The sequence below is a fragment of the Balaenoptera musculus genome, chromosome 13 (assembly GCF_009873245.2).
Source record: "Balaenoptera musculus isolate JJ_BM4_2016_0621 chromosome 13, mBalMus1.pri.v3, whole genome shotgun sequence".
Taxonomy (NCBI): Eukaryota; Metazoa; Chordata; class Mammalia; order Artiodactyla; family Balaenopteridae; genus Balaenoptera; species Balaenoptera musculus.
The window spans coordinates 83,557,608-83,788,807 of record NC_045797.1 but is presented as its reverse complement, the minus strand read 5'-3'; the positions used below and the strand labels follow the sequence as shown (position 1 = coordinate 83,788,807).

The 231,200-nt window shown below is 46.2% G+C and overlaps 3 protein-coding genes and 1 long non-coding RNA gene across 11 annotated transcripts; 3 read left to right on the top strand and 1 right to left on the bottom strand.

Annotated features, from left to right (window-relative positions):
• Nucleotides 1-504: 504 nt before the first annotated feature.
• Nucleotides 505-78,915, bottom strand: LOC118906001. Of its 3 annotated transcripts, none has more exons than XR_005022401.1 (5): nt 78,800-78,915; nt 67,255-67,440; nt 9,840-10,052; nt 2,313-2,515; nt 505-1,653 (listed from the first exon to the last, which is right to left on the bottom strand). It is a non-coding gene; the product is annotated as an uncharacterized LOC118906001 (long non-coding RNA). The 3 variants fall into 3 exon arrangements; XR_005022402.1 differs by having other exon boundaries at nt 67,255-67,432; nt 78,800-78,875; XR_005022403.1 differs by lacking the exon at nt 9,840-10,052.
• A 13-nt stretch (nt 78,916-78,928) lies between these two features.
• TAF1B (TATA-box binding protein associated factor, RNA polymerase I subunit B) lies at nt 78,929-135,767 on the top strand. The gene is given in 16 exon segments (XM_036873156.1): nt 78,929-79,044; nt 80,440-80,538; nt 83,867-83,909; nt 83,912-83,953; nt 86,123-86,220; nt 87,864-87,959; nt 90,757-90,910; nt 96,728-96,884; nt 106,987-107,086; nt 119,528-119,675; nt 124,011-124,188; nt 124,759-124,805; nt 127,327-127,417; nt 130,984-131,054; nt 131,606-131,828; nt 135,418-135,767. Coding segments are annotated over 16 exon segments (1,770 nt in total). The 5' UTR covers nt 78,929-79,026; the 3' UTR covers nt 135,623-135,767.
• Nucleotides 135,768-150,463: 14,696 nt separating this feature from the next.
• On the top strand, nt 150,464-198,434 carry GRHL1 (grainyhead like transcription factor 1). 6 transcript variants are annotated; one of them, XM_036873259.1, is made up of 17 exons: nt 150,464-150,666; nt 153,919-154,105; nt 156,991-157,061; nt 159,006-159,396; nt 160,445-160,521; nt 161,985-162,141; nt 162,327-162,438; nt 163,409-163,503; nt 182,158-182,316; nt 187,395-187,482; nt 188,733-188,872; nt 189,948-189,985; nt 192,131-192,222; nt 192,560-192,645; nt 195,171-195,235; nt 196,416-196,554; nt 197,018-198,434. In XM_036873259.1, the coding sequence occupies exons 1-16, from the start codon at nt 150,647-150,649 to the stop codon at nt 196,528-196,530; spliced, it is 1,893 nt and encodes a 630-aa protein (XP_036729154.1). In that variant the 5' UTR covers nt 150,464-150,646; the 3' UTR covers nt 196,531-196,554; nt 197,018-198,434. The 6 variants fall into 6 exon arrangements, with proteins under 6 accessions (XP_036729154.1, XP_036729153.1, XP_036729155.1 ...); XM_036873258.1 differs by having other exon boundaries at nt 196,416-198,068; XM_036873260.1 differs by having other exon boundaries at nt 150,465-150,666; nt 187,395-187,446; nt 196,416-198,433.
• A 4,141-nt stretch (nt 198,435-202,575) lies between these two features.
• Nucleotides 202,576-224,628, top strand: LOC118905803 (translation initiation factor IF-2-like). The gene is made up of 4 exons (XM_036872596.1): nt 202,576-202,646; nt 206,023-206,101; nt 206,232-207,729; nt 224,490-224,628. Exons 1-3 carry the CDS (start codon nt 202,576-202,578, stop codon nt 207,210-207,212), a joined length of 1,131 nt encoding a protein of 376 aa, XP_036728491.1. The 3' UTR covers nt 207,213-207,729; nt 224,490-224,628.
• The last annotated feature ends 6,572 nt before the right edge of the window (nt 224,629-231,200 follow it).

The window sequence follows — 231,200 nt, the reverse complement described above, 5'->3', positions numbered from 1 at the left end:
AGACAGAAGAAAGTCCACTTGAGGACACAGAGAGAAGACGGCTGTCTGCAAGCCAAGGAGAGAGGCCTCTGGAGAAACCGGACCTGCCGACACCCTGATCTTAGATTTCCAGCCTCAGGTACTGTGAGAAAATAAATGTCTGTTGTTTTAGTTGTGGTATTTTGTTATGGCAGCTCTGGAGAACTAATACAAAGCCCTAACCCCTAGCGCCTCAGAATGTGACCTTATTTGGAGACAGGGTCATGACAGTTGTAATTAGTTAAGATGAGGTCAGTAGGATGGGCCCTATTCCAACATGACTGGTGTCCTTATGAGAAGGGGAAATTTGGACACAGGCAGACATGCACACAGGGAGAAGCCGTGTGAAGATGAAAGGGGACGCTTCTTGGACTTTTGGCCTCCAGCCTGTGAGATGATAAATTTGTGTTGTTTTAAGCCATCCAGTTTGTGGTACTTTGTTACGGCAGCGTTAGAAAACTAATACAGGATGGGAGACGAAAAAAATATTACTTTATGACAAGTTCATCAAAGCGAGAGGTTTTCTGCCCACGGCGGCACAAGGCTATGGTGTCGACGCCAGATGACTGGAGGTGAGCTTCCAGGGCCCTCTCCTCTTCCATTCCTGGTTCTTGTACGCTACCGCCCCTCAAGCACAGACAGCTGAGTTACATTTCTCAGGGCTGCCCCTGAGCCCCATCCACCCCCAGAACTGCCCGCCACGTTATCAGTCCAGGATCACACCTGCTCCCCGAAATTCCATCTTCAGGAAATCTGGACCCGGGCCGCGCCCAGCCCTCCGCAGGTCCCCGTGCAGACCCCGGACACCACGTTTTCTAACCTTCCTTGTTTTTCCCAATTTGCCCACGCACAGCTGGCTTTTATTTTTTACCTTTGCTGTTACCTGTGCCACTACACACCTGTCTACACCCCAGCTCCCAGCAAGGAGAGCGTGAGGGAAGGAAGGCAGAGGAGGGGAACTGAACCCCACGCAGGCGCTCAGACCCCTCTGAACCCGGCCTGCCTGGCCCTGGATGCTCCGAGGTACCGGCCCTTGGTTAGGGTGAGTCTGGGCACAGAACCCTCCCCACAGACAGTGGCAGCGCTGAAGGGCAGGTGGAGGCCAGGGCAACCCTCCTGTGGAAATTCGGGAGCTGCCACCGTTCACAGACATGAGAGATCTCAGGCAGCAGTGGGAGCGAAGCCCAGATGCGGAACCGACATTGGATCTGCCATGTCTGCAACGCTCAAGCCCTTCCCACTCTGGCCCACCGCTTCCCTGCTCAGTTCCCCTGCAACTCCCGGTACTGGGCTTATTCACTGCCCCGAACAGGCTTTTCTCGTGCATTTGTCCGCTTCTCCCTGTACCTCATTTATCTCTGACCACTGAAATCCTACACAGCCTTCAAGGCCTGTCCCACATGCCTCTTTCTCTAGCCAGCTTTCCCTGATAACCTCAACCAGAAGAGGTTTCCACTCCTGCCTTCCAGGTGCGGCATCCGGGCATGGGGAGTCAGGAGGTGTGTTGTCCCAGGCTCTGGGGGCAGTGCTGTGCCAAGGGTGTAAGAGGACAAATCCCAGCTCTGCTCCTTACTGGGCAGGCGACCTTGAGCAGGTTCCTCTTCTGTCTGGGCTTCAGTCCCCCATCACACTCTCCTGTGAAATGGAGATTTTATTTTTTATTTTATTGATTTTACTTTTTAAAATTAATTTTTATTGGAGTATAGTTGATTTACAACGTTGTATTCATTTCTGCTGTACAGCAAAGTGCTCCAGTTATACGTACACAGATATCCACTCTTTTTTTAGATTCTTTTCCCATATAGGTCATTACAGAGTATTGAGTAGAGTGCCCTGTGCCACACAGTAGGTCCTTACTAGTTATCTCTTTTCTATAGAGTAGTGTGTATTTGTCAGTCCCAATCTCCCAATTTATCCCTTCCCCCCCTTCCCCCTTGGTATGGAGATTTCAACAGGGTCTCAGGTTTAGTGAGATAATACATGTTAAGTCCTCAGCAGTCAGGGAGGAAAGGGCAGCCCTTCCACGAGGCCATTCCCAGGGACTTGGCCTCATCAAAGACAGTAGTTCCAGCCTCTGTCCCCACTCCCTCGGGCCTTCACTCAGCTGTCGCTTCCTCACTCAGCCTTCCCTCACAGCTCTACTGAAGATTTCACCCCCGCCCATATTCCCTGGCCAGCCCGCCCTATTTATTTTCTTGGTACAATAGCATTAAGTCAGTATCTGGTCCTGAATGAATGCATGAAAAGGGAGACTGGGAGGCCTGGGGAGGGGTGTTCAGGAAGTGGGTCCTCACCGGGCTGGCTGGAGGGGCTGCAGCTGTGTCCCCGGGTTTGGCAGGGGATTCGGAGAGTTCTTGCAGCCGTCCTCCTGTAGACACGAGGCTGCCTCTGGGGTCGGCCAGCTCCTCCTAGTTGCAAGCATTGGCTCCTCCTCATACGTTTTCTCTCGCTGGGACATAATTGAAAGAACTATTCCTAAGCCGGCTTAATTTGTTCTCTGTCAAGAGAAAATAAAGAAACCATAGCGACCGATTAGCAGCATCTCCGAAATCAGTCGAATGAGAAACAGATTTGGAGCATCCGCCCGGGAGGGCAGCTGAAATCTCCGAGGCCGTAACCACAGATTCTGTTTCAACGGGCTGTGAGAAGCAGAGCTGTGATTAAAGTGCCCACCTCAGCCGTGGCTGCCCTTCCAGTGCCCTCCCCCGCCTGCATCTCTTAGGGACCAGACAGAAAGCCTGGACCTTTGACGTGGTCCCGCACGGAGGCCGGCCTCCACGCCATTCTCTTGTTTCCTGTCGAGGTAGCCCCAGGAAGCAGGCGGTATTAGTCTCTCCTATCACAGGTGAGGAAAGGGGGGCCCAGTCCCTGCGGCTTGCTCATGGCCATGGAGCTGGTTCGTGACGGAGGCATGCAGCTGGGGCTCACGCTCCGGCTGGCCTGGTCCGCACAGCTGTGCCTTGTCCATCGTGACTACATTTGAGGTTCTCCAGCCAGACACAGACGGAGACCTGAAGCACTTCCCTCGGTGGCCCGCCTTTGACGTCCTGTGTCCCTTCAGCAGCCTCTGTGACACCAGCTGGGCCACTGGGCTCCTATCCCTCTTGACCTCTAGATACTAGTTTGGTTAAATGATCCTCAATTTACCTCTCACGGACGTTGTGTCACTGCGACCTGATCAGAATTCTTTGAGGTCAGGCCCACCAGCTGCAGAGATGGGGTGTAGCTGCAAGTGGCAGAACCTGGGGTTGGGTGACTTAGCCAGAGGGTTAGGGCAACAGGTGTTCCTGGCCGTGAGCAACTCCTAAGTTTAAACATGGGTAATTACGCAAAAGAGGTGTGCTTACTTATTTGCTTTAGGATTGCATTTCATGAATGACATTTGTTTAGTGCCCATGGTTTACAAACTGCTCCCACATACGTGGTAACCTCGTGTCAGGGATTGTGAGTATAAAGGGACTGTCTGGCTCCTATTCTAGGGGTTTCTTTACATCAACAGGGCTTTGAAACCAGGGAGCAAGGCTTCTGAAGTATTTAGATTGGATTTGATTTTTAACAACTCTATTTACTTATCATAAATATGACTTGTAGTAATATGAGATCCAAGACACAAATATTACTAGAGTATTATTGGGTTGGCCAAAAAGTTCATTCAGGGTTTTCCAGCCCAATACTTATACTCCCTTCTGTTATGTTAAGTTCACATCCTGGTTAAGAGCTTGTCAGGGTTCAACTGTAGCATTCCTGTTAGAGGCAGAGGGGGCCAGGAGACTCACTCTCCCAGTCTCCAGAACTTCAGTAAAGTCTCAAAGATAGATAGATAAATACATAAATAAATAAATAAACAAAATTTCCCCCTTTCCTTAGAATTTTCTCAGTGTTCCCGCTAATCAGATACTGTTAGCTTTATTTTGCATTCATTCATTCACTGAATGAATGTGCCCTGTGCTAGGAGCATGGTTAAAAGACTGTCCTGTTCTGGGGCACTCCCAGTCCAATGGTGGTTCAGGGGCCCTGGCAGATACATAACACATAACAGACCTCTACAATGTGATAGGGAAAGTGTAAGGACAATGGAAGGCAGAAGGAGGTCTGGAAGCACAGAGTAAGGACAACTAATCCATGCTGGGCATATCAGGGAAGTCTTCCTGGAGGAGGTGACATCTGAGTTGGACGAGAGAAGTGGAGAAAAGAAATCCAGGCAGCAGAGAGAGGCTCAGGCACGAGAGCGCTGTGTACTCAGAGAAGGGGCTGTTTGGTGAGACGGCCCTTAAGTAGCACAGTGAGAATGGGAACAGCTGAGCTTTAACCCTCAGCCAGGAGTCTAGTATGTGAGCTGCTGGGAGATTTTAAGCAGGGAAAACATTCTCATACTACCCCTTACTTCTTCCAGGTATGAACCACAGGTTTTTTTTGTTTTTTTTTTTAACATCTTTATTGGAGTATAATTGCTTTACAATGGTGTGATAGTTTCTGCTTTATAACAACATAGTTGTTATTAAACAACTACTGGGAATTCCCTGGCCGTCCAGTTGTTAGGACACGGCGCTTTCACTGCCATGACCCAGGTTCGATCCCTGGTCCAGGAACTAAGATCCTGCAAGCTGTGCAGTGCAGCGCAGCAAAAATAAACAAAAACAAAAACAAAAAACCTACTGATATAGTTTGATATTTAGCATTTCCTCCAAGCAAATAATAATATAATCTCTAAGAAAGCAGAGACTAAGATGTCTTTTTGTTCCACCCTATAATTCTCTAGACCTAGAAGAGGTCCTGGTCATAGTGGATGGTTAGAAAATGGGGGGAAGGTAGGGAGGGAGAGAAAGGCAGTGACAAGATCTGTTGTGCACTGGAGAAAAATCATTCTGGCAGCAAATAGAGGAGAGATGGCAGAGAGGTGTGACTTGGGGTTGGGAGGGACTGATTAGAATGCTATTGTCATAATCCAGGTGAAAAGTGCAAACTGTCTACAGGAACGGCAGAGGCGGAAGGGAGGGGACGTAGAGAGGAGAAAAGCCCAGGAGGTAAGGTCTACGTGACCTGGTGCCCGGGTGGGCAAGTAAAGAGAAGTAGAGAGTCACCTCGAGGGGTTTTGACGCCTGGGCCCAGCAATCAGTCTCAGTGAATTGGTCTGGGTGGTGTAGGAGACACGGGTACTTCCTAAAAGGACCCAGGTGACCCTCCCGTGCAGGCAGGATGGATAAGCACTGACCGAGTGAGGGGTTTATGAGGGCTCCGCGGGTTCCGGCTTCGGAAGAGAGAACACAGGAGGGAGAGCGAGTCTGGGAGAGTGGGGAGAGAGAAGCAGTTCAGAAGGTACTGAGTTGACCGAGTTTGAGGCATATGAATTAAGAAAGAAAGATGTCAGGTGGTTCTTGTTTGTTGCTTAAAGAGTGAAGGTGAGAATAAACAATTGGACATTTTGGTTGGGAGTTGCTTCTTAATTAGGATGGTTTAGTGCAATGGGGGTCAGAGGGGCCTCTTTGGAAACTGTCTGAGGAAGTCTGTTCTGGCTGAGCGCCAGGTGGTGGGAAAAGGTGAGAGACGTGAACATGAGCTTGCAGAAAAGCACAGAGCGAGCCGTGTAACTGGGTTTCCACCCTTGTTTTTACCTCCTCTGCTTCCAAGTTTCTTCTCTGCACAGCTGAACAATGCACCAACTTTGTTTCATAGCAAATTTCTTATGGTCTCTGGCAGCGCCGATGCAGCCTTCATATTCCATTTGTTCCTTGGACAACGAGCTTAGCCTCAGAGCCAAAGGAAAAAGCCCCAGTGCTTGTTAAATCTACTGGCTTGGGCTGTCTGCTCCCCAGAACCTCCATCAGACGTTGCGCTAAAATCATCCAGCTCGGTAAGGCCATTTGCATCTAGGCAAATGGCCCTTGGTGACTAATAGAAGTCCAACTTTATATTGATGAGGAAGGGCTTTGATAAGCAGCATTAATTTTGTCTGCACAGTGGAATGGAGCTCATCTCTACTTCCTTTTGGGGAGCCTGGTTTATGCTTCCCCCAGACAGCACTTCCCCGGGGCTCCCAGACATTGGATTCACCAGGTGTAATTAATCTCAGAGGCTCCCTGGTCCAGCTTTTGCACACGGCACACAATCTGCCTTTTTTTTTTTCCCCCAGCCTCCCAGCTCAGAGAGAATTGTGATGATGGGGCAACCTGAATTCTAATAACGCTTCAAGTAGTCATTTGGGCTTGATGCATTTGGCCTGGTGCAGACAAAACCTTAACAGCTGGGAGGATTCTGTCTGGCTTTTCCTCCCCCCAGGAGTCTGGAAATTAAGGCTGTTATTTTCCATTTGGAGTCCCGGGAATTGGGTTGTTATTGCCAAAGACAAAGGAATGGGTTTCTAGAATTATCACTTAGAAGAAGAGTGCACCAGAGAGAAACTCTAGATGCTTCCAGAAAGGTGGGCAGTGGGTATCTCGGCAGGGTAATCTAAATGTGAAACGTCTCTGCCAACTACTTGGGAACATCTTGCAGGGGGTGGAAGACTCCTGGACACATCTCTACCTCCCATTCAGTCCATCTGGAAAGGCAGAAGGACCACTTCGCCTTCAGGATTTTACTGCACCCTTTGGGAAAAAATCCCATAACCTTCCGGGGCTTCCAAGACACCCATTCAGTGAGGGTGTGCGGTCTCAGGCTTCCAGAATAAATTCAGTCCAATTCAAACAAAATTGTTGAGGACCTACTGGTGCCAGGAGGGAAGTGGGGGGTGAAGACGAGAAAGGATGCCCTTGGTCATGCAGCCACCGACTTGCCAACGGCCCTTGATCAAGCATTGGCTTCGTACCGGGCTTTTTGTTGCCATGAGGGATGCAAAAGTGAAGGAGGGGGTCCCTGCCTGCCAGGAGAGCTTCTATTTGGGCAGATTGACACGGGCTACCATTAGAGCCACAGAGTGACGGACACTGTCCTGGGAGCTTCAATAGAGACACTAGAAAAAATGTAAAACAAACCCAGAAGACACTGGAATTGATTCTGAGTGCAGAAACCAGAGAAGGCTGGAGAGAGGCGGAATCAGGATTTCAACAAGGCATTTGACCATTTTCTCCTCTTGGTCTGGTCACCAGAGCAAGAGCTAACACGCCCACAGCATTGGCCATGTTCCTGGAGTGGTTTCAAGAGCTTTACGTATATTCACTTTGTCCCCACAACAAGCCTTTGAAGTAGGTACTATTATTATCCCCATTTTATGGATGAGGAAACTGAGGCACCGAGAGGTCAGATGACTTCTCCAAGATGACCTCTAATAAGTGGCAGAGTAGGATTTGGTCCCAGGCAGTCTGGCTCTAGACAACTCTGGTGCAGTTAGGTAGATCTCTTCTGGTTAAACAACCCCACCCCAAAAGGGTATTTGTTTATGTTTTGTTTAGTTTAGTCAAAATTTTCATGTTGTAAAAGCTATATGGCATTATAGAAAGTTTGGAGAAAAGAATAAAGGTTTCCCTTTGTGGCTGGCATGATGTTGGCATGAAGTGCAGAGTAACCCTTCTGAATGGTGGGGATGTTTACTGGTGTTACAACAGGCAGTCACAGCCTTGCACAACAGAATAATGCCATTTCGGTGTAGACCCCCCATAAGCATCACTGGTCCAGCCCGAAGCAATTTTAAACACCCGTCTTGGGGAGAAAAAACTGTCAACAAAGAAAATGTGGACACGGGGCCCTCGCCCCAAAGAGCAGCCCAGGGAGTTGCAGCAATAGGCAGCCTTTCCCTGAGTTAAAGCCTAAAGCCAGCAGATGCAGGGTGCAGAGAATAACAAGGGGAGACCTAGGCCCAGAAGAAATCACCCGAAGAAAGAACCTGGGCTAAACGGCTGAGCTTGATGCCCAGATAAAGCATTTTCTACAGTTAAAGAATTTTCTACAGTGTCCGTTTCCTCAACAGCTTGTGTGGTCCATGTGCAGGGATGGCACATACAGCTGTGCAGGTTGTCCACTGCACAAGGGCACCCACCTGAGGGACAAGTGGGGACTAGAATCCAGTCTGCCTTCCACTCACCACACTATGTGCCCATGGGGCTGTATCTGTCCAGAGGGGACACCCTCCCCTAATTCACACAAAAGGCCCCTGTGGGCTAGCTGGGGCCCAAGACTTATGGAGAATGAAACACCCCCAGGACAGGACCAACAAAATGTGGGGCATCAGAACAGGGCTGCATGTAGAAGAGAAAACACCTGTTTCACCACACTGGCTACAGTTGCCTTCAATTCTTTTGAAGGGAAAAAGCAGGAATTGCTAACAAAATTCACTCTGTTGTACTCTTTTTAAAAAAAATTAATTAATTAATTAATTAATTAATTTAGGCTGCATTGGGTCTTCGTTGCTGCATCCGGGCTTTCTCTAGTTGCGGCGAGCGGGGGCTACTCTTGGTTGCGGTGCTCGGGCTTCTCATTGCGATGGCTTCTCTTGTTGTGGAGCACGGGCTCTAGGCGTGCAGGCTTCAGTAGTTATGGCACGCGAGCTCAGTAGTTGTGGCTCACAGGCTCTAGAGCGCAGGCTCAGTAGTTGTGGCGCACGGGCTCAGTTGCTCCGTGGCACGTGGGATCTTCCCGGACCAGGGCTCGAACCCATGTCCCCTGCATTGGCAGGTGGATTCTTAACCACTGCGCCACCAGGGAAGGCCCACTCTGTTATACTCTTGATGTGTGTACATATTCATACCCACATGCACAAACTCTTATGTTTTCTTCTGGAGTTTGGTTCGGTCACTCCCTACGAATCCCCCGAACGTGTTGTTACAGATAGCTCTCTGAGCAGGGGGGTTCTTCCCAATAGCTGGAGTCAAGGTTATGGTGTCCAGACTGGCTGAAACCAACAGGCAGGCCTCTTTCAGAATTCTGCCTGCTGTGCTCCCAAATATAGTCAAATAGAGTCAGCCGGGCCGGGCTGAGGAGTGGAAGTGCTGAGCGGCCACAGCAGAACCCAAGGACCGCGACGCCAACTACCAGGCCCTCCCAGGCCACCTCCGGTTAGATCTGCCTCGGAAGTGTCCGTCCTTCCTGCCCCTTCTCTCCTTCCGTCCCTCCCATCCACCATTTCCAGACTCCGTTTCCTCTCTCACCCACACCCCTCCTGCGACAGGCCCACGCGGCTCCCCCAGGCCCGGCCGCCACCTCCAGCTCAATTCCCAGCAGCGCCCAGAGAAAGTCTTTACAGTGAGACTTCGGTCACGTCACTCCCCACTTAACACTTAACAGCGACCCACTCTCCACAGCAGAAAAGCACATCTTCTCCAGCCCGGCATTGTAGAATAATAACACACTTACCAAGCACCACCTACGGGCTTTGACACAGATTAACATAGATTAACTTCTGAACCCTCACCACCGCCTCCCTGAAGCAGGTACTATTATGATCCCTACTTTATAGGTGAGGAAACGGAGGCCTGCTGAGTTGGGAACTCACATGCCCACTCATACAACTAATTAGGGCCAGATCCAAGTTCAAACCCGGCTCGTGTGACCTCTCAGCCCACACTCAGGCACTCAAAAGGCGGTCCCAGACCATGGGTAGCAGCAGCATTACCTGGGACCTCGTTAGAGATGCAGAAACCCAGACCCCACCCCAGACCTGCTGGACCAGGACGCACAGTTAAACAAGTGTCCGGTGACCGGTCTGCGTGGGGACGTCTGAGAAGCTTTGCCCCGCTGCCCCGCACGGAGCCCCGGGCCTTCCTCCACCACCTGACCCAGCGCCCGCCGGCCCGGCCCGCCTGCCGGCTCCAGCTCCGAGGCTCATCCGCACACGGCCCTGGAGCCGAGCCCTGCCTGTCGATCTCGGAACTCGATGCGTCATTACTCACCAGCGCAGGGCAGCCTGACGGCTTTGTCTTTTTCCTTTGCCTTCCCACACTCTCCTCTTTGATATCTGGCCCTGTCCACAGCGAGGGTGAGGAGGGGTCTCCCAGCAGGGCCGGCAGGTGCCCTTTGTCAGTGGCAGCTCCCTGCCCTGGTGCCCGTGAGGGGCTAGCTGCGCTGTGGCAGGTGGCACGGAGGGCCCATCCTGGCCCTGGAATCTGCGGGCAGAGCACGGGGGGCAGTGGGTGAGAGAAGGAGCAAGGGCTCTGGTCAGGGTGATGCGGCTGGGCCCCCATCCCACCAGCATCCTCTGCGCTTAGTTTTCTCCTTATCGTCCAGGGATAATAACAGGTGACCCACGAGGGCTGTCATAAAGACGAGAGGAAGATGTATTGGGACAGTTGCCATTTGATGGAATTCTGGATAGTCCGGATAGAAAGTCCACAAGAAATCATTAACAGACAGGGAAACTGAGGCCCAGAGGCACGGTGTCCTGTGCAAGGTCACAGGGCCAGCTGTCAACAGAACCAAGACTACGTGCCCCTTCTCCCAATGTCCTGCCCGGGCCCCTCTCTACAGCTTCTGTGTTTTGCATAGGAAAATGGAATCAGGTGGTGCCTCAAGAGAAGATTATGCGGATTCCAAGGGCCAAAGTCCAGTGTAACTGTTGGCCCCAGGGGAGAGCCCAGCAAAGATGGTAAGTGGGTCGCCCCCATCAGCCACTGCTGGGTCCTGAATGTCCTAGGAGAACGGGCCAGAGGAGAGGGTGTCTTTCTCCAGCGGTTGGAGAAATGCAGTGAAAGGAGCTGTCGTCCAGAATCTCTGACACATTCCCCTCCCCTCCCTGGCCTTTGCCGAGACACAAACACAGACAAACAGACGGACACGCACACCTGATGAGGTGCAGGCACACAGAGACTACCCACCCAGAGGACCCACGACACACAATTAGGCGTCGCCGCCGGCGGCCCCCGAGCCCCACAGACCGGAGTCGGAGGAGCCGTCGGTGCTTCCCACACCTGCGCCTACACGTGTGCACACGTGCGCCTGTGCACACCCCCGCCGGGTCGGACGGGCACACGCACGCACACCGTCACTCTGGCCTGTGGGCGAGGCAGGAACATGAGCGAGCTCCGAGTCTTGGCCCGAGCGGGTGTGTGGGCGTCTCCCGACCCAAATGGGTGGCCAGTGGCAGGGGACAGGCCGCAGGTTAGCTGAGCACAGTGGTCCCGCGCGGGGGTGGTGAGTGTTGCCATGGCGATGAGAGCTCGACATGCCAGGCTGGGAGGCCGGCTCCGTGTGGGTGGCGGAACACCATGGGCCCAAGCACAGATCCACGGACTACAGGAGGGAGGGCAGGTGGGCGTCTGAGGGTCCGGGCTGGGAGGCAGACTCCTGGGGTCCGGGGGGGACTGAGGTGATCTGGGATGGCAGGACCAGCTGCCCGCGTGGCAGGCCCGGGCACAAAACACTGAGCTTGTTAGCTGGCCTCCGGCTGGCTGCACAAAGCCAGACCATGGGGCCTCTGTCCCTGCCTCAGGGCCACGCACCCCTGGCCCTCTTCCCTCACCAGCAGTTGTGCCGAGTCCACAGCTGAGGCAAAGCCCACCGGGAGAGCAGAGCAGGGACTTGGCAGTGAAAGGTAATAACTGGCTTTGGGAAAACAGCTGTGCGGGGGGGGGACATGGACAGACGGAAGTGGTCAGAGTCTGACAGGTCCCATATCCGTCCCCTGGGCCACCACTTGTGAGCTTGGGCGAAGTCACTTCACTTCTCTGATGGTCTGATGGTCTCAAGGGCCAAGCGAGCTCTCAGTCCTCAGGCTGGACCCTCCACTGACCAGCCGGTGCCCCACATGCACACCAGGCGCTCTGCCCATGCTTCCAGAAGGGGCCGTCTACCCCGTTTCTAGGTGGGGAAAGGGGGCTCCCGCCTGGCCGGAGAGTGGGTAGAGGCTGGCCTTGTCACCAGAGAGACTAGAGCTCAGATCCTGCCTCTGCCACTCTGCCACGTGTCCTCAGGAAAGCCACGGACCTCTCTGAGCTTCTACCACCAAGTGCCTTTGCCCCATTCTTCCTCCCCACCCCCAGAGGCTCAACCGGGATCGCAGGGCAGTGGGTCTGGTGCTCGGCAGGGTCTGAGGCCGGACACCTTGTAATTCTCAGGCCTCTCAGCTTCTGCCAGGTGAGCCCTGTGAGGCCCCCTGACCCCAGGGCCCTGCGGGAGGGGGAGGTGCAGGCGCCCATGTCTGAGGGGAGGAGGGGCTTGCAGATGGCAGCGCAAAGCCAGGGCAGGGGCTGGGGGCCCTCTGCTTCCCCGCCCTGGGCCGAGGTTTCCCGTCTGAGGATGGTGGGCCTGGACTCCCTAATGCCGACAGCCTGGGGCCAGGGCACCCCCTTCCTCACCCAGAGAGGGTGTGGGGCGAAGCTGGCACGGCGGCAAGCAGCTTCAAATAGGGCGGTTGAGAGAAACCCAGTGGAAACCCACAGAAGGAGAAGGGCTGGCTCTGGGCTCAGAGCCCTGCGGAGGCAGGAGGGGTGCAGGATGTGGGAGGAGGGGCAGTGCCCACTGCACCCACTGGCATCTATTGGGATTTCTGTGGAAATGTTTGCTCGGGCAGAAAAAACTCCGTTGCCATGGAAACCCAATGTCTTCTCTGCCAAGCTGAGTCTCTTGGTGGGAGAACAATCTCAGGGATGCCAGGGATGGCAAACTTAGGGGTCTTCCCAGGGCCAGGCTGTAAGGCAACCCGCAACCCTCCCCCACGGGCAAGGGAGTCACATCCCTTCAAACACTCACTCGCTCATTCATTCAACAAACACCAACTGGTCTACATCAGGCACTGTGCTGGGGTTGTGGAAATTCATCCAACACGGTCCCTGAACTCAAGAAGGCCACAGTCTGGTGGGGAGACAGGTGTGTAAATGAGGACGATTCGGCGGGTAAGGGCTTTCACAGGGAAGTGGGAGAATGCTGTGGAAGCACAGAGGGAGGATGGGAGGGCTTCCTGGAGGAGGTGACATTTTTGCTGGCCTGGGGCAGGGAGGGCACCCCAGGCAGAGGGAACAGCAAGTGCAAAAGCAGAGAGAACAGGCACGGCACCTGCGAGAAGAGTCATCTTGGGAGGTTCCCAAGGGCCTCACTCACACCCAAGGCGAGGCCGTGTGCTGCAGCAGTCAGTGCGGGAACCAGGCTGCCTGCCCTTGAACTCCAGCTGTGCCACTTCGAAGCTGGGTGTTATCGGGCAAGGCACTTCACTACTCGGTGCCCAATTTCCTCATCTGTAACCTGGAGATGGTAATATTATCCACCTTAGAGGGTTGTTGTAGGATAAATAAGTTGGATGTGTAAACCATTGTGCAGGGCTGGCACGTAGTACTATTATTATTATTAATAATAGCTCTTCCCCTTCCCACCCACCTGAGCTGCTCAGGGAAGGTCTGATCGTGAAGGCCAAGGGTACAGGATGAAGAGAGATGAAGGGAACAGACAGGCCTGCTCTGGCTGGTCTTTGGGCTCCTCCCGGGAGGCTCCTCCAGCACCTGGGAAACCCAGCCCCCTGCTGGCCCCCGACCCATCCTACAGAAGAGAACACCGAGGTCCTCGGAGGGTAAATGACTTGCGAGGACACTCAGCAAATTCGTGACAGTGTGCTGGTGGGGTTAATGTGCGTGAAATGAAAGGCTGACCTGAATAAATAATTTATTTCTGGATTTTAATAATTTAAAAGCCTTCATTTCATTGGTGTCTCATCAAAAATAGAAACTTTCTTCTTTTTCATTCTAGATTTTTTTTTAAAGTAGCACACGGGAGCAGGGGCCAGAGCAGGGCCTTTGAAGGGTTTTGTGGGAGCCGCCCCCTGGACAGGCCACAAACCCTGAGCATCCCCACCTGTCCTCGGAGCTGCTGCATGAGGGGACAGGACCTGCTGGGAGAGCTGGGCCAGAGCCCCAGGGCCCTGGGCGACATGGAGAGCGGGCAACGGCCAGATCCCCATCCCCCAAGTCCTCCCCTTCCTCATGGGCACACGGGGGTCATGACACCTCCTCTCAGAGCTGTTGAGAGAATTCAGTGAGCCTGCATCCTCGGTGTTCCCGTGTCCGTGTCCAGACCTGACACACAGTGGGCCCACAACCTACAGAAATGTTTGTCCCTCTGGGACAGGCCTGAGAGAGAAGGGAGGGAACCAGGTGGCCGAGAGGCACAGAGGGAGGCAGCGCTGGGTGAGGGGAGGCCTACTCTCCTCCTGGGGGATCTCGGGGCTTCTCGAGTCTCCACCTGCGCCCTAAAGCTCGAGCATTCGGGGGCTCTCCCCCCCACGACAGCCCCCACCTTGTTCCTCCGTTGCCTCACAAAGCACAGCTCCCCCAGGACCAGCGTCTTGCAGGGAAGCCAGCCAAGGCGATGCCTCAGAATACAGCCCTCCGCACAGGCCCAGGCAGCCTTGCAGAGGCTCTCAGCTACCGTCACTGTGCATTTTCCCTGCTCATCCAACGACCGTTCACGTCTGGTCCCCTCCCTGGAGCTTACCCCGAAGGGTACCCACAGCTCAAGGTCTCCTCCCAAACCAGAACCCACCCCCATCTGGCCCTGGCTCCTTCTGCCACCCTACAACCCAGACCCCGTCCATAGCGTCTGCATCTCCGAAGGGCTTCGTGCCCTGAGCCTTTGTCTGGCCCTGAACCATCACGCTGTTCAGAGCCTTAATCCCTCTGCTTGTTCGGCTGCTGGGACCTTGTCACAATAACTCCTAACACAGCAGCTCCTTGGGGAGCTCAGCAGTCTTCAAAGTGCTTTCTATCAAATTAACCCCCCCTGACCCCAAACAATCCTAGCAGGTGAATAGAATTTATTAAGTAACCTGCACGAGGCCACTAGGCTAGTAAGTGGCAAAACCAGGGCGGAAATCTAGGTCTGCGTCGCCACCTAGAACCCCACACCCTTCCCCTCTCTCCCTGCCTCGTCTGTCCTGTTGGATCCGGACGGCCTGGGAAAGGGTTATTACCCCGCTTTGTAGGCAGGGAGGCCTAGCAAAGGGAAGTAATGAGCCCAGAGTTCTGGAACAAAGGCTTCGGCCTCCACGAGGACTTGGTGTTTGTCCACCAGGGGCCAAAGTTGTGGTCCCGCTGCATCTACCCCGAGAATCCGCTGCTGATGCAGTCAGCCTGGCCCCAAGAGGCTGCTTTCCCCACCTGAGAACGCCCCCACGCCCAGCGCCAGCTAGGCTTAGCTTCTCTGGGTTAAAGAAATCTCTCCCGGAAATGAGGTCAGGTTGTAAGTTCGCCGGAGCTTTCCTCCCTGGGATGGGCAGTGTGGGAACCGCAGGATGGCCCCAATGATGGGGCAGTTTAGAAGCCTCCAGTGTGGTGGCCCAAACGCGGATGTGGGGTTTAGATCAGAGGAGGGGAGTCACTTCTGGCGTATTTAGGGGGGCCCTTTGCCTCTTCCCTGGGGGTGGGCAGAGGGTGGCGTGACAGGAGAACTCAGAAAGGGACACCCTGGCCAGGGACCCCGAGCGGAATCAGAACATGACACCATTCTGATTGCAGTCTCCGGCCTCGTGGCCGCAGAGGGATGAGCTGGGATTCCAGACCAGGACACGCCACTCACTGACTCAGCGACTTTGGGCTGACGACTTTCTCTCTCTCAAACCTCAGTTCCTTCATCTGAGAAAATGGAGATAATTGATCCCACCCTGCCTCTTTCACGGGGTTATTGATGATCAAAGGGGGGGTCCAATGCGAAAAGATACCTCGCCTGCAGCGAGATGCACAGGAGAGTCAGCTTTGGGTGAGGTCACCGGCATCACAGGTGACAAAGGGCTGCGGTAACCATTTCCATTACAGATGGGGATGCTGAGGTCCGGGGCGGGGAAGGTGTCGTCCAGCAGGTAGGGAGAGTGTAAGCAGGGCTCCCAGGCCGGCCGGCTGTCTGCCCAGGCCTGGCTAAGCTGACCCTTTTCCTGGGCCCAGGGGGAGCCCACTTTGCACGGCAGAGGTGCCCCTGAGCCCACAACCTGGGAGAAAGGCCCTTTCAGCGAGAGGTGTTTGGGGACATGTTTTGCTGTCAGTTGATTGACAAGGACAGACCAGACTCAGCACCGACGTCCTAATGAGAGCCACCAGCAGGGATGGAGGATTGCTTCTAGCTCCCGAGAAGTCTGGCAGGCTTTTGGCTGGATCTTGCAAGGCCTCCCTCCTCACCCCAGAGGCCAGTTCCACCCTCCTATTCCCCAGGCCTTGGCCAAAGAAGTCTCCTCAGCTGGCTGTCCTTACCTACTGCCCTGCCTGGGGACGTCCCACCCACCCTCCATTGCCCATGGCCCCCTGCTCCAGGAAGCCTCCCTCGATTGCCCAGTGAGAACTACTTGTGCCCTTCTCTCCCTCCTCATGAAGTGTGGAGCAGTATGAAGGGTTAGACCCAGCTCTGGAAACCTGGCTTCATCTCCCAGGTCACGACTTACTAATAATGAAACCGTGGGCAAGTCACTTGGCCTCTCTGGGCCTGTTTCCTTATCTATAAATGAAGGATAATAACACCGATTCCCAGGGTTGCTGCAGGAGGGGGGTTAAATACATACATTGAAGAAATGCTTTCAAGCACCTATTAAGTGCTAGGCTTGATTTTAGATGTGTGGATGCAGTGGTGAATAAGACAAAGTCTTCATGGAATTAAAATTCTAGTGGGGGAGAAAGACAGTGAACAGATGAACAAAGGCATAAATAATAACAGAGCAGGATAGGGGCATAGAAAGTCATCCACGGGGGTGGGGTGCACCCTTCAGACACGGTAGGCGCTTAATAAATTGTGGATGGATGGATGGATGGATGGATGGGTGGATAGATGAACGGATGAATGGATGGATAGATGGACGGATGGATGCATGGAAGGATAGATGGATGAATGGATAGTTGAATGGAAGGATGGATGATTGGGTGGATAGATGAATGGATGAATGGATGGATAGATGAATGGATGGATGCATGCTGGATCATGTCTCCCCCACTTTTCATAACCAACAGTGACCGTGGTTGCGGCCCATTTCATCTCCAACTCAGAGCAGCCCCCCAAAACCCCAAGGCTGGCCAAGGAGGGACCAGGAGGGCCGTGTGGATTAGAGGTGGGCCTGGCTTCCCTCCCACACCGCCGCCTTCTCTTGATACCACCTCAGAGCCCACTTGCAGGGAGACTCGTGCACACGGAGGGCCAGGGGGGCCTGGCTGGCAGACAGGGCCACGCACGGCCCTGAAAAGAGCCACTAGAAACTGATAGCAAGAGTCCCGGATGCAGTGCCAACAGCTTTCCCTGTTTCCCTGACTGGGCCTCACAACAACCTGGCACGGGGGCCTCACCTCCAGGATTTGATGCCGAGAGCCTGGCTGAGGCGGAGAAGAATGAAGACCAACTCACGGGACTGTGGGCCCTGAGGGCCAGCAGGCCTATCAAAGTCCCCTGATCCAGGCTTCTCGTTTCTGTGGCCCTGCCACTAGCACCGCTCACCTGTCCCCCATAATCCCTGTCACCCAAATCCACAGGCCACTCTGCTTGTCTCCCATGTCCTCAGGCCTGCTGTCAACTCCAGTGATTAGGGATGCCAATGGGTGACTCCAGCTTGTGGCTTAAGAAAAGGTGCGACCCCAGCCCAGGTGCTTGTCTCTGGAGGGCTCTGCAGGGGAGACCACAGTCCTGCGGTTGCTGCTCCAGCAGGTGGGCATGAGCAGGGTGGGTGATGGGCCCTGGGTCAGGAGCACCTCTCAGTGCCCCGCGAAGGTGGGGCTCTGCTCCCGCCTCAGCACTCCGGCACCCGGGGTTCACACACTCCGCATTATTCCAACTGACTCCGGGATCTTCCCCACCTGCACGATCCCCATCTCAGCCACCTCAGAGGAAGGTAGAGGCCCCCCAGCGACACCTGTCTGAATAGAAAAGACAGAAACAAACAGCCTTTCCTCAATTCCCAGGAGAAGCCATGGGCCAGGGGTTGGCAGGAACTGCAAGGGCTGATTCAGCAGAGCATACGAATCAGAGAATTTTAGAGTTGCCGGGTGAGAGGTTCTGTGAATCACCAGATCACACAACTGGAGAAACACGGGCATTTCATGCCGTGGGATCGAGGAATCATGAGTTCTCAGAATCACTGAATCGGGGACTTCAGGAATCACTAGGATGAAGGATTTCAGGCTAAGAGAATGGCTGAGCCCATCACAGCTCAGGGAAGAGGTGCCTCCTTCCCGGTCTCTTCCGCAGAGGTGTCCCCAGATCTCCAGTAGCCCCAACTGGCTTCCTGGCCACCAGCCTCACCTGCCTTCTGGCCCCTGCTGCCCTGTCCCCGTGACCTTCCCACTCAGAGCCACGGGGATCACTCCCAACCCGCCGCTCAGAAACTGCTCAGGTTCATTCTTGTCAATAGGATAAGTCCCCAAGCCTGCCTGCTGAGGCCCTTTGTGACACCCGACACCCCCATCCTCCCTCCCCCTGCTCCCCCGGGGCCAGCACACTCAGTGCGGCATAAACAAACACAGAGGACGCAGCCCTGAGCCATAGCTACTGTTTATTTTGACCACATCCACGCTGACCCAAGACGACTGGTCTTCTCATGGGGCGGTCAGGGCTCCCGGAGAGAGGGCACCACCACGAGGGCCATATGGAAGCCACTGGTTTCTCCAGGCTCGGCCCAGACACCTGGGCAGCTTTCCTCCTGCTGCGATCCATGGCCAAGCAGTCCCAGCGCATGGCCAGATTCAAGGAAGGGGATGCAGACTTCACCCCTCGATGGAAGAAATGTCAAAGGATGCCTGGCCATTGCTTCGGCACCACAGATGCAGGCTGCCCTGGGGACAGGACCTGACCTCCCGGCCGCTGGGGACTGAGCACTCCCGCCCTGGGACTCAGAGGAGGGGACCTAGGCACCCAGGCAGCGCGTCACTACACGCTGTCGTGTTGGGAAATCCTCCAGTAATTCTGGTCCGTTTCCACTTGCTCCATCAGAGCCCACGGACATCACTCTAGATCTTAGGCCCCCGAGAACTGATGCGAGAACTCTTGTCAAGGTCCCAGTTCCCAGAAAGGGCTTGAGGAATCAGCCATTATTATTGTTGAAGCAATTGCATGTATGAACCACCTCAGAGAAGCACATGGGATCCCAGAATTCCAGGCAGGATTCTCCATCCATCAGGGCTCTTGGCTGCAGAAACAGAAATCAGTTCTGACTGCCTTCAGCAAAGGAGGGCTTTTGTTTTGTTTTTGCTTTTGCTTTTGCTTTTTGTTTTTGCTTTTGCTTTTGCTTTTTGTTTTGTCGTTGTTGCTTTTTGAAGGATGTAGCAGGCTCACAGAATAGATAGGAAGCTAAAAGTCAGAGGCAGAAATCAAATGAGCCCCAGTGAGATCAGCCAAAGGCAGTGGTGACCACCTAGCCAGACCCTGCTGCTGTCACAGCCTGGGTCTCCGGCTCTGGGCCCCAGCATGGTTACCTCCACCACTGATGACAGAGTCACGGTCTGGACCACAATGCGAGCCCTGCAGCCAGGGGCAGAAGAGGGGGAACTCTGTCTCCCTGCTCCCATAGTGGGAGGCAGCCAGGAACTGGGGACTGCTCTACATGAAAGGGGGACTCATGATGGAAAGCCAAAATAGGACCTCTGTCTAGTACTGGAACCTAACTCAACTTCATGGAAAGTTTCTAGTGAGAAATGGCTCCTCAGCTATTGGTTCTGGAAGACAGAACAGAATTTTTCCAGGACAAGCAGGGGGAAGGTGTTCTGAGCAGGACAGCCCTTAGAAAGTGGTGAGAGTGAGCCCCTCCAAACAGTCCAAATGAAGGGTTTGATGGGATCTGAAGTGTGACTTCGGAGTAACCTCAGCCCGACTCTCTGCACCCACCCCTCCCCTGTAGCACATCTCGTCTTAGCTCAGAGCAAGGCTGACTGCAGGGGGGATGCTGCCTGAGTTGCATCCTGAAAGTCATGGAAAAGTCAACCACGCACATAAGGTCACCCTGCTGGGGGGGCGGGGAGGCAGTACAGCGAACAGGTGAGCGTTTTAGTAAAACGAGGAACCCAGCTGGTAGCCTGGGTGACCAGGAGCAAGCGCCCATCCTTGGTCCACAGCGGGGTCCACAGCTCTCCCCTGGGGGTGCAGACCATGATGGCTGTCGGGAAATCTACTTTCCTGCCTATTTTAATATGTGTCCCCCAGGAAGGGGTCTTTGTGGGTCGTCACATGTCCCCAACCGCAGAAGGCATCCCTGCTGCCGGCAGATCAAAATGGGGTGGTGCCGGGGTGGGGCGTTCCCATCACACCTCCCTGTTTCAGGAGGAAGAAACACTCATCATCAGAGACAGGGAGTCAAGCCAGGGAGGATGCCGTACAGACGGACCTTGTTGAACTAACTCTCCTCCTGTAGCCTCCCCAGCTGTTTTCGTTCCTTTTCCACAGTTTCCTTTCTTCGTCCAACCTAGTATATAAGCACTTAGGTTCTGCCACGTCTTTGGGCCTTCGTTTTCCTGTAGGGCCCCCATGTACAGGTAAAAATCTGCATGCTTTTCTCCTGTTAATCTGCCTTAGGTCAGTTGAATCCTCAGGCCCAGCTGGAGAGCTAAGAGGGGAGAGGTCGAGCCTTCCCCCTCCCACCTGGGGGTGCAGCCGGACGCCAGGGGCGCATATGGAGCCTGTGGAAGTCCAGGAGGGGCCTTGGGAGCAGAATGGACCTCGGATCCTGACTGAGGGGAGAAGGAACAGACACAAAGCTCCAGCCCCAGATGCCATGCAGGCCGAGTGGGGACAGATGACCAGTTCACCAGCCCCACCCTGCCCACCTCACTCAGTCCGTCCCCTGCCCAAACCCTAGAGATTCCAGGTCTCCAGCCCGTGGTGGACAGTTGGGAGACAAGCGAAGGGAGTGTTGGGAGCAAGAGAATGGGGTTCCCAGAAGATGACTCAGGATCTACCCCCCAGAATGTACCTCCATCTCTAATGAAGGCCACGAACAAGCCTGTGCCCATCCCCTGGGATGACGGCACCTACACAGCGTTGCTGTCAGCAAGCCAGACCTGCAGTAATGCCAAACCCCTAAAAGGCAACCAGGACTCCAGCCAAGTTCAAGTCCTGCATTGCCAATAAATTACACAGACTTTGGGCAATCAGCTCTCCTGGAGGGGGTTTTCCTTTTCTCCTCTGGACAATGAGGTCCGGTGTGTTTTCCTACTGATCTGTAACATCCCATTTTTAGGATGTCAGGCTAATACTGCTGTTAAAAATAACCTCTTCAAATGGCAAGGTTCTCCCCATTAAGTCCTTATGGAGTATAAAAAGAAAATTAGCCAGGCGAGCACGGAAATCCTGTTTTTAGGACAAATTTCCTTTGGGTTATAAATAAGCAGATCTTAGCAGAAAGGAGCCCCAAAGCCGGGTCTATGAGGCCCAACTGCTTTGCCCTTCACGTGGGCACACACATGTCTGGTATAAAGAACGTGACAGGCCCGGGGGAGGCAATATTTCTGTTGACAGCTGTTGCCAAGGTAATATCAGGCCAGGCTGCAAACAGGTAGAAAGAGCTGGCTCTTTTTGGAAAGCACCAGGAAGCTGATTAAATTTTCTTAGAATTACAGGTCCGGGCCAAGAAGCCTATTCTTCTTGAGCAACTCGCGGCTCAAAGCTAGACTGGAAACAAAGAGACATGGCGCTCGTACCTGTGCTGCCGTGAATTTCGCTGGGTTACCCAGGGAAATCGCTTCTCTGTTTCCCCACCTGCAACGTGAAGGGTTAAATCCGTGGAAAAGCTCCGGGGTTTCAGGGCGCCCCTCAGGAGACACCCTGGGCAGGAGCCCACTCTCATCACTTTTTTCCCCAGAACATAGAAATGGATTTATTTTTCACACGTCTCCATCTCAGCGTGTCCAAGTTCAATTACAGGTTAAGTAATAGTGGACCTTTTGTTTCAATCAAAATGCAATACTTATCCCATCTAACTCTAGAGGGTCCAATGAAGTGGAAATAATGCACTCGTAATGATTATATCAAAATCATCCATCTTTGAAGAACACTGTCTTAGGAAACACAATTTTATTAAACTCCAATAAGAGCAGGTGCGGTATCAATTAAATAACAGCAACTGAACTAAAAAACTATTGATCAAAATTGCTTTTAGGAGAGAAAACGGGTAAAGGTCTCTGGGCCTGCGGGGCTGCTGCTGTGAACGTGGCGTCACCCCCGCACGTGAGCCGGGTCCCTCAGTCCTGGAGGCTCAGCGGCCTCCTGCCCCGGGGACCTGCTGACCCACGGCCCCGGGCCTCTGCCTCCGCGGCTGGTGTCCGCGTCCGCCCCGCTTCTCACTAGCTCGGCTTCCCCTCAGTGGGAAGAGCTGGCGCCCACTTTTCTCCAGCTTCCTTCTCAGAAGAGATAAGACGTTTCTGTTGGAGGGAAGGCGGTGGTCCTTTCCTGTCCCCGCTCCCGTCTCCTCCTGCAGGAGGTCGCTCCAGTGACTGTGAGGCTGATGTTTCCACGCACGTTGCGGAGCTTCTTCTCTACCTCCGAGCGGTAAATTGCCCCCTCCGCGACCTTTCTGCCAAGTTCCGGCACTTGCTCTTGGTGAGGTGCAGGCAGGATGTGAGGCCTCAGTGGCAGCTCCTGCACCTCGCCGTCCAGCTGTGGGATTTCAGGCTGCAGATGTGCTCACTCATGCTGGAGGCTTCTCATCTGAACTGTAAGTGCTTTGTTCACCTGCTTTTCTTCACAGGACGTCTCCTGTGTTCCTTGTTTTCCTCCTTCAAGCCTTTGGAAGGAGGGGAGCTTGGTGGGCCCTCTATGTAGAGGACAAAATCATCACATCTCCTGACTTAAAGCCTCCTTCTGCAGCTGGATGCCCTCCTGCCCACCAGGGACACAGGGTCCTCCTCTCTCCTCCCTCCCTCCCTCCATCCCCGAAGGGCCCTCCTTGTTCACGCTGCGCCTCCAGCCACTGGGCAGGGGCAGAGGACCGAAAGGCCTCATCCAAGGGGTTCACTCGTGACCTGCTTTTCACTCAGAAGAAATGCATCTGAACGGGCAGTATCCCAACATCTCACATTCAGTGGGGCCAAGTTGTCCCATCCAGTCCAAGCGTGCCTGACGGGGCTCCTGGGGGGTGACCCCGTGGCCAGGCTCCTTCCCCCATGGGCTTGTGTCTTGAGCTCACGGCCCCACGGTTGCCCAGTCATCTCAGGACTGTGCCTCTGTGGGCGGCTCTGCCAGGCAGCGGGTCTTTCCTGGCACTGAATGGGCCACCCTTAGTGCTTTAGACAGCATCTCACTGTCCTGGCCCTTATCTGGGAGGCTCAGGCCCGGCATCCCCTCGTCCATCACCCGGACCTGCCATAAACCACTGTCCACAGTGCCTTGACCTGGGGCTGGAGGTCCCGGTGGGCACTGGGGAGCAGGCCACCAGTCCCCGAGTGGACGGGGTGTTCACGGGTCAGACCAGGCCTGGAGGGCGAGGACGAGGGGGCCAAATGCCTGATGGAGAGCAGGGGCGGTGGCGGGGACGACGGCCAGGGCCGCCTCTGTCCTCCGTGCCCTGCACTTTGCTCCCTCCCTGCTCCTGCAGGGGCTGTGGAGGCCCAGCCCTTCACGGGCCGCAATACGTGGACAGTTCTATATCAGGCTTCTGCTGAGAATTTCGTTTGAATGAATGTTTCCTCAGCTATAAAAATCAGTCACCACTGAACGGTACACTAACACATGGTTAAAATGGTAAATCACGTTTATATTTGACTACAATAAAAATAATTTTCTGATCAAGGGCTGGATCAGATCATCTCTGAGGCCCTTTTTGGCACCAGATTCTGTCCACTGTCGTCTGAGATGTGACCAATGCACTACAGTGAGAGGAAGGACTCCACGCAGGGGTCGTCTGTGCTGCCCAGGGAGACGTGCTCCCAGGGAGAAGCACAGAGAAGGTCTGAGGTTTTCGCATGAGGAACAGGAGCCCCGAGGCTCTTGGGAACCAGGCACACCTGGGCAGGACCATGCACCTCCAGAGGCCTCCGAACTGGGAGAGCCCAGAGGAGGTGACCCGTGCATCCAGGGACCAGGAGAACCACCTGGCATCTGGCTCACCCCTAGAAAAAGGTGGGGTCACGTGCCCTTGGCTTCAGGAGGAGGGCAAAACTTATGCTGCCTCCCCAGCCCTGCATGACACTTGAACCTTGGCTCTGATACGCAAGCCGAGGAAGTGAGGGTCTGTCCCAAGAGGGGAAATTCTGCCCCACCCTGACACCCCCTGGATGGCTCTGTTGTTTCCAGAGGGGAGAAGAGGGGACCAGTGGGAAATAGGGGGTTTTCCCAGGCGCTTCCGTGCTGGGTCCTGCTTCTTCCTCAAAAATAAGCCGCCAGATCAGCACAGCTGTGGCCAGGCGCCTAATGACCTCCAGGCTGGGGCTGGCAGAGCCTCCCTGCTAACAGTAGCTGTTAGCCGCTGCGTCAAGACACGGTACTCTCAGTTCACCCCTGCAACAGCCCTGAGGTGCAACCATCTATCACCATTTTACAAAAGAAGTGGCATAGGCACAGAGAGGGTTATCAAGCAGCCCAAGGTTACACAGCTGGGGAGTGGCACAGCCAGGACTCAAACTCCGACAGTCTGGTCAAATCTGCTGCCCCAGATGTTGCCTTTTCCTCCCTCAGAGCCAGGAAAGCAGTGAGCGCTTGATAGTTTTACTTGGGCAAGTCACCTCTCAGCCTCATTCTCCTCACCTGAAAAGTCAGGTAAGAGGCCCAAGAGACGGAGGGGGGAGCTGCCAATCCTTGTGAGTCTAGACCCCGAGCTGGTGCAGCGTCCCTTCTGCTGTACCCTGCTGGTCAGAGCAGTCACAGGCCAGTCCAGGCTCAAGATGAGGAGAAACAGATCCCGTCTCTCAAGGTAGGTATAACTGTCTCCATTTTACAGATTAATCGATTGAGGGTCAGAGAGGTCAAGCACCCAGGGTCACGGAACCTGTGACATGGAACCAAGATCCACACCCGGGACTGTAGCCTGGTCTGTCTGGTCTAAAGTCTGGACTCTTCTGCTGGCCTCAGTGTGTGCTGGGGCAGAGCTGATGGGTCAGGACTGATGGCCAACTTCACCACCTGACCCGGCGGTTCCCTGCCCGAGCTGCAGCCTCACCTGGGTGACTTTAAGATCACGGATTCCCTGGCCCTGCTCCCAGGGTTCGGCTTTAATTGGTCTGAGGTGGAGCCTGGATGCTGGGAATTTTTTAAGCGCCCAGGTGGTTTTCATGGGAGCCAAGGGCTGGGGACACTGTTTCAGCCAAACAGGTTCCCTCCCTGCCTGTAGCCTGTGTGTGGGACCTTCCCCTGGACCCTCCTTCCCTGACCCTGAGCATCTCATGCCAGTCCTGCCCCTGTCCCTCCCTCCATCCCTCCCTCCAAGTCAGAGGGACTGTCACCAGGTCAGCAGGTTTCCCGGATGGAGGAGAGATGTCCGGTCCCCATGCAGTTAGGGGCTAGGACGAGCGGCCCCCAGCAGAGCAAGTCTAGGCCCAGCTCTGCTGGCGGGCTGGGGATTCAAATCCCAGCTCTGCCACTTACTAGCTGAGGCATCTTTGATCTACAGAATGTGATCTCTACTTCACAGAGGGTTTTCAAGGCTCTGAAGAGGGAATAATTATAAAAAGGCTTTGTAAAGAAGTGCAAGGCTTTTACACAGAAAACTACAAAACACCATTTGAAGAAATTAAAGGCCTAAATAAATGGAAAGATTAGAAGATTTAACATCATTAAGGTTTAAAGTTGTCAATATTGCTGATACTATGTAAATTGACCTATAGATTCAGTGCAACTTTAGGCTAAAAACACTCTCACAGCCAGGGACTCAGAAGGCTGCTGGACATCCAATATAAGATGCACATTTTTGTTGTTGGTGGTGGTGGGAATGTCAGTTGGTGCAGCCATTATGGAAAACAGTATGGAGGTTCCTCAAGAAAACTAAAAATAGAGTTGCCATATGGTCCAGCAATCCCACTCCTGGGCACGTATCCGGAGAAAACTATAATTCAAAAAGATACGTGAGGGGCTTCCCTGGTGGCGCAGTGGTTAAGAATCCGCCTGCCAATGCAGGGGACATGGGTTCCAGCCCTGGTCTGGGAAGATCCCACATGCCGTGGAGCAACTAAGCCCGTGCACCACAACTACTGAGCCTGCGCTCTAGAGCCCGTGAGCCACAACTACTGAAGCCCGTGTGCCACAAGTACTGAAGCCCACACACCTACAGCCTGTGCTCCGCAACAAGAGAAGCCACCACAATGAGAAGCCCTCGCACCGCAACAAAGAGTAGCCCCCGCTCGCCGCAACTAGAGAAAGCCCACGCACAGCAACGATAGACCCAATGCAGCCAATAAATAAATAAATAAGTAAGTAAAATCTATTTTAAAAAAAAGATACATGCACCCAATGTTCATAGCAGCACTATTTGCAATAGCCAAGACATGGAAGCAACATAAATGTCCATCAACAGATGGATGGGTAAAGAAGATGTGGCACATATATACAATGGAATATTACTCAGCCACAAAAAAGAATGAAATAATGCCATTTGCAGCAATATGGATGGATTTAGAGATTATCATACTAAGTGAAGTATGTCAGAAAAAGACAAATACCATAAGATATCACTTATATGTGAAATTTAAAATATGACACAAAGGAATGTATTTACGAAACAGGAACAGATATACATAGAAAACAAACTTACGGTTACCAAAGAGGAAAGGGAGTGGGGGAGGGATAAATTAGGAGTTTGGGATTAGCAAATACACACTACTATATATAAAATAGATAAACAACATGGTCCTACTGTATAGCACAGGGAACTATATTCAGTATCCTGTAATAAACCATAATGGAAAAGAATATGAAAAAAATATATATCAGTTATATACATATAACTGAATCACTTTGCTGTACACCAGAAACTAACACAACATTGTAAATCAATTATTCTTCAATAAAAAATTAAATTAAAAAAATGCACATTTTGTTGACATTTTGACATCCCTGAAATTAGAGTGTATCTTATAGAGGGTATCATAGTTACGTTGTCATAGAGCCTCTCCAGCTGGGGCCCCCCCGATGGGGTCAAGGAGACGCCCTCCCAGAGTCACCCTCCTCCAATTCCAGGAACTCCGTGGGCTTGTTCCTGGGGTCTGTCCTCCTGGAGGCCACCCGAGGCAGCTGTTTGTGGGGCAAGGGGTGTGAGGATGGGCAGGCTGGGCCGATCGCACGCGTGTGCCTGCACGCGTGTGTCCTCGGGGTGCAGTGCGGGCGGGAGCAGAAGGGGGCGGGCAAAGCTGCCTCCCCCGCACCATCACGTTTTGGTGTCTAACTCCAAGGAGGCCCAAAATTCTAAATTTGAACCTGGCCTTGCAGGCCCTCGTGAAGGCATATTTGTCAAGGTAAGAGGCTGGAACATACTTTATTTAATAGTTTATGAGCTTGATTTATAGTTTTAAAATATTTAGCCATAGAGGATGTGGGCCTCCGATTGCCCCGGGGCCTGGCGGTGTTAGGATGAGGTCTGCGAAGTCCTCTCCTCTGAAAACGCCAGCCCTGGAATCGGTACGGGTTGTCCCCTTTCCTGGAACGCCCTCTGCCACTCGTCTGCGGGGCCAACTCCAATTTTCCCCTCAAGTCTCAGCTCGGATTCCTGACTCTCCCTGGGCAGACTTGGGCTCACAGGGGCCTGTGCGCCTCTGTCCCTCTCAGCACTCGCTGGTCAGCGCTGCCCAGGCTGTGTGGAGGCCAGGAGGCTCTGACCTTGGCCAACAGCCCTGGCATTTCTAGGCCCTGGCAAGGGCGCTGCCCAGGGAGGGCTCAGTGGGCACGTGCATCACCCTGCAATTTGTTTGCCCCCTTAGCCCCGTTGCTTAAGACACTCTCACTCCTCAAAGTGTAATGTGCACGTGCATCACCTGGGCTCTGGTTAAAATGCAGGTTCTGATTCTGTAGGTCAGGGGCGGGGCCTGAGAGTCTGCACTTCCAACCAGCTCCCACGTGACGTCGGTGCTGCTGTTTAGCATCAAACCACACTCTGAGTGGTGAGGCTTGAGAGCTCGCCCCCAGAAAGACAAGTTCAATAGATGTGTGGCTTGTAGCCAATGCTTTCGTGCAAACTGGATGATGCAGCTCAGAAATAAGCCTGCAGCTGCCCACAGGGCCCGTGGGAGAATCCAGAGCAGCCCTCCCAGAGGAGAGCAGTTCTGGGCCTCGGGGAATCACACGAGGGCACTTGGAATCAGGGCACAGTCTCTGCAGCACCCAGGCCTGTGCCCGGCTCTTGGTTCCAGGCTCAGCAGAGCCAGTGTCCTCGGGCGGGACACCTCTTTTGGGGTCTCTGCCCCATGGGCACTGTCTGGCATCAGAGTGAGAGAGGGGACACGTTTATTAGTGAGTTATTTATTTTTAAAACTTCTAGCCGCACCGCGCAGCATGTGGGATCTTAGTTCCCTGACCAGGGATCGAACCCGCGCCCCCCACATTGGAAGGTGGGGTCTTAACCGCTGGACTGCCAGGGAAGTCCCGAGAGGGGACACTTTTAAAAGAAAGAAGGACCGGTGTAAAGAGCACTTACCACGTGCCACATACCGTTCCATGTGCTTTTCCTGTGCCAGCGTCTTTAACCCCCATGGCCACCCTCGGAGGTGGGCACTTGCCTTCTTATTACCATCTTACGGATGGGGAAACTGAAGTCCCGAGAGAGGGATTGCCCAAGGTCCATGGTGCCGTGAGGCCCCAGACAGTCTGGCTCCAAAGCCCAGGTACTGAACTAACTGGCCCCGAGGCCTCTCTAGTGTGAGGCTGGGCTCAGACAGGGAGGACTGGGATCCTCTCCACCCCTCACGCCACAGCCCCAAGGCTCCTCTGCAGACACGGTCGCAAACCTCTTCCAGGCATCCCTTCTGGCTCTGGGGCTCTGGCTGCAGACAGACCAGTACTGGAGAGTACCCCGGGGCCCCTCCCACCCCTCCTGGGCAGCCTCGGGCCTCCGGAGTGGAGGCTGGCAAAATCTTCCTGGACCTGGTGGTGCCTTCTGCTGGGAAAGGCTCCTACTCCCAGATTGGAGGCTGTCCTGTTTTAAACCAGCCCTATTCTGTAACACCCCAAACTTCCCCAGTGTAAGTCCCTTCCTCGTTGTATTATCATGGCCTGTTTTCTCCTCTGTCTTCCGCCCTAATCCATGCGCTCTCAGAACTGGGGCCATTTTCCTTTTTCTCTGACTTCCAGCTCTGCGCCTGGTGCACAGTAGGTGCTGAACGGACTTGCATCCTACAGTGGTGATGCACTTCCAGATCTTGCCACCAGGGGGCAGGCGCACACAGCAGCGGGAACGCAGGCCAAGCCACTGGGAGAAGGTGGGGCTGTGTGGGTCCCTGAGCGCCCAGCGACTGGACCTCTGGACAGGAGAAGGCCAGGCAAGCCGGCTTGCGGCTTAGGACATCTCTGCACTTCCCCTGCTAATTCCAGCCTCAGCTCCAGAGGCCCTCTTTTCTCTTCCTTCCCTTCCTCTTTCCCCTCCTTCTTTCCTCTCCTCTCTCCCCTTCCAGGTTCCTGGGTCAACCTTGACTTTGAGTGACTTTGGGCCAGACACCTTTTCCCTCTAAGTCTTAGTTTCCTCATCTCAGCTTTTGCGCATTTCTCCTACCTAGGGACTTGGGGTCCTCGGTGTAAGGCTATACTTCCCTTAGCCTGGCCCTTCCCTGCTCTCAGGGCGGAGGTCCAGGCTGTGCTGAGGCAGAATCGTGTCCCCCTTGCTGTAAGTCGTGTCCTCATCAGGCCTCCTGCTCCATCCCTGGTGGACGATATCTCAAGGTCTGAGTCTGTGGCGCTGCCTGGGGCTGGCTGAAGTGGCTGTACTGGCAGGCCCACTCCTTTTCCAGCCTAGGAGCTGCCGCAGCCGTCTGTGCTAGGATGCTCGCCGGACATCAGCTGGGCCAGACAAGCAGGCGGAGATGGATGGATGGATGGATGGAGAGAAATTCATGACTTGCTTCACAGCATTTGTAGCAAAGGGATTTTCATACCCACTGCTGGCGGAACCCTAAAGCCTTCTTAAGCCTCTTGGAGCCTGGCTCCAAATGAAGTCAGTTGAGAGCCTGTACCCCTTTTGAAGCTCCCTGTCCTTTTGGGATTTCCCACTGGTGGTGGCCCTAGGGGACCAATGGCCCTGGTCTAGGCTGTCCTGGGGACGGGGCGGGGCGGCGGGGAGGGGGGGCGGTAAGGATTCTATTAACTGTGAGGGTTTACTCCTTCATCCTGGGCTGGCTGCAGCACCAGTCAGCCAGCTTCAAAGGAAGTCACTGGCCAGAGGGTCAGACAGGGGGGACCCCGAGATGCTCCAGTCCAAATCCCAGGGAACTGAGGGCTCTGTGACAACCCACAGCCAGACTTCCAAGCTCCGGCCCTTCCCTTACACCACGCTGCCTCCAGAGAAAGGGTTTCTGGGCGGGCCCGGAAACGAGATGTGTCATGACAGTGGGTTCTCGGTCCCCAGCTGAGCTCACGCTTTCTTACATCTCTCCTGGCACTGGGGCCACTTGTCGGGACTTGCCCATTGCTGACCCAGATTTCCAGGCCACTCTGTCAACACCTCCAGGGCAGGGCAAAGCGCGGCTTCTCAGAGGCCCAGAAAGAATCCATGACCAACATCGCAGAAACTTGACCGGCCGTGGGAGGACACCTGCCTATCCACCCGTGGGCTTCCTGGTGTCAGCTTGGCTCTGTCCCTCCCCGCAAGGCTGTCCTCAGGGCAGTGAGTGAAGAACCCTGTTAGGTAGGGGGTACGGGGTAGCAGGCGGGCAGCACCCAACAGAGGCACGCTATTTAAGTGCCTGGAAGGAGGGGCTCTGCGTGTGTCTGGGGCCGGTTTCTTCTTTACGACTCTTGCACAGCCCCTGCTGCCCCGGGGATCGCTCAGAGCCTCCCAACTTCTGCTGCAAGCCCCGCCCCCAACCTTGGCACACCCAGTTCTCTCAGGATGGCTGATCTTGTTGCCACACAGCCTAGAAAATTCTGCCCCTGGCTTGGCTCCAGTTACTGAGCCAAGATGAGGCATGAATCACGGGGCTGTGTCAGAGGAGCTACATGCCTAGGAGCTGCCGGAGGCTGGCGGGAACCGCAGACCTCAGACCTGCAGAGCCGCAGGCCTGGCTCCTCTTTGGGGCTGCCCGCCTTTCCCTCCCTGCTGCCCGCCCTCCCCAGCCGGGGGCCATGACATCATCCGGCTTCTCTGGGTCCTTCTCTCACCAGCCTGCAGTAGTTCAAAGAGCCCCACGTGATTTGGGCCCCAGACAGAGCATGGCTGTCCCCAGTTATTAGAGGTTTGTCAGGATGAGCCAGAATATGCCAATCGTATTCCTTTTAGATTTTTCTTAGGTTACAAACACCCAATTAAAAGTCTTCTTTGTAAAGAATTCCTAGACTCCCAAGCAGACCCAGGGGACCCCAGTTTGAGGAACTCTCAGAGAGCAGAAGTTTGAAGGTCAGGAACTAGCTCAGTGTCTGGTTTGTCCAGTTGTCCAAGTACCGCCTTTCTCGGAGCCTAATTTCCTAGCTGAAGGCTCCTGTAGCTTGGACATCCTTCTCTCCGTGATTCCTCAAAGACATCCCAGTCCCTGTGGCCGTTCAGATACCGGGCTTCAGGCTTGTGGCTGCACCCAGAGGTGGCAAGCTGGCCGCCAGCCGAGGCCCCTCCGGGCAGAGGCAGGAACGCACCCAGGGCTGGGGGGCGGGGGTCTCTGCCCCACCTCCGCTGCAAGGTCATCTCTCACTCCCCAACGCCATCTGTATGTTGGTAGCTCGCCGTTCAGAAGAGTTTGGCCCAGGCCTCCCATCAGTGACAACCCACAGCCAGACTTCCAAGCTCCGGCCATGCATGGGGTTCCGGGCCGCACGGGATGCTGACCTTGCCGGGAGGCCTGGCCTGGGCCAGCGGGTGGAAGGTCCGTGTACTCAGGAGGGATGCCCACTGGTTCCTCTTGGGCCATGCGGGGAAGTCCCAACAGATAATGATACCGAGCAGGGCCCTGTGGGGCTCCTGGGCACGAAGTCTGTGTCCCCCATTTCTTTGATTACAGGAAACAGGCTTCATTCAGCCTCCATGACCTTCCCTGAGTTCCAACGGGCTGATTCAAGCAGTTGTTAATTAGGGAAGGGAGGGAATAGGAGACAAAGGAGAAACAAAGGAGACAAGGGAGAAACAAAGTCAAGAGAAACAACAGTTCAGCCTTGGGGCAAAGTGCTGGTGCCCCATCAATGGATACACACAACAATATCTCTGGGCTGTTTTGCAGGTGCTGAAACCCCCTCCAGGTGGGAGAAGTTAACGATTAATGACGGTATGCTGCCCACAAGCACGCAGACCCCAGACCAGTTGGAACCAGAAGGTTGATGATGCCGACTCCCACTTAACCTCCCCACCAACCAATCAGAAGATTGTCCATGAGCTCATCATGCCCTCTTTGAACTATTGCTATAAAACTTCTCACTACCCTCTGGAAGGGTGGGGGGTACAGTTTTCGGAGGCGCTAGGCTGCAGTGTTCCCTCTTTGCCTGGCAAAGAATAAAGTTACACTTTCTCTTTCCTCCTAAATTCTGTCTTCATATTTCTATTCGGCACCAGTGTACAGAAGCCGAGATTTCAGCAAAAATAGCCTGGCACGTTCCCCTGGCCAGCCCTCCTGGAAATGTGGCCCCAGCTCCCTCCCCGATGCTGGGAGCCTGCTGCCTCAGTTTCTTAGGAGGAGATGAGGACGACGGGACGCAGGGGCTGTAGAAACTGCTCCACGCGCACTACCCGTGCAGACGTTTGGGCTGTAAGGTGTTTAGAGCTCAACTGGCCCAAATGTTCCCCATGAATGAGGGCTGGCCCAGGGCTCCCCGGTGGAGTCAGGGGCACCTGGGCCTCCAGGCTCCTGGCCAGACCTCTGAGCTTCAGAGTCCACACCTGTGAACCTTCTCTGAGAATTAGGCCGTGACATCAGTGCATACAGATCACAGCAGAGGTGTGAAAGTCGCTTAAAAGAGGCAGGGCTAGGGCTTCCCTGGTGGCGCAGTGGTTGAGAATCTGCCTGCCAATGCAGGGGACACGGGTTCGAGCCCTGGTCTGGGAAGATCCCACATGCCACGGAGCAACTAGGCCCGTGAGCCACAGCTACTGAGCCTGCGCGTCTGGAGCCTGTGCTCCGCAACAAGAGAGGCCGCGATAGTGAGAGGCCCGTGCACCGCGATGAAGAGTGGCCCCCGCTTGCCACAACTAGAGAAAGCCCTCGCACAGAAACGAAGACCCAACACAGCCAAAAATAAATAAATAATAAAAAAAAAAAATAAGTAAATAAAAAAAACGTACTTAATTTAAAAAAAAAAAAAAAAGAGGCAGGGCTGGGCAGGCCTGCTCTCTGCCCCCCTCCCTCTTCCCTACCGCTCCCCCGGTGTACACTGGAGTGACTCCTCCATGTGGGACACGGTCTGGAGGCCCCACCTCAGAGGGCCCTGTCCTCGGCTCCCCTCTGTCTCCTGCCGCCCCCTTGCAGGCCAAGGGCTCAGGCTCTTGGCTCAACTAGACCAGCCAGCTGCTCCCCGCTGGGATTCGAATTCTGAAGAGAGAGACGCAGCACCTGGGCACAGTGAGCCAGTCCTCTCGAGAGGCTAAGGGGCAGCTGCTTGGCCCAGCTGTGTGGGCTCTAAATCAGATCTTTTAATTCCTGCTCTGAAGCCTCTAGAACTGCCATGGCTGCTGGCCATGCCCAGACCTGGTTTTCCACCCTCCTTTGAATTCAGTCCCTATTATGGTTTGAATTGTGTTTCCTTAAAATTCATATGTTGACGTCCTAATCCCCAAGACCTCGGAAAACAACCTTAGTTAGAAATGGAGTCCTGGCAGATGTAATTAGTTAAGATAAGGTCATATTGGAGCAGGGTGAGCTCCTAATCCAATACGGTTGGTGTTCTTATAAAAAGGGTAAATTTGGATACAGGCCTGCATATAGTGAGAACACCATGTGAGCACGAAGGTGGCATCTACCAGCCAAGGAGAAAGGCCTGGAACATGTCCTTCCTCACACCTCTCACAGGGAACCAACCCTGCTGACACCTTGATCTCAGACTTCTGGCCTCCAGAACTTAAAATGCAAGAAGAAGGAATTCTCCTCAAGACTTCAACACAGGGACTTCCCTGGTGGTGCAGTGGTTAAGAATCTGCCTGCCAATGCAGGGGACACAGGTTCAAGCCCTGGTCTGGGAAGATCCCACATGCCACGGAGCAACTAAGCCCGTGCGCCACAACTACTGAGCCTGCGCTCTAGAGCCCAAGAGCCACAACTACTGAGCCCACGCGCCACAACTACTGAAGCCCGTGCGCCTAGAGCCCGTGCTCCACAACAAGAGAAGCCACTGCAATGAAAAGCCCGCGCACCGCAACGAAGACTAGCCCCCGTTCGCCGCAACTAGAGAAAAGCCCGCGTGCAGCAACGAAGACCCAACACAGCCAAAAAAAAAAAAAAAAAAAGTTGGTCCGTATGACATTCATTAGTGATATATCGACATTTTATCCATCAGTCATGTGAGCTTGGTCAATGTGAGCCCTTCCCCCAGAGATGGCAAATCCGGTTCCGAACCTGCAAGGCTGACATCCAGAGCCCTGGTGGGTGAATAAATCCTTTAGGGTTCGGAGGCCCGGGCCCTGCAGCAACCTTTCTGGGAGGGAGGGGCCTGCTGTTCCCAGCTGGGCACTGCCCCGCCCTGACCCGCCTGGGATGGCGTTGGCTGAACGCTCCTTCACCACAGGCTGCCTCCCCCCACGTGGCGCCCTCAGAGATGAGGATTAATGGCACTCTGACTCAGTCAGCCCTCCTCTGAGAGCCTCCCCCGAGTCCCCTTGTCTCTGGGCTCCTCCAGGAATGTGTTTTTTATCCACTTGCCACTGGGCGGCTTCCTCCAGTGACACTCTCGCCAGCCCTGGGAGAGTCTGTCTTGTTTTCTCTCCATTCTGTGACTCTGGGCCCACTGGCCTCTCCACCCTAACCCAGGGTCCTTGCCTAGCCTCCCCCCCAGGCCACGGTGCTGCGCCCCATCCTGACTGGGGGCCACGGACAGACAGCTTCTGCTCCAAAGCGGGGGCCCACCCTCAGCCCGGACCACAGGGGTAGGCGCCACTTCCCCTGCCCTGGTGCCTGGACACTGCCTGCCATGCCCACCAGCCTCACCACCCCATCTCTCCGGTCTTCTCTGATGCCCTGCCTTCCACTCCGGGGCCCTTGGAGCTTTGCTGCTTACCATCTACCTCCGGGCCTCCTCACCGACGGTGACTCCTGACCCTACAGCCTGAGGCCTGGCCTCTGAGGCCAGCCCGGCCTGGTCACCCTGCTGTAGTCAAAGCCCCAGCTTATGTGTGCCCTGCCCTGGCCAGCCTGCACACCCACCTCGCAAGCGGGCCTGGCAGCCCCCTGGAGCCTCCGCCCTCCACCCTGACTTCTTACTCAAGCCCTGTCTCTGCTTGAGTCAGAACCTTGGCTCCAAGCCCCAACGCCAGTCCTGCCTCTGACCCCGGGGCTGGCATCTGTCCCAGGCAAGCTGATGGGTGAATGGTTAGAGCCTGGTTCCCGGTGCAATGGCAGACTGGCCCGTGTGTTTATCACCTGTGGTTCCCCAAGCCCCATAGAGTGATGGGGGCTCAAAGACAAAGGGGCAACAGCAGTGAGAGTTCACGGGCTGTCTGGAAGCACGCGGAGCCAAGGTAACGGAGGTAGCAGCACTGAAGTTACACATAAGGGCCTGAAGAGCAGTTCAGCGGCGCTAAGTGTCAAGTTTGCCTTGCAGAATCGCAGACTCTTGAAGCTCTTGAAGCCGATGGAACCACAGGAGGCCTGGCGTTGGTAAGAGGGGAGTGATGGAAAGTCTTTATTCAGAGACCTGGACCCCCGGTGGGCATCGCTCTCCATGCAGCCAGGAGACCAGCCTCTCCCATCCCCGGGGGCCGCAGACAGAGTGTCCGGAGGATCTGAGCCTGAGACGCCAGCACTGGAGACAGGCTGGGAGGGGAAGGGGATGAAGGCAGAGTGGAGGCAAGTCGACGGACGTCCGCAGAGCAGTCCGGGCGGCCCTTGGGCCTCCCTCGCCTCCGCTCCCTGTGCTGGACGCTGTCTGGCTCCACCCAGACGCCGGGCCCCTGGGACTCCTTCCGGGCACCCCCCTCGGGCGTCAGCTGCCGGTGCTCCCTGTGGCCTCGCCCGCAGCTCTCCTGGGAGCACCGACTCGGGCTCCTGAAGCCACTTGGCCAGCACTTGCTCAGTCTCCTGGGGTGGCCCTCGGCCAGTGACTGACTGGTGGCTGGTCCAACACAGTTTTCTGTCTAGAAGCTTCCCTTCGAGCCCTCCGAGCTGGACTTAGCATGGCCCGGTCACTGTGGCTTGGATCTCGAGGGGCGGGAGCGGCCGCCTGTTCCCTACTGGCTCAGGAGCTGGGGCCGCCGAGGCCATCGGCCCTGACCCCGCGTCCTTATCTCTTTACACACGTCACCTTCTCTCCTCAGAGGTTCACTCTCTCTTTAACACTTGGGTTGCTTCTGACGGCAGCTAGGAGCCCCGCAACACGATGATGTGCACCAGCCCTGCCCCAGCCCTGCAGCCCTTCCCCATCCCTTTCGGAGCTGGAGCTCTTCTTTCCATGGCTTCTCTTCTCCACGAGACTGTCTCTTCGCTCTCCCTCCGTGCATCCAGCTTGGTGCCACCTCCTGTAAAGCCCCAGGGGACGCCCTGCTCCATCTCCTTCACCCCAGCCCGGCTCCCCCGCGAGAGGCTCACAGAGCCCGGGTGCTACCGTGCTTGCTCACGTAGCCGTTCTAGGAGGAGTTGCTGAGTGGATGGGTCCACAGATATCTGAAGACACATTTGGGGTCTCAGTTTCCCTGCTCCTCTGGGAGCCTTTGACCCCAGTGCCCCCCAGGCTCCGGGGCGTTGCCCAGACTGGCCCGAGGTACACCGTCACTCACCTTACCCAGAGGGCACGCCTCCTCACCCCCATCCTCCACCCCAGAGGTCCACTGCCTGGGCCCCCTCCTTGTCCAGCTGCCCCCGAGACTCTGTCGACCCCTCTCCCTCCTCATTCACAAAGGCTGGCGCAGCCCCCTTCGGGGTTTTTGGTGTAAGGACTGGCCTGCTGAGCGGCAAGCCTGAGGGAGAGGTAGGACCGTATCAGGAGGCGGGAGGACGCACATCCGTTCCTGGCCGGGCACCCGACTGCTGCTCCCTGCAGCACCCCACGCTCACCTGATGTGGACAAAACCTCTTCCCTTGGTTCAGCCTAGCGTCTGGTATAAGAGCAGATACAAATAATCATGTTTGCAAAGGACGTGCCTAATCACGTAGCGAAACTTCTAGAAAACGAGTGGGTGCAACTGAAAAGCTTTGGGGTCAGGACCAGATCCTCCCCACCACTGGATGGTCTCGGTCAGATCAATAACTTCTCTGCCGCCATCACATCCTCAACTGGGAAATGAGAATGCCTGTCTGCAGGGCTGTTTGAAGATCAAACATAATCTCTATGTGCTCAGAGCTTGGGATCACCACTGTGCCGAGAGGGCCCTCGAAGGCGGCAGTGAGTATTATTACTGCTGTATTCCTCTTGCCGTGAAGAGTTGCTACCAGCCTGCAGGTGGCATCTTACTAGAATTTGTTCCCAGAAGATCAGCCTCGGCGCTGGTGTGCCAGGAGCAGCTCAACTGCAGACACTTACAAGTGTCCTTGTCATCACCGCACGTTAAAGAGTTAAACATCAATTCTTTACCTGTGGGGTGACCTTGGGCAACTCTGGGAGCCCCTCTGGGCCTCAGTTTCCTACCCTGGAACCTCAGACTCACAATAGAGACGAGGACTCAGAGAGATCCCGGACCAGGGATGCCGTTCCCACCCAGGACCAGCCTGGACATCTGCGCCAGGTTTTGTTTGTACCGGTGCTGCTGGTGGAGTGGGTTGCTTCTCCAAGGACGCTGACACGGAACTCCACACAGGGGAAAGGTGCTCAAGTGGAGAAGTTTCAGGCACCCAGACAAGGCAGCTGGGAGATGTGGGCACTGTGGCCCATCCAGTTTCTCTCACTGACACACCGCACTGGCTGGTTCCATGAGAAACGTCTGCTCTGTGTCCCGAGATCCTCTCCCAGGCCAGGACCAAGGGGCCCAAATCGCCAAGACGCCACAGGCTATGGCAGGCGGTCCTGCTCCACCACTTCCTGGCTGGAAGACACCGGGCAAGTCACGTAACCTCTCTGGGGAGGGAAACAAGCAATTCCTGCAGAGAGGATTACAGCAGTGTCTGTGGTGAGACAGCACGGCGCTTTGCGCCATGACACTCAGAAGTAGTAGCTGGTGTTCCCTCAGCCAACGGGGTGGCAGAACTAAGAACCGAAAGCCTCCCAAACAGACCTCAGACTCACCCTGATCCACCCAGCATGGGTGTCGCCTTAATTATCTCCTTCCTCTAGCAAATCCTCCTGAGAACCCTTGGGATCTGTGGGTGAAAACAAGGAGATGCTCACGCAGCCCCAGACCAGGGCCACGGCCTCTGGGAGCAAACAGGGCAGGGGGGGCCAGGACCAGGCTGCCCAATGCCCGGGCAGGGCAGGGGTGTCAGGGGTCCCAGCCTGGCGTCCGGGGCTGGCTTGGGCAGGTGCTCACGTCTGCAACGGGTGTCCTGGCTTCACCCACCCCTGGAGGTGAGGAGGCGGATTCAGGGCGGGGCCATGGATGCCAGGTGAGACCGAGCCGATGGGCAGCTCTGGGGCTGCCACCTGCCCACTCGCACGCACGTGCACACGCACATGCACACTCGGCCCTCCTGGCACGCGGACGGGGCTGTTCTCCCAGCCCCCGAGGCTCCCCCTTGCTCCTTCCCGGGTACGAGGACGTCTCGTGTCAGGGGCCCTTGTGCTCCAGCGCACGAGCTCCTTGCGGGCAGAGGCGTGTGTCACCCAGTGATGCCCAGCAGAGGTTTGCTGCGTGGAGGGAGGGTGGGCGACCAGGTGAACGGGCGGGGCTGGGTGAAGCCGGGTGGGCACCCACCTAACACGAGTACTTTCACTTGGAGCCGCTCACGGCAGCTGCTGGAAACAACTCTCTCCGTGCAAAGAGTCCACTAACTACCTTCTAAATAACCACCAAATAACCAGCAGAGCTGATGAAGAACACTGCCCCTTCTCACAAGCAAACACTGAAGGGCGTTTCTAGCATGAGTATTTGCGATATAACATTTGAATGCGGTGTGGGTAGATTTTCTTTTCTATCTTAATGAAAAATTTATGGTTTTATGTAGCAAACTATGTTTATGTTTCAGAATTCATGTAACTGAACTTCACAACAGGTACAAAAATCCCTCCCTGCACATGTGGACGTGTGGGGAAGGGCACACGCCTCTTTCTCCTTCCCTCCCCACCCCCACCCCCGTCACACGCTTACAGCAGAGGAGCCGATCAAGGAGCCAGAAGAACCGAATTCCATTATGGTGTGATTTTAGCAGATCATGAACCTCTAGGAGCCTCAGTTTCCTCTTTGGTTAAATATACCTGCCTCTCTGGGTTTTTAAGGGAATTAAATGAATTTCTGCTGGTTGATACTTTTCCAACTGGGATATAAATTCCCTTGAGGAAATTTAGAAATGTCCTGAAGGCTCATGAAGCCATAGGATATACATGTTCCTCCTCACCAAAGTGTCAAAGCTTTGGAGAAATAATATTTCCTATGAAAACAAACATGAATTTATAATAGAGAATAATGTATGAAATGCAAGAAATTTTAAGATGAAACTTGATACTCCAAAGAAATTTCAAACCTGGAACTCATGGCTTCAGGCTCTGCCCCTGATCGCAGTTTCTTTTCGATTGTGGGTTGAGTTGTCCCCCCTTTCCCCCAAAGATATGTTCTTGTCCAAAACCCCTCGTACCTGCGAATGTGACCTTATTTGGAAGAGGGTCTTTGCAGGTGAGGCCATGGGGGTGGGCCCTAACCCAGTATGACTGATGTCCTTGTAGGAAGAGGAGATGCCACGTGAAGATGGAGACACAGAGGGAGAGGTGACAGAGGCAGAGACTGAGGTGACACAGGGCAAGCCAAGGAGCACCAAGCATCGGCCACACCAGAAGCTGGAAAAGTCTCAGAGGAAGCACAGCCCTGGTGCTCTTGATCTCGGACTTGCAGCCCCCAGAGCTGGGAGGGAATAAATTTCTGTTGTTTCAAGCCCTCTATTACAGCAGCTCTAGGAAACTGACACACTCCCTGACTTAGAAGAGTGTGGGAAGCCCTAAGGCTGGCCAGAGGGAGCAGGCAGACCTGTGACCACACCAGGCCCTGCCGCATCAGCTGTGCAGCCAAGGGCAAGTCACTGCACCACTCGGAGCCTCAGTTTCCGTCTCATGTGGGTCCAGCCCGTTCCTGGCAGGTGTCGCCTGTGTCATGATTAATGCCCGCTGCTACTGTCCCGCTATTACGTGTGGGTAACTGTACCAGCACCATCCACATCCTGGCCACCGTCTGAGGGGAGCTGGGCCTCCGGGTGGCAGGCCCGATTAGGCCCAGGAGGAGGGACGCAGCTCAGGCTATGCCCCGGGGCGCCAGCCAGGGAGGCCACAGGGATCACGCAGCCTGAGAGCTCAGAGAAGGTGCTGACCAGACTCACAGCTCCCTCCGCCCGCCTCGGACCCAAGGACTGAAGCCAGTGAGGGGCGTGAGACCAGACCCCAAAGAAGTCTCTTGTGCCCCCCTGCCCTGGGAGGTGGCAGTGAGATTCTACCCCAGCCGGAGGTTCCTTCCTGCTCTCAAACCAACCAACCTCGCACGGGTGCACGGGCAGGTTTCCTGGAGGAAGTGGGCTCAGACCAAGCTAGGCGGGGGCTGCGCTGCAGGACCTGCCCGCCCGTCGGCACTCTGTCGTCACGGGAGCCCTCGGGGCAGCACAGGGCCCAGCGCAGAGCGGGTGATGGTAAGTATTTGTTGAGGTGAATCAAAGCAGGAGGAAGGAAGGGAAGGCAATTTCCTTCCTGGCTAACCGAGGCCTCCCCTTTGCTCTGTGGGAAGTTCTGGGAACGGTCCAGCACATTTGGGGCTCAGGACAGGGGGATCTGAGCTGCCTGCGACAGCTCTGCCCTCATCGCCTCCCGGGACCAGGCGGCTGGCCGGAAAGGGCTGAACGGCCGGGCAGTATCCACAGGGAGGCCAGCCGAGTGCGGTTCTCCAGCTGCCCCGAGAGTGCGTCCGGAGCCCCAGCCCCACAGCCTGCCCGGCCCCGGGAACGTCTGGGCACCGTGGCAAGGGCACCATGCAGAGGGTGGGGCTGCGGCCTCACCCAGCTGGGTGCTCCTCCTCGGAGGCCCGGCCGGCTCAGCCCGCCCAGCTCCCCCCGAGGTCAGCCCGCTCGGGGACTCGAGGCCCGAGAGCCCTGCAGCCCGGCCGGTGTCTGCCCTGCACCCCACGGTCTCTCCTCTTCCCTGTGGACTCAGAAGGCTCTGCACAGGAAGGGAGTGCAGTCCCCTCTTTTCCAGAAAGCTCTGGAAGCAGCCCCGGCTCGAGGTTCCTCTCTCTGGAGCCAGCGCAGACCCCGTGCCCGTCCCGCCAGGCCTCATCTCACGCAGCCCGTGGGTGCCGCTCCCCTTCTGTAGCTCCCTTCCTGCGATGGAGTGGGCGCCCCGCTGCTCCGACTGGATGGGGCAGAGCTCTGGTCTCTTGGTTGGCATCTTGACACTCAAGTCCTCCTGAGAGAAACTCAGGGAGTGCTTTTCCCCCAACTTCTTCATTCACTGACCGTCTCTTAGAAGACTTGAGGGCGACCTTCTCGTCCATTTTACACTGGTCTCACAGCCCCCATGTCAGGAGTTACATCTGACCCACGTGTCCATCTGAGCGCGTACCAGGTGCCTGGCACTGTGGCAGACGATCTTGCACCTGCCTGCCATGCACCATCTGCCCGCTGGTGGGCGTGCCAGCAAGTAAGTGGTGCCCAACAGGGGCTTGAGGGTAGCGATGAGGGCGCCCAGGGACCGCTGAGGGGAGACGTCCCCCCGACAGGGCAGGGAGTGCGTTCCTGGAGAAGGTGTCTGGCCGCCACTCACGTTCACAAGCTGCCATTTTTAGCACCTATTAAGTGCCAAGAGTCTATGTCCATATCTCCGACTCTCAGGAACGTCCGTGGTGTGAATCATTACCCTCTTTACAAAGAGGAAGTCTGAGGCCCCAGGAGATCAAGTGGTGTGCCTGTGACGGCAGACTGATCAACCCGGGCCTCTCTGCACGCCACGCTCATCCTCAGCTCCTACACCGCACGGCACCCCAACAAGGCAGCATCCTGCCGCAGCCCCACTTGGCAGCCTCAGAGTTGGTGAGACCTGGGGGGCGGGGATGGAGGAACATAAGGGCCTGTAGGAATGAGACCAATGGGACCTTCCCCTTCCAAGCGCTAAAACCATCTTCCCCGTCAGGAGGCCCAGGGCACCCCGGTGACCCGTCTTAGTGGGGTTGGGGTGTCAGGACAGGCAAGCTGGGAGCATGCGCTCTTCCCACCCACGGTCTTGGGCCCTCAAGCTTTGGGATCCACAGCAATTCTCCCGTCCAGGGTCAGCTTTCAGTGCCATAAACGCTTGGGGCCACAAGGTGGCGCCTGCACCCCTCCCTCGGGGCCAAGTGCTCAGACAGCTTGAATTCAGCAAGGCAGCTGGGGCAATGCTGCCAGCTAGGGCCGGGGGACCAGAGACAGCTTCTGCCAGAGGGGCATCCTGGAGCCTTTCAGAATGCGGGGCCTCGGTGATGCCAGGGATGGGGAAATGACCCCCAAGACGGAGGGAGGACCTGGAGTTTTGAAAGTGCGTTTGAGACAGTTCCCACCTTGGCTGCGCCTGAACCCAGATTTATGAGAAGAGTCCTAGTTGTACATCACAGTTCCCCAGTTGTCATGAATACTCTGTCCTTGTCACTTTGCACATTCCAGTGTTTTTGTTCAGAGAAGACTCATAGGGTCTAGGGTCTGTGGGCAAAGTTGGAGGGACAGGAACCTGGAGAGATGGGCCTTGAATGCCAGGGTAAGGGGTTTGTTTAGGCCTCAGAAGGTGACAGGGAGCTTCTGGAAGGCTCTAGATCACTCTGGCTGCATGTGAGGGGAGTCGGCAAGGTCACTAGGGAATAAGCCACATCCTGCATTGGGGACCTGGGCAAGGAAGTGGAGCAGAGATGGACGGTTCCCAGAGGTGGTACCCCTTGTCCTGACACTTCTGCCCCGTGTCTGCACCCTCAGCTCCACATCCTTCTCTAGATGGTCACACGAGGGCACGTCCTCCCACCTCAATGCCCTCTACCACCCTTGGTCCCAGGCTCAGTCTTCCTATCAAAGCATGACCTTCCTATGTCCCATTCCTTCCAAGCTCTGCTAAGAGGGAGCTGACAAGCTCACGACCACTCTGTGCCTCTGGACCAGCAGGTATGTACACGCACATAACCCTTCTGTTTCAACGTCTGAGCCCAAAGCGGGGGCCCGCAGTGAAATTTCAGGCAGAACGGCAGGCCCGTATTTGGAGATGACCAAATATGGAAGGCAGGAGCCTTCTGAAGTGCCTCAAGTCATATGAGAGAAATAGGTCCCCGTCATAACCAGTAAAATCAGCTCCCTTGGACCCTAGGACTCTTCTCTGGTTCCCAAGGCCGTCTCCTGCTTAATTCACAGTGACAATACGTCGACCAGCCGGTCCACCGTTAGCGTCTGGCTCTGCCCCAGGCCCCCCTTACTGTAGCTAGAAGGTGGTTACAGTTTGAACTCGGAGCAAGGGACAATTTGTGGCCCAGCAAGATGAAGTAAGAGGAAGTCTTGGGACTTCCCTGGTGGTCCAGTGGTTAAGACTCCACTCTCCCAATGCAGGGGGCCCGGGTTCAATCCCTGGTCAGGGAACCAGTCCCACATGCATGCCGCAACTAAAAGATTCCACACGCCACAACGAAGATCCCGCGTGCTGCAACTAAGACCCGGTGCAGCCAAATAAATAAGTTAAAAAAAATAAGAGGAAGTCTTATTTTAATTATTTGCCATAATAGTTTCAGAAAGAGGGGTAGATTAGCTCAGTCCAGTATGATTGGTATTTGGCAAAATCTAGTGAAGCAAGTGTTCTGATTGCTTAGGATTTAACAGGGATGCTATTACTGTTTAGCCATTAACGCTTCAAATATGATCCAGATGCAGTTTTAAAAGTGGATAAATCCACCAGAAACTAACACAACATTGTAAATCAACTATACTTCAATTAAAAAATGGATAAATCCAAGTTTAATAAATGGTTAAATCCAAGGAAAGTTTAAAAAAAAAGAGGACTTCCCTGGTGGCGCAGTGGTTGAGAATCTGCCTGCCAATGCAGGGGACACGGGTTCGAGCCCTGGTCTGGGAAGATCCCACATGCCGCGGAGCAACTAGGCCCGTGAGCCACAATTGCTGAGCCTGCGCGTCTGGAGCCTGTGCTCCTCAACAAGAGAGGCCGCGACAGTGAGAGGCCCGCGCACCGCGATGAAGAGTGGCCCCCGCTCTCCGCAACTGGAGAAAGCCCTTGCACAGAAACGAAGACCCAACACAGCCAAAAATAAATAAGTAAATAAATTTTAAAAAAAAAGAAAGAAAAGAAACTTTTACATGACAAAAAGCACTATAAGCAAAGTGAAAATGACATACTGAAGGGAAGTACTTGTAATACACATATCAAAGATAAAACACGAATATGATTCATATTTAAAGAACTCTTTAAAATGTGAGGGGAAAGACCAAAGTTCCAACAGAAAACTGGGCAAAAAACATGAATATACAATTCACAAAAAATGGAATAAACGGCCCTCAAACATGGTAAAAAAATGTTCAACTTCACTCATAATAAGAGAAATACAAATTGTAACTATACTGAAATACCATTTTCACCCATCAGGTTGGCAAAAATTCAAAAGCTTGACAACACACCACATGGAGAGGCTGTGGAGAAACTGGCGTTCTCAGGCATTGCTGGTGGAAATCAAAGGGCTAAAGCCCTATGGGGATGATTTGACAATACCGAACAAAACTAGACATGTATTTAACCCTTGCCCCAGCAATCCCATTTTCAGGAATTTATCCTGAAGATTTATTTCCAACTTTATGAAAATACATATGTGCATGGTTATTCATTGCAACATTATATGTAATAGCAAAATAGTGGAAACTGCCTCAATACCCATAATCAGAGATGGCATGAATTAAACGTGGCACACCCACAAAATGGAGCACTAGGCAGCTGTAAAAAAAAGAATGAGAAAGAGCTCTAAACGTCCTTACGGAATGATTCCCAGAATATACTGTTAAGTAGAAGAACAGAGTGATATATTGTATGTTATCGTCTGTGTAAAAAGAGAAATAAGAAAATACATACAAATCTGCATATTTTTGCAAAATCATAAGAAGGGTAAACTAGAAACGAATGAAACCACATTTAATTACCCACAGGGGTGGGTAGGAATGGAGTGACAGGGAAAGGAAAGAGAATGATATTTCTCTGAATATACTTTTTCTGCATAGTTTTGACAAACTTTTGGAACTTTGTTAATGCGTCACATGTTGAGTAAATAAAATTCCATCAGTATGAATGGGGAGGTCACCACCCCTAAACTGAATAAAACCAAAACAAATAAACTGAACTATATATCAAATCGATAACATAACCGCGTAAGAAAAAGGAGGGAAAAAAGAACTAATCCAAGTAGCTTGAATGCAGTACTTTGACTTTATACCCTCCGTATAAACACAAACAGAACTGCAAAGAATCTTTAACTTTACCTAATAATTTTGTGGTTGGTAGAGATATGAGTGTAACAATTCTGAGACAATTTTTGTGTATCATAAGACTGAGAAAATGAGATATTGTTAGGAGCCAGAGTTTTCATTGTGGGAGAAAGGAGGCATAAGTAAGGAACAGAGAAAGGTGAGTGTATTAGTTTCCTAAGGCTGCTATAAAAAGTACCACAAACTGGGTGGCTTAAAACAACAGAAATGTTTTGTTTCACAGTTCTGGAGGCTGGAATTCCCAGATCAAGGTGTCAGCAGGGTTGGTTCCCTCTGAGGCTGTGAGGGAGATGGCTTCTCCCCTAGCTTTTGATGGTTTGCTGGCAATTTTGGCATTCCTTGGCTTATAGAAGCATTGCCCTCATTTCTGTCTTTGTCTTCATGTGCTGTTCTCCTGTATGTGTCTCAGTTCCCCCTTTTTATAAGTATGCCAGTCATATTGGAGGAGGGCCCACCCTAATTACTTCATCTTAACTTGATCATCTGCCAAGACCCTTTTTCCAAATAATGTCACATTCACAGGTACTGGGGGTGGTTAGGACTTCAACATCTTTTGTGGGCACACAGTTCAACCCGTAACAGTGATGAAAAACCTTGTAGTGTTGGATTGGGATGAGAGATTTCAGAATGAACTCATGCTTTAAAAATTCAATTTCCAAGTTCAGCCCCTCTGTCACCTCAGCAGCAACGAGCACAACTGATGTCCAGATGTTGGTTTCTAAATGCTATTCTCCACCAAAAGGGACAGGACTCCTTGGATAAATGGGTGACTCTAGGGCTGGGAAGGGAAAAGCACAAGATGAGCCTGGAACTTTTTGTTATGCCTGAAAGTAAGGAAGGGCGTGATATAGGAATGGTGGGGACATGTCAAAAAGACGCTGAGCAAGTCCACTTGAAGAGGATGCCCCTGGCCAAATCTGGGACCATTTGAGCAGCAGAAAGAATGACGATAATAATGGATTATAACATATTGAATCAAAAAGAATGCATGAGTCCACAGTGATCCTAAAAATGAAACCAACATACAAATAAACTGGGGGAGATGGGAAAGCTCTTCTTTATAGTAGAAAGATGACAAATGTGGAAGGGATGAGAGTTAGAAAACAAACCTTCTGCAACCATCGTTGAGTAATTGATTCAAACAAGAATATTCAAACCATTGAGTAAATGATCGTTAGGTAAACAGATATTTACAGCCTCAAAGTATCTCCCCAGAGATTATTTAGTAATTACAAAGAGAAAAGATGTATATCTTTATGGTAGAGAAATACAGTGGAGAAGGTAGAGCGCACTGCCTCTGGCTTTACCAGTGGTTAAGTAAACATCAACAGTGATGACACACTCTGACATCAGGTACCTCCTGGTGTAACCCGCTGAGAAGAACACAGTGGCACTTATGCACCGGTCCTGCCAAAATTGAGACATCCAAATCAAATCTTGAGGAAACAATCCAACAAATGCAAATTGAGGGAGGTTCTCAAAACAGTGGGTTTGTATTCTTCAGATACATCAGTCATGAAAGACAAAGAAAGGCGGAGAAATTTCCAGATTAAAAGAATGGGATTTTTTTTTTACAGGAGCTTAGACATTTACCCTAAAATTTACATAGAAGTAAAACAAAGATCCTTGACTAGGTAAGTCATCTTTAAAAAAGGAAAGCAGGACTTCCCTGGTGGCGCAGTGGTTGAGAATTTGCCTGCCAATGCAGAGGACGCGGGTTCGAGCCCTGGTCTGGGAAGATCCCACGTGCCGCGGAGCAACTCGGCCCGTGAGCCACATCTACTGAGCCTGCGCGTCTGGAGCCTGTGCTCCGCAACAAGAGAGGCCGCGATAGTGAGAGGCCCGCGCACCGCGATGAAGAGTAGCCCCCACTTGCCACAACTAGAGAAAGTCCTCGCACAGAAACGAAGACCCAACACAGCCATACATACATACATACATAAAAAGAATGTAAGCAGACAAGAATATCATTAAAAAAAAAAAAAGGGAAAACCTCACTATGTGGTTCTCAGGCTGCCTAAAATCATGTCTCCTCTGAGAAGATGTCCCTTACTTTACAAAAAAAAAAAAAAAAAAAAAAGGAAAGCAAGATGGAGGATTTACCCTACCAGAAGTTAAGACCTACTACAAAGTCACTGTAATAAAATAGTCCTAAAAGAGACCAATGGACCAATGTAATACAGCAGAGCACTTGGACAGACTCACGCATATTTGCAAATTTAATATAAGATAACTTGCCATCACTAATCAATAGGGGAAAGATAGATTATTTTAAAGGTAAATGGTATTGGGAAAACTGGCTCACTATAAGGAGAAAAATAAAACTGTTCCTTACCTAACACAACATAACCTATTCCAAAGATCCACTGACATTTTACAAAAGAGATATCTGAAAGGCAAGCAAGTATATGCTGTTAAACTCATCAGTAACCACAGAAAAGGAAAACCAGAATAACAAAGGTTGGTTTCCCACAGCAAAGGGCTGAATGAGCCAAGAGCCAGGGAAGGGAGAGGCAGGAAGCAGGTAGAGGCCCCTCGAAGTGTGCAGTGGGAGTGGGAACTCGTCCAGCCGTCCTCTGGATTGAGTTGGAAATTCTTACTCTGGTTCCTTAACCCGATTCTTAAGTTAGGTTAATTCCGTACATGACTCAGCAATTCCACCCTGGACACCCACAGGGACTTTCTTGTGGGCCTTGTTTGTGGAGGCATCTCTGGGGAACATCATGATTGATTGATTCCAGGTCTAAATAGGTCAGACCAGATTCTCAAGGAACCAGATGAGGACACTAAAGTCATGTTAAAAGAACTCAGTGTCCAACCTGAAGACGCTCCACTGGCCAAGATGGAATGCTTCGAGCACCAATAATGATAATAACCACAGTGGAAACCAATTGAACGTGTTTATATTCATGAGTTCATAATGATGCCAAAAACAAGCAAACAAAAAAGGATTGACTGCTTTTAGACAATACTAGGAAACTGCTTCATTATTTGGAAAGCAGATAAATAAAGGGAAAGAATCAAGTAATTATCGTGCTTTTCTGAAATGAACTGTACTTCAGAGTTAAACCAAATAGGTGATGAAGGAACATTTCTCTTTTTATATATATTCCAACAAATACACAAAGAAAGAATGATAAAAATTAAAATATCACTGTTATGGACTGAATTTTGTCCTCCTGAAATTCATACATTGAAGCCCTAACTTCCAGTGTGACAGTATTTGGAGACGGGGCCTTTAAGGAGGTAATTAAGGTTAAATGAGGTCATAAGGGTGGGGCCCTAATTCAATAGACTGGTGTCCTTATATGAAGAGGAAGGGATGCCAGAGATCTCTTTTTCATCAGGCTCACAGAGGAAAGGCCATGTGAGGACACGGCAAAAAGACAGCCATCTGCAACCAAGTAGAGAGGTCTCACCAGAAACCAACCCTGCTGGCACCTTGATCTTGGACTTCCAGACTCCAGGACTGTGAGGAAATAACTTTCTGTTGTATAAGGCCCCCAGTCTGTGTTAATCTTTTATGGCAGCCCAGGCAGACTAATACAAGCACCAGTTTGCAACTCCTAATGAATTACGGATCTGGGCAATGATCTCCAATGGCTGACACCACCAAAGAGAGAACCAGACAAACACACCTCCTGATGGTACCACCTAGGAAGTTGTCCAGACAAAACAAACAAAAAAAACCCACAAACAATCTGGAGTCTGTTAGATCTAACTAGTAATTTACAGGAAATACCAGGGACAGAGGAACATGTTAACCAACACCAGAAGGATGTAATCAGCAAAACCCACAGTGTAGGAAATTTGACAAGATTTTTTCCTTGCAAAAAATTGCAAGGAAAATAAAATAGAGGAAACCCCTCTAGATTAGAAGAGATTGAAGAATCATAGCAAACAGTCACAATGTATGGACCTCATTGATCTCAATTCAAACAAACAAATTTTAACCCCCCCAAAATTTTAAGACAAAAACTATGAATACTGATTAGGTTTTTAATAATATTAAGGAGTTATTTTTAATTCTGTTCATGTGTGATAATAGTTTTATTTTTTCTAAAGAGCGTTTATCTTTTAAATATATAGACTAAAATATTTGCAGATGAAATAATATGTGTGGGATTTGATTTGAAATAATCCAAAGAGTTAAGAAATGGGAGGAGGTACAGATAAGACCGGCCACGCACTGGCAAGAGCCAAAGCTGGGTGATGGATACACAAGGTGCTATATTATTCTCTCGACTGTTAAAAGCTGGAAATTTTCTGGAATAAAAAATTGTTTTCTTGAGTACTGAGTATTTTTAAAAGCGATAAACAAAATGAGATTTTCTCTTAGGTAAATTAAATATATAATACACAAAACAAAACACATTTTACAAGAGTACTAACAAAGCAATACACATCAACACGTAGAGGAGTTGTTGTCTGGAGGGGAGGGGGAGTGGGAGTAGGGTCTGGGGATAAAGGGAATTGGTTCATCATTTAAATAAACCTGGAGGGCTCCCTGGTGGCGCAGTGGTTAGGAGTCTGCCTGCCAGTGCAGGGGACACGGGTTCGAGCCCTGGCCTGGGAAGATCCCACATGCCGCGGAGCAACTAAGTTTGTGCACCACAACTACTGAGCCTGTGCTCTAGAGCCCGTGTGCCACAACTACTGAGCCCACGTGCCACAACTACTGAGCCCTGCGAGCCACAACTACTGAGCCCACGTGCCACAACTACTGAGCCCACGTGCCACATCTACTGAGCCCGACTGCTGCAACTACTGAAGCCCACGCACCCAGAGCCCATGTTCCGCAACAAGAGAAGCTACCACAATGAGAAGCCCGAGCACCGCAACGAAGAGTAGCCCCCCTTCGCCGCAACTAGAGAAAGCCTGCGTGCAGCAACAAAGACCCAACGCAGCCAAAAATAAATAAAATTTTAAAAAAAGTATAAATAAATAAATAAAGCTAGAGAGGGACTGAGGAGTACGTTTAGTGCCATCCTCTGCACCTCAGGTCCAAGGACAGAGAAAAGTTGGAAGGATACACAAAGAATGATTGTAGCCCCACTACCAGAAAGAAGCATTGCTCACATTTCTGTGTTTCCTTCTAGTGTTTTTTCTATACCTTTAGAAAATTACCCTCTCCTTTCCACTCATTCTCAGGCTTTGGAGACACATAGAAATGGGTTAAAATTCTGGATTAACCATTTTATGAATGGTGTTATCTTGGACAAGTCGTTTTCTCTTGTCCAACTTTTCGTTTTCTCATTCTGAAAAGTCGGAACCATCACAAGCAGCCTCTTAAGGTTGGGTGACGATGGGACGAAAAAGCATCTAGAGGTTCCCTGGGGTGGTTCCCACTGGTATTTTGCACAGCTCTGTGCAGAGGCAGTGATAAATATTTGTCAAACTGAACGGGATGAAATTACGAGACAGCCGGATCTCACGTGTGTTTTTTCATCTCAAAGCCTCATGTTGAGGCACATCATGTTTTTTTCCTGTGATTCACTCTCAGTTCCACGTGCAGGGAAAAGAAACTCTCTCTTTGGGGTCACCCAGTTCACATGGTGAGAGACCCCAGAAATGTCTTCTCATCATTTGCAGTGTCTCCCAGGGAAGAGTGCAAAGATGTTGAAGTTGACAGAAGTATCGCAAGAGGCTTCCTGGCTGCTAGCGGTGAGGACGCTCCCTCTCTGGGGCCCAACGGTTCCCAGGTGGCTTCTGGCCTTCAGAGTCTGGTTTACGCGAGCCACCCTGGAAGCCACCACACGTGGTAATGTGCCCTTTTTCTGAAGCGTCACTGGGTGGCTGGGCACAGAGCTGGGGGTCTCCCAGGGGGCGCCCGTGCAGCAGCACTGCGCTCACTAAACGGCCAAGGGGTCCCGGGAACGTTCTCAGTTCTAGTGTTCAGCGTGTGTTGTTGGGAGAAATCGTGCGCTCTACTGGCATCTGTGAATCTGGGACTTTTAGAAGTTTCTAGAATGCAGGCCTCGTGGGTCTCAAGGGACTACTTGACTCCTAGCCAGTCTGGATCCTTGTTCTTCCTTAATCCTTCCAATGATACTTCAGAAGCAGAGCAGGGATTTGGGGTTGTGTTTTTCACACAGGTTTTGGTCTCAGGGGGACACACCAGCACACACAGGAGCACAGGGCCCCTAGCAGGCATCTAGTGCCTCTCCTCTGCCTTCACAGACCAGGAGGCCCCGTCCAGAGAGGTCAAGGGACCTGTCCAGGGTCACGCAGAGGAGAGTCAGTTCATGCCATGCGGTTCTGGCTTCGGGGTTAGGAGAGAAAAGGGGAGATCATGAGAGCAAACCTAAGAGGGCTCCTCCTCCAGAAGCCCAGACTAAAATCTCAGATGAAGTCACAGAATCAGAAACCTGGCTCCTGGACAGACCTTCCTGCTCTTCCAGGCACTGGGGGACGGGGGCGGGGTAGAGGGGTTAAGAGCTCAGACTCGACTTAGAGGGACCCAGGTTCCAGCCCTTAGATGCATTTACCGGCTGCATGAATTTAGGGAAGTTACTCCACTGCTCCGTTTTGGTTTTCTCCTTAGCGAAACCTATCCCCCTGCAGAGCTGTTGTAAAGATTGAATGACTCAAGGCAGAAAGTGCCTGCCCAATGGTAGGCCCAGTGTGAATGCATGATCACTATGGCCCACAGTACCGCCGGGAGAGGCGGGGGGTGCAGGCCCTGACTCCCCACAGGTGACTCTGTCGTGGGGGAAATCCTGCAGTCTGTCTCCCAACCTGTAGCCTCAGCGTAAGGAGACCCATTGCACAACGAGGCAATGCGTGTGGAAGCACTTTGTGGAGTGCCAAGCACAGGCCAGGGCCCAATACAACAACTGCTATTACAAAAACTCTGGTCCAACACCATCAATTCAAGGAGGAGGTCAGAACACGCCACCCCAAAATATGCCACTCTGGCATATCGCCCATTTTGAGTTAAAGGCATTTAAAAAAAACAGCAGATACAAGAAGAACACCCTGACTTTCCTTTTTTTTTCTTAAAAGCAAGAGATGAAACTCCCATGTGAAAGATGTCCTCCCTACACCAGAGAGACAGTAACATGCTTATCATCAAGAATAGTCAGGTGGGGCTTCCCTGGTGGCGCAGTGGTTGAGAATCCGCCTCCCAATGCAGGGGACACGGGTTTGAGCCCTGGTCTGGGAGGATCCCACATGCCGCGGAGCAACTAAGCCCGTGCGCCACAACTACTGAGCCTGCTCTCTAGAGCCCACGAGCCACAACTACTGAGCCCGCGTGCTGCAACTACTGAGCCCGACTGCTGCAACTACTGAAGCCCACGCACCTAGAGCCCATGTTCCGCAACAAGAGAAGCTACCACAATGAGAAGCCCGAGCACCGCAACGAAGAGTAGCCCCCCTTCGCCGCAACTAGAGAAAGCCTGCGTGCAGCAACAAAGACCCAACACAGCCAAAAATAAATAAAATTTAAAAAAATTATAAATAATAAATAAAGCTAGAGAGGGACTGAGGAGTACGTTTAGTGCCATCCTCTGCACCTCAGGTCCAAGGACAGAGAAAAGTTGGAAGATGGAAAAGCACAAGGATACACAAAGAATGATTGTAGCCCCACTACCAGAAAGAAGCATTGCTCACATTTCCGTGTTTCCTTCTAGTGTTTTTTCTATACCTATAGAAAATTACCCTCTCCTTTCCACTCATTCTCAGGCTTTGGAGACACATAGAAATGGGTTAAAATTCTGGATTAACCATTTTATGAATGGTGTTATCTTGGACAAGTCGTTTTCTCTTGTCCAACTTTCGTTTTCTCATTCTGAAAAGTCGGAACCATCACAAGCAGCCTCTTAAGGTTGGGTGACGATGGGACGAGAAAGCATCTAGAGGTTCCCTGGGGTGGTTCCCACTGGTATTTTGCACAGCTGTGTGCAGAGGCAGTGATAAATATTGTCAAACTGAACGGGATGAAATTACGAGACAGCCGGATCTCACGTGTGTCTTTTCATCTCAAAGCCTCATGTTGAGGCACATCATGTTTTTTCCTGTGATTCACTCTCAGTTCCACGTGCAGGGAAGAGAAACACTCTCTTTGGGGTCACCCAGTTCACATGGTGAGAGACCCCAGAAATGTCTTCTCATCATTTGCAGTGTCTCCCAGGGAAGAGTGCAAAGATGTTGAAGTTGACAGAAGTATCGCCAAGAGGCTTCCTGGCCGCTAGCGGTGAGGACGCTCCCTCTCTGGGGCCCAACGGTTCCCAGGTGGCTTCTGGCCTTCAGAGTCTGGTTTACGCGAGCCACCACACGTGGCAATGTGTCCTTTTTCTGAAACGCCATTGGGTGGCTGGGCACAGAGCTGGGGGTCTCCCCAGGGGGCGCCCGTGCAGCAGCACTGCGCTCACTAAACGGCCAAGGGGTCCCGGGAATGTTCTCAGTTCTAGTGTTCAGCGTGTGTTGTTGGGAGAAATCGTGCGCTCTACTGGCATCTGTGAATCTGGGACTTTTAGAAGTTTCTAGAATGCAGGCCTCGTGGGTCTCAAGGGACTACTTGACTCCTAGCCAGTCTGGATCCTTGTTCTTCCTTAATCCTTCCAATGATACTTCAGAAGCAGAGCAGGGATTTGGGGTTGTGTTTTTCACACAGGTTTTGGTCTCAGGGGGACACACCAGCACACACAGGAGCACAGGGCCCCTAGCAGGCATCTAGTGCCTCTCCTCTGCCTTCACAGACCAGGAGGCCCCGTCCAGAGAGGTCAAGGGACCTGTCCAGGGTCACGCAGAGGAGAGTCAGTTCATGCCATGTGGTTCCGGCTTCGGGGTTAGGAGAGAAAAGGTGAGATCATGAGAGCAAACCTAAGAGGGCTCCTCCTCCCGAAGCCCAGACTAAAATCTCAGATGAAGTCACAGAATCAGAAACCTGGCTCCTGGACAGACCTTCCTGCGCTTCCAGGCACTGGGGACGGGGGCGGGGTAGAGGGGTTAAGAGCTCAGACTCGACTTAGTGGGACCCAGGTTCCAGCCCTTAGATGCATTTACTGGCTGCATGAATTTAGGGAAGTTACTCCACTGCTCCGTTTTGGTTTTCTCCTTAGTGAAACCTATCCCCCTGCAGAGCTGTTGTAAAGATTGAATGACTCAAGGCGGAAAGTGCCTGCCCAATGGTAGGCCCAGTGTGAATGCATGATCACTATGGCCCACCGTACCGCGGGGGGGCAGGCCCTGACTCCCCACAGGTGACTCTGTCGTGGGGGAAATCCCGCAGCCTGTCTCACAACCTGTAGCCTCAGCAAGGAGACCCATTGCACAACGAGGCAATGCGTGTGGAAGCACTTTGTGGAGTGCCAAGCACAGGCCAGGGCCCAATACAACGACTGCTATGACAAAAACTCTGGTCCAACACCATCAATTCAAGGAGGAGGTCAGAACACGCCACCCCAAAATATGCCACTCTGGCATATCGCCCATTTTGAGTTAAAGGCATTTAAAAAAAACAGCAGATACAAGAAGAACACCCTGACTTTCCTTTTTTTTTCTTAAAAGCAAGAGATGAAACTCCCATGTGAAAGATGTCCTCCCTACACCAGAGAGACAGTAACATGCTTATCATCAAGAATAGTCAGGTGGGGCTTCCCTGGTGGCGCAGTGGTTGAGAATCCGCCTCCCAATGCAGGGGACACGGGTTTGAGCCCTGGTCTGGGAGGATCCCACATGCCGCGGAGCAACTAAGCCCGTGTGCCACAACTACTGAGCCTGTGCGTCTGGAGCCCGTGCTCCGCAACAAGAGAGGCCGCGACGGTGAGAGGCCCGCGTACCGCGATGAAGAGTGGCCCCCGCTCGCCGCAGCTGGAGAAAGCCCTCGCACAGAAACGAAGACCCACCACAGCCAAAAAATAAAAAATAAAAAAAAATTCTATGAGAACAAAGTTTTTAAAAAAAAAGAATGGTCAGGTGAGACCACAGAATTCTGTGCCTTGTTAAAATAACTCTTATCTTCCTTTAGCCTACCCACTTATTTTAGTTTCTTTTCCACCATTGCTTCTCTCTGTCTTACCTCGTATAAAAGCACAGAGGTTTTGCCACTTCTTTGGGTCTTCATGTCCTTTTGAGGGCTCCTAAGTTTTCACACAAGACTTCTGGTAAATAAATCTGTATGCTTTTCTCCTGTTGATCTGTCTTATGTCAATTTAATTCTCAGGCCAGCTGGAAAACCCTAGGAAGGTAGAAGGAAGACCTTGCTCCCCTACAAAAGCAAAGCCTCAGAAGGTCCTGGGTCTACTTTCCATGGAGCCTCCATCTGGCTGGTATTTATCTGCCTCCCCCGTCTGTCTGATTTTACTCTGAGAAGTCAGTTCAAGCCCTAAGTCAGCCCATCCTTCTCACTGAGCTTCCAGCAGAGTTTCAGCCCGCCTGGGTCACGTGTGCCTGGGGACAAGGCAGAGGCCCTGGCTAGGATGTGACAGCACCAGGTCACACAGGCAGGGTCCCCATGGCAGGGCACAAGCTGGCGCACTGGGAAGCTAAGCTGAGAGGGATGCTAACATCTGAGAACTCCGGAGCTGGAAGTGAGCTGGTCCAGATGCTCGCGCTGTTGATAGAGAAACTGAGGCCCAGAGCGAAGAAAGAGCTTACTCAGGGGCACACGGCCCTGGTGGCAACACTGGGATTGGAATTCTGGTTTGCAGTTCTGTGCACTTTCTCCCACGCCTTGCCCTTGGAACGAATATTCTAGTAAGTGCAGGCTTCGATCTGGACATGCTCATTCTGAGCTCACAAATACAAATGCTGAATCCTCTGTAACATTCTTGGTTACGGTCTTGGTTTTTTTCTTTTTTTTTTTTTTTGCCACATTGCAGCATGCAGGATCTTAGTTCCCTGACCAGGGATGGAGCCCATGCCCTGTGCAGTGTGTGGAAGCGCGGAGTCTCAACCACTGGACCGCCAGGGAAGTCCCTTGGTTAGGGTCTTGAATGCAGTTGAAGGAGTTAACTCCTGGGGGTAGGTGTCGTAAACCCAGAGCCATCTTCAGTGTAAGTATTGCTCTGGCCTGTACTTTCTTGTTTTTAGTAACACTGAATAGCTTCCCCAGGCTGTGCTGGAGCCCACTGATTACTGGATGGCTTATTAAGGCCACAGGTCCTGGGAACAGCAGAGGGAAATCAAAACGAAAATCACCGGCTCTCCAGAGCACAGGCCTTTTTTAAATCCCAGTCTACTGGTAACATTTCAGGATACAAAGAGATTTTTGCTCTCTTTTGGAACCGTGGGAAGATTTAAATCAACAGCCTTTTGTTGAGTGTCGCCTATGGTGGATAGTTTGGGATGACTGAACTTCAGCCTCGTGGGAGAATCAGACAGCATACATTTGAAAAGCACTTTACAGTTTACAGAGCCTATTCATGTTGTCTCAGTTAATCCTTACTACAGCCCTGGGAGGTATCAGACACTCAGAGAGGTAAGGCAATTTGCCCAGCAAGAGGCCAGCAAGAGGAGAGGCCAGGATTAATCCCAGGTCTTCTGCCTACAGATTCAGGGCTCTTCATACTATATCATGCAACACACAGATACAGTGAAATTGTTAGGAGACACAGGCCGGAGAATCTAAAAAATTTATTATTATTATTACTATTTTGTGAAAAGCTCTTGGAGGGATTAGCATTTGATATAGGTCTTAAAATGGCTATGATTTTTTTCCTTTTTTCCTATTTTAATAGGTCATTGTAGATGATTTGGAAAGTGTAATAAAATGCAACAAACAAAAGACTGATAATCCTGATACAGAGGTGCTGCCTCTATAAATCACTTACATTGCTCCTTCCAGTTTTTTCTTTGTGTTTTTTAAACTAGTTGAAATCATACTCTCTATATAGCTTTGAATTGTCTTTTTTTCCACTTTCCATTTTATCACATTCACTTTGAATGGGTTAAACGCCAGTGGGTCTGTGATTAGGGAATTCTGGACTAAGAACATAGCTGGAGGGACTTCCCTGGTGGCACAGTGGTTAAGACTCCACGCTCCCAATGCTGGGGGCTTGGGTTCGATCCCTGGTCAGGGAACTGGATCCCACAGGCATGCCACAACTAAGGAGCTGGCGAGCCACAACTAAGGAGCCTGCTGGCCACAACTAAGACCAAGCATAGCCAACTAAAAAGAGAAAAAAAAAAGAAAGAACATAGCAGGAGAAAAGGGGTGGGGACAGGGAAATGAAGGGCGTATTCAGGAAACGATGAGTAATTCTTCGAGACTAAACTTGTAACTCTATGATGAGCTGAGGTTTACCAAGGAATCTAGAAAGACCTTTAATATCAGATGGTGGAGAGCCTTGAATGACATGCTAAGGAATTTGTATTTTATTCTATTCTCATTAAACAACAATACACTTTACACTTTACATATTTAGAAAAATACAAATGAGAACATTCAGAAATAAGTCACAATCTGTGCAGATGTAATTGCTATTAATATTTTGAGGGCTTCCCTGGTGGCGCAGTGGTTGAGAGTCTGCCTGCCAGTGCAGGGGACACGGGTTCGAGTCCTGGTCTGGGAGGATCCCACATGCCGCGGAGCGACTGGGCCCGTGAGCCACAATTGCTGAGCCTGCACGTCTGGAGCCTGTGCTCCGCAACAAGAGAGGCTGCGATAGTGAGAGGCCCGCGCACCGCGATGAAGAGTGGCCCCCACTTGCCACAACTAGAGAAAGCCCTCGCACAGAAACGAAGACCCAACACAGCCATAAATTAAATAAATAAATAAAATTTGAAAAAAGAAAATGCTCCCTATTAAAAAAATATATATATTTTGAAACATGTATAACCTTCCAATTTTTTTCTGGACACATATTTGTTTTTTCCCCAAACAGGGACATAAAACACAGATTCTTTTCTAATCTGATTATAATTCCATTAACATCTTTCTTGGTCAATAAAAATTCTTTTGCAATAATGGTTTTTAAACATTGTATGCACCGGAACTCTTGTTTTTAAACAAAATCCTACCAGGAACCTCAAAGGCCAAAAGGGATATAAGTAGAACTACTGTGATCAGAACATGAGTGGGAGCCCTGATGCCTGTCTGACCCTGTAAGACACCCTGACCCCGTTCTGCAAACCACTGTTGCATAATGTCATTTTTATGGCTGCAAGGTAAGAGCATAGCAGCACTTAATCAGCTTGCTCAGTTGTTTCCAATTTTTCCCTTTGTAAATTGATACTACATTCTTTGAGCACATCCCATAATTATTTCCCAATGAAGGTTTCTGAACATAGGGTGTGACATAGTCAGAGCTATTAGTGTGAATGCCAAATACAGTAAAATCTTACTTAACTGGAATTCAGCTAGCCACAATCCTTAATTAACCAATTTTCTTTTGCTCAACTTTGGGAACATAAAGGAAACTCTCTACCTCCCTCCCTTTTTTTCTCTCTCTCTCAAACACATACACAAGCACACATGCACAGAACTATGAAATAGGGATACAGTTAACAAATATATGCAATCACCGTACTCTGAAAACTATGAAACATTACTGAGAGAAATTAAAGATGAGTGCAAATGGTGAGATATACCATACTCATGGACTGGAAGATTCAGTATTGTTAAAATGCCAATTCTCCCCCAGATTAATCTATAGAGTCAACACAATGACATTCAAAATATTAGCAGGGCTATTTTGAAACATTTAGTAAGCAAATTTTAAAATTTATGTGGAAATGCAAAGCATGTAGAATAGCCAAAACAACATGGAAAAAGAGCAAAGTTGGAGGCCTTACACAATCCGGTTTCAAGACCTACTATAAAGCTGACAGAAATCAAGATAGAATGGTATTCAAGTAAAGGTTGACATATAGACCAATGGAACAAAATAGAAAGTCCAGAAATAGATCCACACATATATGTGGTCAATTGGTTTCCTAGCAAAGGTGCCAAGACAATTAAATGGAAGAAAGGATAATCTTTTCAACAAAAGGTGCTAAAATAATTGGTGGCTATGTGTACAAAAATGAGCTAAAACTATAAACCTTTAAAAAATAGGAGAAAACCTTAGTGATCTTGGGTTAGGCAAAGATTTTAAAAATAGGACACATAAAATTTAAAAAATCAATAACTTGGACTTCATCAAAATCGAAAATGTCTGCTCTTTGAAAGCACAATTAGGAAAAAGAAAAGGCGGGACTTCCCTGGTGGTGCAGTGGTTACGAATCCACCTGCCAATGCAGGGGACACGGGTTCGAGCCCTGGTCCAGGAAGATCCCACATGCCGCGGAGAAACTAAGCCCGTGCGCCACAACTACTAAGCCCGTGCACCACAACTCCTGAGCCCGTGTGCCACAACTACTGAAGCTCACGCGCCCTAGAGCCTAGAGCAACAAGAGAAGCCACCACAATGAGAAGCCCACGCACCGCAACGAAGAGTAGCCCCCGCTCGCTGCAACTAGAGAAAGCCCGCACGCAGGAACGAAGACCCAACACAGCCAAAATAAATAAATAAAATAAATTTTTAAAAAAAAAGAAAGAAAGAAAAGAAAAGGCAAGGCACAGACTGGAAGACTATGTCTGCAAACATACACAAAAAAAGGACTTATGTCCACAATATGTAATGAATTCTCAATATTAAGACAAGACAATTAAAATTAGGCAAAATATCTGAACATTTTATCAGAAACACTGATGCCAAATAAGCGCATGAAAAGATGTTCAACTCATTAGTTGTTAGGGAAATGCAAATTTAAACCAAATGGAGATACCACTACATATCCACTGTAGTGGATAGAATTTAAAAGACTGACAATGCCAAGTTTGGCTAGACCGTGGAGCAATGGGTTAGCATTTATTTACAAAGTTAAACATTCACTTACCATATGACTCAGGAATTCCACTCTTGTGTATTTTTCAAGTGAAGTGAAAATATTTAATATATGTCTACACAAAGATCCGTACGTGAATATAAGAGCCTTGTTCAGAGTAGCCAAAAACTGGAAACATTCCAGATGTCCATTGATTGGTAAATGGATAAAGAAAAATCTATACCTAAATGGAATACTACTCAGCAATTAATAGGTATAAACTACTTACACATGTAACAACATGATGAATCACAAAAGCATTACTAAGTGAAAAAAGTCAGATACAGAAGACTACATACTATATGCATTTATATGAAGTTCTAGAAAAGGAGAATCTGAAGTGGTGATAGCAGATCAGCCGTTGCTACGGGTTCGGGGATTGGGGATGGGGATTGACTGCAATATTCTAAATCATATTTTTGACAGCAGTTGCACTACTAAAGACATATGTCAAAATTCATCATGTAGACTTAAAATTGGTGAATTTTATTATAAATAAATTATACTTCTACTGGCATTTGGATTCATCTTCGTTCATTTTTTTGTCATTCTTCTAGCCACTTAGTGGTTCACATTTAATGGTTCAGATTTGCAATGTCTGCTAAGTGTCAAGAATAGAGTTTGTGTTTCTTGTTATTTTCCTTGGTTTTTTTTGAGTGAAAAAAGAAGTGGGAACACCTTTCCTTCACCATTTTAAACTTGGAAGTCTTACAGATGATATTAAAAACCATGGACTGGAGCTATCCCTATTTCTTAATTATTAATTTACATTTTGAGACACTACTACTGAGTCCCTACAATGATAAATAAGGACTCAGATCTCCCTCACCTTCCCATTCCCACTTCCCTATCCCCCCAACATAGTTTAATTATGATTGTGCAAATGTAACTTACTAGAGCATCACTCGAACTCTCTGCCCACCCCATATCACCTGACTTATTCAGTCCTTCACTTTTACTGGAGTTACACATTTTCCCATGTGCCTGATTTTCTACACATTTAATTTTTCCTAATATCCCAATAAAGCCTGCTTCAATTCTATTATAATGTTTTCCATAATCTCAAATACATCATATTCATCTTATTCCTAGAGACCTTCTTCTCAGAGCCTTCCTTCCAAGTTCTCCAATTTAAACTGTATGCCGTACCAATGTCAACCAGAAATTTCCATTCACCATCATTGTGGGGATTCATGTTGCCTCTTGTGCTTTGGATCCCTTGCTTCCTGGATTCCATGTATTCCTTTCTTGGTTTACTCCCTTGTTTTATTGGATCACTACCTCCAGTAGTTCACTAAAGTTACAAGGGAAGTAAATGATTTTCGTTCTTGCATGTCTGAAAATATCTTACTCTATCTTCATCTGATGAACAGTTTGGCTGAATATAGAAATGTAGGATATAAATTAGAATACTGAAGGCATTGGCCCATTGTCCACTAGATCCCAAAGTGTTGTTGAGAGGTCCACTAATTCTGATTTTCTTTTTCTCTCTAGAAGTTTATAATATCTTCTCTGTATCCCTGATAGTCAAAAACTTCACAGTGGTGTACCTGACCATGGGTTTTTTCTCTGTGCTAGGCACATCCCTTGAGCTAGCTCTTTTGAGTTGGAAACTCATGCTTTAGTTCTGAGAAGTTTTGTTAATTTGTTAATAATTTTGTTCCCTTGGTTCTCTTTCTGGCATTTCTAGTAGTTGGCTTTTAACCTCTTAGACTTATCCTCTTGCTTTATTTATTTATTTTTTTAGATTTTAAAATTTTTATTTATTTTTGGCTGCGTTGGGTCTTCCTTTGCTGCACACGGGCTTTCTCTAGGTGCGGCGAGCGGGGGCTACTCTTTGTTGCGGTGCACGGGCTTCTCATTGTGGTGGCTTCTCTTGTTGTGGAGCAGGGGCTCTAGGCGTGCAGGCTTCAGTAGTTGTGGCACACAGGCTCAGTAGTTGTGGCTCACGGGCTTAGTTGCTCTGCGGCATGTGGGATCTTCCGGGACCAGGGATTGAACCCGTGTCCCCTGCATTGGCAGGCGGATTCTTAACCACTGCGCCACCAGGGAAGCCCTACTTTTTATATTGAATTTTTATTTTGACTCATATATGTAACTTTCCAGAGGTTTTCCTTATTTAGTGGATTTTTTTTTTTTTTTCCCAAAGCTTTCTGGTTCTTCTTTCATAGATCATCCCTACTCTTTTCAGGGAGATTGTCAGTTTGAGGTTGTCTCTGATCCTCCCAATTCTTTTTCCCATTTTTTTTGTTTGTTTTGTTTTCTGTCTTCAAGTTCGAAGCTTTCCCCTGTGTCTGGAGGTACTTAGCCACCGGCTCTCACTTGGGAGCCTAGAATCTCTCTGCACATAAGCCAGACTTGGGTCCTAGGGCCTCAGTCTGATGGGACAGAACTTCAAACCAGCTCACTGTAAAGAATCCCAAGTGGTAGTCTCTGGGATTTACTCCAGAGAAGATTCTTATCTCCTGCCTCAGTCTGATAGGACAGAACTTCAAACCAGCTCACTGTAAAGAATCCCAAGTGGTAGTCTCTGGGATTTACTCCAGAGAAGATTCTTATCTCCTGCCTCTGGGGGGAGGTATAAAACTTGCTACTGGCATTCTGGGAAGGGGGAGGGGCAGTATCCAGATTTTCACTCAATTCCCCCGTTTCTGGTCTGTGCGTCCTCCTACCCCACATGCCCACTTTCAAATCCTCTTCAGTTACCATTGCCTCTCCTCCCACTTCCTTGGTCCTTGTGGACTTCATACTTTCTAAAAAAATTTTTATTGAAATATAGTTGATTTACAATGTTGTGTTAGTTTCAGGTGTACAGCAAAGTGATTCGGTTATACACACATATATATAAATATATATTCTTTTTTTACATTCTCTTCCATTATAGGTTATTACAAAATATTGAGTGTAGTTCCCTGTGCTATACAGTAGTGGACTTAACCCTTTTATTTTACTGTTATTTTAGTGGGGATAGGGGAGAAAAAAAAAAAGAAATAATGCATTATTCAATCTGGCCTGCGCTGTTTCACTGATAAGGAGACTAAATGAGATTCAGAGAGGCATTTGCTTTCTCTGTGGTACCCCACGACTCCCAGGTCACTGCTTCTGTCTGCCGTCTCAATTTCCTGACCTATAAAATGGAAGACTAGTACTAGATGAATTTTATTTATTTTTATTAGTTTTTATAGGAGTATAGTTGATTTACAATGTTGTGTTAGTTTCAGGTGTACAGTAAACTGAATCAGTTATACATATACATATATCCACTCTTCTTTAGATTCTCTTTTCCCGTATACATCCTTACAGAGTATTGAGTAGAGTTCCTTGTGCTATACAGTAGGTCCTCACTAGTTATCTATTTTATATATAGTAGTGTGTATATGTCAATCCCAATCTCCCAGTTTATGCTCCTCCTTTCCCCCTTGATAACCGTAAGTTCGTTTTCTACATCTGTGACTCTATTTCTGTTTCGTAAATAAGTTCATTTGTACTATTTTTTTAGATTCCACAAGGAAGTGATATCACATGATATTTGTCTTTACTAGATGAATTTTAACACTCTTTCTAGTCTGAAATTGTGTCTTTCAAGAAACTAGAACCTGATCTCCAGGGTGACTTTATGATTTGTCCTATTTTTGGTGCTCCCAAGATGTCCCACCAATCTCCTTTAAGATCTTTTCTTCCCTTCTCCGGAATCACGGCCACAGGCAGGGGCTGGGCTTCGTGGGTGTGCAGCCTGTACAGTCACACGGGACACCATACTCAGAAGGGCCCCAGCCTCGGTTTTACTGCTCTGAGGTCACCGCCTTGAAGTTCTTATTAATTTTCAATCCACGGGCATAACATTCCATTTGTGCTGGGCCCCACGAGTTATGTAGCTAGTACTAGCCACGGGAGGGTCACAAGCCAGGACTCATCTTCAAGGACTTTAAGGCCCGTGGCCAGAGCTACAAACACCTGTGTTCTGTTAGCTCTGCTTCCTGGAAGGGAGGGAGGAGCAAGACATGTTTGCCCCAAGATTAGAAATGGAGAAACCAGCCCCCAGCAGGTTCTGCAACTTGCCTGTGATCTTATCACTCGAGAGTTTGGGAAACTCCTGAGATATTTAGGCCACACTCTGAGTACCTCACATGAATCTTACAAGGTTGTTTTTGCTTCTGTTTAATTGGGGCTGTGCCTTCTGGCTGTTGGTGTCCTTTGACAAGGCAATTTTGCATCCAGAGGACTTCATTCATCCACTCACTCATTCACTACGAAAACCTTTATGAAGCACCTACTCTGTTAGCAGAAAGAGTGGGCTTTGAAGCAGGGAGAAATGAGTTACAATGTCCCCCTCTGGCTCTTGTTGGCCACATGACCCAATGTGACCTCCCGAGCCTCAATTTCCCTCCCAATTTGATGAGGAGAGAGCGATTACCTCCCAACTCAATGATGAGATAACCTGAGTAATTGGCCTTTTATAGCACCAAACACTCTGTACCCAGCCAGTATTCATTTCTTTACCTTTCTCCCTAGCACTACACAAAACACAGGGGGTTTCAGCTTCAGTTACGGATAGGCCAGGCCGCTAGCAGGCCTTGGAGGGTCCATTCTTCGGGGACACACTTGATTCTCTCTTCCTCCAGCAGAAATGTTGATGGGCGCCCAGGGAGAAAGGAGGCTCATGCATGTGATAGGTGTCAAGAACGGTGTTTGCACTCTGGCTTATCCCAGTGCTTCGTTATTAGCATTTAATAGGTTCCCAGAAAGCTTTGAAGATAATAATACATCTCCCCTCCCTTTCAACTGGTGATCTTGACGTGATATATTTATGTCTGTAATGAAATTTGGAGGCTCTTACAAGGAGCCAAGACTTGCTCTTATCTTTAAAAAAACTTAAAAGTCTAGTTATGAAAATTAAACCCACAGAGAGGAGTGGCCCAGGAATATGTCCCAAGAAATGCTTCCTCTACAAGCTGTGCCTGTTTTGTGAGATGAATGGGGAATGATATAGTGAATGAAGCCTCATGACAATCTATGGCATTTGTATCTCACGTCCCAGCTTACAGAGCTTTGACGGCCTTTGCACATCCACTATCCCGTTTCTACCTCACAATCTCAGAAGGCGTCTTGGTAAAGTTATCATCTCTACATTGCAGATGAGAAACCTGAGACTCAGAGAAGTGATTTGCCCAGGTTGCACAGCTGGCAGGTAAGTTTCAGGGCCAAGATTCAAATCTACTCTCCTGATTGCAGAGTCTCTGCTCTGTCGCTTCCTAGAAATAGTATTTAGCTATTTCCACACTCAGCAGAACCTCTTAACTAAAACCTAGCTGAGTTGTCCTGGGCTCCAAGCCCTGGGATGTTGGCAACACCAGGGGAGCGGGGTAGGTCCGGAGGAGGCGGTGGAACCAGCTCCAATGCTCAGATGTGGCCACACCCGGCAGACAGGGGCCCCAGCCTGGCTAAGAGGTGGCCACATTCCAGGAATTTCCATGGCCTGGTCAGGTGAGAATAATGCAGCCCCTCAGGGTGGCCTCATCTGGGGTCAGATCTGTCCCTCTCATCCACTCAAGGACTTTGATCCTGTAATTCTACCCCCCACCCCAGTCAATGTTTCATTTCCATTCACATACAAACCCGCTGCAATAGTTCACATTTTTACCCTCTCTGTACCTTCCTGCTCTTCCTTACAGGCCTTTACTGACGGTCTACCCTCTTCCTCCGGCTCTGCCTTGAGCCCACTCCAATTCAACTGTCATCCTTAACACGTTACTAAAACCGTCTTGTCAATGCCGTGCATCTTGCTACGTCCTGTGCTAAGTTCAACTCTATGCTTAACTATTTTTGTTTTTTTTTTTTATGCTTAACTCTTAATAGCATTTGATATTTCTTCTTTCTCGACACTTTCTTCACGTGGTTCTGGTCACCATACTCTGCCCGTTTTCCTCATTCCCCTTAGCTGCTCCTTCTCTACTCCCTTTACTAGATTGTTCTGTCCTTCTGACATCTAAACGTCACAGAGCCCGTCTCTCAGCCTGGGGCTCTCGCCTCTCATTCACTCGCTGTTCTCACTCCCCAGGTGTTCTCATTTAGTCCTAGGGCTTTAAATCTCATTTTGACACTAGGACGCCCAAATCCACATCTCCAGCCAGAACATCTCTGAATTCCAGATTCATTTATCTGTAATATCTTGTATTTCTAAGAGACATATCAAACTTAACGTGTCCCAAATCTTAATTTTCACCCCAAACCTGCTCATAACCATCTCAGCTCCACCATTCACCTCACTACGTTATCCTAGATTCCTAGGATTTTTCTCACAACTACAACCCAATCACTGTTGGCTCCACCTTCAAAGTATATCTATATCCCATTGCCCACGACAGTGCTCTTATACAAGTACACCCATGTCTGGGTTGGATTCCTGTAACAGCCTCCTGTGGACAGAGAATGTCGCCTGCCATATCAGTAAACAAAGGATGTTGCGGTCATCAAGCCATCAGCAACCACAGGCGCCCCACCCCCCCACGGTGCACCCGGCCGGTGTTCAGGATGGAGAGAGAGCAGGATATGGGCCCCAGATGGCTAAGGTGCACATCAAAGAAATGATTTCAATGAGCATCCTGCATCTGCCCATACATAGAAAAGTGCTAAATGCATTAACTTGAGATTCTGCTTTTTCTTTAATTAACAGTAATCTTTTGATGTTCCAACTACCTGGGTTTTTTTTTGTTTTTTGTTTGTTTGTTGCAAAAATTCCTATATATCCTGGCTCCTCCCTTACCTCTTTGGAGAAATCCCTCAGAGCTATGTGAGAGGCTGTCTCCGGGCTTAAGTCCTCAGTCTGTCCGCTGAATAAAACATAATTCTCAACTTTTAGGTGGTGCAGTTTTCAGTCGACACTCCCAATTAGCCATCTTCATTCCACCCTTGTGATCTGTGGCTGTTCCCCATACAGAGACCTGAATAACTAAAAGAATAAATTAGACCATGTCATTCCTCTGTTCAAAATCCTTCAATGACTTCTCAAAATATTTAGAATTAAATTGAAATACCTTTCGTGGCCTCAGAAGAAATATTTGAAATACTCATATTTAACAACTGGTAGGGAAATATATATTATGTATAAGTTTCTACGTAAATCACAATTTAAAAATACATTCCCTTCTATTTTCTAAATAAACCAAACTATATCTGTTTATATAATAAAACTGCTTACAGATGATGTAAGTTGAAACACAGAGCATTCATCAAATCAGTGTAATAATTTCTAAGTCATTTCTGGTTTTCGTGTGATCTTTGGTTTGATACATTCTCACTAATTAAATAATGTCCCTATTGGGGCTAGGATTTGACAGAGTGAAACACATCAAACTCCTCCAATAACATCCCCATTAAATCAGTAGCCACTAGGTCACTTGTGGTCTTGAAATACAGAATTTCTCTTAATAAAACGATATTGTTTGCGGTACTGAATTGTCCCTCAGCTTCTGTTGAACTAAGAGTAATTATATTCAAACATTTTCTGAGCCTTACAATATCATCTGAGGTTCTTAATGTAGTCAATATCTTATTACTGGCTAAGCCACAGGGACCTACTGTGGAGTGCCGTATTTCAAGAGGTTGACCTTCCAGAGAGGGCCATGTGGCCAAAATTGTGTTCTCCACTAAGCTACTTGGTTTTGACTCCTGGCTCTGCCACTTACAGAAATTTAAAATCTCTTTGTTTTAGTTTTCTTGTCTGTAAAATGGGGCTGCTGATGATGATAATATTCAAGGAGTTAACAGGTTTAGACTGGTGTTTGGCCCAGAAAACGTTATATATGCATGGCTCTCACTCACTAAGGAAACCAGCGCTGTTAGTGCCCTTGACCGGAGGACTCATGGAGGGTTTTAACAAATGCACGCCCTTAGATGGAAGTGAATTTCAGTACGAATGGTGAGAAGAGGGGGCTGCACCCTGGTGTCCTCAGGCCCTTCCTTCCTCCACTCCTGGGGTGGAGTATCTGGCCTCCCAGTGGAGCCCCAACGCCTGGCTTATGCTATGTGGGCCCCATTTTTCTGCTCCCCAGGCTCTCCCTGCTCTCTCTGAGTCAGAATCTTGTGAAGCCTGTTATCCCCACACACAGGCCCGGGTTAAGCGGGCAGGACAAGGCAGCCGTGGCTGATCCACCGGGAGTCCCTTCCCGCCTCCCTGGTGGGAGCCAGTGATGGTGGCCAGGAGGCAGGACCCACCAGGGACGCCTGGTGTAACACGTAGAAGGGGCTGTAAGGGTTGTACTGGCCTCGTATTAGCCCCGTGGGTCCAGGAGACCTTCAGCAATCAGCAATCGGGCCTTGCCCAGCATCTGATCCCAAGGCCAATGACTCTCCTGTTCACCTGTTACCCTCCAGACACACAGGCTTCCTTTTGTTCCCCAAACACCCAAGCCTGGTTCCGTCTCGGGACGTGTCGCTCTCCCTTGGACATAGTCCCCCATAGTCTGCATGGTTCTCACTGCATTCCCACCTTGGCTCACCTGGCCCTTCTCAGAGAGGTTTCCATGATGACCCCATAAAAATTCTGTGCACTTACCCCACCCAGTCATGGTATATACCTACCCAGCTGCGTTTTCTAAAGCATCTATCTACTCCCTAAAGTTATATTTTATAGTTATCAGTTTTCTATTCTGTTGTAATAAATATGGCTGAAAATAACAGACAACAAATAATGTTGGAAGATGTAGAAAATGCTGACAATTTAGAAGAAACAAGTATGAGAACAAATTACACAGGTCTGCAATTTGAAGGTTTGCTATATAGTTGGATAAAATACAGATGTTTCTAACAAGTCCCTGTTCATGGTAGTCACTAGATTGTTTCAAAAATGAAATATGGAAAGAATTCCTTTCGAGGAGCTGCTAATGGGAAGATGCACCAGGAGCATATATTCTCATAGTAAATAATTTCTTCTATAAAAGCAATATTTCGGGTAACATTGTGTCCATGTAACCAGTGAAAGAGTGGCTGCTTTGACTAGAATAATAAAAGGACTCTGAGATAAGGTTGCCTACAACGCCGCGGGTGAAATCCATCCATGGCCTCATGCACTAGCAGGAAGTGGCAGCAAAGGCTGAAGGCAGAAGTGTGCACATCGCTGCAGGATGCCACGGATCTGGCTGATTTTATAAACACAAAGACCTTGCAGATGCCACAGGATTGTTACCGTAAACCTGTAACGGGCTGAATATCCATCAAAGTCCTTTTCCCACCTCGAAGGCTGTTGGTTTGTCTCATGGCAAAATACTAAAAAGACCTGTCAGACTTGCAGACGAGTTGTCTTTTTTTCTTTTTACACAAAATGCAAGTATCAGATTTGGACATGTGATAACAAGTGGCTGTCAGTGGCATACTGCCTGGCGGACATTTTGGAATTGTGAATACACCTAATTTGTCCCTTTGGAGTAAATGGGATGTTTTAACCAAGTGAGCAGCTGAATGGCTGCATGTGTTGAGTGGCCTTATCTCTATATTTTACGATCACAGACGTCCAGGGGGCCCCTCATGCTGCCTGGCAATTTATTAGATTTCTGGTTTAACTCCCCCATTTCCAAGAGCTATTACACCTCCGATCCCTCCTTAGACCTCGTACAAGCCCCCACCCCACTCAGCTGATGACTTCCTTCCCATCTCACTGGAACAGTCAGAAAAGCCTTTCCAGCCATTCCCACCAGTGCCTGAGCCTGCGCACACGCTCTCAGTTCACAGATGAATTGCCTACAAGGCCAACCCTTCTACTTGGGCCGCATATCTCGCACCCCTCTCGCAGCTCAGGGAGAGCCCCCTGAAATCGTGCCCTGTCTCTTCTGCACCAGCATTTTTCTCTGACAGTTCACTTCCATCAGCTTATAAACGTCTTAAGCAAGCAAAGAAACAAAAGCAGACCAAAGTCTCTCTGGACTTTACATCGCCTACCAGCTACGGCTCCCCTGCCTCTGTCTGCAACAGAATTCCTCGCAAGTGAGGTCTACGCTCTTGAACACACTCTATTTGGCGTTCTTGTCAAGGTCGTTGATGGCACCATTGTCCAAATCTGCCGGTCAGCCCCCAGTTCCTGTCCTACCGTAGTTCTCCGGAGCACTGGACATAGTTGAGGCTTCTTCCTTTTGGACACGCTCTCTTCACTTGGCATCCAGGACACCGCACGCTCCTGGCTACCCTTCTACCCCCAGGCATTTGGCTCGGGCTCCTTTTCCGGGTCCTCCTTCTGGCCCCTCCTCGTGCATATGCTGGAGCGCCAGTCTCACTCCTCACACCTTTTTCTCTGTCTACTCTCACACCCTTGATGACCTTAGCCAGGCTCTTGACTCCCCACTTATACCTCCGGTTCCTACGTTTCCCCTGAGCATGAAACATCTATTCGACAGCACGTTCAGCATCTCCACTTGGATACCAAATAGGCATCACTAACTTAAACACCTTCTAAACTGAACTCTTGATTTTTTTTCCCCAAACTCTACCATAAGCCCACACCTAAGTCTTCCCTGTCTCAGTAAAATGGCAACTGCATTCTTATGTAGGTTCAGATCCCCAAACTTTGCTGTCATCCTTAACTCTTCTCTTTTTCCTCGCACCCCTTCCCGTAAGGAAAGACTTTTCGCTTGTGCCTTTGGAATCTATGGAGAAGGTGACCACTTCTCATCAGCATCACCACCCTCACCCTACCAGCAGCCTGCACCTGACTCATTCCCGTAGCCTCCGAAGTGATCTCCCTGCCCCTCCACCAGCCCCTTCCAATCTACTCTCCAGACCCCCAGCGCAACCCTTCTAAACTATGAGTCAGCTGCGGTCACTCTTCTGCTCTCCATCTCACCGAGAGAATAAACTCTAACGTCCTTACTATTATCCACAAGACCCTTACTCATGACCTGGCCCGGCCACCTCTCTGACATCCTGCCCTCTGCCACCTCCTCCTGGCTTATTAAAGACCACTTTACTGTCTCAAGGTCTTTGCACTGGGAGTGCTAACCCCCAACAAATCTAAATGGCTAGGTCCCCCAGTTCCTTTTTTAAAAAAAATATTTATTTATTTGGCTGGGCCAAGTCTTAAGTGCGGCGCGCAGGATCTTCGTTGAGGCGTGCGGGATCTAGTTTCGTAACCACAGATCGAACTGGGGCCCCCTGCATTGGGAGCAGAGTCTTAACTACCGGACCACTGGGAGTCCCAGTCCCCCCAGTTCTTTTATGTCTCCTCTCAACTTTCACCTTTGAGAGGCCTTCCTAGTCCATTTCTCTAAAATAGCAACTCCCATCCACCCGCAATCTTCATATTCTGCTTTCTTTTTCCTCATGGCAGTGTTTGCTATCTGACATATTTTATAATTATTTATTTATTTATTATGAGTCTCCCTCAGCTAGAATGTAAGCTTCATGAGGTAGAGATGTTTTTGTTTATTGCTTTATCTCCTCCTTGTATCTAAAAAGTGTCTGGTGACTTCTCTGGTGGCGCAGTGGTTAAGAATCTGCCTGCCAATGCAGGGGACACGGGTTCAAGCCCTGGTTTGGGAAGATCCCACACGCCGCGGAGCAACTAGGCCCATGAGCCACAATTACTAAGCCTGCGTGTCTGGAGCCTGTGCTCCACAACAAGAGATGCCGCGATAGTGAGAGGTTCGCACACCGCGATGAAGAGTGGCCCCCGCTTGCCGCAACTAGAGAAAGCCCTCGCACAGAAATGAAGACCCAACACAACCAAAAGTAAATAAATAAATAAAAAAAAAAGAATCTGCCTGCCAATGCAGGGGACACGGGTTCAATCTCTGGTCCGGGAAGATCCCACATGCCGCAGAGCAACTAAGCCCGTGCTCCACAACTAGTGAGCTTGCATTCTAGAGCCAGCAAGCCACAACTACTGAGCCTGGGCGCCACAACTACTGAAGCCACGCGCCTAGAGCCTGTGCTCCGCACCAAAGACAAGCCACCGCAATGGGAAGCCCATGCACCGCAACGAAGAATAGCCCTTGCTCACCACAACTAGAGAAAGCCCGCGCACAGCAACGAAGACCCAACGCAGCCAAAAATAAATAAATAAATAAATAAGAAGTGTCTGGCACAAGCTAGGCACTCAGTTGTTTAATGCATAAAAAAGTAACTGCTTTTTTGAAGTAACTTATGCTATGGAGAGAGCATTTTGAGACTAGATGTTGCAAATGTGTCCATTGTGATGAAACACTTGGGTCTATGCATCTTTGTGAGGTATCTTTTCTGTTATGACTGCCATTAAAAGAAGTATTAAATTGAACTTAGGACAAAAACTACAAATCGCTGTATTACAGTATTAAGCCAAGATTTAAAGACTAGTGAACTCTTTAATTACATAACTCTTACTAGTATTTTCACTGAAAGGAAAGTTATTTATTATGTTAATAAGTAAATTAAATTTTTATTTTATCAATAAACATATAAACATTTATTTCATATATTTATGAGTGTTCTATAATATACATCACTAGAACAGTCCTGCATGTATATAATATATACAAAAATACATATCTGTATAATGGGTTTGCATGCTCATTATTTTTCTCTGGTATTTTGCTGTCTAAGGGGTATGTGTTAGGATAGGATTAGATCTGGGCACATGTTTTAGGTTTTTTTGGTTTTTTAAAATATTTATTTATTTATTTATTTATTTTTGGCTGCGTTGGGTCTTCGTGGCTGCGTGCGGGCTTTTCTCTAGTTGTGGCGAGCGAGGGCTATTCTTCATTGCAGCATATGGGCTTCTCATTGTGGTAGCTTCTCTTGTTGCGGAGCATGGGCTCTAGGCACACGGGCCTCAGTAGTTGTGGCATGCAGGCTCCGTAGTTGTGGCTCATGGGCTCTAGAGCGCAGGCTCAGTAGCTGTGGTGCACGGGTTTAGTTGCTCCGCGGCATGTGGGATCAGGGCTCGAACCCATGTTCCCTGCATTGGCAGGTGGATTTTTAACCACTGCGCTACCAGGGAAGTCCCAGGTTTTTGTTACATCATATTCTACTTCAAGAACCAATGGGAGGGGCTTCCCTGGTGGCACAGTGTTTGAGAGTCTGCCTGCCAATGCAGGGTTCATGGGTTCGGGCCCTGGTCTGGGAAGATCCCACATGCCGTGGAGCGGCTGGGCCCGTGTGCCACAGCTACTGAGCCTGCACGTCTGGAGCCTGTGCTCCGCAACAAGAGAGGCCGCGATGGTGAGAGGCCCGCGCACCGCAATGAGGAGTGGCCCCCGCTTGCTGCAACTAGAGAAAGCCCTCGCACAGAAATGAAGACCCACACAGCCAAAAAATAAAATAAATAAATAAATAAATAAAGTGAAATTCTTAAAAAAAAGAGAACCAATGGGAGAAATGGCAAAAAATTTAAGGCCATTTTAAATTCACCATAGGCTTCTTCTGCATGTCATTGTGTTTCATTCATGTTGTTTTATGTAAGCAGTTGTTCATTCCTCTTCATTACTGTACTGTATTCCATTGGATGACTAAATCACATTTGCTTGTCCATTCTCCTGTTGATGGACATTTGGTGTTTGTAATTTTTGGCTATTATAAAGAAAGGTTTATGAAAATAATTGTACATATCTTTTGGTGAACATATGCACTAATTTACCTTGGGTATATATCTAGGAGTGGAATTGCTGGGTCATAATTAGCATAGATTTAGTATAACTTCCAAGACTTTTCCAAAATATTCAATTTATACTCCCATCAGGAATGTAGAAGAGGACCCCAATTCATCCATATTCTTGGCAAACCTTGATACTTTCAATTTTTAAAAAATATTTAGTCATTCTGGTAGATGTGTGGTGGCATCTCAATGTTGTTTTAATTTTTGTTTTTTCTGATGACTCATGATGTTAAGCACCTTTCCATATATTTATCGTTCTTTTAGCTGTCCTCTTTTGTGAAATAGTTGTTCAAGTCTAGCCTATTTTAATTGTTTTTTAATTGATTTGTAAGAATTCTTTGTTACGGAGGTAAGTCTTTTGTTGAATATATGAATTATGAATACCTTCTCTCAGTCTTTTGTTTGCCTCTAACAATGGTCTTTGATGAACTAAAATTTTAAACTTTAATGAAGTCCAATATAACAATCTTTCCTTTCATGTATAGTGCTGTTTGTTGTGATCTTTTAGGAAACCTATCCTATACTAAGCCATAAAGATATTTACCTACTTTTTTTTTTCCTTAGAAGCTTTATGGTTTTACCTATCACACGTAGGTCTGTGATTCATTTCAAAGTAATTTTTGTGTGAGATAGGGGGTCAATAATTTTCATATGAATTTAATTCAAATGATCCAGAATCATTTATTGTAGAACAATCCTTTCCCCACTGAATTTTAGCAGCACCGTTGTTGAAAATCAGGTTATCTTATATGTATTTATGGGTCAGTTTCTGGACTTTGTATTCAGTTCCATTGATCTTCTGTCTATCCTTGCACCACACTATCTGGATTACTATTTAAATTGTTGTTGTTATTGTTTTTCAATGTTAAACCAACCTTGCATTCCTAGAATAAACCCACGTCATTTTGATTTACTGTTCTATTTATATATTGCTGAATACAGCAAAGGACTTGCACTCAATCTTCTGATATTTCATTTGTTCTGAGGAGAGACTGGACTTTAATTTTTACTTTTCTTGAAATATCCTTGTCAGATTTGGGTGTCAAGTTTAAGGTAGCCTCACAAAATTTATTGGTAACTGCTCTCTCTTTTTCCATTATTTGGAACAGTCTGTGTAAGATGGGTGTTATTTCTTTCTCAAAATTTTGGTAGAATTTACCAGCTGTGCCATTTGAGATTGAGGTTTTCTTTGTGAGAAGTTTTTTTTTTTTATTTATAGAGTCAATTTCTTAAATAGATATAAGATTGTTCAAATCTTGTATTTCTTCTTGCATAGCTCTTGATTATGTGTTTTTCTAGGAATCTGTCCATTCATCAACATTTTTCAACATTTATTGTCTTAGAGCTGTATCCTCTTATGATCTTTTTAATGTTATGGTATCTGTAGTGACTGTCACTTTTATTGTTCTAATATTGATTAATTTTGCTTTTCTTCTTGATTGGTCTTTCCAGGGTTACTGAATTTATGATTCTTTTTAAAGAGTTAATATTAGTTTGTGCCCCCCCCCCCACCGAATGTTTGCTTTTTCTTTTATTAATCTCTCTTCTTTTTAATTTCTTCCTTCTATTATATTATTATTATTACTATTATTATTTATTATACTCTGGTTTAACCTTCTTTTTATAACTTCTTGAGATGTATGTCTGTATCACTGATTTTCGACCTTTCTTTTTCTAATACATGAATTCAGGCTATAAATTTCCCTTCAGATTTAAGTGCATTTCATAATTTTGCTGTGATACATTTCCATTTTTATTCAGTTCAAAATGTTCTGTCAGTCCATTGTGACTGCTCAGTTGATCTGGGTTATTAGAAGTTTATTGCTTAATTTCCAAACAATTGGGAATTTTCTAGTTACTTAGCATATAGTTGATACACTGGTAGCTGACTTCTCAACAGAAACAATGAAGTTAGAAGAAATTGAACCATGTCTTCAGAGAGCTGAAAGAACAACTGCTAATCCAGTAATCTATAACCCAGAGAAATATCCTTTATATTCAGTGTCCTCTCTCGCTACAGGCAGAATTGAGTAATAGTTTGTGTTGGATTCTGTGTCTGTCACTTAAGAGGTATGTACCCTGGGGATGTTGACTGCGGTGGGCATAAATAGTGGTGTGGGGGTCCTTGCTATGGTTAGGTCCCTCCTTTTGTTAGGATTGAAGGGCTAAATACATCTCTTGCTGATTACACATTCTTTCTTTAGCTATATTAATACCTTCAATCAGGCTTTGGTGTTATATCAAATCTTGGCCCAGGGACTCTTCAATCCCTGTAAGGGTTTATTATCTCCATTCTAATTTTATTTCCCTGTTTCCTCTTCTTGGCATTGCCTCAATATTGCTCCACCATATCACCTGTTATGCAGCTGAACTATTTTCCAGAAATAGCCCACATTCACTCTCACCTGCAGTACAAGACAGAGTCCCATCTCACTGAGCCCTTCTGCCACTGATTATTTCCATTAAGCAAAAATTATCTGTGCCAATCTGACAGGTCAGCAATGGCATGTGAACCAGTTTTAAGAAATGCATATTAAAGCTTCTCTGCTGAAACAGTCATCTAAGTCTTACAGTCTAAGAAGACATTTTCTTCCAAGGAGTCTGACTTTGCTCAAAACACTCAATTTTCTGTTAAGGAATGGCTGGGAAACTCTGTGACTCATTTCTGTGCAACCACATGTCCAAAGTCTCAAATCAAGATACGTCATCTATTTGAAACTATTTTGCATATAATATAAAAATCTTACAAAGTCATCCATCCATTTAACAAATATTTATTGATCACATCCTATAAGCTAAGTACTGTTCTAGGCCCTGGGTGTATAGCAATAAACAAAAAGACAAAACTTCCTGATGCCATGGTGCTCATATTTCAGTTCAATATACTAACTCCAATTTAGTTGGGCAGTCAGCAGTGCCCCCTTCCCATTGTAAAATTTCAACATTTGAAATCAGGGTTTGTCTATAAAATTAGAGGCTTATAATCAAGCTGTTCATATGACAATACTTAATGCTTTGCAGATGGGTAAGGTTTTTTGGAAAGAGTTTGAAGTTTCAGAGCCAAGCCTGGTAAATGACCTGGGTGACACAGCTGGAGAAGAGCATTTATCTAATGCCATGATTAAAATAATAAGACTGAATGCTCCACTGGACTGGGTGCCTCTTGAAGGCAAGGACTCTGTCCTGTTTATCTCTCATTTCCCAACTGCTGGCGCAGTGCCTGCCATGTAGTGGGTGTTTAACGACTTTGCAAAATAAATGAATTGACAGGTGAATAAGGAGTGAGTGAATACAGAGCTACTCGTTTGGTGATCTCCTCTACTCTCATGACTTTAAATACTATCTAGACAGAGATAAATCCCAAATACATATCTCCAGTCCAGAACTTGCCTCTGAATACTAGACTGCTATATCCAATTGCCTTCTCATCCTACCTAGAGGTCTTATAAGCATCTCTAACTTCACAGGTCCAAAGTCAAATTCCTGATTCCTCCTCTACCCCCCTCCCAAACTGGTCCACTCATAGTCTGCCCCTACTCTGTCAAATACAGCTTCACCCTTCCAGGTGCTCAGGACAAAAATCTTGAAGTCATCGTTGACTCCCTTCATCCTCGATAGCTGCTTTGATGGGCTTCTTATCCATCAAGATATCCTTATGGTTCTACCTTCAAAATATACATGTCCAGAATCTGTCTACTTCTCACTGTCTCCACTGCTTTTACCTGTTCAAGCTACCAGGATTATTGTAACAGACTCCTGACTTGCCTCCCAACGTCTATCTTTGCCCCCTAGCAGTCTATTCCCCCCACAACAGCCAGAGTAATCTGTTAAACATGTAAGATTGTGTAACTCCCCCAACGGCGTCTCCAATTTCTCCAAGTCTAAGTCCTTAGAGCTGTATTTTGCCCCTGCCTCATTTTCTACTCTCCCTTTAGCTCACTGTTCCAGCCACTCGCTGACCTCCTTGCTGATCCTTAAATGGTCTGGCATGAGGTTCAGGACTAGGGCCTTGGTACTCACTGTTCCCTCTGCCGGGAATGAGGTTCCCAACATGGTTCCTGCTCCCTTGCCTCAAAGGTCACCATCTCAGGGAGACCTTTCTTGACCACTCCATTTAAAACTGAAACCACAGTATGGCTCCCATTCTCCTTTCCTGTTTTATTTTTCTCCTTGGCGCTCATGCCCGTTTAACATACCATATATTCTCCTTATGTATTTTTGTCTCTCCCCACCAGATTATAATCTCCATAAAGGCAGGAATTTTTGTTTACTTTGTTCACTGCTGAACCCCCAAGACCTAAAACAGCGCCTGTTTAATGAAATGAAAGTGCCCAATGAAGGGACAACAATAAAGCTAAATTTAACGAGCATTTACCATGTGAGGCTCCATCGCAAGGGACCCACAGGTAACAGCTAATTTTTACAGAGGAGGAAATTGAGGCACAAAGAAGCAGAAAAGCCGTGATTACAAACCCAGGTCTAACCTCAACCACGTGTTCTTTTCTCCAGAACCCGGTGCCTCTCCTGCGCCAGAACCAGGGGGAGAGCCCCGAGCGCTCTCAGTCCACGCCACCGCTCCCCCCTCGCAGCCCGAAAGCAGGAGAGCGGCCGGGAAGGAACGGCTGTCCGAACAGAGACTGAATCCTCTCAGCAGTAGGCACCGCCCACTTTTTTACTGATTGGTTTTAGTTACCTCGACTAGGAAAGGGATGCTGTCTGCGGATGCAGGATTAGTGGAGCTTCATCCCGGAGCTAGCGGAAGCTTTCCCGCCGCCGCAAGAGACGGAAATTCAAAGTCAAGGGTCTCGGTTTCCGTCCGGAGGGCTCTTCCCGCCGCTCCCGGAAGCTGCGCTCGCTGCCGGGGTAACGGGCTCCGGCGGTGGTGGCGGTGGCGGCGGCGGCGGCGGCGGCGGCGCCGTTATGGACTTGGAGGAGGCGGTGAGTGGGTCGAGTGTCGCGCAGCCGGGCGGCGGGGCGGGGGGGGAGGGAGGCGGAGGAGAAGGGGTGGAGGACGCCGGTTGGCTGTGGGGGCGGCCACTGGCCGAACGGGGACGGGGCGGAAGGCTGCGGGGTGGGGACAGGGATGGGGCTGGCGACAGGGATGGGGTTGGCGGGGCTGGCGGGCCGCGTGTGCCCGCGCTTTGGGGGAAGAGGCTGGAGTTTCTGGCTGGGTGAGGTTGTGGGTGAAGGGACGGTGGGGTGTTGGTCGATGTGGGGTGTTTCGGGAGGAGGCTGAAGTTGTGGGTTTTGTGGGGTGGCCACCCACGTGGCTCATCTCCTCTAAACGGGACCACCTAGAAGTTCCCTTTGATGCTGGAGGTTGGGCGAGGGAGGCCGGGCTTGGAACCAGAATGCCCCCAAGTAACCCCTGCTGGTGTCTCTGCGAATCTTAGCCATGGCCTGTGCAGGAATTCCAAATTCGCGTTTGGGGACACTCCAAGATTACGATAGTTATCCACATGGGGTCACTGAAAACTTGACCAACTTGTCGAAATAGATTTGGCATGCATTTTGACCTACTTCATAAAACGCCACTCTTTGATGGTGTTAGAGGAATAGTCGGTAATTAGATCAACGATAATAAGATTTCTCGCAGCAGAGAGTTGCGAATGGATAATTTGGTGCCAGTCTATGTATGTACAGAAGCATTATGGTGATAGAAGGCCTTACGCATTGTAGATGCTCAATAAATGTCTACTGAATGAGGGTTAACGTCTGTAGATGCTAGGTTAATGAAATTAGCAATTAGAACTCACCATTAGCATGTATAGTTATGAGTAGGGATCTTGTCTGTTCTGCTCACCCTCAAATCCCCAGCACCTAGTTAAGTGCGTAGTACATACATAGTTGGTACTCCTTATATTGCTGAGTGAACAAATCGAAACTTGAAACAACCCTAATAAAACTCTGGTTCCTTTGTGGAGGGTATGTGTTCTTAGCGTCCTGGAGGAAGTTCCAAATGGTATGCTATTTCTATTTTTTAAGTCTTCTCTATACTTGAATCTTATCATCTTTTTCCTCACAGCATGTTCAAGGAGTTTTATTTACTCACCTTTTTTTTTTCCCACTTTACCCCTACCACCTTGTCTTCTTTGTCTTTTTTTTTTTTTTACCCTCACACACTGCATATTTTAGAAACATTTCTTTAATAGTTTAATTCAGTTTCAAATGGCTCAGACTGAACTGTTCTTCTTGTTTATAGATAATCCCTCTGGTATATTTTCTATTCTCAGTGATTCTTTATGTATAGAGTAAAATTGTAGGGAACCCTCTAAGTAGAACTGCAGGGTTTAGGTACAATGTATTGAATGTGGTTTTCCTTTTGTCCTACAGAAAGAGTTCAAAGACCGCTGTTCTCAGTGTGCTGCTGTCTCTTGGGGTCTCACTGATGAAGGCAAATATTATTGCACTTCTTGCCACAATGTTACAGAAGTAAGTAACAGACCTCATTTATGAATTTGCTTGTGCTTTAAAAGTTGCAGTTTCAGCCTAATGTGTGGCATAGGTCCCCCCAAAACTGATCTGTTTTTATTACTCAGGCAATGTCCAAATATGAAGAATGTAAGCGGTCCTCAAATGCTTACACAAGGGTTGAAGACTTTGTAAGGTAGATTTAGGATGAGCTTTTGAAATTATGTTGGGCCACATATATAAATGTTTTCCTGATTCAGACTGTGTAGTATGTATATAAGGGGAAATAATTAAAATTGCACTTACAAGATGATGCATTTATTTTTATTAGTTACCACTTATTTAAGAGTTTTTAATGTATTGTGGTAGCTTAGAGGTTTGGAAGACGGAATGTTAGACTATTGGGAGTATGAGAAATGTGCTTCGTCGTCATTATATCTTTGTACAGTGCCTTACACATTACAGAGTGTTTTCTCATCCATTAATTCATCCCCTCCTCATAACAACCTGTGAGATATGTATACTATTACACCTCTCTGTAGATGGGGCAAGCAAGAGTCATCAGTTGAGTGAGTTTGCCATAGTCACATGGATAGAGTGCTGAGCCAGGACTTGAACCTCAGGCTTCCGATGCCAGTGGTCATTTTATTCCACCACACCTGTCTCTTAAGGTAGAGGTTGGCCTACTGTCATGTGGAACCTTGGTAAATGAGGCTACCTTCACCCTGGGAGTGCTAGGTCCTCTCCTGGTTACCACACCTTCAGGGCAGTATAACCAAAATAATCAAGGGTGTGGATAGCCTGCTATGGGACAGGCTAAACATGCCAGGACTCTGCTCTCTGGAAAAGGATTTGCTCAAAGTCTACAGAGCCAGGAAGGAACAGATATACCTTTGCCGTATAGGCCTATATAAGAAAGGTAAATTTGGGACAAATATAAGTAACTGTGTGAACTTCTTCTGGCCAGGATGGAGTAACAGGAGCCCACCTTAAACAACTAAAAGCCTGGACAAAATGTATGAAGTAAAAAATTGTTTTCTTGAGAAAAGCGGTTAATTTAGCTTGCAACTCAGTCACCCAAGAGCTTTTCCTTGAGACAGTCTTTTCTTCAGTCTGCTTCCCATTTGGTCACGCAGAGTATTAAGAAGATATATACTCACTCGATGAAATTGTTGAGGTGATGGATATGTTCATTACCTTGTTTGTGGTGATGGTCTCGTGGGTGTACATACATACACATCAGCTTGTGCACTTTAAATGTGTGCAGTTTGCTTTGATGTATATGAGGCATTAATAGTTTTTGCTTTTGTACCGCATGCAAATGTAAACATGGTGAAGGAAGATGTGTCTAAATGGACTGTTTATCGTTAGCAGATGAAGTCAGCATATACCATTTTTCGGAGAAATTAAACTACGTTAACTAATTGCTTCCTTTTATTTCTGTCTTTGATAATGTTTCTGTTTGTTTCTGTCTGATAAAATCTGCTGCCGTCGTTTTTTAACTTGAAAGCCCTAATACCACTGTTTCCACATCTGAAAGATACAGCCTGTGTGGAATAACTTGTCAAGAATGTAGCATTCTTGAGGGTGGGCACCATCTTTCAACAGATGCAGAACCTGTCTCAGTGCCTCCCATGTGATAGGCAGAACTCTGTGTTGCACAACTATAGTGGTTTCTCTTGGCTTTATTGTCTTCATATAGAGTGTGACACGATCAGTCCTTCCTGGAGAGCAGGGGGGTGGCGTGGCGGTGTGGAAATCCAGCGGGTGGGGGACGGCCGATGAGACGGTGGTTTGCACCTGCAAAGAGTGGAAGCTGTGGCACAACTTTCCCTGTTTTTCTGCTCCTTTCATTGCCCTTCAACTTACTCTGTATATAATTCTCATGTTTTAGATACTCCACCGTCTGGAGGAAGGCCTTCTGAACTGATAAAGGACTTAGAATGTTATCTTGATTGATTTTATACAGGAAAAAAATTTTGAGGTCTTAAATCTGGCCAATTTATATTATAGACATTCTCGGAAGTATTTTGTGGCTATTTAATAAAGGTGTATGCTAGAATTGTGTGAGTTTAATAGATTTTTATGATCTTAAGAGCAGATTATTGTAGACATTTAGAAATTATGAAGATGAAAGCTAAAATTATCAGTGATCTCAACATACAACATTTCTTTCGATAGCTTCCATTTAGTCTTTTTTTTTTTCTGTATATGAGAAGGGAAAGGGGATGTGGGTGAGTACCACTGAATCTTCTTTCTTAATAAATATTGTCCTGTGTTATTCTAAACATTTGTGGACGTGTTAACTGACTGTATAATATTCCACAATATAACTATTCAGTAATTTAATTAGTTATAGCTTCAGTTTGTATATGTAGCTTTTTCTAGCTTTTAGTTATTTCACATTTTGTCTAATCCAGATTTTAAGCCTTTTTTTTTTCTTGCCTACTCTTTATACGTTTTAACCTGTTTTTTGCTGGGTAACTGCTTCGGTGTGTATTCTCACGTGTCTTATTTTCTCAGTGTGGCCAACCCAGTCCACCAGAACTGCTTTGAATGTGGGTTTCTTTAACAGGAGAGGATGTATTCCAAAGATCCTGTTAGAGACATTTCTTTGTTCTTAATGAAAGTTGAGATAAATTTCATTCCAAATCTCTAAATTTGGACAAATATATAAATGTTCCCTGTTGGTTAAAAATCTTCACCTTTTCCCCATCATTTAGACTAATTCTTTATATTTTGGTTGTGAGAGAACCAGAATCTAGGTACCAGCCCTTGAGAGGACTTGGAATTGAAGACTTTGGGATGAACTGTACTCAGCATTTAGTCATTCTAAAATCCTATAGGTTTGATTAAGAATAAAAGTAGCACTGTTTATAATTTCATAAATAAAGCTGTTTTAGAGTATTATTCAAACACATAGAAAAGTAGGACGAAACTAATCTGTATGTAGCTTAGGCATTGCTGACTACAGTGAATACAGAACTTATTTAATTTCAAAGTATGTTTTAGATAGAGAAAAAAGTGAATAAATTTGACTTTACAATTGGTTTCAAACAATTAAAAATTGATTTAAAATAAAAGTTTATTCATTTGACATACATTTATTTAGTGTTTACTGTATTCCCTGGCACAGTTTAGGTACTGAGAAATTTTGAATCAGAAAGCAATATAAAGGCTAACCAGAATGTTACACTTTATCTAATTTTCCCAAAATATTACCATCATTGGTCCTGGCACTCACAATCTGGTTCATTATACATCCCAGAGCATGCTTGGCAGTAATATTTAAGGAGATGTAAACTATCTTTTTATGGTCTTTTTAATGGTCTGCTTCTATTTCCTGCAGAGATCTAGGGAAGTTATAAACACTGGGGCTATTCCTAATACTAAATACAAGCCATCAACCGGGGACTTAAAAGAAAACGAAAACTTGGTAAGCTCTTTCGTCATATGTGCTTAGCATTTTTCAATCATGTTTTCACTTTCATGATTTGGGGATGTGGAATGGAATTTTAAATAGATTCTAAAGAATTTGCCAGAATTTTAAGCAGGTAATCCAAAGTAGAATTAGAGTGGATAATTATTGATGGTAAAATTGGAAGCACATGTCTTAAAACATGTCCATTTTTTATTCTGCTTATTGTTAATGACTTGATTTTCCAGTGGAGCAACTATTATGCAAAAAATCATAATAGCAAAGGTAGCATATTTTTTTTTGTCTGTTGGTATATGTTTTTCTGTTTTATATCTGTTATCTATTATATGATTTTCTGTGCTTTTAAAGAAAAATGCTTATTTTCTGAAATGAATCAGCTGTGGAGTTGTCAGGTTAGGCAAGTTAAACATGATATTCAGCTTTCAGAAATCCATTTCTCACACTGAATTTTGAACACACCCTTTTAAAATAGGGAAAATTATTTTCCCTTAAAATAACCTCAGGATGGGTGTTGCTTTGAAAGGTAATCTATTTCATTAATCCAGTGAGTACATAATAATTAACCATTATTGAGAAGAATCTGAGGTTAAGGTTTAGCTGATGCTTTTTATTTCTGTGACTAATTGCCTAGGGCCAGATTCTCAGGTTTGAAACTAGGCTAATGGTAATGGTGGACTCTTCTATCTGAGGTAGCTTTAAGGATACACACATGAAATGTATTATATATATAAATGTTAATGAAATACATTGCTGTTCTTAGATGAATAACAGAGAGACTGCCTAAATGCCAACTCATGTTCCTGTTTAACCTTTAGTAGTGACTATTTTTATTAGGCTAAACCTGATTAATTTTAATTAAATTTTATTAGAGTAAAACCTGATTAATTTGGACTTGACCTATCTAATAGTTAAAATTGTATATTTTAAACTTAAATTGCTGAGGGAACGTCAGGTGCTTCAAATTAAATGTTGAGTCTTATATTCAACCTCTTTGTCCTTAGTTGTTCTTTCTTCATCTGTAAAGTGAGAATGTAATACCATTATTATATAGAATAGGAACCCAGACTGAGAATTTAAAATACGACTTTATCAGTTTGTCAGAGCGGTGTGCAGGAAGGAGAGAGCACACATGGATAGAGCTTGTAGAGTTTAAACTCCCTCACCTTTGGAAAGCGTCAAATTACAGGCTTCCTATTTTACTCCTATACAAGCTAAGACCCTTTCCAGAAAGTGCGTTAGTCAGCAGGGGTGGGGAGGCCTTGTGACATTTGAGGTAAGGGAGGGGCATAGGAGTCCTGTGACATTCTGAGGGGAGAGAGCCCTCTTGGAGTCATGGTAAACAGACTTCAGAAGCTGTGCACTCATAACATATTTTTCAAAGAGTTACAGTATTTGTACAGTAGGGAGGGGTAAAACATAAGGGTCTTAACAGATTTTAACATTTCTCTTCAACTGGTAGTTTTATTTAAACGTGTAGCTTTGTCCATTGTAGTGGCAGTTCTCGTCACAATCTCTCAAGGTTGTTTTGAGGTTGGAAGAAAAATAACCTACTTAAAATGCCTGGTAACTAGGCTGAGCTCAATAAATCTTAGTTTCCTTGCTTTCAGTTTCACCACAGAACCTAGAGCCATCTTGAGAAAGGGAGAATGCCGTTGAGCAGTTTATTTTCTTTGTATATTTTTATTATCCTTTCCTGCGATCTTGGAGCTTCTCATCTTCACTTTTGTTCATTCATTCCCCAAATACTCATTGTTCCCTTTCCATATGAGTTGGAACAGAGGAGTCATAGAAGCAGTGGCTGAGTGTTGAGGATCCTTTCATTTAGGATTCTGCTGGGCATTGTTCAGTGCAGTATACATTTATAAAACTTATTTCATTTTTTTAATGTGACTATTCATTTTTCTGTCTCTGACATTAACATTTCAGAAAAATTACAGATAATTTAAAATATTTAAAATCTGATAAATTATTAAAATGATGTTTAGCTTTAGCATTTATGTACAGATTTGCCAGATGGGAAGCAAGAGAGTATAAGAATGGAAACTCTACTCAGGGGTACGAAGAAATTCCAGTTGAAGTGTATAAAACACAATTGTAACTATGTAGCAGCATTACATTTAGTAAGTTAGGAATGCAAATGTCTGAAGCCTGTCATTTGTCATTTAGAGAAAGGCTGGGATTGGTATGTGTGCGAAGGTTTTCAGCACATACTTTATCAACAAGCAAAAGCCTTACAGACCCTTGGAGTAGGCCCAGAGTTAAAGGTAAGTCCGTTTGTGCCTAGATGTTAGCTTTACATTTTGTTGTTTGAAGAACAGTGGATTTAGAGTGATACTAAGGAGGGCTCTCAGTAATAACATTAGGCCTAATGAAAGGATCATTTATTTGGATGCAAGCAATACGTCCAAAAGAAAATAAGGTTTTAGTCTTCAGGTATTTAGGAAACACTGGGTTAAAGCAAAACAAATAACTTTGCCCGCTTACTGGTGCCTTTTATGTGTTAATGTGCTTTTAAATTTCCTAGGGGATGTAGTGTGCAGTATTCACAGTTTGAGAGCAAAGTCCTTGGCGTGTGTGTGGTGGTAGCAGCCATTGGGCCTCGAGCTCCAGAGAATGTGCACTTTGTGGAGCGATACACTAAACCAGTGGTTTTTAAACTTGAGTGTGTGTGTATCAGAATCACCTAAAAGGCTTGTTAGGACACCGATTGCTTGACCTCATTCCAGGGTTTCTGATTAAGTAGGTCTGGAGTAGGGCCCAAGGATTTTCAGTTCTAACAAGTTTCCAGATGACGCTGGTGCTGCTGGATTCAGCTTAGCTGGAGAGAGGGTTTCATGCATATGTGGAGTGAGTAACACGACAGTATATAGCAATATGCTCATAAATGAAAATAAGAGCAAAAAGAAAAGGGAGAAAGATCAATGTCTCCTGAAGTCACCAAGAAGAGATCCGTAGAGTAGCCTTTGCCGTTCAAACCAGTGTCTGCGGCAGGCTGGCAGGAAGACCCGGGGGGCCAGTGTGTGGCCTACGTGGACCCTGAGCCTTACCCGTGGCAGTCATCGCGTTAGGTAAGGTTACTGGTGGTCTGGGCTCTGTGAATCTGGTTTCTCCTTGCATAGTCATCCTACGTATAAGTGTTTTTCAATAAGTGGTTTCTGTTAGTTACACCAAATAGCTTCAGTAGGGTTTATACCTGTGTAGCCTTCTACCTGCTTCATCGGGATTGATCCTGAAAACAGTTTCTCTGAAATTAACCAATGAGTATAACTGTTTAGACCTGACCAGTTAAATGGCACAGCCAGAACACAGGCTCTGGAATCAGGACCGACTCCAAATCCCATTCATGGCTTTTCTACTTATTGGCTGGGTCATTTTGGCAAAGTTACTCAGTTTCTTCAGTGGTAAAATAAGAGATAATAGCTATCTTGCAGGATTGTGTTAAAGCTTATGGATGCCTTGTACCTAGCAGGTGATGAATAAATGGAAAAATTGTTTTGTTTGTTTGTTTTGTTTTACTTTCACTTGGACGAGGGTGGGGGCAGTGAGAGGGAGGGGTGTCAGTAGGTCACCGGACCCAGTAGCAGCTTTGCCCCTAACTGGAAGTGTAGTCACATGTAAGTTGCTTTCTTTCTCTGAATCTTAATTTGCTTAACTTGTCAAAGGAAGGGATTCAACTAGATGACTTTAAGGAACTAAAATCTAAGATTAAGAAGAATTTATTCCATGCTTCCCGTATACCTGACATTGAAATGATCATTCTTCTAAAGGAAATTTAGGTAAGAAAGGTAGAATACATTTAGATGGAAGCAGTATGTAAAGTACAGGAGAGTAGAGATTCTGTGGTGTAGATGTGCCAGTATATTTTTCATCATAACCTGAAGCACCACTCATTTCCCTTCTACCTTAGAATGAAGTTTTACATAATTTTTGGAAGCGCTACCTTCAGAAGAGCAAGCAGGCATACTGCAAAAACCCAGTTTATACCAGTAGAAGGAAAACTACGGTAAGTCACAATTCTGAAAAGTGGGGCCAGAAAACATGTCTAGCGAAAGGTAGAGATGAAGATGAGGTTCAACCTTACCTGGGTTTATGATGCCTGTCAGAGGATTTTCAGTGAAGAGGTTTCCTTTATAGTCCAGAAGGACAGGGTCACTGATCTAGACATTGACCCCAAGTAAGACATTGACATCTGAAATTTGTGGTTAAGTTTCTAAATAGAAGCTTAAGGAGTTTCTACCATTGTACTATTAAAAACTTTTTTGCATATATTATTCTTTCTGCTTGGAACACCTACTTCCTTTACTTGGTGTTTCAAGATTCAGCTCAGTTATCATCTGGGTGTTTCACCACCCCACCCCCATCCATCAAAGCAGTTAGATTTTTAGCAGTTTGCTATTAGTGCTTTGTAAGTGTGCCATGGATCATTTTATCTGGGGCAGGGGAGGATTCCACTGCTGAGAAACGTGGGTTTGGTAAGCGTTGATGTGTTTTATGTGTGATACTTACTCTCCAGGGCTGGGAAGAGATTCTGAATCTATTTGACAGACTTTTGTTAAGAGCTTAGAAACTTGGCCCAGTGTTTCCTTGTTTGGTTGGGGTCTCGTAGGTTCCACATGCAGAATTTAGTGACCCAGCAGTGAAAGAAATAGGTCCTAAGAACGAGAAGTTTAGAAATAGCAGGTGGGGGCTTCCCTGGTGGCGCAGTGGTTAAGAATCCGCCTGCCAATGCAGGGGTCATGGGTTCAAGCCCTGGTCCGGGGAGATCCCACATGCCGTGGAGCAACTAAGCCCGTGTGCCACAGCTGCTGAGCCTGTGCTCTAGAGCCCGCGAGCCACAACTACTGAGCCTGCATGCCACAACTGCTGAAGCCTGCCCACCTAGGGCCTGTGCTCCGCAACGAGAGAGGTCACCGCAACGAGAGGCCCGCGCACTGCAACGAGGAGTGGCCCCCGCTCGCCGCAACTAGAGAAAGCCCGTGCGTAGCAATGAAGACCCAACACAGCCAAAAATAATTAAATTAAATAAAGAAAGAAAGAAAAAAGAAAAGAAGTAGCAGGTGGAGCAGGAATAATGATAGTTCAGTTTTGGGCGTAAGTTTGAGACAGCTTTGGACATCCAAGAGGAAATGTCAAGTCCTCAGACATACAAATCTTCAGCTTAGAGGAGAGGTCTGGGCTGGAGATGTAAATTTAGAAGCTGGCAGCTTACACTATAATCAAATCTAAAATGCCATTGTTTGTAAGATGCACCATTATTTTAAGTACTTCCAAGAAAGATAATGCTGCAGATTAAATCATGACATGCCACTGATTGTAAGATACATCCTGATTTCAGGGATGTTAAAATGTGGAGACATGGGAGTGCATTTTAGAATTGAAAGCAATATATGTAGTAAATGGTATTTAAAACCACAAGACCAGATGACATCCCTGAGGAGTGAAGACAGAGAAGAGGACCAAGAACTGAGCTCTGGGCCACTCCAGGGTTAAGATGTCTGGGATAAAAGAGGAGGAATCAGCAAAGAAGTCTGAGGAGCCACGGGTGAGGTGGGAGGAAAGCCTAGGGAGTGAAGGGGGCATTCTGGAAACCAAGGGATAGAGTGTTTCACGAGGAGGGGCGTGATCCACTGGGAGAAGTGCTGCCTCCAGGTCGGGAAGGGAGAGGGCTGACAGTCGAAGAGCGGAGCGGTGGGATCGAAACCTCAGCTGGAACGGGGCACTGAGAGGAGAGGAGCTGCAGACAGCAAGTCTGGACAGCTCTCTCTGGGCATTTCGCTGTGAAGAAGTACAGAGAAATCGCGTTGTAGCTGGAGTCAAGGGGAATTTTTTTCTTCAAGCCGAATTCATGATGGTGCACTGATAGGAATGATACAGGAGAAAGAAGAAATTCTTGATGGAGAAGGAATAGAAGGGAGTGATAATCTTTGAGTAGAAAGGGGGTGGGATCGAGTGCACAAAGGGAGACACTGGCTTTAGAGGGGAGCGTGGACAGCACACCAGAAGATTCCGACAGAGGGCAGAGCGCGTGGTGGAGCTGCCGGCAGACGGTTGCCTGCGGGAGCCCGTGGAAGTTTCCTCAGGATTGCTTCGGTTTTCTCAGAGTCTCCGCTTATCAGCCAGCTTTATGGTTGCCTGGCCCCTCGTGGGCTCGCCTGTCGGAGGGGATGTGCTTGACAGAAGACACAAGCATTATCCTGTCCCTGATTTTTTTGTCTCATTCTCTCGTGAGTTTCTTTAATATGAGCTTTATCTCCTCATAATAAGATCAAGTTTCTTGGCCTGCATGGTTGAGAGCATGGCTTGTTGACTGTGATCTGTTCCCCAAGGTAATGTCGGCCAGTGAGGCCTTTAGGTAGCCAGCCAGCTGACCTTTCTTAGGGACACTCTGACCACCATTTCAACAATACATGTGTGAACAATTAAACAAGGGTAAGAGATAGTATATCCTTGTCAAGCCTTAGTGTGCCTGGACTCATTATTGACACTTGATGTTTTTATTGGTGTTGATACTAGAGCTGCAAGAGAGGTGTTAGTTACAGAGAGAAGGAGGCCTGACACGTCTGCCTGCTTCCTTGCTCACGCTCGTTTGAAGCCCTTCTCCAAGAAGCATTGCCAGGAGGTGCTGGGGAGCTACGTGCGGAAGTCGGGGTCTTTCGGCCTCGGACTGGGCAGGCGGCTGCAGCTCTCTAGAGGGGCTCCTCCTCTGGTGTTTGTGATGCTCAGGAATTGTGTAAGTTTGTGGAAGTTAATTATGTTGTAAATTCTTGTAAAGTCACAATTTATATTATTTTACAAAATAGGTATTAGAAGATAATCCAAGTCATTCAGACTGGGACAGTGAGCCTGAGCTGCTGAGTGACTTGAGCTGTCCTTCGTTTGTTGAAAGCGGAGCGGAATCTCAGCCGGATGTCCACGCTCAGAAGCCTCTCCCCATCATCAAAGCGTCACAATCAGGTAAGATGAGAATCAAACTACCTAGAATTTTAAAGCTGGCAGTGCATCTTAAAAATAGTCTAATCTCTTCATATTCCAGGGAGGGAAACTTGGCCTAGCAAGGCAGAATGACTTGTTGAATCATATGGCAAGGAGAAAGGTAAACTAAATGAAATCTGAGTGCAATTTTTAAAAAGGTACATCGTCTCTACATGAGTTTTTTGGTGTGATTTTTAAAGGGAGCTAAACAGTAAGTAGATCCAGAAAGGATGCTAGCTCCATAAAGATAGGTGTGGGCTCAGAATTTTCGGAGAAAAGTTGCAGCAGAGAAATGACAGAACTTAGCCATAAGGTAAGATAGACAAGAGTCAAAGATAAGTCGCCCAGTTTCTCAGCATAGCAGGCTGAATAAAACGTACCATATTATGTGTGTGTATACAGGTGTCTTACCTTCTGATTTAATTCCATAATTTAAAGTAGATAAGGAATATATTTAAGGTTACAGATATAGACCTCCTGAAAGCATTCATTCATGATTTTAGTTGTTTACACACTCCTTTAAAAAAAAAAAAAGTGGTGGAAAACAGAGCTCAAAGAACAGACCAAGAATTTATTATAGATTGCTAGAATCTTGATGTGTGCTGATAGAGTTCTTTGAGAGATAGCTTCCAAAACCTCTGGTGTTAGGGATTGTTGAAATCTGCATTAAGCATGGTTATATAAAATTTTCAACAAAACACTTCAGAAGTATGGAGTGCTTCTTTGCAAGCCCCTTGCCCTCCAAAGATTAAAAATTCCTATTATCAGCATATCCCCATTTCTTTTGTTTTGTTTTGTTTTGTTTTCTTCAGCATATCTACATTTCTTGTTGGACTGCACAATGACACAGATATCAGTTAAGTTACATTTTGTGTCCAAAGAAGTTAGAATCATAGGCTAATTGGGCAGCATGGAATCTCTGGCGTTTCCTTCTCCATGCTTTCAGGCAAGCCTGGCTCAGATAGTCCCAGAGGACTAGGACTCTAAACCATCCAAGCCTTTTATTTATTTTAAAAAATATATTTATTTATTTGGTTGGTTTGTTTGTTTATTTTGGCTGTGCTGGGTCTTAGTTGCAGCACGCAGAATCTTCGTTGCGGTATGCATGCAGGATTTAGTTCCCTGACCGGGGATCAAACCCAGGCCCCCTGCAGTGGGCGTGCAGAGTCTTACCCACTGGACCACCAGGGAAGTACCCCCATCCAAGCCTTTTAAATAAAGCATCGTGATTATTTACCTATGTTAGGGGTTTTTGTTTGCATGTTTGTTTTTTAGTAAATGATGATCCTTAGAGCCTTATTTTCATTTTTACATTAAGTGTAACTATTAAAACAACTCTTATTACAAAACTATATAATGGAGATATTCATGGGAATTCCCTGGCGGTCTAGTGGTTAGGACTTTCACTGCCGGGGCCCGGGTTCAATTCCTGGTCGGGGGACTAGGATCCCACAAGCTGCGAGGTGTGGCCAAAAAAATGCAGATATTCATAAAGAAAATAAAATCACCAGTTATTGTATCACCCCAGAATAACCACTGCCACTGTATTCTACTATACTCCAAAAGGTTTTTTTTTTTTTAATTGGAGTATAATTGCTTTACAATGTTGTGTTAGTTTCTGTTGTACAACAAAGTGAATCAGCTATAAGTATACATATATCCCCATATCCCCTCCCTCTGGGCCTCACTCCCACCCTCCCTATCCCACCCCTCTAGGTCGTCACAAAGCACTGAGCTGATCTCCCTGTGCTATGTAGCAGCTTCCCACTAGCTATCTATTTTACATTTGGTAGTGTGTATATGTCCATGCCACTCTGTCACTTCGTCCCAGCTCAGGTTTTTTATTCATGTATATATAAAGAGAAAGGGAAAGAGTTTTATTATTTTGTTTTGCAAAAATGTGAGCTATTTCTTTATTCTTTAAATTTTTTTAATCAGAATTCTACGTGCATGTTAATTCAAATAAATTTATGACTTGTTATAATAAATTACAAAAATAACAAATAAAAATAAATTGCAGTTCATTGTCTCCCCGAAATGTCCTGTTTCCAAGAGGCATTCATTTTCAACTCTTTTACAACCTGCGTATCTCTATCGCATGCTTCTAGTACTGCATCTTGATTTCCGGTTTTGGACATTAGCAATTAAATTCCCACTATGGAAGATGAAGCCTTAGCTCTTTCGCTCATCCTTCACTGCCCCCCTCCCCATGTAGTTACCAACACATAATTATGAATTTCTCATTCTCTATCTTTCCAATATAATTTTTTACTGGATCAAGTTTTGGTGCTTAAATTGTAAGTGTATAAATGCTATTCAGAACTGAACCACATAGCTTACTATGATTACTTTTTCTGTATATCTTCTGGTTTTTCCAGAGTTGATAATTGTCTTGTTATTTGTTTAGTTTTCTATTTATTTATTACTAATCTATAATTTATTACTAATGTATCTCCACACTTCCCCTCAGTTCTGAAAATCTCTCAATTCCTTAGATATTCTGTCAATTTCATCTTCTGTAATAGACTTTCTGGAGCTTCTGAGCTGCTCTGATCTAGAATGATGTATTTCTAGACCTGTGTCCCAGCTGTCTTTGGGATCTCTTTACCACCATTCCAAGGATTCTGTCACCTCTCTTTTGTTAAATTTCTTATTTCCTTGATCTCACTTCATCTTCCCTCTTGGTTCACTCCCTCATTTTTGTGGAGCATCTTTTCTTATTTTGCTGAGGATATTAATATTATTTCCCACTGATTTGAAAATTTGTTTTGGCCTTGCCTTTTTATATTAGAGGATTTCTTCAAGTGTTTAGTGAGCTTAAGAAGGCTAGTCCTGTTTAAGAATGGAGATTGAAAAGTGGATTGAAACTTTGTACCCATGGTTAATCTTGTCAGCTCTGCTCTGGTTTATTTTCTTAGTGAACCTTCAGCATTGTCATCTTTAATTTTTTTCCCCCTTAGCTGATCAGATTTTCCATTTGGAGGTTGTAACCCTGACTATTCTGGGAACTGGGTGGGAAAAAGGCCTCAGGGGAGGAGGGGGTTGTCTCAATACTCAATATGTAAACGTTCACTTAATCCTCCTGTTTTCAGTAAGATACCCCTACTTCAACCGTGTATGTGACTGACGCCCTATCCCAGAGAGCCCTTTGTTTTACTGTCTCTAGAGGAGAAACTTCCAATTTTCTGGCAAGATTGGGGAGCAGTCATTTGGCCGCATGGAGTTTGGGGAGAAGTCTGGGTGCCTAACTTCTTCTTAATCGGACTTTCAAGCTATCCTTCCAGTATTAGTCCTACTTCACTCAGTTTCCAGGGGTACCTGGTTTAACCGATTTCCTGAGCCTTCTTTAGAGGTCCCCAGGGGAAAATTAGATTGATTTCTGGCTTTCCCTACTGCTGGCTGTGAATCCAGCTTTCTCAGCACTGCTAAGGCAATAATCATCCATCCATTTGCTTTCCAGCTTTTAAAATTTTATTGCTGTTGTCTCCTTTTCCATGTTATTTGTTCTTGTATTTATATCTTTTGAAAATTTCTTTATAATTGAAGTGGGACAGAACAGAGCCTAACGTATGTTTTCAATCTGCCATCTTAACTGGAAGTCCCTACATGTTGTTATATATATGATATATATAGAAAGTTTTAACGTAATATTTTATGGAAATCTGTGTCCTTTGTATATTCTATAAAACAGTAGTCTTCAAACTTTAGCATCCACCAGAATCACCTGGAGGGCTTGTTAAACCACAGGCCGGTAGGTTCGATAATTTGCAGCTCTAGTAAGTTCTCAGTGATGCTAATATACCTGCTCCAGGGACTGTACCTTGAGAACCACTGATCTAAAGCATTGTGTAAATTGTTTATGCGCTGCTCCCTTGCATGGAGTTATTTAATTACATTTCTATTCCAGTCACTTGGTTGTTTGAAATTTTTGTCTTATTAGAAACAGTGTTGCCACAACATGCCTTGACCCAGAACCTTTGCATGTTTTTAAAATCATTTCACTAGGATGAAATCTGAGAAGTAGAACTGCTAGACCGTTTGTCACCAAATATTTATTGGGTTCCTCTTCCATGCTAGAGACTGTTCTGAGCTCTGGGGACGCAGTGGTGAGCAAGACTGTCCTCAGGCTGCTTAGAGTGTGCTGGGAGGAGCTGACAATAAATGCAACCATGAAAAAGGAAAGTTCAGTTCCTGATAAATGCAATGAAGAAAGGATTTACAGGATTTGGAAAAGGGGATTTTGAGGGATAATTTGGAGAGTTTTTGCCCAAGAAAGCTTGGAGTTTCTCAGGGTCATTCCTCATCCTGCTTTTTTAATCTACCCTCACTCCTTACTTTAAACACCAGTTATATCCTGACAACCCTAAAATTCCTATCTCTTGCCCATCCTCTCAACTATAGGATTTTTTATATTCAGCTACCTACTCGACATTTCTGTTTGTATGCTTAATAAAATCTTATACTTGTGCAATTCTGATATCTTGATTTCTCTTGTCAAACTTGATCTTCTGCCATCTTCCTTGTCTCAGTAACTGGCATCTCCATTCTCCTTGTTGCTCAGTCCAAAACCCTTAGAATCCTACTTGTCTTCTCTTTTTTTCTCATACTTCACATCCAGTCCATCAGTAAATCCTTTTGACTCTGCTTTCAAAATATGTCCAGAATCCAGCCACTTCTCACCATCTGTAGGGTCGCCACTCCAGTACATGTGCCCGTCGTTGCCGACCTGGAATCGTGGTCTCCCGTGTGCCCTCCCCAGCTCCACTCTTCATAGCAGCCAGAGGAACCTTTTAAAACCATAAATGAGATCATGTAGCTCTTCTGTTTAAAACTCTCCAGAAACTTCTTACGTACTTAGAAGAAAATCTAAAGTACAAATCATGACTGACAAAGCCCTTTAGCAATACGGTTTCTTACTCTCTCCTGTCATGTCTTAACACTTTTCCTCTCACCGTGGTGCTCTCGCCACACTGGCTTCCTTGATGTTCCTTCAGGTTGACTCTGCTAATGTACTTGGTGTTCCTCTCCAGATCCTTAAGACTATTCTCTGATTTCATTCAGGTCTCTGCTCAGATGTCACTTTCCCAGAGAGGCTTCTCTGATCACCCGTGTAAAATAGCACATGTCTCTCCCTTCCCATCATTTTGTATGCCCCTCCAGTGCTATTCTTCTGTGTTATGCTTAACCACTGTCTGCAAATTTTTGTGGGGGGGGGGAGGCGTTTATTTACTGTCTCTCACTACTAGTATGTAGGTTTTAGGAGAGATGAGAGACTGTACACTGTCATTTCCCCAGACCTAGAAGAGTGGCACAAAGAATGAGGTGGATAAGTATTTGTGGAATGAATGAGTTGAGGACGGAATAATGCCCCGTGGGGGAGGATGCCTGCAGGATGGGAGTGGGAGGGGGTGCTGCCTTAGCTAGTGTTTGGAGAGCCTCTCAGAGAAGGGGACAGGTGAGTTGAGGCGTGACTCAAAGGAATTACACATTTTTTGCTTTGTAATTGTTTGTCCTTTTATTTATTCGAAAAATTGTTCCTGTTAACTATACAAAAATTCAAACAAGACAAATCCCTCCTTGGAATCTCAGCTCATTCAACTCCCACAAAGAACCAGCAGTTACGTTTTTGACCAATTTTCTTCTGAATCGTTATTGCTCTTTATTGCCAAATTGTTCTTTGTAAAGATTATATCAGTAATCTAAAGATATTTAAAATACCTCTTTGGATTTTGCTGTTTTTCTTCTTTGTTGTCCAAAATAGTTGCTTGTACTTTTAAAAATCTCCCTTTGTCCTTTTAGAAACTGCATCTGTCTGTTCCGGATCTCTTGACGGAGTAGAGTATTCACTGCGAAAGGAGAAGGGAATTGTGAAGATGACTGTGCCACGGACGCTAGCTTTCTGCTACCTGTCATTGCTTTGGCAGAGGGAGACAATCACTCTTGCGGATCTTCTGAGGTAAGCTGGGCCTCTCGTATAATGATGCTTCTGCTGACTATCTGTGTGCACTAGGAGACAGCCTTGGATATTTTGGATTTTACAAGGAGGTTTAAATTAAGGAAGGGAAAGATTGGGCAATCTGAATTCTAACTCTGAAATTTAATTCTCCTTGGGCTAATAATTCATCACCTTGGTTTCCTTATTTGGGTAGTGGAAATAATACTATTTATCTTACAATGGGGTATTAGAAAATTAATTTTCTAATGTGAGTAAAGTGCTTTGAAGATGAAAAGTGACATTTAATTACCTGAGTAGTATTATTAAGTATTTTTCATTTTTTTTTTTTAATAAGAGTATTAGTCATTTTATTTTTATTTATTTATTTATTTATTTATTTTTGGCTGTGCTGGGTCTTCGTTTCTGTGTGAGGGCTTTCTCTAGTTGTGGCAAGCGGGGGCCACTCTTCATCGCGGTGCGCGGGCCTCTCACTATCGCGGCCTCTCTTGTTGCGGAGCACAGGCTCCAGATGCGCAGGCTCAGTAATTGTGGCTCACGGGCCCAGTTGCTCCGCGGCATGTGGGATCTTCCCAGACCAGGGCTCGTACCCGTGTCCCCTGCATTGGCAGGCAGATTCTCAACCACTGCGCCACCAGGGAAGCCCAGTATTTTTCATTTTTAAGAGAGAGGATGAACAGATGACCTTTACATTGGCAAATGTTATTAGTAGTTGCACAAAAGCATACATTGGTATTGTTAAGAGCTAAAATACAGGTTGTCTGTGTTTATAAGCCAAAATTAAAAACAAAGCTCTTAAAAGAACCTGTTATGTAGATAGTCAGCATTTACATTTTTCAAGGTAATCTGCCGGGTTTTATAGTTAATGAATAAATTATGGCGTTCTGTGTAAGAATTTCTCATTAAATAGAAGATGTGCCAAAATCATTAATGTGTTAATTTTCCCTTGCTTAATATGTGTTCTAAATAATAACATTTGAGTTTTTTTCAGTGTATAGAGTGATTTTAAGAGCACAGATTTAGAACCAGACTCCTGGGTTCAAATCCTGGCTCTGCCACTTATGTGTTATAGGACCTTGAGTAAGTTATTTAATTTCTCTCTGCCTCTGTTTCCTCATTGGTAAAATGAGGCTAATAATAATATCTACCTCAGAGGGTTTGAAACTACTTTCAATAACTAGTACAACATGAAAAGCACATAGCGCCGGGCACGTAATAAGAACTCAATGCTGGTTATTGTTGTTTATGTTTTCTTCATCATCATCATCATTATAGGCACTAGGCCCTTTGATTAAATAAAATGCCTCTGGTAAATGAGGATAGTGCCTTTGAATTTGGCCACATCAACCAAATAACAAGGCTTTTCTCAGATGTGACTAACAGTACACGCAAGTTGAAAACTTCCCTAATATGGAAAAGGAAATAGTCAATGAAGTCCAGGAAGCACAGAGAGTCCCATACAGGATAAATCCAAGGAGAAACACGCCAAGACACATTAATCCAACTGTCAAAAATTAAATACAGGGCTTCCCTGGTGGCGCAGTGGTTGGGAATACGCCTGCCAATGCAGGGGACACAGGTTCGAGCCCTGGTCCAGGAAGATCCCACATGCCACGGAGCAACTGAGCCCGTGTGCCACAACTACTGAGCCTGTGTGCCACAACTACTGAGCCTGCGTGCTACAACTGCTGAAGCCTGAGCACCTGGAGCCTGTGCTCTGCAATGGGAGAAGCCACCGCAATGAGAAGCCTGCACACCATAACGAAGAGTAGCCCCCGCTCACCGCAACTAGAGAAAGCCTGCGCACAGCAACGAAGACCCAATGCAGCCAAAAATAAATAAATAAAAAATAAAAATAAATAAAATAAAATAAAAAAATTAAATACAGGAAAAAATACTAAAAGCAGTGAGGGAAAAGCAAGAAATAACATACAAGGGAATCCCCATAAGGTTAACAGCTGATCTTTCAGCAGAAACCCTGCAAGCCAGAAGGGAGTGGCAGGACATATTTAAAGTGATGAAAGGGAAAAACCTACAACAAAGATTACTCTACCCAGCAAGGATCTCATTCAGATTCGACAGAGAAATTAAAACCTTTACAGACAAGCAAAAGCTAAGAGAATTCAGCACCACCACCAAAGCAAATTTACAACAAATGCTAAAGGAACTTCTCTAGGCAGGAAAAACAAGGGAAAGACTTACAATAACAACCCAAAACAATTAAGAAATGGTAATAGGAACATACATACTGATAATTACCTTAAATGTAAATGGATTAAATGCTCCAACCAAAAGACATAGACTGGCTGAATGGATACAAAAAACAAGACCCGTATATATGCTGTCTGCAAGAGACCCACTTCAGAGCTAGGGACACATACAGACTGAAAGTGAGGGGATGGAAAAAGATATTCCATGCAAATGGAAATCAGAAGAAAGCTGGAGTAGCAATTCTCATATCAACAAAATAGACTTTAAAATAAAGACTATTACAAGAGACAAAGAAGGACACTACATAATGATCAAGGGATCAATCCAGAAGAAGATATAAACAATTGTAAATACTTGTGCACCCAAACATAGGAGCACCTCAATACTTAAGGCAAATGCTAACAGCCATAAAAGGGGAAATTGACAGTAACACAGTCATAGTAGGGACTTTAACCAATGGACAGATCATCCACAACGAAAATAAATAAGGAAACACAAGCTTTAAATGATACATTAAACAAGATGGACTTAATTGATATTTATAGGACATTCCATCCAAAAACAACAGAATACACTTTCTTCTCAAATGCTTATGGAACATTCTCCAGGATAGATCATGTCTTGGGTTGCAAACCAAGCCTTGGTAAATTTAAGAAAATTGAAGTGATATCAAGTATCTTTTCTGACCACAGTGCTCTGAGACTAGATATCAATTACAGGAAAAAAACTGTAAAAAATACAAACACATGGAGGCCAAACAATACGCTACTAAATAACCAAGAGATCAGTGAAGAAATCAAAGAGGAAATCAAAAAATACCTAGAAATAAATGACAATGAAAACACAATGACCCAAAACCTATGAGATGCAGCAAAAGCAGTTCTAAGAGGGAAGTTTATAGCAGTACAATCCTACCTCAAGAAACAAGAAAAATCTCAAACAACCTAACCTTACACCTAAAGCAATTAGAGAAAGAAGAACAAACAAAACCCAAAGTTAGCAGAAGGAAAGAAATCATAAAGATCAGATCAGAAATAACTGAAAAAGAAATGAAGGAAACGATAGCAAAGATCAATAAAACTAAAAGCTGGTTCTTTGAGAAGATAAACAAAATTGATAAACCATTAGTCAGACTCAAGAAAAAAGGAGAAGACTCAAATCAACAGAATTAGAAATGAAAAAGGACAAGTAACAACTGACACTGCAGAAATACAAAGGATCGTGAGAGATTACTACAGGCAACTATATGCTAATAAAATGGACAACCTGGAGGAAATGGACACATTCTTAGAAAAGCACAACCTTCTGAGACTGAACCAGGAAGAAATAGAAAATATAAACAGACGAATCACAAGCACTGAAATTGAAACTGTGATTAAAAGTCTTCCAACAAACAAAAGCCCAGGACCAGATGGCTTCACAGGTGAATTCTATCAAACATTTAGAGAAGAGCTAACACCTATCTTTCTCAAACTCTTCCAAAATATAGCAGAGGGAGGAACACTCCCAAACTCATTCTACGAGGCCACAATCACCCTGATACCAAACCCAGACAAAGATGTTACAAAAAAGGAAAACTACAGGCCAATATTGCTGATGACCATAGATGCAAAAATCCTCAACAAAATACTAGCAAACAGAATCCAGCAGCTCATTAAAAGGATCATACACCATGATCAAGTGGGGTTTATCCCAGGAATGCAAGGATTCTTCATTATACGCAAATCAGTCAATGTGATACACCATATTAACAAATTGAAGGATAAAAACCATATGATAATCTCAGTAGATGCAGAAGAAGCTTTTGACAGAATTCAACACCCGTTTGTGATAAAAACGCTCCAGAAAGTAGGCATAGAGGGAACTTTCTTCAACATAATAAAGACCATATATGACAAACCCACAGCCAACATCATTCTCAATGGTGAAAAACTGAAACCATTTCCACTAAGATCAGGAACAAGACAAGGTTGACCACTCTCACCACTATTACTCAACATAGTTTTGGAAGTTTTAGCCACAGCAGTCAGAGAAGAACAAGAAATAAAAGGAATCCAAATCGGAAAAGAAGAAGTAAAACTGTCACTGTTTGCAGATGACATGATACTATACATAGAGAGTCCTAAAGATGCTACCAGAAAACTACTGGAGCTCATCAATGAATTTGGTAAAGTAGCAGGATACAAAATTAATGGACAGAAATCTCTTGCGTTCCTATACACTAATGATGAAAAGTCTGAAAGAGAAATTAAGGAAACACTCCCGTTTACCATTGCAACAAAAAGAATAAAATACCTAGGAATAAACCTACCTAAGGAGACAAAACACCTGTATGCAGAAAACTATAAGACACTGATGAAAGAAATTAAAGATGATACAAATAGATGGAGAGATATACCATGTTCTTGGATTGGAAGAATCAACATTGTGAAAATGACTCTACTACCCAAAGCAATCTGCAGATTCAATGCAATCCCTATCAAACTACCAATGGCATTTTTCACAGAACTAGAACAAAAAATTTCACAATTTGTATGGAAACACAAAAGACCCCGAATAGCCAAAGCAATCTTGAGAAAGAAAAACGGAGCTGAACGAATCAGGCTCCCAGACTTCAGACTATACTACAAAGCTACAGTAATCAAGACAGTATGGTACTGGCACAAAAACAGAAATATAGATCAATGGAACAGGATAGAAAGCCCAGAGATAAACCCACGCACATATGGTCACCTTATCCTTGATAAAGGAGGGAAGAATATACAATGGAGAAAAGACAGCCTCTTCAGTAAGTGGTGCTGGGAAAACTGGACAGCTACATGTAAAAGAAAGAAATGAGAACACTCCCTAACACCATACACAAAAATAAACTCAAAATGGATTAAAGACCTAAATGTAAGGCCAGACACTATCAAACTCTTAGAGGAAAACATAGGCAGAACACTCTATGACATATATCACAGCAAGATCCTTTTTGACCCACCCCCTAGAGAAATGGAAATAAAAACAAAAACAAACAAATGGGACCTAATGAAACTTAAAAGCTTTTGCACAGCAAAGGAAACCATAAACAAGACAAAAAGAACCCTCAGAATGGGAGAAAATATTTGCAAATGAAGCAACTGACAAAGGATTAATCTCCAAAATATACAAGCAGCTCATGCAGCTCAATATCAAAAAAACAAACAACCCAATCCAAAAATGGGCAGAAGACCTAAATAGACATTTCTCCAAAGAAGATATACAGATAGCCAACAAACACATGAAAGGATGCTCAACATCACTAATCATTAGAGAAATGCAAATCAAAACTACAATGAGATATCACCTCACACCAGTCAGAATGGCCATCATCAAAAAATATACAAACAATAATGCTGGATAGGGTATGGAGAAAAGGGAACCCTCCTGCACTGTTGGTGGGAAAGTAAATTGATACAGCCACTATGGAGGACAGTATGGAGGTTCCTTAAAAACTAAAAACAGAACTACCGTATGACTCAGCAGTCCCACTACTGGTCTTACACCCTGAGAAAAACCATAATTCAAAAAGAGTCATGTACCACAATGTTCATTGCTGCACTATTTACAATAGCCAGGACATGGAAGCAACCTAAGTGTCCATCGACAGATGAATGGATAAGGAAGATGTGGCACATATATACAATGGAATATTACTCAGTCATAAAAAGAAACGAAATTGAGTTATTTGTAGTGAGGTGGATGGACCTAGAGTCTGTCATACAGAGTGAAGTAAGTCAGAAGGAGAAAAACAAATATCGTATGCTAACACATATATATGGAATTTAAAAAAAAATGGTTCTGAAGAACCTAGGGGCAGGAGAGGAATAAGACGCAGATGTAGAGAATGGGACTTGAGGACATGGGGAGGGGGAAGGGTAAGCTGGGACGAAGTGAGAGAGTGGCATGGACATATATACACTACCAAATGTAAAATAGATAGCTAGTGGGAAGCAGCCGCATAGCATAGGGAGATCAGCTCGTGCTTTGTGACCACCTAGAGGGGTGAGATAGGGAGGGTGGGAGGGAGACGCAAGAGGGCGGGGGTATGGGGATATATGTGTAAGTATAGCTGATTCACTTTGTTATACAGCAGCAAACTAACACAACAATGTAAAGCAATTATACTCCAATAAGATGTTTAAAAGAAAACACAAAAAACAGTACATGCAGATAGTCCATGATTCAGTGAATTTTACTGTTAAGCTAAAAACCTCGAGGCTTCCCTGGTGGCGCAGTTGTTAAGAATCTGCCTGCCGGTGCAAGCGACATGGGTTCGAGCCCTGGCCGAGGAAGATCCTACATGCTGCAGAGCAACTAAGCCCATGTGCCACAACTATTGAGGCTGAGCTCTAGAGCCCGCAAGCCACAACTACTGAGCCCACGTGCCACAACTCCTGAAGCTTGCGTGCCTAGAGCCCGTCCTCTGCAACAAGAGAAGCCACCACAATGAGAAGCCCGCACACTGCAACGAAGAGTAACCGCCGCTCACCACAACTAGAGAAAGCCCGCGTGCAGCAGTGAAGACCCAACGCAGCCATAAATAAATAAATACATACATACATACATACATACATACATACATACATACATACATACATACCTCATCTTGTTCTGTATGCCCTCATTGGGTGATCTCATCCTTTCCCAAGGCTTTAATTACCATCTATGTGATGATGACTCCCAAATCTGAATTTCCAGCCCAGACTTGTCTACTGAGGACCAGACCCATATATTCATATATTCACCTGCCTTCTGGACACTCCTTCATCATCTTTCTCCTCAATCCAGCTCCTCCTCCAGTATTTCCTTTCTTCGTAAATACCTGGGCCATGTTGCATCCCATACAGGCACCTGAGACTCATCCTTGACTCTTTCCTCTCTCTACATATAGTTAATCATTATGTCCTGTCAATTATACTTCCAAAATAACTCTCAAACGATTTTTCCCCGATTCCCTCTATCTTCACCTGGGTTACTTAGCAACCTTCCAAGTGAGTCTGGTGCCACTCCTGTCCATTTCCTCCTGATAACCAGAGGGATCTTAATAGAAACAGCAGTCTAATCATGTCACTGGAGCTGGATAACAGGGTTAGCCATCCCACCCAGGGCAATCTGTAAGGGGGTAACGCAACTCTCCTAGAAATCTAACAAGATGGAGAAAGTAATATTTGCCCGAAAATTCTTCTCAGGGAGAATATTCTATGTGGTTGGAAGGATGGGGTAAGATCCTGCACCTTTGTCTATCTGTCTCTCTCTCTCTCCCCCCTCTCCTTCTGCCTCTCTCCCCACCCCTCTGTCTCCCTCTTTCCTTTCCTCCCTCTTTCCTCCCTTCCCCCTCCAAGGGGAATTCCTTTCGAGGCGATTAGCTCTAGTTAGCTGGAGGGCTTTTATTTTGCTCTGTGGGACATACAAATTTGGGACCCAGTTTAACTGCTTGGAGCAATAGGAGAAGAGACTTCACCACTCATCCTCTTTCTCTGCTTCTCTTGGAAAAGAGCTCTAAGTCACAGGCTCTTCTCAAAGTGTGGTCCCCCGAACACAGTGTCAGCGTCACCCGGTGATTTGTTAGAAATGCAAATTCTTGGACCCATTCTAACCTTCTGAATCAGAAACTCCGGGGACAGGGCCTGGTAGTCTCTGTTTTAATAAGCCCTCCAGGGGATTCTAATGGATGCTAAAGTTTGAGACCTACTATTGAAAAACTACTTAAAGAACATTGATTTGAAGGGAATACATTATTAGCCTGGCCCCAATACCCATACATTTTATACTGATCCTGCATGTCACTTCCCTGTTTAAATCCTTTAGCAGCATCCGTAGTCCTTAGGATAAATTCATAACCCTTAGGTAGCCTTTAAAGAACCCTACCTACCTAACAATAACAATAATAATAAAAATAGCCAACATGTATTTGTTCCACAAATATTCATTGAATACCTACTATACACAGGTGTTGTTCTAGAGTCTAGACGCCTGAAATACAGTTGTGAACCATATATAGATCAAGTCCCTGCTCTCGTGAAGTTTAAGACTAGAGGAGGAAACAGATGAGCAAATACACAAATAAATTTTAAAACGATCAGACAGTGAAGTGCTGTTCAGAAGACTGGAATAGGATGATGTGATAGAGAATGACCAGCTGGCTCCTTTAGGTGGGTTATTAGGGAAGGCCTCACTGACAAGGTGGAGTTTAAGCTGCACTCTGACTGAAAATAGAACCAGCAGCTGAACATCTGAAGTACTCGCGTTCCAGGTAGAGGGAGGCTGCTAGTGCCAGGCTCTAAAGCAGCTTCAAGCTCTGTGTGATCAAGGAGCAGAGGAGGCTGAAGTGATGGGAGTCAGAACTTGAAGGAGGAGTAGGAAGATGAGGACAGGGAGGTAATAAACAGGGGCCAGATGTAGGTCTTTGTAAGCCAAGTTAGGAGTTTGGATTTTTTTTTTTTTTTTGGAGGTATAGTTCATATACAATACAACTCACCCTTTTAAAGTGTACAAGTCAGTGGTTTTCAGTATATTCACAAGGTTGTGCAACCGTCACCTCTATTTCCAGGATATATTCATCACTCCAAAAGGAAACCCCATTCCCGCTGGGAGTTTGGCTTTAAGTGTGATAGTAAGCCACTGGAAGATTTTAGCAGGAGACAAGTAATCTGATTAATGTTTTCAAGATCACTCAGGCAACTGTGAGGAAAGTGGATTCTAGGTAGGCACAGGTGGAAGCAGGGAGACCAGGTGGTCTTTTCTATACTTAAAACAAGAGGTAGTGGCTTGGATTAGGGTGGTGGTAATAGAAATGGAATGAGGTGAAGGGGTTCAGGATATGTTTTACAGGTCGACACAACTTTCCTCTAATGCAGTGCTTCTAAAATTACCTGTAATGAAGAACCAATTTGTTAAATTTCCAGTCTGTCACAGATTGAAACTTTTGAAAAGTATAATAATATTATAAGTAGAGACAGTGTTTCCAGGGGACGTGCCTGGAGTAGTGGTTTGTTGGTTAGGAGGGGTATATGGGATGCTGTTAGTCTGTGCCCATCCCTCTTTCTCTATTCTTCTCTATTTTTCTTCTTACCGTTTTTTCCTATCTGACATACTATAAATTTCATTTATTTGTTATGTCATCTTTTTCTTTTCACTAGAATGTAAACTCCATGGGAACAAGAATATTTTACTGTTTTGTTCACTGCTATATCCCCCAGCCTAGAATAGTGTTGGGTATATAGTACTCAATAAATGTCTGTTGAACGAATGAATGAATTGTAAATAAGTATGTATGAGTGTTTATTTATATATATGGGCTAATTTCTTCAAACTCAATAATTTACTCAAAATATTTGATCAGCTACTGTGTACCAGACATTGAGATGGAGTGGTGAACAAATGTTCCTTTGTTTAATTGTTCTTCCAGTGACAGGCACCTACCGTGCACTGTCATAGGTACTGGAGACTGAATGGTGGGCAAGGAGGTATTCTAACAAGGAAAACAGGGATCAAGGAAGGTCTCCCTGAAGAAGTGATTTAAGAGATAAGTAGGAGCTAATCATGTGAGAGAAACTAGGGATAGGAGGAAGGAATGCCATGTCTGCAAGCCTGGTGGTAAATTGACAAATAAGATAAACACACCTTTTAGAAATATTTTGTCTATTTGGGCAGAAACTTAAGAGATTATTAATCAACTAAATGTTTTCTCCACACAAGGGTACAGAGAATAATAGATATTTTCAGATTAATTATCCTTACATATATGTAGGATATACAGTATACTCAACTGATTCTTACCTTGTCTTTGAAATACATTTTTACCTCTTTTGTTTTGTTACTTTGCCAAATCAGTACATACCTTTTATTGAAACTCTTTTTAAAAATATAGATTCGTTGAAGAGGAACATATTCCTTATATAAATGCTTTTCAGCATTTTCCAGAAGAGATGAAATTATATGGGCGTGACAAAGGAATCTTTGCTATAGAGGTCAGTTATTTTCTTTTTTACTTTGTAGTCACTTATAAGACACAAGAGTAATTTGGTGATTTATATTCCTCTCCTGACTTATTTGGTGTTGGAGTTTTAAAAAATGTCATCTAGTTTTTGTTCTATTCAAATATGGACATTAGTCATAATTTAATGAAGAGTAGAATTATTATTTTTTATTTTCCTTATGTGGCTACATCTAATCCTTTAGGTTACGCTATCCTCAAAATACAGCTATAATATGAGGTGTGTGCATTGCAAATAGGTGTATTGTTGAGACCAGAAGTTTTATATAGAGACCTTTAGGTAATTTCAAATTTAAAAAACAGTATTTTTTGTTGTTGTTTGCACACTATGTTGCTTTGGAGAAAAGAGATGAAAGTTATTATGTTGTTTCAAGAGACACTATTTTTTTAATATATTTAATTAATTAATTAATTAATTTAAAAATTTTTGGCTGCGTCAGGTCTTAGTTGTGGCATGTAGGATCCTCATTGAGGCATGCGGGATCTTTCGTTGCGGCGCACAGGCTTCTCCCTAATTGTGGCGCAGGCTCCAGGGTGCATGGGCTCTGTAGTTTGCGGCACGCGGGCTCTCTAGTTGAGGCACGTGAGCTCAGTAGTTGCAGCGCATGGGCTTAGTTGCCCCGCAGCATGTGGGATCTTAGTTCGCTGAACAGGGATCAGACCCGCATCCCCTGCATTGGAAGGTGGATTCTTTACCACTGGTCCAGCAGGGAAGTCCCTCAAGAGGCACTATTTTAAGTCCTTTGCTTGTGTTAGGCTTCTTCTAGATCTCTTTTCAGATGTCTCCAATGGCAGCGCTTCTGTCCTTTTAATTATGAGTCTTTATCACTATTTATAGTACTCAAAGGTTATTTTCCCTGTGCTCTTCATCAGAAGGTTTTCAGTGTACTAAATATTAATATTAAATATTATCCTCCATTTACCCACTTAAGGAATTATTTTCAAAGGCTTTCCTAACCTTCACAACCTTCACATTGTTTTCAGTTTAATTCAAGAGACATTTATGATCCTTACTAAACCCCTGCATGAGTATGGTTCACCATCTTTCCAATTTTACATGTGAGTAAACACCTCAGACAGGTAGAATGATTTGCCGAGGTCACGCAGATGGTAGTCTCAGACTTGGAACTACAGTGCTTTAGGCCTTTTACTCATTGTATGGTCTTTTGTTCTGTTTTTGTACCATCTTACTATTATTTGTCCCATCTAGTCTTTATTTCTTTTTTCTTCTTTTTCTGCCTTTTTTGAATTAAGATTTTTTTATGATTCCATTTTATCTCCACTATTGATTTATTAACCATACCTCTATTTTTTTAGGATGTTGTTCTAGAGTTTATAAAATTCATCTTTAACGTACCACAATCTGCCTCAAATAATAATATACCAGTACATGTTTAGTGTAAGACCCTCACAAGAATATATATACTTCCACTTCCCTCCTCCCATCCCTTAGTGTTAAACATTTTATCTTCACTTGTTAGATATTCCACAATGCGTTGGAATTATTTTTGCTTTAAAAAGTTGTTTATCATTTTAAGAAATTAAAATGAGAAGAACTACTTCATATTTACCCACATTTTGCCATTTCTGGCACTATTCCTGTCTAAAAAAGTCCTTTAACATTTCTTATAGTACAGATCTGTTGGCAGTGAATTCTTTTGGCACTTTTTGGTCTAAAAATGTCTTTGTTTTGCCTTCATTTTTGAAAAAACATTTTCACTAGTATAGAATTCTGGGTTTGTACTTTTCCTTCAGCACTTTAAAAATGTTTCTTTCTACAGGACTGTCTGATTTCTCTTCTCTTCTCTTCCCTTCCCTTCCCTTCCCTTCCTTTCTCTTCCCTTCCCTTTCTTTCTCTTCCCTTCTCTTCCTTCCTTCTCTCGTTCCTTCCTTCCAACTACATGTTAGACCACAGCTCACTAAGGCTTCTGTTCTTTTTCTTTTCCTCAGTGTGTTTTGTTTTGGATAGTTTCTAAGATGATATCTTCAAATTCACTGATCTTTACTTCTTGAATGTCTAATCTGCTGTTAAACCCATCTAGTATTTTTTTCATTTCAGATTCTGTATTTTTCATTTCTAGAAGCTCCATTTTAGTCTTATCTTTTTCGTTTCCCTCATTATGTTTATGTTTTCTTTTACATCTTCCAGTTTATTGACAATATTTACAGTAGTTGCTTTAAGGTTATCATCTACTAATTCTGTTATCTCTGTTATTTCTGGGTCTGTTTCTATATCTCCTGATTATGTGCCATATTTTCCTGCTTTGCATTCCTGGTAATTTTGATTGGATGAAGACAGTGTGAATTTTGTGTTGCTGAATACTGGATTTTTTTTTGTTCTGGTGTATGATTAGGTAACTTAGATATCAGTTTGATCATTTAGAAGCTTGTTTTTTTAATGGCTGTTCCACAGCCTATATTGTGAGACTAAGTAAGCCCCGCTACTAAGGCATGTCCCTTTGGAAGACTCTACCCAGAGCCCCCACTATTATGAAGTCTCTCCACTCCAGCTGGTGCCTTATGCAAACTCTGAGAATTGTTTGGATTCATTGGAAAAAATCCAATGATTTTTTTTTTCTCCCCTGGCCTCAGGTTTTTTCTCACACATGCACAGATTGGTACTCAGTCAAAGACTTGAGAGGACCCCTTTGCAGACCTCCAGAGTTCTTTCTCTGCAGTTTTATCCTCATTGGTACTCTGCCTGCAAATTATAGCCACCTCAGCTTCCAGGAACTCTAATCTCTCTCTCTGTAACTTAGCAAGACCACTGGGCTCTGTTTCACTCCCTGCTCCCTGCACTACAGCTTGGAGACTGCCTCCAGGCAGTAATCTGGGGCCATTTGTTTCTCTTCTCTCAGCGATTATATAGTCCTGTGCTTCCTGTTATCCAGTGCCTAAAACTGTTGTTTCATATATTTTTTCCAGTTCTCTGTTTATCATGGGAAGTCAATTCCCGTAGTAGTTTCCCATAGTAGTTAATCCTTTAAGGGCAGAAACAGAATTGTTCTAAATACTCATTTTTAGACATTTAGAAATAGAGTCAATATTCAGATGCTTTTTAGCTGAGTGTTACGTAAACAGCTCTTTCTTGAATGCCTAAAAATATCTCATTGCTCGTATATTCTTGGATTTTTTTGAAAATTATAATCTCTGTTCACGAATATTGTCTCATCTTTGCTTCAGAATTTTCCATCAGCTGGACCATGTTATTGGAAGATCATGGTTGTAGGCTTTTGTTTATACAAAATACTTGCCTAGTAATCATCTCTTTTGTGGACTATTTTTAAATTAATCTTGAGTTGAGGGGACAAGGGTATGTAAAATAGGGGAGTGACTTCTTGTAGAGATTTTGATAGGAAGTATAAGCATAAAAATAGATTATGTCTTGGTAACAGTAACTATTGCACTTTGCCTTTTTCACTTGTATCTTAGAGAACTTTTTTTTTAAATAAACTTTTTATCTTGGAATAATTTTAGACTTATAGAAAAGCTGCAAAAATAAAAATATATCCTTTACCCAGATTCAACTATTGTTAATATTTTATTTTATCCTTTGTGCTGTTCTTCCCTATCTATGTATCTATCTATGCAATTCTATTTCTGAATCATTGAGGGTAAGTTACATTTATCATGGCCCATCATCCCTAAATATTTTAGTGTATATTTTCTAAGAGTAGGGATATTCTCTTATATAACTGCAATTTTCTTATTAACTTTTTATTTTTCTAGGAGCTGCACAGTATAGATATGCCACAGTTTACCTGACTAGTTCTCTATTGATGGAGTTTTGTGTTTGGGGATTAAAGGCTAAAGAAGGCAGCTAGGTAATGAAAAAACAAAACAAAACAAAACTGAAAACAATCTGAATGTCTATCAACAGGAAAATGGATAAAATGTGACATAATCAGACATGGTATATTAAACTACTATGAAAATGAATCAACTACAGCCACAAGCAACAGGAATGACCCTAAGAAACATTCTATTGAGTGTAAAAGGCAAGACTTAGGAAGCTACATACAGTATGATATCATTTTTGTTAAGCTCACAAAAGAAGTTAAGCTAAATATATTTATATAGATATATTTATGTGCATGATAAAACTATTTAAAAAAAAATAAGTTTATGGTAAGCAAAATTCAGGATACTAGTTACCTCTGGATGGGGAGGCACAGAGGGAGGACTAGAGAAAGGAGTCCACTGGCAGATGTAGCAGTCGGGTTGGTTTGTGTATTTCTTGCATCCTTAACTACTCTTTGAGAGTAGGAATCATGTGTAATGCTTCTATTTTATCATACATAAGGCCTAATATATAATAATTATGTATACATGGTAAGAACTCTGTCTGTGTTTATTGGTTAAATGATTTGAAATAGCTGAAAAACAGAATGAGTTTAAATACTTTATTTAGAGAAGAGTTCAAATAGATTTGTTGGGGATTTTTTTCCACCTAAGTAGTAAACATCCAGACTGCTTCTTTTGTATTTATTATATAATATACCCAGAGGCTATTAAATAGTGGCATTTGATTGAAAAAATAAAAAAGCATTCCACTGATATTTTAGTGGTAAATGTGTAAGGGATATAACTTCTGCTTATAAGCAAGGACATTTAAAAAACTGAGTTATGGGTGTGTCAGTATCACTCATGAAAACCAGTGTGTGAGATAAATAATCTTATCTGTTATTTGTACCGTTCACCAATATACTGAAACCAATAGTAAATTACTCCAGTCGGAAAATGTATGTTTGAGGCTACATTGATGATACTTGTTTTAGGAGAATCATACCTCATGTTTGCTAAGTGAAACCAGTGATTTCATGTGAATTATCTGTGATTTGGTTTGATCCCGTGCCAGTATCCACCCCTAGTACCCAGCATGCTCAGCCCAGTTCTCCCCCTACCTCTGCTTCCCAAGACAAGGAATGAGAACCAAGTTTTATACTCATCTAAGGAAAACTGAATAATGACAAAGGTTAGCCTGCTACAAAAATAATCACATAACCCTGCCAAAATCAAATCAAATTTATTTGTGGATTGTCTACTCTTTTGGATACGAGCTTTTAATCTGCTTTAGTACAGTTATGTGAAATTTGAACATAGGTATTCCACAGTCAGCAGAATATTTGGAGGACAGGCACATCTTAAGAAGGAGGACTCAGGTTTTTCCCAGCTCTGATCCTGGGGCCAAAACAAATAACTGTCTCCTGTTCAGTTGGTCATCAGTTCATAAATTCAAATTTATTCATAAGGTTTATCTTGGTCTGTGCAAGTCGACAGCATGTTTCTGAAATGATCTCATCCCCAGGACCAAGACTGTATTCACATAAAATAATGTATTCACCACAAACTTCCAGAAGATTAGACTTTGAACATAAAAAAGTATTTTTTGCTACTACTGATAGATTTACAACCATTAAGATAATTCTAGCAGAGTAAAAATGCGAATTGAACTGTTTTGTGAATCATAATGCATGTGGAATTCATTTTATCCTTCCTCCATGAATAATATATTACAGTGCTTTGTCATTTCTTCTGACATTTTTATTCCTTGTTAATTTTCCTTTGCAATAGGAAGTCTTGTTTTAAGTTTGGGTTAACAGGTGCATGTAGCATTAGCTTTTTCTCAGCTGAATCTTTGCTTCAAAACAACACTAAGAATAAGTAAGGGTGAGGCACTGTACTTTTTTTTTTTAATAGCAAAGCAGGAAGTTCACCTCTGACAGGGTATTGTAATCAGGTTTATCACAAGAGCCTGCTGTTGTGTAACAGAAACTCTAGCTTGTCCTTACCTGTCTTAAGGCATTGCTTCATGAAGGAAAATAAACTCACTGGAATATTTGTGAAATTCAATAAAATGCTTTCCCAAGCACGCCATTTTTAATGCATGCTAGAACAATTTATTATAGCCTTGTGGTCTTTTAAAAAACATATTAGCCTTGTAATTTCTTAGTATTATAATTAAATGAATCTATAGCACTCTAGAAGCCCTATGTGCCATATTTACTATGCCTTTTAGACACATCCTCAGCCATGTCTCGTAATAGTCCATATTCCCTTCCTCCCCTCCCCCACTTTTTCAAGAAAAACGGGAAGGTTTGGGATGTCTTCAAATGACTGTTTACTTAACTGACAGGCAGCTTTTCTTCATTGTATGCTTTGCCTTTGCTTACAAAAGTGCATTCACTATTCCATAGTATGTTGAAACTTTTAAGTGGAAACAGCTTTTCATTAACAAAGGCAGCATTTTCTTTCCTCCTTCCATGTCTTAGCTTTCTCTACTAAGTCTTGGCTTCTTCAGCAGCTGTACCTCCACCAGAAACGACAAAAGGTGCAATTGTTCTAGGAGATGGTGATGAAGATAATGCCAGTGGAGTTTTGTGTGTGTGGGCTGCTGGGGACTGTTTTTCTTCTGTGTTTGGTTTTGCTTTGTTTTTGTTATTCCAGAAAGTTGAGCACACCTTAAAAACAAATCAAAGGGAAAGGGGAAAAAAGCTTTAAAGACCCTTAAACCTTTATCCTGTGTGAACTGTTTCTTTCCATTAAATTGTTCTGTTAATATTTAAGTGGGCCCCTCTGTCCCACTAACAACAAATCTGACAAAACTCGCTTTAAAACATAGGGTAATGCAATACAGAGTATGGAGTATTGATGTGGTTTGTTTCTTCTAACAAGCGGGCCATGAGAGTTTGAGTCTTCCTGCCATTACCCTGACATAAGAGCAAAGTTCAGGAGAGGAGACAGGTGTGCAAATTAAGTTTTAGTATTTCCAACCATCTCCTTTTTCTGAGTTGTGATTCCCAACCTCCTGGTAGGTAGCTGTTTCATTTTCCTTATTTATTTAATTTATTTTTTATTTTAAAAAATAAATTTATTTATTTATTTAATTCATTTATTTGGCTGCGTTGGGTCTTGGTTGCTGCACGCGGGCTTCCTCTAGTTGCAGAGAGCGGGGGCTACTCTTCGTTGCAGTGTGCGGGCTCAGTAGTTGTGGCTCCTGGGCTCTAGAGCACAGGCTCAGTAGTTGTGGCACATGGGTTTAGTTGTTCCGTGGCATGTGGGACCTTCCCGGACCAGGGCTCGAACCCATGTCCCCTGCATTGGCAGGAGGTTTCTTAACCACTGCACCACGAAGGAAGTCCCTGTTTAATTTAAAGATAACCTCCTCCTCGTTTTTCTGCCTCTGCCTCTTCTGCTGCTTTATTTTTGAGTCAAGTTTCTGAAGTGTGGTGCTGATTTGAAGCATCAGTTACTTCTAGCAAAAATCTTTCAGTTCATCTGGTAGAATAAACTAAAAATCTATTCTTTTTCAGGGATACCATCTCCATATGGAGTACCAAATAGTCAAATTGCCACTTGAACCAAGGTTGGGCCTAGACACACTTATCTCTGTTACAGATAGAATTTATTCTGCCAATGACTTAACACACAGTAGGGATACTTCCATCTTTTCAGCCTTGATTTTCTTTATTTTTATGTATTTTAAAACCCACAGACCAATTTTTTAACACTTAATATGTAACGTACATGTTATTCTACCATGGTCCTTGACAGTAATTCTAAATCCTCTCAAGAATTAGTCATTTCATCATCCCTCACTAGACTCAGCAAGAAGTAATAAAGAGGAAACTGGAAATTCATTCCAAAGTACATCTCCAGTATTTTGAATGTTGATCAACAGCATCCTCTCTGAGTAAAAAGAAAAGATGTAATGCTGGTTCAGCCAGACCCACTGAGTGGCACTTTGCCATGATGATTCATTTTGCCTTGGAGCAGCCTTACACCCTTTGTGAAACTAGGTCCCGTTGGTTGAAGGAAGAAAAAGACTCCTCCAGAGCTGTCAGTCACTCTTTCAGCCTCTCCAAATGACTGTCTTGTTGGATCAACGTTGATACACTCTGAGTCTTCAAACTCTAGATTTTTTCACCATCTTACTCTGTAGGCCGTGTGTAGCTCTTGGGATTGTTTGTGCAATCTTTGTTAGAGTAATAATCTAACAGGTTTGAAACCTACCTGAGGGAAATTAAGACGAGTGTTATGATAACAGGTGTTCTCAGTTTTCCTCACTCCCACTCCCTTCCAGAATTACTACTGCCAGGCAGCATGAATAGAAACCAGCTGATGTGTTCTTTTGTTCCTGGCTTCCCACAACATCTTAACCATCACTGGAATTTGTGGGTGTGCTTCTCTTGTCAAGCTTGTGAAGTAAAACCATCTGAGGGTCTCTTCCAGGCTACAAGAAAAATGAGGTTGAGAGCCGCTTCATTTTATTTTATTATTATTTTTTTTGCACAAGAATATCGTGGAGAGCTTGTTTAAACTACAGATTCTTAATCCTAGTGTTAGGGATGGATTTATTAAGTCTGGTGTGGGATCTAGGAATATTTTATGCAAGCATCTTGCAAGTGGTACTGATAGAAATGGTGCTTTGAGCAGTACAGACTAGGTTTCTTATTTCTGCCTCTGTCGTTCTTTTGTTATTACATCTTATTCCACAAAACATTTGAGGTAAAAAGTAGACTAATTAGCAGATAACCAAAGACCAGTATAAAACAAAGTACTATTATACCTTAACTAAATATGCAAAGTTTTAAACAGGATTCTGGTAGTCCTCTTATTCTACTTAATACATCAGAGATTCCCCATGCCAAATGAAAATACAAAGACCCAGCAGCTTCTATGAGACCCTTTCCTTGGGTGTGCTCTGTACATGCATGCATTTTCTAAAAGTCAAAGTAAGACTATTCTAACGCAGTCATTAAATGTTCACTGTAATTATTATCTATCCATGTTTTGGAATCTTGTCAAAATTAGAGCCTGATTCCCCTCTCCAGGCTAAGGACAATGGGACAGAAAGAAAAATGTGACACTGTGATCATATTCTCTAAAACAATGCTGTGTAACAGTACTCCCAGCCTTCTGCCCAAGGTTGGATACTTTGCTGTGCTAGTGGTTCAAGAGTGGCCTGCCTTGGTTGGAATAGGAGCAGATGTCTAGGGGGGGTTAGTCCATAGCCAGCCCTGTAGGGACAATTGGGCCACCACTTCAAGTGATGTCGGAGGTGGAAGGGAGCGGATGTTAGTGTGGATGTTTTACACATATGTTAAGTCTTTTTAGCTTACCAGATTCCTTTTCATTAATGACCTTGCAATTACTTGTCATGAATTTATCATCCATTAAATTGGTTTTTTGAGATGGTTATTTTTCAAAGGGGAACATTCACTGCTCTAGTGTTTGTTTTGTTTGCAGATAAAAGTACTTAATTTCATCTCCTACCTTCATTATTTGAAAGGATTAGGGTTGCCATAAATCTTGTCAGTAATGTTAATTGTTTTAACTTGAAAAGATGCTTCAGATTTTGTGCGAAATGCAGCAGATGTCTAAATAAGTTAATTTTATAAAGAAAAAAGAGAGCTTTTGCCAAAAGTCACTGAGAATATATGTTTTCCTTTTTTCTCTTTTAAATTCACAGATTAGAATACAATTAATAGTATTTTAGTGTACAAGTAGAATTACTGTATCTCAGCATTTAAAAAAAGACTTGAAAGGCCCCATTGCTATTTTGGATTGACAGAAATTTACTTTGTATTCTTCAGCTACAGATTAATCATATGTTAATAATATAGCTAATTGAAAGCCTTCTTTTTCCTAATAAAACTCAAGAGTTTAGACATTGAAATAGTGGTATCAAAATAAATACAATACAAAGAAGGTTGTAACCTCAGGCAAAGTAAAATCAGGCATAGTTAACACTGATTGTTTTCTATAAGCATACTCTTTTTTTTTAATATTTGTTTATTTATTTATTGGCTGCATCGGGTCTTAGTTGCGGCACGCGGGATCTTTTGTTGCAGTGCACAGGCTCATTAGTTGCGGCGCGCGGACTCTCTAGTTGTGGCACGTGGACTTAGTTGCCCCGCGGCGTGCTGGATCTTAGTTCCAGCTAAGATCGAACCAGCTTCCCCTGCATTGCAAGACGGATTCTTAACCACTGGACCACCAGGGAAGTCCCTATAAGCATACTCTTGTACCATTATAAAGCATTTCCTTGTGCTTTATAATTGCATATGAGCTGAATGTACCAAAGTAACATTTAACAGAGAAATATTCATTCCTTCAGTTGGCTTCCAAACACCTTCACACATTTAGAAAATGGGCAAGACATGACATAATGGTATTATTGGCACAAATTGTTGGGAAACAGATTTTTGCTTAGAATAAGGAAGAACTTTTTAATGATTAAACCCATTAAAAATGGAATAAACTACCTTCAGGGAAGGTATTGAGTTCCCATCACTGGAGATTTATAAGAAGGGCTAGACATATACCTGCTGGGGATTTTGTAAAGTTAGACCATATACTTTTAAAGGTCTTTCCAACTCTGAATTTGCCGATTAGATTATTTCTCCTACAAGGTGATGTATGAAGTGATTCTGTTACACAAAATAGTTTACTGAACTGATATTATCTTTCTCTCTTACCACTTTTTTTTTTTTTAACTAGGCATACATACAGAAAAGTGAACATATCACAAATGTACCCAACCTGATGAATTTTCATAACCTGAACCAGCCCCGAGATCAGGAAACAACCTTCTTAGCACCCTAGGAGCTCCACCCTTATGCTCACTTGCAGTCATTACCTCCATGACTCCAAGAGTAATCAGTCACTCTCCTGACTTCTAACCGTGTAGACTAGAAGCTCGGTGCTGAGTTGCTAAGTTTTGTACTTTACATATGGGGAGTCATTCTCTTTTGCATCTGGCTTCTTTTAACATTATGTTTTGAAGATTCATTCATACTGTTGCATGTAGAGCATTCATTTCTTTGCTGTATAATGTTCCATTGTGAGACTGTATCAAAATTTACTAGACATTTATTCTTGTACTTACTCTATTGTTGATGGCATTTGGGTAGTTTCTAGCTTGGGACTTTCACAAATAGTGTTATGAACATTCTAGTGCATGTCTTTTCATGGACATGCATGCACATTTCTGTTGGGTATATGTAGCTAGAGCTGCTTTGCTGTAGAATATGTCCACACTCAACTTTAATAGATACTGCCAAACAGGTTTCCAAAATGTTTGTATTCAGGCCTAGTTTTAATGGGGTCCTACCGTATCGGAAATGATAGTTTTTCTGAAATCCCATAAGCCTTAAAAAAAACTCTTGCTTGTAGTACTCGATAACTTTCTATCTCATCCTATAGTTATTTTTGTACACTGATCCCTTTTCTAGAGTATAAACTCCTTGAAGAGATCACTTTATTCACCTTTATATTTCCCAAAGTATGTTGCATAGAATAGACTCTAAATTTAATATTTTTATGTGAGTGGATGAGTAAATGAGGAAAAATTATATGTAGTATTAATAAGAAGAATGTTTGGAAATTGCAGAAATATAAGTAGCATACCCAATAAACTACAAGGGTGATCTTAAAGTGAACAGAATTAATTTATTAATATTAGCTCATAGATTTTCCTGAATTCTATAAGACACTCTTATAGGCTATTAAATGTGGGAAAATAGAAGTTTGAATTGCACATTTTTACCTATTAGACTTAAACCCTGGTGTCATCTCTCACATAGAAGCATGTGAATATTATGTAACACTGAGCTAAATCTGTTAGCTGTGAATTTGAAGATTGGCGAGAGGGTGCCGGTGAAGGAGGGTGAGAGGGAAGTCGTGCTTTGGAGTGATTATGACGACATTGTAACTCCAGTTGGGTTGCAGCTGTATACCAGATTCTTCCATGATTGGCAAGAAGTAATGATTTCACTATACCATGGGTAAGGCCAGTAAGAGTTCTATGAGCCAGATAGAATTTTAATTTACCAGTATTACTGTTTAAAACTGCTTAGTGAGGATATTTGGGATTTATGGGCGTTTCCCCTTAATGCTTTTCTCTACATTCCAAATTTTATTCAGTGAATACATATTACTTTTATTTTTTTTGTTTTTTATTTAAAAAACTTTTTTAAAAATTTATTTTAGATTTTGGCTGCGTTGGGTCTTTGTTGCTGCGCATGGGCTTTCTCTGGCTGCGGTGAGCGGGGGCTACTCTTCGTTGCGGTGCACGGGCTTCTCATTGTGGTGACTTCTCTTGTTGCGGAGCATGGGCTCCAGGCACACGGGCTCAGTAGCTGTGGCACTCGGGCTCAGTAGTTGTGGCTCGCGGGCTCTAGAGCTCAGGCTCAGTAGTTGTGGCTCGCAGGCTCTAGAGCGCAGGCTCAGTCGTTGTGGCGCACGGGCTTAGTTGCTCCAGGGCTCAAACCCATGTCCCCTGCATTGGCAGGCAGATTCTTAACTACTGTGCCACCAGGGAAGTCCCCATATTACTTTTAAAATCAGAAAGTAGTTTTTAAAATAATTTGTGTTGCAAAAATTGCTACCTTGACTATCTCTTTCATTCCAGTCTTGGCCTAACTATGAAGATATCTATAAAAAAATAATTGAAGTTGCCACATTTTTAGATTTGCCACGTTTTCCAGACATAACTGAAGACTGCTATCTTCATCCAAACATCTTGTGTATGAAATACTTGATGGAAGTCAATCTCCCTGGTAAGTGTGTGGTGTATATAATGAGCAAGCTTTGACTTACTAAATTATTATGAACAATATATTGCATCTTCTCAAATCAGAGACTATTAGAGTCATCTGACAGGGTCCATAGTAACATGAAGCTTAATTTTAAAATCCTTTCTTAAAATATTTTGGACCATTTAAAATGGGTAAAAGGACACTTTTCAGAAATAATGAGTTCTATTTTGGTGTGAGGGATAAGCTTGAGAGAATATGTTCGGTTTTTACAGTAAGTTTGCTGAGTACAAGTAAAGTAACATATGTTTCAGTATGTGTTATTAATTACCTAGGTACCCACTCTTCCCAGAAAAGCAGCACTTCTTCATTTGCATGAAGCATGATTATTACATAAAGAATTCTAATTTTAAAAATCCCAGAAGTTAATCTATGGCAACATTTTTGTTGTTTGCTAATATATTGCTATTTCCAGTCCCTAAAAGAAATGGAGATCCAAGTCTGGTAGGATGAAACACAGAATGTGAAGACAGCCTTACTAGCTGTTGTACACAATATACCAAGACCCAGGTAACCCGAATGGAATCTGCCGATGGAATCCATTCCTGAATTTCTTGCTAAACTAGAAATGTGAGAAATGCAGGATTTCTATTCTTAACAGAAAATACAAACATGGTGTGACTATATTATTGCTTAAGCAATATAAAAAATGTGATTGAATGTATTTTTAATAGGGGAGGAAAATACATATATTATATGAAAAAAGCAATATGTAAAACTGTATGTATGACATAATTTTAACTATAAAAATAAACATAAATTGGAGTAACATATATACACAAATGTAAATATTAAGTCTATACTTTTAAAATATTTTTTTAAAAAGGAAGAAAATAAACTTTTCAAATACATGATTTATTAAGCTAAGGAATGTACGTCTCCGGTTAAGATTTCAGAAGCCACTAGCTATTTGATTAAGATTCCAGAATTTGGGGACTTCCCTGGTGGCGCAGTGGTTAAGAATCCGCCTGCCAATGCAGGGGACATGGGTTTGAGCCCTGGTCTGGGAAGATCCCACATGCCGCGGAGCAACTGGGCCCTTGCTCCACAACTACTGAACCTGTGCTCTAGAGCCCGTGCGCCACAAGTACTGAGCCCGTGTGCCTGGAGCCCGTGCTCCACAACAGAGAAGCCACCGCCATGAGGAGCCCGCGCACCACAACAAAGAGCAGCCCCCGCTCGCCACAACTAGAGAAATGCCGTGCGCAGCAACGAAGACCCAACGCAGCAGCCAAAAATAAATTAATTAATTTAAAAAAAAAAAAAAAAAAAAGATTCCAGAATTTGTAAAGTCTGACTTCTGCGCTTTGGCATGTTACATAGATCAGATTATTGTTTTGGATTTTGGTTTTTTCATTTACTTTTTTGATGGTTCTTTCAAAATATGGAAAGTTCCTGTGTTCTCTCATATACTCCCAAATCCTGAGCTTATAATGGGAATGCTAAGATATGGAAGGAATACAAGGAATTACCAACACGTAACTGACACGGGCTGGGTTATGGAAAGTGTCTAGCTCACGTAGTTGCTGTTGGACAGAGATGAGGCTGGCAGTATTTTCTGACCAGTGTGTGTGATTTAATACTATTTCTTACCTAACTCTTCCTGAGAGTAACAAGTAGAATTAAAACCATTATAATAGGCAGAGAGACACTACTAGCATCTGATATGGTTAAGTGCCTTTTTTGGAGACTGTATTAAAAAGAACCAGGATAGAGAAATTTTACTTCTCACAAACTGTTCAATAGAAATAATTTGAAATGTAGGAAAAAAAAGTATACACAAATGTTATTGACCTTCTTATTTATACTGAAAAATTAGAAATAAATATCCTACAGAAAGGTAATGTTTAAGTAAACAATGTTTTGTATATTCAGTGGAACATTATGCAGCTTTTAAAATCATGTTTGTGAAGAGTATATAAAACATGGCAAATGTTTATGTTATAATAAAAACTGAAATAGGCCAAATTATAAAATTATATATAATATAACCATAGCTACATAAAATTAAAATATTCATTAAAATATTAGAAATAAATATACCAAAATATTGAAGTGCTATTTCTAAGCTATGGCAATGCCTTTTTTCCTTTCTTCTACCTTTATGTATCTTGTAAATGTACTGTACTGAGTTTGTATTACTTAATTGTGGGGAGGAAACAACACACAAAATAGATCGACAGACTAACATGTAATAGTCCCTGCACCTTAGGATTTTGTTTTTTTCATTAATTAATTAATTTATTTTGGCTGCGTTGGGTCTTTGTTGCTGCTCGCGGGCTTTCTCTAGTTGCGGCGAGCGGGGGCTGTTCTTCATTGCCGTGCGTGGGCTTCTCATTGCAGTGGCTTCTCTTGTTGCGGAGCACGGGCTCTAGGCACACGGGCTTCCGTAGTTGTGGCTCACGGGCTCTAGAGCGCAGGCTCAGTAGTTGTGGTGTACGGGCTTAGTTGCTCCGTGGCATGTGGGATCTTCCCAGACCAGGGCTCGAACCCGCGTCCCCTGCATTGGCAGGCGGATTCTTAACCACTGCACCACCAGGGAAGTCCCTGCTCCTTAGGATTTATATTGTAAAATGTGTCATTGATTGACAAAGCACCCATAAGATTATAAGAAGACCTCTAGAATATTGCCATTTTCAGAATTTAAAGTTTGCTCTCTACAGTACTATCAGTTCTATGGTGCTGTTGATCAAAAGAAGAAACCTGTGTATTTGGCCCTTTCCCAGAAAGCTAAAAGTGGTTTTAAGCATACTGGGGCAACAAATGCCCCTCCTCAGTGCCTTTATGTATGACAGTGTCATCTCTGGAACTAGGTAGAAAGGTTTTAGCAAACATGTCACACACACCCTTACTGAGTAAGCACTGCCTCTTTGATGGCTTTGAGTGAACTCCAAACACATTTCTTAGTAATGTCCCTCATACTGGGACTGAGGAGCCTGCCAGAGAGAATTTCTGGCAGCTTTCACAATCATGTATATAATTTGTGGGGAACTTTATTACAGAGTTTCCAAAGTGCCTCCATCTATATTACCTCATTTGTGAAGGTGGGAAGGGTGGCAGGTGGGTATTCTCATTTATAGATGAAACACAGGCAAGCTGAGTGACGCCTGGCTGGTAGATGGCTGAGTACATACTTAAATCCAGCTGTCCCAGTCCAGAGCTAGCGCTCTTTCCACATAATGCTCCAGTTCAGAACCCTGTCCTGCTTAGTTTTTCTCTGCTGTCCTGGCTTCCTTCCTCATCATTTCTTCCACTTGCTCTTTTATTACTCTGTACTTTTGGCATAAGAGAAGCAGTTTCAAGGTAATTAATTTTAAATAAATAGGGGAGACATTTTTCAAGAAATGCCATTCTTTATAGTAATAATTCTATATATAATAATATATACTATATATGCTATGTGTAATATTATATATACAATTATAAAGTTAAAGTATTGTATACTACATTAAGAGAATAGAATCAATAGGACCTAATGACTGAATGCGTGTAGGAGATTCAATATAATACAATTTATTATGCTCATAAATAATAGCCATTCTACTTGAATTTAATTAAAATAGAATATGGTACATCCTAGGTACTTAAATTAGTGAGTAAAGAAATTTGCTTAGTACTTTAGAGTTTTCAAAGTATATTCACTTGTGCTATCTTATTTAATGTTTATCCTCACCATAACCCATTTTAGATATTAAGAAACTGAGGTTAGGTGACTCTAATTTGGAATCACAAAGCTAATGATTAGAAAGCCTAAATACATAGGCCGTAGATTTTCTGGCTCCAAGTCCCCCATTATTCCGCCTTGAGTAGTAGATGCAGTCTGTGCTGAGCATGTAGTTTCTTTGGGAAAGCAGTGCAGCTAGTGAGATGCACCTCAGGCTTCCAGCGTGCTAGCCAGGCTTCCTGCTGGTGAGTGAGTGTGCATTTTTAGAGAAGCTCTTGGTCTTACAGGCGAGTTAGTTTCAGATAAATGCAAATTGCTGTAGAAACACAGACAAGAAACGTGGATGAAACAATAGAAAAGCGGTGTGTGGCTGTGCATTCGGTGCCAAGGTGCGTCCTATAAATAGCAGGTGTTTTGGGAAGTCAGAATAGGAGAAGGTACTCCTTGCTGGCATTCAACCATTAATTTTTCTATACAAATATCATTTCTTGGTTTACTTTATTTACAAATGTATGTCTCAGAGTTCTAGCATAGTATCATATTTAAAGATAAACTTATCTCATAGATATACACATTAGTATAGTCTAGTTAGCCAAAGAATTTAATTCACATTTTACTGTTTCATTCTTCAACAGATGAAATGCATGATTTAACCTGCCACGTGGTGAAAGTGACTGGAATAGGAGAAGTGGATTTTCTAACATTTGATCCTATAGCTAAAAAGGCAAAAACTGTTAAATATGATGTACAAGCTGTAGCTGTCATTGTAGTGGTATTGAAACTGCTCTTTTTATTGGATGACAATTTAGAATGGTAAGTGTATGTCAATTTTATGAGGAAAAAATTGTATTGTTTTTACCTAATTATTCAGAGTAAAGGAATCCATATGCTATATCTCAGTAGAAAATAGAGACTCTCAGGTGTTAATAGAACATTGACTAGTAGCAACAGTTAACTTCTTACATAATATTTTGACTCAGCTAGTTGTGAGAGATTTCATTTTCCCTTAGTAGGTTGTTTGGATCATGTTTTCTTCCTATTTTTAGGTAGATACACGTGTTTCTCATTGCTCTACTGATTTCTGGATTTTAAATCATCATACACAAATCCTGAAGAGTCATTTAGCACTTCATCTGTATACCTTTAGGCTTCTGGCACTGTGTCTTCAAAGATTATTTTGGAAAGTAAAAGAATCTTAAAATGCCAACAAAGAGTGGCAGTATTTATAGTGTCTTCTTCCCTGTTTCAGTGATTGCTTCTCCATTAAAAGTTGGCATCAGTTTCAAGTACTGTTCTATACGTTTCCTTCAGAAGAATTCAAAATTTAACTGTCTTCCAATAAATGATTTCTAAATAAATTGATTTGTTTATTTGTATCTCCAGGTCTTTGTCTAATATTGCTGAGAAATATAATGAAAAGAATGAAGAAGGTACTTACTTTTTTTATCAATCAAATTCAAAGTGATTGTAAATGGTGGATTAAAAGATACAATAAATATAGGGAAGAAACTTTGAGAAATATACAGATACACATATACGTATGCATATATACAAATTGTACCTTGTACCAGAATGTTTTATATGTATAATTAGTTAATTATATCTCAAGGCTACTAAAAAACCTCAGTGACTTCCTACTGTGTGTAAAGGCCAGCCTGCTTTTTGTTCCCAGCTCCTACTCACTAGCCATACTAGACCATGAACTTACTGGCAGCTTTGCGACTGTACCGTCTATTCTAATGCCTTCAGCCTTTGCTCACGTTGGTCCTTCTACCTGAAGTGTTCCTTCCTTCTCACCCCCTAACTCCTTCTATCCCTGGCAAGTCCATCTTCATGCTTCAAGGCGCAACATAAATGCCCTCTTCGGCCTCTCTTCACACCCACTCCCCAGCTCACCTCTTCCCAGACCAGAACCGATGACCCTGCCACAGCCACTCCTGCCCAGACTTCTCTTAGTTGTTTAACACACTGAATTGTAACTAGCGGACTAAGCATGTCTATCCCTGTTAGGCTGCCAGTATTTGTAAAGGCCTGGAGTATCTGCCGCATAGTGACTGCTGTGTAAATGACAGACAGACAAGTAGGTAGATTGCAAGCTTCTAGAGGGAGGGGCCATATCTTTTTTACTTTTTTTTTTTTTTTTTAATGTATCTTTAGTATCTATCAGAGTGACTGGCCTAATATCCACTTAATAAAGTGTGGTAAATACATGAATTCTTACATTCAATTCCAGTTTCTTAATGTTCTCACTAGGATTTATGTTCATTGTTTTATTTTTAATTTCAGCTTTTTTGAGGTATAATTGACATATAAAATTGTAAGATATTTAAAGTGTACATTGTAGCAATTTGATGTGTTTGCATTGTGAAAGGATTCCCATGAAGTCAATTAAGACGTCCATCACCTCGCATATTTACCTTTTTGTATGTGTGAGAATATTTATGTTCTCTCTTAGCACATTTCAGGTATACAATACAGTATTACCAACTATAGTCACCATGTTTTACATTAGAGCTTATTCATCTTATAGCTGAAAGTTTGTCTCCTTGTACCAATCTCGCCCTCTTTCCCGCACCCCTCAGCCCCTGGCAGCCACTTTTTTACTCTCTATTTCTATGAGTTTGACTTTTTTTTAAAGATTCCACATATATGTTCATTGGTTTTAGGAACTTAGATTTAATGGTGGCAATTAGTTTGTGTGTTCTTTCCAGAATATGTGCAGCATGCTTCTTTCTGCACATTGCTTCATGTTGGCTCCTACATAGAGTAAAAGGTTGGACAAGATGTTTTCTGACGTTAAAGGGCCTTCATAGACTGTGTAGACATTTAGAGTAAAGGGTGTTTTGACATATTATCTTCCCGTGACCCTCAGAATAAACCTACAATGTCAGCAGGGCAGGGACTGTGGTCCCCATTCTCTCTGCTCTCCAGCTGTCCGCGGTCCCCTGCCTTCCCACATTACTGATGAGGAGTTTAAGAAGTTATGACTCACTTAAGGTCAAAGAACCTTGTGTTCTATTAATTGTTATAGTTTTCCTTCTTCCTTATAGCTCTTTTGGTAGTTGCCTGTCCTCTGTGGCTCTGTGGCCTACAAGGCCATAAGTATTGATTATATTGGCCAGTTGAAAGATCTTTAACTAGACATTGAAGGGAGACTATCTTCATTAGAGAATATATAAAAAATTCAGCCTTTCGCTCAGCCATCTTCCTCCTGTCAGCCTTCCTTTCTTCAAACTTCCTCACTCTCTAAGCCTCTTTCCTGCTTTACCTTTAATTTCATTTTTTCCCTCCCTACTCTTCCCATCTCCCCACATGGATTGAATAAAAGAGTGAGGAGTGTAGTTTTATGCTTGACTGTATATTCAATTCTGTTGTCTATCTCACCTTGACATCTTGAACACACACTCACTCCACCTGTCCAATGCAGTCTACTTTCTTACTTATCTCTAGAGTCTTTGGATTTGGATTAGGATTAGGAAGAACAGAAATAGGAGCTGATGAAACTAGAAGTCTGGTGCCATTGCACACATATAGCCATCGTTTGTTCCTTAATTCACGTACTCCTAGACATACTGGAGCACCACCCTGTGCCAGGCACTGTGCTGGGATTTGGGTCAGGAGGAAGAGGCCTGATTGTGTAGTCTTCTACACAAACAAAATATGTCTTCTATTCCCAGGGGGGTAATAGTCAAACCTAGGAGAAACAGACGTTTTTGGTTTCGGTATAATTTAGTTAGGGCCACAGTACAGGTAGGAACTCAGAGAAGGGAGTGACGGCAGATTGCTCAGCAGTTGTGTTAGAGCATGGAGACAGCAGCACCTCCCTCCGTAATCTCCAAGGGCTGGTATATAAATGCTGAGTCACATCAGTGAGTGAAGACTCAGAGGAACAGTGTGTGTTATAATAATGTGATGTATTTGGTTCATAATCATGGATTTCATTTCTTTCAGATAAGCCATGGTTTGATTTCAGAAAATGGTACCAAGTTATGAAGAAAGCTATTGATGAAAAAAAACAAAAATGGGAGGAAGCCAGGGCAAAGTATGTTATCTCTTCTAGTTTTAGATTTACCTACTTTATTTTCAAGTCTGTTACTTTACATTTGAAAGCTGAAGTTTCATCAGTTTAGACTCACCAGCATTGTGACATTTTTTCGAGAACTATTAACCCATCTATCCAAATTAACTTTTTTCTTCTTTCTATTACTATTAACTAAACTAATAATGTCCTTTTTTATTAATGTCCTCCTTCTGATCCAGGATCCAATCCAGGGTACCATACAGTCAGTCTCACTGTTTGACTTTGAGCTCTCATTCTGACGTAGGTCCATCGTGGTAGAGTGGAAAGAGCGTAGCGTTAGAGACAGACAGTGCAGGGCTTGAATCCTGATTGTATTACAGCCAGCTGTTTGACTGTGGGCAAATGACTTAAGTTCTTAGCCTCAGTGCACTAAAACATAGTTAGCTCATAAATTTTCAGAGACACTATCTTATGAAATATAGGGTACATTGCTATAGATCTCTGATTTGAACGGTTTTATATCTATTCTTAGAATTTGGAGTCTCTGTGAGACTTTGAAGAAAAAGTTAACATCTCTCTAGTTTATGTAAATTTACAGTAGTACTCATTTGATCAAGTAATTTTTATATCCCTTGAGAAAAGTCAAGGTTCCTCAAATTAGTTAAAATGATAATTCATTCAGCTCCAGTTTCCTCATCAATAAAATAGGGCTAGTAATGCCTGCTTTATACTCTTAACTAAGAACTAAATTTCGGTTTTTGCGGGTAGAATTAGATTATTTTTCCTCTAAATTTAAGAGAGCTTTTAAACAGAGAAACAGACTTACAGAGATGAATAAAGTGCTGTGGGAGAGAGGATCCTTGCCGAAAAGGGGAGAAGATGAGCAGTTTCTTCCTGTTTGAGTTGGATAATGATGAGGGAGAAGAGGTGGGAGGTGAACTTCTTCTGAAAGCCGCGGGCACCCGGGGAACTGGGCGGGCCCTTCCTCTTCCTTGTTGGAGAAGTCATTGGATCTCAGCAGGTATAAGAGTAGCAGCAAGAACAGAAGGTTATCCTGTGTTTTTAGGTTGTCTTGGAGAATCAGCCATTGGACCTTCATTTTTTGGGGCCAGCTGGGGTTGTCCTGACCGATACTGCGAGGCTAGGTATTCAGGGGCCATGCCACTTGGGCGTCTCAGTAGTGAATAGGCATTCATGAACTCAAACTGGGCAACAGCTTACACTTCAGACATAGCTATTAGAGCTCAAACTCATGTTGCAGTGCTACAATCAATTGCACATCTAAGACTTCCTGACTTTTTAGCTACTTTAAGGGAGAATTTAGTGACCAAAGAAAGTACGTCTAGTTTCAAAATGGCATTTTCCAGACACACACCAGGCCCCAGGGAGGAGCTTGTCCAGGGCATCCATTACCAAGATCCTTCATAGAGTATGTGCTTTGGGCTGAGTGAGGTAACTTATGTAAGTCACTACTGAACTGATGTGTGGGCACAGAGCCCCAGTGCGTGCTGATTACCTGCTTTACCCTCCCCCACCTCCATTGCTGACGTAAATTTCTAATTTTCCTCTCTATTCTTCTGGACGTCATCTTCCATATTGTCAGATAAAAGTTATTAAAGTATTTTCTATAGCTAAGCATGGGTCCCTATGCATGCGATTATGAAAAACACTAATAAACAGTAGTTGAAAGCCTAAAAACCCCTTTAGAGACTGCTTTGATGACTTCCAGTTTCCATGGAGATGTTGAGAAGAACATGGAGGAAAATTTCAAAGCACTTGCCGAAAATCTTTGCAGCCTTTTAGGTTAGGCAAAAATTTTCTTAGATATGATACCAAAAGCATGATTCATAAAAGAAAAAAAAAGATAAATTAGACTTCATCAGAAGAAAGAATTTCTGTTCTTCAAAAGACCCTGTTAAGAGAAGCTACAGGCTGGGAGAAAATATGTGCAAATCACATATCTGATAAAAGATTTGCATCTAGAATATATGAAGAATTCTCATATAGTAAGAAGACAAACAATTCAGGTTTTTAAATGGGCAAAATATTAAGTTCACACAAAAATCTATATATGAATATATGTAGATAGATATACTTCATTCACAGTGGCCAAAAACTGGCAACAACCCAGATGCCCTTCAGCTGGTAAACGGATAAACAAACAGTAGCATATCTGTAAAATGGAATACTATTCAGCAATAAAAAGGAACAAACTTCTGATACATCCAGAAATGTGAATGAATCATAAATACGGTATGCTAATGAAAGACTCAAAAGGTTACATATGGCCTAATTTCATTTATATGACATTCTGGAAAAGGCTAAACTATAGGGATAGAAAAACAGATCAGTGGTTGTCTGAGATCAAGTTCAGCTGTGGGTACGGAGAGGGGTTGATTGTCAAGAGGCATGAGAGATTTTTGGGGTGTGGAACTGTTCTGTAGATTAATCGTGGTGGTTACACAACTGTATGTGTTTATCAAAACTAGTGGAACTGTACACTGAACAGGGTCAGTTTTACTACATGTAAATTATACCTTAATTTCTAACAGTGGGGAAACAAATCACGTGGGGAGACTGGACAAACAAAGCATACGGGGCTTTGTGGCATCCTGGAGAAAATGTTAGGACTTTGTAGTGGGCCTCTGTTTTTTTGTAGCTTTTGTAGTTTTGGGAAGAGGTAAACAAAGTAAAGTAAATTTTTAAAGAAGGACTATCTAAACAGTATTATCATTTTAGATCGCCCACCTTTCCCATCTTCTGAGCATATGACCCCAAGGAAGTAGGAGTGCCTCCTTGACTATAGCATAATTGCCACCTGTATGGGCGTTTATTATAAATACATAAGAAAATCTATCTAGATTAGGTATTCACAAGGAATTTTTAACAGTGGGTTTATCTAGGGAGTGGGATTAGACTGTTTAGGGAACTTCTTTATTATTAAGAGATTTTTTACCTTGAGTATGTTGTCACTTATTATTTGATAAAATAAATAACATAAAGATATTTGAAAGAATCACAAATGACAAGCTCTCTGAATATTTTAAATGTGGTATGGTTCATTAAAATTTAGGTCACCCATAATTTTCAGGAAGACCATCACCTATTAACCATGATTACACCTCTACATCAGAAGGTGGGCACTTAGGGTTAACTTTGTACAAGTTATCAGAATCAGAAGTACCACTAACTTCATCCTCAGCAGAAGGGCATTTGGCCAAAGACAGGGAGGAACAGTTATTTCTTAGGTGGCTCCACTTTATGAGAACAGACAGCAAGGGAATTTTATGGTAAGGGAAGCTGTTTCTACATTTTGATGTAATTAATCATTTCTTTGGGATCTTATGGCATCTGGGAGACTTTGGGGAGGAGCATATCATTCTGTGGCCTTGCTGCCTCCTTCAGTGCTACTTGCCTACTCCTAGGTCATAAGCTCTATACAGACGCTTGTCAGTAGGTCATTCTAAGTCAGAGCTATTACACGGGGTATCACGAATTTCAGACACTGCTTTAGAGAAACTTCTCTGAAATGTGTTGAGGTCCATTTATTCTCCATCCTGCTCCAAATGTTTTTCTACCTTGTACAGGTATCTATGGAAAAGTGAAAAGCCACTCTACCACTCAGCCATTGACAGATCAGTGGTATGTAAAAGAAGGGGTGAGTTGCATTTCCTCTTGCTAACGCCAAGTAACAACACGGTTGTAGAAAAGCTAAGTATCTTAATTTGAAAAGTAAATGCATGTGTACTTTCTTCACTTCTTTAGGAAGTGTTCCAATGCACATCCAAAGAGACATCATCCTCTGCAAGAAATGTCCGTAGGAATCTTATCTATTTGTTTCAGGAACATTGCATTATTCAAAACAGAACTTACGTTTCCACCAAAATCTAAAATGCCATATATCTATGACTTTCAGAACTCTTTATCTGGAGAACTGCCTTTAGGTTGTTTTGTTCATTCTTTTTTTTTTTAATTGTGGTAAAATATACGTAACATAAAGTTCACCTTTTTAAAGCCTTTTTAAGTAGTTCCTTGACATCCCTCATCCACTGTCAGTTTCCCCTAGTGTTATGCTCTTATATCGCCGTGGTGCATTTGTCAAAACTAAAAACTAACATTCGTACATTACTATCAAGTAAACTACAGACTTTATTTGTGACTTAACATTAGTTTTTATTTTATTCCTTTTCTTTTTTCCTTCATTTCCAGAAATGGTCGTGAGTCTACAAAAACAATTTAGTACACTGGTTGATTCAACACCAACTGTTGAAAAAAAAAGCCCTTCAAGTTTTCAGTTCAGCTGGACCGAAGAGGGCAGTGATAGAACTTGTTTCCATGGGCATAGCCTCCAGGGAGTCCTGAAGCAGAAAGGCCAGTCACTGATGACCAAGAATTCCCTCTATTGGCTGAGTACTCAGAAATTCTGTAAAAGGTATGTGATGCTCTTAGAAATGACAGGATAAAAAACATGATGAAACTTCTAGTTTGGCCTGAAGTAGTATTCTTTTCTAAATAAAAAAAGGCCATGTATAATTTAAAGGAGTTGGTTGTAGTAAGAGCCAGATAGGTTATTTGTTGGAATTAGAAGGTGGTGAACTTAGAGTCAGGACACTCAGAATTACACAGTGAGTGTTGTTTAAGGGATGGGGGTGTTGACTAACCTTACGGTGATAATCACTTCACAATATACACATGTGTCAAACCAGCATGTCGGACTCCTTAAACTCACATACGTTGTATGTCAGTAATACCTCAATAAAGCTGGAAGAAGTTTTAGATTATAAAGACTTTTCTGATGGTAATCTTATATTTTTATACTAATCTCATTCCCATATTGACATAGGAATTGTCTGAAAGGCACATTCCCACAGTTGAGAGGACGTGCTCGTGAATCCAGCTGTTCACATCCCAGCCCTGCCGCTCGCTCGTGTGTGCGCAGGTTATTTACCATCTCTACAGCTCTGTTGCCCTGATTGTAAAAGCAGGCTGCAGTACTGACCTTCCTCCCCTTCTCAAAGCCTCTAGCAGCTCCCGTCTCATTCAGAATAAAGTCAAAAGCCCCTGTGGGGCCTACCAGCCCCCGCTCTTCTCTGACCTCCCGCTCCTCCGCCTGCCGTGCTCGCCGCCCAGGTTCGCACCGGCCTCCTGGCCGTTCCTGGAGCTTGGCAGCCACACACCCCACGCAGGCCTTGGCACGTGTTGTACCTTCAGCCTGGAATGCTCTTCCGCCGTGTGTCTACAGGGGCTCACTTCTTTCAGGTTTTTGTTCAGATTTCACTTCCTCGGAGAGGCCTTTCTTAGCCATCCTGGCTAAAATATCACAGCTCCGCCCTCGCACCCACACACACCTCATCTCTCTCTAACCCCCCTGCCTATCTTTTTTTCTTATAGCTTTTGTCACTATTGAATGTATTATATTATGATATATATAACGTATTATTATATATTTATTACATATTTTTATATATTTATTTATATTATTATACATACACTAGAATGCCAGGTCCTTGAGTGCAGGGACTATGCCTTATTTAGTGAAAAATCTCAGAGCCTAGAACAGTGCGTAGCACATAGTAGGTGCTCACCAAGTATTTGTTGAATGAATGAATGGAAAATAGAAGCTGCCTCATAGGGTTTTCATGAGAATTAAATGAGATGTATGGTGTCTGTCACATAGTAAATACTCAATAAATGATAACTATGATCATTTTTTTAAACGAAACTAATTTTCTGTTGAAGAGTTTAACTTCCTGAGTTGAGTATCAATCAAGGATAAATAAAATGTAGAAAATACAGTAGAAGATAATAAAAGGAAGTTATCTGTATTGAAATTTACTGCTCAAAAAAACTTTAGCCGAGTCTAGAATGGTTAAAGAGTATAACTGTCTTAACAGCAACCGCGAAAGGCCAGAATCCCAACCCCCGGTCAGCTCCGCATCTGCGGTGATACAGGCCTTTGAGCGGTCAGTGCAATGGCTTTTTAAGATTTAAGGTTTCGTCGAGAGGAGGAGAAAAGGCTGTAGCCCTGTCCCGCGAGGGGCCCACACACAGGACCGGGAAGTTAGGACGTGGCGTGCTGGTGCTGTTCTGTCTGCAGCGTCAGCCTGGGGAAGTTAGAGGGGAGCCTGTACCCTACGCTTTTCACATGGCACGATCAGTGGACTTTTGGATGTTCCTCGTGGCTTTAATACTGTAATAAAAGGTAGTTAGTTACAAATAGAACTTGGTATAGTCGGAGATGAAACAACCAAGATATTTTTCTCTGTAGGAATTACAAGGCTAAACACCAAACCATGTAGACGAATAATTTTATGATCCCATGATTTTATGCACCAAAATCATCCGTCGAATCACCTTGCCTATTTAGACCATAGCCTAGAACCACAGAGTAAGCAAAAAAGCATTCAGCTAACCTATGAAAAGGTCACTAAGTCCATGACTAAAGCTTTACACTTTTCTCAGAAGGCTCACTCGGAGCTTGCTTACTCTGCCTGGGGGTGTGTTTCCGTCAGGCTGAGTTGTCTGATTTCCACATTCCTCATCATCAAAAGAAACAGAGTAGGCAGGAGACTGAGAGGTGTCTGCTGATAAGCGCCTTGACAGCAAATATAAATGATATTCATTTGACAAACAATAGAGGAACCAGCATCAGAAGCAGAAGCAGACAAAAGAACTCAAATTACAGTGGTCTGAAGTTCATTCGTGACACACAGTAGCTCCACAGAACTAAATAAACCTGACCATGTCTCAGCTTTAACACAGAGCGTGTCCCCAAATTGTGTGCATCCTCTCTAGATTTGTTTTTCTTACCTGTATTTTCTAATATTTCCACAGTTAAAAGTGGACAGGTTGTCACAATATAATTGTAAAGGCTTTAAAAAATATGCTGAATATGCTCTGCTTAATAATAACCAAGTAATGTATAACTCAGTTTTAAAAGATTTCCATCCAAAATGGTCAAAATGAAATGTTTTGATGCTTAAGAGGGCAGATCTTCAGCTACATGGAGAATTTTGTTACACAGAAGGACTCATTTTTGCGGGTTCAGAAGAGACAAACATTGTACTATAAAATAATTTTGAGAACACTCAGGCCTTGAGAACTAAGCAGAGAGAGGCCGCAAGAGCACTTCAGATACTCTAAGGTGTTTATCCTTCTTCTCTGAGGCGGAGCCAACAATCTTGATGAATTTAAATGATTATATAGTATATTTGGTTTTATCACTTAAAACTTTAGGAAAATTTAAACTTTCTGAGTTTATGATAAGGAATGCAATCCTTAAAAGATATTGTTATTGATTCAACTTAGAAATAAAAAGTCTTACTGTAGCAGATACTTCGTATACCTTTTCTTAGCTTTCTGTTGTAAAAATAGAGTTTTCCTTATGGTCCCTAGGCAAGAGAACAATATTTTTACCCTTTTTGTTGGTAATATTTTGTCTGAAAGAATCTCTCTTAATATAGAGAAAAATTAGAAAAGAAGAAATTAGAGTTAGAAATTAGTAGAAGTTTTAGAGATTTGATGGTAGTGAGAGATTTGATCAGATTCAGGTTCTACTACTTTAAAATAAGCAAAATTGCTTTGTAAACTCTTCTTTCTATAATACATACAGAATTGCAACATACATTATTAAGCCTGGTGTCTTATTTTGGATGGAAGTTAGGGATTATTTTTTTTCTTTTGTTTGTTTTAAAATATGTCCAGAATCTCTCCCTGTCTGCTTTTGTTTGCCTTGACCATGGTAAGAAGAGGGGGGCCCACCTGGAGTGGAAGAAGTCATGAGACCTGGCTCTGTACCACCTGTGTCCCATTGCATGGTGGCCAGGAACAGTGCTGAAATCTTTTTCCTTTATGAAATTTAGGATTCCTTCCAAATTGTTCTGTTTTCTTCCAGCTCAGAGTACTATTTTAAGCCTAACCATATATATTTTTTAAGTTATTTGGGGGGTGTTCAAGGGATGGATGCATACGTTTCTAAAAGACCTTTAAATGTAGTGTCTTCCTTTTTCTTCCCCTTCTAGCTATTGTAAGCATGTGACAACCTACGAAGAATCAAATTTTTCTCTGAGTTATCAGTTTATACTAAATCTCTTCTCCTTCTTGCTAAGAATAAAGACCTCCCTTCTCCATGAGGAAGTGAGCTTAATAGAAAAGAGACTTTTTAAAGCAAAATACAGTACAACAAAAAAGAAATCTTCAAGATCCAGGAAAGTAAGAAAATGTTGAGAAAAATGAAATGGAAACTTTCTGGGGAAAATATTTTAATAGTGACAGTATAACAATGGTGAAAAATAGAATTTTGTTGCAAGCGTGTACATACGTACAAATATATGTATCAAACCGCTTATAAAAATGTATATTAGAAAACAGGTGAAATTTGTTTGAATTTATTTTTTAAATTATGAATGTTCTCATTGTTAAAATAACAATGTTGTATAAATGGTATCCAGGAATTTGTATTCATTGTATTTTAAAGCTAAATTTTCTTTTTAAACTAGATCACTTCCTTAACTCTTTATATCCCAGAATAAATCCCAGATGGATCAAAGATCTAAACATTATAATCTTTTATATATACATATATAAAGTATTAGAAGAAAACAAGTGTGAATGCTATGATGATCTTGGATTGGGGAAGGACTTTCTAAGATGTCTCAAAACCAGAAACCAAAAGGAAAAGATTGATGTGACTACAAAGTCAAAGGCAAATGACAAACTGGAAAAATGTATTTGTAGTATATGATGGACAAAGGAATAATTCCTTTAATGTATCAATGCCACTTGCAAAGCAATAGGAAAAAGATAAGCCGAACAAGGGATACGAAAAGATAGCTTTCCGGAAAAAAAACAAAAAACAAAAAACAAAGGCCAAGCTAAAAAACATGATAGGATACTCAACCTCACTCATATTAAATACAAATTATGGAGATATTATTTCCCACATGTTAGATTGGCAAAGATTATAAAGGTTTATAATACCTGGTGAGGATATTGGAAAATGAGGCATTCTGATTCATAGTTCATTTATTCATGCAATAAACCCTTACTGAGCAACTTCTATATGTTCCAGGCACATGCTAGACCCTGGAGGTACAGGACTGAACAAGGCCTTTAAAGATCATCTATTCTAATTGGGCAGGGACAAATAGTATACAAATAAATAATACTTGGGGTAATGAAGTGCAATGAAGAAAAAGTAAAGGGTAAGTGATGAGGTGGGCCATTTTGTAAAAAGTAATTGAAGGAGGACCCTCTGGGGAGGTGACATTTGAGCCGAGACCAACTTGTATGAAGTACAATCGAGGGAGCAAGCCATGTAGCCATCCAGAGGAAGATCATTCCAGGCAGAGGAAACACGCAAAGGCTCTGAGGCAGGAGTACGCTTAATGGATTCAGGGAATAGCAAATCGTTTGGGTCAGCTGGAGTTTTGGGGTTGAGAGGGAGAGAGGTAACAGATGGCTTGGAAGAGATTGCCTTCAAGGCCATGATAAGGGCTTTGGCTTTTGTCCCAAATGTGTCACAGGAAGCCATTGGACATTTTTGAGCAAAAGAAAGATGTGATCCAACCTATGTCAAAAGGATCAGCTTCAGTTCTTAAATGTAGGAATCATCAGCATATAAGTAATATTTTAAAATGGTGAGACTACATGGGATCTCCTAGGGAGTTAGTATAGAGAGAAAAGGTTTTCACAGATGCTCTTTATGAAGTTGAGCAAGTTCCCATCTACCTTAGTTTGCTGAGAGGTTTTGGTCAGGAATTGATGTTAATTTTTTTTTTCAGATGCTTTTCCTGCATCTATGAGGTGCAGGTTTTTCTTTTTTAGCCAGTTAATATGGTAGTTTACACTGAGTTACAAATGTTAAACCAACCTTAGATTCCTAGGATAAACCCCACTTAGTCATGATCTATTCTCCTTTTAAAGTACTGTTGAATTTAACTTGCTGAAATTTTGTTAAGAAATTTTGCATCCATATTCATAAGGAATGTTGTTCTGTAGCTGTCTTTTCTTGTGATTTCTTTATCCAGTTTTGGTATCAGAGTAATGCTATAATCACAGAATGAGTTATGAAGCATCCCCTTTTCTTCTTGTTTGTTTTCCAGAAGCATTTGTGTTGGGTTCTTCCTTTTATATAGGAGGTGCACAATGCATGCTATTACCGTTGCAGTAATCCCCCTCTTCCCTTTCAGGCAGTAGGTGGATAAGCTTTTCCTGTGGCTGAATAGTTTTTAGATGTGAGTGCACTCAGAGAAGTAACACTTCTTTATTAGGCTTAAATGTAACTCATAAGGTTGAAATGCGTGCAAAACCTTATTTTTTTTCAGTTTGTGGGTGCTGAAAACTTTTTATAGCTTTGAGCAATCTGTCTCAGTATTTTTAAGTGTATGGAACTTGTTAGCAGATAGTGAAGTGAAGCTCATCTGGGTCTGGATTGGGAAAGTTTTCTTTGTAGGAAGGTTTTCAACTATAAATTCAGTTTGTTTAATATGTATAGGGTTATTCAGGTTATCTATCTCTTTTTGAGAAAGCTTTGCTCTTCAAAGGACACTGTTATGAAAATGAAAATTTAAACCACTGGCTGGGGGAATATATTTGCAAAAAAATGTTTGCAAAAACAAGCCCTGACAAAGGGCCTGTATCTGTATAAATAATTCTTACAATTCAATAATAAGAAAGCAAACAACCCAATTAAAAATGGGCAGAAGATTTGAGCCGACACTTCACCAAAGAAAATACACAGAGAACAAATAAGCCCTTGAAAGATGCTCAACATCATTAGTTATTAGGAAAAAGTAAGTTAAAACCAGAAGGAGATACCACTACACACACAGTGGAATGGCTTAAATTTTAGAAGACTGCCCATACTAAGTGTTGGCAAGGATTTGGAGCAACTGGTGCTCCCAACTGCTGATGGGAATGTAAAATGGTACAACCATTTTAGAAAACAGGCTGGTAGTTTCTGAAAAGTGAAAAATATATCTACTATATGATCCAGCCTTTCCACTACTAGGTGTCTACCCAGGAAAAATAAAAGCATTTTCCACACAAAGACTTGTACACAGATATTCTTAGCAACTTTATTTGAGATCACCAAAAAAGGTAAACAACCCAAATGGCCATCAACAGGTGAATGGATGTGGTGTGTACCCATACAAGGGAATACTACTTAGCTATAAAAAGAGACGAACTATTGAAACAAGCGACAACACTGCCCAGGGGTGGGACTGGGGGGAGTATATAAGAAGCATGTCTTTCTATAACTTAAAACATTGCTTTCCGAAGATCTGAACTGGAAAATTATTTGAATATGAATTTTATGGAATCAACACCATGATTTGAAGTGCTATGGTACTTCAGTTGAGTAAAGGGTTGAATTTGCTAACAAGCCCTCCAGGTGATCCTGATACACATTAGAGTGTGAGAACCACTGGCCTCAGGGCCGTCCACACAGCAGGGGCACTCAGCTCCAACAGCCGCCTTCCTTATCCTTGCTGGGAGCTACTTCTGGGTCCCTTCCACCCTCAGGGCACCTTAGTAAGCTGGGCAGCCATTCCTTCTGTGCTGCCATCACCCCACCCGTGTTGGCACAGGGCACCCTGTAGGTGGTCTCCTCAAGCCTTCTCTGCCTAAATACTTGCCTCAGCTATTTCTAAACTGCAAAGGAACATGATTATGAAATAAGGCAGAAGCAGGCAAAGTGCCATAATGGATGTACAAATAGAGCCCAAAAGGAGCATTGACGGGGAAGAGACCTACACCCCTGGAAGGCTCGGGCGTGGAGGAGCTGGATTCCTGGGCCGGCTGCCCCTGCCAGAAGCAGGAATCAAGTCTTTTCAAATTGATTCCCCTTTCAGGGGAACTAATAAATTATTTTGCCACTAGAGTGACTTGTGATACTTGTTGATTTGGATGGAATCTCTTTTATGAATAAATCTCATTTAGTTTTGTTTTTTTAAAATTAAATTGCTTACCACTGCAGTGAAACATAGTTTTACAATTTAGGGGACCACCCTAAAGGGAAGTAGAACCAAGTAGGATTTCACATGGTCTCAGATCCAGTAACCATTGTAATAGTGTGAAATCAGATACTTCTAGGGGGTGAAAATAGAATACAGCAGATACTTCTGGGAAAAAAAGTCTTCAAATTGTTTTATGTCTCTCAATGATCAGTCTAAGCTCATGGCCATGCAAAGATAGCACGCATGTGCTGAAATTGAGTTAAATTTCGTATTTTTAGTTGTCTTAGATCATCAAAACATCTCGGAAAGCGCAGCTGTGAAACGCACTCATTAAGCACCTACCTATCTACTTATTGAACATTTTACATGTTTTCTCATTTGATGTATTTAGATAAATCTATCCATCTACAACTACAGCAATTAAAGGTTTCATCACAGTAGATTAAAGCAAAAACTTTAAACGTGTTAAAATTTTTCTTTAAAAATTTAAATTCGGTGAAAGTACAATGAGCGTCTTTTCCCACGAGAATACAGAACATTGTTCCAAACAGTTCATTAGTCTACAGGAATAGCTCATACATGTTGAACGTAGTTCTGTTGGTTTGGGGTTTTTTGTTTTTTAATCCTTCAAAAAATGCAGGTTTCTTTAGGCAGTGTGAGATTCTGTGTTAGACTTAAAAGGAATGGGAGTGTCTCCTACCTGCCAGCTTTGGCTCCTCTTGCATGGGATCAATCAACATTGTTATGGGAACGTAATGAGGAGCCTTATCTCACCTGAAAGGTAGCATTTCCCTCTGGCCGGGAAGCAGCAGACCTGTCACTGCCACTCAGAAGTGGCACTTCTGTAGCCCAAAGGAAGGAGGCCGAACACTGACCTGCAGAGTGTCTATAGTCCTTTGTTATCTCTTTGGGATTTTTCCCCCCTCCATTGGCACAAAGCCACCTAGGGGGAAAAAAAAGAAGTACTAATTCCACCCTATGTTGACACAGAAAGCTACACTGCTTAGAAGGAAAGAAGAAGCATTACTTCCGAGTCTCAAGGAAAACCTTGAAGAATAGAATTTCCAAAGTATGGTGGCTATAGAACTCTGTTGAGTTATTAAATATCGCAGATAGCTAAAAGTGTTTAAAAGTGTGTATTTTTATCTTGAGTATTTAGTCGGTGACTTTTCAAAATTTTAAATGCCTTTGCATTCTTGAAAGCCGAGTAAATTCACACAGTATTGTCTCACAAAATGTTTTCAAGAAGCCCTTAGTGTATGTTCCCTTGTGAAGTATTTAAGCATAAAGTGATTTTAGTGCCAGACTTACCTGATAATACACTATGACTTGAGAAGAACTTACAAAAGAGTCCTTTATTGACTATAAATTAAGAACCTGCTATTTCAGCTGACTTGGCCTTTTGCCCTCTGCAACAATGATTTCCTTCTGGAACAATTATCGAATATCAAATATCAAATATCCATAAAACATGTAAGGTACATGTTTTATGGATATTTGAGTTGAACAGGGTGACTCACAGATATTCCCAAAGGAATTTTTAAGTTAGAATACCACTTAAATGTAATTATCTTTTGTCACCATTGTCGTCCACATTAATTCAGATTAAGTGATTAAGTTAAACATTACCTAAAATGAAAAAAATGGTCTCTGAATTTTAAAACTCCCAAAGCTAAAGTAGGAAAAATGTGTTCTTTACCATGTTAGAGGATAAGAAAATGTTATAAAACATGTTTACTGACTTTCGCCTTTCTCTTCTTAGAAATTCACACCAGAAATAAAAGTCTCCCTGGGAAGGTCTCTGCTTGGGGTCCCTGGCACCCTAAGCAGTCAGCCTGCTGGGGCCCTCAGGCTGGGGCCTCCTCTCCCACTCCCCGCCCAGCCATCCTGCCAAAACACAGTCTGCACACGCCAGCCCCTTGCCACGCCCGTCTAGCCACAATGTCTTTCTCAAAGTGCAGCCCAGGGATCTGCGTCTGATCAAGACAGGGCCCCCCTGCCTGCCCCCTCCTCACCACTGCCTGAGGATCAGAGTGGGTGGGTTGGCCTCAGAGTCTGCATTTTATCCCCTGGCACCCCACCACCCATCCCCAGGCGCAGAGGGTAGGGACTACCCCCCACCACCTGCCTCCACCCACACCCCAGCCTACTTCAGTCGCCCCTCTGTCTGAAAAGGCATCAAGGGGAGCTCCGTTCTTTCAGTTCCTCTGCACCCACAGCGCCTCCTGTTTTTGGCATTCAGTATAGCCTGATTCAGCGTGTGTCCTGTTGTCCTAACTAGGCAGGAAGTTGGAGACTGGGGGCCATTTCTCATGGCTCCATATAGAACCCTACATCCAGTATTTGTTTAATAAATGTCTTTGATGAAAGTAATGATGATAAAAAAAGGAAAATTACAAAAAGCTTCCTACTTTCTTATCAGTTACCACAGTGCAATGATCACTACATGAATGAACTTAGTTGTCTGCCTTCCAAATGTTGGTTTGGAATCAAACTGAAGTACTTTTAAGACAGAAGGGGGAAAGAAATGGGCATAACTTTTGCCCACAGTCTACCTGTGGCCTCATCCACTATCTATATAGTACTCAGAATGTGCCAGGCACTGTCCTAAGCACTTGACCCAAATCGCCTCTTTTAATCTTTTCATCATCTCGGATGATGTGGTACTGTATTATTTAACAAATAAGGACATCGAGACATTCTGATCCCAGGTAGCCTAGCTCCAGAATCCGTGGGCTTTGCCAACTTACAGAGCTGTCTCTGGAAGACCTCAACCCCTGGTGATGTCAGTTTGGAATCTAAGGAACCCCAATGCTACTCCAAAGAAGAGAACATTAGCGTATGTGAGGAGAGTGTATCCTCACCAAACCCCTCCTCCAAGCCTCCTCCCCACGCCTGTTTGTCCTTTGTGCTCCGGTCTCAACCACAGCTCCATTGGCTAACCACCCAAGCTATATGTCGCCAGCCCTTGCTACCTGTCACCGCCAACGTCTCATCCATCACTCAGCCCTGGCAGTTCCACCACCGAGTTTCTCTCTGGCTAGTTTCGACACAGTTACCGCCCACCTCAGGCCCTCATCTCCTCCCTCCTGGTAGGTTGCAAAACCTCTCACCTTTCCAAACATTTCTCATTCCTCTGCCAGTTATTTTCCAAAAATAGATCTAATAGCACTTTGAGGCTCAAAACCCTTTGATGGCTCCCTGCTTCCTGCAACCCGATGGGGTGGCCTGGGGTCCATTACAATGTGGCTCTCACACAACTTTCCCTGTCTCACACCCTGCCCCTGTTTCCCCCATCTCGGGCAAGGGGCTCCTGAACACTCACGCTCGGCACCTTCCTCGTGCTGTATTCTCTGTCAGGAGTGTCCTCCCTTGTCTCAGGAGAACATTTATTCCTCCTTGATGACCCTGCTCAGATGCCATCTCCTGCACTTTCCCCACCCCAGCTCCCAGGCAGAATCCATCCTTCCCAATGCACAGAGCACACGTCTCATTAGGGCATTTACAACATTCGTGCTAACATGCCCTGGTCTCCAGATGGAGCAGTTTGACTGCCAGACAGTGAGTTGAGTATGCACCTATACACCTGGGGCTGGGTGGGAGATTTTGAGGTTAAGACACTTGAGACCTTATATGAAAAATAGAGTTCACAAAGATAAAATGATATATGTAACATGCCATAGAAGAAGCGTATTTAGGAGATTTTACACATCTAATTGGTGATAATGAGGTTTATACAATTAATTTCCACTTACCGCCATAGCTCATCAGAAACTTTGCAGGATTTCTCTTCTACACATTTTCAGTGAGATGCCTGTACGTCGGTTTTGCTTTACTAAGCATCATATGTATAAAAAGCATTTTCTGTGCTTTTCCTGGTCCTGCATCCACTTGTTAGAAGCCCCCTGATTTCTCTTCTCAGAGCTCATCTGCTGATCCCCACAATGACCCCAGAGTAGAGTCCCATGGAGCTTTGTGATGCTTTGAGGAACTTTTCTTAAAAGGATTGAAGGATACCTAAGTAAGTAATGCTCAACTGTCTCCCCATTCCCAAGTGATACAGCCACAGTGATGCCCACGATAATTTCAGACCAAACACAACCAGTCCCTTTCCCCTCATGGAAAGCAATCCTGATTTCTACTTCTTCTTCTTTCTTGATGCTTGTCGCAAAGTTCTCCTGATTTTTCCCTTCTCCTTTTTTCAATCTCTAAATCTTCCTTTCTCTAATTATCACCAACAGATGTAATTCAAAATTCCAGATACTGGAATTGATAGTCTCATGGTTTAGAAAAGATACACGCAAGTGAGTGTATCTACACATAAAAACCGAGTTCATGAAATGTCAACTTTGGGCAAGTGACAATCCCTTTCCTGGTTTCCTACCTATGAGATTATTATCTCTTGTATTAAAATTTGATGAGATGCTACAGCTTTAAATGGATATTATTTTATAGTTGAAGATGTTTTACCACTAGACACCTTTTCTTCGAAGAGTAAAATATGCAAATGTGAGCCAGTAAGTAGAGCCAGGGCCTCCCAGCCCCCCTGCCTGGGGCGTTTGCTTGAACTGGCAGGAAGCATCATGGCTCCACCTCACTCAGCATTAGTCACAGGCAAGAGAGGTTTCCTGTTGCAACTGTTGAGCCTTCACTGGAATGACTGATCTACAGTGAAGCCATAAGAAAAGAATGTGAGATATCTGGGTTCTAGTTGCCAGAAGGAGGGTGACACCTAACTTGACATGGCTCCTTCTGCCTCCATTCAGAAACAGGGAGAGAGTCTGGATGGAGGGCCAGGTATTGGACGAGACTCACCTGAGACCACAGTCATCCTGGTCCAACAGGTGGCCAAGGTGGGGTAGGGGCAAAGTCTCCAAGAGCAAGCACGTTTGCAGCAATGCCACTGAAGACATTTGAAGAGAGAGTGTGTGGAGACCACAACATGGAGAGTCAGTGCTTGGGAATCAACTTAGAGAACAATCAAACACCATCTCCCAAGCCAGATGTTGTCACAAGGAGCCCCAGCCATGGCTCTGCCACATTTAAAGTGTCCAGGCTGTTTTATGACGGGGCCACAGGCGAAACCCCAGAATATCAAGCAGAAATACTCACATATCAGCAGCACCACCACCTAGAGGGAAAGTATGGGATTTGGAAATGAGATGCTTGGGTTCATGTCCCAAATTTACTGGTTATGAGACTTTGAAAATGTTGTTTGATCTCTCTGGACCTCGTTTCTCCATCTACAAGATGGGCGTAACCCTCTCTACCTCATAGGGTTGCTTTAAGAACCAGATGACTCAGGTATGTGATTGCTCTGAACACCGGCTGCCTCCAGAAGGTCACTGTCATTACCATCCTGAATAACAACACTCGTTGATCCTCTGTAATGCGCTCATCCCCATGCTAGATGATGAGGGATTTTTTAAAATATGATATATAGTTTCTGTTCCTTAAGCAGCTTATAATACAGTGAGGAAAATGGGGAGATGGAACATTTAATGTTTATTGAGTTCTAATAGGTCTGGCATTGTTTGAAACACTTCTCATGAAACAAAACAAACCTATCCGCCCTTGGTGATAGGGATCTCTCATATTCCCCAGTTGAGGAAACTGAGGCTCAGAGGTTCCAGAATCTCCTAAATCACAGAGCTGGGAGGCAAGGGTGGAGATTCCACACTCTCCCTTCCACACCCCGTTTGTCCGGAGTGGATGACTTTCATCTCACAAGAGGCACTGGCAAACGGGGGGAGACACAATGGCTCTGGTGAACTCGCTGGTACAGATTCTTGGGTGTCAGGCATGGAGGCTGTGCCCTCTTCTTGCTACTACTTCAGCTGTCCCTTCAATATGGGCTGTTTCAGGGTGAGGTCCCTGCCTGTGACAAGCCCTGCAAATGGCTGGTCAGGCTACAGTTAGGTCGCAGGGCCAACAAACAAGTGCTTGGATGGATGGGACAGGGTTCCTGCCCTGCTGGTCTCTAAAGAAGATGGAAGCCAACCATTCAGGGCCTTTGAGCCAGGCATTGCATGAAATTCTTTATAACTGCATTATCCTTTGTAACTCTGCAAAACTTGATACTGTTTTCCTCATTTCACAGTTGAGAAAACTGGGGACTGGCAGTGAAGTAGATTGCTTAAAGTAAAACCAGGGGCAGATCTGAGATTTGAATCCAGATCTTATGCACTTCAAGTCATCCCCTCAAACTCATGCAAAACTGAATTAACTAAAAGGCACAGATGCTCGTGATGAGTGGTTATTCATGGGTAGCTGAGGAGCTGGGGGAGGAATTTGTACGGGATGGGAAGGGTTCCTGGAGGAGATGGCATTGGAGGTTGGCCTTGAAAGAAGATGCAGGATGGGGGTGGTGAGGTGGAGAGAAGGAACAGCACAGGAAACCAGGGGCCTGAAAATGCAGGATGTATTCAGGGAACTCTGTGATGGGGTCCAGGGCACTGGGGGCTTTTAATTGGGACATAAATTTGGAACTGTAGGTTGGGGCCAAATTGGGAAGGAGCTTGAATGCCAGGCTTAGGAGCTTGGACTGCAGTCTGTAAACTGTGGGTAGCTAAGATCAGAAATATTCTTAGCAACCATTCTTAGAGTTGGGGGACACTGGAGCTGCAAGGGACCAGATGACCTGTCCAACCTCATCCTTTTCCAGAGGCCCAAAGAGAAGTGACTCTACTGAGGTCACCCAGCCGGTCAGTAGAACTTGGACTAGAACACAGGTCTGTGACTCTCCCAATCCACCTCCTGGTCTGCCTCTTTACTTCCACAAGTCTGTTAAAACCAGGTGGTCTCCTACGGGGGAGGGGCCCAAAATTCGTTTCCTATTCTGAAGCCCATGACTTGGGAAGTTACCTCAAAGATCCTCCTTCTCTTAGAAAAAAAAGGACTCAGGGGCTTCCCTGGTGGTTAAGAATTCACCTGCCAATGCAGGGACATGGGTTCAGTCCCTGGTCTGGGAAGATCCCACAGGCCGCGGAGCAACTAAGCCCATGTGCCACAACTACTGAACCTGTGCACTAAAGCCCACGAGCCACAACTACTGAGCCCGTGTGCCACAACTACTGAAGCCCGCGCACCTAGAGCCCATGCTCTGCAACAAGAGAAGCCACCACAATGAGAAGCCCACGCACCACAACGAAGAGTAGCCCCTGCTCACCGCAACTAGAGAAAGCCTGCATGCAGCAACGAAGACCCAACGCAGCCAAAAATAAATAAAATTTTTAAAAGAATTGTTAATTAAAAAAAAACACTGATTGCTTACTCATAGGGTCTAGTTATCATACATCAATATGAAGAAATAATATGCAGCCATTTTTAAGGTGCAGTAGATGTATAGGTGCTGACAGGGAAAGTGTGCAAGACCCTATAGTAAGTGAAAGCAAGCAAGCTGAGGAGGGCTGTGCACAGTATGTATCCCACTGTATAAGAAAATAAAACATATGTATGTTTGTGGATGCATATGAAATATCTGGAAAATTATACGAAAACTGGTAACACTGGTTATCTCTGGGGAGACGGACAGGAGGGAAGAGGGAGCAACTCTGTGCTCTAAACCCTCTGTATTGCTTACATTTCCTTCTTCTTTTTTTACTATAAGCATGTATTATTTTTTATAATTTTAAGAATAGTAAAAAAATTAAAATAAAGAAGGTATTGCCAACAGCTCATAGATATGGATTTTAACTTCTATTTTAGAGAGCTCTTGGAGACAAACTAAATAAGCCAATACTCAGATTTACAAAATAGACCCAATGTTTTTTATTAGTACATCTAAGTTCTAATAACCTCGGGCCTTTACTGTTCTTGTTTTTGGATTTACGGTTTGATATTTATTCATTCATCATCCCATATTTATTTTGTGCCTATCGCATATCGGGCAGTGGACTGAAGCACGAGGTCGTGCGTCTTCTGCAATAGGAAAGTCATTTAAGCCAATCCCAGATGTGGTCCAGATGGGAGGAGGCTGAGGGCCAGAAGAGATGCCTGCAGAGGAACATACCCATCCAGTGAACACTTCCTAGACAGCTTCTATGTGAATACCAGGAGGCTGGGGACAGTAAAATGAAAGTGGTACAATCCCTCCCCTCTCTTGAAAAGCTCCCACTTATGGTGGAGACAGAAACAAACAGAAAATCGAGTATTACAAACAGAATGTGGTAAGTGTGGTGATGGGGTGACGCACAAGTACCGTGGGTGCACGTAGGCCACTTAACCCAGCCTAGAAGGCCGGGGAGGACAGCTGGAGGAAGGGGAGGGGGTCGTAGCCCAGCCTGGACGCTTGAGTGGTTTGCCAAGCAGGAAGAGGAGGAGCAGGGGCTGGGGGGCAGGGAGTGTTCTTAGCAGAGCAGAGCAGGGGCAGGAGCAGAATTGCAAAAGGGCAGGCGGAGCTGTTCAGTCACACTCGTGCTAAGGGGTCTGGACTTTATCCTGAGTGTAAAAGGTGACACGATCTAAAATTTGTGCTTGATAGAGGTCACTCTGGCCACATCTGGAGACAGATTAGAGGAAGAAGAGGGAAGGATGAGGTAAAGAGACATTGTTTCCCAACTTGAGTCACGTCTGCGGCACAACTCTGCTGATTTGCACCATATCTGGGGACCACCTGTACTATTATTTACTTAATTTTTTTTAAGTTAGCCCACTTTAAAAATATAATTTATTTAAACAAGATAGTGAAGAATAAAAAAGAACAGACTCCCTGGCTTCAGCGTGGTACCCAGGGCTAGAGGACAGAAACTGGAAATGACAGAAGGGCATGATGGTGAGAAGCGTCTGTGGTTGCCAGTTTAGGTCCCAAGAGGCCTAGAGAACAGGGAGCAGGAAGTTGGTGGGAGTGGATGAGGAATCAGCTGGTACTGAATGAAGGCCCTAATGGCCTCCATGTTGCTAAATGCTCATCTTCCTTAACCTCCTGGCAGCATGTGACCTGGCTGACCACCCTTCCCCCTTGCTTCCTTTTCCTCCAGTGTTGGTCCCATTCTTTCCTCTCTCTCTGCCACAGAGATTCATCCCATCTCCAGGCTCTCAATACCATCTCTGTGCTGATGATTCCCGGATGTCATTTCAAACCTGACTTCTCCCAGGACTCCAGGCTCATATCAAACCATCTGCTGATACATCTACTTGGATCTCTAATAAAAACCTTGAAATTAACATTAACATGACCAAAATGAAACCCCGACCTCCTCCAGACCTTCTCCGCCTGCAGTCTTCCCCATCTCAATGATGGCCAAGCATTCTTTTCAGTTTTCAGCTGAAAACCTCGTAGTCCTTGACTCTCTGTTTTTTCTCTCACACCCTATATCCGATTTTCAGGAAATCCTGTTGGTTTTACCTCCAGAAAAGATCCAGAATTTGACCACTTCTCACCACTCCACCCTACCACCGTAAGCCAAGCAACAAGTATCTTTGGCCTGGTCTCCCTGCTCCCACATTTGTCCCCTACCACCCAACAGCCAGGTTATTTACTTTCAAACAGGAGTGAGGTCATGTCACTGCCCTACTCCAAACCTTCCAATGCTTCCCCATCTCACTCAGTAGATGCCAAAGGCTGTACAAGGGCACCCAAGCCCCACAAAGAGTGTTCCCTGCCCCCATTACCTCCCTGAATGCATCTCCCTTATCCTTCTGTCCTCCAGCCCTTCTGGGCTCCTGCTGTTCACCGGACGCACCGGGCGTCCCCACCTTCCCCAGTGCTGAGCCTCTGCTTGGACCACCCCTCCCCCACCTCCTGAAGGCCTCACCTCCTTCAAGTCTTCAAAACCGAGGCCACCGCCTGCTCCCCAGCTGCCTGCTCTGCTTTATTTCTCTCCTGCAGAACTTGCCACTTTCTAACATATCATACAATTTATTTTGTCTACGGTCTGTTACCGCAAGAAGGATGCTGGAAGAAGGCAGGGAATTTCGTCCCCTCTTTTCACTGCAGTATCCCCAGCATCTAGAACAGTGCCTGGCATAGAATATTTGTTGAATGAAGGGCAGACCCTGGAGAAGGGAGCTTCGGCTCAGGAAGGACAACTGCGGCCAGGAGTAAGTAGAGGTGGAAATGAATGGAAGTCGGCTGGTGAGAGGAGTGAGATGGCTCTAGGGGTGCCGGGAGGGGCGGCAGTGGGGAGGAGAGTGCAGGGTGGCGGGTGAAGTCGGGATGTGGTTCCCAGAGGGCTAAGATGTAGGCAGAAATGGAAGTTCGAGACTGGTGGGGTCGTCCAGAGAGGTGGGGCCCAGGAGAGGGGAGGGGCAGGCACTTGGGACGGAAGCGGCTCCCGCGAGGGTGGGGCGACCACGCCACGGGCACCCACGCTGGCCGCACCGGGGGCGGGGGAGACAACGGGTTAGGAGACTGTGACAGTCTTCCAGTGACTGTCACATAGTGGACCATCTGAAGTGGATGAACAGGGGGTTCTAAAGCCAGACAGTGTCGGTGGGCAGGACGAGCAGGGAGACATCTGAGCTTCCTCGGGTAAAAGCCAGAGCCTCGTAAGTAAGAGCACGCGGACTGAGAGGTGAGCGGGGGCACGAGGAGGGCGGGACGCTCCACAGACCCCAGGCGGGAAGGTGCCCGAGGCAGCCGAGCGGCGGACCGCGGGCACCGGTGAGGGGCGCAGCCGCCGCGTGGGGAAGCTCCATCACTGGATGAGCGGGTGGCCTGGGTGGGCAGGCGGGCGGGGAAGGACGAGCGCCCAGCGCCCGGGAAGGCGGCGCCAGGGCACGGCCCATCCCGCGGGTGGGCGGCCGAGGGCTGTGACCGTGGGGCAGAGCGGGGACGCAGCGCCTGGCCGCCCTGCCGTGGGCGCGCGGAGGACCGCCGAGGGTCTGCAGGTGCGCGCTGGGAGCCTCGCGGCTTTGCCAGTCCGGACAGTAGGGAGGCCGCGAGCGCCGGACGCGCCACACGGACACGGCCACGCGGAGCGGCGGACCCCCGCCCGCGCCGCTAGGCCCCGTCGGCTCCCTTCGGCCCCGCCCCGGCGCCCCAGCGCGCCGGCCAATCAGGCAGCGCCGCCAGCCTACCGGCCCCGAGGCCCCGCCCCGTGCCGGCGCGCCGCCAGCCAATGGGAGGCCGAGCCCGGGCGCCCTGTGCTCGCTGCCCGCGCTGAGCCGGCTCAGAGCGAGAAAAGCGAACCCAACCCGTCGGGGCCGCCGCTCTGGACCCGCCGCCGCTGCTGCCGCCGCCGCCGCCGCCGCCGCCGCCGCCGCCGCCTCCCCCTCCTCCCCCCGGATCGGGTGTACTGTCCCAACCCGAAAGTCCAGTTCTGCGGCCCGGCAGCGGCGAGCGAGCGCGATGACACAGGAGTACGACAAGTGAGTGAGGGCGCCGGCGGGCGAGTCCGGCCGTGCGGCCGGGCCCCTGTTGCCCGGCCGGCCGGCCGCACCTGCCGCGAGGCCGGGCGGGCGGGCGAGGCGAGGGCCGGGGCGGTGCAAAGTCTGGCGGGCGGGCGGGTGGGGGGCGCCGGTGCGAGGCCGGGCTAGGAGGCGAGGGTGCCAGGCTGGGAGGGCGGGCGGCGCGCGTCTCGCCGTCCGCCTTGTTCTCCGCCGCGGCCTCTGCTTGTCCGCCCCCCCGGCCGCCTTTGTTCCCCCGAAGACCCCTGAGGAGACCCCTGCCTTGGGGGCCTTGACTCCGGAGAGGAGCCGCCACTCCCGGCCTCCGCGTCCTGGTCTGGGGGATCACCCCACGGGCGCGCCCCGCTGCTGCTCTCCGGTGGCCCGGGTGCGCGGCGGGGAGCTTCGGGGCGCCCCGCTCGCGGGCTGGGGCTCTGCCCGCCGGCGGCCCCGTGTCCCCGCCGGGGCGTTTTCGCTCGGGGGGGGGGGCAGTGGAGCTCTTTGGGACGCGCTCCGCGGCTGGAAAGGGAGAGCTTCTCAGGTAATCTCTGTCGCTCAGCCGTGTCATTCGGCCAGGCTGCTAGAACTTCCGAAAGGAGAAATTGAGGGGAAAGTGGAAGTGCCCCGGTGTCCTGGCATTTTCTTTTCCCTGGCTGCGAAAATTGTTGCAGGAGTTTTTTTTCCCACTTGCCTCGCGGATGGTAATTACAGATTATTGCAACTAGCAATGCTCAGAAATATCAACAGCATGGAACTTTGAAATCAGAATGGTAAACTAGAAAGCACTGTACTTACTAACGTGCTTTTTGGCGATCGTGATTAAAGAAATATTTTCACAAATGTAAGGCGATAATGTAAGATGCTAACATTAAGAGACACTGGGTGAGGGACAGTTCTGTATTTTCTTTGCAACCTTTCTGTAAATATAAAATTGCTCCAAAAAAGAGAAGAAACAAACCCCCAAAAAACCCAAGTAAATCGCACCAGACCAGTCAGTGTATTTGAGATCAGTAAATTCGGGGCAGAGGGGTAACTCTCCCAGCTTTGTAATGATTTGCTGAGGATCACTTTGTTTAACGGTGCTCTTCTTGTGGATGAGAGGTTTAGATATTATTATGTATGAATAACTTAAATGGAATCACTTAAACTTCAATTAATCTTGTGGTGTAGAATATGCAGATAAATTATTGCTTGAACTGTATTTCAGAAGTCTTCCAGAGATCATTGATGAAGGGTTTAAGACTCAGGGAGAGGGCAGTGATGAGGCTTTAGGGACTAACAACAGCCTGACTGTCATGAGGAAGTAGACTAAAAAAGGCAGCTGGTTTCGTGTTTATTTCTTGACTTATAGTTTAGATAAGGCATATTTCCAGAGCTCCAGTTTTGGCCTTAGGCACAGTTTGGAAATGTAAGACACCTTCAGGGTGATCACAAACAAAACCATTGGCAAAAAAATATTTATTTTCTGTTGCTTGTGCAGATTTGGGATGGGGGTGGGAGAAGAAGGGAAGCTGAAAAACTAGCATTATGGGAATTGAATGAGCCAAGTGCTGTCATAATCTTCTGGAAGTAGCTATTACACTATTAATAATAGCTTAGGACACCAAATCACCCCCAAGGTACCACTGGTTCAGTAGCTGTTGTTCTGTCCTCCTGATGGCACAGGGAATGCCCCTTTATATATTACATAATTTTTTTTTTTTAATTTGAGATTTGTGGAAAGTCTTCATTTTTAAACCAACCATGTGGTTTGAACAACCCATCGTGTTTATTCTGTGTTAAAATAGTATACCACCTCAAAACTTTTCCCACCAAATGTGAGCTCTTAGGACTTTAGGAGTAAAAACATTGGCTTTGAAATACGACAGTTTTGACTGAGGGTAAATTAAGTTGTAGGATTTTTTCCCCCCTTTTTTTCAAAGATGTTCTCCTTTTACTGAATCTGTATCTGTTTTTAAAGGGCCTGGGTGACTGCCAAACCCTAACCTTGTTGATTACTTGAGAAGATAATCAATCTTTCTACATTCACTTTTAGAGTAGGTAGGTCACCTTTAGGCAATTTACATATTTCATTTGTGTGTTGCAATGAGAACTGATCCTTTAATTTGCTTTGTTAGGATGGTGATAATTCAGAGTAGTTCTGAATATTTAAAAAGCTTTTCTTCAAAAAAAAAACTGCTTGATTTTGCTGGAGGTAGTGTTCCACTTTTTCTCTTTATTGACTTACTAAACAGAACCAACTGAACAGTTACTGAGGCTGTTTACATGTCAAGTTTTTGGAATCAGTAATGTTTGCTTTAATCTTTTAAGTCAAATCTTCTATAAGACTCTACTAAGTTCTCCGTTGATTTTTCTGGATTTTTCCCACCGAACTACAGTGTTAAAGTAGAACAGTTCTTGCCCAGTATGAAAAACCAGTAAAGATTTTTAAAAACTGATTTCCCCACCTATTTCCTTAAAAATCTCTTTTTGCTCAGTGGCTGCATTTATTGTTGTAGATTCTTAAGTGTTTATCTCTGCGATAAACAGTTAACTCCCATGCCAGAGAATTGTGCTTTCTTACTGATTTACAGTCCCCTTTGGCCACATTCCATGCTCAATCTGCTGGTAATCAGTAGAATATTCTAACTTTCTCATATACCCCCGAGGATTAAACCAAGTAGCCCTTTTTCTTTCCGTCTTCTCCTCCTCTCCCCTTTGTTTGTAGTTTTTAAGGCATGGCATCACTGGGAGAAAGAGGGAGATATCATGTACCAGCATGGTGATTGAACCATATATACTCTGTTTAAGAGGGTACAGTCCTGAATGTATATGTCTGAAGAGAGTGAATGTTCTGTTTTGCCTTACTTTGTCCTTGTGTTTGTTTTTGTAAAGTGTTTGCATAGCCTGACATTTTCTTGGAGTGGATTTTTGACTTTTGGTTTTGGGTTTTTTTTGGTGCCGGGTAGTGTGTCCTGGGTTCCATGTGCAGGTTACCTGCAGGTTCCCTGGCTGCCTAAATACCTTATATCCTACTGGGTGACCCATTGGGCTGCATTTAAGTGGGTTGTCTTCTGATCTTGTCTTAATTTAACTTTAGTAGGGTCATTGACGAAACAATGGACTATTTTATTGGAACATCAAGGAATTGGTTGTTTGCCTTTTTAAAAATTAGCTTATGATGACTTGCAGTAGAAAAAGATGTGAGACAGAGATAAATATATATTTTTTCTTTTTAAAACAATTTCTCCTAAGCAAACGGCCAGTGTTGGTTCTTCAGAATGAAGCACTTTATCCACAGCGTCGTTCCTACACTAGTGAGGATGAAGCCTGGAAATCTTTCCTGGAAAACCCTCTCACTGCAGCAACCAAAGCGATGATGAGCATCAATGGAGACGAAGACAGTGCAGCTGCGCTGGGCTTGCTCTATGACTACTACAAGGTGGGTTTGCCTGCTCTTTGAAAACCCTAGCAACAGTCCGAGGCGCACTTGATTCAACAGCGTATAAAGCAGTAATTTGCTGGTAGAATGTAATGCAGGTTGCTTCTGTAGTGACCGTAAATAGTTTAATGAGTACTTTGACTTACTGTGGTTCAAAGCTGAAAATCTACAATCATGGAATCAACGGGTCATTTTTAAAACGTGTGAAGTAGCCAGCTGTTCTGGCTCTATCTGAAAGGTGAAGCTCCCATAAAAGAAGATGTTACCTGTGCCTTAATGAGATTGATCATTTTTCCAAAGGTAGTTCTTAGTGCCGTCAAGAGTGGACGTTGGTTCATTTACCTGTGCTCTAACCTTTATTCCTATGTAGCCCGAGTGGTTTCCTTTTCCCTAAATGATATTACAGAGCATTTGATTTGATTTAATTTGATTTGATTGTGGGATTCATGAAAAAAACAAAACCCGTATTTTCTAGCCTTGGACTTTCTAGTTCTAAGGTCAGGATATATTTTGTTGCCTGTTCCTAGAGATTTGGATTAGTCTTAATTAAACACAGCCTGTTCTCTGCCTGGAGTTTTACATGGTGTTCATGTCTGGAGATGACACCCCTGATCTGCACCATCATCATTATCCTAATAATACGAGCTGCCACTTACTGATTACCTGTATTGTACTAGCCACGTTACCAGAATGCATGTGATTTCTGATCCCTCCAACAACCGTGGAAGATAGGTGCTATTACCCCTGTTCTGCAGATGATAAAAATAAGATTCTCAGGTCACACAACTAGTATGTGTTGCAGCCAGGGTTTCAGGTTGTGCCCAAGCCCCCCACTCAGTGTGCCTTGCTGCCCCATGGGGGACAGGCTCTGCTTGCTGGGTTCACTTTGGCGTTCTTCTCTCTGACCCATAGCCCGTATATATATAAACTGTAAGATACAGCCCAGGAATGGCTATATATTACAGCTCATTTTTACCATCTCTTTGTTTTTGAAACGTTCAAACCTATAGAAAACTTAGAATAACAAGATAATTAACTCCCAGATACTCTCACCCAGATTCACCAGTTGCCTGCCCTCTGTTACATTCTGACACTGTATTCTTCTCTGAATACAAGAAATGCAGAGGGTAAAAAGTAAAGAAGATAGTTTGATTATCAAAATGGGGGGGGGGGCGACCTAAACAAAAGATTTAATTGTTTTCTGGTATGAGGCCATGTGTCCAGCTTGTGTTTGAGGTCCGAGGTAAGTTTTTTCCCCTTAAATATGAATGGAAACTTGCACAGTAACCAAGGATGCTAGAAGAAACCCTTGCCTGGGACGTGTGCCACAAAGGGTTCCTTTGAAGTAGAACTTATATTATCTGTTCTTCTTATGGCTTGTTTTATTGACTCAGTGTAAAACCATAAGTTTCTAAGTATTAATTATGAAGTTTGAAGTTACATATTTTTATTTGAAACTTTTGAGAATGGGAGAAAACCAACAAGTTTAGTGCCAGAAAGACCTATGTAATAACACTAATTGCAGTGGTTGTATGTGTGTGTATTTTAAATAAAGGGTCATCCTAAAAGTATTTTACATCTTAGGAGGAGATAAATCCTCATGTCTGTCCATTAAGGGTGGCAATCTTAGTAGTACTGTATGTCAGCCTTCTTGGAATAGCTGTGGGGTTATTTATTTTCCTTTTTAAATAAACTGACTTATTTGCTTCAATTCTTTGGGTGTAACCATCAGTCATTTTTATATAATAACTTTGGTAAAGCTTTAAAAGCATGTTGTTAATATGTGAAACAATAATTTATTTTGTCTTTAAGGGTAGAATAAGAATGTAGGAATAGAATTTCTACGTTCACGTTGAAAACCAGTTTCAAACATCTTAGCGGTTTTGGAGTACATGTTGGGAATAAGTCTCAGCTGGGTTGATGTCTGCAGTACACCCAATAATGTTTGCCTGCTGTCACCTCCTATGCAAAGAGGAGCAGAATCAAAAAAGGAATAGACCCAACAGAGTTTGATTTGTCCTTTGGGTAACAGACAGTGTGAATCCCAACGTATCTAAAGAAATTTATCATTTGGAGCCAACATTTGGATCTTGGAGTGAACTGTTAATATGCCTGATCCTTTTGATTTTGCATTTTTTTTTTTAGCTACTTTATTTTTATTTATTTTATTTTATTTTTTTTTTGGCTGTGTTGGGTCTTCGGTTCATGCGAGGGCTTTCTCTAGTTGAGGCAAGTGGGGGCCACTCTTCATCGCGGTGCGGGGACCGCTCTTCATCGCGGTGCGCGGGCCTTTCACTATCGCGGCCCCTCCCGTTGCGGGGCACAGGCTCCAGACGCGCAGGCTCAGTAGTTGTGGCTCACGGGCCCAGCCGCTCCGCGGCATGTGGGATCTTCCCAGACCAGGGCTCGAACCCGTGTCCCCTGCATTAGCAGGCAGATTCTCAACCACTGCGCCACCAGGGAAGCCCTGATTTTGCATTTGATCTGAAAGGAAGGGTAGCAGAGAAGAGCAGGGAGAATGTTGAAAGAGCGCAGTTGTGTTTTCAGTAGCTTCTTCTCTATTACATTATGTAGATAAATGGGTAGAACCAGACCAGAGGTATTTCTTTTAACAGATAAAACCCAAACTCAATGACAAAGTAAATTTTGGATATTCTGAATTTATTTGGCAACTAAATGAAAGTTGGTTTTTACATATCAACCCGGTGACCAGATTGTAAACTCCTTGAGGGCAGACACTGTCTTATTCATCGTGTGTCCTCAGAGCCTGGGGTTTGGTAGGCAGTCAGTAGACATGTGAATGGTTGAGCTTACTGAAAAGTAAGGGCTGTATCTCTACTTCATGAGTAAGAACTAAATTGTTGTCATGTGTGTTAATATCTAAGGTTCCGCGAGAGAGAAGGTCATCAACAGCAAAGCCAGATGTTGAGCACCCAGAGCCAGATCATAGCAAAAGGTAATGTTTAATATAGAGCATAAAACAGTACACTTGAAAATGCCAGGTTTCTGTGAAAATAAAGCAAAAGTTTGTTTAAATGAACAGGCGCTAGTGGAAGAGGTGGGTAAGTTGGACTCTTAATATCTGAATTCAGATTTCATTACTGATTTGTCTCTTACTAATTACGATTCTATTGCTGAGAAGTCACCCATTTCTTTAGGTGTGGTTGCCTTTTCTAGAAAACAAAAACAATGACTTTCTCCTCACCCAAAGGGATGTTTTTAGTAATCACGTGAGTGCACTGTTTGCTTATTTGTCTTTTAGGTTCTCTTAAGAAGGATGTGGCTTAAGGCAATGGTGGGGGTCCATAAAAAAAAATAAGTGTCAATGATCTTGAATAACTGCCTAACTTAGTAAAATTTAATAAAGTATGTTCAGCTGTATTCCAAACTCCTGTTGAGGTTATTTTTGAAATCTTTTAGGTTAAAACTTTCAGAAATTCAAACTAAGGCTTGACTTTATAGCCATGAAAAAAAAAAGTTAAATGTACCTTTTAAATTGCCCTGTGTTCTATTAGTAATAAAAGAATAAAACATTTTTGAAGAAAGAATGATCACTCAGAATCCCACTGTGCTCACAGTTTAGTTGTTTGCCGTTTGGGCGTGCAGACGCATTTTATGGGGCTGTGATTATATTCACAGATAGGATTTTCTTCTACTCAGTATGTTTCGTAAATATTTTCCATATTGCTGTTTTAATCTTCATAATTTGGAAAAGGGCCTATGGCTTTTATTTTTTAATTTTTGTTATAGGCACTTTCAAACATAACAAAAGTAGAGAAATAGTATAAGCCAGTAGGTACTCAGCTTCAACTGTTATCAACTTACTTCCTCCTTTTTGATCTACTCTTCCCTCTTCTCCAACTTTCTAATTAATTAATTTTTAAATTTTATTTATTTTTGCTAGAGTATTTTAAGGCAGACCTTAGCTATCCTTAACATTAAGGCTGTATCTGATTTTTGCTCTTACAAAGCCTTAATGAACAGCTTTCTAAATAGCTTTTTCCTTTTTCTCTAAAGAAATTTCTTTAAGACAGTCTTGGGAGTGAACTTATGGTTTAAGGTTTGAATATTTTATTGATCTTGAAATGTGCAAAATTGCCGAATAGCTTTTTTCCCTTAAAGGTATCAGCCTATATGGTTTGAGGGGGCTTTGAAAATGTATCAGTTTTACTCTAAACTAAAAATCATCTTATATTGCCCAGGATATTTATTAAGCCAAAAGTAATTTGTGCAAATATATCTGCTGGTACAATGTAATCATAGGGTGTTGTGTTTTTTTTTTTTTTTGGTGAACAGGAAAGCAAGTGAGTCTAAGTGCTGGGAGAAGTGGTGGTAGAGGACCAGTACCTCACACTTCCCGAGCCCTTGTGTGCCAGGCATCATTATACGCATTTCAGTGTATTCTCATTTCATCCTCATCACCACCTTGTGAGGATAGGTACCATTATTATCCCCATTTTATAGATGAGCATGTAGTTACTGAGAGATGTTGAATCTACATTGTCTGACTGTAGAGTCTGTACTTTAACCACCAGCCTATACTGCTCCAGTTAATCACGTTTGTAGCTTCAGGCTTCTAGTAAAATATGATAATTTTATTAGGATTATTGGAAATAAAATATAGTAGAGGGAAGCTCTGAGTTCTCAGCATTTCAAATGAAATTTTATTCAATACTTTTGGATTTTACTTGACCTATAACTATAAAGCATTTTTTTTCCTTTCTCTGGTAATGGGTTGTTGTACCATTTCCTCTTTATTTGGTTTCTACCAAGTATATTATTATTATTGCACAGGACCCAATAGCCCAGTGCCATTAAGAAAATAAAAATTGTCAAGGAACTGTATCAGCATTGAGTTTGAAAACACAATTTTCTTTTCTTTTCTTTTCTTTTCTTAAAGAAATAGCATATCAAACATGACTGAGCAGCCCCTCATTTCTGCTGGAGAAAACAGAGTGCAAGTGCTGAAAAATGTGCCATTTAACATTGTCCTTCCCCATGGCAACCAGCTGGGCATCGACAAGAGGGGCCATCTGACAGCTCCTGACACCACGGTCACTGTCTCCATAGCAGCCATGCCTACCCACTCCATCAAGACGGAGACCCAGCACCACGGCTTTGCTGTGGGGATCCCCCCAGCAGTGTATCATCCTGAGCCCACAGAGCGTGTGGTGGTTTTCGACCGGAACCTGAATGCTGACCAGTTCAGCTCTGGTGCTCAACCCCCAAATGCTCAAAGGCGTACTCCAGACTCTACCTTCTCAGAGACCTTCAAGGAAGGCGTTCAGGAGGTACAGGAAATGAAAGCATCTTCCTAAGACGCTGTGTGTTTGTATAAGTATTGGGTTCCACCTCTTCCTTGTTATGTAAGCTTGAAACTCAGCCTGAAGTCAGCGGATTGGGAACAGAAGAGTTGTTTTTCTTTTTTTCTTAAAGAGAAAAGGTCCATGGGTATAATTTGTAAACTAAACCTATAAAACCAGAAATTATTATCAAGGGCACATGTCTAATCTTACAAGCAGCTGAGTTAACAATTATGATTTCAGCAAAGTGATTTGCTGGAGAATGAGAAGGAGAGCCGCGTACGTAATCTTCCGTGGACAGCAGACATAGACACACAGTCTGTTTTCGGCTTTTGTCCTAGACCAAAACAAGCTCCCCGCAACTGCTCTTAATATAAAATGATTTATCATATATTTGCTTAGTGTTTCTTGCTTGGTACATTGTCGGGGAGGCGGGTAGAGCTTGATGACAAGTGCATTGTGTGACATTTGCCAATTAATTCCAAGTACTTCTGAGGGCTCCGTGGTGATGAACACGTCACTCGGGTAAAAGTTAGGGGCTGAGGACGTTTGGAACTGTATTTAGTGACTTATGGGGGAAAGGAGCATCCGTCTCCACTTACGGAGTGAGTAGAATAGTAACCTTTCCTGGGAAAGTGCACCCATCCATCCAGCCACGGTGCCGACTTGATACTGTATCTTAACTTGGTGCAGCGATAGAGCTGACTCCTAAAAGTCATGAGATTTTGGTTGCAGATTCCAGAGTTTGGACAGAATTGGGATGTGTGGGAAAGATGGGAAAAGAGAAGAAGGAAGGGCTTTGTGGGAGCACTTATGTAAATTGTCTTAATTTAATCAAGGGGTGTATAAATGGATATTTTTTTCTTTTTAACTTTCTTTTAAAATTTTTTGTAGAGTTAAAATTTTTCTTTCAGACAAATTTTGAAAGAGTGGTGGGTTGCTGTAAGCCACATACTCTGATGCTGTACCAGACGTCGGTCTTTAGTGAGCCTGATAACCAGTTACATCGTTGTGGCTTATCACGTTGATATTTCAGGTTTTCTTCCCCTCGGATCTCAGTCTGCGGATGCCTGGCATGAATTCAGAGGACTATGTTTTTGACAGTGTTTCTGGGTAATAGTTGTCTTTTAATTTGATTTTTAACTTTCAGCTTGTACGACTTACTTCCTTTTTGTTAATTTGATCTTGGAAAATCAGAGGTGGCTTTCGCAGCTTTCAACTTTACTTTCTTGCAGTTAGTGTGGTGACATCTTTGCTGGAGGACATTTGCTTTAGTGCATTCAATTTTGCACTCTGAACTGTGTTTCATGTTTCCCTAATTCTTGGTGTTGGTGCTTTTTCTTTCCTTCGGTTTCTTTATATGATGGCAGTAGCAGTGGTAGTAGAATGGAATCTCAGAGAAGAGATGAAGGGATTAAATTAGATCTGAGGTCCCTTCTGTTTCCAAAAATGTATAATTCTGTGAGAATTTAGGAATAACAGCAGGTGGATAAAGGCTTTTATATTTTTATTAGTCTAACTAGTGATAAAATAAATGAAGTCAACTGTTTACTGGGCTGACAACCTCTTTTATACGTCACAAAATTGCATCTCACTCTGGAAATACCAATATTTTCCAAGTTATATATAAACATCTTTAGTTTTTTTAGGAGTCTAGGATTTCATTTTGTAATTTCGTTTTATGCATTTTTATGTGTGCTGTATTTTAAAATAAAAGTTTTATTTAAAAGTCTAGGATTTTATGGGAATTGAGACTGCCTTATAGACCTGCCTCAAGGTACAGGAGTCACAAACTCAAATGCCTTCAGGATCTAGGATAGGGGTCAGCAAACTTTTTCTGTAAAGGATCAGATAGTAAATATTTTAGGCTGTGTGGGCCATACAGCCTCTGTCGCAACTGACCAGCTTTGCCCAGCTCTGTCGCTGAAGCACAAAAGCAGCCGTAATGTGTAAACAAAGGGTGTGGCTACATTCCAATAAAACTTTATTTATAAAACTAGGAGTAATTTGCCAACCCCTGGCCCAACAAGGTTATTAAACAACTTCAGGGGAATATATACGTGGCGCTATAAGATAAAAGAAAATGTAGACAACCGTGGAGTGCCATCTGAGTACATTTAAATTATAAGCAAAAACAACAAAAAAGTGCTGTGCAGGCCAAATCACATTTAGTCAGAGGCCTCCCAGCCTCCTGTTTGCAACCTTTGCTGGGTAAATACCAGGTTGGTAGCATGTCTTGTGAGAGTTCCTTCCGGAGTGCTTTTCACTCATTCATATCATTAATATCCTTTGCCTCCAAACTTCTAATTTGTTAACGTCACTTCACAGATTTTCTAGTAGGCATTTAGTAGTCCCACATCTGAGAGATTTGAGAATTTCTGGGTTGCTTAAGATTATATTTACTTTGGAAAAAGCAGCAAATGCTATCTATTTATAGCATGACATGGTCAGTTGGATGTTTCTAGTCATCTGCTCTCTGCGTACCTCCACACTAAAGCATGTCAAGTTTGAGCTCAAGCATTTAAGAAGCTTCCAAGAGAGTGAATTAGAGATCTGTGAGTTTTTTTGTTTTCTAGGAACAACTTTGAATATACCCTAGAAGCCTCAAAATCGCTCCGACAGAAGCCGGGAGATAGCACCATGACGTACCTGAACAAAGGCCAGTTCTATCCCGTCACCTTGAAGGAAGTGGGCAGCAGCGAAGGCATCCACCACCCCATCAGCAAAGTCCGAGTAAGCCCTGCTCTCCGTCCTCGTCTCTGGGAGAGCTGGCCAGAGCTTACTGTTTCCGGGTCTGAGGCAGATCTAAATTAAGATCTAAAATTGCAGTTTTAATTCACCGCAAAATCGAGAGCTACGTTTTCCAAAAGATACTCATGCCTTCGTGTCTTTACGGTGTGATGCATTCTCTCTCACAGAGCGTGATCATGGTGGTTTTTGCCGAGGACAAAAGCAGGGAAGATCAGTTAAGGCACTGGAAATACTGGCATTCGCGGCAGCACACGGCTAAACAAAGATGCATTGACATAGGTAAGTAGCTCCGGAGCCTGCTTTCATTCCCAGAGGTGCAAGCATCCAGTTTTCTAAATCCAGTTATTTTTGGCAGTCATCAGCTTCCTGCCGAACGCATTTGAATTTTTATGCCAGCTACTGATCTCTTCCAAACATTGTCCTTGGCCTCCTGGAATCGGTGCTCTTAACATTACTTCCTTCATGAGGACATGTGCCCCATGTGGTGGCTTTCCATGTGACACTGGGGCCAGGAGCTGTAGAGCCAGCTCATGTAAGAGTGTCCTGCTTTTCAGTCTACAGATTTTTTGAGGGGTAATGTCTTCTTTAAGAGATTCTGATTATTTGGAGATGATAGTAAGGTGGAGGAAAAAAAATCACCAAGTTAAAGAAAATACTGCTGATGTGCAGCAACACACAGTCTTCCCTAGTTACGTGCTGAACTGCATCGAAAGTCTCTTCTGTCTGTAAATAGACCCAGAGATTCATCACGTGGAGTATAGCAGCAGACCTGTGCAAATCCATACTTAGTCAGGTAGCTTTGTGAAAACCCCTGTTCTTGCCATGTATATAATTTTCGTGTAAAACCATTGTCTGTATCGCAAGATGGCTCTTCATCTTTGTGTTACTTCTTTTCTTTGCCTGTGGTAATATTCATGTTCTCTTTCAGAAGAATGAAAAGAACTGAGTTCCAGTCTTGATTCTCTGGACTGGTTTTGTGGCCTTGGGACAGTTATTTAAACTTTTTAGACCTAAGTGTCCTGATTTTGACAAAATGGGATAAATTTAAATATGTCTAAGCTTGCCTCCATTACAAAAATTCTGTGATTCTTTTTCTTCCTTTTTTGAACTTCTTTCAACCCAGTAAAATGTTAATTTAAAGTATCCAGCAATGATAATATTAAAAGCTGAATCTTAGGTTGAACTGCTGTAATCTCATGTTGGAAACTAGAAACCACGACTTCCTTTTTCTTTCTCATCCCTCATACAGCTGACTACAAAGAAAGCTTCAACACCATCAGTAACATTGAGGAGATTGCTTATAATGCCATTTCTTTCACTTGGGACATTAATGATGAAGCAAAGGTAGGTAACGAAGTCCAGGGACTCCTGTGTTAACCAGCTCTTTGAGGAGGAGTGGGAGGAACTTAGTGATTTGACAACCGATTTTTTTTTTTTTTTTTTACAGCTTTACTTGTTTTCACTCCTTTGCTAAGGAGGAGGGAGAACAAGCGAGGCTAGGAAGGCAGGTCACAGCCGTGGTCATGAGGGGCTTGAAGCAGGACAGGACTCCGGGAGAAGAAACAGGCCCCCTCCTCAGCCTGTCCCTGTGTCCTGTTCCTCAGCCAGCTGGTTCTCACTTTCTGTCTTTTCATTGGTTCACGTTTTCTGGACATACGGCACTTTCCCAGATGTTACAGAACCGTCCCCCTCCCCTGTCTGTTCTTTTCTCCCGGAGCAGGGCCGGCAGCCACTGTCTGGCCTCGAGTCTGACTCCTCACTCTGGGCCCCGTTTCCTCCTTTGCAGAGTGGAATCACTTCCTGTCTCTTCCCTCCTCCAGGTGTGTAGTAAGGGTGATTGGAACAGGGCCTGTGAAGCTGGTGGCGTTTCTTCAGAAAGGCCCTCGAGTACAGGTTGTCATTAGTGCTCTGTCTTGTGTCGCTACCCTGGGAATACAGCTTGCTTACGGTTCTTCTTTCTTGGGCTCTGACAAGTGAAGAGTTGCCTCCAATTCAGATGGTCATTTGGGTAATTGTATTTGGAAGTTTTAGTACCTTTTAAGAAAAATTAAGCAGATTTTTCAGTCATTGCTGCCCTTCCTACAGCCTTCTTCCCTTTTAGTAGAACCCGTCTCTTCACTAAATTATTAGCATCCTGGTATTTTGTTTTCCTTTGCCTTAGTTTAAAATTTGGAGCTCAGGCAACACAATAGAAACACATTAATTTCGGGCAGTTGCTCAAGTCAGACTGATCTTTACTGTTGGTTGCAGTCATAGGAATACTCTTGTATATCAAGGACCAGGTACAAAGTTACCATCACCTTCCTGTCCTTTCTCAACCTTTCTTCTATTTTCTCTTTTATTTATTCAACAAGAATTTTAGCAATTATGGAATAAGACACTGCGTTAGGTGCTAAGTATTGTAGAATTTAATTTTTTCCCACCTAGGCTTGCTTTTAAAAATCATATGACTGGATTCTTGAGACCCATGTTAACTTTGTATTATAATTACTTTCCTTTCTTACTATGGTTGTGGTGTCTAAGGCAAAAGCGTGTCTTAAGAGTGCAGGATATAGTAAATGGGGTCTGCCAGTCTGTTAGGAAGCTTAAGTTGCTGTAATTGCCTTAAAGTTTTCCTACTGACCACCTCCATCCTATGCAAACGTCTTCAGGCTGCTTAGTCCAGAGTTTGGTGCTTGATTAAAGAGTGAATTCACTACAGAGAAGCTAGTAGAAGGAAAAGTAAACATTCCGTTTTATACTATTGTTGTTACAGTTATTCTGAAATTAAATATCATAATAGGACTCAGTGTGCAAGCAGCCTATAAGAAGAGTTGGCCGTGTGCCCTCCGGGTGCTTCTGTTCTTAAATCAAGCTAGGGAAATTTGTCCTATTTGCCATTAGGGGCTGATGGAGAAATTGTGGAGGAGCTGATCAAGCGCATCTAAGTCCTGAGTTCATTTTTCTGACTTACCTGTGACCTTGGATTGGTCCCTTGATTCACTGGCTCAGTTTTCCCCCTCTTTCCGCCTAGGAGAATAAAAAGGCCACAGTGGTCAACTCTCTTCTTTGCTGGGGTGTCGTCAAGACTAATGAGCACTTGTCAGGGTACACGGAGATCTTGGAGGAAAGGCCCTGCGTGTGGGCAGGGTGCTTTGTTTGTTTGATGTGTCACTCTTCAGGGTGGGAGTAATGAAAGTCCAGATGACGGGTAGGGATAATGGCTGGTTTTACTCTGAAGGCCTTCAGCTTGTTTGTATTAAAGAGAAATATTGTCGGAGGCATGTCCTAAGTAGCCTTAATAGCACTGTTAATTGATGTAGGTAAATTCAGTTTCATTCTCCTTTCCAGACCCCCAGCACTGACTTGATTTTTTAAGCCTTTGCCAGCCCCCAGATGGGGCTCGTGTCATTTCTTAATGAGGCTGCTGCCTTTTGAAGCTGATATCGGGCATCAGCTTCAAGCGTGTGTTGAAATTAAGTCGGTAGATATTTTGCTTTCCCTGGCCAAGTTGATGTTTTCTGTTTTCACACTGAAAGTAACTGATGGCCCAGGGCAACTAGAGTGAATAGATATACATGCAGAATCCTGTATAGATTTTTTTTTACTTCTTTTTTTGAAAGCAACCCACTTTCTTGTTCTAATTTAGGACACATTTGTTGATTCTTAATTCCAGTTCATTCTCCTCCACGAACATAGGGTTTCTTGGAGACATGTGGCATTCCCTTCTCCCCCCACTTTTTAAAGATATCTAATATACCCTTTTGGCCAAGCCAGGAGGAGTGAAACCAGGATTCCAGCCCAGGGTCAACATGAGAATCTTCTCTGTAGCTTCTGCTGCTCTTTGGAGGTGATTGTTTTTAGGACGTGTCAGGTTGAATCTTGAACACCTTGGCTTAGGTTCTAGTTTGGGAAAAGCACTGTCCAAGCTAGACTCATCTTATCCTGTCCTTGTACACACTCTATTACCAACATAATCATATACTTGCTGTTACCATGGAAACTTGAAGAAGTTATGAAACTTGTTTAAAAAAAAAGTTATTAGACTTCAAAGCAGCAGGGGAGAAGGAAGTTGCTTTGAAAAGCAGAAATATCTTAGAAGCAATCCCCCCTGGCGGCCCTGATCTCTCTACTGTATAGACCTATTTCATTCATTTTTCTGTACTCCACACAAAATTAGATTTGTTTGGGTGGTCGGGCATCTTTTTAAGAGTCAGGAATATCTACACAAATTAAAGTTTATCTGACATTCACATTTCATTGAGAAATAAATCAGATTTCTTCCCTCCTGATTTATGGCTGAGATCAGCTGCTTGAGGTAATTTTGGCAGGGAGAGGAAGCGGTTCCCTTTGAAACATTAAAATATGGCACTCTGGTGAGATGCTGAAGTTTACAGTTTGTAAGATAGGAGGGCACTGGTCACTTGGGGAAGAGAGCATTAGGAAATTGTTTGGCATGGGTAGACATCAAGGAAGGTGGGAGGAAGATAAACACAGACTTAGACTATATAAAGATTTCATCCAAAGCCAGCTGTGCACCTTGCCCCCAGTTGCAGGAATTCATAACTTTACCCAACAAATATCCAAGTGCCTGCTATGTCCATGATGCTGTGCTCCATCCCGGCAGAAACACTGGTGTTGTAGTTCAGATGTATTGTGTGTTAAATAGGCATTTGTGGCCTGAGATCCTAAATATAACATCATGTTTCTAAGGAAAAGAAACCTTACAAATGAACTTTGGAGACACAAATAATTTATAAGTTGGCGTTATCTGTTCTGCACCAGTTTCAGTATTTCCACAACCAAGTGAGTAACTCTAGATAGGCTGCACATCGTGGACCAGGGTATAATTTTTTGCTTGGATTGTAAATCTAAGAGTTTACAAGAGCTTTGAGATTTGGATAGTGATATGAAGCCTGAAGATCTAAAATAAACAGAGGAAAAAGAAGTTAGGGAGAGAGAATTAACTTCTTTGAATGCCGGTTTTATGCCAGGCACTGTGCTGAGGTGCCGTCTCTGTGTTCACACTTAACGGGTCAGTGCTGCCTGCTCAGTACCCATGAGAAAGTACTTAGTCCTCCAGGTGGGAAGATGTTTGCTGCTTGGTCATCCAAATGAGATCACCTGAGGAGGTAAGAATCTACACCTTGTAATGGACAGAAGGTGTTCCTGACAGGGGGAAATATTTAAAAGTGTCAGCATTCTTATTAATAGAGCAGCATTACGGATTCACTAATATAAATTCCCGTGGTAAGTAGAGCACTTTTTCTACAAGGAAACAGTTTATGTTGATTGTTGGATGAGTGATGTTTACCTGCAAAGGAGAGGAAATTATAAACCAAAAAACCTCTGTATGGAATCAAGTGAACATTGAGCCAGCCAGCTCTGAGGGAGCCCTGGCATCCAGGGGAGCACTCACAGGAAGGGATATCTCTTGATGGTATAGGGCATGGTTATACTTAACTAGACAATATGGGAAAAGGGAAAACAGGTGCAGTTGAAAGCAGAGCAAGGTGTAATGAAACCCCAGGGATACAAAATATCTAACACGTTTTTCCCAGAGGTGACTTCTAATCCTTACTAGAAGGTGGATTGGGGTGCAGCTACCATTCATACATTTCGTTTTTTAAATAGTAGCAGAAAAGAGCTTGCCGTCAGACACGCACTAAAGCTCCACCTGGAGTGAGCAGTGTCAGACAAGGAATAGGTGTGGAGTCTGAGTTTCTTTATACTGGCTTTTGCACCCGTGGCCTAAAACAAGCTGAAGACTCGGGAGTTGTCCCACCGTGCCGTGCTGGAAGCCGGTGCTTCCCGATGTCTTCATCAGACCCGCAGAAGGAGGCACTCCGGGTCAGGTGTGATGAGCGTTCTCGCGGGCAGAGGGAACTGCACCTTGTCCTTGTGGCAGGATCGTATCTCTGGCGGGACAGAGCCCATTTCAACAAGCTGTTCATCTCTTCATGGTTCACTTCCCTCACATGTTTCACCTTCAGGGTGGTGCCTTGGCCTGCAGAGAAGGGTTAGGACAAAATCAGAGCATCCCCTTCCCCAGAGAGAGAAAACCCTCAGTGAGGGAGCACTTTGTGCTTTTACTTTTAATTATGAATCTGTCAGCTCTAAGGAGGAACTCCAAGGCATTCTGCAGGATTGTCCTTTGGAACCAAATGTTTTCTGTCATGGAGAGGCTCGTGTTACAAAAGAAAGAGGATTAAAGTAGAATGCAGAGCCTGCCTGGAGCACCGAGAGGCTTGAGCGCGGGGGCCTGGGTCCGGCTGGAGCCCTGGTATCTTTCCCTTTTGTCTCCTGTCTTAGCAAAAGTGTATGGGGTTCCTGCCGAGGGATTATTGAGGCTCCCGGAGTTCATTCTGTCAGAGGGGTGGAACCATGCTGGTAACTTGAACTTAAGACTTTTTGTGTGTGCTGTGGGATGCAGGTTTATGAGTTTAATAACAGTTTGTTGTTTTGTCTAAGCATAATATTTGGAATTCATCGTGAGAGTAATTTTTAATTTGTTTGGACTGAGCGTATTGCTCGCATTTATAGGGATTCCATTCTGGTGGAAGCATCCATCAAGTGCTCCAGTAAAATAAGGTGTTGCCAGTTTGGTTGCATTAAGCAGGGACAGGTTTGGTTTGTTTCTCAACTTTACATTTCCAGTGTGAATGGGAGGGAGGAGGCAGAGGTGAGTCAAACGTCTTACTTGCAATTGCAATTAAATATAGGCAGGAGATTTAAAACAAAAGTGTATCCTCCCTGGCCTAACTAGAAAAGGAAGCCAGGAAGCATTGTTACTTTTAAAACAAAGGTAAGGGACTTCCCTGGTGGCCCCGTAGGTAAGACTCTGAGCTCCCAATGCAGGGGGCCCGGGTTTGATCCCTCGGCAGGGAACTAGATCCCGCGTGCGTGCCACAAGTAAGAGTCCGCATGTCACAACTAAAAAGTCTGCATGCCACAACTAAGAAGTCCGCATGCTGCAACTAAGAAGTTCGCATGCCGCAACTAAAAAGTCTGCATGCCGCAAGACCCAGAGCAGCCAAAATAAATAAATAAACAAACAAACAAAGGTAAGACACTTTCAGAGTCCAGACAGATGCAGGCTAGACTCTCCGTGTGTCCTGTCCTTAGACCCTAGAGAAACTCAAGGCAGCCGAGGAGGCTTCTTAGCTGACGTTCTTTCTATTCCAGGGGTGTCCTTCCATGCAGTTGGAAAATACATATTTATTAAAGTAAAAAATAAAATTTTTGGTGCCAGAAAGATAGTCACATTCCTTTATGGGGAATGAATAGTCTTTAGAGTTGTGGTTTGATCAGTATTGGAAGTGACAAGAAATTTTTCTTGATTGGAAATGTGTGGAGAATGCTTTCCATTAGCTGATACAGAATAAACTCTTTACTTGGCAATTGGAAAGCTGACTTTGAAGAACCTGTTCTGGGTCTGATTATGAGGGAGGTTTCTCTTTTAAAGGGAGGGTTGTTGGGCTTTGGCTGCTAAGCGTTTCACGTGTTACCCTAGTGTCTGGGCAAGAGGTCCGTCCTGAATCCGGTGGACCTTCAGAACCTGCAGGTAACAAAAGCACGCATTTATCGCTGCACACACCTGCGGGTGAGGGCCAAGTCACGATGTTTCTGGTTGGACAAGGGGGACACGTGGCAGCTGAAGAAAGCCTCGGTTTAGTAGTGGAACTTGCGTCTTGTGAAACGGATTTGAGGCACCGTGTCTGGTCAGCCACTTGAAAAGTGCTGTCACTTGAACTTGTTTTTCAGTCTTTTTTTTGGGGGGGGAGGGGTCAGGTTTTCCCCATCCTCCACCGTGCCATGTCACGAAACAATGAGCTCCTCTCTAGAGCTTTTTCTTTTTGACACTTTGTCACATTAACCCTCCTGCTCCTGGGTCCTTCCTGGAAATTCCATCTCGAGTGGTTTTCTAAATCTGTCATTTCAACCAGTTTTGCTACTTGTAAGCTAAACCAGGGAGCTTTGACTCTGCCCAGACATTTTTAGTCATAACTGAATTTACCTGGAATAGAGATTTCCGGGCAATGCAGGGTCTGGGAGTTCAGGATTTTTTTACATGGCAGATCTTCTTCATCCGAGACTCCAAATCTGGTAGTAAATATAAGTGAACTCTACATTCATTACTCAGGGACTTTTTCTTTAGCTTTTTAAAGTTCACAGTATCTAATTAGAGATTTTGATTGGAAGTCAGCTTGCCTGCCAAGTCTTCCCTTATGACCTATCTGCTCCCCTGCCCTGCTCTGTCCCTAGAGATGCTGGAATGTGGCCTGTGTTTGCCTTGTGTCACACCTGCATCCAGATCTTCGTATTTCAAACAAACGTTCTACTTATTTGGGACAACAGGGGCCCGATCGCTGTATCTGGCAAGTGTCCTTAAGTTCACCAGGCCCTGCTTGTGGGATATGACAGAGGGAAGATGGGCCACAGGTGCCTCCAGAATGCTTCTCCCTCTCTCTTTTTCTCTCTTTGGGACTTTTCCCCGGCTCTCTGCACTCTGTGCAGGAACAAAAGCTGCCCGTGTGGGCGGCGTGGGAAGGCAACACTGTGGCAACAGTAAGGGTGATGACTGGATCCTTGTTTTGTCTTTGGGGAGACGCCCCGTGCCGTGTCCGTGTGAGAAGATTGCAGGTTAGTGCTTTGCTCTTCCCACACCCCTTTCCTCACCGCCCCAGCCTTCCGGTTCTTGTCTCTTGATGGTTGTTTGATGGTCCGAGAAAGAACACACATACTAGTTGCACGTTTGAAGGCTTTTCGTTCGCGCTGATGTTATTTTGCAGTGGGATTTTTTACTCGCCTCATGTCATGAGAATAGTGGGGAAGTGTGACTTTCCTAGGATTAGCCGGTGAATCAGTAGTGGAACTGGATCCTGCTTCTGAGTTTATGACTCAGTCTCTGATACCTTCTGGGGCTTAATTAATTAATTAGACCTGCACATCGGGAGAAAGTAGGGGAGCGACAAGGCTCATACAGAACTAAGATAATCAGGCTTTGTTTGGTTTGGGGTTTTTTTGGTTGGCGGGGAGGGAATGTTGATTAAGATTGTGTCTGCTGTATAATGCTCAATAAGTGTTCCTGTCTGATTAGACTTTAGAATTGGACCTTGATTTCTTCCTTTAAACTGTTTCCCACTCCGTTGGTTTCAGCCGGCATAACTTCATATACGCATATTGGGAAAATGGTGATTGTATTCTAATTAGTACTGTTGGATTTGGTGCGAGTAAACTATGTTATTGACCTCATATTGTAATTTCATTTGTCAGGAGGTTTCTAAGAAAAGCTACTGAGAAATATTTTAGAGTGATCTTTTTGACTGATACGGAAGAGAGTTAAATTAAAACTTGTTCTAGGGCTTCTGCTTTCAACTTAGTAGATCAGTTACATTCCAGGAAGGAGCTTAGGAATGTGATCTCTTTATTTGACTAAGTTGAATTTTAATACTAGAATGGGTTGGAGTGATAAAGACTCCCAGAGGCAGCGGGGACGGTGCCCGTGACAGCTGTCACTGTCTGACGGGGCTGAGCCATCTGTAAGTCCCTTGCGCGTTAGGAAGTCACAGAGGGACTTGGCGTACACTCCCCACGTGATCTGGGGTATAGGACCTTGACCTCATGCCTCCTGAGCAAAAAGGGACCTTCTGCTCACAGCCATCTGGGGGTCATTTTTTCCCCTACTTGACTGAACAGTTTTTCCGTTAGGTTCTTCTTCAAGCTTCCTGTGCTTCATTGTGTCATTGTGGTTTCAAGAGCACGGATTTGGAGCAGGAGGCGTGGGTCCTGGCTTTGTCTTTGTCATCTGTGTACCGTGTGTCTTTTACTGTCTGTATCTTCAGAGCCTGAACCTCAGCCATAGTTGGACACTGTCTCTCTTGAATTAAAAGGTGTTGAGTAGCCAGATTCTGAACCATGTGATGCTCGTGTTAAAGGTAAATGTTTCCAGGGAACACAACAAGGATAAGTGCATTCTTGGGACATAAAACATTTTTCAGTTATCAGCTTTGTGAAGTGTCTTCCATAGTTAAATCAGCCCATTTTTCTTTTTTCTTTTCTTTCTTCTATTAGATCTTTTCTCTTTTCTTGCGTATATTTACCAAGCAGTGAGAACTCACTTGAACTCTCTGAATGTGCACCATAATACACGGTGCCCACATGTAATTTTGACACAGGGTAATCAGGCATGCTCTCAGCTCTGTAGGCTGACACTTTTCCAAAAGTCTGTTGTATATAATCTGACTTAAAAGAGCAAAACACTGTTCTCCCTTGAAAATTTTTTTCAGTCATTATTGATCAATTTAACTCACTTCTAACATCCTTCCAGGAAATTCTATGCAGGGTAGTTAATCAGTTGCTACTGTGTGGAAGTCATGCTGCAGAGAGTTGACTTTCTCAGCTGTACATTCATTCATTCAGCAAATTATTCATTGTGCTTCTCTCTGCAGGCACTGTGAGGGAGTAAAAGGCAATGCAAGCAGAAAGCCTGTCCTCAAAAGAGGTGACACTCTCTGTGTGATGATACAGGTCATAAGTGAGGTTTTAAAATGCTCTTTAGATTTCCAGGGCAAAGGGGTACTTGGCAGCTAAGGGAGTCAAAGGCTTTATGGAAGAGGATGGCACTGGGCACCATGCTTTGAGAGATTGTAGCCGCAGAATATTTTTGCAAAGACTGTTTGATGGGACCTTTTTTCTTCCTTATTTTTCCCCCACAGAGTAGCTGTTGTGAATTTAAGTGGAAACGAGGCGCCTGGAACAGCTTACTTAGTCTCCAGAGGTGCTGTGACATATTGAGGCCCAGACATTGCAGTGCAGGAAACAACATTGGGATTTGTCTGCTGCAACACTCAAATCTTGCAAGAAAGTTGTAGACGTTACCACACCTGTCAATATGACACAAAGCTACAGTGAAGGGATAACATGCTTAGTTATCAAATACAGACTGTTAGGTACCTGTAGTTTCTGTAATGGAAAGATGGTCAGTGTAGATAATGTTTTAAAGTATAAAAGTGAATAGATGCAGTAGAAAATTACCTCATGGCTCCCCATGTGAATTCATCTCTGCCCTAGAACTTACCTGTTTGTCTCTATATATATATCAGTGAGCCTCTAAATTCCATAATCTTTTCCAAATTGAGGGGGTATATAGAGTCAACTTAATTATTCATTCAACAAATATTTATTTAATGTCCAGTATGTATAAAGAGCTGCTTGGTATCCTAGGTTCTACCAAGATGACCTAGGTGTTCAAATCTGCTTGGAGGAAGGATGTGATCATAAATAACCTGTGAACTTGGGCAGCAAGTTACCGGACCTCTAAACTTCATCTGTGAAATGGGGTCAGAGTAGAACCAATTTCGTAGGTTGTTTTGAGGGCCAAAGAGTCAGTACACTGCAAGAGTACAGTAAATGTAACTTAAAGATCAAAGCAGCATGTAGTTTTATTTGGCTGGAGTTTAGGAATTTGGGGTCATTCATTCAGTGAACATGTATTTCTTATTGGCCAGGCACTGCAAGGACGCCTTGGGAATGTAAAGGTGAGTGGGACGTGGCCCAGTTCCCAGGAAATTCAAAATTTAGTGAAGAAGATTGCCACTCTAGTACGTACAGTGATAAAAGTAAACACAAAGGAATAGAACTTACCTTGGAATAGGAAGAGCAGAGAAAGTTCCTCAAGGGTGACACTTGAGTGAGTCCTAAAGGATAGTAAGAACTAGCTGAGCATTCAGAGCCCAGAATGAGCCTATAAACTTGATGTGTGTGAGTGCAGAGCTCAAATCGGGGCTGGACATCCAAGGCAAGTGGGTGGAGGGGAGGTAGGGACCAGATCCTGAAGGCCCTGTGGTGCCCTAGTGAGGACCTTGGACGTCTCCCTGTAAATGAGTTGTCTCAAACCCTTGGGGTCTGTGGACCAAGTATATAGGGGTTGGAATTTCTTTGCGTTTTCAATTCAGTGATTAGACTTTTAAAATCACAAGTATATTCTGGTGCCAATTGCTGCCAGGAGGCTTCAGTGCTAGTGTTTGTGCCTAGGTGTTAGGTTTGAGCTAGATAAAGGCCAGGTGAGTTCTTAGGGTGCTGTGTGATCAAACATTATGTAGCTGTTTGAGTAGAGTCGTATTTCTCAGACTAGGATTGGATGTGTTTTTAGGGGTTGAGGAACTTTTTTTTTCTCTTTTAAAAAGGATACGTGTATTATTCACATTTGAGAAGTACTGCTATAGGTGGTGGAAAATATGGCTGGAAAGGCAGATTGCATCACATACGGCATTTGACTGCTAAGGAATTTAGTCTATTACATAGGCAGTGGTGAGCGATTGAAAATTGTTGAGTAAGAATAAATGATTAAGATTCTGTGGTGATACTGGTGTTTGGTGATTGCCTAATGTCAGGGAAGCAGTCTCTCTTTTTCCATTTCATTTCCTGATTTGTAGCCATTTTATTGTTTAAAGGGCCCTCTCCTAGAGGCCGGAAGAAAGAAGGGTTAATTTATGTAAATTTATATTAGCTCTCTTTTTTTTTTTCGAGTCTTTTCATTTGTTTTTTTTGGGGGGGGAGCACTGTTGTGTGTATTTAAAGTTTTGTGAGGATTTGAAGCTTGTTAAATTAAGATTTGGAGATAATAGCTGGATTTTTATATACCTATGGTCTTTCTGTCTCTCATTACCAGCTTTTAATTCAGTACCATTTAGTAGTAATAGGCATTAGGAGAATACAAAAAATATACTAAACACGGGAAGAAATTTTTAAAATGGGTCACACATAATTCCTGCCATCAAGGGGCTTAGAGCACTTATAATCACAGTGTGACAGAGTGACCAAGTGTTCAGTAGAGGTGACGGGGGTGTGGATACCAGGCCCTTGGCCTGAAATAGAAGCTCACAGTAGGGCCACAGGGTGCTGGGGGCAGGGCTACTTATTACAATGTGATAGATAGTAAAACGGGGTTGTAATTCTTTTGGGATAGTTAGGGAACGCATCTCAGAGAAGTTCTATCAGTTGTTACTAGGTCTTTATTTATAAGAGAGATGTCAGTAGAGAATGGAATAAAAGTTATTTTAAATTGAGGGGCAGAGAAAATAAAGATCCCCAACGTGTGTGTAAAAATTCCTGTAAAGGAGGTGTGAAACTAGAATGGGAGTTTGGAGCTGGGTTTTGGAGGGCCTTAAGAATTTGGGTCCCTTCCTTCAGACTCTGGAGAAGCACTGCAGGTTGTTGATGACTTAGTTGTCCCGGTCACTGAGGTGACATTATGTGGCTGAACTCCTGTGACCTCTCACTCTTATGAGCATTACGCTTTGTTACTCTATTGTAGTGGAAAAATCAGAGCCCTTAAAATGAAAACTTTATCCCCTAAAAAAACTTAATTAAAAAGAAAACTTTATCCAAACTGTCGTAAGAGTGGTTCATATAATGTTCTTAGTGAATCTAAAGGTTCACATTTTGAAATTTTTTATTCCACTCATTGAGAAAACCATATTATGGAAGTCAAAGGAAATGATTTTCACCATTTTAGAAGCAATGTTATAATAACGTGTAAAATTCCACCTAAATCTCTCAGTGGGAAAAAAAATTAAAACTATATTATTTGGCTGTCAGGTTCTTGTACAGGAATAATAATATAGAATGAGTATTACTGTTGTGGTAACTTTTTGAAAAGGAACAGCCTTTTTGTTTATGAAAATTACCCTAATGTATTTAAGTTAGTCGGTTTCATCACGTAGCTTCTGACTCACCTGCTTATAATTTTTGTAACTTCTTCCTGATGAATTCCAAGTGCTTTGTTAATGCTTTCTTTCTGTGAATTAGGTGGGTGAAAAATTATTTCTAGAATGTCTCCCCACAAATGAAACTCACTTGTCAAAGCTCATACATCTGACTACTCCCTTTAGACTAGAGAGTCCATAAGTTTTCTGGAATTGTGCCTTGGTTTGTGGTATTGATGATAAAACCCCCATAGAACAGGCGAGTTGGGGGTTTATAAAATTTGTTCTCAGTTGCTTTCATTCTACTGACTGGGAAATGAACTGCTGATTGTGACCTGTGTTTTGAGCAGATTAGTTCCCTGTGTCTTTCTTCTCCTTTTCTTTCCATTTGAGGAGTAACAGTGGACACAGCAGCTGGCTGGTGAACAGTATGGTGCGGCTGCCATAATGCTTCCTGGAAAAATCATCATAAATTAGTTCAAGATCTGATTTCTTTTTTTTTTTTTTTTTAAACATCTTTATTGAAGTATAATTGCTTCACAATGGTGTGTTAGTTTCTGCTTTATAACAAAGTGAATCAGCTACACATATACACACGTTCCCATATATCCTCCCTCCTGCATCTCCCTCCCTCCCCCCCTCCCCATCCCACCCCCCCCAAGATCTGATCTCTTGTTGGTTCTGTGCTTATAAACATTTGGAATGAAAAAATCTATACAAGTTACTCCTTTGATAATGTAAATCTTTATTCTGTTGGTTTTTTCTCATTTTCAAACTGAGGTTTAAAAACAAGATTAAATCTTTTGAAAAATTCTAAGTGCATGAAAACAAAATTAAATTTTTTGAGCAGTTCTAAGTGCATGAATTCTTGGCCAAGAATGAGGAACTGTCTTAGAAAAATGGGCTGGACATTTAAAGAGGAATCTTGCTGAGCATCTTTCCACCTGTTTAGCAGGGTTTTTTGTGGTTAGTTTTTTTTTTCTCTCTAGTGAGTTTAGATGGGAACATTAGTTGCTCATCTTTTGAGATTTATGTTCCAATTATTTGAATAACATCAAACCTTTCCTCCAAATCAGTGGCAAGGAGGTATGAAAACAGAGAAAAGGTCATTACTTGAGTTCTTAAAGGTCTTTATTTACGTCATTCTAGAGAAGGAAGGTTGTGTATCATTCAGCCTACTCTCAGACTTCAGAAATAAGGCGTTTTAAGTGTGTGTGCATGCACACACACGTGTATTTTATAGAGGAGAAGTTTGATGTGTAATAATCCATCTTCCTTTTCACCTCTTTCCCACCTTCTGTAGGTGATATTGGAGTTTTTCTGTAATCTCATTATAGAAAATATTTCTCTGCACAATGAGTATGGTCTGAACATTTGTTTTATCCAGACTTGGGTGACTTGGCCTATTGTCCAAGGCCAAGTCAAGACCAAGTCACCCAAGGTAGAACCCACCCCAGGTGTTAATGTGGTGAGGAACAGAACACATCCACCATGTTGCTGCCCCAGGACCCAGAGCACAGCTCTGCCTCGTGTTCCTACACTTGCTCTCTCCCTCTTTTGGGTGCTGCTGATTAAAGATTGTCACCTTCCTAAATAAAGATTCACAGACACTGACCGAGCTTCTCCCGCAGAACTTAGTGTAGTCCCGTCCACGAGCGTGGGCTGCATTGATCAAGAGTGTGGGTGTGTGGGTGAAGGTCACACTAATGGGAAGTCCATAGCGGGTATCTTCTCAGGAGGTCACCTGCGGGGAAAGTGGAAATACTGAATTACAAAAAGGGGGGTAGTGCTTCCTCGCTGTTTTTACCACATTGTGATGTCGTAAGGATCAATTACTGTCCCAGCAGCTTAGAGAATGGTGTAGCTCGGGGGGTCAGCAAACTGCAGCTCTCAGGCCCTGGCCAGCCAGGGGCCTGTTTATGTGAACAAAGATTTTTCAAGATACCGCCACCAGCATCTGTTCACATATCGTCTGTGGCGGCTTTCGCACCATTACTGCAGAGTTGGGTGGTCGCATGTGGCCCACAAAGGCGAAAACTCTATCAGGCCCTTTTGCAGAAAAAGGTAACCCACTGCTGGTTTAGATAAATACGTGAAAGCTGCTTTAGGTGTCTGCATTGTACTTCTTCTTGGTCGTGTTTGTTCACTACTCCCTCGGCATCTTCCTCCTCTTGCTAAAAACCTGTGTGCTGAGCGTGTGCTGTGTACCAGGCCCCAGGAACAGGAAGGGCTGCTCAAACGTCGTATCTGTCCTCCGTGGGCGCGACGCCACCGGCCAGCCTCACACCCGAACGCACAGTTCATCCGTACGCGTCAACCCCCATGAAAATCAAACGTCACGTGAGGGATAAACATAAGAAGTAAAGTCTGACAGGTTTTTAATAGGTTTTTTTCTGGTCTCTGTCTTCTAAAGTAGGAGTTCTTGAGGATTTACACGACCTTATTGAATAGCAAAGTTGAGCATATGCTTTCATCTTTATCTTTCCTTTGATTAAATGAATATTATTCTTATTTGATAGGGCTGTACCTCTGTAAAAAAATTTTTTTTAATTAAAAACAACCTGATGGGATACATATAAATACATGTAAGCACATCGGAACTCTTTCAAGAAAGGAAACCATATATTGGGACTCGTTTTAATAACCTCAGAGTTTTGGAGCCAAAGGAGATCTTTTATCGCTCAAAGTGTGTAAGTATATAGAAGATTAATTACTTGACAGCAGTGGTTTTTATCCTGGCTGATCACGAGAATTACCCAGGTAGGACCTAAGACAGTTCTCGAGCCTGAAACCCACCCCAGGCGTGGGAGCAGGAACTGTAGACGTGGCCTCACCGTCACCGTCTCCGGTACAGGCTGACAGCCCGGGAATTCCACGTGAGTCAGGGTGTGAAGCACTCGAGCTCCCAGGCAGGCTTATGCTCCAGCCGCATTTCGAGAACCACTGCTTTGTAAGATTCTTAATTTCATACAAGTAGCTAGTATGATAACTTTAAGTGGCAACTTCACATGGTACTTCTAAAAGAACATGATTTGTAAAAAGTTGATTGATCAACGTATTACACAAAATTATTGTCACTAGAAATACAGAGTAGGGATATAGGATTCATCATCTTTCAGTGTAAATATGCTGGGACTGCAGTTAAAAGTCATCTAGAGATCGTCGTCTAATCCAACCCTGTGTTTGACAGTGGGGACCCTTGCCCACGTCACAGCACAGTCAGTGACAGAGCTGGGACCAAAACTTAGGCATTTTGATTTTCAGACCAAAGCCTTTCCTGTTGACCACATTACCTCTTGCTAGAACATATATAAGGCATCTTGCACCCTTGCCAGCCTTTGGTTGAGGCTTAAACACGTCATGCGTGTCCCCTTCAGGGCCAGCTGTCCCTGTGACTGTCCGGCTTGTTCTTGTGCCGCCCCCATTTTTCTCCTGCAGGGCTTCAGCCCACTCACTGTTCCTGTACCTCGTGTCCCTGGCCTAGATACCGCACAACCCGTTCACTGTTTACTGGTATGTTTGTGTGTTTATCTAGAGAAGGTGGCACTTTTTTAATGCTGAGTTAGGGACGCCGTACACTTTCTCTGACACATTTAGAACACCGCCAGGTTTAGAAAGAGTTGATATAAAAATAGGAGAAGCATGTCCATAAGAAAGCAATTGTAAGTGATCATGAATAACAGTGAGAGTAATGTCTCTCTGAAGTCTCCATGTTTATACTGATCCTGGGATCTGGCTCCTGCTTATTTCTGCTTTGAATAGAAACTTGACACTGGGAAGCAAGGGCAGGTTAGGCTTTAGGGTGGATTACCGTGAAATCCTCTTGTAAAGGGAACATCACTTTGGGTCAAAGACTTCCTGGAATTGTTGAGGGTAAAGTGTAACTTTCCCAGGCAGCTGTTTTTGAGTTAGGAATCGAGCCGGGTGACCTGGAATGATGGAGAAAATTTCAGATTTTCTATTTAGTTGTAAAATGAAAAATGTGGTGGTTTGGTTACTTTATGTGCTCAGTTGTTTGCATGAACTATTGTCTTTCTGTCTGCCTTTCTGTTTGTCCTTCTTTCATCTATTCCATAGACTATCTTTTTAACTTTGATTTCTGGATTATACATGGAACGGTTTTTAAAAAAACGCATAGGAAAAGATATAAAGTCAAAGCACTAAGTTTCTGTAGTGGATTTGAAATTCATGTGTGCCACTTTTGCCTACATATCTAGATTTATGTATTTAAAAAATTAGAGCAATTTGCTTATTTGCTGCAAATTACTTAAATGAAAAGAAAAAATCATAGGTAAGATAAGGCAGTCCTAGATCAGGAACCGTGTCAAGTGGAGAAATGGACCCAGCCTGCTGAGTATTTACGATCTAGTCAGGGACATAAAACATACACATATAAAAATGGCAAACCATTCCAGGTAGTAAAGAAAAGCCAAGTGATTTGTCTATAGGATAAAAAGTTGGTTTGGGAAACAGAGGCAGCCAGGAGCGAAGGGGGAAAGTCTTGGATATGAATCCCAGCCCTTTGCTTTCTACCCTGGGGACAGTTAAAAAAGTCTCTCCAGGCCTCACCTGTAAACAGAGGATAACAGGCCCTCCAGGCTGTGCTGACAACACGAGGTCGCGTGTGTAAGGTGCACGCCCAGCACGACAGCTCGCTGCTGTCGGCTCCGGCTCCGTGTCACGGTGTGGGCTGAATGCAGACAGTCCGGGAGCAGGGCCTTGAGTCGGACCTTTAGCTGGAGAGCAGCAGAGAGGAGCTGTGGAGGGGACCGGACTGCGGCAGGAGGGGACAGGAGCAGGAAGAGGGGCAGGACAGAGGGGGGGCGGGGCCACGCTGCCAGCGTGTCCTCGGCACGAGAGAGCGGACGAGGCTGAGTGGAGGGACGAGTGAGAGACGACTTCTCTGTCTGTTTATTTGGACAAGTTCTCAATCTTTTTAGGATGTTTTGGTCTCTTCCTACTTAAAAACAGTATATAGACTAGAGCAAGAATAGAAACCCTGGTTCAGCATTTTGCGTACCTTCTGGAGAACGTTCTTTGTCCTGTGGCTATAATTTTTTTCTCCTTACCCTCTGTTCCCACTCCGTTCTCTCTTATCTTACCTTCTTACAGGTTTCCCCCCTCTGCTGACTGAAACGTCTCCCTCCCTCTCTGGGTCTTGCTTCAGCCAGCGGCATCCTGCATGACCACGACTGTGGCGGATCTGTTTTTGGTTGTTAGGGCTGCAGGGTTGTCACCTCATGCACGGTCTGGCAGGAATCCAGAGTAAGGGTCTAGGGTCTTTGAAATGCGCCAACCGGTTTTAAAAACTGTAATTCCAATAATACCCACTATGTGGTGCTCATGCATCAGAAATAAATTCTAAAACTAAAGCATTGACGGGGAGCTCAAAAACCTGTGACCAAGCGTGGAGAGGTTAAAATCCAGAATCACAAATACCGGGTGGGACGGGGCGGGGCGGGGTGGGGCGGGGTGGGGGAAATGGAGCGTGTTGGTGTTCTGTACAAGGTTCACCTGGGTCTCTCTAAGGAACAGTTTCCTAAATTCCAGAATATTGGGACATAGATGTTACAGGTCATCCTAGGAGGTGGTGTAGACGTAAAGACAGACGGATCCCCAAAGAGTTAGTTGCAAGCTCTAAAACAGCTGCAGAGAGAACGTATACCATTTGGAACATTCAAAAATGACATCAAGAAAGACAACCAGGGCTTCCCTGGTGGCGCAGTGGTTGAGAATCTGCCTGCCAATGCAGGGGACATGGGTTCGAGCCCTGGTCTGGGAGGATCCCACATGCCACGGAGCAACTGGGCCCGTGAGCCACAATTACTGAGCCTGCACGTCTGGAGCCTGTGCTCCGCAACAAGAGAGGCCACGATGGTGAGAGGCCCGCGCACCGCGATGAAGAGTGGTCCCCACTTGCCGCAACTGGAGAAGGCCCTCGCGCAGAAACGAGGACTCAACACAGTCATAAATAAATAAAAAAAAAAAAAAAATAAAAAAAAAAAAAAAAAAAAAGAAAGACAACCAGCCTCAGCCCCACCGTAGGATACTAAATAAGTGTTCTGGGGGGAGAATTGACAGGGGGTCAAAGCTGCTGTCTGTTTTTTCCCTTTAAGGTCTGCATTCTTATGACCAAAGGTGGTTTTAAAATAAACCCTTTGTTACCTCTTTAAAAAATCTTTTAAACAAGAAGCTGAGCTCTCATTTAGAGCATATTTGGATAGGTTCAGTGACATTACTATTTTTACAAGCTGCGCGAAGGTTGACCGTCAGTGCCTGGTGCTTACAGAACCTTTTCTTCGCTTTGCAGGTTTTCATCTCCGTGAACTGCTTAAGCACAGATTTCTCTTCTCAGAAAGGTGTGAAGGGGTTGCCTCTGAACATTCAGATCGACACCTATAGCTATAACAACCGCAGCAACAAGCCTGTGCATCGGGCGTACTGCCAGATAAAAGTCTTCTGTGACAAGGTAAGGCTGCCGACTCGGCAGGGACACTTAGAATACAGCGTGCAAGGGGCACCCTTCCTCACAGGAAAAGACCAGGAGCTGTTTAAGTTCAATAAGAATGTGTTGCTGATAATATAAAATACCTTATTTTAAATAAGCAATTCATGTTTTAGCCATGCAAAATCACATTATATAGGGGAGAAAAATAATCTCCTTTTGACTGAAAAACTGGAAGCGTCGATGAGCACATTTTGTCGGGCGTGTCTGATAGGATGGCACACAGGGACTCGTGCCAGCTGCACCCAATCCTTGGTGGCCCCTCAGCTTACGGGGACCTGCAGGCCGCGGCTGCGGTGTTGGAGCTCTTCCTGAGCTCTGGGTCTGAGGACTCTGCGCGTGTGTTTTCACTGGCTCACCTCCCTCCAGGCTGTTTGGCAAGTTGTCAGCCAGCTCACTAAGGCAGGAGAAAATGAGATTCAGATTCTTCTTGACAGCAGCAGGTAGGCAGGAAGAGAGAGCACAGGCCCAAATGATGTCAGTGTCATTTCTTTTCTCTGGTATGACTGCTTTTTTTCTGGAGAAGAGATGTGCACTTTTGCCAGGTGCAGAGCGAGGGGCTCAGCTGGATTAAATCCAGAGAGAAGCTATAGGCCCACGCTGGTTTGGGGTCTGGAGACAGTGGTATCCTCAAGAACGGGGCGGAGCCGTCCGCTGAACTAAGATTGAAGAAGACTCTGACTTTTCCCACTCAGAAATATCGGACTGTATTTTTTTTTGCCAGTCTCCTCTTTTCATCCTGTTAAAGCCTCTCTGTTATTAAGATTTTTAAAAGGTACTAGGAAACTGGCAGTGTATTTGCCATCAGGGGTCTGGTGTCCTGGCCTGTGTTCTGGGTGCACAGAGCAAGCATGCGGCCCTACGTGGATGAGCCTGAGGCCCTCCGGGCCCAGAGGACTCCCTCAAACACCCAGGCTCAGCGATGTTTACCGAGTACCGGCCACGTGCCTGATAACGTGCTAGGTGTATTAGTTCTCTGCTGCTGTGAACAAATTACCACAAACTTAGTGACTCAAAACTACACACATCCATCATCTTACAGTTCTGTAGGTCAGAAGTCTGACCCAAGCCTTACTGGGCTAAAATCAAGGTGTTGGAAGACTGATTCCTTTCTGGAGTCCCTAGGGGAGAACCTGTTTCCTTGCTTTTCTGCTTTCCAGAGGCCGCCCGCATTCCTTGGCTCATGGCCCCTTCCATCTTCAGAGCCGTCCTCACAAGTGCTCCTCTGGCTCTCCTGCTGCCATGGACCCTTGTGATTAGCTTGGGCTCACGCAGGTGCCCCAGGATACTCTTCCTGTCTTAAAGTCAGCTGGGGAGCAGCCTCCTTCTCCTCTGCTGTGTAAGCTGACAGAGTCACAGGTTCTAGGGTTCAGACGTGGACAGCTTTGAGGGGCGTTAGTCTACCCACCGCAGTGCTTTAACATGTGCTGCATTTTACAAATGACAGGTCGCGTCTGCTGTAGAGCAGGGATTTCTGACCCTAAGTCACATCTCTTTCCTTCATACCACATTCTTCTTTTTAGCCAAAAGACAAACTATTGCGATGTCCATGTTCCTTTTTGAAAAATCTAGGGAGACATTAAAGTTTTATCCGTTTAAAAAATTTTCTGACATCTGCTGTTTCTTTTATTTGTTTGTTTGTTTGTTTGTTTATTTATTTATTTATTTTTGGCTGCGTTGGGTCTTTGTTGCTGCACACGGGCTTTCTCTAGTTGTGGCGAGCGGGGGCTACTCTTTGTTGGCGGTGTGCAGGCTTCTCATTGCGGTGGCTTCTCTTGTTGTGGAACACAGGCTCTAGGCACGTGGGCTTCAGTAGTTGCAGCAGGCGGGCTCAGTAGTTGTGGCTCACAGGCTCTGGAGCACAGGCTCAGTAGTTGTGGCGCACGGGCTTAGTTGCTCCGCAGCATGTGGGATCTTCCCGGGCCAGGGCTCGCACCTGTGTCCCCTGCACCGGCAGGCGGATTCTTAACCACTGCGCCACCAGGAAGCCGTCCACTGGCTTTTGAACACGTGGACTGAGGCTCCGGTAACCGTGTTCATGTCTAATTTCCGTGTCAGTTCTGGGTTGTTTCAGTGGTTTGATCATCCTCCTCACTCTTGGTCTCCTGCCTCCCTGCATGCCTGGCATCTCACTGGACACCAGACGTGTGAGTTTTACCTTGTTGGGGGCTGGATGTTTCTGTCATCCTGTGAATCTTCTCGCGCCTTGTCCTGAGATCTAGTGAAGTTCCTTGGAAACAGGCTGGTCTCCCCAGGTCTCCCGTTTCCTGTCTGCTGGGCGGGTCTGGGGCAGTGCTCAGTGTCAGGCCGTTCTTCCCCACGGCTGAGGCGAGCTCTTCCTGCCTCTTCTGCCCCGTGCCCGTGAATTATCCGTTTTTCCAGTCTGATCACTGGGAGCAGGTGCTGCTTCTGGCCCTGGCCTCTAGTCTTTTCTCTAGGTGTGTTCTGCTCCCCGACTGTGGGTGGCTTCCTCACACTGTGCGCTCTCGGCGCTCTGCTGAGTGTGTGGGCCCCTCTGAAGACAGCCAGGGTTCTTTCTCTCCCAACTTTCCTCTTTGCCACTTTGCCTGCCGCCTTGATCTCTCTGCTTCGCCTCTGCCTTCTCATTCCGAGGAATCTGGCTCGTGGAGACCCCCGGACATCCCTCCCTGGGCCGCAGCCTGGAAACTCTGGAGGGTGCTCAGCACCTGGGGGTCTCGCCTCGCTGGTTTCCCGTTTCTAGGGAATTGCTCTTCCTCATTGCCTGGTGGCTGGGGCCTTCAGAATCCTTGTTTCATGCACTTGGTCATTCTGTCAGTTGTTTCTGAGCAGAGGGTAAATCTTGAGTGGAAGCAAAAGCCGCTTCTCATTCTTTGTAGATGTAGCTGATAAATAAGGAGGAAAGTGTCCTATTTTGTAAAACTTCCTTTTAGGGAATATAACTTAACCATCTACATGAAGTTATTGTTAGACTGTTAGAAGGACCTGAGAGATACCGACCAACTCCAGTCGGTAACTCGAGGAGACAGACTGGCGATCTCTGCCTGTTCTCCGCCGTCAGGGAGGGGATGTTTGCGTCAGTATCACGTAGCAGTGTTGATAAGCAGGTTGTATGTTTACTGGTGCATTAGTGGAGCAACACCCTCTAAAAGGCAGAAGGGGGTTTTGTATTCTGTATTTTAAAATGTGGTTTTGTTGTACAATCGTGCCAAAATCAGTGGGATGATTTTTACTGCCTCTCTTTGCTATTAGGGAATTTATTTACAGAAAGGTAAGTCACCTTAAGTCAAGTAAGTTCATACCTGAATAACTTTGTAAAGAAATCTACGTCATCCAGAAAAAATGCCAGTAGGTCAAGCAAAATGACTAACGAATAGTTTTGTTTTTATTGCACTTGCTTGCTTACTTTCAGGTCGTGCTTGTTACTAACAGGCTTGTGGGTTCAGCTGTGCGGCAGTGCCGTTCTCTGTGTGGTTGGAGCACACTGTGTACACATGCCCTCTTTGTAGGCCTGGGAGCATACTTTTTCTCTTTTAGGTGACTGCAGATTTCTAGTTAAACGTTCGCTTTTGTGAGTCACAGTTGGTCCTATCTGTCACTTAGTAGATGCCAAGTCCTTGGACAGAATCACAGTTTTCAGTGACCACATTGCCCATACAGGAAAGTACAATCAAAGCAGGGTTAACTTGTGTTTTTTCTTTCATTTTCTTATTAATAGACAACAAGAAAAGTCACTTGTGTCTTTGAAGCCAGTGTGTGGTACATTAATGGATTTTCTTAACTTTCCATTTAACCTGGCCACGTCAATTGTTGAGGGGAATTTTGCTCTATTTATTTGTTTTTTAAATAAGTGTTTTCCTGTGATTTCATATAGTTAAAAATCGTTTTAAGAATGGGCTTTTTATGGGCAGAAGACCTAAATAGACATTTCTCCAAAGAAGATATACAGATGGCCTACAGACACATGAAAGAATGCTCAACATCATTAATCATTAGAGAAATGCAAATCAAAACTACAATGAGATATCATCTCACACCAGTCAGAATGGCCATCATCAAAAAATCTAGAAACAATAAATGCTGGAGAGGGTGTGGAGGAAAGGGAACACTCTTGCACTGTTGGTGGGAATGTAAATTGATACAGCCACTGTGGAGAACAGTATGGAGGTTCCTTAAAAAACTACAAATAGAACTACCATACGACCCAGCAATCCCACTACTGGGCATATACCCTGAGAAAACCATAGGTCAAAAAGAGTCATGTACCAAAATGTTCATTGCAGCTCTATTTACAATAGCCAGGACATGGAAGCAACCTAAATGTCCATCGACAGATGAATGGATAAAGATGTGGCACATATATACAATGGAATATTACTCAGCCATAAAAAGAAATGAAATGGAGGTATTTGTAATGAGGTGGATGGAGTTAGAGTCTGTCATACAGAGTGAAGTAAGTCAGAAAGAGAAAAACAAATACAGTATGCTAACACATATATATGGAATCTAAGGGAAAAAAAAAAAAGGCCAGGAAGAACCTAGTGGCAAGACGGGAATAAAGACACAGACCTACTAGAGAATGGACCTGAGGATATGGGGAGGGGGTGGGGTGAGATGTGACAGGGTAAGGGAGTGTCATGGACATATATACACTACCAAATGTAAAATAGATAACTAGTGGGAAGCAGCCGCATAGCACAGGGAGATCAGCTCGGTGCTTTGTGACCACCTAGAGGGGTGGGATGGGGAGGGTGGGAGGGAGGGAGATGCAAGAGGGAAGAGAAATGGGAACATATTGTATATGTATAACTGATTCACTTTGGTATAAAGCAGAAGCTAACACACCATTGTAAGGCAATTATACTTCAATAAAGATGTTTAAAAAAAAAAAAAAAAGAATGGGCTTTTTAGAGGAAACTACTGTGATAAGCTTCATGAGTATAATAAGCGATGCAGCTCATTTCCAAAGAGGAGATATTTTCCCCCCATAGGTCAGGATAAGAGTTAAATATTTTCAAGAGGATCAGATAAACAGAACCACGTCTTGTCTTCTCTTGACCTAGGGAGCTGAACGGAAAATCAGGGATGAAGAACGAAAACAAAGCAAAAGAAAAGGCAAGTGTACTGACCCCAGCTCCCAGTTGAATGCCTGTAAGTAGAAGTGTTTTCACCAAGCATTTTAGACCTTTTCCATTCAGAACAGTGGCTTGAAGGTTTCAAGCAGAAGATAGAGTGGTGGATAGTTTTTACTGCTGTGAGGTGGTAGCTTTGCTTCCTTTAACCAGGTACAAGGACAGGTGAGGGCTGAACTAAGTCATTTTCTGGGGACTGCAGGAAGGATTCCTGAGTTTCTCCAGAGTTCAGACGATTTTGGCTGTCAGTTCTGGTTCAGGTTGCTGGCTCCAGTCCTGAAAAATAGCACACAGTCTGCCCGAATAGCTCATGATGAAATTGGAGCTTGTCTAGCTTTTTAAGAATAACACCCTTTGGAATTCAGGTTGTCTTCATTCCAAATGAGTGTGGTGTTCTTATGTTGAGTATTCTGACATTTGCAGAATCTGTAGGGCTTCTGTTTGGACATGGCACTGGGAAAGCTTTTTCGCTTTTTCTTTTTTAGCGTGACCAGCATTCACGTTCACAAAATCCTGTAGCTCTCAACTACAAGGAAAAAAAAAAAGCAAGCTGCTCTGTGCAGGCAGCGCTTCATCCACAGTATGCGGGCGGCCACACCTGTTCTCTTCGTGGCTGGCGCCCAGCAGACGTGGCCTGAGTGCAGCAGTCAGGGCCGTCTCACTGGCATCACGCTGCAGCCTCACGACGTCACTTCAGAGAGCAGCTAACCGGCTAGGAAAGCTCGTCACTAAGCACCGCAGGGTGGGGGATGATGGAGTCTGTAATTCAGTTAATAAGAGTTAGATAGTCATGCTGACTCTCAGCCTCCCTGAGGTTCGGTTCTGAAGATGAAGGTCTGAAGTTCAGGTTCGTGTTCTGAATTCAGGAGTACGTTGCTGTCAGAACAAATTATCTAATGAGGAGAGCTAGCATGAAATTACTTCCAAATTATGTTTATACAGTCATAAGTTTTAGCCTTTCAGGCAGAAACTAAACGTGCTTTGCCTCTGTTCTGGGTCTTCTGGTTGTGTGTGTGTCTGTGTCTGCTTAAAGATGGCTTTTTCTCTCCTGATTTTGATAAGATGTGCAATTGGTTTTAGTGCGGATACGAACGACCCATTCCTTCACATAAGCTGTGATTTCTCTCAGTTCAGGCAGCGTGACCCGTATCTGATCTTCCTCTACAACTTAAGTTTCTTAAACAGTGAGGAAAACGCTCTCTGGCCTGCGTCCAGTCTGCGTGTGTAAGCTGTTGACTGTGGCGTCCTCATTTTTTTTTTTTTTTTAAGTTTCTGATGTCAAAGTACCGCTGCTTCCCTCTCACAAACGAATGGATATCACGGTTTTCAAGCCCTTCATTGATCTCGACACCCAGCCTGTCCTCTTCATTCCTGACGTGCACTTCGCCAACCTTCAGCGGGGCGCTCACGTAGGTAACCAGGATCCCAGGGTGGCTGCAAGGAAGTGAAACTCCGCAGAAAGAAAGTCTTTGGCATTACTCATGGCAAGCAGAAGCCAAAACTTCATGAGGCCTGGCCAGTGTTAGGTGTCAGCTCTCTGGAGTGTTCGGTTTGGGCAACATGATGTCCATGCAGTCAAGTGTGTGTAAGCATTGTTGGTGGAACCACAGTACAAGACCCGGCAAGTTAATTCTGTGTGAATTTATCTATTTGTGTCTTAGCTCATTTAAAGGATACTGGAGTAGTAGCAGAATTTGGAGTTTGAGTCTGTGGTCCTGTGAATTTAACTTACATGGGTCTGGACAGGAGGGAAAAGCCAGAGGAATGCCCGCGGTGGGATCCGTAATGGGATAAAGCACATCTGAGGGCTCTCTCTATGGTTTAAGTTAGGGGATCATCACTGGCACATGTTCGGCTGTGTTTTGGCGACTAATGTGAAATTTAACAAATACGCAGTCAGCTTTGCTTGGAGCAGAAACTCAGTGGAGGTAGGACCTGGGTGGAGTGCAGCGTGCCCGCCAAGCTGAGCTCAGGGAAATACCCCAAAGACGTCTGCCGTGGGCTTTGTACACAGATTCCTACAGACATGAGTTTTCAGAATTCTTCAGGAAAGTCACTGCCAATGTCTTCAGTTTCTAATGAGAAGCTTTGGGGTGAGCAGGGGTCAGCAGTCTTGTGCTGTAAAGGGTCAAATAATAAACATTGTAGGCTTTTGGGGGTCAGACGGTCTCTGTTGTGACCACTCACCTGTGCCATTGTGGGGTCAGAAGCACCATAAACCCTGCGCCATGAATGGGTGTGGCCGTGTGCCAATAATAAGCAGGCACAGGGCCAGGCTTGTCTCGTGGGCTGTAGTTTGCCAACCCCTGAGTTAGAGGAGTTTAAGACATCCTCAAGAATCTGGGTATTGAAAAATAAGGCTAGAGGATTTTGTATGAGATTGGTCACATTCAGAATTATTTTCATTTTGGGAATAATTCATTTAAGGTCTAAAGTATTTTAGCATATTCTTGAAAAGCAGTCTCTTTTTTTTTTTGGTCTTAGGTCCTTCCCATTGCCTCAGAAGAATTGGAGGGTGAAGGGTAAGATTTATGTTTTGTTTTAGCAAATTCTTTTTATTTTGAAACAGTCTCAAACGTATAGAATAATTATAATACAAAGAACTCATTTTTTTCCTGAGCCATTTGAGAGTAAGTTGCGGACCCAGTGACCCATCCATCATCCCTCAATACTTTGGTGGATGTTTCCACAAATGAGGATGTTCTCCTGCGTGAAGAAGTCAGGATACTGACATTGAGACCTTAGTACCTGCCAGTCTGTGTTCCCACCCAGGCTTCGCCAGTTGTTCCAGTGATATCCTTTATGGCAAGAAAAGGTCCAGTTCAGACTCCCACAGTGTATTTAGTTGTCCTGTCTCCTTAATCTCCTTCAATCTGGAACGGCCTCAATCTCCCCTTGACTTTCCTGAGCTAATACTTCTGAAGGTTACAGACCCGTGTTTTGTAGGACATCCCTCTGCCTGGGTCTGTCCTTTGTTTCCTCTTGGTTGGGGTAGATGATGCGTCTTGGCGGGAACGTCACAGACAAGGCCCTGCTCTCAGTGTGTCCTGTCGGGGGCACACACTTTCAGTGCACCCCACGGCGGGTGACGTTCGCTCTGATCGCTCGAATCAGGCGGTGTCTACCAGGCTTCTCACTGTGGGGTTGCTCTTCTCCTTTTGTAGTAAGTGTTTTGAGGGGAGGTGCTTTGTAGCTTTGTAAATATCTCATTCCTTGCCCCACTTTGCATTTCTTCATTTACATGTTTATATCAGCATGGACTTGCGATTTCTCGTTTTATTCAGTAAGTTCGGATCCATCAGCGTCATTTACTCTGCTCACGTTGTCCCGGGGCTACGGGGCCCCTCAAGCTTTTGCTCCTGGATCCCTTTGACATGACCCTCCTGTCCTCACTGCTCGAGCACTTCCTCACTTTCAGGCAGAGTGTGTTCCAGGCACTTGCGTTTTCCCTTCTCCGGCCCTCAAATCAGCCTCTTCTCCAAGAAACCCTGATTCCTTGTGGAGACTGGGCTTTAGAAACCCAGAGGAGGCCCCTGGGTGTGCTTGTTGCTCTTGAGGTGTCGCTGCTCCCCGCACCTGGGGGCACCCTCCTCGGCCCACGCCAGCAGCCCTCCCACTCAGCACTCTACCATATTGAGGGTCCAGCCCCCCTCTTTGGGCCATCCTGGCTGCCCGTGCCCACCCGAATTGGCCACAGGCCTTCTCTCTGCCTCTTTAACTCATTGTGTTCTCAGACATAAATCCTGCAGGTGCTTTCGTTGGAGGTCTGTTACGTGCTGGAAGCTGAGACAGAGTACTTTAAGGCCCAGCCTCTATTCTTGAAGTGATGATTCTGCTCAGAATTCTGCAAGCACTTATTTCATTTTCAGGTTTTTTTTACTATTTTCTTGCTCACCTACTCTGAACCTCACAACATTGAACACCGCATAACTTGTGACTTTGACAGCCAATCACTCTGATCTTTTCACGTCTTTCTCCAAATGTACTGTAAACGTTTCCCCTTTTTATTTCCGCTGACACTGCTGTATTTTAACCCTTTGGAATTTTATGCTACGATTGTCTCCAAAGTCCTCCAACTGGTTCTTCTGCTTGTAGGTCCTGGAGTCCCCTCCGATCTCTACCACACACTGATTACAGCATTCTTGTCTCACAGAACTTTCAGATTCCCTGATAACTGCAACATAAAGTCTAGAATTCCTCAGAGCTGAATGATCAAGATTTTCCAGATTAGATTTATCTTCTTCTGGAACATTCTGTTTCAGCCAGCCTGGCTTTGCATTTTCCCGCTCACACTTCCTCCCTTTTTTGACATGCCCTCTCCTCTGCTACCACCTTCATGTACGTCTCAGATCCCACCTCCTTCATAAGTGTTTTCCTGGAAAGAAACTGCGTTCCCGCACCTGCAGCTTGAGCTATGTAAGAGCAGCCAGGGTGTCTGGCAGGTGCCTGAGTGTAGTCCCAGCTCTGCCATTCAGTAGCGCGAGCCTGGTTCACTTGGCATCTTTCCTTGGGCCTCAGATTTTCATCCACAAAATAAGGAAGCTGGACCAGATAGAGAACGAAGGTCATTTTAAATCTAAGATTCAGCGATACACCCCCAAACTCCTTTTGCTTCTGCTAGTGATTTAAGGTGAAGTCACTAATTGCATACTTCGGATCACCTGCAGGTCTAACTTGAAAAGGGGGCCTTATGGCTCGGAAGACGATTTTGTGATCCCTCCTCCTGCTAAGCTGAGCCGAGTAGAAGAACCAAAGAGAGGTGCGTTGGTTTACGTTTCCTAGTGGGAGTTTTCAGTGGGAAGTGAGCTCTGAATTTGTCAAAAGCATACACTGCTCAAACAGATCTCATCGGTGTTGACTTCTTTGAGTGTTCCTCCATCAGACCAGCTCCTGGCTTGAGCTGGGACTTCCAGCAGAGTTAAAAGAAGCTGAAAGCTGTGTTCCTTAAGACAGATTTTATATCGGTTCATGCTTGCTGTCCTTAATGTGGACATCTCCTTTTATTTTAACCAATACCCACGGTCTTTTTTCTTATTTTGCTCCTGTCAATGAAGTTCACTTTTCTTTTTCCCTCCTTATTCCCGATTGGGGGTCAGTGCTGCTCTATGTGCGAAAGGAGTCGGAAGAAGTCTTCGATGCCCTGATGCTCAAGACTCCGTCTTTGAAAGGCCTGATGGAAGCTGTAAGTAAGAGGAACTTCGTGGTTCTCTTTGAAAAGTAAAAACAAACTTACATAGAATTGGATGGGAGCAAGTCTTACCAGACCACCCGGATTTGTGTGTGGTACTGAAGCCTTTCCTGATCCCGGCGCCGTGTCTGTGGCTGCAGCACGTGCCACGTTTTACCCCACGTCCCAAGGTCCTCAGTGGCTGCAGGGCTGTCCCACCTCAGACCGCTGCACCCAGCGCACTGGTTGGTAGCTAGTAATCACTCAGCAAAGTCTAATCCTCTGAATTGAGTGAATTTGCGATGACCTATGCAATAGTTTAATTTTCATAGACTTGGTTAAAGGGAGATTGCCACTTAAACTACTGAGAAGCCGACAAAAGTTAATTCTAGCGAATAAAATCTTAAAAACTTCACGCATAAAACAGTGGCGCCTCGGTCTGCCTTTGAAACTCCTGATCTGGGGCGTGACCGAACTTGTGTCAAGATCTTACTCAGAGCCTATTCATGAAAATGTAGACGTGTGACCAGAGACGACCACAGCCCCTCCTGCAGGATCTCAGCAAAGGGCCCACAAGCAAACTGACCCCATCCTGCCCCTAAGACATCAGAGAGAGATGTGAGAAGGGTGCCATGCTGATTCCCCGTTTTGGCTTTGCCCCAGGGTGAAACTCAAGGAATCAGCACTGTGTCTTGATATTTATCAACCTCGGCCCCCTGTAAATCATCGGGATCTTTGAGCTCAAAGCACGCCCATAACTGGGCTGGAGATAGGTTTCTCCCGGCTCCCCCCAGCCCCTGACTACTGCAGTGTGTTGGATTCATTTAAGAAACATTTGTTAAGGGCCTGCTTTGTGCCAGGCACCGTCGTTCTGGGCCCTGGAGTTAGAAGGGTACGTGACACAGTGCCAAATGGAGCTTAGGTTCTAGTTAGGAAGACAGAGACAATAACGTAAACAAAGACATTACTGTGTAATTTGCCAGGTACTGATAAATGCGATGGAGAAAACTAAAGCAGGGCAGCAGGACAGAGGCTGGGGGCGCTATCGCTCAGCCCCTCAGGGAGCTCGGCGTTCACAGCGGCTCTTAGGCCGTTCCTGCCCCGGCACCACAGCCAGCGCCACCCGTAGCCCTCTGCTTCCTGTGATTTCTCCTGGGTCCCTCTGGCTTCCCTTGTCTTCTGACAGCCCTTCTTAAGAATCACACAAACTCTTGATTATGGGGAGAGGAGAATGTGAAAAAAAAGTCACTATGCCGAATATAACTTGTTCGCAACTCATGAGGAATTCATTACAGTCTTCCATCTCCTGGGCGGGGATTACATAAATATACAAAGAATTACTATCCAGTGATACAGAAAAGAAATGAACTTGTTTGTATGATGGGAGCTTGGATTTGGTTTGAAATGTATATTTGTGTTAGATTGAAAGTGATCTGAAGGTTGGTCTCCTGAGGCCCCGTTTTCAGGGCCCCCTGGAGCTGTGCTCTTCAGATTGAGGCTGGGTGGGCAGTGACCCCAGCGTGGGAGTGGTCTGGACAGCAGTGCAGATAAAGCGTTTGATCTAGACTGAATCAGCTGTTTGTCCTGTAATAATCCATCCCCTCCCTGTACAGATAACGTTATGCCTGTGCCCTGAGAGGAAAACCTCCAGAGTTTGTACCGTACTGATTTCATCACACTGTGTGGACCACCCATTGGTCATGAAGGGAGGAGGGGCCACACCTTGGCCGGAGCCTCGCTGCCCTCTGGAGAGGCTCTGGGCAGCCCCGGCAGAGGCGCAGGCCTTGCTGTGATCAGGGCCTTGGTGTTCCTTCTGGGCTGTGGGATGTGAAATAGTTTCTTTCCTTCTCATAATTCTGTACCTGAAATTAACTCCTGCTTTGTGCTGGACACGTTTTAATCCCACAGCAGTGCTGGGGTGGGTGAGGTGACATAAGAGGAGGCTGAGGGTTAGAAAGGTCACCTGCCAATGGAAAGTGAGTCAGAACTGATCCCGTTTAGGTGTGTCTGACTCCAAAGCGAGGCCTTTATGTGCTGATTAAAGTACCTGTGACAAGATGGATGTGTGTCATTGTACGCTTGTCAAAACCCGTGGACGTACAGCTCAGAGAGGGAACCCGAGTGGATGGTGGACTTCAGTTCCTAATGGCGATTGAGTCGCCACAGTGTCGGCTCAATCACACATAACAAGTGCAGCACACTGGTGTAGGGGGCAGTGAGCAGCTCTGTAGTTTCCGCTCAGTTTCTCTAGAAACGTAAAACTGCTCTGTGAGGTATTAATTTAAATAAACTATGGCCATATAATAGACTTACGACATCTGTAATCTCGCGAGAAATAACAAACGCCCGATTCCAGCTTTCTCCAAAGGCAGATAACACCCCTCCCCAGGATACAGACGGGCTCTCATCTGTGTCTTTGCATGTGCATCTGTGAGAGATGGAAAGTCGAGTGTCTGTACCACTATATTAATATATATATTGTTTGTTTTTTCAAGCCATGAAAACAGCATTTTGTGATTATTTTTCTTTTACTCTTTCAGATCTCAGACAAATATGATGTTCCCCAAGACAAGATTGGGAAGATATTCAAGAAGTGTAAAAAAGGGTGAGCAGTGACTGGCATTCTTAATACCTCTCAACAGTGTTGATATTACGTAACATGCATGTCATTCACGTGCATTTGTGCCCAGTCAAGAACCAGCTATAGAAGCATCAATGCAAGCATGTATTTTTTCTTAACTAAATCATCCCATAAAGTTGATTTACTTTTCCAGGACATTTTTGTGGGTTTTTTTCAAGTAGAGCCTTTGTTCTTCCCGTGCTTGGCTGCAGTGCAGTGGCTCCAAATTCCAGAGCACGTGATGAAATTTACTAAGGGTGACAACAGTCGCTACCCTGTTTATTGAGCCCTGTCGTGAGTCAGGCACTGGGCTGGGCCCTTCGTGTGTTATTTAATTCTCATGTTACCCTAAGACAGATGCTGCTACTCATAGTTTTTAGACGAGGCAGCCGAGGCCCAGAGAGCCTGAGAGGCTTGTCCAAGAGCAGGTGGTGAGTTAGTGCCGAGGCCATGACTGAAGCTCTGTTTTGACCGACTGCAAAACCTTTGCCCTTCCCACTCCATCCTCCTGCCCTGGATCATGTTTTCAATCGCAGAATATTGCTTCTTTGTCCAGAAGTTAATATTTTTAGTACTGTCTTACTTAAGCGTCTGTGCTGTTTGGCATGGGTAAGCAGGGTATAGAATAAGAATTTTTTGGCTTAATTCTAAAGCAAATGGAATTTTCTAGATGGGCCTAGTGGGAACGGTTGGACTTGATAGTAGTTCAGCTAAACTTTAAGGGTAATTAAATTAAAGGGAAGATAATTTGTCAGGGAGCTCTGGCTTCAGATCATGTAGGTTAATCTTACTGATGTGATTTCGAAAGCTGGACCAATGAAGTGCTCCTCTGTAGACTTATTTTGTTCATTATAATAAATGCTGTTTATTGAATGATTACTACATGCTGAAATAATAACAGTAACTAAGCTAGTGTGTTTTCTTTATCACATGCCCTGCATGTTAAGTGTTTTACTTGAGTCCCTCGTTTAATCCCTACAATAATCTTATAAGGTGGGCACTACTGTTATACCCGTTTCGTAGATGAGGAAATTGAGGCGTAGGGAGGTTTAAGCAGTTTGCCTCCCGCATCCTAGCTAGTACGTGGCAGAGCTAACGGTGAAGGCTGGGTCTGACTGCAGAGCGGGCAGGATTGAGTGGGTCTGTCTTGGCTCCCCTCTTGCAGGATCCTGGTGAACATGGACGACAACATCGTGAAGCATTACTCCAACGAAGACACCTTCCAGCTGCAGATCGAAGAGGCCGGGGGGTTGTACAAACTCACCCTCACCGAGATCTGAGGGCGCCCCGGCCCATGACTCCCAGTGAGCTCAGGGAAGCTGTCACGTGGGCCTTTGGGTTGGCAAGCCGCAGGTTCCCCATTCGGCCACCTTCCAAACATGGGTGGATGTCAGTGGAAGGGGTTCCTTTCCAGTTGGAGATGGTGCCGCATTTGGCTTGGAGATAGCATTGACTATATTGCATTGGCGTTTTTCAGATGACAGAGAAAGCATATACCACGATGTTTGAATTTTCTGATATAAATACTTAGCATTAAAAGTGAAAACTTTGTTCCAAGATTTACTAGATTACCTGGGAACCTTAAGGTATCTGCTACGTTATTTATAAAAATACTGCCTCTTCAGTGCTAGTGGGCCTGCTCACTAGTGCATGTCAGACTCGGTGTAACTATGGCTGCCCCAGGTTATGGGCACGGCACCCCAAGAGGACCAGGTGCGCCCTTTCTCCCTCGGCCTCTCATTCCCCAGTAAATGTTTACTCCAATAGGGCAAGTTTCCGAAGTCTTCCTTTGCAACTCTCTTGAACATATCAACTGCCTCTCTCGTGAAGAACTTAAAGTTACAGTGTGCGTCCGTCAAAGCTAAAGCTGCGTGTACGTAAGTGCAATACGTCTTGAAGGCCCGTGTCTGTAAATGTGTACATACCTGTCTTATATAAATAGATAATATATACATGTGGTGTCCGTGTACATATAGTGGAGAGATGTGATAAGGGCTACCTTAAAGACTTCCTTGAGACGAGAGGATAAGTTATTTTCGATCACCTACACCCAGCAGATAGCATACTGCGCTTAGTGGAACCCACTCAGACGCTTTCTTTGCGTTTTGCCAGACACAGCAGTCATTCAGTAGCATAGCAAAACCTTCTCAGACGACAGAGATTCTGTTTGCTCTTGCAAATGTTATTATGTGGATGTCAGCACTGATTAACAAATGGAGTAAAGGAAAAAACACTGCTGCAGCTCATGACTGCTGTGTCTGCTAGTATCAGTCAGGTGGACCTGACAGGGAATAAACACAGTAATCATCACACGTGCTGTGGTTACTGTGAACTGGGTGACACAACTCAAGATGGAGTTCTTCCTGATCTTCCTGTTACGAGAAATGACTTCTGTTTTATCATGTTCCAGAACCTTCAAGCTTTGGTTGTCTAGTATGCTAACAATTCTAGAAGGCATTCATGAATTTATGAGACTGTGTAACTATGGCAGGGGAACATTTTGTACACAAGTTGAAATACATAAAAATCCTAAAAAGTGTAATTTTGTAACGGAACTAAAATCGCAGGTACCTTTAGGCTCAGGGAGGTAGGTTATTTGTATAAGTAGGGTTGATAGTTACATTCTTACATTAAAATATTCCAATGAAGTATGTGAACTAAATTGCTGGTTTTCTAAGATAAGATATTATGGGACACGGGTCATATAAACAATATTTTATATTTTGTTTTATGGGATCGATTTTGTCTTGTTTTTAATTGTGCAATTGAAGATGTATGTTAAACCAAAGGGATTAAATTTTATATGTCTATTTCGTAATATGTCATTTCCTGTTATTCAGTTTGACTTTTTCCTTTCATTAGTCAGTAAAGCAAAATCTGAGATCTTAAAATAGTAGAGCTGAAAAGAATCACCTTAGCATTTTCTCCTTATTTCCCAGCATGTATATTTGGGTCTCTTCCTTCCTCTTAATTTTTCCTTAGAGGGGTCTGAAATGATCCGAGTAATTGTTAACTGAGGGGGCCCTGAATTAGTTTTCAACTACTGCCAAAATTTAACCACCAAAGCTTAAGATAAACGCTTTCAGACCTAAAACCTTAGTGTTCTTGGTTTTTAAAAGCTTAACAGAAAACGTCTATTCCCTGGTGGTCCAGTGGTTAGGACTTGGTGCTTTCACTGCCGAGGGCCGGGGTTCCATCCCTGGTCGGGGAACTAAGATCTCATAAGCTGTGCAGTGCAGCCGCAAAAAAATAAAATAAAATAAAATAAAATTCTACCAATAATGTCTCAGTTCATCAGAATTTCTAAGTCAAACGGCTATTGTAAGCATATGCAGGTAATCCAGGGCCTAAATGTGATAGACACTAAAATATATTTCTAGTGAACACATGATCATGTGAAGGAAGTAAACTCCCTGATAGATGTCCTGCAATATCTGTGCACCTTGCGCTCTAATCCTTGGGCCACGCGTCAGAACTTCTGAGGCGCGGACTCCGCTCCTGGTCACCCAGCGGCTCCAGAGCCTGTGGGCTGAGGCCCACATATCCTCTCCCTGCGGGGCCTTCCTAGACTCCTCTGCCCGGTCCCCTCACATTCCCTGCCTTCCCGCCTCTGGGTTTCTTTCTCCCTTGGTCACTTAGCTCTTTCTTTTGCCTCAAAGCTTGGCTTTGCCCTGGAGGCGAGGGGCTTCCCCAGTCTCCACAGTGGACGCGCCCGGGTCGCCTGTCCCTGCACTCCTGCTGCACGTTGTGACCCAAAACCGCCTCTCATCTCCCTGGATCGCTGGCACCCAGCCTGGTGCTAGTCACGTGGCAGGCGCTCAGTAACTGATTTTGCGATGATTAAGTGCCACGCTGGTGCCCTTGACGAGCCCCATCCCTTGCAAGACATCATCAGGGAGATGGTTTAGAAGTTAGGAGCTCAGAGCTGAGCGAGGCTGGACCTGGACCTGTAGGGACGGAGTGGGGGTCGTTCGCCTAACCTGGCGGCAGTCAGGAAAGCAGAGCCGCTGAGGCCATCGCAGGGACGGAGTCGCAGGAGAAGGCGAACGCGGCCGCAGGTGTGGAGGGCTGGACCACGCCCGCTCGGGGCCGCCAAGCGCACCCTCATTCGAGATCGCTGCCCTCTGCTCACGCTGTGGGGGCGGCACATTAGTGTCGTCCGGTGTCAGCCGTATGGCATCTCAGCCGCAGGTGCTGGCCACCAGGATACAGCAAATATAGGCTGGTAAGGGGCATCGTCAGGCCTTGAACCCACGCCTCCCCTCCGCCTCCCCCTCGCCAAGGGCGTCACGGCAGGTGTGGTGTAACAGGCCCGCAGACTGTTCCTTCTCTGTTGGGGTCGCTTCTGTCTGACACACACCCTTGGCCCTGAACTCCTTTAGCCGTCACCCCCTTCAAATCTTTTAGCCAAATTTTTAAAAATTTTATAAATGTAACACATGGCTAAGAAAAAAACATAAGCCATTAGAATGAATAGAGCTCCATGAGAGGATCTCTCTGAGGGATGAATTTCCTGCCACCCCAATCCCACGCCTCGGAGAGAACCACCGATCATTTTTCTAAGGCCACACAAGAGTCCTCGAAGCAAACTCAGGTGTACTGTGCATACTGTTTTGCAGGTAGGGTCGTACTATTTTTTTTGCAAACGTTTTCACAAAAACACTATCACTGTTCTTTAGATGTGAGTTCTTTTTAATGACTGCGTTGTGTTCCATTATATAAATAACCATCATCTAATCAGAACCCGCTGATGGACATTTAGGCTGAGATTTTGCCATTACAAACATTGCTGCAGAAGAACCTGCGGGCAGGTCTGTCCTTACGTACTTGTGAGGTAGAATTGTAGGATGAGTTCTCAGCAGAAGAATACTGAGTCAAAGGCTATGGTCTGTGAACATTCTGTAGAGACTGTAAAACTGCCACCCAGAGTAAACCGATTACATTCCTGCCCACTGAACGGGAGTCTGTTTCTCAGCATCTCACTGCTTCCATTTGTGCACCTCTGAGTGCAGGTGAGCGTAACTTCGTGTTCAGTGGCTGTTTGTTCTGTGAACTGTGTGTTTACCTCCTCGAAGGAATAATCTGTTTATTGTCCCGCTTCCTCACTTCTTATGCACTCAGCCCGGGGCCGCCTGACTTCTGTCCCTGCCACGCCATCTGTGGAGCTCTGTGCAGCGTGCGTGATGATCTCCTTTAATCCTCACGGGACCAGTGAGGGGGGATATCGCCCCATTTCACGGAGGAGGTTCAGGAGATCACACTGCTAGGGAGAGACAGCAGTACGTCCAACTCCAACCCTCCGTTTCTTTCCACTGTCACATGCTGTGTCCACTGCAAATGCTCTTTTCAAGGTTACCGATGACCTAATTGCCCTTTTCTCTCTCTGTCTCGGACATGCAACGTTAAAGAAAACCTTCTAAATTACTTTGGCTTTCGTGACCGGTATATCAGCTAGAAAGTTTGGGTTGCAAATATAAGAAACTCTCCAAGCTGGTTAAACAATAAAGGAAACGTGTTGCTTTCCAAGCTGAAAGGTGGCCCAGCTTGGTCCTGGACCTTGATGTCACCAGCAGCTTAATTTCTTTCCTCCTTTGGAGGCTCCATCCTAAATTTTACTCTCCTTGAGGAGTTCTACCATACTCTCTTTCGAGGATAAAATGCTGAGGAAGGCTAGGCAGGCTTTTAGGAGGGTAATGCATCTGGTGGGTGGGTGGGTTTTCTTGCAGTGATTAGGGAAGAAAATTGAACTTTCCCGAAAATGTTCCCAACCAGCACACACATGTGTTCAGGTTTCATTGTGTACTTGAAGGAAGATTATTTCAACCATCTGGGTGGATTTTTCCTTCTGGCCTCTACTCCTTTCCGTGCATGGTCTCCTCTTTCTCTTTATAGAAAATTAAGTCCAAAGCCTCCTCACACGAGTTCACACCAGCCCCTGGGATCAGGAGACTCTGAGGCCGGACAGCAAGTTACACAGTCACATCTGGTCACCTCTCCATTCGTTGCATGGCCTCGCTGAAAAAAAAGCACACTTAATTAATTTTCAGGAAAATCGTAGATGATAAAAACTAAAATAGTGCAAGATAATTGTATTTTTACTCCCTATTTCCTTTGAGGCTTTCCTCCCTCCCTCACTCCCTTCCTTCCTCCCTTCCTTCCCATATGTTAAGAACTCAACTGCTGACCAGGGGAATTATGGGAAGAGAAGATGCTTGAGTGTTCCAGGTGGCCGGCTATCTAGGTAGGAGGAGAGGCCTCTCCCTGTAAACAGCCCTCTGCAGGGGTGAGGCATGATCCCTTCTGGTCCCAAAAGCTTAAAACTCACCAGGCTGTTTATCACGCAGACTGCTGTGCCTGGGCCACCTTAAAGGAGGGCAGGAAAGTGCCAAGAGTAGTTCACATTTTACCCCCTAGAATGGGTACAGAAGCTCTCCCCCAAAATGATCTAGACACAGACTTAAAGCCTTCACAAAAAGTAGTTAAAAATGGATCACAGGCCTAAATGTAAAATATTATACAAAACTATAACATTCCTAGAAGATAACATAGGAGAAAACCTAGATGACCTTGAGTATGATGATGAATTTTTAGGTATGATCCATTAGAGAAATAATTGATAAGCTAGACTTCACTGAAGTTAAAAACTTTGGCTCTGCAAAAGACAATGTCACGAGAATGAGAAGACAAGCCACAGGCTGTGAGAAAATATTTGCAAAAAACACATCTGAGGGCTTCCCTGGTGGCGCAGTGGTTGAGAGTCTGCCTGCCAATGCAGGGGACACGGGCTCGAGCCCTGGTCTGGGAAGATCCCACATGCCGCGGAGCGACTGGGCCCGTGAGCCACAACTACTGAGCCTGCGCGTCTGGAGCCTGTGCCCCGCAACGGGAGGGGCCGCGATAGTGAGAGGCCCGTGCACCGCGATGAGGGGTGGCCCCTGCTTGCTGCAACTAGAGAAAGCCCTCGCACAGAAACGAAGACCCAACACAGCCATAAAATAAATAAATAAATTAATTAATTAATTAAAAAAAAATAATTAAGCTGCCCCATGCAAATTTCCTATAAAAAAAAAAACACATCTGATAAAGGACTGTTATCCAAAATACAGTTTCCAAAGAACTTTAGAAACTCAATAATAAGAAAACAAACTACCCAATTAAAAAAAGAAGCCAAAGACCTTAACAGACATTTCACCAAAGAAGATATACAGATGGCAAATAACGCATATAAAAAGATGCTACACATCATCGGTCATCAAGGAAATGCAAATGAAAGCAACCAAGAAATACCACCACACCTATTAGAATGGCCAAAATCCAGAACACTGATGGCACCAAACGCCGGCGAGGATGTGGAGCAACAGGAACACCCAGACGTTGCTGGTGGGGATGCAGAATGGTACAGCCGCTTTGGAAGACAGTTGGGCAGTTTCTTACAAAACCATATTCTTACCATGTATGTGATCCAGGAATCATGCTCCTTGGTATTTACCCGAAGGAGCTGAAAATTTGTATCCACACAAAAACCTGCACATGGATGTTTATAGCGGCTTAATTCATAATTGCCAAAACTTGGAGCAACCCAGGTGTCCTTCAGTAGGTGAGTGGATAAATACCTGTGATACATCCAGACAACAGAGTGTTATTCAGAGCTAAAAAGAAACGAGCTCCCAAGCCACAAAAAGACATGGAGGGAACTTAAATGCATATTACTAAGTGAAAGACGTCAATCTGAAAAGGCTACATACTGTATGATTTCACCTATATGACATTCTGGAAAGAACAAAACAATAGGGACAGTAAAAATATCAGTGTTTGCCAGGGTTTATGGGGGCGGGGCGAATAAGTGGAACACAGAGGATGTTTAGGACGGTGAAAATATTCTGTATGATACAATAATGATGGATACATGTTGACATGTTATTGTATGGTGTCCAAGCCCACAGAACGTGCAACACCAAGAGTGAACCCTAATATAGACTGTGGGCTTTGGGTGATAATGATGTAGCATAGAGGCTCATCAACTGTGAGGAATGTCCCACTCTGGCGAGGGATGTTGATAATGGGGGAGGGAGGCTGTGCATGTGTGAAGGCAGGGGGGTAATACATGGAATATCTCTGTACTTTCGATTTTGCTGTAAACCTAAAACTGTTCTAAAAAAATAAAGTCCTAATAAAAAAATGTTTTTCCCGCACAAATGCACAGACCTGCTCTCCTTCAGGCCTGAGGTGCCCGAGAATGCGCAGCCGACCAGAACCCAGCCCGCCCTCCACTCCTGGCTGTGTACCCAAAGCCAAGGCCAAAGAGTGATCCTTTGGGGGTGCGCAGACCACCTGTCCTTGCTCCCCATCCCTGGGCAGTGTTGGGGTGACCCTATCCCAAGGTGGCCTGTGTGCCCAGATCTTGGGCTCAGCCGTGCAGGGAGGGTGGTCCAGGTGGACACAGCCCTCTCGGCCTCCTGGGACCTGAGGCCAGTCAGCTCTCTCTGCTGCGGTTCCCAGACTTGCAGCAAGCCAGATTGTCCCCCGGCCTCACCCTCCCATGTCCACGTCCTGCTGGACCACGTGGGGGCCGTGGCCTCCTGGCCCCGTGGCCACAGATGGAGCCCGAGGCGAACCTGGCAGCCGGCACAGATGGCCCAGTTACCAGGTGCCCACACGGAGCTCCCCACCTCTGTTTGCCCGCGGGTTGCGATAAGAGCAGGCAAACATCCTGCAGGCCACGCAGGCTGAGGGGTGCGGCTCCAGAAAGAGAAGGTGCCCCAGCGACAGTAGCTCCTCTCCAGGAGGGTCCTGGGGGAGAAGCCGAGAGAGAGGAGGAATCCGCCCTTACAGTCGGTCTGCCTTTGATTCTCAAGGCAACGCTGTGAGGTGGGAGGAGAGGGGTTCATGATCCACTTCACAGAGAAACAAACGGGCTCAGAGAGGCTCGGCGGCCTGTCCCACATCACACAGCAGCAGACAGAGCTGGCCATCCCTCAGCCCTCCCCAGAGCCACATGGTGCCGTGTCTGAAGACAGCCGTGTCCCTTTCAGTTTCCACCCTGCTCCTAGTAGCTGACTCCCGTTTCCCATTTTTATTCACTTGGGGTCTGTCCTCCAAGCCTGGTGTGCCCAGCTCAGTAGAAGCAGGCGGGATGCCCCCTCAGGCTGGACCAGCTGCTTCCCCGGAGGCCGGCCGGCCTGTTACTTCCCTTCCCACGCCCTCTGGGTTGGGCGGGGGCCTTGAGGGGTGTCTAGTGCCCCCCAGTCCAGATTTCCAAGGGCAGCCATCTCCGGGCAGCCCTCAGAGGGCGCAGGCTGGGGGGCAGTGCGGGCGACCCTGAGCGAGCCCACAGCACGAGGGCTGCTGTCCAGTGAGGCGTCATCCTCTCGCTTTTCGTTCTTTAGACATGGTTTCCTGTAGGTCTGTGAACACATTTAAAATAACTGATTGAACACGTCTGTCTAGTAAGTCCAATATCTGGGATTCCTCAGGGACAGTTTCTACTGATTGGGTTTTTTACCTCTTTGTGAGTCATACTTTCTTATTTCTTCTCATGTCTTGTAATTTGTTTTGTTGAAACTGAACATTTTAGATAAGGCAACACGGCTACTCTGGAAAATAGATTCTCCTCCTTTCCCAGGGTTTGTTGTTGTTTGTTAGTTCGGTGACGTTTCTGAACTAATTCTGTAGAGTCTGCATTGCACGTTGAGCGTGGACACTGAAATCTCTGCTCACTTAGTTTAGCGGTTGACCGACGGTCAGAGATTTCCTGAAACGCCTGGAACCAATGCGTCGCCTAGTCTTTGCAGAGGGGCTCAGGGTGGATGCTGGGGTGCAGCGTCCCCGCTCAGCCCCGCTGCTCACAGCTCCGCCTTAGCCCTCCAGCTCAGCCAGAGGCGAGGGCTCAGGGCCCCCTCAGGCCTCTTCTGGGTGTGCACACAGCCCTAGACTATGCCTGGCCTTCCAGGCTCCCGGGAGCCTTTCAAAGCACCTATGCCTTGTCATGGCCCAGTTTTTCCCCGTAAGTCTTTTGGTTGGCCTTTGTCTGCCCCACTGTTATCCGGCCTCTCAGGCAGCTGTGAAATTGGACAATTCCATCCAGATATTCTCGACAAGTACCCACGGGGAAAAAGTTTTTGCACTGGCTGGGCTCTGAGTTGGGTCAGATACAGACAGCTTTGCGAGCAGGGTCTTCCAGGGAACCTCCAGGTAGGCCACACAATAACTGTTCTCTGGGAAAGGGGCTCTGAAGGAGCTCCAGCTCCTCTCTGCCCCCTGCGGTGGCCGCTGGCTGTCATTGCGGCTGTGGGTTTTGGATTTTCAAGACTCCCTTACGGCTGAAGAATACAACAGGATACTACTCTGCAGTAAAAAGAAAAAGCTATAGACACACCCAGAAACATGGGTAAATCTCAAAATAATTATGCCAAGTTAAAGAAGATGACCCCCAAAAAAAACCAAACCATACTATATGACTCCATTCACAGAAAACTAGAAAATGCCAACTAATCCACAGAGCCAGAAAAGTCAGTGATGCTTGAGATTGGATGGGGGCAGGGAGGGGTGGGTGAGGTACAAAGGGCACAGGGGGGTTTTGGGAGTGATGGAGACGTTTGTCCTCTTCATTGTGGCCATGGTTTCATGGGTGTATACATAGTCAAAACTTATCAAACTGGGTGCAGTTTGTTATATATGAATTATACCTCATTAAGTTTTTTTTAATGTAATGACTATGTGGGTTTATCTACTACCTGAAAACAATTTTCTCCCTTCTCCCCATGTCCCCACAGCTCCAGCCCACCTGCATCCAGAGCTGACGCCAAGGTGCGTCTCCCTAAGTCACAGGCCACCGGCCAGGTCCCCGTGGACGTGGGCCCCCCCCTCCCCTCCCGCTCCAGCCCCTGCTGCTCCCCTGGCCCGCATGCCTCCCCGCGACTGGCCCCTTCCCCTTTACCTGGTGGATGTCTACACGCCCTTCAGCTGAGCCGGAGCACCCCAGGCCAGGGCCGGGTCCGCCCGGGGCTCCCCCAGCAGCCCCACTGCTGCTCTCCGCCCAGGCGCTGCACCCCAGCAGCCCCACCCCTCGATCCTGGAGTCCTGCTCATACAACTGCCTCTGCCGGGAGCAGGTGGGCTCTTGGACGGGCCCTGGGAAGCACTCAGCAGGAGCCGGGCTTCAACATCTGCTGCCTGAAACAAGCTCAGCAAGAATCTGGAAACAACCTGAATGTTCAACCCCGGAGGCCCGAGAAGGTGGCTGGCGGCGCCCCTCGGTGGGCTGCTCTGTGCTCGCACAGTCAGGAGGTTCGGGGGCATCTCGGGTGAGGTCGGTGGATCGGAAAGGGCGGGATGCCGGGACGGGTGCCCCACGCCGCCCGTTTCCCAGCTATGGCCTGGCGTGGGCAGGCCTCGCCGAGGGAGGAAACGCCGAGGCTGAGCCCCGTCCACCTCTCTCCGCTCTGTCCTTGTGTCTCCTCCGAGAGCCTCTGCCTCCGGTGCGGAGGGACAGACAGTTAGCTCTGAGGGGCCTCACACGCACCAGACCCCCTAGGCCGCCCCCCGGCACCTGGCCCTCCGTTCCCAGGAAGCCCTCCCTTGGGGAAGCCAGGCCCGAGGCTGCAGAAGCCCCGGTCAGGGGCAGGGCGGGGAGGCGGCCGCAGCGGGGCCTCCACCCACCGAGCGCGCCCGACCAGGAGGGCAGAGGCAGGCCCAGCCTCCACGAGCTCTGCGCAGCCTTCCTGGGCGGCCGGCAGACAGGCAGGCGCCGGCCCGTGGGTGTCTCTGGCCCAGCTGGCCGCCGGCCACCCTCCTCCCGCGGGCCCTGGTGCACGGCCGCCGCTGGAGTGATGCTCCGACCTTTCCCCCACTTCCCGCTCTGGCCTCCGGATGATTCCAGGCCCCTGCAGTTGACAGGAGTCACGTGCGGCTGCCACAGGGCCTCCCAGGCCATCCCCTCCTCCCCTCGCATCGCTCGGGCCTGAAGGCCGCCCGAGGGAGCAGGGGAGGACCTCTGGCCCCGCAGGGGGCCGGGGCTCAGGCTGCAAGGCTGGGGCCACCCCCAGTGCCCAGGGCCGGCCCCGCCACCATCAGGCTCCTTCCCGGCCCCGGCTGTCCTGCTCCCGCGGGCATCAGCCCCGGGGGCGGCGCTCAGTGACCCACTTTCTCACGCTGCCCACACTGTGGGTGGTCCTCCGCCTGGGAGCCTCCCTGTGGCTCGAGCCTCTGTCATCCGCTGTTAGTTCCCTGAACGCTCCCCCAGGCCGGCTCTCGGCCCCCTGCCCGGGGTCACAGCCCCACCGGGCTCCCTCAGCCCTCACACGCCAGACACGGTCCTCAGGACACAGGGAGACGGCTCTTCTCTTCCCGTCAGGCCCGTGACAACACGGGGACAAGGGGCTTTGTCACAGAGCCACCACGGGGCAGCAGGGCCCGGGTGTGAGCGCAGGTCTGCCCGAGCCACAGCTGGAGGCGCAGGTGGGGAAACAGAGGCACCGAGAGGTAAGCAGGGACCAGACAGACTGGGCCTGGTGACCCCAGCTCCACACCCTGCCTGGACCCTGGGGCACAGAACGGGGCTGGGGGAGGCAGGAAGGAATCGGTCCCAACCCCGTCACGCCTGCACGAGGGGCAGAAGCCGCTTCCCGGAGGGCGCCGGGCCAGCCTCGACCCTGCGCCCTGCACCGTGCAGCTCCCTGGTTGGGCGGGAACGTGGGGAGCTCACCTTGGCTACTCCCCGGCGTCTGGAGAGGGCAGCAGGATCATGGGAGGGAACCCCGTCCATGTGGAAGCCTGAGGACGTCAGACGCTTCCCCTCCTCACCCTCGTCCTCTGCGCTGGGAAAGTGCGTCTCCCCCGCCGCTTGGTGATTGCCAGGCAGGGGCGCCCAGAGTCGGGGACCTGCTCCTGGGAGAGTCGTGGGGACTTAGCTAGCGAACTGGGAAGTGGCATCCCCCGGGCCTGCGCCCTTCCTGCGGCTCCAGGCAAGCGCTGGTCTGCCTGCGGCTGCCCAGCTCCTGGGCGGGCTGCCCCCTGCCTCCCTGTCCCTGCAGGGACAGCCCCTGGGGGCTCACAGGCTGCAGGGACAGCCCCTGGGGGCTCACAGGCTGCAGGGACAGCCCCTGGGGGCTCACAGGCTGCAGGGAGGTGACTGCAGTCCCTGAGCGAGCCCTTCTTATCTAGAGCTTGAAAGGACGTGGTGCCAGGGGAGGAGGACCCAGAGCTGGGGGCCTGGGACAGGTGAGAAACGGAATCCAGTGGTGCTTACAGAGGTGTCCCAGACACACAGAATCACCCACGGAGCCGACGCCTGGGTGCTGCAGCTCTCTGCTGGGTGATGGGATGGTCACTGAGCCTTTCCTGAGCTTCAGTTTCTGCAGTTTGAAAACAGGAGCCGTGATAAAACCAACTTCGCGGACTTGTGTGAAATGGAGAGGGTGCTGATCTCGCTCGGGTCCGTGAGCCAGGGATGCTTAGGACGCCCTGTCCCGGCACCAAGCGCCTGCCCCCCGCCTTCTATCAGGAAACAACTGCTCTTCCCCTCCCCTCCTCTCCTCTTCGCTCCCTTTCCTAACAATTTGGTCCGAAGCTTCGGTGAGGCAGAGCAAGGTAGGCATTGGCACCTGGCTGGGGGACACAGCGGCCTAGCGTGGGTGCGGGGTGAAGAGGGCGTCCGCCCCGCCTGAGAGGGGTGGGGAGGCGGTCCGTGGAGCAGGGCTGGGGAGTGGCGCCCAAACGGAGGCCCAGAGCGGGCGTCTTCCGTCTCAGAGGCACCGCAGAGAATTCTCTGGCCTGGCGTCTTCCTCAAGCAGTCTGGTGTCATCTGCTCAGGAGCTTCTCCATCCTGGGGGTACTCGTTTCACCTTGCCAGTGTAGACACAGCCAGCGCTCTGGAGAGGGCGTCTGTAGGGAGCATCTCGCTAAGGATGCTCTCAGGTTCTGGCCAGGGAGCTGTGGGTGAGCCTGGGAGAGGCGCCTGTAGCGGGGAGGACAGAACTGTGACCAAATCAACGAAGGCCTCATGGGGGGGACAGGAGAGGTGTGTGACCCCAAGGGACAGAAGGGGGTTGGAGGGATGAGAAGACTGGGAGAGACATCTGGGTCCAGCGTAGTCAGAGAACCCCACTGAAGGCAGCCCTGAAACCGGGGGTGCTCGAGCACCCCTGCAATGAGAGTGCTGGGAGGGCAGGGTCTCAAGTGGCACCTAATGCCTTACGCGGATGAGGCGCGGCCGTGACAGATGTGCGTGCATGCGTGTGCCTGTGCCTGTGGAGGGTGGTGGCCTGGTGGGTTTGCCAGTGGCCTGGCCTCTGATTCTGGGAAGAGGTGCCATGGGCCGGGCCGCCTGGGGCCGCTCAGGAATCCCTGAGGGAATTATGCAAAGTCAGCCTGTTTCCGGGGACACTTGCAGCCGTTCTGTTCCTGCCCCAGGGAAATTTGGCCCCAGGGGTGCCAGTCTGGAGGCTGAGGGAGGAGGAGGCTAACTTTCCTGGGCTCTAACCTCACCCTGGGCACAGTGCTGGGTGCGGGGATTCTGGCTTTTCTGGCTTCTCCGTTCATCTCAGCAGGCGTCCTGGTTGCAAGCAACAGAAAATACTCTAACTTAGTCAGAAAGCTGGGAAACCAGCATGGGAAACAGGAAGGAACCACAGCTAAGGCCACACCCACAGCGTCCCAGGACACGTCCTCCACCCACCCCGTCACTGGTGGCTGCAGGGCCCTGCACTGGCCCCCAGTTCCCCTCTGGGCCTCGCTCAGGGTGAAGGCTAAACCAAGGTCACTGCCAGGCCCCGGCCACTGTGCAAGAGCAGGGAGGTGGGCCTCCGCAGAGGAAGACAAGCCGTCCCCCTCCATGACTTCCTACCCAGGGTTTCCCGGAGGCAGGGTTTCTGGAAGGATGGGATGCGGGGTGGCCCTACATGCCCACAGCCCCAATGACCCCGTCCCAGGACTCTCAGAAAGGTGGGGAGTTAACCAGAGTCTAGAGAGGTAGAAGCTGTGTGGGGAGGCCTGGAGGCTGTGATCTGGGAAGCCTTCACAGAGGAGGTGACGGTGATGCTGGACTGTGCAGGCTGGGCAGGAGCTCCCTGGGAGGAGAGCATGGAGAACGTGGGCGGAGAGCCGGGCCTGCTTCGGAGCGGCCGAGCTTTGCTGTGAGGGCCCCAAGCGGGGGCTCAGGCTGCAGACCTGGAGGGACAGTGTGACGGAGCCGCCTGCCTCCCCCTTAAAGGGTGTCCTTCCACGGGAAGGGGTGGGCGCATGTCCACCCCTCGGCCCTGGCCCCCTCCCGCTGATGTGGGCACTTGCCCAGTGGCTTCCCGGGACACCCCGAGGGCACAGACCCAGGCCTGGGACTTGAATTTCTCACTCAGCTGCCGTGTGTGTTTGGAACTGGCCCAGAGGGAGGCGGAGCCACTGAGGGGCTTTGAGCAGGGGAGCTGCAAACCCGCTCTGGGCTACAGAGACAGGATTCTGGGTCCAGCTGGACCAGAGACAGGACACAGTAAGGCCAGAGGCAGGGCTGTGAAGGCTGTGACGAAATCCAGACACAGACAAGATGGTGGGGGACACCCGTGAGAGGGGCTCCGTGACTGATGGCTGGTGGAACACAGCTGTACCTGAACAAACCTTCCCGTCGGAGGGGAGGCGGCGGGACAGTCCCTCCGGCCTGTCCAGGCAGCAGCCCTCCCACACGACATCCCCTCCCCCAGAGCAGGGCCCCGGGCAGCAGGCTCAGGGCCAGGTGGCCTTCTGGGAAGGTGGCTCCGACTTCCTGGAAGAAGCAAAACAGCAAATGCACAGCCTTTCTCTGCACTTCCCACTGTGCCCCGGGCTCTGCTCAGGGAGAAAGGGCTGTGTACGCAGCGGCCACACTGAGAGGGCTCGCTAGCTTCCCCAGCGGTTGCTGGGACCCCGGGGAAGGATGGCAAAGGGATCTGAGGGCACAGGGACCCAGGAGCCTGGGCCGTTCCCCACGGAGCTGCACCTCACACAGGGCGGGAAGCACGGCCAAGGGCCTGGGCATCCATGAGCAGCAGGGCAGGGCCTGAAGACTGCACGAATCACGTGCGTGTGCGCCTGCGTGCGTGTTTGCACTCATGTTGGGTGTGTGCACGTGTTGGGCTGCCTCACGCCTTTGCTCAACAGATGCTGAACAGGCCCAGCACGTAAGAATGTAGCAGGGACCAAGGTGGTAGAACCTGCCTTCAGGCCTCTCGGGCTACGGGGGAGGAAAACAAGTTGTTACCGGGGACGCACAGGGAGACACAGGAGCACACTGACGGGCCCCGGCCCGGGGAAGCGCGACAGAATCTGAAGGATGAGTAAGAGCACGTGTGTGGTGGGGGGAGGGCCAGCGTTCTGGGCAGAGGGGACGAGCATGGGACGTTCTGGATCGTTCATGGAGCACAGAGCGGGGAGCGTACGCACGTGCACTGGTGAGGAATAAAACAGAAACCCAAATTCTAAATGTAAAGAGTACTACTCGGACTTCCCTGGTGGCGCAGTGGTTAAGAATCCGCCTGCCAAGGCAGGGGACACGGGTTTGAGCCCTGGTCCGGGAAGATCCCACATGCCGCGGAGCAACTGAGCCCGTGCGCCACAACTGCTGAGCCTGCGCTCTAGACCCCATGAGCCACAACTACTGAGCCCACGTGCCACAACTACTGAGCCCACGTGCCACAACTACTGAGCCCGTGTGCCACGACTACTGAAGCCCACGCACCTAGAGCCCATGCTCCGCAACAAGAGAAGCCCGCGCACCACAACGAAGAGCAGCCCCCGCTCGCCGCAACTAGAGAAAGCCCGCGCGCAGCAGCGAAGACCCAACACAGCCAATAAATAAATAAATAAATAAATAAATGAGTAACTTTAAAAAAAAAAAAAAGAGTACTACTCTTTTCCGGCTCCAGCCATAAGAGGGTAATGGGTATCAGACTTACCTTCCCATCATAAACAACTAGAAAACTGGGCAGACTACATGAAGCAACTGTTTTCAGGCACTGGATGACACTGCAGGGCAGTGGTCCCCAGAGGAGGACACACATGAGGGCAGCTCCACATTCACTCTGGCACTCTGCCTGGAGCCAGCCCAGGCACTTTCTATACCACACACAGGAAGTGAGGCCCAGAGAGTGGTGGTCTCACCAGGCAGAGAAAACAGAGGCTGGAGGTCAGGGCAGCTGAGGTGGCTAGAATTTATGGGGTCTCAGAAGAACAGAGAAGAGAATTGAGCCAAGAATTATGCATAGGAGGAGCCCCAGAAAGTTGCATGGGAGTCCCCTTGAGTTTTTTGAGCAAATACTAAGCTGCACAAGTGCCGGGCAACTGTCAAAGAGCCTCCTGGGAGCGGTAAGTTGAGGGAGACTCCAGAAGACACCCTGTAATGGGGACATCAGAGCGATAAGACCTTGCCAAACATGCTAGGTATCCAGTTGTGACCTCAGAAAAGCTACTGTCTTTTAAAAGTTAGGTTAGTGAGGTATCATTTACATATAGTAAAATTCACCACTTTTAGGTGTACAGTTCTGAGTTTTGACAAATGCATACAGGCATGTAATCACACTACAATCAAGATATAAAACATTTCTGTCACCCAAAAACATTCCCTGTGCCCTTTGACTGTCATTTTCTCACCCTCCTCTGGCTCCTGGTGAAAACACAGCACTTTCAGTGTAGAAAGACACTAGCCCTGGAGTAAGGGCTGCTCTAGACCTGTCCAAACAAAGCCTAAAAACAAGTCTTGACAGGATAAAACTGACCTGCAAAAAAATGTAACTAGCTGCTGAAACAAAGCTCAGTAATCTTTAAAGGAAGACAACACAATTCAAACTCTCAGCAATGTAGTTCACAAAGTCCAGCATCCAACCAAAAATGATTAGACATGTGATAAGGCAGGGAAACGTGAATCATAACCAGGAGAAAAGTCAGCCAATAAGGAGCACCGGTGAATTCATGGGGCAAACAGGCAATACTTTTTGTCCTTATGTATTTTCCCACTGATAGATGATACAGTTGCCATAAAAATGTTAATATTGAAAAGGAGTCCTCAGAAGCAAAAGAAAGAGGACCTCAGGCATTAGAGCCAGCCAGAACCCAAGTAGATCAAGATGGCCAGTAAGTACACAGTGTGGACAGGCCTGGAGCCAGACACTGGGACCCAGAGATGTGGGCTACACAACCACATCCCCGAGAAGTTCAGCCTCGGTGAAGACAGACATGAGAACTGCACAGATGGTAGATGCCAGCAGAGAGGCACAACAAATTCTCTGGGGGGTTAGAAAGTGAGAGATCACCTCTGCCTGGGGGAATTATGGAAGGCTTCATGGAGGAGATTCCTTTTGAATTGAGCTTTAAAAGATGGTTGGATGTCAATTGTATCTCAATAAAACTGGGGAAAAAATAATTAACTTAAAGATAGTTGGAAAATAAAGAAAATAGTTTTTTAAATCACCCATTAAATCATCCCATTACCCAAATGTGATCACTGTTAGTGTTCTAGTAAGTTTCTTCTTTTTGAATTCTCTTTTTCTCTTCTCCTAAACGTAGCTCAAACCCTGGCTCCTCAATTCTGTTTTGCATTTTTCAGTTGATGTCATTTCAAAATAGCATTTTCTGAAAATTCTTTGTAACATCCATTTTTGATGGCTGTGAAATATTTCGTTAAATGTCTATGACATGGTCCAATTAACCTGTTCTCTGTTGTTGAATATTTAGGTTATTTTCAATTTCTACTTAATGCTGCAATAAGCATTTTGCTCTCCCCTGTTTATGATCGGGCCCTCAAGTTAGATTCCCAGGAGTGGAATGATTGGCTCAAAAGATATAAACATTTTGAGGTTCCTGATACATAGTGCCAAATGACTTTTCTACATTTGACTTTGTACAGACTTACACTCCCTCCATACTTACTCTCTTAAGTTGTAATATGTGCTTTCATGCCTTCTCCCCCACGAATCATGTCCTATCCACCTTCCTGTCCTCAGTGCCCAGCACAGGGCAGGATTCCAGTGACATCTGTTGCACCAACTGTGACCACACTTTTGTAAAAAAAGGAAGGATTATCCAGAGTCAGGGATAAAAGCTCTGAGAGATTCTCCAGGAGCCAAGGCTCGGCCAAGTGTAGGTGGACACGTGGGTCTCTGGAGCCTGGCTCGAACACCTGGTGTGGAGATGGGGCAGCTCTGAGAGATCTGCAAGTTCAATATCTCATTTGAAAGCTGGGGAAACTGAGATCCAGGTGGGGCGGGTGGCTTTCAAGGGCACAATGCCTGTTCCTCTGGGTTATGGCCCCAGTGGTGTGGACGGGCAAGCCAGGATGTTGGGGCATCAGGCACCCATCGGGACCCACACAGCCAGGGACCTCACGTCACACCACTCACTCTGCTGTGCTGTGCATGTGAGGAGGTGGGACAAGAGCCAGAGGCCAACCCCCTCTGAGCAAACAGTCCAAGGACAGGAGTCGGGGGAACGATATTTGACTTGGGGGCAGCAGGGTTTGCTCTCTCTTCCGTGAGAGGCTGCTCTTCTTTTTTTTTTTTTTTTTTGCTTTTTATTTTTTATTTTTTTTAAATTTTTTTTATTATTTTTATTTTTTTTTATTTTTTATAAATTCATTCATTAATGACAAATTCCTTTATTTTTATTATTTATTTATTTATTTTTTATTATTTATGGCTGTGTTAGGTCTTCGTTTCTGTGCGAGGGCTTTCTCTAGGTGCGGCAAGCGGGGGCCACTCTTCATCGCGGTGCGCGGGCCTCTCACTATCGCGGCCTCTCTTGTTGCGGAGCACAGGCTCCAGACGCGCAGGCTCAGCAACTGTGGCTCACGGGCCCAGTCGCTCCGTGGCATGTGGGATCCTCCCAGACCAGGGCTCGAACCCGTGTCCCCTGCATTGGCAGGCAGATTCGAGGCTGCTCTTCGTATCATCCAGGGAAGACCCTCAAGATGGCTGTCACCCCTTCAGAGACCCCGTGTGCCAGAATCACACCATCTAAGGGGCGTCTGGAGCAGGAATCTCTTCCTCAACCTCCCAGACCAGCTTCAGCCTCTGAGAAGCAGAGACCGGGAGCAAGTGTCTGAACCTTTCTGAACCTCAGCCTCTTGTCTGTAAACAGGGGCTGGTCCCGCCTGTCTCCAGGGCTACTGGGAGCACCCAGTGGGGCGGTGGATGCAAAGCCCTCGTGCCTTGTGCTTGTGGTGCAACGTCATTCAGGACACAGGCGGGCGCTGCGAGGCGTACTGTTTAGAAACCCTGATTCCCCGTCATGGCTGAGATCCACTTTTCTCATCCCCTGTGCTTGACACCCCAGGGATCCGCACCTCCCCATGTTCATGATCTTCTGGGTCCCTCCCACACTGAATCTGGACAGGTCTGGTGGCTCATTTGGCCAACAGAAGGTGCCAGAAGTGAAGCTGGGCCAGTCCCAGGCCTAGACCTCGAGAGACCTGGCAGCCTCTGCTCTCCTGCGCTCCTGGAACCCAGTCGCCCTGCTGTAGGGAAGTCAGGCCATTCCTGCTGGAGAGGACGGCCTGAATGCAGCTGCCGGAGTGAGGTTAGCCAACTCGGGAAGCAGGGTCGCCACCGCCGCAACCCGCAGAATCGTGAGAAAGAATAAATCGCTGTCATTTTAAGCCACTACAGTTTTCGGTGGGGGGTGGAGGCGCTTTACTCGATAACAGATAACTAACACCCCTGCCCTGCATCCCAGCCTTCCCTCTGGGTCTCTCCAGTGCTGTGCCGGTAAGCGTTTAACAAGCAGCTCTCTGGGCGAGGGTGGGGGGCTAATTTCTAGTGCTTTTCCGATCTCTGCGGTGTCAGTGTTCTCATCACGGGTGATTTCAAGCTACAACGTGACACCACGACACGTGGGCTGGAGGGGACGTGCAGAGTCAGGGTGCGAGCCGGCTCGGGCCACCACAGCTCTCCTCCCTCTAGCACGTGACAACCCGCAGAGGTCGGAGGTGAGTGAGCTCAAGGCAGGTGACATGTGTGGCTAGAAGCACTTTTTTCACAGGCACTCAGAGTTCCGGGCTCAGCCTTACCTTCAGGGCAGCAGGTGGCGGAAGGAATTTGGAGTCATGCACACACCTGCCTCCTCTTCTCTGCCTCTGCCATGTGGAAGCAGGGCCCTCGGCATGAGAACCGGGGCCCCTCTTCTCCGATGTGGGCGGGTGGAGGCCTGCGGAGGCGGCGGCCAGGCTCTGTGCGCCGGGCTAAGGCGTTGCCCTAAGGCCAGGGCAAGGGCCGGCCAGAGGAGATGGGTTCTGAGCACCAGCCCTTAGCTCAGCCCCTGGGGAGGCCTTTAGTCGGGTCCTGAGCCCTGTAGGAGCGGAGGGCATGCATCTGAGTGAAGCCCTGGGGACTGGGGAGCCCGCTCTGCAGCTCCAGACGCCCCCGCCACCCCACCGGCCCACACGCACACACACACGCACACACAGCAGCCAAAAGGCGGAGGGGCAAGAACAGCAAGGGCTGAACCAGGGAGACTGTCTGGGGGAGGCTGGTTGTGCCTGAAAGCCACGGTCGCCAAGGCTGAGACTGCTCCTTGCCACCAGGACCTCAGCAGCTGTCGGCCCCTGGGTGTGATGGTTAGTTTTCACGTGTCAACTTGGCCCGGCTCTCATCACCAGTTATTCAATCACCACTAACCTAGAGGGTAGCTGTGAAGGGATTTTGTCCACGTGGTTAATGTCTACAGTCAGGTGACTCTAAGTAAAGGAGGTCACCCTCGATAATGTGGGTGAATCTCATCCAACCAGTGAAAGGCCTTAATAGCAAAGCTGAGGTCTCCTTGAAGAGGAAGAAATTCCACCTGTGGCTGCAGCCTCAGTCCTGCCCAGGAGGCTCCAGCCCGCTGCCTACGCTATGGATTTCTGACCCGCCTAACCAGCCCTCACAAATGTGCAAGTCAGTTCCTTGTAATAAATCTCTCTCTCTCGTTCTCTCTCCAGATATACATGTAATCGTATACAATATATATTATATTATATATGGAAATCATATATATACATACATAAAGAGATTTATTGCAAGGAATTGGCTTCTGCAATATATATATACACATCCATATATACACACACACATATACAAATACATACACAAATACATACCTATGTACAGCTACACACACACACACACACACACACACACACACACACATCCTACTGGTTCTGCTCCTCTGGTGGAACCCTGCATGATACACTAGGGGTGATCAGAACCCTGTACCATAGGTGTGACCCTCAATAGCGGAAGACCCTAGTCTCAGCCCCTCAGGCGAGGCAGGGGTGACCCTTCTTGCTCCGGGGTGAAGTAGGTGAGCATAAGGCAGGGGCTGTCCCCAGGGTACCCGAGGGGATCTGCAGTCCCAGTGTTGTGGCTGCAGATAGCGCTGTAGAAAAGCCTTATCTCCATGAACACTTTGTGCCCTGAATCCTTTCTCCTCCCTCGAGGGAGGGCTCGGGATTTCGGAATCCAGAGCTTGGGAAAGGCTCCCGGGCTACATCGGGGTGCGGCCTCCCCCCATGGCTATGGGCCCAGAGCCACCAGCTTGAACGGGGAGGTGGGAGGTGGGAGGACTGGAGGGAAGAAAGGGGACGCTGAGAGGGACGTACAGGTGCAAGGCTGACCCTGCACTACTCGTTGGGTGTGGACGGAGGCCAGTGGAGAAGGAGCCGGGCCCAGCCCTCCAAGCTGCAGGTGGGCAGAGGGCGACACTCAGAGGGCGTCTGGGAGGACTTGAACCTGGAGGGGGGAGGGGAAGAGGAGGGCTTGCAGCAAGTGGTGACGGGAGAGGCCTCTGCTGGGTGCTGAGATCAGAGGATAGAAAAGCAGCAAAGACGCCACCTGGGTAGTTTGGGGGCAGATAGAGACACTGGGGTGAAGAGGAGGGATGCGGGTCCCTCCTTCCACCCTGATGTTTGGTTAACATTGAGAGTAGTTGCAGGGTGTGGATTTGAATTTCAAGAACCTGGACGGTGGCAAGGCTTCTCTGAAGGAGGCCACAAAAGGTGTCTCAGAGGGTCATTGCCCTGAAGCTCAGAAACTCAGGTTTGTGTCACTGACGTCATGACCTTGGTCTGTCTGGCTTCAGGTTCTCCAACCAGAAAATGGAGGACATGTTACTTGCCCTTTGCGTGTCCTTTCACGGAACAGCTGAAATGAGGCTGAAATGGAAGTCAGTCTCCTCTCACGCTGTTGAAAAGAATTGAGAGGTGTGTGTGTGTGTGTGTCCACACTTGAGGACACACATAGACACAATCGGTGTGTCAAGTCTCCTCAGCACGGAAACACACAGAAGGTGGCTTTGACATTGAAAATATGGTCCTGATAACCCAACAAACACAAACTGGCAAAAGATTCAACCAGACACCTCACGAAAGAAGACGTACAAAGGGCCGATGAACACATGAAGAGATGCTCAGCATCGCTAGTCCCCAGGAAACACAAATTAAAACCACAACAGTGTGTGACTTCAATCCCTCTGGACAGCTAAAATGGAAAAGCCTGACAATATCACAAGTTGGTGAAGTTGTGGAGTAATTGAGGTTCTCACACGATGCTGTTGGGAGTGTAAAAGGGTGGAACTATTTTGGAAACACAGTTTGGCAGAATCCTATAAAGTTAAACAGACATTTACCATATGGCCCAGCGATTCCATTCCTAGGTTTTACCCAAGAGAAATGAAAGCACACATCCACATGATGACTTGAACATGATCTTCACAGCAGCTTTGTTCCTAAACACCCAAAACTGGAAACAACCCAAATGTGAATGGATAAATAAAATGTGGTACGTCCATACAATGGTATACTATTCAGCAAAAAACAAAAAAGCCCAAATTACTAATATTAATGTATTCACCAACATGGATGAATATCAAAAGCATTGTGCTAAGCAAAAGGAACCAGATGTAAAAGAATACATGTTGCGCGGTTCCATTTACATGAATTTCTATCGTGACAAAAGGCAGACCACTGGTTGCCAGTGGCCCAGACAAAGGGAGAAGTTCACTGCAAAGGTGGACAGGAAAGTTTTGGGGTGGTGAAATGTTGTGTCTTGAATACGTACTCACTGAACTGTACACTTTAAATGGATGTAGCCCCTTGAGCAGAAATTACACCGTAAAGTTGGTTTTTTCAAAAAGATAGATGAAGAGCATGGTCCCAGTCTCCACTCACTTTCCTAAAGGGACTGACGGCCTTTCCCACAATGTATTAGAGGCTTCCCACGGTGAAACCACCCTCATGTCACTTGCCTGCTGCTGTCTTTTGGGAAGTCCTTCAGAGAAGGCTCCAAGCCCAGCTCCCCCTGCCCCCAGCTGGACCGCAGTGAGGGATACTCATTGGGAAATTTAAGAGCTTTAATTCTGGGACGCTTTTTCAGTTACAAGGGTCAGAAATCCCAACTCAACTAAAGGAAAAAAAAAGAGGAGGAATTTACCTGCTTACACAGTTGGGAAGTCTGCTGACATCCAGGCCTCAAATGAGTCATCAGGGCGCTAATTAGGTCATCTCTGCTTCTCCGTCTGTTTTGGCCCGTCTCTCCTGCTGCTGACGGACTCCCTGCACAGGGGTAGTTCTATGGCCCCAGCACATCCTCATAGCCGCCCTGGAGAGGAAGGGACGGGGATTCCTACCAGCCCCAGCCCAAGTCCCAGAAGAAGCCCTATTGGTCTGGCTTATGCCGCATACTACCCTTTAACCAATCACGGTGTCCTGAGGAATGCAGAATTATGATTGGCTGTTGTGGGCCACTTGGTGGGAGAGGGGCTGGTCAGATCTTGGTCACATTTTTCTGATGAGGCCTTTCAGCCCTCAGGTAAATTCCTGGAGAGGAGCAGATATGTGAGAGAAAGAGCTGTGTGCAGCTTCATTGCAGCCTCTAAACTCCCCAGGATATTTGTGGGGAGGGAGGAGAGCTCCAGGCCCCTGACCAGCCAAGAGGGCCAGCTAGGTGCGTGGGTTTGTATATAAAATCTTCTTTTCAGGTTTCCATAGGTACTGAAGGGTGTGAAGACAAGTAAACAGAAGGAGGCCCCTGTGGCAGCAGAGTTCTAAGATGGCCCGCATGATCTCTCACCCTGGCCTTATGCCCTGTTTAAGCCCCTCCCCTTGAGCATGGGCGGGACCCGTGGCTTGCTTCTAGCCAATGGGATACGGCAAAGATGAGGTCACTCTGATGACTACATTCCTGCCCCCGCCCCCATTGAAGACTCTGTCTTGGCTGACCAGAGAGAGTGTCTCTCCTGCCGGCGTGGAGGAAAGGGCTGCCATGCTGTGCTGCCTATGGAGAAGGCCTGTGGCAGGGAAATGTAGGCGGCCTCCAGGACCTAAGCACAGCCTCCAGGACCTAAGCACGGCCTCCAGGACCTAAGCACGGCCTCCAGGACCTAAGCTGACAGCCAGTAGGAAATCTGGCCCTCAGTCATGGAGCCGCAAGGGAAGGAATTCTGCCAACAACCTGAGAGACCATAGAAGCAGGTTCTGCCCCAGTTGAGCCTCCACATGAGAACACAGCCCAAATGCTTCCTTGACTGCAGATTAACGAGACCCTGAGCAGAAGACCCAGCTAAGCTGTGTCCAGACTCCTCTTTTATTATCTCATGGAAACTGAGATTTTAAAAAAATGTGTGTTGCTTTAAGCCTCTAAGTTTGTGGTAATTTGTCACACAGCATAGAAAACTAAAACACCCTCATTTTTTTCTCTGCAGCAAGGAATGATTGCAGCAGCCTACAGACGGGACTCCCAGCCCCCAGCCTTGCACCTGTCAATCTGCTCTCCGCACCATAGTCAGAGGCATGGTCCTAAAATGCAAATGTGATTGCCTGTTCCTGTAAGTCCTATCAATGCCTGCTCTCGGTTCTCAGAATAAAATGCAAACCCTTTAGCATAGCCTGCAAGGCCCTTGATAATCTGGTCTTTTTTTTTTTTTTTAATTTTATTTATTTATTTATTTATGGCTGTGTTGGGTCTTCGTTTCTGTGCGAGGGCTTTCTCCAGTTGTGGCAAGTGGAGGCCACTCTTCATCGCGGTGCGCGGGCCTCTCACTATCGCGGCCTCTCTTGTTGCGGAGCACAGGCTCCAGACGCGCAGCCTCAGTAATTGTGGCTCACGGGCCTAGTTGCTCCGCGGCATGTGGGATCTTCCCAGACCAGGGCTCGAGCCCATGTCCCCTGCATTGGCAGGCAGATTCTCAACCACTGCACCACCAGGGAAGCCCCTGCTCTTTTAAATGAGTTCCCAACTGCCACCTGTCTATGTGTGGGAACTGGAGACCAATTCCCCCCAGTCCCCTCATGTTCCAGGTTTTCATGATCCACTCATTTTCTTCTGGATCTGTGTCCCCCGCCCAACACACACACACACACACACACACACACACACACACACACACACACACACACTCCTTTACTCTTCCTTTTTTCTTTCCTCCTTGAAGCTCAGCTCAAATATGGCCATGAGGCAGGGTTCTGACCCTAGGATGAAGTGCCTATCTACCCTGGGCTCCCCCTTCCCCATGCAGTTCCTCTGGCCCAGCCCCCAGTGTCTGCTCACCTATGTGTCCCCCCAATCCCCATCGTTCCCCAGACTGTGGACTCTAGGAAGGCAGGAAAGGCTCACTGTCTCTGGAACCTGGGACCAGCTCAGGGCTGGCCATCAGCAAGGGTCTGTTGAAATGAATTAGTGAATAACATGTCCACTTTCTGGATGGGGGTGATGGTCATTTAACCTTTTCGTGCCCTCTGAATGAGGAGTGGGATCTACACATGAATGGGGCAATCTCGGGAACAAATGCTCCCCAACCTCACTCCCTGATCTGGACTGCCAGGGCATCTGCAGTCCAGCTGACATTTGCTGGAACCCAGAGAGCCTGGTTGGTTTATTTTATCTGTGCTTTTGCCAGTCCATTACCACCATACCAGCAAGGTCCTCTCATACCCCAGAAGGGGAAACTGAGGCTGAGGCCAAAAGGAGCCTGCCTCACCATGACCACTGCCCCCCCTCCCCAGTGGCGGCCAACAGCCTGGGTGTGTCCCTCTGCAGGGGAAGCGGGCCAGGCCCACCCACAGGCTGGGGAGGGATCTTCCCCAGGGTGGGGCGTTTCCTGCTCTCGGGGTACCAGACAAAGCCCTCAATGGGCCCTGTGGGACCAGGAGCTTCCAGCACCCCTTCCCACGTGCCTCCACCCCGAAGCATGTGCTGGGCCTGTGACACCCTCGTCCCTCCCTTCTTTCGCCGCCCAGAGCTCTGTGAACCAGGAAGCCAGAAGGTGGGGAGACTGAAGGGTCTCCAAGCCCCGCTCTGAAAAGGCTGAGCAGCAAAGTGTGTGTGTCCGAAAATGCTCGAGGGCCTGGCTGCAGGATGGGGTGCCCTCTGAGAGTGCCCTGGGACCACCCCAGCCGAGGCCGGCCCACCAGCCAGGCGGTGCAAACTCAGTGGCCTTGTTTCCTACACCAGCGTTCCGGAGGTGCTTCCCCCAGCCCTGTGGGACTCTAGCCACTTGTCCCTGCCAAGGTTCCTGGGGTCCCACATCTGGGGGTGATGGGTGCCGTCCCAGTGTGAGGTTCCCAGCTGCCCCCTTCTCCCTCAGGCATAGAATAAGAAGCTCTCCCACCCCCAAAATCACACACAAGCTGGTTCTGACATGAGGGCAAGGTTGGGCCCAGCCAAGCCAAAAAAATTACCTGCTCTGGATGGGGATAATTTGACTGCCTATAAGGGCCATGTTTTGTGGAATATCACCTCCAATTCTTAACACAACCCCGCTAAGGAGGTATGATTGCTCCCATTTTAGAGTTGAAGAAACTGACCTCCTATGAAGGTAATGGTCGCTGCCTGGGTGACCACAGGAGAAAATGGAGGAAAAAGTGCTTTGTAAATGTGTGTGTAAGGGAGCACCATGACGGCTCATGTGGGCCGGCTCTTAACTCAGGTGGCCCGAGATCTGGGGTCAGGCCTTGAGATCAGACAAATCAGAGGTCAGAGGTTCCCACTGGGAGAGAGTCAAGCCTCCCTGGGTCCGTGATCACTGCCCAGGCCGGGGGACCTGCCCCTGGGAGACCATCTTCCCACAGGAGGTGAGGTGCCTTGTCACCTGGCAGCTACCACGGCTCCTCAAGCCTCCTCCTGAGCCCAAGTGCCAGGCGTTCATTTGCCTGCAGGGCCCGAGGCCCCAGGAAACCCCGTTAAAGGAGCCCGGGAGGCAAAGGGCAGACCGGCGTGCTGCACGTAGTCCGGAAGCGGGAGTGCGGGGAAGGCCCCGGAGGGCGGCTGGTGTGATGAGTGAGGACTTCCTGCTGAGGCTCAATTCCCTGGGGGTCAACCCCTGCATGAACCAGTCAAAGCGGCTTCCCAGCACCAGAGAGGACTGGGAACCGATGCTGCTGATGAATACGGGCAAGAGAAGACGGAGTGCATTTGCCGAAGAAGAGGAATTTGAGTCTTTCTCCCGGACCCTTGGCCAGCCTGTGGGGCTGCCATCTTGGTAGACGCCTGATGAGGGGCCATGAACTTCAGAATGATTCCCTGGCAGGCTCTGCATTTATTGGGTTGGTTTTTATGCTGGAATGGGGGTACCAAGCTAAAACTGCATCCCAAGGGCTTGTGGTACCTAGCTAATGGCAGATAGCACGGCCAACTCAGGCAAGAGCTGAGGAGGGACTTCCTGGTGGGAAGGCTAATGCTCTACATGAGAATGGGCTGTCAAGTGCAGTAACACAGTCTAGAGGCCTGTCATACTGTGGGGTCCTGGGAGGAACTGCCCAAGGCTGTGGAGACGGTGTGGCCCTGAGCCCCCAGCATCTCAGGACTGGCCCTGGGGCCCCAGCAGCCAGCATACCCTCGGCAGGAATCACTCCGCACCCTTGATGGATTTCTGCCCTTTCTGGCTTGGGCGCATCTCAAGTTGGGGAGCTCGTCCCTTGCAGGGCGTCCCTGCATTTATCACAATCCTAATACATATTCCCATTCACTACTGGTGTAGAGGGAGAAAACACGGCCAGTCCCAGAGCTGGCTGCAGAGCTATTCTTGGAGGAGAACCACCTACGTGTGGGTCACTGGTTGTGGAGAGAGTCCCCAAGGCCTGACCACTCTGGGTTGGGGGTGGGACAGAGTTAATGGAGTGGGGCTGAGGGAGCCGGGGAGGAGAGAAGAGGGGGGCACGGCACGTGGAGAACAATCCCTGGAGGACAGAGGACTTGGGCTTTTGTAACAGGGATGTTCCGTTTCGTGTTGTCATCGTTTATCCCCCCCTCCTTCAGCGTGACCTTCACTCAAGGCGTCCACACACTTGGCCGTGATGGACAGGGGCTTGTCCAAGGGGAGTCCGTGCCCAAGAGATGAGAAGAGGAGGAGAAATTGGTACAAACAGGTCTCAGAGCCAGAGGTGCCCGGGAGAGATGGAGCCCTCGGGGGGTCCCCGGTGATACTGGAAAGGAGGCAGATTTCCAGCTGGATGAGGGTTGCACGTGAGCGCTTGAAGCTATTTTAGCTGAGTCATAAGGAACAGGAGGGCTCAGGAGCACTGAGGGTCTGGGAACAGCCATGGACAGTACTGTGGATGGAGACTGCTGATGGGGCAAATCAGGCGTCGGTCTCCCTAAGAATTGGGGTGTCAGCTCTGCATGGTGCATCCCGTTTCCTGGAAACCCAGGTTCCTCAGTGTGGTTGACAGAGGCCCCCCGCAGCGGGCCCCGCCTTCCTCCAGCCTCCCAGGACTCCCTCCCTCTCAGATACAGCCACACTCACAGTTCCCCAAAACTCCATGCTTTCCCCTCCGGCCCGCTTGGCAGGTATGTACTGCTCCCTTACCTACATGTGCACAGGTGCACACACGCGTGTGCTATCTGGAAAACCTGCTCTGATTCATCTCTTACAGTGAATTATTTAAAAATTTTTTCTTACTTTGTAATAATTTTAGATTTACTGAAAACCTGCAGATAGTACAGAGAGTTCCGGCACGCCCTCCACCCAGCTTCCGCTAAGGTTAGCATCTTACATAACCGTGGTTCATTTGTCAGAGCTAAGAAATCAACATCGGGACAACACTACAGACCAAACCGCAGACTTCATTCAGATTTCACCGGTTTTCCCACAAATGCCCTTTCATTACTTCCAGATCCCATCCTGGATCTCGCGGTGCATTTAGACCTCGTGTCCCCCTAGTCTCCTCCGGTCTGTGATGGTTCCCCAGTCTCTCCTTGACCCTTTTTGAAGGGTCCTGGTGAAGCATTTTGTAGAGCATCTTTCAGTCTGGGTTTGTCTGAGGATGCTCATGGTTAGACTGGGGCTGTGGAATCAGGGAAAGAATGACACAGACGGGAAGGGGCCTCCCCGCCTCACCTCGGGGGCCTGTAACGTCAATACGACTTATCACAGTGAGGTTAGCCCCCATCACCTGACCATGTCTGCACGCTCTCTCCACTGTGAAGTTTCTATTGCCCTTTCCATACTGTATGTGTTAGAAGTGAGTCACTACATCCAGTTCATACTCTGGGGGAGAAGATTTAAGCTCCAGTCCCTGCAGGGGGTTATCTCTGCATGTCATTTGGGATTCTTCTTGGGGGAGAATTGTCTCTTCTCTCCCATTTGCTTACTTACAATGCGTTTTAATGATCTCCGCTTTAAGATCTTCATCAGGTCTCCTCCTTCCAGTTGAGCTAAGTGGCTAAGACAGCTCCCCACCCCCGGTATTTCCACAGCCTGCTGTGCTTTCCTCTCTCGTTGCACTTACCAAACTATACCGCTATCACTACTTTCCTTGTGAGCCTCCCGATCACTGGACAGCTTTCTTAGTCATCATTTATGAGTAGTTATGCAGCAGGCACCTCTGCGTACTTGCGTGAACATCATCTCATTTAATCCCCACGACATTCCTGTAAGTAGATGTTTTTACCATCCCCATTTTACAGAAGAGGAAACTGGGGCTCAGAGAGGCTAAGCAACCTGCCTAAGGTCACACGGGTAGTGAGCAGAGTCCGTGAGGATAGGAACTGGGTCACACCTGTCTCTCCCCGGTGGCCGGCAGAGCGCCGGGCTTCATCATCAGCTTCCTTGCCTTGCAACAGAAAGAGCAAAAGCCGGAGCTGCTGTTGTCCACACCCGCCTGGGGGAGCTAAGCACAGGGGCCAGGTCCTGCTGGCTTCCTGCCCCAAGTCTCCGCGAGGCCCCTGGGGTGGCGGCACCAGCAGAGGCGTCGCTCCTGGCAAGGAGGTTCCCACCTCTCAGCGTCCCTGCCCGGCAGGAGGGAGACAGAAGAGCAGTGAAGATGGCTCCCAAATCGTGGGCCCGAGCAAACTACCTCTCTCAGAGCCCACGATGGGGTGGCAGCCTAGTGAGTGACCCGAGGGACCCAGCGGGGATCCATGAGTGACACAGAGACAGAAAGGTGTCCAGGCAGGGGCTCCGGACAAATCAGGGCACGAGGCGTTTTCTAAACTCATCCTGGCTAAGCAGTTCACTCATTTCTTGGCCCAATCAACACGGGCCTGCTCTGAGGTCAGAGCTCCCAGTTCAGGGTAGAGACAGAAGGGTAAATAAACAAATGGTAAATATAACAAATGTCACTGTAGAGATGCCGCACGGGGACACCGAGGAGGCAGGGGCACTGACTGCACCTGGGGCGGGGGCTTCATGGGGAAGACGAGGGGCTTCAGGGCAGAGAGGGAACCGGGGAGCAGGAGCCACCACCCAGGAGCCCCTGGTACCCGGGGCGCAGGGGGCAGTGGGACCAGCCCACCTGAGGGAAGCGGGGCGATGCCCCCTGGTTCTGCTGTGCTCAGCTCTGAGCTGGGAGCTGGTACCTCCTTCGAGGGTTTAAAATCCACTCCTATGCTGAGTCAGGCCAGTTTGGGACCACCGGGGCAATGCCCCCCAACCGAGGCTCGGCCTGGCGCTCCCCAGAGGGCAGGCGTGAGGAGCTGGCATCCCGGCAGGTCCCAGCTCAGGCCCTGCAGGGCCCACGCAAATCCCCCTGTGAGACGCTTCTCCACCGGCCACTCTGCCAACACCTCGAGCTGCCGCCCCGCTGGCCCTGCTGCCCGCCTGGGCTGGTGCCAGCACCACACTGGGTCACTGGGGAAGCCGGGCTGGCAGCACATCAGGTACATGCCATTGGCCAGGCAGACAGCCTGGGCGGCCACGGGGACACTTGGAAGGCTGCCCGCCTAGGCCAGCAGGTACTTTGTGCTGTTGCCCAACACCACACTGGCCTCTGAGGGCTTTCTTCTGGGGCTGTTCTCAGGACAGTGGGCCTGGGGTGTCCTCCAGGACGCCTCATAATGTGGTGGAGGGCACCAAGCCCGGAGGCGTGGGCTCTGGTCGTTTGAGAGTGATTTGGATGAGTCGTTCCCCTTCTCTGGGTCTGTTTCTCTTCCCACAAAATGAGGAGGGCGGACTAGATGAGTACTTCTCGCAGCTTGGTCCCTGGACCAGTGGCAGCAACGACATCTGGGAACGTGTTAGAAATGAAAACTCTCTGACCCCATTGGAGGCCTGCTGTATCAGACGCGCCGGGGTGGACCCAGCAGTCTGTTTTGACGCAGCCTCCAGGGGATTCCGATGCTGCTCAAGTGTGAGAACCGCTGGACCGGCTGCTCTCATCCGAGGTCTCTCCCCAGGCTTATTTCCACCTATCAGGCACCCGCTGCCTAGGCACAGGTGGATGAGGTGTGTCGTCAACACTGAAACGTCACCTCCGCTCCCTGGACGGCTACCTCCCACTTGTCCCTTAACACCAGCTCCAATGACATCTCCTGCAGAAATGGTCCCAGACGGCCCTCCCGCCAGCTCCGCAGGCAGAGGGAGTCAGGTCCCCTCCGCTCCCCCCGCACCTGCGCCTCCAGCGTGGCCGCTGTGGACGGTACGTTCCCTCGTTTGTAGGTCAGTCTCTCCTGCCGAATGGTGGGACCAAAGGGGAGGGGCTGGGCTGGTCCCTCCGTGGTACCCTAGCACCAAGCCACAACAGCAGGGCTCTCCTTCCCACAGCACCACAGGCTGTCCTGCCCAGGCCCTCAAGGCCCCACCGAGCACCCATCCCTCCGAGAAGCCTCCAGGGGCCCACTACGCCCACGGCCGCATCCCGGAGCTTTCCTTTGGCAAATGTTGCAAGTCGGAGGCCCCTCTACCCGGGGCCTGGGGACCTGACATACACACAGCCCGGTTCTCCCTCTTAGAAGGTCTGAAGATGCAATACACAGAGAGGTCGTGCCCTGGCCTGGGGACACACAGAGAGAAGGTAGAGCACAGCAGCCATGAGGCAGCCGCAGCCACCATGAAGTTGTGTGTGTGTGTCTGTGTGTGTGTGTGAAGAGGGAGGAGCTGACCTTCCCCTTTGTGTCTCGTGGGAGCTGCCAAGGCCCCCGCCACCACCCAGGTCCACTCACAGGACTCACACGTGCTCTTAGTGCCTGTTTTCCAGGAGGAGATGGTTGGGAGAAAGACGCACTGGACGTGGGTCTGAGAGATGAAGCCTGGCTTCACCTGTGCCAGCCAGGGCTGCTTCACCTCTCTAGTCCTCAGTTACTACCCCATTTTACAGATGAAGAAACTGAGGGTGTTAGGAGTGACGGATGCCTGCTGTCAGGTTGGTGTATCAATCATCCAACAGGGGGGTTGGTGGGTCGGTGATTTATTAATCCATCCACTAATCAATCATTGATTAGGTCGTTTAGTCAACAGCCTGCCGGTCAAGCAGCTAGTCAGTTTACACCATGTTCCGGTCCTGGTGTGGCTTCCAGACAGTGAGCTCAGCCCAGCGAAAGAGAAAGGCAGGAAGGATGGGCTGGACCCAGGCCTCGCCAGCAGCCAGCTCTCCCCTCCCAAGTCAGCTCTCCCTGGCCCTCCCACCCACCCTGCAGCAGTCGGGGCAGGAAGGCAGCCTCTAGACTCGCTTTGTTTCTCTTGGCTCCACAGCTGGGTTCTGGCCAAAGGCTGAAATACTCAAGAGCTGGCAAAGCCCGGGCTCGCCAGTGTGCAACCCGGAGAGGGGATGCTGAGGGTCAGAAGAAAGAAAGAGTCTGCCTGCCCTCTGTGGATCCTTGCCTCTTGGCAGCTGCCAGGCCCAGGGCAGAGTGAAGTGGAGTCACGCCAACCATCTGTTTCTGACTAGGCCTTGAAATCAGCTCCTCCAAGTTCAACATGGAAAGGGGACCACCCTTGTAGAGCCACGGTTATCCAAGATGGAATGGACCGCCGAAAACATCTAGTACAGATTCCCAGATTTGGGCATTTCACTGACCATAAAATTTCAAGACAAGTTTGAGGGGCTGCCATAGGGTTGCCAATGTTTTGTTTTCACAATTTAGAGTATGATGTACCATCTGCTATCACCATCGCTTCCTAAAAGATGTGACACTGTAACAAGAAAAAATTAGGAGGATACAATCTCTGAGTAAATGATAGTCCTTAAACTGTGCTTAACTATAGGAAGAAATGTATTCTTTGCCCTTATTTTCTCATTCATAACAAAACCTTGATCACAATTCACGACTGATTATTTTGCAGGTCAGAAACAGGCTCAAGATGACAAAGAGACCTGCCCAGGTGATCCAGCACTTTAATACCAGAAGCTCGGACACCAACCCAATACTCTGTCCAGGGTCACTCCAGCATCCTAACTGGGTCCTCAGTGCAGTGGGCAACTGCTGTCGCTCTCCCTGGCCGAGTCCTTAACACGTTTCCCGCTGAGTCTGTTCCAAACCTTTCTCATCTCACCAGGGCCCCCTCCCCAGCTGATGGCTCCTAAGTCACCAAGAAGGTAGATCACAGGGCATCACCCTGGCCGTCTCTCCTCTGCATCCCAGAATCTTCCTGACTCCCCAGCCACCTTCTCTTCCTTCCCCTGTTCTCTGACGAAGCAGGTCCTTCCTCCTGCCCAGGGCCGGCCTCCTTGTTACGTGCTCTCCCAGCCCTCCCCTGACACCACTCCCCAAACTCCTTCCCTTCCCTCTCCCTCTTGCGTCACTCGTTTTCCTCCTCTGAGCCCTTCACTTCAGCGTGCAAACGTGCTCAAGTTCCTGTACTGTCATTTAAAATTCCTTCAAAGTTCACAGAAACCGAAATCACGATGGCTTTCAAATACATGAAAAACTCTCAAGGAAACTCCACCAAAGAAATGCAATCTACTGTTATGAGTTCTCATTTTTTCCACTGAGCTTGGTAGAGGTCAAAAATTCGAGATGGTTCAGTATTAGTGAAGGGAGAGGGGACTGGCTTTGCAGTTCACTGTTCACGGGGTAAATGGACACAAAAGCATGTTTGGAGGGCAATTTGACAATTTTCCTCAATTAAAAATGCACATACCCACGTATCAGAATTTTCATAGCAGCTTTACTCATAACAGCCCCAGACTGGAAAGTCCTGATGTCCGTCGACAGGAGAATAGATGGATTCACTGTGCTGTATTTTATATCAACAAGAATAAATGATCTTGAACTACATGCAACTCCATGCCAGACCCAACAGAGGACAAACCATATGATTCTCTTTGTACAAGTTTCAATACATGCAAAAACATCCTATGGGGTTAGAAGTCATGATAGGGATTATCCTGGATGGGGTCAGGGAGGGGGCTTCTAGGATTCTGCTAATACTCTGTTTCTTGATCTCCATGCTGGTGACACAAGTGTGTTTGCCTTGTGAAAATTCACCGAGTTGTACACCTAAGTTTTTGCACTTCCCTGTATCTATGCTATACTTCGATAAAATTTATCAAAAGGGAAAAAAAGGGAAAAGGAAAAGAAATGCAAGAGCATTTCCAGCAATTCCAATTCTAGGAAGTAATCTTGTAGTTATTTCTGCATGTGGGCAAACAATGAATGGACATGATGTCCTGGCAAACTGGAAATAGCCTAAATACCCCAGTGATTCAAGCAGGAGTGGTTAAATAAAGTACAACACGTCCATATAACAGAATAGTATTTAACCGTGATATATCACGAGGGTGACCTTTTTGTACTGATTTGCAACAGGCT

Bases quoted from the DNA above. Each gene is read 5' to 3' on its own strand.
- LOC118905803 (XM_036872596.1), top strand. From the start codon at position 202,576: ATGGCACCAAACGCCGGCGAGGATGTGGAGCAACAGGAACACCCAGAC. The intron at 202,647-206,022 runs GTACAGCCGCTT...ATGTCCCCACAG, and splicing joins GCTGGTGGGGATGCAGAATG to CTCCAGCCCACCTGCATCCA. The intron at 206,102-206,231 runs GTGGGCCCCCCC...GGAGCACCCCAG, and splicing joins CCGGCCAGGTCCCCGTGGAC to GCCAGGGCCGGGTCCGCCCG.
- GRHL1 (XM_036873259.1), top strand. From the start codon at position 150,647: ATGACACAGGAGTACGACAA. The intron at 188,873-189,947 runs GTAGGTAACCAG...TTTTGGTCTTAG, and splicing joins ACCTTCAGCGGGGCGCTCAC to GTCCTTCCCATTGCCTCAGA. The intron at 195,236-196,415 runs GTGAGCAGTGAC...CCCCTCTTGCAG, and splicing joins TTCAAGAAGTGTAAAAAAGG to GATCCTGGTGAACATGGACG.